We start from the raw sequence: 243793 nt of genomic DNA on the forward strand, positions 1-243793 counted from the left end.
ATTAAAATGAGATAATACTCATCATTCACTGAGCATTGGTATTAGAGGTTGGCCATAGTAGCCTCTCAATAAACATGTTGCTTCCACTTCCCCATCTCCTTTACACACACACACACACACACAACTTTTAAGGGGATTCTTAGGATATCCAGTACATGCTTCTTGACTTAGAAATAAGAAAAAAACTAGTAATGTGAAATTATATATCCCAAAACAATCTAAATATAGGAGACTAATTTTGTCTCTTTGCTTGATTTTAACTTTCAGCTTGCTGGAGCAGAGATGTGCATTGTCTTTCCAAATAACTGTGAGCACATTTGAACCTACCACTAGAGAAGGCTCCCCTGCTCTAAAGATGAGTTCACTAGGAAGCATCCTGCCTGCTCTATTTTAGCTGGAGCTGACCAAAGACTTCCCAACTTACTGGGTATTGACTCTAGGGAAGGAAAATCATAAAATGAACTGCAGATTACATCCCTAATGTAGGTTATCCTATGTTACTTTCTTTCTAGAAAGCTGAATATATGTCTAATAAAAATTATTTTACTTAGGGGCACCTGGATGGCTCAGTTAAACAGCCCACTCTTGGTTTTGGCTCAAGTCACAATCTCAGGGTCATGAGATCAAGCCCCTTGTCTGGCTCTACATTGGGTGGGTGTGGAGTCTGCTAGAGATTCTCTCTTCCTCTCCCACCCCACCTGCCCCTCCCCCACTGCACATGTGCATGCTTTGAAAGAAAGAAAGGAAGGAAGGAAGAAAGAAAGAAAGAAAATCTTTTTTCAAAAATATTTTACTTAGTTCTAAAGTAAAAAGATTTCTGAGGACCATTTTATTACATTTATGTTGTTGATTAAGCAAAAAGGGAACCAATTAAACTCATTAACCAAGTACAACTCAACTCAAGTTTCCTTTCTTGCTGACTTCTTGATTCCTGGTCAAGTCTTTCCTCTTTACCAATCCTTCCCCTCCATGCTCATTCTCTATTTTGTGCCCTAATCTAGTCTTGCTTCTTTCCCATCCATGCAAATGCCAGTTCTTTCCTGGCTCACCTCATCGCTAGGCTAACAAATCCTACCTACCCAGATTTGTTAGCAATTATTATCATATTCAGATCAGCCTGCAACATGATCAACCCTCCGTCTGCCAAGCTATAATGTTTCCTTATTTAAATCATTGTTTCCCAGGCTACTTCCTTGAGGACAACTGAAAACTTCTTTGCAGTTCTTCATCCACTTTAATAACAATAGCCACAATTTTTTTAAAAATGGCTAGCTAGCATTTATGGATCCTCTTTAGTATAGCATTTCTCTAAATTTTTTGTATACATCATTGCATTTAAATTTTATAGCAACTTTGTGACATGAGTATTATTATGCCAACGCGACAGATTAGGAAACTGAGTAATACAGCTGTTAAATAACCTATCAGGTCTCACACCTAAGAAATGGCAGAGCCAGGACTACCTGACTTCCAAGTCCTGTGTGTAGTACACAGTTGAGCAGACCACTTCCACCTGTCCCTAATTAAAGAGTCTAGGTGGACACAAAAGTGACTCAAAGCACATGCTGAAGGAACCCTATGCCTCCAAAGTATTTTCTCTACTTTTACATTTTCTACAAAATAAGTTCTGTAGACCTTAACATTCCTATTTTTCTCGAATTTCAGCTTTTCTCAAAGCTTCCTCTTCCCTTAACAGCCCATCAGCTACTTAGCTCAGACATCAGGGTCCCACCTGCCTGGCACATGCCTATCCACCAGATAGCATTCTCACTCAGCATGGATATTAGCTCATATCTATATACTCACAATGACTATTTCCTGCTCAGGAGTTATAATATCCATACATATATGAGAAGAGGGAATTTGCCACAAAATATCACTAGGTTGCCAGTCTTTAGCATTTGAATGCACAATTTGTAGGGAAGCAAAAACTTGTTAGCAATCTGAATTCATTTAGTTTTATTAGTTGTTGCTTTAAATTAAAAAGTTAGGGATAATTACATTTTGATAATCCCTAAGCCACTTCTGACAGACTAAGTAAGCCTAGTACACATTTGAAAATGACACTTGTATAATAACTGCTTGTAAGACAAAACTGAGGATTAAAACTATAAGCTTGGATTTTAATATTCAAATACATAAAATGAACCAAAATAATAATGCAGATATCCTTTGTTACACAGAAATTTTTCATGTAGAAATTTGGAGATTACAGAATTAAAACACAAGGAAAGGCTTCAATACCCAAAGAGTCAAAAGAAAAATAACAGTAAAATAGACTTGAGTTTTGCTTTGTTTTGCTCTGTATTCATCCATAAGAAAAACATGCCTATTCCTCATTATGTTATATGCCTTTTAAAAATTAGTTTGGTTGAAAAATGAAATTTAGTACTTGGAATATCAACAGCTACCAGTGTAGAGGGTAAGTATGTGAACCAGTTTACCTTAAATTTCAATTATCTGGAAAATAATACAAATAATGGTTCTTTTCTTTCTCCACAAGTGTGGTTTCATAGCTCATTGTCAATGGGACACTGGCTTCAGTCATAGTCCTAGTAACAGTAGCATGTACCCACAGCCTCTTATGAATATCTATATGTTAGTAGGATCAGAAGAGCCTATAACTGTGAGGAAAAGGTTCCTTGGTACAAAGTTGACCTGATCAAACAATGATTTTGGCTCTGACACAGTCTTTCTATGACCAACTAAGCCTGCTGCGTTAAGCTAAAGACAGCATAATAGCTCTTTATACTCATCCAGCTTTACTCTGGCACAATATCATACAAGACACCTGATCAAAGAACCCCAAATAAAATCTTCCCATTTTTGCTTTTGCTCATATACAATCCAAACCACCTCATGCCCACTGTCTCATTCTAATTACTCCTTCTACATTCCACTTCAGACAAATGTGCCCAAACCTCCTTATCCATCCATCTCATCACTGGCCCAGCTTAGGCAGAGCTTAGAAGATCCACTCATCCCCATTTCTTCCAAGCCCATTAGAAGATCTCTTTTTATTGAGACAGTTCTTCAAAACCCACCATTCCTCTTACTGTTGAACTTAGAAATTGAATCACATGCATTTGTCCTATACCTAAATCATGACCCCACCAAAATGACAGGGATTTTTTTTAAAAAGGTATAATAAACAAGGGCAAGGAGAGATATGGGTGAGGCAATATTGAAAACAGGGAACTGAAAGGAGTTTTACCGTCCATACACAGGTTAATTCTCTGGAATAAACCTGAGGGAACTCAGACTCTGGATATCAGAGGCAGAGAAGGTGCGTGAGACAAAGTGCTAGAAACAAAAAGTCCACATCCTAAATGCTGGGACTACCTAACCTTTTATTTCAAGCTGCTCCCAGAATGCTTGCAGGGAAGCATATGACCCCTGATTAGAAATTAAATTTTTCGGAGGACATGAACAGACATTTCTGCAAAGAAGACATCCAGATGGCCAACAGACACATGAAAAAGTGCTCTATATCACTCGGCATCAGGGAAATACAAATCAAAACCACCATGAGATATCACCTCACACCAGTCAGAATGGCTAAAATGAACAAGTCAGGAAATGACAGATGCTGGCGAGGATGCGGAGAAAGGGGAACCACTGTTGGTGGGAATGCAAGATGGTGCAACCACTGTGGAAAACAGCATGGAGGTTCCTCAAAATGTTGAAAATAGAACTACCCTATGACCCAGCAATTGCACTGCTGGGTATTTACCCTAAAGATACAAACGTAGTGATCCGAAGGGGCACGTGCACCCGAATGTTTATAGCAGCAATGTCTACAATAGCCAAACTATGGAAAGAACCTAGATGTCCATCAACAGACGAATGGATAAAGAAGATGTGGTATATATACACAACGGAATACTATGCAGCCATCAAAAGAAATGAAATCTTGCCATTTGCGACGACGTGGATGGAACTAGAGGGTATCATGCTTAACGAAATAAGTCAATCGGAGAAAGACAACTATCATATGATCTCCCTGATATGAGGGAGAGGAGATGCAACATGGGGGATTAAGGGGGTAGGAGAAGAATAAATGTAACAAGATGGGATTGGGAGGGAGACAAACCATAAGTGACTCTTAATCTCACAAAACAAACTGAGGGTTGATGGGGGGAGGGGGATTGGGAGGGAGGGTGGGGTTATGGATATTGGGGAGGGTATGTGCTATGGTGAGTGCTGTGAAGTGTGTAAACCTGGCGATTCACAGACCTATACCCCTGGGGATAAAAATATATGTTTATAAAAAATAAAATTTAATGGAAAAAAAAAAGAAATTAAAGTTTTCTCTAACAAAAAACTGAACAGGCCCAGAAAAAGGACCTACATTTGCTGACATTTGGGAGATATACCCCCTCTCCAATCCATGTTAAAATCCAGCTCATTTCCCACAAGTAGGTAAACCCTGGCCTCACATACAGAAAGCTTCCAATCAGCCTTTCAATGCCCTGCTCATGAATACAACTGGACATATGAGAATGATCAGAAGGTTAAGAAAAGTCTCCAATGTGCAAAGAAGAAAACCAACAAGCAGAAAACAGTAGCCTGGAAGAAATATAAAAATAAAGGATGTAAAATAGATAAAACTCTATAAATAATATCTTAAATGAGGTAAGAAACAATAGCACCTTTTTCTTTGTCTTTTTTTTTTAAGATTTTATTTATTTATTTGACAGAGGATACAGAGCAAGAGAGGGGACACAAGCAGGGCAGTGGGAGAGGGAGAAGCAGGCTTCCCACTGGCAGAGAGCCTGATGCAGGGCTTGATCCCAGGACCCTAGGATCATGACCTGAGCCAAAGGCAGACACTTAACAACTGAGCCACCTGAATAGCACCTTTTTCTAAAGATTTATTTATTCATTTTAGAGAGAGAAAGAGAGGGAGTGCACACATGCACGAGTACAGGGAGAGGCACTTGAGAGGAAGAGAGAGAGAGAGAATTCTCAAGAAGACTCCCCACTGAGCACGGAGCCTGAGGCAGGGCTCAAGCCCAGGACCTTGAGATCATGACCTGAGCTGAAATCGAGTCCATTACTTAATGGACTGAACCCCCCCAGGAGCCCCAGGATAGCACTTTTAAAATGGTATTTTTTTTACATCTTTTTAAAAAAGATGAAATTAGAGAAAAGTAAGAGCCCTCAGAAATTAAAATATGATGGCATAAATTTGAATATTTTAAATAGCTTGGAAAATAATGCTAACTCTCTTAGTAGAACAAAAAGATAAAGAGTTGAAAAATAAGCAGAAAAAGATAACAGATTTAGAGGATTCTTTCAAAACATTTATTATCTAAGAGTAACTCCACAAAGACAGAAAAGAGAATACAGAAGGAAATAAATAAATCACCTAAGACAAATTCCCAGAACTGAAGGATATATCCCAGATTAAAAAGAGAGATTAGGTGCCAAATGGTATGAAAAACACACACTTAACCACCCACCCACCAAGACTTATCACTGTGAAATTCAGAACACTAATATGAAAGATCACAAAAGAATCCAGTGAGAAATACATACCTACATGTATGTGTGCATGTATGTATATAGCACTGGAAACAGAATAGGAAGCCCCAACAGCAATGTTGGAGTAGAGAATATAAGGAATCAATGTGTTCAATATTCTGAGGAAGATACAGTTTTAATTCATAATGCTATATTAAACTACACTATTAATCAAATATGAAGATGAAATAAATATATTTTCAGACATGCAAAAAGCATAAAAATTATTTTTCACACATCCTTTCTTAAGCAGCTACTGAAGATTTATTTTTAGAAAACAAGGAAGGAAGACATGAGACTCAGAAATATAGTGCATCATCAGGATGGCAGCAACAAAGTTATTTTCAATCCATAATTCAGAAATTCTAATTTAAAAAGAGGAAAAAAAATATAAAATTACTTACTCTAAAAACAGTCTTTTGACAAAGTTGGAGAAATAAAATCAATTTACCAACTTCTAATACCATATTTCCTTGAATAAAATTACCTCTTTCCTTGTTTTAGCCCTTCAATGGACTGTTTAGGCAACAGTCCATTGAATTGTAGAGGGTTCGAAAGGTCTTTTCGACTATGAAAAATATTGGTATCTGAACCAGAAAATATTGATAGTTTATCATTTTCTCAAGTTAGTTGAATATTTTTCTTCCACATATTTTCTGGCCTCCAAAATTGATATGTGAGACTAGAGATTATAATTTATCCTTCATTGTAACTCCTAAAGTCCTCAACATACAGTAAGTGCTCAATAAATAACTGTGTAATATACACGACTTTGAGTGTATCATAATTAAAGTGTAATTATTCACATGAGTTGCTACCTCAGGCGTGAAGATGCTTCATGGTGCTATGGAGGAAGCTAGCAAAGAACTGCTTAAAGAAGACCCACCAGGAGTAAACTAATCAAGTGCGACACACCAGCATTTTGAAGAACATGGTAGAAGAGAGCAGACCTTCCCTAAATATCAAATGATAGAGGTGTGCTACTTAAAGACTATACTTTGAGCAAATATTAGGCAAAGACTATGAGATTTCTGTGATTCTGATTATAGTCCTAAAACAAAAAATTGACGATCAAGAATGAATGGTATGTAAGTGACTCTTAATCTCACAAAACAAACTGAGGGTTGCTGCGGGGAGGGAAGTTGGGAGAGGGGAGTGGGGTTATGGACATTGGGAAGGGTATGTGCTATGGTGAGTGCTGTGAAGTGTGTAAACCTGGCGATTCACAAATCTGTACCCTTGGGGATAAAAATACATTATATGTTTATAAAAGAATAAAAAATTCAATTTAAAAAATTTGTTTAGTTTGGAAAAAAAAAAAAAGAACGGATGGTATGAGAAATGTAGGAGTATATCCCTGGGATGAACAAAGGGAAGAAAGGGAAGAAAGAAGGGAGGAAAATGTTTGGGAGACAGAAAAGACGAAGAGAGCCAAGGAGGAGGGAAGAAAAGGAAAAAGAAATCCAAAAGCAACATAATACACAGAACTATCCTTAGTGTTAAGTAAAGATTATCCTGAGTACCTGCACAGAAATCAGTGTCAGAATTCACTATTTTTTTCATTTATTTAACTAAAATGTATTGTGACTCTATTGTGACTCTAGGTGCCATGCCAGGAATTACGGATTTAACAATGCACCCTATACCATGAAAACTCTATTCATGGAGTTTAAGATTTGTAAATAGATGTATACATTCCTAATAAAATATATCATTTTCTCACATTATTGCTTTTATAATTCACGATATATCCTTTTGTGTTCTCATTACAATCTAGAATTAAAAAAAAAAAAAAAACAGGGATGCCTGGGTGGTTCAGGGATGCCTGGTTGGCTCAGTCAGTTAAGTGTCTGCCTTCAGTTCAGGTCGTGGTTCCAAGGTCCTGGGATCGAGTCCCACATCAGGCTCCTCGCTCAGTGGGGGCCTGCTTCTCCCTCTGCTGCCCCTTCTCCTTGTGCTCTTTCTCTCTCTCTCTCTCTTTCTCTCCGACAAATAAATAAAATCTTCAAAAAAAATTTTTTTTAATAGAAAAAAAAAAAAATTCTAGGCCCTAACTAGATTGGCTTTACCAGACCATAATCTGGGTTTAAAGGTGGGGATGAGAGGATGCCAGTGGTATAAAGCAAATGAGCAACACTCCATGGGAGCATGTTTTCCTGAGATTTCTTTTTCTTTGGGTATACTACATATTACAGTTCCTGATTCATTTTTATTGCTGCTGTTGATGCTAAAAGGGACATCTAGAAACTAGGGATTAAAAATTTTCAACTCCACATGAGCTCAAGGTTATAGCCTCAGATCTTATACAAGTAACTAATCAATTTTGCCAAGGTTCTCACTAATAGAATCTGCAAGATCAAGACTGGTGTGTCAAGGGTCTCTTTGTACTAAGATATATTTTAAAAGCTACAGTCTTTTGGAATTCTGTTTTCCTCTGTAGCCCACTAAACCACCAGGATATACTGAAGCAGGATTTCAATAAAGCCTAAGCTCTTATTTTATACGCAGAATTGAAACCAAACAGAGAAGACCTGAAATTCAGTTGTAAGCAAGTGTTCGGGCAAGTTATTTTATGCATCTCTCCTACAATACAGACTGGAAACTATAGCTCTAAAATTGATCCCACTGGGACCTGAAGCAAAACATTTTCCAGGATGAATACAGCGTGCTAATTGCTCTCTTCTATCCATTTGTTGTTCCCCATCCTTCCCCGGTTTTCCCCTTCTCTCCTTACCTCTGCCCCTTGGTGATCTCTCATAAGAGGGGAAATTTGTTTCCTTTTTCCCTTACAGAATCAAAAGGAAATACTCATAAGAAAGGTATTGTCTGAAATAAGAACTAAGAGGACAAAGGGCGCTTTCAAGAAAAGAATTCCTTAAAAGCTATTTCACATTTGAATATGTTTTCATTCACCAACCTATCCAACTGAATTCTTTAGAGACCAGAAAAAGAAACACCCCAATTCTTTTATAGAAGACTAATAAGGTCATTCATCCCTTTGCCTCTTCTCACTTGCTTAAGCCACCCTAATAAGAAGCGAATTCCCCTTTCCTCTTTTTATTTTCATTGTGTGTGTCAAAGCCTCAGATGCACATTTTGTTATTCTGGGGTCCTTGTTGGACAAAGATATTTGAGATGTGAGGGGCATGTTAAGAAACCATTTATAGTTTATATAACAGAGCTTTAAAAAGCCCAGGGTCAACACAGCAGTGTCTTTTTCACCTAAAGCCAAATTTTCAAGCCAAGGGAAAAGGAAAAATAGTGTTCTGAGTTTTATTTACCACATACTGACAATTCAAAGAAAAACAAAAATAGCAGAGTCTAAATGCACTATTACTGACTTCAATGCAGAAAAAAATGATTTTTGAATGTTCCAAATGAAAAATTTTGAAATTACAATGCTTCAAAATTGTTGCTTGACAATGTTTCTGTGTCCTGGCTTATATTTAGAAACATCTCTAGAGCCAGAATTTCCCTTTTCTAAAATAGTATAGACTTCTTTATCCTGAAAACTTGGTTTCTAAACATCTTGATCATAATGGTGATGATGATTATAAGAATTTACTCTCAATACTTTTATTTTGAATCACCTGGGTGGCTCAGTTGGTTAAGTGTCTGCCTTCCGCTCAGGTCATGATCCCAGAGTTCTAGGATCTAGCCAGCTTGGTTGGGCTCTGTACTTGATGGGAGCCTGCTTCTCCCTCTGCCCACCAGCCCCCCACCTGCTTGTGCGGATGCCTGTGTACTCTCTCTCACACATACACATAAATAAATAAAATCTTTTTTTAAAAAAACTTCTATTTTTATGAAAAGACATTAGAATGAGAAAATAGTACTGGTTGTCAGTAACTTGAATTCTAAGACTGTAGTTAGCCTACACAATTTTACTCTTCTCAGCTAAGAGACCGAAACAGCAGTCTAAGGACTTAAAGAAATTCTTTTAACTTCCACCAATCCTTGCCTTAAAGGAACCTGGTTACTAGTTGGTAAACTTTTGGCAAATTGCCAACCTAGGAGGTACCCAAATATAATAGTTTCTGTGAAGTCTCTTAAGAGTCACATTCAGAAAATGATGGCTAAATAAGGAGTGTGCCATTGTATGGGATTTGGGTGAGAAAGAATGCAAAAATGGGTTAGATTCCTTGAAAGGAAATTGAAATTGCATTTACAGATGACAGAGATGGTTCTGTCAGTCAGTCACTTCCTACCAATCTATTGAACCCATTCAGATCAATCTTCCTTCTCCTACCTATCATCTCTTCTCTCCTGTTCAGATACTTTCTGCCCTTTGCTAAATCCTCTTCAAAGGAAATTGAGGTCAGGACATAGGAAATATATATATTTCATATGTATATATATATATATTTCATATATATATATATGATAGCACATATAGTACAACATAGCACACATGAAAGATTACCACCTCTCTAGTTCACTTCTTTTACCTTACCATACATTTTCAAGAAAATTCCCACTTCTCTCTCCTCAAGTACAAAAGAGTTATTTTGTTGAATTAACCCAAAAGAAACTTTTGGGGAGGGTTTGTGATCACAGTGGCCATTGCGCTTAGAAATGCAGTCACCCTGTGTTGCAATCCTCTGTCAAGTCCAGTGAGGGGCACAAATCCAGGCTCCACTCCCTCCAATCAAGGGATCTGACAACAGTCACCAGCCCTGAAGAGCCAGGGGATAGAATGCACTCTTGAGTCAGACTCTGGGCTTGAACCCTCGCTCTGCTAACTGCTTGTTATTTCAACATGAGCAAGTACACATCTGGAAAATGGGTTGCTGATGATAATTTTAGTACCAATATTCATAGCATTATCATGAGGTTTAATAAGTGAACACTCATGAAGTACCAAAATACTTAGAATAGTGCCTGGCTCATAGGCTATGTAAATTAGCTTGTCAAAGCAAAATTTAGGTTTGTTAAAATAGTTTTAAAATTTACAAAACCAGTGCTCAAACTCCTGAGCTATGGAGCCTAAATTAGTTTTAAAATTTAGATTGCAATCTATGTATCACCTACATTTGTGATTAAAATATAATCAGTCATTTTTGCTACTTTACTTTTTTGAATTTTACATTCTTGGACTCAGAAGCCGTTGGGCTCCATTCTTCTACTTTACACAACACAAAATAAAACTAAAAATTGTATTTTTTAGATAAAGCATCTTTGTGGGGTTTTTTCCCTAAACACTATAGTACCTAGCAAAAGAACTTAAACTTGAATGGACTATTGCAAAAAGCAACTCTTTCTTAGTAACATACACTTCTTTTCCAAATGACATAGGGAAATCTGTATAGTCTATGTTATTTCCCTATACCGTTTTCATTTACAGGCTGTGTTTCTAAGCATGAACACAACTAAGTAGGAAAAAGAAAAAACTACTTCAGTTACTGAACCTTATAACCCAGTACTAAAAGATGCAACCAAAGATGCCATTTTCCATTAAATAGCCATCTTGAATGCATTTCACTGTGATAGCTCCAGGTTGGGACAGTATTTGAATGGAAGAAAATGGAAGCCAAGGCCAGTTTGAGCAGTGCTATAACATGCTACAGCCAGGACTCCGTGTGATTTGATTTAACCAGGTTCATTGCATCATGAACTTCAGATTTTTCTCTGCAGTAAAACTCTTTGAATCGTGATTTTCAGCCAACATTTGCATCATCTGTTGTAATTTCCAGCCCATATTTGCATCACCAAAACATGCCTATGACCAAAGTCTCATACATATTCAGAAAGAAGCCTGTCCATTAACTTTGTTCAGTAAGGAAGCACAGAACAAGCACTCAAGGGGTGGGCGGGGGGATGGCACAGAACAAGCATTCAAGGGGTGGAGGGGTGGGTAGAAAGGTGCGTTATTTATAGATAGAAAAAAAAAACTTTCTGGGAACAAGGTATTTAAAGTTTTTAACTCAATACAAGTTTAGAGTTAAAGTTTTCAACTCAATACAAGTTTAGAGCTAGAGTTCCAAATATCAGGACAATAACTAATCAACTTAGCCACAACTGTCACCAACAGGCTTTGCAAGTTAAGACCAGAAGGTCAAAGGTCTGCTACAAGAAGATTTACCATTTATTAAGTCATAGTTCTGTCCATCCTCTGCTCAGTTTCAAGCTGTGATCAATGAAGAAATGTCCTTCCAAAGCCCTGACATTCAGCATGGATGTTTCATAACATTCAGTATGTTAAAAACACACATTGATTGATACCATTCCAATTTAAAATAATGATTTGATAGTAAAAGCCTTCACTTCACAAAACTTGAAAGCTATTTTAAAAGCAGATAAATATGCTTGCAAAGAAATTGCTCAGCAAAATCCCCAAAAGAAAAGTCTGAGACCATGTCAGAATTGTTTAATTGAGCATTCACTGTCTAATTAGAATTATGTGATTTCAATAATGTTTAACATTCATAAAATAAACCAGAATCCTTGTACTATGCATTCTCACATTAAAAGAAGAAACAACAAATCTAAAAGGATCAGTCAAGACGGTGAAGAAGCAAAATTAAAAGCAGCAACAGATTTTAGAGTACCCCATACATCATTTTGCTTTCATGTTAAGAAAACAGACTAAATATGAATGAAATGGGACAAGCTCACATCAACTACAAATGACAGTGACTTCAAATATGTGGCTTACACAAAGCTCAATGATTCTTTTTAGAAACACTAAATTGGAACTTGTCTGAGAAACACTTGACCAAAGCCTCACTGATCATCCTCAAGTTGTATAAAAGAGTATCTAAGATTTTTTTATTTAATCATCCAATTTTTCCTTTGGGGAGAGATAAAATTGAGTAACTCTTTGACTTACCTCTTATCTTCCTGCCTGCCCCCCCACACACCATGAATTAACAACACTGATGATATTAGAAAAGAAATGGCAATAATCAGCTTTTCTACATGACCTAAACTTTGAAGCTAGTTTTTAAAAAGTTTGTGTAAGTTTTAAAAAATAAAAATAGCTTGTCAGATTTTTTTCTAATTCATAAGTAAACACATTATTATGTGTAAAAAAAAAAGGAAAAAAAGGACAAAGAAAATGAGTCATCCATTATCACCTGAAAAAGTAACTACTAACATATTTTTGTATACATCAATCTTCTTCTCATACCTATATATAGTTAAAAAACAAAATTCTCTCTCTATATATAGAACCTATATATAGTTTAAAAACCTGATGGCTCAGTCAGTTAAGTATCTGCCTTTGGCTCAGGTCATGATCCCAGGGGCCTGGGGTTGAGTGCCATGTCTGACTCCTTGCTCAGCAGGGAATCTGCTTCTCTTTCTCCCTCTGCTCCTACCCCCCTCCCCAATGTGCTTCTTTTTCTCACTTGCTCTCCTTCTCATAAATAAATAAAATCTTTTTTTTTTAATATGGTTTTAGTTTTTATAATATTGGGATCTCACAGAATAGAGGTTTGCAAACTTTATAATATACTATAAACCATTTTGGATATTATTAAATATTCTATTAATTATATTAGTAACTAAATTGTATTTAACTAATCTCTGAGATTACAGGTCATTTCATTTTTTATTATTATAAACAATGCTCTGATAAATATCCCAGCAGATTAATAAAAAACTGTTTTCTTAGAACACATTTCTAGAAGGCAATTGTTACTTTACATTATATGTATGCATTGATGTTTTGAAATATATTGCCTAATTGCCTTCCAGAAGGCTCTTTTTAAAAGTTTCATGTTTGGGGCACCTGGGTGGCTCAGTCAGTTAAGGCTCAGGTCATGATCCCAGAGTCCTGGGACTGAGTACCACATCAGGCTTTCTGCTCAGCAGGGAGTTGGCTTCTCCCTTCCCTCTGCCCTTCTACCCACTCATGCTCTCTCTCTCTCAAATAAATAAATAAAATCTTAAAAAAAAAAATTCCATGTTTCACTTAATTAACTGTGCTCCCAGCTAGATTAGTAAAAACCATAGTCACCTAGAATTTTCCTGTGGTTCATTCAAAAGGCTTTCATGATAATAGCCTCCGGTAACCAAAAAAATATCAATTGGAGCCGGTATGTCATTGCTGCATCATCACTGCCTATGGCCTAGAGATATCATTAAGAACAAATGTCTATGCAAGCATGTCTAACATCAGCACACAAAAGGTCATTCCTCAAGGGGTCATTCAACAAACATCATCCCTTTGGGATCACGTGGCATTCAAAGAGGGGAAAAAATTGCTTACATTTTCTAAAAATACTCAGAAATGAGGATTTCATATTTCAAGGACTTCTACACTGTCACAATATACCATTTATACTTAACAATAATTCCTAAATGAGTTTCTTTCAAAATACCTATTCTCTATACTGGTTTTTTAACAAAGATTAATTTAAAGGTGAACCCACATAGCATAGCCGTTTAGAGCAAAATTAAGTTCAGTAATTGGCCTCCCTGTGTTTGAAGTGTTTTTCCGCTATATACTGCTTCTGTGGTCCTGAGCAAATCATTTAACCTCTCTATACCTCAGTTTCTTCACATGTGAACTTTGAGTATAATAAAAGTAAAATTTTTCCTGTAGTTTTTCTAAGCAAGCATTAAATAAGAGAATCTATACAAAATGCTTAACACCATGTTTAACACATAATAAGCATTTAATATCTGTTGGTAGTTGTTACTATTAAGCAAAAATTGCCTTTGGCTCTTTGAAACTTGTTGTCCTTCATCATTCATCTGCCTAATAAAAGAATGTACATTCTGTGCAGCCTGTGAGGACATAAGGTCTTTTTCATCTCTGTGATGCTAAAAGAACTTTCAGGACCCATGGAAGCCAGCAAGGTTGCAAAGTGTTGATTAGCAGTCAGAGAAAATCCTCTTAGGCCCCTGGGTCATCCCAACATCTCTGTCTCCAATGTAACAACACTGACATCTAGTGATCAGAAAGATAAATGACAGGGTTGGGCAAACAGCAAATATAAAAGTTTGTTGTCTTGGCCCAATGAGTTTTCCTATTATTTTAGGGAAAATGAGTTAAATCCTAGGTGGGTTTGGGCATAGCCTCTTTACGTTCTTCTGGTTGCATAAAAAGTGTTCCGAAAAACTGAAATCCACACTATCCATCACATCAACTTTTATACTTTCATTTTAATCAATTTGTTTACCTTAAAAATCTGAAAAAGATAAAAATATAAAAATATATTTAAGAGAAATATTAATATATGTTCATTTTACTTTCAAATCACATATAAAAGTAGAGCAAACTAATGCAAATTAATTCAACATAATACAATAGTCAAAAATATATTAATGGGCCTTCATTATACATTAATTTGTGAATGCATTTTGTACAATTTTATAGTGAAGATCAAAGCACCAATACCATTGTGTTAAATAAAACATAGCCAATCAATTTTTCTGTTTCCTTTCTATGTTTCTATAACAAAGAGGACTGGGAAAAACAGTACTTCAGGAAAGGGTTTGCACATCTATTTCAGGAAAGGGTTTGCACATCAATCATAAAATATGCTTTAAAGAGAATTTCTTACAAATAAGTTAGAAGAGTAGTCACAGGAAATCCATCATTACTGGTCTATATTTACTGATATAATCCTGATACTGGTCTATATTTACAGTACCATTTTCCCTTGTGGCACTTGGTTAAACCTTCGCAAGAAAGCCTGAAGATTTAATTCAGCAGCAGGACCTCAGATATGCTCATTGGAAATGCTAATAGAGCAATGAGATCAGGAGAACCAAACTGAGTGATCTCCTGAGCCAGCTGAACCATCAGTTCATCATCATCATTGCTAATAGCATCTACTAGTTGTAGAACATTTATTGTGTCTCATAATCTGCTAGGTTCTTCTAATTCATAATTGTTCATTTATTGAATAAATAGACTGTCTAGGGTGCTGCCAGATCAGGTAACAACACGAATGAGTCACAACAGACACAGTCCCCGTCCTTACTGAGACTATAAACCACTGGAAATAGAGTAATAATCATACACTTATGGGCTGTGTTATGGGCTGAATTGTGATCCACCCAAACCTCGTATCAAACCCGACTCCCAGTATCTCAGAAAGTTACCGTTATTTGGAGACAGGGCCTTCAAGAGGTAAGTAAACTAAAATGAGACCATTAAGATGGACCTCAATCCAATCTGACTGGTGTCTTTACAAGAGGAGGAAATGCAGACACACTGACACTAGGGATGCACACAGAGAGAAAAGACCATGTGAGGATTCAGTGAGCAAGTGGCCACCTGCAAACCGAGAGAGAGACCTAAAGAGAAGCCAAACCTGCTGACACCTTGATCTTACACTTCTAGCCTTGAGAATTGTGACTTCTATTGCTTACACAAGCCAGACATGGTATTTTGTCAGGGCAGCTCTAGCAAACTAACATACCCTGATCTCAGACTTGAGCCTCTGGAACTAGAAGAACTGAGAAATTTCTGTTTTTTATAAGCCACCCAGTCTATGGCACTTTGTCCTAACAGCCCAAACTGATGCAAATAGGAGGTAATTAAGTATAGAGAAGGTCATGAGGGTGGAGCCTCCATGACAGGATTAGTATCCTTATAAAAAGATACATCAGAGCTTCCTCTCTACATCATATGAAGATACAGTGGGAAGGCAGCCGTCTGCAAGCCAGGAGGAGGGTCCTTGCCAACAAGCAAATCTGCCTGCACTACGATCTCGGACTTCCCAGCTTCCAAAACTGAGAAATAAGTGTTGTTTAAGCCAACCAGACTACGGTATTTTGTTATAGCATCCTGAGCTAAGACGGGGTGGGGGGGGAGGGCAGGCATCATTATTTGGTTTGGTTTGGTATGGTTTAGTGGGAGATACAGAAATATGTTTTAAAGCTGGTAAGAATCACACCATCTCCGAAAGACAGACATTTCTGTTCACGTATGATAAATCAGGACCCCAAGGATTAGAAACATTAAGTAATTAGTCTTAAATAATAGAGCTAATAAGCAGTTGAACCAAATCCCAAAGCCAGGCCTATCCATTCTATCCACTTTGCCATGCTGCCTTTCAGTTAATATTTATTGTTCACCAAGTACATGCAAGACCAGATGACATAATTCAAATCTAATTAGAGTTGGGGAAAGACTCAGTAAATAAAATGTTGATATTACTCCAAAGGAACAGTATCTGTCCTCATCGATTATATCCAGAAAGACCTCTTCTTGCCCTTAGTATTACCAACTCTGTATAATGACAACATGAAAATTTAGAGTGCCTAGAGCAACCAGGAGTTGGGAAACGGGATGAAAAAATGAGAGAGTAGGAAAGAGGGACCAAAGTCTTGATCTGAGCCTTGGTTTTAGTTATGTCATTCTTAGAGATCCATGGGGCAGGAGGGGGGAGGATCACTAACTTATGTAATGTCATTATTACTGCTATAGTTCTGATGGTATCATTTCATCGCATTCCTAACTCAGGTCTCTTCCTTATGAAGATTGTTAATAGACACGATTAAAAGATATTTTCAATGAAACACACTATGGTTGTTAGGGTTGCACACCTTAACTACCACTTGAATTCCAGTAAGAAATAGCCCTTCAAGAATCCCAAGCACAGACCTTGTTTAAGACCCTAACACCACTGGATATTTGCTCTGTGGTTTTTGTACTTCCCCAGGGAGTATTTTAAAAAGAAAAAGAGCTGAAGATGTTCTATTGCAGTGACTTTCAACCTTAGCTGCATACTGGAATCACCTGAAAAGCTTTAAAAATATGGCTTTTAAAAATACTGATGCCTGGGTCCTACCCCCCAGAGATTCTGATTCCATAGGCCTCAGATATGACCTACGTATTGGAATTTAAAATTTTTTCCAAGTTATTCAAATGTGTAACCACAGGCCACTAAGAGCCATATAAGGGGTCTCTGGGAGAGTTTTTTCCTGCAAGGAACAGTCAGGATTCACTTCGGGGCAGATACCATGCTGGATGCTATGACACGGATAAATAAGACAAGATTACTATCCTCAAGGGGTACCCTTCCTCACAGAAGGGTCAGATGTAAAACAATTACAATATCTTTTAAAAGTCTTGTGATAGAGGTATAACCCAGACACCAACCACACTTCTAACTTAAAGGATTCCATTTGTTAATTTTTTTTAAAGATTTTATTTATTTATTTGACAGAGATCACAAGTAGGCAGAGAGGCAGGCAGAGAGAGAGGAAGGGAAGCAGGCTCCCTGCTGAGCAGAGAGCCCCATGTGAGACTTGATCCCAGGACCCTGGGATCATGACCTGAGCCAAAAGCAGAGGCTTTAACCCACTGAGCCACCCAGGCGCCCCTCCATTTGTTAATTTTCAAGATATTTAGAATACACAATTTTTTAAAAGAGATATTCAGAATATATTCACAACAGGTGAATTTTTCTCCAGGACCTTCAGAGTTGTAGTTATCTGTACTCTGCTGCCACTAAGAGGCAGTAGAAACGCTCCAACATAGTCTGCTCTTAAAGTAGATGCTCCCTTTCCTCCTGAGACCCAGCAAGAAACAGGGAACAGCAAAACTCGCTGTGGGAGATGCTATTCTTTGGCTATTACAAACATCCTCCCTACCTACCATTACCATTTCTCCCCTCTGCACAAGCATAACATCATTTTGTGTTCAGGTAAATATCAAAGAAGTCATGCTTCCTCCTGCTGGTCCAAAAGATGAATCATGATCATATTGAAACTGTCAAAGTAATGCCTTTCCACTTGTGATAGTTCTTTCCCACCCTCCTTTGAAACTTGAGGTAGCCGTGTGACACATTTCTGGCCAATAGAACGGAAGGGGAAGTCTGAGAGTGGGCTTCTGGGAAGATTTCTACATGACAGGGGAGGGTTTGTGTCCTATTCTTCTTTTTTATGTATTAAAAGCAAATGTAATGTCTGGAACTAAGGCCGACATCTTAAGACCATGCAGAAACATGCACAAGCACAAAAAACCAACATGCTAAGAATAGTAGGTAGAAAAAGTTAAAGAACGTGAGTCCTATATGACCTTACTGATCATCTGCTCCAGCCCAGAACGGAATTTACCCAGACTGTTTACCCTATGCAAAAAATAAATCCCTGTTTGTTTAAGCTACTCTTAATTGGGTTTTCTGCCACTATGAAAATCATAATTAATTAATACACAGTTACTGTTTCCTTGCCACTTTGTCTTTTTGGCCTCCAAAACATTAGATAGTAATGTAATTATGAAGTTCTTCACTGAAGGGAAGTTCAGAAGAAAAATACAGTGCAGAATAGAGAAAACTGCCATTTTAAGACTTTCCCATGCATCACTTAAGTGAGGCATCTCAAGATGTTGGCTTTCATCCTTTACAAGGAAGATAATCATCTCGTAGCTCCCTCTGCTTCTGATCAGGCCCACTGCCCTAAAGTCCATTGCCCTCTTATGGGGGGATTGCAATGTTAAACTAAAGAACTACATTTCCCAGGATCCCCTTCCCTGTATGGTTCTAAGGTAGGTTGGAGAAAAGAAGAACTTACATGAGATTTGGAAGGCAGAAGTAAAACAGTGACCATTACTCTTTGGAGGTCATTGTTGACAAATACGGAAATGGAGACATGAAAAAGTAATCAGCAAGTTACATTTCATCCTCACTCTCCCCTGTTCTGGGTCAACTCTTCTTCTCAAATGCTGACCTTGTTGACCCCAACCCCCAGCCCCCAGATAATTGGTTGATCCACCAGAGGCAAAAGCCACAAAGAGGCAAAAGCTTGCCACAGACCTTCCCCTTTACAGCCCCTCTTTGGTGGCAAGACATGCTTAGCTTCTCAGATGAACTGGTCATTCATTTCTTTTCTGATCCTGCAACTTTCCTTCCAGATCTTCACTTGCACACCTCCTCAACTGTATACAGTCTAATTCCTATAATAATTCCATTAGTTCATAACCTTCATAGTGCCTCTGCTCCTCTGGCTGAATATGCCTGTCCACCCACTACCTATTTTACACATAAAGAGCCTATTCTCAATTTCTTCCTCCCATCAGGTTGTGAACAGTCATATTACCCCCATTCTATTACAGTTCTTTAGCTAAAGTAAACAGTATCTCCCCCTCCCCCAATCCCAGTTCCAGTTTCCCTCCTGCAATAGTAGCAAGCCTGCTGATTCCATTACTAAGGGACCAATTAAATAAGCACTTTTCTCAGCAACAAACATTAGCTTTCCTTGGAGATAAATAATTCTCTATGTACAATAAAAAAAACCTTTCTCCAACAGTAGGGCTCTGGCCTACCATGAAGAAACAACAGACATCTCATTTTCGCTCAGAACACCATAGTTCTTTTCAACTGGGTTGAGACCAAGCAGAGAGAGCCACAGAGCTGCACCCTGTCTCCCTGGTAAAGGTCCCGGTCCAGGTTGTATCCTTTTGAGTTACAGTCTCTCTGTAAGGTTGGGAAAGGTTGAGGAGGTGCAGTTTTTTGGCAATCCTCCTACCATAGAGTGTGAAATGGAGAACTGAGAACACCAAGATAAAGTAATCAGTGTAGCTAGAGGGATCTGGAAAAGGTTTCACATAGGAGGTTACACTTTAGCTGGGGCCTAAGACAAGTAGAACTTCTATTGTTAGAGAAGTTAGAGAAATGTTTCTTAGTATCCCTCACTATCTGACTCTATCCATTCCTGAGTCAACATATCAAGAGTTAGAATAAGAAGGGGACACAGCTTCAATTCCTATTTCAGGCAAACTAAAAAACTTCAGCATCCCATTGCAAGGAAAGAAGAGAAAGAAAAGTTTTCATAATAGTTCAGTAAAATATCAACCTTGGTTTTTTACACAATATTTCTAGTCAGATTTTTAATGCTATAATCCAATGGGTCATTACCCGTAAACATTTTGGTAAAATCATAAATGTTGGCATAGAAACTTCACAACCATTTTTCTGAGAGAGATAATCATTTAGACCTTTTTTCTCAAATTTCAAAGCTGCCAAAAAATAGATATACCTTGACCTCCTAGAATAAAAAAAAATGACATCAAAAGCAATCTATTTCTCCGTAGTCTTTTCAAAAGAAACAGTAACTGTTTAAAAATTAAGACTTAAATTTAGGTTTCCTTAAAGACAGGTAGCAATTTAACATGTAAAATAAAATTAAGCAATAAAATTAACTTTCACCCCGTGAATTTTTCTTGAGCTGCTGAAATACTGCCATGAAAGATCAAATCTTTGGTAAACTTCTGAGAACAAGATTGTTCAAATAACGTTCAGGTTAAAACAGGCAAATAAATGCGCTTACCATTTGAGTAGGATGAGACTAGAGTGGATAGAAAGGGGTGAAATGGAGCTTGGGAAAGTCATTTAAATATAGCCAATATAAATCTCAGTCAACAAATTCACATGTGAAAAAAATCACTTCTATTTACCATAGACCAATATAATTTTTGGCCAGCAGAAACTTGAGGTATTCTTGGGGCCCCCACACACACTCCCAAGGTTAAGCCAAGGCTTTATAGTCTTAATTAATAGTGGTACAGTGGAAGACTGTTCTGGCCCTTGGTCATCTCCTCAAACAGGTCATGCCTGTGAGCGGGCCTTCATGGTCTACTCCAAATTCAGCAGCCCCCTACAGCTTCGTTTGCCACAAACAGGACATGAAAATCTACTGAGGCTGGAAAACCAGCACTTGATGTTGCCTCCCTGCTCACACAACATCCCCTCTGTATTCTGGTTTTTTGTTATTGTTTTTTGGGGGGTTTTTATGTTTTGTTTTTTGTTTTTATTTGTTTGTTTGTTTTAGTTTACATAAACCTTTTATTTATAATAGTTTTAGATTTATAGAAAAATGAAGATAGCACAGAGTTCCCACTCATATCCATATACAGTTTCCCTGATAATGAGTGTGTTATGTTTGTCATAATTGAGCCAATAAACTGACACATTATTACTAATTAAATAAAGTCCATATTTTGTTGAGATATCTTTAGTTTTTCCATAATACATTTTTTTGTTGTTGTTGTTCTTGGGTATCACTCAGTACACCATAAACATTTTTTTTTTAATTTTCAGCATAACAGTATTCCTTGTTTTTGCACCACACCCAGTGCTCCATGCAATCCATGCCCTCTCTAATACCCACCACCTGGTTCCCCCAACCTCCCACCCCCTGCCGCTTCAAACCCCTCAGATTGTTTTTCAGAGTCTATAGTCTCTCATGGTTCATCTCCCCTTCCAATTTCCCCCAACTCCCTTCTCCTCTCTAACTCCCCTTGTCCTCCTGCTATTTGTTATGCTCCACAAATAAGTGAAACCATATGATAATTGACTCTCCCTGCTTGACTTATTTCACTCAGCATAATCTCTTCCAGTCCCATCCATGTTGCTACAAAAGTTGGGTATTTTTTTAGAGAGAGAAAGGGGGCATGCACATGAGTGGGGGAGGGACAGAAGGAGAGGGACAGAGAGAACCTTAAGAAAGCACTACACCCAGCGTAGAGTCTGACAAGGGGCTCCATCTCACAACACTGAGATCATGACCTAAGCTGAAATCAAGAGCTGGATACTTAGCCGACTGAGCCACCAGGCGCACCTTGACTACATCTTTGAAATATAGCCAAGAATAGTACATTCTAGAAGCAGTGCCCAAAGAGCTCTTTCTTTTTAGTTTCAGGTGTCCCCATGCTCCCTCCAGCTTCTCCAGGACACCCGGCCTCGTCCCTCAAACCCTATCATCCCTCCTTTTTGATAAAACACTTTGGTGGCTGCTATGGTCTGTTTATAGCCCCCCATAACTCATATGTTAAAAACTAATGCTCAATGTGATGGTACCAAGAAGTGGGACTTTGGGACATGATTAAGTCCCGAGGGTGGAAGCTTCATGAATAGGACCGTGCTCTCAAAAAGAGACTCCACAGAGCTCCCTAGCCACTTCTACCACGTGATGTTACAGCAAAAAGACAGCCACCTAGGAAGTAGGCTCTCACCAGACACGCAATCTGCCAACACCATGATCTCAGACTTCCCAGCATCCAGAACTGTGAGAAATATTTGTTGTTTATAAGGCACTCAGTCTATAGCAGTCTGAAGAGACAAAGACAATAACTGATTACACCCAGAGCCTAAATCATTACCTAAAATAGTCTCCTTCCTAGGAGCCTATAGTCCTTCAACTTTCACTCTCTTATTTTTTTTCACAGCACATTTTTAAAATCAGATATTTGTATTTCTAATTGTATAGCTCTCCCTATACATTTCTCCTCATACATCTCTCTATTCATTTGCATAAAATGCAAACTAGTACCTAGAATAATGCCTGACGTGTGGTAGACACTCAAAGAGTTGTTGAATAAATGATGAACATACAATTTGGCCACCAAACAATGAGTTTTCCAGTCCTCACAAGCAGAGATAGTTTAATCATCAAACCCACCCAGGAGAGTTTTTTTTATTTCATATCCATCTAGTACACTGAATAAAAGGAAAACAAAAACACTGAAGTTTCCAAGTTTAAAACAATCTGAATGTTCTTATTTTGCCATATAGGTTTTTAAGTTACATGATTATTATGCTGTCTTGCATCTCCATGAAGCACTCATATTGTCCTGAAGTTAATCTGTTCTAGGCCTAAGGACCTACAGTTTTCTCCCCACACAGGGCAGTGGGAGAAATGTGAAACCTGAGAGGAAGAAAAGATGAGGGCACAAGTGATCTTGCTGCTTATGCTCCACTTCTGTTGTATTTCAGTCATTAAAATATATCTTGGGGTTCTGGGAAATTGCATGAAAAAACTTTTTTATTCAGAACAGTAAAAACTAGTCAATTAAAGGAAGAAAATACATAGGAATTAAATAAAAATATTATCGGTAAGTGGGTAAGAAATCATTGAAAGGAAGATGTCTGTTAAAAATACGTTCTCAAAAAAAAAAAAATCTCATTAGTTTACTTTTATCCAGACTATAAAAGGAAAAAGTAGAAATCTACTACACAAAATAGTCAGATATCACGTCTCTTTATCACTGTGTGATTGCACTTATAAGGCATTCATCAGTCTTGTTGACCCAAGTTATTACATTCTAATATAGATTAGCTAAATTGTTGGAACACAGATGCACACTCAGGAGAGTATGAATTTTAAAATCCAATTTTATATTTAATGTCTTGAGAAGTTTTACTATGGTTTGAAATCCATCCTGAAAGAGGATAGTAGAATATTCATATTTTATGTGACAAAACTAACAGGTTCACCATTTATTCCTAACTAAAATTGAATTGTCTGAGAATTGCAGTAACTGTCAGCTTCTAAAAAGCTTATCTCATGTCTCACAGTTTAATTGGATTGTTTTCTGAGAGTCTTTTCTTTTCAATTTCATGAAGACCATAAATGCTCATATTATTGTTCTTTTGTTCTTTTTCCTCAGAACTTTATTCATTTTAATTTTTAGTTATAGTGGCCAAAAATGGCCCTGTTTTCCCTTCTAACCCAAAGTTCAAGTGAACTGCAACTATGGAACTATTGACATCTTTCCATCTATAATTGCAGGGGTAAGATAAGAAGGAGCTTAATAAGAAACGCAACAAGTGAGTCATTTATATTTGCAAGTGTTCAAAATCATGAAGAAGCAAAACAAATTTCAGTGTACAAAGGAATGTTTCTTCAGTTAGGTACCTGGAACTAGACCAGTTACCAAAAATCAAGTATCAGAATGACAAAAGTCTATTTAGCCACACCAAACTCTCAGTTCTAAGTGTTCTAACCAGAGACAGCCCAGAGATAGCCACAGATAGATAACTGGATAGCAAATGAGCCACTCAATAAAATTTGCTATAAAGCAAGCTTATATAATGATGAATATTTGGGGGGATATTAAAAACTAAAATCGGGGCACGTGGGTGGCTCAGTCAGTTCAGTATCTGCCTTCAGCTCAGGTCATGATCCCAGGGTCCTAGAATTGAGGCCCGCATCAGGCTCCTTGCTCAGTGGGGAGCCTGCTTCTCCCTCTCCCTCTGCTGCCCTCCCCCCAGCTTGGGCTCTCTTTCACTCCCTATCTCAAATAAATAAATAAGATAGTTTTAAATACATACATACATACATACATACTAAAATAGGATTATAATGGAAAAAATCATCCCTAAATACATCACAACTTATGGATAGCACCACATCAGGCACTATGGTAATAGAAAAATTTTGAAGCTTGGCTTAAAATATAACTATAGTACAAATGTAAAAACACAAAGAACATTTTTAGTCTTTTATGATAAAAATATATGTCATAGAGAGGGGAATCCAAGCAGCCTATCACAACACCTTCTAGATACACATATAGCCACAAATATTATTCTAATTACACACACACAGACACACACACACACATTAATTAACAGCAACTATCTCTGGGTGGTGGAATGAGTAAATTTTTATTTTCTTCTTCATACCTTTACAGATTTACAAGATTTCTACAATAACTGAACATTGCTTTGGTGATTACATACATAAAGGTATATTTAAGTCATCTTAACTCTCTAAATGGCATCTACCTAATCCAGCATACTTATACTCCAAGTACCAAGGAGATGCTCCATATGTATTAAATACTAAACCTAGGGTATTAAGAATGCAATCCTGTCACAGCCACTTGGGAAATGTAATTCATCCCTTGCCATGTTTATTATTCTTATGAGAATCAGAAGCTCCCCACCCCATCCTGCCCCCTTACGACACACACACACACACACACACACACACACACACACCCCAAAATACTGGCAAATAAATTCTCCACTTCTTTACACTTACATGTTACAGAGAACCTTGGAAGGCAATGTCTGAAACTGAAAGTCTTTATTAGATATTTTTAGGTAAAATACCCTGCCATCCCTCCAAATGTCACTATGGAGAACGACCATCAGTCAATCAAGAACCAGATTAGGTTCTTTAGAAGCATAAACACTGATGAGAATAAATACATCATATATAATTTTTCAAATGACACAAAAACTAATTACATATACACGAAAATTAAAATAGCCCTTTTTAAAATTTTTTTAAAGATTTAATTATTTATTTGACAGAGATCACAAGTAGGCAGAGAGGCAGGCAGAGAGAGAGGAGGAAGCAGGCTCCCCGCCGAGCAGAGAGCCCGATGCGGGGCTCCATCTCAGGACCCTGAGACCATGTTGTGCTGAAGGCAGAGGCTTAACCCACTGAGCCACCCAGGTGCCCCTAAAATAGCCTTTTTAAAAGATTTTATTTATTTATTTTGATGAGAGAGACACAGTGAGAGAGGGAACACAAGCAGGGGGAGTGGGAGAAAGAAGCTGGCTTCCCACCGAGTAGGGAGCCCCATGACAGAGCCTGGGATTATGACCTGAGCCAAAGGCAGATGCTTAATGACTGAGCCACCCATGTGCCCCTAAATAGCCTATGTTTAAATGTTCTCCTTGCAAAGCTCAGGTTCAGAATTCTCTTTACTATATTAGAAGCAGATTGTTCTTTGCTGGTACTTTAAGCATGTCCACACTCTATTGCCTAAGCCAGCTATGCATCTAAAGAGCAGCCAGCTCTGCCTTCACACTCAGTTCTGCAATAAAATACTTCAAAAATCAGGAAATTGAATTACCAACACATTCTCTATTTGTATAAATTCCTCACCTCACAAAGTCAAGAAGGTTTCCAGATTAATAAAAACACAATTTGTTAATTCTTCTTTTTTTGAAGCATACAAAGCCCTATCTATGAGATCAGATACCAAATCCTATTATCACTCTTCTTTCTACCCCTTATGAAAGCATTCCACAGTGGCTGTACCAACTTATATTCCCCCCAATATCGCATGAGCGTTCATTTTTCTCTGCATCTTCACCAACACTTGTTGCTTCTTGTCTTTTTTTTTAATTATTTTTTTAATTTTTATTGTGTTATGTCAGTCACCATACATCATTAGTTTTCGATGTAGTGTTCCAAGATTCATTGTTTACATATAACACCCAGTGCTCCTTGCAATACATGCCCTCCTTAATACCCTTTTTAATACCCTTAATACAGGCTTGCCCATTCCCCTACCCCCCCTCCCCTCTAAAACCCTCAGTTTGTTTCTCAGAGTCCATAGTCTCTCATGATTCGTTTCCCCTCTGATTCCCCCCTCTCCACTTTTCCTTTCCTTCTCGTAATGTCCTCCACATTATTCCTTATGTTCCATTAGTAAGTGAAACCATATGATAATGGACTTTCTCTGCTTGACTTATTTCACTCAGCATAATCTCCTCCAGTCCCATCCATGTTGATGCAAAAGTTGGGTATTCAACCTTTCTGATGGCTGAGTAATATCCCATTGTATGCATGGACCACATCTTCTTTATCCATTTGTCTATCGAAGAGCATCTTGGCCCTTTCCACAGTTTGGCTATTGTGGACATTGCTGCTATTAATTATTTTTTAATTCCAGTATAATTAACACACAGTGCTAGGTTCAGATGTACAATACAGTGATTCAACAATTCTACACATTATTCAGTGCTCATCACAGTAAGTGTACTCTTAATCCCCTTCACCTATGTCACCCATTTTCTTCCCCATCTCCCAGGACTCTGATAACTACCAGTTTGTTCTCTATATTTAAGAGTGTGGGGTTTTTTTTCTCCTTTCTTCTTTGTTCATTTGTTTCTTAAATTCCACATGCAGGAAATCATATGGTATTTGTCTTTATCTGAGTTCAAAAAGATATATGCACCACTATGTTTACTGTAGCATTATTTACAACAACCAAGATATGGAAACAACACCAAGAATGGGTAAAGAAGAAGTGTGTGTGTATATATATATGTGTATATATATACACATACACATGTGTGTATGTACACACACACACACACATACACATAATGGAATATTACTCAACTGTTAAAAAAATGAAAGAAATTTTGCCATTTGCAACATGGATGGATCCGGAGAGTATAATGTTAAGTGTTTCCCTTATATTTTATTTTACCCATCCTAACGTGTGAGGTGATATCTCATTGTGGTTTTGATTTTCATTTCCCTGATCATTAGTGATGTTGAGCATCTTTTCAAGAGTCTATTGGTCTGAGAAAGACAAATATCATCTGATTCCACTCATAAATGGAATCTAAAAAAGTGAATAAACAAAAAGCATAATCAGAACTATAAATATAAAGAATTGATGGTTTCCAAAGGGAAAAGGGGTGAGGGGTTGGGCTAAATGGATAAAGGGGAGTGAGAGATACATGCCTCTTCTTATGGAATGAGTAAGTCATGGGAATAAAAGGCAGAGCATAAAGAATACAATCAATGATATTGTAATAGGGCTTTAATAGGACAGATGGTAGCTACAGGTGTGGTGAACATTGCATAATGTATAAACCTGTCAAATTACCAAGTTGTACACCTGAAACTAATGTAAGATTGTGTATCACCTATACTCAAATAAAAATTAAAAAATAAAGTGTTCCTGTATTCACAAAGCAAGCTAAATAAAAGACTAAATTGAGTACAGTTAGAATAATTTATCCCAATCTAGCTAGAAACATAAATATTATCAAAATATGTAAGTATATGGGTATGTCTTTATACATTTTAACACTTCAAGACTTTGTTTTGAATTAAGAGAGATGCTACCAACAGAGCTTATATGTTCCAGGAAGTGGAGTCTTGGTCAATGCTCAGAAGGAAAACCAAAACTGAATTCAGCTTGTTAAGTAATCAATTGTCAGCAGCTTGAGATGGGTGTGTGTTATGCACAGTGTTTAAGTATAGGTGATTATAAATTCACAAGTGGAGCTAACATCTAAAGTGAAGGAAAGAGTTTTCAATGCTAATATTTCAGTTTACTTGACAATAAAGAAAAAGGGAAAAGAAAATTTATTTGTAATCTGAAAAAAAACACAAACAAAAGTGAATACATTTCTACCATTACTCTTTTATAGTAGAGCAACCAAAGAATTCAGAACCAAAGGGCTCAGGAATTCAAGAGTCCATTAGGTAGAAGAAAGTATTGGGTCTATGGGTACTGGCCTCCCTTCCATTTGAGCTGGGTGTTTGTTACAAGAACCTATTAATATGGCATTAGTAAGACCCACTTCAGGCCCCAGGTCATCCAGAGAGGGTTCCCAACTGTCACTTTCATTGCCCCCTTCTTATGAGGCAGAAGTGCCAGACAGTTTCTACTTAAGAGATCATCAAGCCATGCCTCCAAAAAGAAGTGAAAGGTAATTGCCTCTAACCTAATTCTCTTTCATCAACAAATGGGTTTCAAAATGTAATTTAGGCCTTTCTTTTCATTTTAATTCAACAAAACAAAAATGCATCAGTACAAAATAGATCCTATTTTATTCAGCCTACATTCATGTGTTTCTATCATTATTACCAGATTGAGTCCATAAAGAAGGCTGACTTTACACTTAGGTAAAATCCAGGATTGCCACCTGGTATAATGTGAGGTGTATGCTAAATCTCCCAATATTTTAAAATTACTCCTCTAGATATGAGGGCTAGAAATTTCCACCATTTAAAAATTGCTGAATTCAGAAGCTTCTTTGGAATACCCTATAATTACTTAGTAGCTAAATCCCAAGAATTATTCATTAAACAATATAAAGCCAGTCATCTATAAAAATTTCTCATGTGCAATAAAGGGTCTAAAATTTTCTGTTTGAGTAGGCAATGATACCATAATAGATTATCTCTCATTCAGTTACCTTATCAATAAATAGTTTAAAAACTAAAAGAGTAGGGGTGCCTGGGTGGTTCAGTGGGTTAAGCCTCTGCATTCAGCTCAGGTCATGATCTTAGGGTCCTGCAATCAAGCCCTGCATCAGGCTCTCTGCTCAGCAGGAGCCTGCTTCCCCCTCTCTGTCTCTGCCTGATTCTCCTTCTCTCTCTGCCTGCTTCTCTGCCTACTTGTGATCTCTGTCAAATAAATAAATAAAATCTTAAAAAAAAAAAAAAACCTAAAAGAGCAAAAAAATTAACCAACCACTTATATTGAAATACCAAAACCAGAGCTGCAAAATTCAGTGGACTTTCTCTGTTCTCATCTTATTTGCTCTTCCAGAATTATTTCTCAGAAATAATCTCTCTCTTCTCTTGGTTTCCATGACTCCACTCTCCAGGTTTTCTCACTGATCATTTCTCCTCCATCTACTTCAGACTCTTCCTCCTCTATCTCTAAATTTTGAAGTGTCCAAGTGGTTACTCCTAGGCACTCTTCTCCATCTTCATTCTCTAAGTGATCTCATCAATTTTCACAGATTTATAGACTATTCGTGTGCTAGTGATTCCCAAACTTATATCTCTACATCAGATCTTTGTTTGTGAGCCCCAGACTCAGATAAAAATAGCCCATTTGAAATCTTTACTTGAAGGTCTTATGAACATCTCAGACTTACCATGTTAAAAATGGGATTCTTAAGAGGAGCAAGATGGCAGAGTAGTAGGAGACCTAAATATCATCAGGTTCCAGGAATTCAGCTGGGTAGTTATCAAACCATTCTGAACAGCTACAAACTCAACAGGAGAGAGAAGAGAAGAAGAGCAGCAATTCTAGGAACAGAAAATCAACCACTTTTTGGAAGGTAGGATGTTTGGAGAAGTGAATTCAAGGCAACATTCAGGAATAAAGACCACAGAGGGAGGGGCTGGCTCCCCACAATGAGAGAGGAGCAGAGAACAAAATCAGAACTTTTAAAAGTCTGCTCCACTGAAGGATGTCGCTCCAGAGGCTAAGCAGGGAGCAGAGCCCTCACAGGGACAGTATGGTCTCAGGACCCTCGGGGACACAGAAGGACCCCCTGGTATCTGAGTGTGGCAGCACTCCCAGGTATGGGATCAGGGAAGATGGCTACAGAGACAGAACCGAGGAGCGCTCTCTCAGGTTGGGGTTACCTTAAACCGTGATCCACTGGCACAGTCATGCCACTGCTTTTTGGGCAGGGACCCAACAAGCAGCAGATCCAGGGAGACTCACCTTCCTCTTCTGGGAGGAGCTGCACGGAAGCTCACTGCAGGAATCAGCTGGATTTGGAGACTCCAAATGGGGCTGTGCACCAGAGATAGATAGTCCTCGGTCACAGCCTGGGTGAGCACAGAGTGCAGCTAGAGACTAGGGAGACAGGAGTGACTGACTGCTTGTGAGCCCACTGAGGAGTGGGGCCCTGAGATCTCAGCTCCTATGGGGCTGGAGATTGGGAGGCTGCCATTTTCATTCCCATCCTCCAAAGCTGTACAGAAAGCATTCAGGGAACAAAAGCTACGGAGACTGAAATTGAGCAGATTACTTAGCCTGGCCCCTGGTAATGGTGGTGCAATTCCGCCTGGGGCAAAGACATTTGCAGGGCAACAAGCCCCTCCCCCAGAAGATCAGCAAGAACATCCAGCCAAGACCAAGTTCACCAATCACTGAGAACTGAAGAACTCCAGAGCCAGGGGAAAGCAATACATAGAATTCATGGCTTTTTTCCCATGATCCTTTAGTCTATCAGTTAATTTATTTTTTTTCTTATTCTATTTTTTAATTTTTCCTCTTTCCAATTATAACTTTTTTAACTATTTTATTTATCAATACCTTTTTAAAAATCTTTTTAGATTTTCATTGTTATAGTCATATTTTATCCCTTCATTGTATTTAATCTTATTATGTATAACCTATATATGTATTTTTTTCTTTAAAATTTTGGGATACAATTTCTTCTAATTAATCAAAATATACTATAAATCTAGCATATTGCTTTGTTCTAGTCTCCAACCTAATCACATTCTTTCCTCTTTTTTTCTTTCATTTTTTCAACCAAATTCTTCTCTTATCAATTTATTTTTTAGAATCTTTTTAAATTTTCATCCTTACAGTCATATTCTATCCTTTCATCAGGTTTACCCATATAGATATAGATATAGATATAGATATGTTTTTCTTTCTTTAAAATTTGGGAGATAGTTTCTTCCAACAGAGCAAAATATACCCAAAATCAAGTATGTGGCTCTGTTCATTTTTTTTTTTCTTTTCTTGCCCCTTTATTCTCCCTCCAGTTTTGGGTCTCTTCTGATTTGGTTAGTACACACTAACCATTCTCTGGGGTCGTTGCTACACTTTTAGTATTTTGTTCTCTCATTCATCTATTCTTATCTGGATAAAATGACAAGGTGGAAAAACTCACCACAAAAAAAAGAAAAAGAGGCAGTACCAACGGCTAGGGACCCAATCAATAAAGACATTAGTAATATGTCAGAACTAGAGTTCAGAATCGTGATGAGGAAAGACACTATATCATACTCAAAGGGTCTGTCCAAAAAGAAGATCTAACAATTTTAAATATCTATGCCCCTAACATGGGAGCAGCCAATTATATAAACCAATTAATAACAAAATCAAAGAAACACATCAACAACAATACAATAATAGTAGGGGACTTTAACACCCCCCCTCACTCAAATAGACAGATCATCTAAGCAGATCTACAAGGAAATAAGGCTTTAAATGACACAGAGGACCAGACAGACATTACAGATATATTTGGAGTATTCCATTCCAAAGCAACAGGATATACATTCTTCTCTAGTGCACATGGAACATCTCCAGAATAGATCACATCCTAGGTCACAAATCAGTTCTCAACCGGTACCAAAAGACTGAGATCATTCCTCGCATATTTTCAGACCACAATGCTTTGAAACTAGAACTCAATCACAAGAGGAAAGTTGGAAAGAACTCAAATACACGGAAACAAAAGAGCATCCTACTAAAGAATGAATGGGTCAACCAGGAAATTAAAGAGGTATTGAAAAAATTTATGGTAATAAAATAAAATGAAAACACAATTGTTCAAAATCTTTGGGACACAGCAAAGGTGGTCCTGAGAGGAAAGTATATAGCGATATAAGCCTTTCTCAAGAAACAAGAAAGGTCTCAAGTATACAACCTAACCGTACACCTAAAGGAGCTGGAGAAAGAAGAGGAAAGAAAGTCTAAACCTAGCAGGAGAAGAGAAATCATAAAGATCAGAGCAGAAATCAATGAAATAAAAAGAATTAGTAAGATTGATAAACTCCTGGCCAGACTTATCAAACAGAATAGAGAAAGGACCCAAATTAATAAAATCATGTTTAACTATCCCTCAGAACAATGTATTACCTAAAATATAACCCATGAGAAATTATCCTAGTTACCAAGCACACTTAAAGATAGCCTTAAGGATATCAGCCACAGTAACTTCTTTCAAGATATGTCTCCAAAGGCAAAGGAAACAAAAGCCAAAATAAACTTTTGGGACTTCATCAAAATCAAAAGCTTCTGCACAGCAAAGGAAACAGTCAAGAAAACAAAGAGGCAACCCATGGAATGGGAGAAGATATTTGCAAATGACAGTATAGATAAAAGGTTGATATCCAGGATCTATAAAAAAACTTCTCAAACTCAACACACACAAAACAGATAATCATATCAAAAAATGGGCAGAAGATATGAACAGACACTTCTCCAATGAAGACAAACAAATGGCTATCAGATACATGAAAAAATGTTCATCATCACTAGCCATCAGGGAGATTCAAATTAAAACCACATTGAGAGATCACCTTACACCAGTTAGAATGGCCAAAATTAGCAAGACAGGAAACAACATGTCTTGGAGGGGATGTGGAGAAAGGGGAACCCTCTTGCACTGTTGGTGGGAATGCAAGTTGGTGCAGCCACTTTGGAGAACAGTGTGGAGATTCCTCAAGAAATTAAAAATAGAGCTTCCCCATGACCCTGCAATGGCACTACTGGGTATTTACCCCAAAAATACAAATGTAGTGAAAAGAAGGGCCATCTGTACCCCATTGTTTATAGCAGCAATGGCCATGGTCGCCAAACTGTGAAAGAACCAAGATGCCTTTCAACGGATGAATGGATAAGGAAGATGTGGTCCATATACACTATGGAGTATTATGCCTCCATCAGAAAGGATGAATACCCAACTTTTGTAGCAACATGGATGGGACTGAAAGAGATTATGCTGAGTGAAATAAGTCAAGCAGAGAGAGTCAATTATCATATGGTTTCACTTATTTGTGGAGCATAACAAATAGCATGGAGGACAAGGGGAGTTAGAGAGGAGAAGGGAGTTGGAGGAAATTGGAAGGGGAAGTGAACCATGAGAGACTATGGACTCTGAAAAACAATCTGAGGGGTTTGAAGCAGCGGGGGTGGGAGGTTGGGGGAACCAGGTGGTGGGTATTGGAGAAGGCACGGATTGCATGGAGCACTGGGTGTGGTGCAAAAACAAGGAATACTGTTATGCTGAAAATAAAAAAAAATAAAATAAAATAATTTTTTAAAAAAAAAGCCTTAAGGAAAGCATGTACTAATAGGCCTCTGGGGGAGAGGATGATATATGTCCTGAAAGCCAAGCAGCTGGGAATACCTGGCCCATGCAGGGTGGAATGCCACCTGCTTCATTTTTCTGATATCTCCTCTTCTCTGGAGAACACCTGCTGTTAGTCAGACAATCCTTTTTGTTTGGGCTTTCTCAACTATAGGTCATGTACTACATGACCAGACATATTTTGCCTTTCTTCTTTCTTATCTACAAGACTCATGGTCAATGTGTAACCTACTTTGGCCTCTTTGTTGCTTGTTACCTACTTCCCAATAAATATGAGACTGAGGAGTTGTTCAGGGTGACAGTCTTTTCTACTGTCGACCCCTGCTCCCTTTCTCTTGCAGCTGAATTGGTTGTGTGTCATTCTTCTCCCATGCACCATCAGGAAGCAGAAATCATGAATGAAAGAGGAGAGATCTCAAGAAACATCAAAGAAATACAAACACTTAGAAAAACCTATTATGAGCAACTCTACAGAAGCAAATTTGACAATCTGGAAGAAATGGAGGTATCCCTAGAGATATATAAACTACCAAAACTGAACCAGGAAGAAATAGAAAACGTGAACAGACCCATAACCAGCAACAAGATTGAAGCAGTCATCAAAAATCTCCCAAAAGGTGCACCTGGGTGGCTCAGTGAGTTAAGCCTCTGCCTTCAGCTCAGGTCATGATCTCAGGGTCCTAGGATTGAGTCCCATATCAGGTTTTTTGCTCAGTGGGGAGATTGCTTCCCCCTCTCTCTCTGCCTGCCTTTCTGCCTACTTATAATCTCTGTCAAATAAATAAATAAAGTCTTAAAAAAAATCTCCCAACAAGAGCCCAGAGCCAAGCAGCTTCCCAGGGGAATTCTACCAAACATTTAAAGAAGAATTAATACCTATTCTCCTGAAACTGTCCCAACAAATAGAATCGGAAGGAAAACTTCCAAGATCATTTTATGATGCCAGCATTACCTTGATCCCAAAACCAGGCAAAGACCCCATCAAGAAGAGAATTATGGACCAGTATCCTTGATGAACTTGGGTACAAAAATTCCCACCAAAATACTAGCCAATAGGGTCCAACACTACATTCAAAGGATTATTCACCACGACCTGGGCTGCAAGATTGGCTCAACATCTGCAAATCAATCAATGTGATACAATACATTAATAAAAGAAAGAACAAGGACCATATGACACTCTCAATAGATGCTGAAAAAGCATGACAAAGTACAGCATCCTTTTCTTGATCAAAACTCTTCAAAGTGTAGGGATAGAGGGTACATACCTCATATCATCAAAGCCATCTTTTAAAAACCCACAGCAAATATCATTCTCAATGGGGAAAAACTGAGAGCTTTTCCCCTGAGGTCAAGAACATGGCAGGGATGTCCACTATCCAAGCTGCTATTCAACATAGTACTAGAAGTACTAGCCTCAGCAATCAGACAACAAAAAGAAATAAAAGGCATCCGATTTGGCAAAGAAGTCAAACTCTCACACTTTGCAGATGATATAATACTTTATGTGAAAACCCGAAAGACTCCACTCCAAAACTGCTAGAACTCATATAGGAACTCAATAAAATGTCAGGATATAAAAGCAATGCACAGAAATCAGTTGCATTTTTTTTTTTTTTTGACAGACAGAGATCACAAGTAGGCAGAGAGAGAGAGAGGAGGAAGCAGGCTCCCTGCTGAGCAGAGAGCCCAATGCGGGGCTCGATCCCAGGACCCCGGGATCATGACCTGAGCCAAAGGCAGAGGCCTTAACCCACTAAGCCACCCAGGCACCCCATCAGTTGCATTTCTATACACCAACAGCAAGACAGAAGAAAGAAAAATTAAGGAGTCAATCCCATTTACAATTACACCCAAAACCATAAGATACCTAGAAATAAACCTAACCAAAGAGGCAAAGATGCAAAGAATCTATACTCAGAAAACCATGAAGTACTCATGAAAGAAACTGAGGAAGACACAAAGAAATGGAAAAATGTTCCATGCTCATGGATTGGAAGAACAAATATTGTGAAAATGTCTATGCTACCTAAAGCAATCTACACATTTAATGCAATCCCTATCCAAATATCATCAATTTTTTTTTTCAAAGAAAATGGAACAAATAACCCTGAAATTTATATGGAACCAGAAAAGACCCTGAATAGCCAGAGGAATGTTGAAAAGGAAAACCAAAGTTGGAGGCATCACAATTCCAGACTTCAAGCTCTATTACAAAGCTGTCATCATCAAGACAGTCTGGTACTGGCACAAAAACAGACACATCGATCAATGGAACAGAATAGGGAACCCAGAAATGGACCCTCAACTCTATGGTCAACTAATCTTTGACAAAGCAGGAGAGAATGTCTAGTGGAAAAAAGACAGTCTCTTCAACCAATGGTGTTGGGAAAATTGGACAGCCACATGCAGAAAAATGAAACTGGAACATTTCCTTATACCACACACAAAAATAGACTCCAAATGGATGAAGGACCTCAATGTGAGACAGAAAGCCATCAAAATCCTTGAGGAGAACATAGGCAGCAACCTCTTTGACCTCAGCTGCAGCAACTTCTTCCTAGAAACATTGCCAAAGGCAAGGGAAGCAAGGGCAAAAATGAACTATTGGGACCTCATCAAGATCAAAATCTGCACAGCAAAGGAAACAGTCAACAAAACCAAAAGACAACTGACAAAATGGGAGAAGATGTTTGCAAATAACCTATCAGAAAAAGGGCTAGTACCCAAAATCTATAAAGAACTTATAACTCAACACCCAAAGAACAAAGAACCCAATCAAGAAATGGGCAGAAGACATGAACAGACATTTCTGCAAAGAAAACATCAAAATGGCCAACAAACACATGAAGAAGTGCTCAACATCACTTGGCATCACGGAAATACAAATCAAAACCACAGTGAGATACCACCTCACACCAGTCAGAACGGCTAAAATTAACAAGTCAGGAAATGAAGATGCTGCCAAGGATGCAGAGAAAGGGGGACCCTCCTACACTGTTGGTGGGAATGCAAGCTAGTGAGCCATTCTAGAAAATAGTATGGAGGTTCCTCACAAAGTTGAAAATAGAGCTACCCTACAACTCAGCAACCATACTACTGGGTATTTACCCTAAAGATACAAATGTGGGAAACCAAAGGGGCATGTGCACCCATATGTTTATAGCAGCAATGTCCACAATAACCAAACTATGGAAAGAACTTAGATGTCCATCAACAGATGAATGGATAAAGAAGAGGTGGCATACACAATGGAATACTATACAGCCATCAAAAAAAGAAATCTTGCCATTTGCAACAATGTGGATAGAACCAGAGGGTATTATGCTAAGCAAAGTAAGTCAATCAGAGAAAGACAATTATCATATGATCTCTCTGATATGAGGAATTTGAGAGGCAGGGCATGGGGTCACGGGGGGAGGGAGGGAAAAAATGAAACAAGATGGGATCAGGAGGGAGACAAACCATAAGAGACTCTTAATCTCACAAAATTAGAGATTAAGATTAATCTCTTAATCTCACAAAACAAACTGAGGGTTTCGGGGTGGGGAGGGTAGGAATAGGGTGGCTGGGTTATAGACATTGGGGAAGGTATGTGCTTTCGTGAGTATTGTGATGTGTGTAGCCTGATGATTCACAGACCTATACCCCTGGGGAAAATAATACAGTATATGTTAATACCAAATAAAATTAAAAATAAATAAATAAATAAAATGGTATTATTCACCAATCTCTGTTAGTTGGGTAGGATGGCACCCTATCACTCTAAAGCTAGAGTCCTTGAATTTCCCCCTTTCTCTCATGCCTTTCAACCCATCTCCAAAAATATATTTTGGATCTACCCACACCACATTTGTTCCTCTGTACCAACAGCATGCCAGATAGCTAAACTACTGCAACTGCCTCCTGCCTGCTCTCTTCTTCCCACCATTGCCCTATTCCAATCCACCACTCATGCAGAAGCAAAAGGAATCCAAAGCATATTTTTAACCAGCCATTTCCTTTCTTAAAACCTTTCCATAGCTTCCTGTTTCATTTAGAATAAAATGAAACTCCTTAAGCTTTCTACAATGTCTAATAAGATCCAACCCCCATCTATGTCTTCACCACTCTCCACCTTCCTCTAAAATCTCCAATCACTCCTCTCCACATCAGGACCTTTGCATATGCTAGAGGCATGGAGAGATTCCAAACATATTTTTTGAGATGGGTTAAGGAACATGATAAAAAGAGGAGATTCAAGGACCGCTCCTGTTCGGTATTCCTTCCATATTTGACATGACTCTTCACATGGCTAGCTCCTTTACATCCTTTTTTTTTTTTTTAATTTCATTTATTTATTTGAGAGAGAGAGAGTGCGCATGAGTAGGGGGAAGGGGAAAGGGAGAGAATCTTCAAGCAGATTCCCCGATGAGCATAGAGACCAACTAAGGGCGGATCTTATAACCCATGAGATCATGTCCTGAGCCAAAACCAAGAGTCAGACACTTAACCAACTGAGCCACGCAGGGGACCCTTTCATCCTTTCTGTCTCATCCCACCCTGAACATCATTAAGCTCAACCCAACTGAAATTCTGAGTCGGTTCCCTGCCGCTCCATGCCGCTTCAATCAAGACTGGTGGGACTTCCAGCAGAGGACTTAGTACAGACTGAAAAAGGACTCTTCCAGGTGATATAGGATAGTGAGTCCCAGGTCACTGGTTGAAGTAAATATGAAATGAAGACTGATCAACAAGATGGTAACCCCAATAATGAGTCCTTATTTTACAAACTGTACATACTGTTCTTGTCTCTGATCTCCCAGACTGTCCAAAATAGATCATTTAATCTATTTCATTCTGATAACCACAGCCAAATACAATACTTTTTAGTCACTTTTAAATTAAAACTTGGTCCTTCTCTTTCAGTGAAATTCAAGTATATCTCAGTCATACCTCAAAGGTTTTTCTTTGAGCTTTCTTCCATTATGTCCTTTTCACTCAAAATTCCCAGAGAACTGGCCCATGGTTCATCCTGGCAGTAAGTCAGTAAAGACAGGGAAAGTCTGCTTGTAAGAAACAGGTTACACACCTGGTTCACTTTTCTCCTGGCCCCAGATGCTGGCATCCCCACTAATCTGGCTTCTGGTGATGGCAGCACCCAGCTGTGGGCTCTATTTTATAGCCATTTTAAAAGTCCTTGAACATTCAGCTGGGCAGTCTCTCCACAACCTTTTAGTGTCAAGAGAAAGGCTGCAGTTTTCCACCTCAGCTCCCAGTTAGTTGCCTACAGCCTATGAATAGGATCTCTTCCTCCCAATGGACAGCCTTCAAGGTACCAAGCCAGCCTATAGTCCCATTCTTTAGCCTGCTCTAGACCTCAAAACCAAGTATTATCAACTCTGACAGGCTTGGCTCCACTGGGGTTATCTTTACCTTCTCTGACAGGCTACACACTCTGCCAATTTTCTACTGTCCTCCTCCCAATTGGTTATAGCTGTATGTTCTGCCTCTCAGAGACGAGAATCTAGCACCAGTGCCTATATTAAATACCTCTAATTCCAAGAGAATTTGAGGGGAGAAGTTATCTTTAGAACAGGATGGAACAAGTAGAAAATTCTCCTCTCCCTGCACAAGACTGTGGGAAGGCACAAAGCACCTTGAACTCTTTTCTGCCACAGAAATCTCCATCTTCCATCCACTGGCCTTAGATATATTTTTTTTGATTTGTGTAAACCATATTTTCTCATATCTGGCAAGGTCTACATCCTATCTAGACATTTCCTAGTCCTCAGAGATCTTGAGTGGAAATGATCCTAAAGAAAGGAAAAACAAGTTCTGTATTTTAGTGTCTGAAGTTATTTCCATGAGTAAATACTTCATATGTGATTTCCTTATCTCATCATTTTCCACTGATCCTATGAGCAGTATTTGTCTCATATCCCTTGCCAAAGACTGAGACCACTATTTAAAATCTAAAACCATATGTACAGTGATAAATCTGACAATTATTTAAGTAATGAAGAGCTATGCTGGTCAGGGAGAGAAAACTTATAGTCTTATAGAGCATTATTGGGAAATGCTTATTGATTACAAAGTAAATTTACATCACCCTTAAAAGTATGTTTTATATTATTTGGAAAGGTCACTATTAGAAGTTGTTGACTGAAGTGAAGCCACTACTCATTACTGACCATTGTCACTAATTAATTACACAGATCTAAAACCAGTTCTAACCGTAACCATGGCATAGGATTATCAGTCTTTTTTTTTTAAACTCTCAATCCCCTTTTGATCCCCTCTCAGCCAAAGCTGCAGGAAAGATCATCAAGACTGTCTAGATATTCTCCATTGTGGTGATTCTCTCGGAAGATGTTTAATTTGCAGAGGCCAGATTTTCAGTGTGAGTATTTCTCAGTGTAATTTTACCTCCATTAGTTTTTGGACCATCTGTTAGGAGATTGGTAGATAGAAGCATTCAGGATTCTGGGTAATAAACATGATATAACTATAAAGAAAACAAGAATAACTAAAGTACCACAAAAAAGCACTCTAAAATCATGCCTTATGGTTTCCCAGAATGGACCAAGAAAACAAGTCTCAACAACTCCTCCCAATCTACTTTAGATGGTTGCTTCTTAATTTTGCTTATAGATTGTTTCATCACTCCCAACCCTGGTTAATCCAGATACAAAACAAAGTGTTAGTAATGGCATTGATTCCCCACTGGTTGGCCAAAAGAAAATGCAAAGTTATTATTTCATCTGCAATAATTTAGGTTATTCTGCTATATTACTTACAAAGTTTGGGATAATTTTTGAGACCATCTGGATTCAACTCCTATAAATAGGATTACTATCCCTCAAAAGAGTCTTTGGGGAGTTATTACCTCCCCAAAGTTTTGATTTTAAAGTTTTAAAATAAAAGTTTTAACCCTGGGGGCGCCTGGGTGGCTCAGCGGGTTAAGCCGCTGCCTTCGGCTCAGGTCATGATCTCAGGGTCCTAGGATCGAGCCCCGCATCGGGCTCTCTGCTCAGAAGCCTGCTTCTTCCTCTCTCTCTGCCTGCTTCTCTGCCTACTTGTGATCTCACTCTGTCAAATAAATAAATAAAATCTTTAAAAAAAAATTAAAAAAAAGTTTTAACCCTGTAGACATTTTTAAGAAGATACAGTCTATTGAAGCCATAAGGGATACATTCAATAGGGATGACTTAACTAGTAACTCCATAGAACAATTAGCCAAGTACTCAGCTGGTATTGAAAAGCCTCATATACATACAGCTGAAAGAATCTAATGGCTGATTAGAGAGGCATTTGATCATATTTTAACTATAGGCTTATTTCCTCTAAGTTTGTCATTCCAGTCACTATTATATCTCAGGAATGTCTGTAGCCTCCTCTTTCTGTACAAGAACAGTTTCTTTTATTTATATATTGTCTTAAAAAGAGGATAATCATGAGTAAGGTTAATATAACACATTCTTTAAACTGGCTGCACTAGCAACAGCTTGGGAGAGTTGAGCTATAGAATTGTGATAATAATCATCCTTAGACTCATGCATGTTATTATTGTAGTAAAAGAACAATGATAAATTAAGTCAGAAGTATACAACCTTAAACCAGTAAAGAAGAAATTTATGACAAAATTTGTTATCAGATGGATGTAGCAACCTAGATACAAATGATCTTTTGTACCAGCCCCAACCTCTGGCAATTTATGGCACATCCCAATAGAAAGGGGGGACAATCTGGAATGATCAAATTGATGAGTCCCCAAGCATAAGGCAGTACAACTGACAGACTGATACTAGTATCCTCCTGAGTTGTATCCTCAGCAGCCATGAAGTGTACAGAGGTGAATGGAGGAAGGCACATTGAAAAGACGGGCCCTACCAATTAAAAAACTGCAGCTCTTTTCAAAGGCATTTGGTTTGGCACAGTAATATATGTATCATAAATCACTGGAAAAAATAATTAGGTCTTTTGAATACATCCTAAGGAACAGACTATGGAAGCCTTTGGTCTTTCCTCAGGACATCGCCTCTCATACACTCATCTGCATGGTTCCTTCTCCTCTCCTACTTTTCCCTACCTATAACAACATTTAACTGGGAAGAACAAAACTCCACAAGTATGTTTTCAAATCATTTCTCCTTAAAGCCATCAACTTTTTTCAGTCTAATAGCAGTGTGTTTACGGCCTATGTATCTGGGTGACCCATGTCTGACTGCACCAGGGGAGGGGAAATATCTTTAGGTCATAGGTGAAAGAATTTGATGAGATGATCCCTGGGATGCATAGGTTAATACTTTGAAATACTTTCCCAGCACACACAAAGCTGCCACAAAGAGTGAAGCCATTGGCCTCACTTTCCATTTCCTGATATGTCATATCCAGTGACCTCTGGTTTAGGGAAAGTGGCAAAGGCCCAGAAGAGTGCAGTCTCACACGAGCAGCTTATGAGACAGATACTGAGATAAGTCAACATAAATTGAGGTGGGGGGGTGGCACCTTGGGTCAGAGCCAAAAGCTCTACAGAGAGATCGAGTCTTACCACGGGATTAGATAAAACAGTAAAGTTATTGAGTGATGACCTGACATTTGGAGGTTCATCAGTTAGAATCCCTTTTTCAGTTTCTACAGCACAGCCAAAGATGTGGACGGAGTCATCAAGGAGAAGCATTACAATACTATTCTAACCTTTGTGGAGTTGATGTAAAGCGCTCTACTCCATAACACTGGGTTCTTAATTTGCTCAGAAAAGGACACCAAAACCAAATCTGATGCAAGGTGATGATGCAGGAACACAACTACAACTTTCCAAGACCCACCAAGTCCCAAACTGGGGCACAGAGTCTACTTCCCCACAATATCCAATATGAGATTAATCAGCCAAATCTAAGGAGAGCTGAAAGAGACACAGCCAGTCGTGTAAACGGACAAAAAGTAAGGAGGAAAGGTGTTAATAGAAGAGGAAACCCTTTTAAATGAGAAACTATGTCTATGAGGGAATTCCACCTGTATATATAATGAGAGACTGAGCACCCTTCAACAGACCTTAACCCAGTGTAGCCACAGCATTTGTACACTGGACCCAGAAGAATCTCAGGGCAAAGCTGGATCAAAGCTGGGATAGTGCTACCAAGGATGAGGAGGACTGCCTTTTAAAAATGAGGAGAAGGATCTAGGAGGAGACCTTTCTGCTACATTCCAGGGTTGGCCCCAGACCCTTGAACAAGTTGTATTAAATATAGAAGGTACATTCTCACTCTCTGCCACACTCTGCCTTATGTATGGTGTAGAATATATTGCTTGAGACTGAACTGAAGGGCTCCATGTAGGGCTCCATGTGTGTTGGGCCAGCTAACAGGAACTCTGCCTTTGGCACAGCACACCATTCCTCCCTTCCCTGGCATAAGGGCGGTATATGGCCTTTATAGATGAAAACCTAATACACTTTATAGACTTGAGGCTTCTTTCTTCTTGGGTATACTACAAGGTATATTTTTTTTTCTATAAACAACCAGAGAGAGAGAGAGAAAGCAAGCAGTTTGCTTATAGAATGCAATTATTTTCCTTTAATTCAGCAAACAGTAAGCACCTATTTTTTGTCAAGCATTTTAGGAAGCATTTTTAAAAATAGCATCAATCTGAAAATCAGATGGTGCTTCCAACTAAAGCCCTCTAGAATTTTATTGTTTTAGAATTGAAAGTACTAGAGAATGTTCAGAACAGATGGTCTCAAAAGGATATCTGAAACGGGTGCTCCCAAGAATGAGAATGTGATTGCTCTTACTGTCTCTTGCCTAAAACATCAAAGTAAGTTCCAAATCAGTGTCCCTTCCTTCCATCCATTGTCTCCTCTCAAAGTCACTCCCCCTCCCACTACCAGAGCCATCCTTAAAAAAAAAAAAAAATCAGTCTTAGCATTTCACTTCCATTGTTTTCTTCCCTTAAATTTTACATAAAGTCCAAACTTTCTACCATAGCTTCCCAAGCCTTTTATCATCTGGCTCTGACCCCTCTTACAAATGTCATCTCCTCCTCTGAAAAAGTTAGACCATCTCCCCAAGCTATAAACTAGAAGATGTTTGAAAATGCTATTAATTTTGTTATAACTTCATATTGTCTATGGCAACTAGGACAATAACACAGCAGCTCTTTCCCAGAAACAGTCTTGTTAAAACCCCAAAGGAACCAATGGCCGGACTCTGATCCAAAATATAGCCCTTAAATTAAGAAGCATCCTCACTGCTATGAACAGTGGGATTTTTTAGGGAAGCTACTTAAAATATTATTTGTGCTACAAGTAAGGAGATTAAGAATTTTAACAAACATCACAAAATCTGCTTGGAATAAGCAATGACTACAAACCCTAACCCACTACTCCTCTGGGTTGTGATAACAGAATGGTTCAAAATGGACTCTAAGGTCTTATGCTGCCATTGTTCTCTCTCTGAATGGTCCTTTATTTTCTGGGACAACCATAAATAAATTTCCCAACTAGACACTCTGGCTTGGACTCCGAAAAAGGAGAAGAGAGGATGCTACTTTCCTTTCTAGCATGCCCACCACCTGGTCTGAATCCCTCTTGCTGCGCTGTGCCAGACCTGTCACACTGTGCACCATGCATCACAATTCCCTTTCTCTATCTCCCTTCCTCTCCCCATACTGTGATTCATATTCTCTCAGTGCCACATTCCCAACTAGAAGTTGGTTGGATTATTAGCCCTATGAGTTCCCCTGTAATAGGATTATACATCCGCACCCTTTGTCATGTCACTTTGTACTCTCAGTGTGAGTAAATATACTTTCTTGCCCCTTCAATATTAGCTCTGCTTTGGCCAATGAATGTTAGTGGATGTGACATGCGCAGAGACCTTAAATGTGCTTGTAGAGTTGACTTGTGCTTTTGTGCTCTTGTAATTTGCCATGAGAAGAAATAACACCTCCAGGTAGCTGCTGGTCCAAGGAGAATGAGAAAATTTAGATAGCAGATGTAAATGCAACTGATCTCAGCCAAATCCAGCAGAACCATATTCAACCCACAGCCCATGATCAAAAAATATATAAAAATAGAAATGTCTGTCTTTGTAAAACACTGCTTTGGGGGATGGTCTGGTACTCAGAATTATCGTGGCAAGAAGTGAATAACACTCTAATAAACCAACTTTAATCAAGCCAGTTATATTATCCTCCATATGCCAGGTTTTTTTTTATCTATGAAATAGAAATAAGAAAAAGAATCAAACTCAAGTGGTTATAGCAAGAAATAAATGATAGGGGCACCTGGGTGGCTCAGTGGATTAAAAGCCTCTGCCTTTGGCTCAGGTCATGATCCCAGGACCCTGGGATCGAGCCCCGCCTCGGGCTCTCTGCCCGGCGGGGAGCCTGCTTCCCTTCCTCTCTCTCTGCCTGCCTCTCTGCCTACTTGTGATCTCTGTCTGTCAAATAAATAAAATCTTTAAAAATAAAAGAAAGAAAGAAATGATAACACAGTTGTAAAGCCCCTAAGTAGGGGTTAGCCCACAGAAAAACACAATATAGTCATTCTTTTAAAAGATTTTATTTATTTATTTGAGAGACAGAGATCACAAGTAGGCAGAGAGGCAGGAAGAGAGAGAGGAGGAAGCAGGCTCCCCACGGAGCAGAGAGTCCAATGTGGGGCTCCATCCCAGGACCCTGGGATCATGACCTGAGCTGAAGGCAGAGGCTTTAACCCACTGAGCCACCAGGCGCCCCACAATATAGTCATTTTGAGATTATTTGATTAATCTGTTAACTTCCCAAGTTTATTAGTGTTTTCAGATGTTTTCCCCAAACAGGATGGTTGGATTTATAAATACAGCTTCTAGCTGAGGCCTCCTAGGTACCTTTGCCCACTAAGTGAGTGTCAAAGACAAAATGCTTCCAACAGGAAGCTTGCCCTTTTCTATTTCTAAATACTTTAAGTGATTTGAACAAAATCACTTTATGCTTAGTTACACAGTAGTTTCACCTACAGTGTTTTAAAATAGGACTCCACTTTAACACAGAGGAACGAATTTCTAATGGTGAACTCAGAAGCACTGTGGCAAGTGAACAGTGGAGAGAGACTGAACAGGGAGAAGAGAATTTATAAGGCTCTGAAAATCACAGCAAACAGCCATCCCTTTGTCTCACCTACTGACAGCCAATTGTGGTGGCAGAATCAGGACACAAGTGCAAAACCATTTCAGTTGGTTTCTCAACTGAACCTGCAAAGGCATGCTATACCTCTTGCTCTTAGAAAAAGTCATAGGTTGAATGTGGGTAGTTTTCATAGCCCTTCAGAAATCAAGATTATGAGTCCTGCCTATATGTATGTCTATTCTACAGTAATCTAACATTTTCTGTAAGAAAATGGAAGGACATTTATTGGGCACCTATCCTGTACTCTGCTAGGAAACTTATTAAGTAGGTATAGAACCAGCTTCAAGGGCACGTGACAAATGCAACCACACAGAGCCCTGTTCTCAGAAAGACCCTTCACTTATTTGGAAGCTCTGCTGTTGCCATCGTGGAAGTCTATTTCTGAGTGTGTGTTTTATAAGTAAAGTTTGGTGGGACAATGGAGGGCACATATGAACAGAGTAAATACATCCATACGCCCACAATAACTTGCCACTCCATTCACACATAGCCTTCCTGGCTTCCATAAAATGCTTATTTCACTGTGAGTCTACTGTAATCCAATGCACAATGGGTTCACCAGAACTCTATATTCATGTTCCATACAACACGTCTATGGCTGAGTAAGTAGGGTCACAAACAGATCAGAAGGAATATGCTTTTTTTTTTTTTATACCCTTCTGAATGCCAACTTTCTTAGAGCACAAAAAGAACCTATTTGGAGCTTCTGGGTTGGTGAACAGGTCAGGGTGGGGGGACAGCAGCACACTTGACAGTGGGCATGAAGCTCCTCCCCCTTCCCCCATACCTTGCCCTTGGCTGTTTCTGAGTTACATCCTTTAATAATCAACCAGTGATCTACTCTTTATGTTAATACGTCAAAGTTGAAGAAGACACTGTTGATTTTACACATGTTAGAACTGAGCCTTCTAGGATATTTTGATATCCCCAAGAAAATCTACACTCCTCAGATTCCGGAAATTCAAACAACATTGACTCAATCTCAGGAAGGTAACCTTCAAATAAAACAGATTATCAGTAAAAAAGAAAAACAAAAAAGATGATAATGGTATTCTAAGAAACATGAACAACCAAGGAACCCTATCATATCCTTTTTTAGTCACACTACTTCAAATTCATAATGCTGAATTTGATGACACAGTAAAAAAGGAAAGATAAGGCAGCCTATTGCTTGATTCATTCCAGTCCTTCCTTCCTCTTCAGTAAGCTGAAGGTAGACAGTGTTGGTAAAATATGCACATATAAAGAAATGTTTTAAAAAGTTATTTTTGTGCATATTTTCCCCTACTCTTCTGCTAGGAATGAAATATATATGCACATATAAGCTATGAAATGCCAGTGATTCCACAAGTAAGTTAAATGCCTTTATATTTGCATTTACAATTACACATTATAAATATATATTGGCATTACCCAATATAAACATGAACCTCAAAATTCATGCTAATAATTTAACATTTTAATTTTACTGTACTTGCAATGATTACACTATTATGTTTTATAAATTATAAAATATTTATACAGGAAAAAAAAGTTTTACATATCCATATTTTTAATAGCATTTTTTTTCTGCTTTTTGAACAAAGAGCCTGGTATTTTCTTTTAGCTCTGTGATCCACAAATTATGTAGCTGCCCCTGAGTAGGTACTATTATCCTCCACTTACAGATGAGAAAACTGAGACTCAGATTAAGTCACTTTCCCAAGATCACAGAACTAGCCAAGTCTGCCAACCAGGCAGACACCTGATTCAAGCACATCTAACTCTATAGAGGTTGCTCCTTTACGGTTGCATACTGCATCCAAATTGCAGCTGGGGAAGGGCCCAAGAGAAACTTGAGCTTAGGGGTGAATCTGTTGCTTCAACTCCTGTCCAGGTAGACTTGTTTGGAGCAAATATTTTGGTTAAGACTCACTCACATATCATGGAATAGCCATAAAGTTAAGAGGCTATTTTAAGAAACTTCTACTAGCATTCTTTTCACTAATCTGTGATCAATTTCTCTACTTAGTAGGTCCACAGATTTGAGATCATCAATTAAATTCAAAGTACATCATGCTCAGCTGTCAAGAGCATTAAATTTTCTCTCAAACTCTTTTTTCTAAGTCCCACATATTTCTACATTCCATATACTGAGTCACATGAAAATATTTCCTTTAATTTTTATTGCTATATCATAATTACCACCAAAGTTGTCCAAGGAATCATGTTAATGTGACTACAATCCAAAATTTCTTAATGACTTTACCCAATTAAATTTTTTGCCTGGTATTTCATAAGCATCCTATTGTCCATAAGACCTTGGTCCTCTAACAATTTACCTTCTGGCTTCAGTGGGCATTTTCCTAGATTCACAGCAACAGATTCTAGGCCTCTGTCTTACCTTTTCCAATAACATTTACAAAGTCTGAGTCAGCATGCATATAGACTAAGTTAAGAGATCATAATTCTTTACTACCTATAAATGGTCAGTGAGAGAGTTATCTTTTTACCACACCTGCAGGAGCAAATGTGTTTCTAAAGCTAAAAAATATAAATTAGGATAAAGATCTTTCCTTTTAGAAGTCACCATCCAATGTTTGAAGTATATTTTTCTTATATATAAATATATTCTGTTATCCTAGGACTATGGAATCGCTGCTACAGCCAGAAATATGAAATATTTTGTTAAAAATTTTTATCACAGCAACTCTTCCTTTGAGATATTCAGAGAATTGAATATATTTTATAGATATTTCCAGACATAGAACACAAATATTGCTGTCAAGAAAATTTCCTCTAAGAATGATGCAGCAAAGATGTTACTGTCAGAAAAACAATGAATTCTTCAAGATAATTTCTATAATACATTCCTGAGAGTGTAGAAATAACACTACATAAATATTCTTATTTGAACAACTTGAGAAGACATGCATAAACATAAACTGTATTTATAGGTTTAAAAATTGTACTACATGAAGCCTGAAAAATATATATATTTTTTATTTTTTAAATCCATGGAGTCTCACTGCTAGCCAAAAACAAAATGAAAAGTGGAGGATTCAAAGACATACAACCAGGGACTTTTAGACCAAACCTAAATGTAGTTTGTCATCATAAAATGCTTTTAAATAAGAGAAATTATTGTTTTCCTATACCAAAAACTGTCCATCTGGTCTCCACAGCTCAAAAGCCAGAAAAAAATTCTCAAGGGAAAAAAAAAAAAAAATAGTGAACCTACTATAAAAGAAGTAACCAAAAGCAAAGGGTTTTTTGTTTTTATTTTGTTTTTTGGATATGGAAACTGGGAAATCACAGGATTCTCATTTTATTTTTTTTAAGATTTTATTTATTATTTATTTGAGAGAGAGAGAGCATGAGCCAGGTTAAGGGGCAGAGGAAGAAGCAGACTCCCCGCTGATCAGGGAGACTTGACATGAGGCTCCATCCCAGGACTCGAGGATCATGACCCGAGCCCTAGGCAGATACTCAACCAACTAAGCCACTCAGGTGCCCCATAGGATTCTAGTCTTAAAAAACATAAACTACATAAGTATAGTATAATAAATATGTCATTTGTGATACTGCAATATCAGTAGTATGATAGGCAGCTTTTCAAGATTGCTCCAATAATCACAGCCTCCTGGTATTCCTCATACTCGTGCCCTAAGGAGTCTTTTCCCACCTTGACTCGTGGCTAGTCTGTGTAACAAATAGTGCAGAAATTAAAGACATTGCCACTTCTGCCTTGTTCTCTCTTAAGATTACTAGCCCTGAGGGATGCCAGATGCCATGTCATGAAGACACTTAAGCAGCCTGTTGAGAGGTCTGAGTGAGGAGAAACTAAGGCCTACCACCATTAGCCAAGAGCAACTTGCCAGGCACAAAACCAAACCACTTTGCATGTAAATCCTCTAGCTCATATCAAGTCTTCATATGACAGCAGCCTTGACTTACATCCTTTTTTTTTTTTTTTAGATTTTATTTATCCACTTGAGAGAGAGAGAGCACGAAAGGGAAGAAGGTCATAGGGAGAAGCAGACGCTCTCCCCCCGCCAGCCCCCCGCCGTGGAGCCAGGAGCCCAATGTGGGACTCGATCCCCAGGACTCTGGGACCATGACCTGAGCTGAAGGCAGTCCCCCAACCAACCAAGCCACCCAGGTGCCCTTGGCTTACATCTTAGTTGCAACCTCAAGTTAGAATCACCCAGCTAAGGTGCTTCTGCATTTCTCACCCACAGAAACTGTATAATGTTTATTGTTTAAAGAACAACAACAACAAAAAAAAAAAAATTGAGCACCTGGGTGGCTCTGTTGGTTAAGCATCTGACTCTTGATTTCGGTGCAGGTCATGATCACAGGGTTGTGAGATGGGACTCCTGTGTGCTGGGAGTGGAGCCTGCTTAAGATTCTCTTTTTTCTGCCCCCTTAGCCCCTCCCCCTCTCTCCCTAAAAAATAAAATAAAGAACCATAGTTTTGTAGTAATTTGTTATGAAGCAATAGATAACTAATACGATGGCCTTAACCTGATAGGTAGGTGTCCTGTACCCAAAAGTGAGAAATCCTTAGACTCATGGCCATTAGATATCAAACTCACAACAGTAATACTTGCAACACAAGATGTCAATTTAATAATTTACTATGAGAAATGGACCAGTCATTGCTCAGGGTGCTAGGTATATTAAAGAGGCCAAATTAAGATCCAATGACTGTTTCATGAAGGTAGATAGGAAAAGGATCATTGGATTATCTTACAGAATATATTCACAAACTACAGAGCTTAAATTTTAAAATTCTTTCACTTTTCTAGAATGTCTATTTCAAAAGAACTAGTCACTAAAACCAGAGCACCCTTTAAGTGTACAAGCAGAATAGGTTCCAGGAGCCTCTGATATAATCAGTTATAAAACTGTAACAGTCATTAAGGCACTCTAAGAAACCCTAGAGGATATCCCTAAATTTTCAGAGAGAGCATCTGTATGCTCCCATAAAAATCATCTCATTTTACAATAGAAAGCACTGCTCTGCCCCAGCCACTCCAGCATGCTTCTGTGCTGAAGGTGCTGCTGGAACCCATCTCCAAACAAAGTCTCCAATTTTCCTAACCCCCTAAAAACATCTCCCCCACATAAATGCAAAAACAGACTCAGGTAGACCTAACCAGGAAGGTTTCTTTGCCTTTACTTTTCATTTACTTCTTCCTCCTTCTCCCCCAATTAATTTCTTATTTCAGCTTTTTCCTCCAGAGAGCTAATTCATTTAATGTCTGATATTCTTTTTTTAAGATTTTTTTAATTTTTTTAAGATTTTTAATTTTTTATTTGACAGAGAGACAGACAACAAGAGAGGGAACACAGCAGGGGGAGAGGGAGAGGGAGAAGCAGGCTTCCTGCTGAGCCGGAAGCCCAATGCAAAGCTCAATCCCAGGGTCCTGGGATCATGACCTGAGCCAGAGGCAGGCATTTAATGACTGAGCCATCCAGGCACCACTGATGTCTGATATTCTATTTAATGTATCATCCTTCCCAGGAAGTTTGCATTTTTACCAGGAAAATGCCTGTCTGGACATATTTCAGGCTTCAGGACCTCTGATAAGGTTATAATTTTTCAATTTTAGTATGTGTAAGAATCATTAAGAGCTATTTAAAATGTTATTTCCTGGTCTCACTTCTACAGACTTTTAATCCACCAATCTAAGGTAGGGCCCAGAAACTTGCATTTATAACAAACCACTTCCTCCTACCCTCAGTGATGCTTATGAAAGCAACTGAAGACCAATCTTTGAGGAAGTGTTATAAAGGAAGACACTTGGGGACTAAAGAAGTCTAGGTTATGGGAAACCACCAGCAACTAGAGCTTCCTCCCTTTCTTTAACCAGTATTCAACCTCCTTGCAATTAAGATTTTTTTGATTCCTCACCGGTTGCAATTATCCTGTTGCTCACCCTGCAAATCTAGACCCATAGAGTCCACTTTCCTAATACGCGTACAAATCACATCTTTGTTCAGATGGACTTCACGTTAAAGTCAGGCTCTTGTCTTCTGCTCAGAGAGTAATTCTACTGACATAATTGATCCATCTCGCAAGATTTCTGGCTTGAGGCTCTTTTCCCATTCTGTCATTTCAGCAGTTGCCTGCTCTTCAGGATTTCCAAGTTTGACAAGCTGTCGATCTCTGAGGACCACAGACCCCATTCTGCTGACCCAGAGCCTTGACACTAACTCTGCCAGCCTCTTTTTCCAGGGCTTGTTAATGGACCACACACATATTTTAAAATCTGGGTAGTTGGGGATGGAATCCAGAAACACACGTTTAATAAGTTCCCCAGGTATACTGAGTATAGGTATCACCGGTATTAAGCAATTTCTCAAAATTGCCTAATGATAAAAAGCACCAGGATACTGAAAGAATAGTTTCCTAGACCTTACCCTCTAATGATTGGGATTGGGGACAAGGTGGACTTTATTTTTAACAAGTATTTTGGGCAATTCTAATAAGTGGACAATTTGAGAAACCCTGGTCTCAAGTAACAGTTTAGGACTTTATCATCAGGCTGTCCTTCTGAGTTCAATTTGATATTAGTTTGAACATTAAAGCTAAGAGCATGAAGTTAGCTGGTATTAGAGAAGTAATCCTCAGAAGATAACAAATAGCTTAACAAGGAGTCTTGCACTTACATTTCATCTCTCAAATGCAAATACGTTCTGTGGTAATGAAGGGATTTTCAAATAATACTAAGTCCTTAAAAACTCATGTTACAAGAGTGAGATTTTTCTGCTCCCTTTTAAAAGATGAATTACTTCAGTTCTCTAAATCATGTTCCAAATTTAGCTTTACAAATAAAACACTTAGAAGGGAAAAATCTTTGGCAGGTATACTATAATATTATATATAATATATTATACATATATTTATACATTAAATAAGTGTTACATAAATAAATATATATATATATATATATATATATATATATAATTCAACTATTCATGTTTGAAACACTATTCTAGATACATAATTACTACTGGAGTTTATTTTTAAATATTTTGAGTTAAATATTGGTGACCCAGGTCTCTATCCTCATTCTACCAAATCTCTTCTAAATCTCAGAATATCTTTGGAATTTATCTTTAGGTGTACAAAATCATTGATTTCCTAAAATAAACAGGGAAATGGGAAGGGAGGTTTAAATTTTCAATTAATAAGATCAGTCAAGTGGTGTACCTCCTCTTATAAACTGTTTAACAATATTTAAAATTCACAAAAAGTTGTAATTTCATAGATTGTGGTCATTCTATCACAAAATGTTTAAAATATTGAGAAATATTGCTAGAAGATGGAGCTGGAGAGTGTTATGTGGTCTCCAATTTGTGCACACAAAAATACAGAATTCCTTTCTGGGGCATCTGGGTGGCTTGGTCGGTTAAGTGTCTGCATTCTGCTCAGGTCAGGATCTCAGGGTTGGGATCTAGCCACTGGCATGTGGGGCTCCCTGCGCTGCCAGAAGCCTGCTTCCTCCCCCGCCCCTCCCCCAACTCGTGCTCCCCTGCAAGTGTACTCTTTCTCTCAATAAAATAAAAAGCTAAAAATTAATAATAATTCCTTGGTTTGATAATGTCATTCCTGGGGAGATAAACTACTGTCTTATCAAGGAACTCATGATTTTTATAGTATTCACCTGGCACCTGGATAGCAAGGGATAGTGAAAAAAGGACTTAGATTTAGAAGACGTAAGACCTGAGTTCAAATTCTAGCTGTCATTTTTCGGCTGTGTAACCCTGGCCAAATGATATAATTACTTCTGTATCTCAGTTGTCTCAATCATAAAAGATAATAGTTCTTGCCCATTTCTACCACAAAAAATTGTTCTGAAAGGTTTTGAAAATAAGTGATAAATTATTTTTGAAAATGCTACATGAATTACAAACTGCTATATAAATATAATGTATTGCTTTGTAATTCTGTCTTATTCAATAGTATAAATAATTTTCCTTATCACAAAACTTTTTTTTGACAAAATATTTTTACACACCTACTTTCCCCCTTATATTCTATTGCACCAATCAGAGCTTTTTCATCAATATGTCTGCCAAGTTCAGAGATCTTTGGGCCATACCCAATAATAATGCAAACTGCTGCTGCTGCAGGGAGTGGGAAGGGATGCACAGGACCCTCCCACTGAACAAGCCCCTGAGACATGCTCTATTCCAAGTGTGTGACCAGCCTTGGGCTTGGGTGCTGCTGCTACATCCTCTCCTCACTTGCTGTACTAGCTTCCTGTTGCTGCTATAACAAATTACCACACATTGAGTGGTTTAAAATAAATTTATTCTCTTACAATTTTGGAGGTTCAAAGTCCTAAATGAGTCTTACTGAGTGTGGGGAGTGGTCAAGGTGTCAGCAGGGCTTTGTTACCTCTGGAAGCTCTGGGGAGATGAATCTAGTTTCCTTACCTTTTCCAGCTCTGAGAAGCCACCTGCATTTCTTGGCTTAGGGTCCCTTCCTCTGTCTTCAAAGCCAGCAGGATAGCATCTTCAAATCTCTTTCTTGGGGGCCGTTATTCTGTCCAACACATTTGTTCTATCTACTCTTTTTTAAGGTTATCTCCTCAAGCAAAGTGTGAGCCTGTCTGCCTAGATCCCCATTGTATTGTTGCCCCCACAAAAATAGATTCAGTTTAAAGATTTTTATTGCTAATCACTATGGAGGAGTGAATAGGAACAATAAAATTATTAAATGAAGGGCACTAAAAGGTCCAGGAAAACTTATAAAGTCAGAGATAGAAAGTGGATGAGGGGGTGCCTAGGTGGCTCAGTCAATTAAGGGCCAGACTCTTGGTTTCAGCTCAGGTCATGATTTCAGGGTTCTGAGATGAGCTCCAGATTGGGCTCCATGGTCAGCAGAGTCCTCCCTCACTCTCCCCCTCTGCCTCTCCCCCTCTTCCCCTTTCCCTATTCATGCTTGCTCTTCTGTTCTTGCTCTTTATCTCTACCTACCCTCGCCACCCTATCCCATATATATCCTGTGTATTACCACTTGCTCACATCTCCACAGGCCCTCCCAGGCCAGATTAGGAATGCTTTCCCATAAGGTCTGTTCATATCACCATCATCACACATATAAAATGCTAATGAATCTCTCTCCCCATTATACTGTGAGCTCTTGAGAGCCAGGCCTACCTCTTCCGCACAGTTATAATCCATATAACTGGTACCTAATAACATAGTAACTGACACATAATAAGTGTTCAAGGAAGGAAGGAAACACTAAAAGACTAAAGGAAATCATCAGAGAAGCATACAAAACATACAATTTATGATATGGAGATATCCATAGCACAAGCTGGAACTAATGTAACTATCTACCAATAAGGATGTTAAATGCATTCTATTTCCTCTATAATTTCTCTTTCATGTTTTACAGGATATTTAAAGTCATGGAGGGGTGCTGTATTATATAAGCAGGACACAAAGTTGTATAAGTAATATTATTGCAATTGTGTTTGAAAATAACCATATGAATAGGAAATATAAGTAAAAATATTAAAAATCAACAATAAATTGTGGGCTAATTGTGGGTAAATTTATTTTCTCCTAAAATATTTTTTTCAAACTTCCTATTTTAAAATCAAATTACTTTTATAAATATTTTTGTATAATACCCATTCATTTTAGAAAAATTAGGAAATTTAGATAAATAAAAATAAGAAATTTAAATCACATGTCATCCCATGATAGAGACATAGATAGATAAATAGATAATGTTGTATTTAATGGGCTAAACCTGATCGGGTACATTCAGAAAAAATATATATGTATATATTTTTTAATGCTACCTCCTTCAAAGTGGTTCTAGCTGCTCTCCCTTCCCCTCCCCCAGACATCTTGACTACTTTGCCAGTCACTTTTCACCTTTTAGAACAATATATCCTCTCTCCTCTTATGGAACTGATCCAAGGATTAGAGACCTACAGTGGCACAAAGGCAGTAGAAGGAGACAGTTATGTTCTTTTACTTTCCATGTTTTACCTCCACCTTCCTCCTCCTGGCTCTAAGAGTTTGGGTCTGACTAGCAGGAGGGATGAAAACACAGGTCTTTTTTATTTAGCTGCTGCCTTGTTTCAATTACCCACTGTCATAGCAATCAATAAGATTCTAGTTCTCTCTCATGGGGGAAGAGAATTGTTCTCATATTTCTTTAGAGACACCTGTTCACCTCCATGCATATGTCCACCTGTACCATCGCCTGACACCAGTAATGCTTTCTAGATTACTAACCGTCCTCCCATTATCTACCCTCTGGCAGTTCATCTAGTTTTTTTTTTCTACTGGACTCCCTCCCCACAGCAAGGACCCTCTTTGGGGAGACACTTTCAAGACCATTAACATGCTCTTCAGTGTCTACTTGGCTCAAAGAATTCATATATCTTTGTCCCTGCCCATTCCCATGACTGTCCTCTTTCAAGTAGCCTCTCAAAGTCAGGATTGTCCAAGTGAGGAACAGTGGCCAGTTTTGATCCTCCTTAAATTTGGCCCCAAAGTCCTGGTCATAGGTATCTAGTTCTCTCATAAATTTTCACATGGTCCACATCTTGTGTTTATGCTATTCAGCAGACAGCCAGAAGGAGAGCAAGCTGCCAGGTTCCCCTTATTGTAAGTACCCATCCAGCCTCATTGAGGGAACCTCTCATGTCTCCCTCCATTTGGCTTTTGGAGAAGACTCAAGACTCAGCTACTATAAGATCTCTCCAAAGAATCCTCATAATATATGTCCAGGCTTTGCTTAAATAGGCTGATAATAATGATGGATGGATACTGGGCTGAGCTGGCCCAGCATCTTACAGCAAGTTCTCTGCCTTATTACCTCTCTTGAAAATGTGGGGGCACTTATTTCTCATTGTCCTCCACTCTAGGACTTAGCCAGAATTCCATAACAACAGAAAAAGTCACATTTAACATCAATTATGTACATATACTTTTGCAAAAGTGGGATGAGGTCTCAAAATGTTTGGTTGGCCTATTTTGTCCTTGGTATTAAGATAAACAAAAAGAGGGGCACCTGGGAGGCTCAGCTCTTAAGCGCCTGCCTTTGGCTCGCTCGGGTCATGATCCCAGAGTCCTGAGATTGAGCCCTTATCAGGCTCCCTGCTCAGCAGGAAGCCTGCTTTTCCCTCTCCCACTCCCCCTGCTTGTGTTCCCTCTCTTACTGTATCTCTTTCTGTCAAATAAATAAATAAAATCTTAAAGAAAAAAAAAAGGTAAACAAAAAGAATAATATGATGAAATCCCTGTCCTTTAAAAAGCGTGCAATGCAGCAAAGAAGATAAGACATATGAACAAATAACCAATAAAAAGCATTACAAATGTTGTAAAAGTGACAAAACAAACAAAGCATTATAGGTGATTCAAAAACAGCATATTGTTTCTGGTGTGGAGTACAGAGGAGCATTTCTTAGAAGAGGTTAAATTTCAGCCACAGGGCGCCTGGGTGGCTCAGTGGGTTGAAGCCTCTGCCTTCGGCTCAGGTCATGGTCTCAGGGTCCTGGGATCCAGCCCCCGCATCGGCTCTCTGCTCAGCCGGGAGCCTGCTTCCTCCTCTCTTTCTGCCTGCCTCTCTGCCTACTTGTGATCTCTGTCTGTCAAATAAATAAATAAAATCTTTAAATAAATAAATAATTTCAGCCAGTTTCTGAAGAATTGGTAAGATCTCGATAGTGTGAAATAGAGGTAGGGGAATGCATATTCCAGGGATAGGAAACCAGGTGAGTAGGAGTCCAGAGACTTAAAAGCATAGCATTTCTGCAAGGATTACTGAGTAGTCCAATTTTCTAGGGATACGTTATGGAGGAGAACTGTAAAACATCTGGGGCTACATCATAACAGGGTAGGTAGAGAATTTGGACTGTTCATTTGGCAGTGGGGAGGCACTAAAGAATTGTGAATTACAAAGAGACACCAAGCTGTGCAAGGGCTTAAGGCAAGAAGGAACGAAGCAAGGAAGTATACGCAATAATCCCTGCCTAAAGGAGAATGGTGGCAGGGGGAATGCAAAGGGACTCACACGGATTCAGGTGGCAATCCACAACCTTTCAAGCATTCAGCCCATCAATCACCCTGATAACAGTAGTAAAGCCTTGCTGCAGAGGCTCTGGGTTGACTGTCCACAAGTAATGAAGGATTTGCACTGAGAATACAAATTCCCACTTCTTATACCCCTCAAGGCCGGGGTAATGCATTTCCAAAGAGGCTGTCTAGTGTTAAGGATCCACGCTGAAGTCATGGAAAGAAGCAAAGTTAAATAGCTCATAAGGGAATCAAACTCACCAACAAAGGGTCACAGTCACATGTCAGGAGATTTAAAGGCAGGGCAGAGGAAAGGTTGGCAAACTGACCAGAATCTTCTTGAACCTGCCTTTGTAATAAAATGCCCCATAATAGTAAAACACTGAAATGCCCATGATAAGTAATGACTGGTGCTAGCTGGGAAATAAATGCTACTTATGGATTGTGAATATTTAGACTTGCGGCGCTAATTTGAAGTGCTGTACAGCATTTAATTTTTATCCCAGGTGACTAATAGTGTGTCAATCCATGAACAGGAATTTTTAAAATTCTAGGCCGTCTTTGTCATTATCATCATTATTTATTAATTATTATTATTATTATTATTATTATTAGAATGCCAGGTTTCATGGAGACTAAGACTCTGTAGTACCCTAAACATGATCTAGTATGCTGTAGCTACCTTGGTGTTTTTACAAATTTCAATTTGAGACCAGATATAATTAGTGATCAGATGTTTCAAGATTGGGTCAAAAGGGGAAATAATGAAAGTTAAAGAACCTGTTGTTGGTAAATGAAGGTCATCGCTTATAGAAGCAGGAAAACCAATTACGCATGTCTAGCAGGAAAAACCTGTGACCTTCTTGGATGGTGCTGTACTGCCATCTACAGACACAGCCACATGCCCGTGACATGCAGCATGGTTAAAATTGAAAGTCTAAACAAAGGCAAGTACCATTAAAGTAAAACAGAAATCATGTGAAATTCTAGAGCAATCTTTTCAAAGAACTCCTGCCTCAATAGGAAATAGAAATGGTTTCTGAATAAAAAATAAAGGCAAGGGTGTTTTGAAGGAAAAGATATGGATTTTCCCAGAAATCTGAAATAGAAGTATGGGTAAATTAACTATGGAACTCGTAAAATATAAAGATCAAGATAAAAATGGGTGAAAAGAAACAGGGGAAGGAGACAACGAAAGGAAAAGTTCGCTGCAAAGGCAAACTCTATTAATGAGTTGAATAAAAAAGATGATCCAGAATTTTGCAGAGACAATGAAGTTTACTCGATTTTCAATAACAAGTAGCTAGATCAGTCAAATTATGAATCACTTAATAAAAATCATATTTAGGGGCACCTGAGTGGCTCAGTGGGTTGAGCCCCTGGCTTTGGTTTCAGCTCAGGTGAAGAACACATGAGTCTTGAGGGGCACCTGGATGGCTCAGATGGTTAAGCATCTGCCTTCAGCTCAGGTCACGATCCCAGGGTCCTGGGATCAAGTCCTGCATTGGGCTCCCTGCTCAGCAGGGAGTCTGCTTCTCCTGCTACCCTCTCCCTCTGCCCCTCCCCCTGTTCATGTTCATTCTTGTGCTCCCTCTCTCTCTCTCTCTCTCCCTCATGTGTGTGCAAAAATAAATAAACTCTTTAAAAAAAAAAGAACTAATGGGTCATGAGATCGGTGGGTGGCCTCAGGCTCCATCTTCAGTGGGAGTGTGTTTGAGGATTCTCTCCCTCTGCTCCTCCCCCCCTGCATGCACTCTCTCTAAAATAAATAAATCTTCTAAAAAAGTTATATTTAATGCCATTTCATTTAACATAATGTTATAAACTATAACCAGGACTTCTGATTAGCCCAAAGAACATATTTAAAAACTTGTATTCATTGCCAAAATTTGAAAGCTCCTGACCTTCCTTCTGGCCAGAGTTCTACATTTTATGCTCCACTTAACTGAAATAGCCCCTGTATCAGAACTGAAAGGTTTAGGAACACAGAAGAGAGTCATTGGATGTCATCTGAGGTCACTCTGATCTCTGAAATGTATAAGAATGGTTTCAAACTCTTAGCCCATGTCTAAAGGGAAGACTACTGCCTCCCAGGATTCCTGGGGACTCATAATCTCACAACTGCCTTGCAGTCAATTTGCTGAACTGTCTCACTCCAATTTCACCTCCCTGATCACTCCCAGATTTGGAACCAGTCCTTTCCTTAATTTCTTCAAAACACCATTACCACCAAGAAGAGTCATCCTTAACTGAAAGTTTGGAGGATGAAGGACCTCAAGAGCTAATAAACCGGGGCACCTGGGTGGCTCAGTGGGTTAAAGCCTCTGCCTACAGCTTGGGTCATGATCCTGGGATCCTGGGATGGAGCCCCACATCAGGCTCTCTGCTCAGTGGGGAGTCTGCTTCCTCTTCTCTCTCTGCCTGCTTGTGATCTCTGTCTATCAAATAAATAAATAAAATCTTAAAAAATTTAACATTGATGGTAGGCAATACTGTTCTTTAAAATCTAACATTGATGGTAGGCAATACTGTTCTTTAAAAGTCTAATATGAAAACTATGCCACTCTCTTGGGACAGAAGCAAGTACCAGAAGCAGGTAGTTGTAGTTTTAAATAACATTTAAAGAACATTTTTTTTCTTCTGATTAATAAATCAATTCAACCTCCTTGGCCTAAGAGTGTATTAATAACCACCTTCTCCCTTGTCTTCCAATTCTTTCACATAGTGCATTGGGAAAATATTATCCTATACTTATATAGTGTCATACTTTTAAGTACTATTGTTACCCAACAAACTGATTAAAAAAATAGTTAATCAGAAACAAACTGTTAAGAGGCAAGGGAATGTGGAATGGTTGCTGGTCATGTAACATCAAACGTATCATGGATTCCATTTCTTCTGGGCATTTTATGCCCTCATACACTCTACTCAACCTTGATGTTGCTGTCTTTCTGCTTTTTTAACCTCTCAGCCAATGCCATGCTGCTAAACAGGAAGTATAAGGAAAATAATATGTTCAGATTTTCCACTCAGGGTCTGTCTATCTATGATAAATCCCAAGCATGAGCAATTTCTTCAAAAGGTGGGGTGGGGGAAAGAGGTTGAGAATTTCTGTTTCTTTCAGTTTCAACTTCAAAATGAATCACTCTCTTCCTGTTCTTCCTCCTTTTCCTCCTCCATTTTTGGGGGGTAAATACAATGTACTTGGCATTTACATTACCTATTATTTTGCAATGGACTTAAGATTTTGCAATGGACTGTTTTTGTCCTCCAAAATTCATGTGTTGAAATCCCAACCACCAATTTGATTATATTAGGAGGTAGTACTTTGGGGAGGTTATTAGGTCATGAGGGTGGATGGAACCTTCATGAATGGTATTAGTGTCCTTTTAAAAGAAAACCCAGAAAGCTCTCGTGCCCCTTCCACATGTCAATAAAATGAAAATGCGATGTCTGGAATGAGAGAAAAGATTTGCTAACCATATATCCAATAAGGAATTAATAGCCAAATCATTTAAGGAATTCATACAACTCAATAGCAAAAGAAAAAAATCTGATTTTAAAATGGGCAAAGGACACGAACAGACATTTTTCAAAAAAGATCTACAAAGTCCCAATAGGCATATGAAAAGGTACTCAGCATCACTAATTTTAGGGAAATGCAAATCAAAACCACAGCGAGATATCACTTCATACCTGTTAGGATGGCTATTACCAAAAGTCAAAAACAACAAGTGTTGGCAAGGATGTGAAGAGGGACTCCTTAAACACTGTTGGTGTGAATGCAAATTGGTATAGCTATTCTGGGAAACAGTGCGGAGATTCCTCAAAAAATTAAAAATAGAACTTCTGTGGAACCCAGCAATCCTGTTTCTGGGCATATAGCCAAAGGAAATAAATTCAGTATCTTAAAAAGATATTTGCACCCCCATGTTCATTGCAGCATTATTCACAATCAGCAAGATACGGAAACAATCTAAACAACCTAAATGTCTGTCAATAGAAGAATGGATAAAGAAAGTGTGGTATTGAATAGGATAGGTATATATATTTTCTTTATCCATTCATCATATGCACAAATAACAGAATATCACTGTGCCCTAAAAAGGAAAGAAATCCTAGACAACATGGATGAATCTGGAAGACATTATACTAAGTAAAATAAGCCAGGCACAGAAAGACAAAGACTGCATGATCTCACTTATACTAGAATCCAAAAAAGTCAACCACATAGAAACAGAGAGTAGAATGGTGCTTACCATCAACTGGGGAATAAGGAAGATGTTAGTCAAAGGTTACAAACTTCCAGTTATAAGATGAATAAGTTCTGAGACCTAATGTACAGCATGGTGCCTACAGTTAATAATGTACTGTACACTTAAAATTTGCCAAGAGTGACTCTTAAGTGTTCTTACAGACACACACAAGGTAAATATGTGAGATGATAGATAAATTAGATTGATTGTAATGATCATTTCACATGGAATACATATATCAAAACATCACATTGTATTCCTTAAATATATACAATATTTGTCAATCATACCTCAATAAAACCAGAAAAAAAATATCTGTGAGGCTAGATCAATTCCCTTCCCTAGGCAAAAATTAAAGCAGCCTTCATAACTTTCATGGTCATTTTAAATAATATCAACATTTCTCTCCTACAGTGGATGCCTCTGAAGCCTGAGTCACATTCTCTCAGCCTAACCCCTGACTTCAGCAGCATCTTTGGGGGAGTGTTCTGTATGAGCTTAGACTCCCCCTGAAGTAAGGACTAATGGGAATACTAGAACACCCTTACTAGAATACTAGTGTACTAGTATCACTACATACTAGTATACTATATATTATTATATATATATTACTATATACTAGTATTACTAGTATACTAGAATACTAGAACCTTCGCTAGGGCACTAATTCAGGGATGATACCCTGCAAGATAGGGGTACTGTCCTCCCAGATGCAGTATGTGCAGTTCAACCAATGACCAATATAGAGATCTGTGACCCAATAGATGAATACATGGGTAGAGAACCAGGGAGTGGATGTGGTATTGGGCCACTCTCTGTCACTCCCAGTGACTCCATGTGTGGAATATGTGCTTTACTTCCCATTATCTTGGGCTCTCTGATTTGAGGTCCTGGTTCTCAGGATGGCAGAGTGGGGCCAGGGGGTACTCCCACCCACCAGGCAGTACGGCAAGGACTACACTGAACCTGAAACTATAATTAGCAACCTGATCACTTTGGGATCCTTATGCCAGTTGCCAGCAGGTAGCAAAAATGTATAATGTTGTAGATGCTAAACTCTGATTATCATAAGGAACCAAGATTTCTGCTTCATAATAAGAGCATGGAAAGGCACATTGGTACCTAGGACATCCACTTGCTGCCATTTTCTGGTGTTTTCTTATCAAGGTGTAACAGCAGATGGGCAACTGACGCAACTAATACCTAATAAAAGCAAAAGACGGGGCGCCTGGGTGGCTCAGTGGGTTAAAGCCTCTGCCTTCGGCTCAGGTCATGATCTCAGGGTCCTGGGATCGAGCCCCACATCGGGCTCTCTGCTCAGCAGGGAGCCTGCTTCCTCTCTCTCTCTCTGCCTGCCTCTCTGCCTACTTGTAATCTCTGTCTGTCAAATAAATAAATAAAATCTTAAAAAAAAAAAAAAGGCAAAAGACAACTGTGGGTTCAGGTCCCTCATGGATGAAGTTCTGTCTGTATCACCTAAGCCAAGCAGGCCTACTACACCCACCCAAACACTAAGAGAACTCTAGAATGTAGAGGAGGGAGAAAATATCAGTCATGGCCTATAACCATGCACAGCAAGAACTAAAGTTTATTCTTCTAACTCACGAGATTGAGTCATATAGAGATTAAGGGCAGCCACTTCCTTAAAGACTCAGTGAAAAAATGGACTGAATGCAGGATACATGTGAATATGAACTATGCTACAGGGGTGGACGAGCAAATGCCTTTGGTGTCCACATCTCATCCCCAAGGTCCACCTCTGATGTCAGCCACAACCATGACAGCCCAGTGTGACAGATTCCTCCATTCCTGCTGTTTGCCATGTCAAGCAAACACCACACTTTTTTCCCCTGCTTCCAAGAGTCACCTCCCATTTAAACTCCCAGCATCCAAATCCTAGCCTCTGGCTCTAGTTTCTGGGGAAAGCAAATTGTAAAAATCATTTCTCTTCTATCTTCATTGCCTCTATACCACCCTCACCACTGCATTCATGGTCCCACCCTGATCCTGCCGCCATCAATGTCCTCCACCACTTCAGCTCCCCATCACTCCTGCCCTAAAACCAAACCTCATAAGGCCAGCATTTCTTCCATTCTTCAAGGTCTGTGTTCAGGCCACCAGATCTCTACAAATGAATCACTTATTTGAGGTTCTTTTTAAGTAGAGACCTTATACAAAGGATATCCAGTCGGCTTACATTTTCAAGTACAGAACATTTCACACAGGGACTGTCAGGATCTCAAAAACTATTAGTTCTTTTTCCCATCAATCTTATAGGATTCATTAATCAAGGAATAATCAGGAGATACAGAGTATTACTATTAAACGTAGTTTGCCAGGCTAAGGGTTCTCCTGTCAACAGTGAACAAAAGGAGTTGATAGTCCCAGTATTTGCCTTTTCATCTCCATATCCTGCTGCTGAGTGAGTCTGTCCATTTCAAGGGTAAAGGTGGAGAAAAAAAGGAAAAACATACCGTACTCCTTTTCCTAAATGCCAAATATCAAATATTGATTCAAATACTATGTCTCAACACAGACCTATCTATTATCTTAGAAGGGAACTGTGACTGAAGCTAGGCTCCAGGTAAAGACTCATACTCCATAACCAATCAATTGTGTCTTACCCACCATAGTCTCAGATATATAATGTATTCAAAGGAAAGACTATAGCCTGTGCAAGATACAAGTCCATCAGTGGTCACTCATGAAAGAACAGTCATTAGGTAGTAAGAAAGGGGTAGAGGGAAAGAGAAAAAAAAAATAGCAGCCATTATGTAGTGTGCTAATGCCCTCAGTCCTAAGAGCAAACAGCTTACCAAGATCTCTAAATACTTCTGTCACTATGCTGCATATGCCTCTGTCATAACTAAGATCTAAATCCTTAGGGTTATAGGAAAAACAACCATGGCATCCTCGTGGCACAGCAAAGGGGCTAATTCAAATGGGCAAAAATTATTGCCACAAGGGAATCCCCTAGCCTTTTAGATACTGATGTGAGGCTCTCTTGGAAAATCAAATTTATAAATAAGAGCAAGATAGAGGACACTTCATATTCTTGAAATACGCCCAGAAATATCTATCTCTCCCCCTCTCCTTTCCCACCCCTCTGCACCCACACAACATGGGGGTGGAGGGGCCTGAATACAGGGGGAAGAAACAAACAAAAAACTGAAACAGAGCCACAATTTGATCCAAATGGAATCCAAATTTTACTAAAAGAATTTATACAGTGAAAGATAAAAGGGCACTGATCGTCTTTTGGACTTATATAACATAGATTCTGAATTAACTTTAATATCTAATAACATGCACCAATTGACAAACTTTCACAAACGCAATATTAGGGATTCCACTACATTTAAACATGGTACACCCTATACTCCTAGGGAGTTAATATAAAATAGGGGACAAATAGGAAGCCTCATCTTAACCACTGGAACTACTGCCTAAATTCCCCACAGCCAAGGCATTGCCCTAAAATATACCACAGTGGGTATGGATCTCTGACCCAATGAGTAACAAATTAAAATTAAGTTGTCTGCACTTGACAAATGGGATACCACGAACCTTCCCCTCCCCCCATTAAAAAAGGTATTATGGACCGAAGTAAATTAGAATATTCAGTGATTGAAATCCTTTATACAAGACAACCCATTTAGAGAAGGGGTGATTATCCTCACTTCCTTTACATTTAATAATCTAATTTTGCCTGTACTTGAGCTTAGAAATAATGAATGGTGCCTCATAGTGGATTATACAATCTTAAATGCCTTGATCCTACCCATTAAGGCTCCTAGTCCCAATACTGAAATTATTAACTTTCCAATCGCCAACTAATAAATATTTTGGTATTGTAGATTTGATTAAATGTTCTATTTAGTGACTATTTCAACAGACTTTCAACTGCAGTTTGCCTTTACCATCAAAATAAGGTACTTGTTTACTTAGCTGTCCATAGGATACCTCAACACATAATCTTTGCAAGCAAGATCTTAACTACATCCAATTTTCTCCAGGGTCACAGGTATGACATTACATTGATTCACAAGTATTAACATCATATTGATTACACTGATCTCCTCTGAGGAGATTTATTGGAAGCACTCATTTGGGACAATTACTCACAAAAGAGTTCAGAAAAGGGGACTAACAGGGCTCCCTGCTTAATGGGGAGTCTGCTTCTTCCTCAGCCTCCTCTCCCTGCTCATGCTCTGTCTCTGTATCTTCCTCTCTCTCAAATAAATTAAAACACACACACACTAAAAAAAAAAAAAAAAAAGGAAAGAAAGAAAGAGAAAGGAAAAGAAAGGAAAAGGGGACTGACTGAGCCATTGCCTCACATATAATGCAAAGTACCATTGTTTCATTTAAATGTCTAGTAAGTACTCAGCAAAACAAGGACTGCTCCATTCTCCATTCCTGACAAGGTCAAGAACCTCAGCACCCACAATATCTTTTAGTGGTTTTTTTGGGGATCTGCAAACAACATATTCCTCATTTACACATTTTACTTAAGGTCATTTATACTATTATTTGCAAATTAGCCTGCATTTAATTGTCCCCCTCCAACAAAAGGCTCTAGAATCTATCCAGATCACAATATAATAGGTATTCTCATTAGTGCTCAGAAATTCCTTCACCACTGAAGCTTTACCAACTTCCTCTCAAGCCTCCTGCAGGCTCTGGATCCATCCATGATGACCATAAATTGTCCATGGGTTTCTTATGCAAAAAACTGCTCTCCTCAGCCCTGTGTTACACACCATGAGAGCAGCAATTGCTGGCCATATGCTGGGCTCTCCTGGAAATAAAATCTCTCACAGGCCCTAAGTCCATGACTCTCCCAGACCCAGAGAGTCCATGACTCTCTGCCCATTATGCTTGGGTCATGGAAGCAGCTCCTCACAAGTCTGGCAGAGCTACAGAGCTCTGTAGCTACTTGCTAGAGAATGGATCCAAATCTGGACTTTTTTGCCAGACATCATGGTGCTAGAGAAGGTCAAACTTCTCCTAGACCCCTCGGCTACCTAGAGAACTCCTTGGGATCAACTGAGTGAACAGCAGCAGAACTTCCTACACTTTACAGAATTCCCTGGGCATAAGAATAAAGGTGATCCTAAATGGAAGTACAGAGAGTGTGAAGGAATAAAAAGCAATAGAAATGGTAAATATGTGGGTGAATCTAAATGAATATTGACCATACAGAGCAAAATAATAAAATATTATTTTTATGAGGTTTCAAATATATAGCAAATTAAAATATCAATAAAAATACAACAAGCCAAGAAGGAGTTAAGTGTTCCAAGGTCCTAACATCATTTGGGAGGAAAGTATAAATTAATATTAGACTTTGATGAGTCAAAAATGCATGCTGTAGGGTTCCTGGGTGGCTCAGTCCATTAAGCTTCTGTCTTCAGCTCAGGTCATGATCTTGGGGGTCCTGGGTCCTGGGATCGAACCTACGTTAGGCTCCCTCCTCAGTGAGGAGTCTGCTTTTCCCTCTCCCTCTGTCCCTCACCCCCCGCCCATGCTTGCTTGTGCTCTCTCTTACATAAATAAAGTCCTTAAAAATAAATATTACAGGGGTGCCTGGGTGGCTCAGTGGGTTAAAGCCTCTGCCTTCAGCTCAGGTCATGATCCCAGGGTCCTGAGATCGAGCCCCACATCGGGCTCCCTGTTCAGCGGGGAGCCTGCTTTCCACTCTCCCACTCCCTGTGCTTGTGTTCCCTCTCTCACTATGTCTCTCTCTGTCAAATAAATAAATTAAATATTTTAAAAAATAAAAAAATTTAAAAAAATATTACATGTTGTAACTTCTAGGGTAACTGCTTAAAAGAATAGTAAAAAGGATGCTTAACTTCCAATTGAAGAAAAAACTGGAATAACATAATAAGTCCAAAACTTTTCTCTTCTTTCAGAGAAAAGGGGGCATAGAATAGGTAAGACAAAAAGAAAATACAGTAAAACAGTCAACTCGAAGATATATCAAAAATAGATTAAATGTAGATATTCCTATTAAAAGACAAAATTAGATTGGATTAAAGGAAGAAAACCCAACTATGTGCTCTTTACAAAATACACATCGAAAATACAAGATTCAGAAAGGCCAAAATCACAATAGAACACAAAAAGATATACCATGCAAATACTAACAGAAAGCTGGTATATGACTATATCAATATAAAAAATAGACTTCAAAGCCAAAAGTATTGCTAGAGATAAAGAAGGTCATATTATCATCTTGAAAGGTTCAATTCACCAGAAGTCAAAATAACCTAAATTTATACACTCTTAATTCCCATCCCTCATTAAATTCCCATCCCTCATTAAATTCCCATGGAGAAATTAAAGTGCAAATACAAAGAAATTAAAGTCCCAAGGAAATCAGAGCTCCTATTTCCTCCCCTCAATCTCTTACTCTGCTCAGTCCAACCAGAGAGCAACCTCAGAGGCCTAGCTGCCTTCTTCAGCTACAGCCTAGTGGTTTTTACCAAGAATGAGAGTTGCTCCTTGGCATTACCGAAGTTAAATTAATCCTAACTGCAACACTTAGGTGTCTCATTCCTCAACTTCAACGTTGTCAATAAAACACATGAATATCAATATTACTCTCCCACTCATTTGAAAATTTACACCCAAATGTGGTAACTGCCCCAGTGGCATTTTCCAGACAAAGCAAATTTTCCCACATTGCTGTCACCTGCCATTAATCATAACAGAGATTGAGTGTTATCTGAGAGGAGAAGGATAGACAGAAAAAGCAAGAGCAGGAAGTGGAATATTCTCCATGGTTTCTGTCTTACAAGGATGCTGTTCAGTTCATGCTAAACATTGGAGACTCCAGTTTTGAAATTAAATATAATTGAAGTCAGTGAAATCCATGGCTTACCAAAACCCCAGGCGGCGGTAATCTGTAAGGTTGCTTGCTCCTGTCTTCTTTTATTCTTAGAGGGTCCAAGCAGATGAAATAATCTTTGTCAAGTGATTCTCATCAAAATCTGTTTTCCTCTGATTTCTTAATTCCTGAGGTCTTGGTTAATCTTCACTACTCCAAAGGCAGCATCAAAAAATAAAAATCCAAATAAATAATAATCCCTTGCTGTCATCTAGTTTCCCACTGCAAAAGGACCTGATCTTCCCTGGAAAACAAAAATTGTCCTTGTTGAAAAACTAGAGGCATGAAGTGAGTGCTGTCTAGCTACAAAATACCGTCCTAAAAAGCCAGAGCACCAAAGCCCTACCATTTTGAGTTTAGTTTTCTCTGGCCCCAGAAAGAGTTTGCCCTTTCCCTACATACTCGGTTCATAACATTTGAAGCTATCTCTGCAGATCTACAAGTACCTACAGAAGTTCTTCTCTTCCTGAGGAAATACTCTCCCCTAGCAAGACCAGACCCCCGCTTGCTCAGGCTTCCATCTCACTCAAACCTGTTCTGACCACAAAATGAACACTTTTTCTCGCCAAATCCGGCCACCGGCACCATGTCAATAACACCATCTGCAGCTGGGCTGCCACAATTTAAATCAGCTGTAGCATTTCACACAAAAGGCAAAGTCTTCCACATAGCACTTTGACTCTAAATTCCAGACTCTCTGCTTATACCTGTTCAGCCTCACAATGAACAGCAATTTTTAGGAATGCAAGGTGAAGTTTGGATATTGGGCTCTTATTAAGCTCAGATCCTGCCGTACCACTCACCTCTCCTGTCTGCATATTTTCCAAGCAAGACAAACATAGTTAAGAACAGTAACCAATGCAGCATTTACCACTTTATTAACTTCCAAACCAGCACCCAATAACTCCCAAAGCTGAGGTCTGGCAGAAGCTGGATTGAATAATATAGTTTAGCCCTGAAGGCCTAAACACGGCTTCCCATCTCCTCCCCCAGTAAATAAAAACTGGCAAGGGCTTAAGGGAAAATAGAATTTGCCATTATGTAACCACCCTGTTTCAGACATGGAAGGTGGAAGAAAAGACCAACAGATAGACAATCTTGTCTAGACAGCTCAACAAGACAATTTAAGATGCAAAAAAAGGAACTGCCTGGCCTTCTCTTGTGGGTGCTTACCACACAAAGGTAGGAAAAATAAAACAGGATACCAGTTACAGTGTTTACATTTAAAGCACAGTACACTGCCTACTAGTAATGCAGACTCCAATGAATATCCTAGGCTCTAGCTAGCCAGAATATCAATTTTTCCTCCCTTGCAAAGGAGACTCTCAGAAAGGGATCAAAAGAGGGCAGAAAGGTGTAGAAAAATGGATTTACACAAACATGAGCACATTCCTGCCACACACAAAAACATACATACACTGAGTATATACCTATACTTGGGTATAGGACAAAGACTAATTTCTAGGGAAGCATTAGAATACCATCACAGGTAAACAGATAACTGCATAAGAGTTGGAACCAAGACATAAAACCAGTACTATTGGCTCAATCAGGGCTGGGACTAAGGTGAGCCAAGTGTGATGACTAGGACCTCCTCAGTTTCGTGCCCGAGCCTGTCATTTGCTTTTAATCTTACCCTTGGACTAAATCAGTATGTGTGATGGGAAGCAATGTGATTTAGAAGGAAGTAAATGTTAAAAAAAACACAGAAATCCAGGTCTAACTAACTCCAGATGAAGGAAAAATGCAACAGCGCAGCAGCTAGCACTGGGTAACCAGAACCCAGGTCTAAGGAGAAAGTGCACTCTACATCCACGAATAATGGCTACAGCATACTAAAATTTTTATCTAAAGTCTTTCATTGTATTTGTTATCTATTGCTGCATAAAAAATTATCCAAAACTTAGCGGCTTAGAACATTTATTACCTCACATTTTCATTGCAACAGGAATCTGGGCACAGCTTAGCTGGATCTTCAGGCCCGAAGTCTCTCACAGACTGCAGTCAAGGTATTGACTAGGGCCATAGTCATCTCAAGGCTTCACTGTGGAAGAATGTGCTTCCAAGATCACTCATGTAGTTATTGACAAGTTTCATTTCCTTGTTGGCTATTGACCAGAGCCTGTCCTCAGTTTCTTGACACTTAAACCTTCCCAGTATGAAGCTTGCTCAATCAAAGTAAGCAAATCAAAAAGGCAAGAAAATTCCCATGAGATAGAATTTACAGTCTTTCATGATCTAATCTTGGAAATGATATCCCACCACTTTTGCATAGTCTATTCATTAGAAGCAAATCACGAGTATAGCCCACACACAAGGAGAAGGGATTACACAAGGATATGAATACAAAGGGGTGGAAATCATTGGAAGCCATTTTTTTTTTTTTTTTTAAGATTTTATTTATTTATTTGACAGAGAGAGATCACAAGTAGACGGAGAGGAAGGCAGAGAGAGGGAAGCAGGCTTCTTGCTGAGCAGAGAGCCCGATGTGGGACTCGATCCCAGGACCCTGAGATCATGACCTGAGCCGAAGGCAGCGGCTTAACCCACTGAGCCACCCAGGCGCCCCCATTGGAAGCCATTTTAGAAGGCTGTCCTGTCAAACCCATGAAATTCAGAGTTAAGAGAAAATATATTTTTCAAATTATAACAGGTACATCCTATACTTACCTTATACAATAACTTAAATAGTTGCTTCTGTGTTTGAAATTTGGTGACCCCGATAGCTTTGCACCATTTGATTAAATGCTTAATGCTAGAAAAGGCCCCATGGTAAATCACTGTACCACCAGAGGTCTTTACATTATATTCAGAGACGTAGACTTCAGTAGAGGAGATTTGTATTTTTATCTCCCCAATACCCCTTTTTCCACTGGAAAACTGCCTCTTCTTCACCCTCTTTGGTTCTAACAAAACATATTTCCAGGGCCCTGTCTGACCTCTGGCTAATCACATGACCATCTTCCTCCTACCTACACCAAGCAGGCCCAGAGTCCATTCATGTGATTTGATATGAGGAGACAGAAAATCTCTTCCTTTTGAATCATGAACAATAAAAATGAGAGTTTACAGCTGCTGGAAGCAACCTTTCCTACCATGAAAGGACCTGTTGGTAGAATCAGTTCCACCCTGAACTTCCCAGTTACATAAGCCAATAAATCCCATTTTGCTCAAGCTTGCTTGGGTTTCTGACATTTGCTTGTAACCAAGAGTCCTGACTAATACAGGCTTGTTTCAAGCTAACCCTTCTTATTATTATTACATATATTCTATCTCTGTGTGGTTCTCAAACCAGTAAACAACCAGAATTACCTGAAAAGCTTTTTTTTTTTTTAAAATACATATTTCTAGAAGGAGTGAGAGCAGCAGACTGAAATGACATCAGGTCCCAGGAGTTCAGCCAGATAGCTATCAAACCATTCCAAATACCTAAAAACTCAACAGGAGATAGAAGAGGAGAAGAGCAGCAATTCTAGGAAGAGATAATCAACCACTTTCTGAAAGGTAGGACGTGCAGAGAAGTGAACCTGAAACAATGGGAAGATAGACCGTGCAGGGAGGGGCCGGCTCCTGGCAAGCAGTGGAGCTGCAGAGGACAAAATCAGAACTTTTAGAAGTCTGCTTCACTAAGGGACATCGCTCCAGAGGCTGAGCGGGGGTGGAGACTTCACAGGGACAGTGTGGTCTTAGGTCCCACAGGGTCACAGAAATATCGAGGGTGTCTGAGTGTGGAGGAGCTCCCAGGTGTCAAACTGGGGAAGCCAGCTACGGAAACGGAGCCGAGGAGTGGGCTCTCAGTTCAGGGTTACCTTAAACAGTGTTCCAAGGCACGGTCGGACCACTGCTCTTCGAGCAGGGACCCCACAAGTGATAGATCCAGAGAGACCCCTTCCTTCCTCCTCTAGGAGGAGCAGCATAGCAATGTGCGGTAGGAGTCTCCTGAATGTGGAGACTCCAAACAGGGCTGTGTGCCAGAGACAGAAACGCTCAGTCACAGGCCAGGTGAGCTTAGAGCACGGACGGATTCCAGGGAGATGGGAGTGATTGACTGCTTTTCTCTGAGGGTGCACTGAGGAGTACGGTCCCGAATGCTCAGCTCCTCTGGGCCTGAGATTGGGAGGCTGCCATTTTTCATTCCTGTCCTCCAGAGTTCTATGGAAAGCATTTAGGGAACAAAAGCACCCGAGAGCACACCCGAGCAGATTATTCATCCTAGCCCCTAGCAAGGGTGGGGCAATTCCACCTCAGGCAAAGACATCTGAAACTCACTGTAACAGGCCCCTCCCCCAGAAGATCAGCAAGAACATCCAGCCAAGACCAAGCTCACTGATCAAGGAGAACAGCAGAACTCCAAAGCTAGGGGAAAGCAATGCATAGAATTCATGGCCTTTTCCCTATGATCCTTTAGTCTTGCAAAGTTAATTTTTTTTAATTCTATTTTTTAACTTTTCCTCTTTCCTCTTTTAATGTTTTTTAACTAGTTTATCTTAACAATACCTTTCTTGAAAAAAAATCTTTTTAAATCATCAATGTTATAGTCATATTTTATCCCTTCATTGTATTTACCTTATTTTTGTATACCAATAGGGTTTTATTTTTCTTTAAAATTTTGGGATACAATTTCTTCTAATAGCTCAAAATATACCCTAAATCTAGCACATGGCTTTGTTCTAGTCTCCAGCCTGAGCACATTCTCTACTCTTTTTTTTCCCATTATCCAACCAACTTATTTTATTAATTCCTTTTTTACAATTTTTTTTCATTTTCATCTTTATTCCATCCCTTCATTGTGTTTACCCTTATTTTTGTATATGTATAAGTTTTCTTTCTTTAAAATTTTAGGAGGTAGTTTCTTCTAAGAGACCAAAATACACCCAAAATCAATTGGGTGGCTCTGTTCTAGTCACCAGTCTAATATATATATATAAATATACAGAGAGATATATCTATATCTATATAACTATATATAGTTATATAGATATATATATCTATATAACTATATATATAACGATATATAGATATATAGATATCTCCCTTTCTCCCCCCCCCCCAGTTTTGGGTCTCTTCTGATTTGGTTAGTGTATATTTTTCTGGGGTCTTTGCCACCCTTTTAGTATTTTATTCACTCATTCATATATTCTTATCTGGATAAAATGACAAAGCAGAAAAACTCACCACAAAAAAAAGAACAAGAGACAGTACTGATGGCTGAGGACCTGATCAATAAGGACATTGGTAATATGTCATAACTAGAGTTCAGAATGATTATTCTCAACGTGCTAGCTGGGATCAAAAAAGCATGGAAGATATTAGAGAAACCCTTCCTAGAGAAATAAAATTACTTTCTGGAGAAATAATAGAACTAAAATCTAACCAAGTTGAAATCAAAAAAGTTATTAATGAGGTGCAATCAAAAATGGAGTCTCTTACTGTGAGGATAAAAGAGGCAGAAGAGAGAATTACTGCCTTAGAAGACCAAATGATGGGGAATAATGAAGCTGAGCAAAAGAGACACAGGGGAGAATTTGAGAGATAAGGGATACCATAAGATGAAACAATATTAGAATAATTGGGATCCCTGAAGAAGAAGAAAGACAGAGAGTGGCAGAAGGTATATTGGAGTGAATTATAGCAGAGAATTTCCCTAATTTGGCAAAGGGAACAAGCATCAAAATCTAGGAGGCACAGAGAACCCCCATCAAAATCAATAAAAGTAGATCCACACCCCATCATCTAATATTAATAGTAAAACTTACAAGTCTTAGTGACAAAGAGAAAATCCTGAAAGGAGGTTGGGACAAGAAGTCTGTAACATACAATGGTAGAAATATAAGATTGGCAGCAGACTTATCTACAGAGACCTGGCAGGCCAGAAAGAACTGGCATAATATATTCAAAGCAATAAATGAGAAAAATATGCAGCCAAGAATACTATATCCAGCTAGGCTGTCATTGAAGATAGAAAGAAAGATAAAAATCTTCCACAACAAACAAAAATTAAAAGAATTTGCAAACACCAAACCAGTCCTACAGGAAATATTGAAAGGGGTCCTCCAAGCAAAGAAAGTGTCTAAAAGTAATAGACAAGAAAAAACAGAGACAATAGACAGTAACAGTCACCTTACAGGCAATACAATGGCACTAAATTCATATCTATCAATAGTTACCCTGAATGTAAATAGGCTAAATGCTCCAATCAAAAGACACACAGTATCAGAATGGATTAAAAAAAGAAGACCCATCAATATGATGTCTATAAGAAACTCATTTAAGACCCAAAGACACCTCCAGATTTAAAGTGAGAGGGTGGAAAACAATTTACCATGCTAAAGGACATCAAAAGAAAGCTGGGGTGGCAATCCTTATATCAGATCAATTAGATTTTAAGCCAAAGACTATAATAAGAGATGAGGAAGGACACTAATCATATTGAAAGGGTCTGTCCAACAAGAAGATCTAACAATTTTAAATATCTATGCCCTAACATGGGAACAGCCAATTATATAATCCAATTAATAACAAAATCAAAGAAACACATTGATAATAATACAATATTAGGGGACTTTAACACCCCCCTCACTCAAATGGACAGATCATCCAAGCAAAACATCAACATGGAAATAAAGGCCATAAATGACACACTGGACCAGATGGACATCACAGATATATTCAGAACATTCCATCCCAAAGCAACAGAATACACATTCTTCTCTACTGGACATGGAACATTCTCCAGAATAGATCACATCCTAGGTCACAAATTAAGTCTCAACTGGTACCACAAGATTGGGATCATTCCCTGCATATTTTCAGATCATAGTGCTCTGAAGCTAGAACTCAATCACAAGAGGAAAGTTGGAAAGAACTCAAATACATGGAGGCTAAAGAGAATCCTTCTAAAGAATGAATGGGTCAACTGGGAAATTAAGGAAGAATTGAAAAAATTCATGGAAACAAATAAAAATGAAAACACAACTGTTCAAAATCTTTGGGACACAGCAAAGGCGGTCCTGAGAGAAAAGTATATAGCAATATAAGCCTTTCTCAAGAAACAAGAAAGGCCTCAAGTACACAACCTAACCTATATTTAAAAGAGCTGGTGAAAGAACATCAAAGAAAGCCTAAACCCAGCAGGAGAAAAGAAATCAGAAATCAGAGCAGAAATCAATGAAATAGAAACCAAAGAACAATAGAACAAATCAACGAAACTAGGAGCTGGTTCTTTGAAAGAATTAATAAGATTGATAAACCCCTGGCCAGACTTATCAAAAAGAAAAGAGAAAGGACTCAAATTAGTAAAATCATGAATGAAAGAGGAGAGACCACAACCAACACCAAAGAAATACAAACAATTATAAGAACATATTATGAGCAACTATATACCAGCAAATTTGACAATCTGGAAGAAATGGATGCATTCCTAGAGACATACAAACTACCAAAACTGAACTAGGAAGAAATAGAAAGGAGATTGATGCAGTCATCAAAAATCTCCCAACAAACAAGAGCCCAGAGCCAGGCAGCTTCCCAGGGGGATTCTACCAAGCATTTAAAGAAGAATTAATACCTATTCTCCTGAAACTGTTCCCAAAAATTGGAAATGGAAGGAAAACTTCCAAACTCATCTTACAAGGCCAGTGTTACCTTGATCCCAAAACAAGACAAAGACCCCATCAAAAAGGAGAATTACAGATCAATATCCCTGAAGAACATGGGTGCAAAAATTCTCACCAAAATACTAGCCAGTAGGATCCAACAGTACATTAAAAGAATTATTTGGGCACCTGGGTGGCTCAGTTGGTTAAGCGACTGCCTTCAGCTCAGGTCATGATCCCAGGGTCCTGGGATTGAGTCCCGCATCAGGCTCCCTGCTCCATAGGGAGTCTGCTTCCTCTGACCTTCTCCCCTCTCATGCTCTTTCTCACTGTCTCTTTCTCAAATAAATAAATAAAATCTTTAAAAAAAAAAAAAAAGAATTATTCACCACGACCAAGTGGGATTTATTCCTGGGCTGCAAGGTTGGTTCAACATCTGCAAATTAATCAATGTGATACAATACAGTAATAAAAGAAAGAACAAGAACCATTTGATACTCTCAATAGATGCTGAAAAAGCATTTGACAAAGTACAGCATCCTTTCTTGATCAAAACTCTTCAAAGTGTAGGGATACAGGGTACATTCCTCGATATCATCAAAGCCATTTATGAAAAACACACAGCAAATACCATTCTCAATGGGGAAAACTGAGAGCTTTTCGACTAAGATCAGGAACATGGCAGCGATGTCCACTATCACCACTGCTATTCAGCATAGTACTAGAAGTCCTCGCCTCAGCAATCAGAAAACAAAAAGAAATTAAAGACATCCAAATCAGCAAAGAAGTCAAACTCTCTCTCTTTGCAGATGATGTGACTTTACGTGGAAAAACCCAAAAGAATCCACTCCAAAACTGCTAGAACTTGTACAGGAATTCAGTAAAATGTCAGGATATAAAAGCAATGCACAGAAATGAGTTGCATTTCTATATACCAACAGCAAGACAGAAGAAAGAAAAATTAAGAAGTCGATCCCATTTACAATTACACCCTAAACCATAAGATACCTAGAAATAAAGCTAACCAAAGAGACCAAGAATCTGTACTTAGAAAACTATAAAGTACTCATGAAAGAAATTGAGGAAGACACAAAGAAATGGAAAAACATTCCATGCTCATGCATTGGAAAAACAAATATTGTGAAAATGTCTATGCTATCTAGAGCAATCTACACATTTAATGCAGTCCCTATCCAAATACCATCAATTTTTTTCAAAGAAATGGAACAAACAATCCTGACATTTATATGGAACCAGAAAAGACCCTGAATAGCCAGAGAAATGTTGAAAAAGAAAGTCAAAGTTGGTGGCATCAAATTCCAGACTTCAAGTTCTATTACAAAGCTGTAGTCATCAAGACAGTATGGTACTGGCACAAAAACAGACACAGATCAATGGAACAAAATAGAGAGCCCAAAAATAGGCCCTCAACTCTATCTATGGTCAACTAATCTTCAACATGTTCAATGGAAAAAAGACAGTCTATTCAACAAATGGTGTTGGGAAAATTGGACAGCCACATGCAGAAGAATGAAACCAGACCATTTCCTTACACCACACACAAAAATAGATTCAAAATGGATGAAAGACCTCAATGTGAAACAGGAATACATTAAAATCCTTGAGGAGAACACAGGCAGCAATCTCTTTGACCTCAGCCACAGCAACTTCTTCCTAGAAACATCACCAAAGACAAGGGAAGCAAGGGCAAAAATGAACTATTGGGACTTCATCAAGATCAAAAGCTTCTGCACAGCAAAGGAAACAGTCAACAAAACCAAAGACAACTGACAGAATGGGAGAAGATATTCACAAATGACATATCAGATAAAGGGCTAGTATCCAAAATCTACAAAGAACTTATCAAACTCAACACTCAAAGAACAAATAATCCAATCAAGAAACGGGCAGAAGACACGAACAGACATATCTGCAAAGAAAACATCAAAATGGGCAACAGACACATGAAAAAGTGCTCAACATCACTTGGCATCAGGGAAATACAAATCAAAAGCACAATGAGATACCACCTCACACCAGTCACAATGGCTAAAATTAACAAGTCAGGAAATGACAGATGCTGGCGAGGGTGCGGAGAAAGGGGAACCCTCCTACACTGTTGGTGGGAATGCAAGCTGGTGCAGCCACTCTGGAAAACAGCATGGAGGTTCCTCAGAAAGTTGAAAATAGAGCTACCCTATGACCCAGCAATTGCACTACTGGGTATTCACACTAAAGATACAAATGTAGTGATCTGAAGGGGCGCGTGCACCTGAATGTTTATAGCAGCAATGTCCACAATAGCCAAACTATAGAAAGAACCTAGACGTCCATCAACAGATGAATGGATAAAGAAGAGGTGGCATATATATACAATGGAATACTATGCAGCCATGAAAAGAAATAAATTCTTGCCTTTTGCAAAGACATGGATGGAACTAGAGGGTATTATGCTGAGCTAAATAAGTCAATCAGAGAAAGACAATTATCATATGATTTCCCTGATACAATGAATTTGAGAGGCAGAGTTGGGGACTTGCGGGGTAGGGAAGGAAAAAATGAAACAAGATGGGATCAGGAGGGAGACAAACCATAAGAAACTCTTAATCTCACAAAACAAACTGAGGGATGCTGGGGGGGTTAAGGAGAGGGTGGTTGGGTTTGGACATTGGGGAAGATATGTGATAAGGTGAGTGCTGTGAAGTGTGTAAACCTAATGATTCACAGACCTGTACCCCTGGAGCAAATAATACATTATATGTTAATAATAATAATCAATAAAGAAATATGTAATGGGGGGAAAAAAAGAACTATGAAGATTTAAAAAAAACATATTTCTAGGTCCCATCCAAACCTACTATTTCAGTATTTAGAAGTGGAATCCTCATATTTGTATTTTCTTTTCAAGTAGATGGGAGCAAGTACAGTATTTATAACTTTTTTTTTAATTTAAGTATAGTTGATTCAAAATGTTTCATTAGTTTCTCATGCACAACATAGTGATTGGCAAGTCCATAGTTATGCTATGCTCACCACAAGTGAACTACCCACCTGTCACCACACAGTAACATTACAATACCATTAACTTACATTCCGCATGCTGTATTTTTTAGCCTTCCAACTTAATTCATTCTGTAATTGTAAGACTATTTCTCCCACTCCCCTTCACCCATTTTGTCCATCCTCCCCACCCCCTCCCTTTTGGCAAACATCAGTTTGTTCACTGTATTTATGAGTGTTTCTGCTTTTTGTTTGTTGTTTTTTGGATTCCACATATAAGTGAAATCATATAGTACTTGCTTTTTTCTTATTTCACTTAGAATAATGCTAAGTCCATCCATGTTGTTGCAAATGACAAGATCTCATTCTTTTTTATAGCTGAGTAATATATCTGTATATATTTTAATTCCACAAATGATTCTGAAGCCTAGTCAGTATAGGCAACCACTAATCTTATCAACAAAAGAACGAGTTTCAAATTCTAAACTGAACTTTCTCCTATTTGAATTGCAACATGGACTTTCAGTCTAGAATCCTGCAGGGAAACTGGGTTTCCCTACACTGACCACCTCTGAACTCTGTTATTCCCAATAGAAAAATCAGTGAAGCATTTTAAAATAGATTTATTGATTTTTCTTAATTCTACTGACAGAAACCATTAGTGGTAGGAGTATTATAATCACAGATGTGGTTAAAAAAAATCATGCTCCTTCAGTGACTGATCATAAAACTAGCATAAGAACCAGAGTGGGCAATAATTGCCTCCTAAAGCAAATTTTTATTAAATGGCACAAAACACAGCTAAGCCACGTTTCCCTATCTTTTTAATATGTTCATCCCTTCACAACTGTACCTAGACAAATTAGTAAACTAATCTTGCATTCCCACATTTTAGGAAGAGCAAAGAGAAAACATCTTTTTAAAATAATGTCATCAAGGCTCAGTTTCAAGTGCATGATACAGGAACCCTCTGACCAGGTAAACCTTGGACAATCCTGTGAGTCAGCCTAGTGAGACTGGCAGGGTACTTTTCAGCCATTAGCAATGTCACAATGGTTCCTGTAAATCTGAATATGCTCATTTGGAAACTGGCCTAAGACAGCATGGTAAGCAAAGTTTAGGCCAATCTGTTTTCACAGGATAATTTATATGTTTATGTCAAGGGAAGAGAACAAAAGCAAGAGACATTCTACAGTCTTTATATCCCAAACAGTTAGTTTACATGTTTGCTGTTTTGTATTATCACCTCCCAGACAAAGACCCCTCTCAGGGGTCCTAATAAAAAGAAAAACTAGTATTCAAATGTTATCACAGGTGATCATCTTGGGTATAAAATCAAAGACAGATCAACATGGAGGGGCCAAGCAGGAATCATATAACTTCCAGAGCTTGACCATGATTATATCTCTTTCAGTCAACCTCTTCTAGGATTGAAGACTGATGTGGAGGTATTTTCAGTTTTATTTACACTCTTGAAAAATTAAGTAGAGGGATATAATCAACAGGAGAGGGAAAGGGGGACAAGAAATCAGTGAAGATAACATCTGACTATTAATGTCACTTTTTTTTCAGATTTATGAGGTATACTGGACAAAGTTGCTGGAAGTTGTGAGGTAGAGTATCAGAGAGAAGAAGAAGATCCAGAAGTGTGCATGAGTCTTTTGCCAGACAATAAGCTGTATGTACACATAGAATTTACAAAGCTGCACAAAGAACTAGCATTGGAAAAAGAATAATTACCAGGCAGCTGTGAGCTGAGCAACTACTGGAGTTCACCCAAGTCTGGGAGACATTCTAATTCTGATCTCCAGAGTAGAAAGACCTTACTGAAAATTCTGCAGCATTCAAGGGAGACCTCAGAAAGACTATACTTTAGGAGTAGGGCTAATCTAGTCCTAAATAACGACTTTACACCACTTTAATAATACTTTAAAAACAAGCTTCATACTAACCATGAACACACGGAAACTGAAATTTAAAATATTACTATTTACAATTGCTTCAAAGAAAATCAACTACTTAAGCATAAATCTAACAAAATGCATACTGAATCAGTATGCTGAAAATTACAAAATGCTGATAAAAAAAAATCAAAGAAGAACAAACCAAACAGGAGCCATACTGTGTTCATGGATTGGTAGACTAAGTATTGTAAATATGTCAATTTCCCCCACCTTGATTGATAGGTTTAATCCCATTCCTATCAAAATCCCAATAAAGGTTTTTTTGTAGACATAAGATAATCTTATTCTAAAATTCATACAGAATGCCATAGGATCTCAAGTAGCTTTAAAAATATTATTTATTTGGGGCACCTGGGTGGCCCAGTGGGCTAAGCTCTGCCTTCGACTCAGGTCATGATCTCAGGGTCCTGGGATCAAGCCCCATGTTGGGCTCTCTGCTCAGTGGGGAGCCTGCTTCCCCCTCTCTCTCTGCCTGCCTCTCTGCCTACTTGTGATCTCTGCCTCTCTGTCAAATAAATGAATAAAATCTAAAAAAATATATATATATATGTATACATATATATGTATACATATATATGTATACATATATATTTTTTAGGCATATATATATATGCATATATATATAGGCGTATATATAGGGGCGCCTGGGTGGCTCAGTGGGTTAAGCCGCTGCCTTCGGCTCAGGTCGTGATCTCAGGGTCCTGGGATCGAGTCCCGTGTTGGGCTCTCTGCTCAGCAGGGAGCCTGCTTCCCTCTCTCTCTCTCTCTCTCTGCCTGCCTCTCTGTCTACTTGTGATCTCTCTCTCTCAAATAAATAAATAAAATCTTTAAAAAAAAAGGCGTATATATATATATATAAAATATATATATAGGCATATATATATAAAGATCTAAAAATAATATATATGTATACATATATTTTTTTAGATTTATATATATGTATATATATGTATATGTGTATATATATGTATACATATGTTTTTTTTAGATTTTTATATATATATGTATGTGTATATATATATATATATTTGACAGAGAGAGGCACAAGCAAGGAAGACACAAGCAGGGAAGCAGGCTCCCCGCTGAGCAAGGAGCCTGATGTGGGGCTTGATCCCAGGACCCTGGGATCATGACCTGAGCTGAAGGCAGCTGCTTAGCCAACTGAGCCACCCAGTTGTCCCTAAATATATTTCTGAAAAAGAAAAAGAAAGTAGGAGGAATCACTCTACCCAATGTTGAGTTTCCAAACCCATTCCCAGGTTCACTGATTTGCTGGGGAGGACTCATAAGACTGCATATAGTCATACTCATGGCTATATATTTTAGCATAAGGATATAAAGCAAAGTCAACAAAGGAAAAGGGTACACAGAGCAAAATTTGGGAGAAAACCAGGTATGAGTTTCCAAGAGTCTTCATCTATCAGAGTTATAGGACTTACTTAATTCCTACAGTAATGAGTTGTGGTAACACATGTGAAATGTTGTCTACCAGAGAATCTCCTTAGAGACTCAGTGCCCACAGTTTTTACTGGGAACTGGTCACGAAGGCATACTGTGCCTAGCATACACTAAAATTTCAGATTCCCAGAAGGAAAGCAAATGCTCAGCATCAACCATCACTGTTTGCAGTTCAGGCACAGTGAGCCACTCTGATCAGTAGGATGGTGAGAGCTATTCTGAAATCCTAATTATCAGACACTAGCCATGGGCCAACCTTGGAAGTGGCCTATTCTAAGGAAAGCAGTGACAGGATGCCTATATTAACTCCTTTTTCCATGCCACACAGCTGTATATAGCTGTATATATAGCTACACTAATGAAGACTGTGGTATTGGCAGAGTGATAGACACACAATTCAATGGAACCGAATAAAGAACCCACCAATGGACCCACACACACCAAAAAAAATGTCCAACTGATTTTTGACAAAGGTACGAAAGCAATTCAGTGAAGGAATATAGCCTTTTTTCAACAAACAGTGCCAGAACAACTGCATATATATATGCAAAAAGATGACCCTTGGCTTAAACCTCCATCTAATACAAAAACTTAACTTAAAATGAATTTTAAATGTAAAACATAAATTTATAAAAATTTGCTTTTAAAACAGGAAAAGAATCATTGGGATGTATGCAAAGAGTTCTTAGACTTGACACCAAAAGTAACACTCATAACAAAAAATGATAAATTAGGGCACTTCAAAATTAAAAACTTTAACCCTGTGAAAGACCCTGTTAAGAGGATGAAAAGACAAGTTAAAGACTGAGAGAAAAGGGGCTCAGTTGGGTAAGCATTCGACTCTTGATTTTGGCTCAGGTCATGACCTCAGGGTCCTGAGATCAAGCTCCACGTCAGGCTCTGCACTGGGTCTACCGGGCATAGAGGCTGCTTAAGATTGTCTCTCTCCCTTTGCCGCTCCCACTGCTCTTTCTCTCTCTCTCTCTCTCAAATTAATAAATAAATAACGGCGTCAGATTTAAAAAAGAAAGACTGACAGTGGTACTTTCAAACCACAAATTCAACAAAATTTGCACTTAGAATACATAAAGAACTCTCAAAATAGTAGCCAAATAATCTGATTAGGAAATTGGAACAGACATGAACAGACATTTTACTAAAGAGAATGTACAGATGGCAAATAACCAAATGAAAAGATGTTCAATATCATGCACCACTCTGGAAATGGAAATAAAAAGCACAATAAGATGGTACTACACATTATCAGAATGGCCAAAATAAAAAATAATGATAACATTAAATACAGATGAGAATGTGGAGAAACTGGAGCACTCCATACATTGTTTGTGGAATTGTAAAATGGCAACCAAAATTATACATGCAGTTATCATATGATCCAGCAATTGTACTCTTAAGCATTCATTCCAGAGAAATGAAAACTATGTTCACATAAAAACCTATACAAAAATGGTCATAACAGCTTTATTATTTCTAGTTACCAGAATCTGGAAATAACTCAAATGTCCTATAAAGGATGAATAGTTAAACAACTGTGGTATATTTATAACATGAAATGCTACTTAGCAATAAAAAGGAATGAACTATTGACACATACAACTTGGATAAATGTCAAGAAATATTCTAAGTGAAAAACTCACTATGGCTATAAAAGAGTATCAAAAAAGATTCTTGTGATGGAACTGCTGTGTGTCTTGATTGTGTTGATAGTCACACTAACCTACACATATGATAAAATCACATGGAACTAAGTGTGTACATACACATGCACACAGACGAATAAGTGTATGTAAAACTGGTGAAATCTAAATAAAGTCATTGAGTTGTATCAATATAAATTTCCTGGTCATAATATTGTTCCACAGTCATCCAAGATGCTACCTTTGGGGAAATCAGATAAAGCGTATACAGGATCTCTCTGTATTACTTCTTACAAGTGCATGTGAATGTAGAATTATCTCAAAATTGAACTTAAAAATAAAGCTTCAAAATAATCAAACTTATAGGTAAGTAAATTAACTGCTTGCCAGAAGAAAACACTCCATCTCCATTAAGCACAACAAAATCTAAACTCACAACATAACACCCATTACCAGACCATACATTAAAAATTACTAGGCATGTAGTGACACCTAACTGAATCAGTCAGTTGAGTCTCTTGTTCTTGGTTTTGGCTCAAGTCATGATCTTGTGATCCTGGGATGGAGCCCCACATTGGCCTCTACACTCAGTGGAGAGTCTGCTTGAGATTATTTCCACCTCTGCCCCTCCCCCTACTCGTGGTCTTGCTCTCTCTCTCTAAAAAAATAAATAAAATCTTTTTTTAAAAATTACTAGGTGGGGCGCCTGGGTGGCTCAGTGGGTTAAACCCTCTGCCTTCGGCTCGGGTCATGGTCTCAAGGTCCTGGGCTCGAACCCCGCATCAGGCTCTCTGCTCAGCGGGGAGCCTGCTTCCTCCTCTCTCTGTCTGCCTCTCTGCTTACTTGTGGTCTCCCTCTCTGTCAAATAAATAAATAAAGTCTTTAAAAAAAATTACTAGGTATGTAGAGAGGCAGGAAAATATAAACTATAACAAAGAAAAAAATCAGTCAATACAAACTGATATAGATGTGACTGAGATGATTAAATTAGCAGAGAAGGATTCTATTACAACTATTATAAATATGGTCAAAGATTTAAGGAAAACATTTGTGTGGCTAAGGAAAAGTAGGATGCCTCAAAATAGAAAACTGTTAAATATAAAAAGAAACCAAAAGATATTCTACAACTAGAAGAATACAATATGTGAAATGGAAAAATAACTGAATGGGCCTCATAGCAGATTAGACTCTGCTGAAAAGACAAGAAAACTTGAAGACATGGACTAGAAATGATCCTACGTAAATACAGAAAGGAAAAATGGTTGAAAAAAAATGAACAGAGACTCAATGGACTGTGAGATAATATTAAGCAGCTAACATAATTGTAATTGGGGAGAAGAGAGACATTGGCACAGAAAAATATTTTTTTTTCAAGATAATGGGAGTTTTCTTTCTTCAAATCTGATGAAAAGCATAACCCCATAGATCCAAGAAGCTCAATAAAGCAAAGCAGGATGGGGAACATATTGTAATCACATTTATAAAAACCAAAGATAATGAGGAAATCTTCAGTGTATCCAGAAAAAAAAGAAACATTATATTCAGGGTTAGTAGGAATTACCATTTGCTTCTCAAGAGGAAGAATGCAAATCAGAAAACAACAGAATGAATAACATTTTAGTACTTAGAGAAAAAGACTATCTAAAATTCTTTACATAGAAAATGATCAAAAATGAAAGCAGAAATATACAAAATTTTCAGAAATGCAAAAGTAGAGAGAATTCATCATCAACATATGTTCTAGTTATGTATTACTTGGTAACAAACTACCCTGAAACTCAGTGGCTTGAAACAAGTATTTTACTATAAATCACAATATTGTGAGTTGGAGATTTGCGAAAGACATTGCTGGGTCAACCTTGTCCTTGTGACATCAGTCAAGATCACTAGATGCATTCACTTACATATCTGGCTTAATCTATATGGCTTCTCTCACATATCTAGTGCATTGGCAGAGACGGCTGGAAGGCCAGGCTTGTCAGGGACTGTAGAACAAAGAGCCTATATACAGCACCACCACCATGGGGCCTCAAGGTTGTCAGATTTCTTACCTACTGGCTTTGAGACCAAGAGTTCTAGCAAATGAGACAGAATCTACATCATCTTTTATGACCTAGACCCAGAAGTCACAAAGCATTACCTCTGCCATATCCCATAGTTGAAATAATCACAAGCTAAAGCATTTCAAAGGGAAAGAACATAGCCCTCCAAATAGGAAGAATGCCAAAGAATTTGTGGAAATTATTTTTAAACTGCCAGTCTACTCTCTGGCCAAAAACATTTATAATCCTCCCTATGTAATATATATTTGCCCCTTCTCTAGACTCCCCAAAATTTCATTCCATTATGGCATTAAGCTCAGGTTCAGGATCTTATCTAAATCAAGTCCCAAGTATGGATGAGGCTCCCACAGTTTCCTGGGATCAGATCTAGAGCTGGAAATCTGCAAACTAAAGAGACAAGTTATCTGTCCCACACATACCCAGAATAGGGTGGTGTGACAGACATAGAACAAGTGCCATAAATAGATACCCATTTAATACATGGAGATAATAGAAAGTCACCAATCCACTGAAATTATAAAATCCAGCTGGGTAAATGTTACCAGCTCATTATTAGGGCCTAATCCTCCTCCCTGGGAATAATTTTCCATAATTTTTGGTTCTTACCCCTGAGATCTTAGTTTTGCCCTCTAAAGCGTTCTTCCTTTTCCATAGAACTGATCCATTTCTGTAGCTGAGTAGCCTACTGAGCCTGCTTCCTGCCCACAGAAGTTTAAGGATCCAGAAGTCTTTCTTCATTTTGTACAGTCTTCATTTGGTGGGGTGTGTGTGTGTGTGTGTGTGTGTGTGTGTGTGTTTCAGTGTAAACTGACATTATTACTTTAAAAATTTTGGATTTTTTGAATATTAAAAGCCAAATCTATAAATATCTTCTAGATAAGCCCTGTTCTACCCTAGACCCCCTATGAAGCTACTGTGGGATAATAACCTTAAGAATCTGAGAGGCCTTACTGTTTGGGAGAGAGTGTCTATACTACAACCCCTTAAGAACCTTACAAGTCTTTTTTCTCTTTCTGAACTCCTAACCAAAGGTTTTACAATCACATGCTCGGCCTCATCTTTACCTTGAGCCCGTGATTTTCTAACAGAGCCTTGAATTTGATCTTCATTCTGTGGCTCTTTCTTTGAGTATGTTCTGCTGGGAGAAACTAAGGATAAGAAATAGTTTCATTTTCAGATCTTGTTCCTATATAGTTCCTCTAAATTCTGTTTGAAAGTTGAATAAGTCCTTCTTTAACAAGCTCTGTCTATCCATACCCTATGATACATAATTTTAAAACAAATAAATAAAATATAACTTCCAGCATTCTGTCTGGAAGTCTCCTAAGCCAGATCTATCAGTTCATTAAATGTATTTTATGATTATCCATGTTATCACATTTGCTAAACCATCTGCCATAACAGAACAAGATCCTCCTTTCCTTCAGCTTCCAAAAACCATTTTCTTTATTTTTTAAGCTCTCGTTGACATCCTCCTCAATGACTGTCAGGATCCCATTAACAGTCTTCTCAAAGCCCTGTCAACTTCTGCTTCACATCTTGTCCCAAAGCCAGTGCCATGCTTTAGATTTTTGCTACAACAGCACCCCAAATTTTGCTCCACTTATCTAATACTATGTAACTGCTCAAAAAAATAGTTGCTTAAAACAATAATTTTATTATAGCTCATGATTAAGAAAATCAGGAATTTGGACAAGGTTCAGTTTGGTGATCTTTACATTCCTTGTGGTATCAAGAGAAGCTACTTGGGGTATTCACCTGGTAAATGAGAAGTTTGGAGGATTCAAGACAGCTTCACTCACATATCTGGCACCATAACAGGGATGACTAGACCACTGGGCTTGGCTGACTCTGTTGACCAGAATGTGGCCTCTCCAGCATGGCAGTCTTCTCACATGGTGTCTCAGAGCCCTAAGACCAAGTGTTCAAATGAATAGCAGGAGCTTCACAGTCTTTTACGACCTAACCTCAGAAGTCATAGTGTTTCATTTCTGCTGTTCAGTACAGGTCAAAGAAATCACTAACCTACCCAGATTCAAGAGGAGGGGATAAAGACTCAGTATCTTAGTGGAAAAAGTGTCAAAGAATGCGCAGCCATTTTTTTAAAACCAACATAGCAGATATGCAATACAGAAAATATTAAAGGAAGTTCTTCAGGCTGCAGTGAAATGATACCAGATGGAAACTTAGAACTACAGAAAAGGATGAAAAGTACCAGAAATGGTGAACATGTACGTAAATAAAAAGGGCTTTTTTTCTTCTTATTTCTTAAGTTCCCATGTAGCAGTAAAAATATATGACAACCATAACACAAAAGATAGGAGTATAATGGATCTGACCTTACGCAATTGTTGAATCAACTCATTTTTATCAACCAACATAGAAATTATCAATACTGTCAACCAATGAAGCAAAAGAGATAGAAAAGGTGCCTCTTTCAAAGAATACAATAGTAAAAGCATTGACAACGTGTCACAATATCACAGGGGGGAGAAAAATGATATCAGGGTATTTTATTCCACTATGTCTCTCCTTGAGAAGTCATCATGGGCTGGCTGTACCTGTATGAGGACTTCTTCAAATAGGCTGTTTCCAAGGTCAGATATCAAAGTCATCCTCTTTCTCGCCTTTTCAGGCACTTTTACTATCCCAGGATACTCATTTCATTATCCCTCTGAACCTATTTTAACATCTACCAACAAAGTTTATAGATTTGAAGCAAAAATTTACCTTTCAGAAAACTGATATTAAAAATAGTTTACTACCGGGGCGCCAAGGTGACTCGGTCATTGAGCATCTGCCTTCGGCTCAGGTCATGATCCCAGGGTTGTGGGATTGAGTCCCACATTGGGCTCCCTGCTCAGTGGGAAGCCTGCTTTCCCTCACCCAATCCCCCTGCTTGTGTTCATGCTGCCCTCGCTGTCTCTCTCTGTCAAATAATTAAATAAAATCTCAAAAAAAAAGTTTACTACTAATAATTAGAACCCCAAATAATGCTTATTAAGATGAGTAAATCAACATCTGTGTATGTTTAGGGAAAAGCATCGTTACTATTAGGAGGTACTTGATATGAAAAACTTGAACAGACTGTAAATCCATTGTCATTACCACAGGGAATTCCAACCTTATGCTTGTCAGCGAAATAACGGTTAGACTACAATTTTTAAAAGATCAAAATATATGAATTCTGATTGATGACAAATAAAAGATGTTTCATCAATTGAAAAAAAAATCATCTCCTGCTATTTGTTATCACTTACTTATGTATACAAAAACTGGGTATACTTCTGATGTTAGGTCATAAAAGGCCACGTAAGGTCTGCTGTGTTCACTGAAACACTTGTTCTTACAGCCCTGAGCCATCGTGTGAGAAGACAACATGCTGGAGAAGCCACAATACCGCTCAACAGAGCCAGCTATGCCCAGCCTTCTGTCGATGGTAACCATCAAGAACCTAAGAATATCATTATTATGATTGTGTATAGTCATTTTAAGCATAAACCCTAGTATTAATAAATGATCATGATTACTCACTACATACAGGTGGCAGAGATTGGAAAAGTGTTTAGCAGTGCCTATTAAAGTTGATTAAACATATGCATTTTACTCCCACATGTATTTTCCCTAGGAAATTATGTGTATATTACATATACAAGTCCCAAAAGACATGTACTAGAATTTCAAATCAGACACAACTTCTCAGATTAGCCAAAACTGGAAACTACCCAAATACTTACTGACAATAAATTGGATAAATAAATTATGTGCTACTTACAAAATAGAATCCTAAGCAGTGATAAGAACAATCTACACAGAACAACATGAATGAATCTCGCAATGCTGAAAGAAGCTAGACACAAAAGAGTACATATTGTACGATTCTATTTATATAAATTACAAAAACAGGTCACACTAATCTATGCTACTAGAAGTCAGGATAGTGGTTACCTTTGGGGCAGCAGGTAATGACAGGAACGCAAGGTTGGAGCACTGGTATTGTTCTGCTTCTTGATCAGGGAGGTGGTTAGGTAAGTGTGGGAGTTTAAAAACATATCCACAGATCCTTGACACCCCTTCCATTAGAAGGTGAAGTCCAATTTCCTCCCCTTTTATATGGACTGGTCTTAGTGACTCACGCCCAACAAACAGAATACACTGGAACTGACACTGCATGATTTCCAATGCTGGATTAGCAAAGGTACTGGAGCTTCCACCTGGCCTTCTTTCTTGGGAGGCTCACTCTTGGAACCCAGCCACCACACTATGAAGAAGTCAAGGAATCACATGGAAAGCCCCAGTGGAGTGTTCTGGTCACAGACATAGCTAAAGTCAGAGCCAAGAGGGGAGCATGGTAGCCAAACATATAAGTGAAGGAGGCTTCAGATGATTCCAGCCCCCAGCCTTTAAATTAACCTATCACGCCTTGCCCAAATTGCAAATTAGGAAGCAAAATAAATATTGCTGTCTTAAGCCGCCAAGTTTAGAGGTAATTTGTTATGCAAGTATATGTAACTGGAACACACAACAGGTGTGCTCACTTTGTAAAAATTCACCAAGCTACATAATTATGATAGATACATTTTTCCTTATGTAGTATTACAATTAAGTTTGAATAAAGGGTTTTTTTAAAAGGTTTTATTTATTTATTCATGAGAGACAGAAAGAGAGAGAGAGGCAGAGGGAGAAGCAGGCTCCCCACTGAGCAGGGAGTCCAATGTGGGACTCGACCCCAGAACCCCGGGATCATGACCTGAGCCGAAGGCAGACACCTAACCACCTGAGCCACCCAGGTACCCTAAATAAAGTTTTGAAATAAAAATCTTATCATGGAAATAAGCTCAAGTTTCTCATCAATTTTTTAAATATATTTCATTGAGAAGTTTTACATAAATTCAATGTTTCATATCACTCTAATACTTATCTTTTCCCTACAATTACATAATAAAGAAAATGTGATGGATTTTTTTTCACCACGCCCAATTTAGACACTTCCTATCTCTGTCAGTTTACCCTCGTACACTGCCCAAATCTGACCATTTTACCATGTATGGGTGTAAAAAAAGTTGGGAAGCACTGCTATGGGAGATATCCGCCCACCACCATTCCGTCTTCTTTTGTTAACAGGATCTTACTGTCCTGGGGGGAACTACCTGCCTTTTGATCAACCAAGTCATCAGAGACCTAATTGCTCATCTTTTCCTTTAATTCCATTATTCATCATATCCTTCTAATAAATTTCTATTTTACTTAAGTTGACAATATTTGAGCTCTAGTTTCTGCAACCAAAGAATACTTGCTGATACATATCTCTGTGCTAGCACATGGCCTGACATATAGCTGATGATGAATAAATATGAAATAATATGTTATAAAATGATACTGAAAAACTGATTTGTGGCAAAAGCAGAAAGACAGCATAGTGGAAAAAGAATAGCCGTTAAAGAAATATTGCTGGAACAACAATATATGAACTTGAATCCATGCCTTAAACCATAAAAAAAAAAAGTAACTCAAAATGCATCATAGACCTAAATATATCGCCTAAACTGTAAAACTTCTGGAAGAGAACATAGTAAAAGGTCTTTGTGAACATAGTAAAAGGTCTTTGTGAACTTTTACTTTTAGAGTAGGCAAAGATTTCTTAGAAATGACACTAAAAGCACAATCAATAAAAGAACAGATTGGACTTTATTAAAACTTAAAACTTCTGCTCTTCAAAGTTCTTGTTGAGAATGAAAAGACTTGCCAATGCCGCAATAAAATCTTTGCAAAGCATATATCTGCTACAAAGAACTTGTATCCAGAATGTACAAAGAACTCTCAAGACTTACAAAAACAGCCATCCAATTTTTTTTTAATGGGACTAAGATCTAAACAGACACTTCACCAAAAAAAAAAAAAGTGTGTGTGTGTGTGTGTGTGTGTGTGTGTGTGTGTGTATACACATAGCAAATAAGCACATAGAAAGATGTTCAACATCATTAGTCATTAGGAAAAAAACATATTAAAACCACAAGATACTACTGCACACCTATTAGAATGGCTAAAATTTAAAATGACTGATCATACCAAGTATTGGTAAGGATGTGCAGGAAATGGCACTCTGAATACAGTCTTGATGGGAATGTAAAATGGTTCAACTACTCTGGAGAACCATTTAGCAGTTTTTTAAAAACGTAAACATATATTTGCCGTATGATCCAACCTTTCCCCTTCTAGATATTTACCCAAGAAAAAAGGAAATATATGTCCACACAAAGACTTGTATACAAATGTTCATAGCAGCTTTATTGGTAATAGCCCCAAACTAGACACAACCCAAATGTCTACCAACAGATGAGTGGATACGTTGCACTACATCCATATAATGGAATACACTCAGCAACAAAAAGGAATGAACTATTGGTACACAGAACAATTTGGACAAATGTCTATATACTGATAGGTAAAAGACACCAGACCAAAGTAAAAAAGATACATACTGTCTGATTCCACTTACATAAACCTTTAGAAATGCAAATGAGTCTATAATGACAGAAAGTAGATCAGTGGTTGCTTAGGTGTAGGAGGCAGGGAGGGATGCAAGGAAGAAATTAAAACGGGGCTTCAAGAAAATTGAGGATGATGGATATATTCACTTGACTAGAAGATATATATATATATACATCAAAACTGCACAAATTACATACTTCAAATATGCCCCATATATTACATGTCAATTATACCTCAATAAAGCTGTCTAAAAAAAAAAAAAAACCCTGCAAGTCAGCTGTCAGATTTTAAGAGGAGCAGAGAAGCAGCAGAATGGAAATCTCAGTTAAAGGCCTCAGTGAAGTTTGTGAATTATCCAAGTATCCAAAGAATCCATGCTTCCCTTTCCTAGCTAAGCCTCAGCATAATGAGCCATCTCTCTGCTATTCTCCAGAAATGGTGATAACCACCACAACTGGGTTCTGTTTCCAGGAAGAGAATAACTCAATCAGTATAAAATTAATCCCATATCTTGTGAGAGAAGGTCAACTGAACATATAATCCACATGTATAAACATTTTTCAAGAGTGTTCTACTTGCAGAATAGTTTTAATACTGAGACTAAACTCTTTGCATGTAAATCCCAACACAGACACACTAGTCATATAATCTCTCAGAACCTCGGTTTCTTCATCTGTGAAATGCCATAAGAAATAAGAAAAACAAGGAAACTGAAAAGAGCAGACTGTGCCAGAATTATTAATTCTTACTTTTTGGCCAGAGCCTCTCCCCCCACCCCCACTCTGAGAGATGTCCATTTCTTCCCATCATGACCTGCAGTAATTATTTTGAGTAAGTCAACCCCCTCTCCTACCCTCCTTTCCTCTTTCACTGGACTCTTTGAGAGAATTGTATGAGGAAGGACCCTGCCATAGTCCTGACTGACCATCACTAGTCAAGGAGGGATCTACCAGATTCAGCTGTGATTGAGGACCACAGTGATGTGTTGGGCTGGCCTTGAGCTCTCTGTATAGCATGTTCTGGAGGTTGGGTTTCACTTCCCAATCATTTGTTGAACATATGGGGAATATCTCAACAGTACCCACATTTGTAATGATGGGTAAGGCAGTTCTCCAGGGTGGTCTGTGTTTTCCAGGAGCTAAGCCATATGAGCTCCAACTCTTTAAGGAAGGATATAAGAACTGGGGCTTACTGAGTAGGAAAACTGATAGAGCCCACAGACTATAGCATTAAGCATCTCTGGCTTCAATTCACAGCTATCACTTAATGTGTGGTACTTTAACATTTCCGAAACTCATTTTTTTTTTCATCTCTACAATGGGACTAACGCTATCTAATTTCTATAAATGTTAACTTCTACTGTAAATTACAGCACCCTGACCAATTACTACCTTGAACACTAAAGAGAGCAGTTAAGCCACTAATTCAACTTTTCTTAACTATATACTTAAAAGATTGCATAATTAAAGTGTCTTGGAAAAACAAACTTCTCCCCTTCTGAGTTAAGAATTTAAGAAGACTTGGAAGCAAACTAAAATCAAGGTCCTAAAAGGATACAAACCTCAAAAAGCCAGGCTGGATTGCCAACAAAGCTCCGCCTCCACGCAAGTCCTGCCCACTTCCGGCTGCCCGTCCCACCCTCTAACACTGGAACACCGCCCCTCTTTGCAAGGTCCCGCCCCCCGCACCTGATTTTGGTTTCTATTGGGCGAATCTGGACGCTGTATACACACCGACACACGCACGTTTGGCAGGGGCGTCTTCGCGCCTGCGCAGCAGCGCCGTCAGGCGGCTGGGTACTAGGGGCTGGGGGGAGGGGGGCGGAGGTCAGGCCGAATCTTCCTCCGTAATAAGAAGCTACGCGTCCTGCGGTCCTGGCTCCGTGGGTCCGGTCGGATCGGGCCTGGGCGCTGGAGCTGCTGTGGCTCCCGCCGCGGCGGGTGCGATGGAGGCCGTGCCAGAGCCCCGCACTCACACCGGGGAGGCCCAGACAGCGGACGGTGCTAGTAGATGAAGCGGCGGCGGCGGCAGCACGGGCTCTCCATGAGCAAGCGGCGGCGGCGACGGGTGCGGCGGCACCGGCGGTTTTCGGTCCCCGGGGAGGTACGAGAAGTCGGCTTCCTGGTGGACGGAGACTGGCTGGTGTGGGAACGCCTTCCGCGGCCCGGCCCTCTAGCCCAGCGCCCGCAGTCCCAGGCGCTTAGGGGAACACTACCTGGACGCGGGCAGGGTTGCCCCGCCGTTTCACCTGCTCCAGGCTCGCGGATGGGCCAGCCGTGCGGGGCCAGCCCTCGGTGCCAGGCCTTCGCGGGCGCAGAGGACCGGGGGCGGGGTAGGCGTGGCCGGAGTGCGGGAGACGGAGGCGGGCCCCCAGCGCGCGCCCCGCAGGTCCCTACCCCGAAGCCCCGCGCTCTTTCGAGGGGGAGCGCGTGGCCGTTTTTCAGATTATTTCGGGGTGCTGATTGAAAGGGGATCCTTAGGACCGCCGAGCTCTTAGGAGGCCCGGCATTCAGTGTCTAGGGCGAATTGTCTGTTTCTCACGACCTTCGTGGAGTATAGATTGTCACCCTTGAAAATGACCGCAAAAGAAAGGTGTCGTTTTGCCAAGGAAATAGAGGTCGGGGGAGTTTTCCAGGTTTATTTAAACTGGAGGGCCTGTTGAATCAGGACAATGATGCCAGCAGGATATATCCTCCAGGGCTTCTAATGCACAGCCTAACGAAACAGCCTTTTCGAAGATGTGGTGAAATCTTAAGACAATTTTAAGTAAAGCTCTTTGCAGGCATTTCACCACCTTTTTTACTCATTTTGTTGTAATTTACTTTATAACAAATCACCACCTTAATGCTGAAACGAGTAGGTGTCCTCTAGTTCTTTCAATCCTCTCTACCCCTGCCCTTTTCCTCCCCCGCAAAGACAGGCTGAAGAAGTTAGTTTCATTATATATATATATATATATATATATATATATATATATATATATATTAGTTTATTTCTGCTTAGTATAACTGTTGCTGTAGTTACTCATTTGGTCATGCTTTAAAGATAATTTGAAGAAAAATAGTGCAGAGATTTTACGATTCCTTCCCAATGCAACATTTGGAAATCTGAGCTCAGGCTTGTGACCTTGCTACAAAGTTTTTAAAAATTAAATAGAAATAAGTGAACCCATAAAGAAAGTTATTTTCATTTTCAAAGGTATTTGAATGCCATATGTTTTGTTTTTTTTTTAATCTTCAGAAACATTAAGAAGAAACCGTTTGGGTTTGCCTAAGGCTCCAGATTTGCCACGCCTTCTGATTACCTAAATGGTTGACTAGAGCCGACAACATGTTACCGACTCTGAATAAACATCTACACTTAAGACTAAATATAGTGTTGAATATTTTAGAGTCCACAGCCTTGCCTCAAGCCGAAAATACTGTGGCGTGCACGCCCTCGTTTAATACATTGTAGAACTGAATTTTCAGTCTGCTAGTATTGTGAAATCAGTTTGAATTTAATTTCTTTAAAGTGTAAAACAGGTTGTTTTTTTTAACTGAAGTATAGTTGACAAAATGTTACATTAGTTTTAGGTGTACAAAATAGTGATTCAACAACTCTATACTATATGCCATGTGAACTTTATTATACAAATAAAACACGGAGGTCTGCAGTATTCAGTATTGGATTTATGTTGTGCTTGGGAGGATATGTGTGGCACCTGAAAAGATAGTCAAAATAAGACACCTCAGTCTGTGACTTCTCTTTTCCTCTTCCTCAGATGCTTTGCTTTCTTTTTTCATGAAAATATACTTTTCCATAGAAGTACCATTGAGAAACCCTGTGATGTTTTCAGTTTAGACATTTATTGTGCCAAGTAAAGCAATCTTTTCAATTCAGTTTCATTAGGAAGGACCTCATTCTTTAATTTTTTAAAATTCTGCTTTGTATAACGTACATGACAGGAATATGTTTTTACAATACAATCAATGACTAAAAACAAATTGCTTAGCTAACATCAAGGTTAGGAGAAGCATAAATAACAATTTAAATAGGGAGGACACCCCAGTTCATTCCCAAAACATGCAGAGAGAGGGAATCAGATTACTTTACCAAGTTCTGAATCAGATCCTCACAGCATGGCCTCTATAGTTAGAATTATAAAATATCCAGCATGGTCCTAAATTGCAAGTGAAAATTCCAAAGTGCTTAGAAATGATTTTTGTATCAGCTGTGCAACTCTTCAGTTAAGTACTCTGGGATTACTTTTCATATGTGGTCTTTCAAATATAATTGGCCATTATTCTGTAGCCCAACTAAGAATTCCATTATAGCAGTTTCATAAGTGGAAACATGCATATTAAAAGGGAAATGAAGCACAGCTTATATTTTGAAGGGAGAAAGAGGTTTACATTAGGAATGCACCCAACCAAATTTGGATTGCATTTTCAAATAGCTTTTTTCATTTAGAATTTTTTATTTCAGGGTCTTCCTTATATCAAAGATAAAATCTGCAATATAATTAGCATAAAAGTCTTATCAAATGCTCACCCTGTACCTCAAAAAAGATTGCACTTCTTAATGGTCTTTCCAGAGGCCATGCACATTGCCAAAAAAAAAAAAAGACTCAGCTTGAATTGTTTTAAATTTTTTCATTATATTGGTAGTCCTCCTGACCAAATTTAATTTGAATCCTTTTTTTTTTTTAATTTTTAAGTAATCCTTATACCCAACTTGGGGTTCAAACTTAAAATCAGGAGATCAGGAGTCACATGTTCTACCAACTGAGCCAGCCAGGCACCCCTAATTTGAATCTTTAGATAAGTTTGTTTTCATTTAAACATATTTCAAGCATTTAACATAGGAAGTCGCAAATTTACATGTTCTATCTTAAACTTTTAAAATGCAGGATGAAGACACTGTTTGAAGAGATCAAAGCATCAATTAAAAATAACTATAACCAAGATCGCTCATTTTGGAGGCCTGTTCTTCCTTGGGGAGGTGTTTTTACTATCAAAGCTGGCCGCAAAGCAGTATCCTGTACACCACTCTATGTTGAAATTAGACTGAAAAACACCTGCACCATAGATGGATTCTTGATGTTATTATATGTCATTCTTAATGAAAATGAAAATTTCCCCAGGGAACTCTCTCTTCATTTAGGTAGAGAGTTTGTAGACTGTTTCCTTTATTTAATGGACACCTATAGTTTCACAACTGTGAAGCTACTTTGGATTTGGGACAAGATGGAAAAACAGCAATACAAATCTGAAGTTCATAAAGCTTCATTAATAATTGATTTATTTGGGAATGAACATGATAATTTTACAAAAAATCTCGAAAATCTCATGTCTACCATACAAGAGAGTTACTGTTCCAACTGGCGATGCCCAACTCGAGTGCAGGAAGATCAGCAACGCACAATTAATATAAAGTAAGTTGCTTTGAAGTCTGTCATTTTAGCAGAGATAATGTACTTTTTAAATGAATGTTGCTATAAATAAATATAGTCAAAGTATTTCCTTAAGTACAGACCCTGTGTATTTACTTACACATTGCAACCCCACAAATGCAGGACTATACTGTTTATTAAATCCAAATATCTTGGAATTGAGTTTGTAAAACCAACTGATAACTATTTCACTTGAAAGGTAATGAATTCGTATGCAAAATATTTTATTCTTGCTTTGAATTGCTAATATCACTGTGTAGATAATTGTTTCATAAACATAACCTCTTAACATTTAATCCTATATTGGAATGTTCACTTCTTGAATGGATTTCTGTTGGGTAAGCTGTTTTTACATGAACAAGAAGAGTGAAAGTATTCCTTCATGTCATGGTCAGGGCATAATTATAGACAGAAACCCCAAAATTCGAATCTTCATACCTGGAGAGGATACTGATGTTAGGAGCTTTTTCACTGGCTAGGAGAGGTGCTGATAGCCTGCTGAATATTTTTGGCTTTGACAGAGAAGGCAGACCTCCAGGCTGGTAAATGATAGGGAAGAAGGCCAAACTGGCATGGCCTAGTAGAGTATTGGGAAACATTAAAGCCCCCAGGGGACATGAGCTGGAAAAAAAGATAACTGCCAGTAGAAAAACAGGACTGAAAAACAAACCCAAACACACTGTTTTCTGAAAATGTATTTGACCCAGTGGTCCATAGAAACAGCCTAATAGATATTCCCTTTTTGGAATATACATCACATACCCTAACTTACTAAATTCACATTTCTTTATAACATATTTAGTTTAATATTGTAACATTTTGCTATTTATGGAAAGCTGAAGATATTTTATTCTTTTTGGAATCTGTCAATTAATGTGTTTCTTGTTTCTGAAATACACTTTGTCCATTTCCTATATTGCTGATATGATGACATTGAGTTTGAAATCTCTGTCAGGGAAAAAAGTTTCATTACTCCAAATTGTAATGAACTAAAAAGCATTTTAGAAATCTGTTTTGTTTTTCAAAAACTAGTATCAATTTGTGTATATTCTAAAACTATAATTAGATATTTATAATCCAATATTAATGCTAATATTTTAAGCTCTTAAAATATTTTTCATCATACTGAATATATATATATATATAACTTTTTAAGGCTTTTGCCTCTCAATCCTACATTTAAAACAATCTCTGAAGTATGTAGGAAGACATTTTTTAACAAATCAAGTAATAGTAGCCAACAATGGCTGTAATTTGCATTTAGTCATGTACCTAATCGGCAGCTCTCCTAATTCGGGGTCCTCCTTTCTTCCCCAAGACCACAATCCCCTCTACCAAAACCTCTCAAAAAATTTTTTAAGTAACAAATGCATATTTCAGGAAGAGTTCAAGAAAGATTTAATGTTTCTTGGAAAACTTCATGCATTAATGTTTATTAAGTTCAACTGATTGCTATAATTATAACAAATAAAAAGATGAAAAACAGAGGTTATAATTTTATACTTGATTTGCTAATAACGAATTGACCTGTAAGATTGGTTATCCTAATAAATATTTAACATGTAAATTTCCAAAGCAATTCTTACATACATTTTGTAATTGTTGTAGTCCTCCCCAAGAAATTCCTCATGGAAACTTGATACGACTGGCTGTGGATGAGTTATTCTGTTCCAGGATTGAACTGTGTGAAGAGAGTGGGTGAGTATATGATAGACATTTAAGATGAAAGTGTTTCTGTTTTTTATAAAGAAACCTGAGCAGATAGGCTCTTTGATGTCAATACTTTAGGAAATAGCAACTCACAAGTATTTGTGAGTTGGAAGCCTAATGTTTTTGGAATCTTAACACCTACGGTAGTTTACTATGCCATCTTATGCTATGTTGTCATTATAAAATTTCACTATATAGAATATCATACTACAGTTAATTGATGAATACAAAGCAAATGCCTTTTCTTTTTTTCCCCACTGCTGAGCAGGTACAATAAAACCTTGGTTAACCGGAACCCAGCTAATCGGACTCCCAATTAACTGGATTTTTTTCTGCATTCCTCATTTAGGAGAAAGAGGTAAATGGCAACCAAAAAATTTAACTTAGTTTTAAAAAAAATTCAAAAGGGGCGGAACATATTCATCCCAGTCTCTTAACAATTTCTATATCTACAGTATTGTACAATGAGAATTAAGATTTAGAAGGATGACCTTACAGCTAATTAATCACAAAAGGAAGGAAGAATAAAGTATATTCAGTTAATTGTACTTAAGTCCAGAAAGTAATCTAATGTATTTTAACAGGAAATACTGAAACAAAATGGTTTTCTAGTTAATGCTTTAATCAGCAACGTTTATGAAGCAAAATACTGTGTCCTGAGTATTCCGGTTAATCGAGATTTTACTGTATTTGTGGTATTCTGATTTGTGGTATTCTGATCCAAATCCTTAATATGTGAGACTACTAAGAAAACAGAATTTGTCTCATCCTCATGGCAAAAAGATGCCATTAGGGGCACCTGGGTGGCTCAGTCTTTAAACATCTGCCTTTAGCTCAGGTCATGATCCCGGTGTCCTGGGATTGAGCCCTGCATCCAATTTGCTACCTGCTCAAGGGGAAGCTGGCTTCTCTCTCTCCCAGTCCCTCTGTTTGTATTCCGTCTCTCGCTGTCTCTATCTCTGCATGTCAAATAAATACATAAAATCTTAAAAAAAAAAAAAAAGATGCAATTAGGGAATTTAATACAATATAAAGAGGACTGGAAGAGTCCTACTATTTACCTCTCTGCCAGTATTATCATTTGAAACCAGCCAAGGGGGGAAAAATGTATAGACATATAAAAGCTTTTATATCAGTTCAAAAAACTAAATATTTTGTAAGCTTAAAAAAAATAGCTAGCTTTTCCTGAAGTTTTACAAGTATTATTTCTTTTATATAGAATCTCACAGCTTATAAGCTTCTGGGTATAGATAATAAAAATACTAATATAGCCACACCATTACCCATACCTAAAATAGATAATTATACTTATTATGAAATTAATAAAGACAACCCAGAAGTGATAAAAGGTAGTTTTGTTTCAAGTGTAATAAAGTTCATGTCTCTTTTCGATTTTAGGTGTGGTGGCTTAAGAGAATTTTCCCAGCGAGTTTTCTGCCATGGGGCACCCCCTTTTGTTGTCTTAAATATGCAGCATTGGAAATCTGAAGATCTGGCATATGTACCATATTACTTGGATTTATCTGATCACAAGTAGGTATTTTTTTGTATGTTTTATAAAACTAATAAAAAGTAAATTTATTTTCTATTTTACTGCTGTTCTATCATGACTGTGACTAGCCCTTAAGAAAATACCATTGAGGGCGCCTGGGTGGCTCAGTGGGTTAAGCCGCTGCCTTCGGCTCAGGTCATGATCTCGGGGTCTTGGGATCGAGTCCCGCATCAGGCTCTCTGCTCACCAGGGAGCCTGCTTCCCTTCCTCTCTCTCTGCCTGCCTCTCTGCCTACTTGTAATCTCTCTCTGTCAAATAAATAAATAAAAATCTTAAAAAAAAAAAAAAAAGAAAATATCATTGAAAAGAATCATAGCTAACTATTATTCTGTACCCCGAATAAGGTTAGAATCTACTACAGGGGGTTAGTCTCTGGCAATGTGCATAATAGTTGGACTATGGAATAGACAGAATTGAATCAAATCTCAGCCCCACCTTTTACAAGCTATGTAACCTTGGGTCCTAACTTAACCAGTTCCTTAACCAGGTCCTAACTTAACCTAACTTAACCAGAAACATCAGTTTCTTGATTTTATAAACAGAGATGATAATATTTATCTGGTACATTATTGTGAGATTTAATGAGATAACACATATAAAGTGTTTAGGTTGGTACTTGACACATAGTAAATAGTAACGACTGGCTATTACTTGTATTTCAAGTCAAAGTAGTATATAGTAGGAGGTCATCGTTTAAACAAAAAATGTTACTTTCAGCATTAGAGATAAAAATCTCTGTTGCATACAAATTAGGACATATAGGGTCTTTTAACGTTTTTGCCTTTAAAAGGTTTTCTCTTATTGCACTGCTGGGTATTTACCCTAAAGATACAAACGTAGTGATCCGAAGGGGCACGTGCACCCGAATGTTTATAGCAGCAATGTCTACAATAGCCAAACTATGGAAAGAACCTAGATGTCCATCAACAGACGAATGGATAAAGAAGATGTGCTATATATACACAATGGAATACTATGCAGCCATCAAAAGAAATGAAATCTTGCCATTTGCGACGACGTGGATGGAACTAGAGGGTATCATGCTTAGCGAAATAAGTCAATCGGAGAGAGACAACTATCATATGATCTCCCTGATATGAGGGAGAGGAGATGCAACATGGGGGGTTAAGGGGGTAGGAGAAGAGTAAATGAAACAAGATGGGATTGGGAGGGAGACAACCCATAAGTGACTCTTAATCTCACAAAACAAACTGAGGGTTGATGGGGGGAGGGGGGTTGGAAGAGGGGGGGTGGGGTTATGGATATTGGGGAGGGTATGTGCTATGGTGAGTGCTGTGAAGTGTGTAAACCTGGCAATTCGCAGACCTGTACCCCTGGGGATAAAAATATATGTTTATAAGAAATAAAATTAAAAAAAAAAAAGGTTTTCTCTTATTTAATAGAATGATACGATATCATTTAATAGAATGATACAGATTGTTAAAATATTTTTCAAAATTCTTAAATTAGGGGCGCCTGGGTGGCTCAGTGGGTTAAAGCCTCTGCCTTCGGCTCAGGTCATGATCCTGGGGTCCTGGGATCGAGCCCCGCGTCGGGCTCTCTGCTCCGCAGGGAGCCTGCTTTCCCTTCTCTCTCTGCCTGCCTCTCTGCCTACTTGTGATCTCTGTCTGTCAAATAAATAAAATCTTTAAAAAAAAAAAATTCTTAAATTGTATCAGTTTTTAAATTCTTAAATATTTTACTCCAAATTACCAATTATAGTATGTGCTTTTTACTGACAGATATCTTTTTAGGTACCGGAATATAAATAACAGCAATATTTTTATTCCTTAATTAAAAATTTAAGGAGCATTTTGGTGGTTCGGTTGGTTAAGCTTCCAACTCTTGATCTCAGCTCGGGTCTTGATCTCAGGGTTGTTAGTTCAAGCCCTATGTTCCACTCTGGATGTGAAGCCTACTTAAAAAACAAAACAAAACAAAAAAAAAACTTAAGAAATGTTTAAAAATAAAGTTTTGTCTTTTTTGCTACACTTTGTCTTTTAATTTGCAGGTATTTGTTGGAAGGTGCCACATTATTTAACAAAGAGGAACATCATTATTCTGCAGCTTTCCAGATTGATGGACATTGGATGCACTACGATGGCCTCAGAAATGTGAATTTAATTTTGTTAAATAAACCCCCAGAGTTTCTCCTCTTGTCATCATTGGTTTATATTCGAGCAACAGAGAAATAAATATAGACTGATGCTAAATTAAATTGTTTTCCCTCCTGCCCATGTTCCCCCCCAGATGAAGGACTTTTATTTTGTATATACTTGGTATCCAAGGAAATAGTTGAACTATACTAGTTTCAGAGGTGTATTTTCCAGTGTTTAGCCCCAGGTAAATATTATATATGGAGAATCTATGCAAAAATATTTGTATTTCTTTTTTCTATGTCCTGGGTAATTTTTATATAAGCATACTTTATGTTGAAATAAAATATATCTTGTAGCCTTTGTATTTTTTTATTTATGCATACTCAAAAGATTTTTATAGTTCTGTCCTTGAAAGCAAGAAAATACTTCATCATTTGAATTCTCGGTTTTTCTTTTTGGATATTCAAATAAAACCTGGGTACAAGTCAGTATTTCAGTTTATATAAATTTAACAGTTCAAAATGTATCTGACTATATTTTTTGCCCTACCTCACTGAAATCCAAAGTGCACTGTTGGATCTAGTATGGATTTGAATGTCGAACTTCTAGATGGCTTAATCTTTTTTACTCATTGATTAGCCTAATAGCAGTTTTTAAAAATACTTCGGTGAGAATGTTTTTCTGGGCTTAAATTATTTCTCTATAATGGCAAATTACTTTAACCATTGCTTGCTAATGAAGTATGCATTCATACTTCATTGCTCTGAAGTATTATAAACCTGCCAGATTTTAAGTATTAACTGATTTTAAGTGTTAACTAAAACTTGCAAGCTTAATTAAAGTTGTTACAAATAAAATATATAACTAATCTAACATAATTAAATGTAATGGAAATTCTCTAATAAAAATCTGTTCTGAAGATAAGACAACTATAAATATCAGGCAATAGGATGCTTACTAATGCTGGATTAACGATAGAAATATACTTTAAATATATATTTAAGAGAAAATGGTGCCTAGAATATATTTTTTTTGCTCTTAAATCATATTTTCACAGGGAAAAAAAAACCTAAACTTCTGTTGGAGTAACAAACTGCTGGCTTCCTTATAAGTAGTAAACTGATAGCATGAGGGTTTGATTCGCAATACAAATCACTAGAATTTTATAGTTATCAGAAATTGTTTTCAAAACCTTAAGATCTTTCTTCCTTTTTTAAGGAAAAAAATTAAGTAATCTCTTCAAGGGAAAATACTTTTTGCAGTTTATCAACATTTACTTTAGTATTTAATTTCAATAAACAGTCCATCTTAGATTTTGGGTTGGGACTGCATGCAGTATACTTGGAGATGTCTACATGACAATACAGTTCACTGCCATATACCAAATTGGTAAGATTTAATTCAGAAAATTAAATCTTACATTGGCTTGGTGCCATGTTGAAATAACTTACAAAAGAATAAATGTGAGTTTAACAATGCTGAGAATGCCTCACTTTGAGCAAATACTGTGAAAATTATGTCTTGTATAAGATAAAAAATAGTGATTTATTTTACAAAAAAAAATCTACCCCAGAGTTTATTTAAATAGACCCCACATGTTTTTACAGTGATTTACAGTGAATTTTTATGGGGACACCTTATTGCATGAATCAAAGTATACAAAAACAAATATTAGTATATAAATGTGGTTCATTAGCATAATTATTCCTAATGCAGGTTATTCTTTTAAGAATTGCACTTTATTTGGAATAATACTAGCTTATCACAAAACAGTGACTTTTACCTACCTCACAGGGTTGTTGTGAGGATTAAGATGTTTGTTAAAATCTTGATTGCCTTGAACATACTAATAAAAAATATATTGTTTTCTACCTCTTTCATACAGAGGCAAGTCTCCCAGATTCTCTGTTACTAATGAACTTTCTAGATCATTTCTTTTAAATTATTTATTTGGGCAGTTGCTCCTATCAATAATGGCCTTACATGTAATAGAATTTAAGTATGCCTTCTGGACCCCAAGATGGTTGGATTTTAAGGATAATAGGTAGCTTGTTGTTACAGTAGTGGTTGGTTGGCAGATAGAAACAATTTCCTCTGCTGACCAAACAGTGAGTAGAAAAGGGGTGAAAAATAATTAAATTAGATTATCTGCTGGATGTGAAGGTGAGGGTATGGAAAATTCTTTACAACCTTAAACACTCTTAGAAAAATTGGAATACTGGAGCGGGTCGGGGGAGGGGGGAAGAAGTGAAAGACATGAAGAAATAATCAGAATTGTTTTTTATTTATTTATTTTAGATTTTTTATTTATTTGAGAGGGAGAGCACAATGGGGGAGGAGGAGCAGAGGGAGAGGGAGGAGCAGACTCCCTGCTGAACAGGGAGCCTGATGTGGGCCTCAATCCCAGGACCCCAGGATCATGACCTGAGCTGAAGGCAAACACTTAGCTGACTGAGCCACCCAGGAACCCCCAAAATGTATTTTTAATAAAAATGCCAAAAACCCTAACTCAACCTTATGGGGAGAGGAAAAGTGATTTTAAAACCCTGGCTTCAATCAGAAGGGGATAAAGGACAAATAAAGCAAATTAAAATAGGAATGTCAAACTTCTTTGTAGCAAAAGAAGCATTTGACCCCAATTTAGCAAGTAATCTTAGATTTATCCTTTAAAGTAGCTTTTTGTTATTATTATAGTTGACTTAATATCTGAGATATTGTTCTCAGATATTGATATATCAGATCTCAGATATTGATCCAGTCAAAGAGGAAGAAAAACTAAAGATAATTACCATAAGCATGCTTGCTTAGGATGACTCCCATTTTCTATTTCATTCTTAGAGTATGAGTAAACAACTAAGCTATATAAGCAGATAACTCTTATAACACATAAAGGAAAAGCTGTACATGTTGAGCATATCAACAGTTTAATATTATAATTAAATGATTTAGTGATATTTAATTATTTGAAAAATAACAGTGCTATAGGCATAAAGGGTAAGCAGTACATGCAAAATGACTGCGATTACTGCTGCTGAACCACAGCCAAAGCAAACATATTTTCATCTTCCTTTGTCAATGCTCTAACATTTAAAATCAGCACAAATTCTTCTGTTTGAAAAGCTACAATCAAGAAAGATTTTGAGGGGTGCCTGGGTGGCTCAGTGGGTTAAAGCCTCTCTGCCTTCCGCTCAGGTCATGATCCTGGGGTCCTGGGATTGAGCCCCACATTGTGTTCTCTGCTCAGCAGGGAGCCTGCTTCCCACGCCCCCCCCACCTACTGTGATCTCTGTCAAATAAATAAATAAAATCTTTAAAAAAAAAAAGATTTTGAAGTTCATCTCAAAGGCGTGGTGCCTTACTAACTGGTTCCTATACACCCAACTGGCCCAGGGTTCAGTATCTGGTCATCTAGACAGCCTTTAGCCTCAAATTTAATTTAATCCCAGGGAAAACATAACTTTTGACTGTCTTAAGTTGAAGAGGAAGTTACGGGGAGACCACTGGAGCTAAATGATTTCTTTATAAATGCTGATTTCTACCTGAGGATGAGTATTATTTATACTGAGTGAGCAATCAGTTCCACAGTACATCTATTGTTTTCTCAGTGGGGTCTTCTGGAAGGTATCAAGAGGAATATCATTTGGGGGTGTCTGGGTGGCTCAGTTGGTTAAGCATCTGCCTTCAGCTCAGGTCATGATCCCAAGGTTCTGGGATTGAGTCCCACCTCCTTGCTCAGCGGGGAGCCTGTTTCTCCCTCTGCCTTCTGCTCCCTCTGCTTGTGTTCATTCCCTCATCTTCGAGCTCTCTCTCTGACAAAATCTTTAAAAAATAAAAAAGAATATCATCTGAAGATGGAAAACTTATCTGCCCCCACAGGACCCTCAAAAATGATGTGGATGGAATAGCAGCTTGGAGAGCAAAAGAGCTGTGTAGACAAGTTAGCCATGGTAGAATTAGCCATCTGTTTATGTGCTTATTTATAGTTTCATTACTTGTTTTCCCTTTGAATTTAGTGAAGTCCCATTTTTAATATGATTATAAAAATAATAAATAAATAAAAAAGAATAAATTCCAAAAAGTATAAAAAAATGATCAACCATGATTTCTCCATGCAGTGATAATCATTAGTTCATACTAGACAGCCTTTTTGAAAAGTCCAGCATGGCTTCAAAGTACTGAAGAGAACAAGAGCCAATGACTTAGGGCTTTGAAGAACTGTATATTCCGGGGGGGGGGGGGGGGCAGCATCGTGTTGATACAAGCTATCAACGTGGAGAAACTTCAAGAGGAAAGTGAGACTGAAGAAAACTGCTGTGGCCATCTGTTCAGACATTTCTTTCTACCTGGACACTTGTCTTCAAAAGCCTTTATCTTCTCAAACCTTCAAGAACTTACTTTATGAAAGATTCATTCCTTTACATTCCTCTACCTCAAAACTAGCATCCCAGGTGCCAGAGCTGGGAAGCAAGGCCCTGATGACAAAAATTGTCCCACAGCAGATACAACCAAATAGATTTTCTGTTTCTCTGTTAACCTAACAGAGTATAACAAAGAAAGATTAAAATAGACTGAGCATATTTGGCTTGCTCTAAGGGTAGAGTAGAAAAAAAACTTACTGAGGGAGTCTGTGAAAAGCAGGCATAATAAATAGTTCTGCACATCCAACATATGGGCATTTCAGGTTAGAAAAAAGAAGAGGAAAGCAAGCAACAGGAAACAGAGAAAAGCTGAACTGTGCTCAGATCAAGGAGAGACCAGGTTAGGCCTTGAAGGAAATAACTGGCCAGCTAGAGAAATCTTTACCCGAACAGGCTAAGCTTGATTTGGGGGGCTACAAGGTAGAACCAATTAAGAGCAGACATATTCTGCAGCACTTATTTGATACATACTACTATTTGCTAGTTGAATTAGGTATTATTTATGCACTGGAGGTGGGCACATGTCTTGAAAAGGGGAAAGATGAGTCCATCAATGATGACTATATAGAAGGAAGTCCTATGGCAGGGTCAGCACCTCAGGTTTTGAGGGAACAGAGGAGGAGCAGCTTCACAGACAACTGCTGTGAGGTCTTTGTTGAAATGGACCTTTCACAGATGCTAGACCTGTCTAGCATCCCTGGAGGAGGTTTCTAGAAAAAAGAGACTGCAGATTGCCTAACTTGTGCTCTCTAGGGTAGTTGTAAGGTCTTATTTCCTCTACCTCTACCCCAAATATTAACCACCTTTAATTTCTATTAGAAGGTTATAAATCCTAAAATAAATATAAAACGGATTTTAAACACCTTCAAATTTAAAAAAGGAATTTATTGTAGCTAAAGTATTCCACAAGGATTAATAATGTCAAATATTTTCTATTTCTGACAGAAGGGAAGACACTTGAGGGGAAAGTGAGAGGATCATTGGACAGGATCCCCTTTCAATACTTGGTGAATGAGCTGTGAACTGGACCTGCGCGGTGGGACAGGAAAGGGGAGTTCCCAGCTCTTGCAGTTTTCTACATGAACACTAGGTGGCAGAAGCTCCCCAGTACGGAATATGGAAGGGGGTAGGAAAGAACCATGCCTGAAATTTTTTGGCCTTAAAGTATTTTTTTTTTTTAAGATTTTATTTATTTATTTGACACATAGAGAGAGATTATGAGTAGGTAGAGAGGCAGGCAGAGAGAGAAGGGGAAGCAGGCTCCCCGCTGAACAGAGAGCCGGATGTGGGACTTGATTCAGGACTCTGAGATCATGACCTGAGCTGAAGGCAGAGGCTTAACCCACTGAGCCACCCAGGCGTCCCTGGCCTTTAAGTATTAACCCACTTTATAATTTGGGTGAACCAAATCCAGGTTCCTTTTCCTTGTGTCCTGTGTCACTGTATGTATTCATAGCTTGGGGATAACATAGAGTGGTGACATCATTGATGAGATCCTTTATGCTCTCTGCCAACACCCCAGCTCAAGTAATATTTGTAAATTGACTCCTGGGCTTTTTCATCTCAACCCTCATAGTTTCTGGACTCCTTTCCACTTTCTTGACCTCTTCTTTTGAAGAGTTAGAAATTCTTGTTCCTAAAGAACTTACAGAAATGCCAGAAGACCTGATTCAGAATTGACATTTTTCACCCAAGAAAAATATCATGTAATTGCAAACTTTCCAGTGAATCACATATGATCACATTACCACTAGATTATCTCCATTATCATCAGTTTTCAACTATTAATTTTTCATGCTGTCAAGGAGAGGCAAGAGTATGGCTGCTAAACACCTAGACCCTGAGCCTGATTGCCTGAGTTCAAACTTGGACTCTGGCAATCAGAGAAAGACAATTATCATATGATCCCACTGATAAGAAGAATTTGAAAAACAAGAAAGAGGATTACAGGGGAAGGGAGGGAAAAATGAAACAAGATGAAACCAGAGAGGGAGACAAACCGTAAGAGGCTCTTAATCTCAGGAAACAAACTGAGGATTGCTGGAGGGGAGGGGGTTGGGAGGGATTGGGTGGCTGGGGGATGGACATTGGGGAAGGTATGTGCTATGGGGAGTGCTGTGAATTGTGTAAGACTGATGAATCACAGACTTGTATCCCTGAAACAAGTAATATATTGTATGTTAATTTAAAACAAACAAACTTGGGACTCTGGTTGTGTGACCTTGGGCCTATTATTTGACTCCTCTGGCCCCCAGTTTCCTAACTGTAAGATGGAGATGATAATAGAATATATCTCATAAGGTTGAGGTGAGGATTTAATGAACATGTATAGAACTTAGTGCCTAGCAGATAGTAAGCATCATGAAAGTGTTACCTACCAGTATTTTTTTTCCTCTTTCAATATTGTATTAAGAAACGAAATTAGTAGCTAAGTAGTGCTACTGCAGAAAATGAACTAAGTTGTGGCAATTTAGTTCACAGAACAATTTGTAATATTAAAACAATATTAAATTCATTAATTAGTCTGAAATGCAAAAACAAAGGAAAAGTATAAATATTGGAGGAGAAAGTAAAAGTACTAGAGGGAAGTGAAGTAAGTAGCTTGAATTTTCCTAGATACTCAATAATAATGAAATATGACATCTTGTTCCTGCTCAAAATCATTCATCTACCAGATACTGTCCAATAGTTTATTTAACATTTGGCTCTAAAACTTGTTGAGACATAGTTCTCTATTCCTTGGGAACCAACTACTCTCTTAAATTCTAGGACCCCTGCCTATTTAAACTCTAAGTGACCTCCTTGGCACAGCAGGAGGCAGCATACGAATATCAAACTATCAACTCTCCTCAGGACACACACAAGAAGATCCTTTAAAAGACTTTCTTCCGGGGCACCTGGGTGGCTCAGTGGGTTAAGCCTCTGCCTTCAGCTCAGGTCATGATCTCAGGGTTCTGGGATCGAGCCTGCATTGGGCTCTCTGCTCGGCGGGAAGCCTGCTTCTCCCTCTCTCTCTCTTCCTGCCTTTCTACCTACTTGTGATCTCTCTCTCTCTGTCAAATAAATAAAATCTTTAAAAAAAAAAAAAAAAAAAAGACTTTCTTCCTGGGGCACCTGGGTGGCTCAGTGGGTTAAAGCCTCTGCCTTCAGCTCAGGTCATGATCCCAGGGTCCTGGGATGGAGCCCTGCATCAGGCTCTCTGCTCAGTGGGGAGCCTGCTTCCTCCTCTCTCTCTCTGCTTGCCTCTCTGCCTACTTGTGATCTGTCAAATAAATAAATAAAAATATTTTAAAACATAAATAAATAAAATAAAAATAAAATAAATAAATAAAAGACTTTCTTCCTGATCAGGATGACAGAAGTGATTGGTCCATCCTTATTTATTTATTTATAATATGTATTTTTTCAGATTTTATTTATTTGACACAGAGAGACAGTGAGAGAGGGAACAGAAGCAGGGGAGTGGAAGAGGGAGAAGCAGGCTTCCCACAGAACAGGGAGCCCAATCCCAGGGTTCTAAGATCATGACCTGAGCCAAAGGCAGATGCTTAACGATTGAGCCACCCAGGAGCCCCAGTAGATCCTTATTTAGACCCTACCTTACTCAGTAAGGGTTTTCTCAGTAAAGATTTTCACATATATGAAAAATAAGCTTCCTTTCTTCCATTGGATTTTAATAATATACATAATTTGAATCAAAAAGAACTTGAGGTCAAGTGTTACCTTCTAATAAGGCCCTGAGTAGGTAAATTAATAAAAACAGCCTATGAGATACTCTTGTCTATTTTTCATGGTAACACAAAATTCAATCTTGGGAGAACTGAAAAATGTTATGGGCTGAATATTTGTGTCTCCCCAGCATTCATATACTGAAACCCTACCCTGCCTCCTTACGATGTTGTTATAAGGTGGGGCTTTGGGAGGTAATTAGGATTAGATGAAGTCATGAAAATGGAGCCCTCATGAATGGCATTAGTGTCTTTAACAAGAGTCATGAGAGAGCTTGCTTTCCCTCTCTACTCTGCCATTTGAGGATACAATGAGAAGTGGGGAGACTATAACCCTGAAGAGGGTCTCAGCAGAACCCAACCATGCTGGACCTGGTCTTGACTTCTAACATCCAGATCTGTGAGAAATAAAGTTCTGCTACTTGTAAGTCACACAGTCTATAGCAGCCTGTTGTTATAGCAGCCTGAACTAACAAAAGCAGGTGAGATCCCACAAAATTATATATCATCTATCCTTTGGCCCAGTGATTTCATTTCTAAAAGTCTATTTCCAAAATACAAAATGGCAAATGCACAAGGTTGCACAAGGCTGTTTTCATTGTGACATTACTTTTAAGTACAAAAGTCGGGGAAACAACCCAAATGCCCATCAGCAGGAGACTACTTTAAAAATTTGTGGTATAGCCACACAGTAAGGTACTATTCAATTACAAAAAAAGATTGGGAATTATCTCCACACACTGGTATGGAATAATCTCTCGAATATATTAAGCGAAAAGGGGTGTGTGTGAAAATATGGTTGTTGTTGTTTTTTAAAGACTTATTTGAAAGAGAGTGCATGCAAGTGGGAGAAGGGGTAGAAGGAGAGAATGAATCCTGAAGCAGACTCCTGCTGAACTTGACCGGGGGGGGGGGGGGTGCGGGGAGGGAATTGATCCCAGGACCCTGAGACCATGACCGGAGCGAAAACCAAGAGTGGCTACTCAACTGACTGAGCCATCCAGGCCCCCATGCTATCTTTTTTGTAAGGAAATGGAGAAAGCGGGGGGGGGGGGGGGGACTTATATTTTCAATGAAACCAACATCTAATAAAAATGATTACCTATAGAGGAATACAAATGAACAGAGTGGAAGAGATGGAAATGCATACAAAATTCTGTGAATGCATCATCTCCTATAGTTCAACTTCAGAGTCGAGTACATTTTTATATAATTAGAAAATAAAATTTCATCAAAAAAGCTATCCCTAATTATTCAAACATTAATTAAAGTAAGCTAAATTTACATTAATCATGCTTTAATCAAATAAAAATACTACTTTATTTGACTCTAAAAACACTGTTTTCCTTTTTGTAAGTAAACTCCAGGCCCACATGGGACTTGAACTCATGACTCTGAGATGGAGAGTCACATGCCCTACTGACTGAGCCAGCCAGGCAACCCTAAAAGCGGTGCTTTTAATATTTATCCTTGTGAAATATATTCTAAGGACAAAAGAGAACCACAAGAACTCTTAATTACATTCATTGGTCCTATCTATACTTTCCTTGTTATTTTGAAGCTATTAAGTATGTTTAAGATAAGTCAAACATGTAATTATGCTAATGTTGATAGAAACCAAGATTTTCAGGCTAAGAAAAAACCATTAAAATCCAAGAATTTAAGTAGAATCCCTTTTCCTTTAAAATAAAAAAGGAGGGGCGCCTGGGTGGCTCAGTGGGTTAAGCCGCTGCCTTCGGCTCAGGTCATGATCTCAGGGTCCTGGGATCGAGCCCCGAGTCGGGCTCTCTGCTCGGCAGGGAGCCTGCTTCCTCCTCTCTCTCTGCCTGCCTCTCTGCCTGCTTGTGATCTCTCTCTGTCAAATAAATAAATAAAATCTTTAAAAAAAAATAAATAAAATAAAAAAGGAAGCGTTTCCTGACTCTACCTATTGAATAGCCTATAAGCAGTAACTACTGAGTAGCACAAAGCACCACTAGCAAAACACTGGGATCTGTCAATACCACTTCCCAGCAAAAAAGTGCCGGGACCCTTGCAGGAATGGGTAATTCTAGATCTGAGGAAGAAAATGTGAAAGCCAAAACACAGCAATGTTTGAATTTGGTATCTGAACTGTGGTTACATAAGAGAATGAATATCCTTATTTTTAGCATACATGTGCTTAAGTATTAAGGGATAAAAGGACATAGTGTATGGAAACTACTTTTGAATGGTTAAAAAAAAATAAGAGAAAGGGATGCCTGGGTGGCTCAGCCGGTTTAAGCAGCTACCTTTGGTTCAGGTCATGATCTTAAGGTCCTGGACTGGAGTCCCGCATCAGGCTCCCTGCTGAGCCGGGAGACTGCTTCTCCCTCTGCCTGCTGCTCCTCCTGCTTGTGCTCACTCTCTCTCTGATTAAAAAAAAAAGTAATCATTTTTAAAAAGGGTTAGGGGCACCTGGGTGACTCAGTTGGTTAAGCAACTGCCTTTGGCTCAGGTCATGATCCTGGAGTCCTGAGATCAAGTCCCACATCGGGCTCCCTGCTCAGCGGGGAGTCTGCTTCTCCCTCTGATCTCTCCCCTCTCATTATCTCTCTCTCTCTCTCAAATAAATAAAATATTAAAAAAAACCCAAATAAATAAAAATGAACCAGAATAGTTTTAAAATAAATAAAAATTTAAAAAAGGGTTAACCCTTAAAAAAATGATGAAACAAAGGTGGCAAAATGTTAAAAAAAAATTGGTGAACTTTGGAAAAGGTATTTCAGAGTTCTATCATTCTTACAACTTCTCTGTAAGTTTGACATTATTTTGAATCATGTCAAAATTTATTTTTTTTTTTTGAAGATTTTCTTAGAGAGTATGAGAGCACAAGCAGGGGAGTGGCAGAGGGAGAGGGAGAAGCAGACTCCCCACTGCAGGTAGCCCAATGTGGGACTCGATCCCAGGACCTTAGGATCATGACCTAACTGAAGGTTAGCTGCTTAACCAGCTGAGTCACCCAGGTGCGCCCTCGAAATAATTTTAGTAAAATTTTTAAAAAGCGAGTTAATTTTCAATGGAACTTAATGGAGGTACTCACCAGCCTAAGATGGGGGCTATTAATGGAAACACACATATTGAAACAAATACATAAAAAATCATGACTTCATGATACTTGATCACCTTTAGAGGTTTTTAGGGCATCAATTCATTACTCCAAAGATGAAGAAAAAGAACCAAACATCTTCCCCAGCTTTTCCTGTATAGACCTTATTTCAGGGTAACCAAATAAGTGATAAGGAAATGTTTTTCTTTATAGAATTCCAGCTACTGCAGGAAAAAAAAAACAAAACAGCAGTTAGAAAAATCACTGCTTTGGGGCACCTGGGTGGCTCATTTGGTTGAGTGTCTGACTCTTGGTTTCGGCTCAGGTCACCATCTCAAGGTCCTGGGATCAAACCCCGCACACTCCACACTCAGTGTGGAGTTGGCTTGAGATTCTTTCTCTCTCTCTCTAAAACAAATAAATAAATCTTTTTAAAAAGTCACTATTTTGCAACTCAATATAATAATGGATCCAGCAGTAGTCAGTAATGGCTACTAAAATCTTCAAATGAGAGTTTAATAGGAATAATGCAGCGATCAGGTTGACAAGATCTAAATGCAAACCATGATTAATGCTAGCATCATTAAAAGTGGGGAACCGGACATAATGTACCCCAGATTCAATGCAATAGAAAGAATACACAGCATCCAATACACTTGCCAAAAAAAGAAGAAAAAAAAAGGAAAGAAAAAGAAAAAAAGGGCCGATTTAATCAAGACTCTACAGCCAATTATCAGAAAATTTGAAGAATAGGACAATAAGCTAAACAATACCAGAAAAACCAAGTAGCCAAATCTAGAACATGGGACAATCTACCAGACAAATGTTCTCATTTGTTCATAAGTAAATGACATGAAAAAGGAGAGGAATGCAGTGATTGGTGGAGACTGAAATGGACTCAGAAACCTAACAGTCAAATGCAAGGTAAAACTTTATGTAGATCCTGCCTCAACCAACTAACAATAATGACAAAAAGTTAGGACAGTCAGAGACATTTGGATATAGATTGTGTACTAAGTAATATAGAAGTATTAGAATTTTTAAGTGAGATTATTATCAATGTGCCTTATAGAATGAAAAATTTAAGTGTCATTATCATTTAGAGATATAGTCTCAATTATTTACCAGTCATACTATTTTGCATGTCTGGGGGTCTCTCTAAAAATATTCCAGAAAAAAAAAGGATGAATAGATGAAGGATTAGCAAAACTAATTGCAAAAAGGTTAATTTTTGAAGTTGGGTGATAGGTACACGGGTACGTTACTATTAAAAATGAAGGGGAAAAAAGCCTGGAAAACATATCAAAACCCACTTGAGTTATTCTGATACTATCTTATCACAGAACTGAATTTTATGCCTAGCCTTAAGTTTAGACTCATTGGAATAGCTTTTTGCTTTCCACTATGAGTCTATTGTACAATCCAGTAATCACACTGTTTTCCAAATTAGTTAAAACTTTCACCCTCCGGGCACCTGGGTGGCTCAGTGGGTTAAAGCCTCTGCCTTAGGCCCAGGTCATGATCCCAGGATCTCTCTGCTCAGCGGGGAGCCTTCCTCCTCCTCTCTCTCTGTCTGCCTCTCTGCCTACCTGTGATCTCTGTCTGTCAAATAAAGTCTTAAAAAAAAAAAAAAACAACTTTCACCCTCATTATTGCACTGGCCCCAGACAAGAGAACCATCAACTAATTTTATGAAAGAACACAAGAGGCACGGTTACAGCTCTGCCAGGACAGCACTCCTCTTATTCTCTCTCATGGTGGGGGGAAAAATTAGGTGTATTTTTTTGTTCCTCAAGCAAATTGCAGAATATGGCTTTCTACTCCTTTGCACCTTGCACCACATCTTACACATGTTAAGAACTTAACAACTTTCTGCTGAGATTTTACAACAATTTCTGGGTAACATGAGAGCTATCCATCCATGTCTTAGAAATCACAAGCAGAACTTCAAACGCATCCACTCAGGCGAGAAATCTTAACTTCAGTATTTTAACCAGTACTCTTAAAATGGATATTTGCCTACTTTGCCATCTATAATATACTTCAGCATGTATCTATTAAATTTCTACTTAAACTCTAGGAGTTGCCCTGTTAAAAATGCAGTTGAGGGGGACGCCTGCCTGGCTCAGTTGGTTGAGCGGCTGCCTTCGGCTCAGGTCATGATCCCAGCGTCCTCGGATCGAGTCCCGCATCGGGCTCCTTGCTCTGCAGGGAGCCTGCTTCTCCCTCTGCCACTCTGTCTGCCTGTGCTCACTCTCTCTCTCTCTCTCTGACAAATAAATAAATAAAATCTTTAAAAAAAAATGCAGTTGAGGGATGGTTAACTGGTATTATGATCAGGAAACCCATACTCAAGGCAGATTCATGTTATCCATAGGCAGATTCTGTTATCCATAATTTGATCAGCATCCAATGTTTTGCTCAGTATATTAAATATTAGGGACATTATTGGGGAACAGTGGCTCACAGACTAACATAGAATCAAAAAGCTGCTCTTATTGGTGAAATTAGAATTTCAAGATATACGGATTGTCTAAATTTATTTCCAATCCTTGCATGGGCAGGTTATCTGAATCCATGCTGACCTATAGTTCACAACTTCCACAAAGATGGCACCTGGGGATTAATCCCTTGTTTACACCCTTTCCTTTAGGACTACTGGTTGTCTGATACTGGGCAGAAACATAAGAGAATCCTCTGGAATGCTGCCTTGTCTGCCCCAAGTAAACCCTCTTATAAGGCAAGTTAAAGAATCTAAAAGGACAGAAAGCTGGGACTGCACTGAACTTACCAACTGAAGTCCTTTGTGCTGGCTTTGCGAAGAAAGTTTCTTTAATGAGTGTCTGAACACGTGTCAGAGTTTAGCCTAACACGTTTCATTATAACCTGGTAATGAGGATGTAAAAGACTGGCTTTCCCGTACCTACTTCAGTATTTGTGACCACTACCTATCTACCAAAAAGGATCTAAGAGTTGAAAATGACAAAGTTAGCTTGGTCAGTTCATAACATTTGAAACATACAAAGGCATGTTTCTCAAATTTATTTTAAACATTTCACATTAAATGAAATTTAACCATAGTCATTACAGAGCATCACCATAATAGTACACACAAAGAACGTTTAAAATAAAAGACAAAAGAATACAACCTTCAACAAGTTAAATGCCACTTTACCATGTAAACAAAAATAAAACCCTGATGCTAAAAAGATACATATTCAGAGGTAAAATACATTTACAAAACACTTAAACATTAACATAATCCACTAGATCACATTCTTTGCAAGAGAGTACAAATATTAGTACTCTACATCTACAAAATTTCAGAATCCTGTTAAAATCAAAACCATCTCTGGTTTATGATACAGCACAATTCATAAGGCAAAAATAGAGGCATTATCATCCAGTTCTTTAATTTCACTTGTATTTTAAGGCAAACTTGGAACTTTTTGCTTAGTATTTTAAAATAAACGGGACTTACACAGGATAACTTGACAAAATTAACAATAAATTATCTTTAGTTAAATATGCATAATATAAAAGACATGTGGAAAACAATTTTTCTCTCTACATAGATGTAAACTGGATTTTTATTGACTCTATATTCACACCAATAAGAAAACTTGTAAACCTATAGTATTTAAAACTTACTATATCTTGTACTCTTTTCCAATATGTATCAACACTGAATCAATATGCTGTAAGTGAAAATCCAATATGTATCCAGCCACAGAATAAATGTATTTAATTAAATCATGTCTAATTAAAGTGCTGTTTTACAAAGAAAAAAAAAAGGTTAAGAAGTAGAACTGGATGTTAACTTGACATGTGACATCTTATAATTTCTTAGCTTTCAGACTACAGAGGTTATAGAGGTTATCACAAGTTTATTGAACTTTTAAGCAGTGTATTTATTGTAGAATCTGATTTTCCTGAAAAATGAGCACTTAGGTGACAATACCAGAAATCCAACACCAAAACTGAAAACAAACAAAGCATTATATATACATATATTTCCTTCAATGTTAGCCAGAGGCTTGATAACATAGTATGTAATTTTTTAAAGTTTCTATAATTCTATTTTTCTAGTAGAAAATATATTAACCAATTCCAGGAAGTTTGGAGTTCTATAAATATTTTTACTATGATTCTTTTTCATGTCAGTAAAACCTAATTGGACACTAAAGGACACAAATGCCTACACATAAATTAGGTCTCTAATCACTTTTGATGATATTGGCTACAAGGAATTAAATTCAAACTTTACCATAATAGTTATTTGGGTACAGAGCTCCCTCACCATACTTTACTCTTTGAATGAAAAGATTTGTGTCTTATTTATATTTCTAGCCCTGACAGGATCTGGCACAATATCATGTATACAAAGTAGACCCTCCATAATTTGTCAAGCTCTCAAAATAATTTTTCAAAACCTAATGCCATTTTCCTGTCATTAAATACCACTTCCTATAGTTTAATATTCATTCATATTTGAAACAATGTTAGCAATAACCTATGGAACTTACATAAACATCCTTTGGGCTACATTAAAAATCACCTAACTTCTATTACTATATTTAACAAACATTAAATAGCCAAACATTCCTAACAGATTAAGTCTTCATAATTATGGAAGGCAAGTATCTTCCAAGTGATGAGATTAATTTCTATTTCCACTGTCACCTTTTTTCCAAAATATTTCTGGACAATCTTAAATAGCTTTCTCCCCTTTGCCTGAGTATATAAATTATTTCTAGTATCTTTAATGGTAGGAATTTATAATCAAATATTTTGATGTTTTTTAACGTAAGAAACACGTGACTTTAAATACACAATTTGTCAGAAAATATTCATGATGAAACTTCTCACAAATCTGTATGAGAAGGTCTATTGTAAAGTTATCAGTTGTCAGGTTACAATACCTCTGGCTGTTATGAATAGTACCGTAGGTTTAGTAAACCCAAAGTTAGTATTTCTAAAGTTTGGGGTTTCATTTCTTTTTACAGGTTTTTGTAATTTATTCGCTGGTATATGGTTCCTACTATTGCCCAAGATGTTTCACATTTAGTCTTTAGCAGGATAAAGTTTAGATTTTTCCAAAACAATGATCAATGTAGGCCTTTGGTCTAATTTACCAAGTGATTATATGTTTTATAACAATTTGATAGTGGGGATAATGATAAATGAATAAAACATTGTTAAAATGTATAGTATAGATCTATTTACAATTAAAATAGATTTTTACAGTCTTTCCAATTCCTTTATCTTCGGGGGAGAGAAGATTAAAAATAGAATTAATGCATTTAACAATTTGACATAAACGAAAAAAAAAAAACAAGTTGAAGACTTAAAATTAAGTATGTAATGAAATCTTTTTAAAATTCCTTTCCTTTAAACTAATAAGATACTACACTTGATCTTAGCCAAAAGGCCGAGAAGTGATTAAATTGCTTTTCTTTAAATAAAGTCTAGCCCAATCACAATAGTGCACCTTGTTTCTATTCAATAGGTTTATTCAAATCAATTAAAAAGTTATTGCTATATATCATTATGTTATTCAAACAAGCAACATAGAAAATACTCAGCCTGTCAATGTTATTAGTAGCTCCTGTTGAGTTCTTATTAGGAAGAGACTAAAAATCACTTGCAAGGTTTTATAATCTGTGCAAATATTCATAAAGCATACTACTTACATGATTAAAGATGACTTTACATAGTTTTGTACTATATTTTAAATCTACACTGGCCGTTTATGGAAGAACAAGAAAAACTGCAAATTGCCAGGCTATACATAGTAACATAGATGCTAAATGAACAAACCTATGTTTTATAATTACAAATGGCTTCTTAACAACAGCTTGGAATATTATGGCACTTAAGAATGCAGTATGAATTTTTTCTTAGGAAACAAATATACACTGGTTTTGCAGAGACTATAGAGATAATAAGCAGGTTTAAAAAAAATCAAAGAAAAGAAAATTAAACAACTACAGTACCAAAAATTATAAGTACCGATATCCTAATAAAATGCAAAGTAATATATTCAAGACTAACAGATATTTTCTAAAACATGCTAAAACAAAATGAGCTGACCACTTATTTTAAATAAGCTGTCACTGGCTATAGCAAACAGTCTTGCTTGTTTCTTTAGTCAAAATAGAACCAAATTTAGAATGATTACTCAAGTAAACATTGAGTTCCAGTTTTCCTCAGTAACTTTAAAATATCCAATTATCTAAGAAGTATACAAAGTAATGCATAACTGCCTAGTGCTTTATATTTAATGCATATATTTGTCTTTAAAAAGGACATATATCTAGCACTAGAAGAAGATTAAAAAATGCATCTTTTTAAAAATCACTACTCAAGAACCATGAAAAATATAACATGGGCCATTTAGGTGATTTTTGAATGTTAAAATTAGCATAATCACTAACATTTTTAATAAGCACAAACCATGCCAGTAAAAATGAAAAAAAAAATACTATTAAAACATGTCATGCATATTTCATACTGAACATCCAAAAGAACATTATTATAGCCTTGTTACAGATCCTACAGTTAGCACCATTTTTATATCTGAACACTGTGAAAAAGCAACTAAGGGTCTTAAAAAACTAAAATTATTATAAGGATATGTAGAAAAAATCAGTATTACTAAGGGTGGTACTAAACATTTGTCAATATTTACATCAACACTGGGAAGCCACTGTACTATGAAAAAAATAAAACTGAAACTGATATGCTTAACTTTTTATCCATGCTTAGCATAGCACAGGTAAGTAACTAAATTCATCCAGCATTAACCTGCCCTATAAAAAAGGCATAAACAGGAAATATCTGGCTTCTTAATATAAGCCTCCAAAAAATGATGACAGTAAAAGCATTTGTTTTGCAAACTTATTACATCTCCAGCCCTAAAGCCATTTCATAGGAAGAATATCCAGGGGACTCACTACGGTATATAATTTACAATCCTTAAAAGTACCCCCCTCAAAAAAGCAGCCCTTTATTTGTTTAAAATGTGAAGCATATGAATTTATATCCAACAGACAGTATCAGCATTCTGTCTAGCCTTTCAATACACTCCCACATCTAAGCATCTCTCATCGTAGTAAATCACGGTGCATATATTAAGAAAGAAGGAGAGCTAGTTTTTTTTTAAAGCAGCAAGATTTTCTCCACATGTACACTAATGAACATAAAACTACTCTATGCCAGTATTAGGGGAAAAAGGGCACAATTAAATTGGCAAGATCTTTCCTTTTTTTTTTTTTTTGATTATTGATTCACTGTATAATCAAGAGCAACCAAAGCTACTTGTCAATTCAAAGTACCCAACAGAACTTTGAGTCTTCATGCCATTTCAAGGTAAAAAGAAATAATGTAGCTTTTGGATTTCAGAAAATGGGGCATCCTTTCATGCGGCACAAGGTTCATCACCACATGATTCCCACCAGTCCACACTCGTCAAAGTGCAGTTAATCCGAAGTTGCAGCGACAGTATATCATGCCAGCTGAATCCAGCCACGTATCTGAGATAGGGTCATATTTCTGCACGGTATTCAGATAGGAAGACCCTGAGTGACCACCAACTACATAAAGGTAGTTATCAACTACTGCAGCACCAACCCCTAGGAAAAGTGGGTAAAAATAGGAAAAAACATGTTAACCATGAAGTCGACTTCTCCCTAAAAATAAATTTGTATTTTAATGTTTTCTTAAAATACATTTCAATAATCTACAGTTAATTAAACAAGCAACATCACCATACATACTTACTGGGGGGAAAAAAAACCCCTAAGATGAAAGCAAGAGTTGAAGTCTTCCTTCATCTCTCCTTCCCAATCCTACTCTCCTTCTCCTCTACCACGGAAAAATACCAAGAATGTAGTATATGTCTTTCCATATGCTTACTTTTGTTTATATTTACATATTTTCAACTTTCAACAGATCATTCATCTTTATCAGGTTTTTAAGTATGTTGAAAATCTGAAACATATCTTGAACCATACAACTTATGCTTTTAAAAATTGTACTGTATATACTGTTATACACACTTCTAAAGAGAACAAGACTACCCAATGTTTTTCCACATTCTTGTTATTTTACGACTTTCCCTCTTATGCAAGAAATATCCCTAAAGCATTTCCATCAACTTAAAACCTTCCCCTTAAAATAATGTGCTATGAGTTTGGGTTCAAAGGTAATAATTTCTATTCTTTAAAGATGTTTTTGTTTTTCTCTGGGAACCGTGAAATCCAACCTTTCCTATATCTCCAAACACCCTCCGAATGTGAGAGTATTTGAAAGGTAAACTACAGACTGATGTACAAAAAAAAAAAAAAAGAACAATCTAGATTCTGTGTGAATGTGTAACATATAAAAAGATGACATTTGCTATATGGACAGAAGAGCTTCTGTAAGATACATTCTATTCCCACCATTTCTAAAAATGTGTTCTCCCAACTTTAAGAAAATGATAATATGCACACTGGCATATTAAAATCACAGTATAGAAATCTGTGTAGTTTTGTCAAATCAGCTGTCTCTCAAGTGTAGCACAATAAAGTTTTTTGTTTTGTTTTGTTTTGCTGGACAAGTAATACTCTTACTATTATATTCCATGGTACTACTATTCCAAGAATATCACTATAAGAAATATCATCCTCTATGTTTAGATATTATTTAGTTATTATTACCTGTTCTGGGTTCTTTCATTGGTCTACATACAGTCCACTGATTCTGATGAGGGTCATATCTTTCAATGCTTGACAAATGTGAGACACCATTATGTCCACCCACCACAAAAATAAAGCCTAGCATGACACCCACACCAAAGTGAATCCTTTTATCTGCCATAGATGCAACCATCTCCCAGGAGTCCTTACTTGGGTCATAACGCTCCACACTGCAAATATTCACAAAAGAAAGAATTAATTTGCATATTCCTTGTGCCATTTCTTCCTACCAAAGCAAAACTAAAACCTACCATAGTTTTAGAAGTTCCAACAGACAGATATAAAACAAGAGTAGTTTGTTCCAGATGTTTACATTTTGCTGGTAAAGCCTCAAGATAAAAGCTTACCTTAGTAAACTGCAAGCAATAATACTCATATGCTATTCTGTTATATCATACAAGCAGCAGGGTATATTAAGGGCATAACGCTTCTGAAATCAAGAAACCTGGGTTCAAGTACTAATGCTGTATACTTAGAGTTGAATGAACCCTAGCCCTAACACTATGGGTATGTGTAATCCTAGATAAGCCCCTTCTGCTCACCTGAAAAAATGGGGATAACTTAACCTGAAAGGATTCATATAAAAATGAAGTCAAATGAGTATGCATGTTCTGAAAGAACTCTGAAAATCACAAATTAAATATAAATGTTTTCCAAGGACTGTAAGGATCTTCTACATAGCTAAGGAAAAGGGAAGATGAAAAAAAGTAAAGGAAAGGAAATTTTTTATCTTATAGAAGTTGTGTTGGTTTACTGTAAAGCAAACACTGCAGATTACGTAACACAAACTGGCCAATCATAATAATCTCAGAGTGATTTAGGAGAATTCAGGGGTTTAAGTCAAGTCTGCATTCCAGAGAACACCTGTCATTTCCAAGCTGCATTATGGATATCCAAAGCAGATGAGAATTTCCAAAAAAGCTTCCCTAGAAAATCCCAGAGGGCCTTTATATCTCTATTTTGACATGAGTGGGCACAAAGGCAGGCTTGCTGAGCTTGTTCTGGTCCTAACCTAACTTCTCAAAAAAGCCTGAAGTAGTTGAGAGTCAGTAGCATAATTCTGGAGTTCAGAGCAGAGACTAGACTGTAAACTAGACCAGAATATAGACAAAACTATAAATATTTCTGAAAGGACACTGGGATAAAAGCCATTAGAGCCAAATTACTGGACCAGAAGAGTTGATAAACTTTAGCAAGAACTTAAACTTCAAGAGCATTATCTCCCAAAAGAAATACTCAATTTTTATCTTATAAATTTCTGCCAGCGCATTTTCAAAGAATAAAAACGCATGGCTCTGCCCTAAATACTTTTCCTTCAACTAAGGAGCAATAAAAAGGAGGAATACGTTAGCTTATAGAGAAATAAAAATTTATAGATGAAATGCTATTGTGCTCTTGCCTTCTCACTGAACAAATCACAATATACTCTTCCATTAAATGTTCACAATCAATAAAAGACACATCACTTTAGTTACTATTAGAGAAAATCTTTGGAACAGCAATTTCAACAAAGGCTCAGAATTATGATTAATCTTCCATATAAGCAAATCACTTTATGCTTTTATTTTTCTCATATATTTTTCTCCTTTATTCAGAAAATGCTACAAAATGCAGAAACCTCAAATTCAGACTCCAGCAGAACTCAGGTACACAATGATACACGCATGATTATAGAATAAGAATCCAAAAAGGAATATTTAAATAAGGCTTTATGTTTATGATGCATAATATATAAGCATATAGGAATTACATTTTTCACTTTTTAGTCTACTAAGCAATGCAGTGACAGACCATTTATAAACACACACACACCCAAATTTATATAAGTTCGCCACCCAAAATCTAAAGTTGTCTAACTTCATTTTATAATCAGATCTCTGAATTTTAAAATCTAAACCAATTATATTAAATGAATGAATTTAAAATTTTGTTAAGAGGAATCTTATTTTTAGCTATGTAATAAATCCTCATATAAAACAATTACAATTACACACATAGAGCAGATTAAATTTCAAATGCCTAACAATATTACTTTAAAAACTAAGAAGGGAAGTTCATTCACACATACCAGTTGTGTAAGAATTATTGTTAATGAGACTTTAAAAATCTACAAGCATATACAACTTCATTAAGTTAAATACCTGTTCATGTGGGCAGGACCATACCCACCAATGGCATATATCATTCCATCCAACACGGCTGCAGCAAAACAGCTTCTTGTTGTAGTCATTGGTGCCACAGGTTGCCATTTTCTTATTTTAGGAATATATTTCTCTACAGATTGTAAATAAGATTGTCCATCATAACCACCTAAAGCATAAAGTTCTCCTGCAAGTACTACTACTCCAAGGGTACTTCGGCTTTCATTCATTCTCTCAAGAGAAGTCCAGGTATTTGTATCAGGATTCCAGCATTCTACTGAATTTTCATGTTTTCTGATAGTGATGCCAGGACGCACGTTAGTTTCAATACCACCTATAACATACACTTTTTGGTCTAAAACACATATTCCAAATTCATAGCGAGGAATGTTTAGGGGTGCCAAACCAATCCAAGAGTCATTCTGAGGAAAGTACATCTCCACACTGAAGAATAAGCAGAAAAAATTAAAATTTAAAAATCAAAATGGCCCCAAACAAAAATGTTTAATCTCCTTAGTAATCAGTGACATGCCAATTAAAACCACAACAAGCCATAACATACTTTCTAGACTGGCAAAAATTTAAAGTCAGATGGTAACAGCTATTGGCAAGAATGTGAGCAAGAAACGCATACTCTATTGGTGGGAGCGTAAACTGGTACAAACTACGCTGGAAAACAATTTTACATAATCTGGTAAAACTGAAGGTACACAAATGTTCTGATTCGGCAATTTCGTTCATGTGTATCTACACTACTGAATGCCCGTTAAAGTCAGTTTTGCACCAGGACATACATACAGAAATGTTTATAGCAGCACAGCACAATCACCCATCAAAAGGAGAATGGATAAATAAGATGTGGTATATCACCCTAAACTGAGCAATTCCATTCCTAGATATGTATCCAAAGGAAAAGCACACGTATTTATGCATGATGTTCACAGCAGCGTTATTTGTAACAGTCAAAAACTGGAAAGAGTTCCAAGGTTCATCAACTATAAAATAAATAAATAAAATGTGGCATATCAGAGAATACAGCAATGAAAATAAATTACAGCTACATGTAACAGGAATGAATCTTTTTCCTTTAACAGAAATGAATCTTACACCTATAATGCCAAGGGAAAGAGGCCCAAATCAAAAGAATACATTCTGTATAGTTTATTTATACCAAGTCCAAAGACATTTCTAATCTCTGGATTAGAAATGAGGATAGTGGTTACCTTTGGTAGGGAGGGAACTCCAGAGTGGTTTCTGGGTGTTGGTCATGTACTACTTCTTGAACTGGTTTGTTAATATTCACTTTGTGATAATTCACTGACTTGTACACTTGGGATTTGTGCATTCTTCTGTATGTATGTAACACTTTAATTAATTTTTATAATTAACATATTCATTGTAAAAAGAAAGTATTATATTATACCCATACACTACAATACCATATACCAATGAAACTAAATGAACTATTGCTTCATGCAATCTCACAGATAAAATTCACAAATGTATTTATTGTTCAGTAAGAAAACACATCCCTGAAGAATATATGTAGCATTACTGTATTTATATAAAAAATGTAAAACCTAATGCTATATTGGGGCACATAAATATGAGGCAAAATTACAATGAAAAGCAAAGAAATAACATGCAGAAAATTCAGAATAGTGGTCACTTCTAGGGGAGGAAAGGAGATGCATCAAGGAGGGACACAAGGGAATTTAAAGGTATTGTTTACTTTTTAAGCTGGTTGATAAGTAATTGGATTTTTTTCTTTATGCCTTGCATGCAAACTATATATGGTTTCTTGAAAGTATTCGTACTTCATTTCAATGTCTCCAAACTCAGTTGTGCAATAACATAAAATATATATTCTTTATCCAGTATGATTAAAGAACATTCATTCATTCAGTAGTTACTGAGTGCCTATATACAGTTTTGTTATACTGCTTGTTTTAAAACGTGAATTTGTTCTGATGAAAATGATACATCAGGGAATTATTTGACCTTCATGAAAGCAGTTTGAGTGAGGTGGTAGGGACAAATCTTGACTGGAGTGGTTCAAGAAAGAATAGGAGATGAGGGAAAACAGTGGATATTGACTGTTCCAAGGACTTTAAGGATTAAAACAGATGAGACAGATATAAGGATAAGCAGAGAAAGACCACAGCCTCCAGGGAAGATTGGTTTAATTTGGGAGCCTAAACCAGAACATGTTTGCATGCTAATGGCAATGATGTAGTACAGTGGGGGAAGGTGATGTAAGACAGATATGCGATAAATTCAAGAGCAGAGCCCTTGTGCAGAGGAGAGGAAATGGAAGCTAGTAATTAGAGAAATGGAGGGACTGGTCTCAGATACAAATAAGTTGGTGGATTTGGAGATCAGAAGACATGATAGTACTCCTCGGTTTGCTTCTATCTTCTGAGAGAGTAAGAGATAGTCATTAGCTGAGAGCTGAAAGGTGAGGGTTGGACGGGGTTGGATGTCCTTATGGAGAGAAAAGGTATACAACAGTACTTCAAGGAAGTAGAGAGTAAATTACTTAGGGAAATGAAAGGGGTTGCCAACAGTGCTAGGTGTCCTAAATGAGATCACTTAAGATGGGTATGTGCGTTTCTCTAGCCACATATTGCTGCTCAGGTGCAGCCATGGCATAAGTGGAGAACGGATTCTAACTAGAAGAGTATGATTGAAGAAGGGCAAGGGAGCCATGAGTATATTCAATGGAATGATAACAATGATGTTCCTGGAATCTAAGCTGAGTAAGGAGTGAAAGTGAGGACATGTAGTAATCAGTGAGCAGTTAAGTTTTCTGAATATAGGACCAAAGGATTAAAAATCTTGAAGGGAACAAAGAATGACTGCAGATGTACTGAAATAAATAAGCTCACAAGAAAGAACATGGTAGTCAGAGAACGGAATGTATGTAACCAAGATTTCTGAAGTTTGAAGTCACTGGTAATGGCAAAATTGTAGTATGATCATGAGAATAAATCATGAGAATAGTTCCTGAGGTAAGGCAAAAAGGACTGTTAGCAGTGAGATCAAGAAGAGAGGCAAAGTTGTTGTATAACTGTGGATCATACTATGGGGATGTTGAAATCAGAAAGAATAACTCTTTATACAGAATGATGAGAAAGACAGTAGCCAGTTATAAAAGTCTTCAGTGAATAAAGTTACTAAAGGGGTTGCAGATGTTGGCAACATGAAGGTGTATCAAATGATACAGCCTGATGGCAAATGCTTGGAATGAATTGAGATTTTGGAGAAAGGGGAGATTAAAAAAAATCTAGGAAATAGATATGAGGAACAAAGAAAACACTTACCAACCTTTAGGACCTATGATACATGAGGTATGGGGAAACAAAACAGGTCTGAGAGGGATTTGGCAAAAACAGTATCTTTAAACATCAGTCATATTTCATTAGACCAACTAGTTAAAAATAAAGGGGATTTTTTTTAATGATTGAATATAAATTCTATAAGATATGGCAGACAGATTTGAGGAGACAAAAAGAAAAGGACTGGGCGATTAAGTTAAATTAGATGATATATAGGACCATACAATAACAGTGTAATAAAAAAACAATACATTTGGGTTATATCCCAGGTTCCTAGCACAGAGCTCCTAAACTTCTTGGAAATTTCCTGAGTGATAGGAATAGCTTTTGTTATTTATAATGATCTCTTTTCAATTACACTTCAGTTTATGCTACTGAAGCGACTACAAGTGGCCACCTAGATAGCTTCAGCATGGGGGACAGAAACCAGAGGTGGTAATAATGTGATTAACAGTCTGAGGTTGAGCTCAATCACCAATGGCCAATGATTTAATCAATCATACCCTCACAATGAAATCGCCGTAAAACTCCCTCCCTAAACAATGGGGTTTAGAGAGCTTCTAGGCTGGTAACACACTGAGATGCTAGGAGTGGGTGGCATACCAGAGAGGGCATGGAAGCTCTGTCCCTTTCCTCCCCACACCCTGCTCAATGTATCTCTTCCATTTGATTGTTCCTCAGTTGTATCCTTTGTAACAGACTGGTAGGTAAAGCACTTTCCTGAGTCCTATGAGTCATTCTAGCAAACTTGAGCAGGGGCTATTGTGGGAACCCCTGAACTTTCACTCTTCTAGACAGAAATGCAGGTAACGTGAGCACCCCATTTGTGGACAGCATCTTAAGTGGGGATAGTCTTCTGGGACTAAGCCCTTAAGCAGTGGGGTCTGAGCTAACTCTGGATACTGTCAGATTACTGGACATGCATTTAGTGTTGGAGAAATGGAGAACTGATTGGTATGAGAAAAAAAAAAACCTCTCAATGATAAGAGTTCAGCTATGATAATGGATTTTCAGAGGTGATTTAGGTAAACCAAGGTACAAGATATAAAGGTTCTAGTTCTTATGGTTTTTGAAGGCAAATGGATAATTATTTTTCTTGGAATCTGACCTGTGACTCAGAGCACTGAGATGAGTGGTGTCATGTGTGGTGTGGCTCAAAGTCCATTTAACATTAAGTGTATTTGCATAATTATTCAAAATCACTTCGAATGTACTGCCCTCCTTATGACTCCCTATGTGTAAACAGAAACAATATTCAGAGCTTCCTGAAATTCCTTAAGCCACCTCCCCAATCCCCACTTCCCTCTTTTGCATACCTCCTTCCTTTTCTAAAGGGAAAAGTGAGGCTATTGGATAGTATCTATCTTGAACTCCTTCTCCCACCCCTCCCCACGCCAGCAAACCTATCCTCATATTCTGGTTTTGGGACATAAAGAGTCCCTCTTCCTCATATGTAAAACCTTCCACCTTTGGGGCACCTGGGTGGCTCCATTGGTTAAGCATTCTGCCTTTGGCTCAGATCATGATCCCAGAGTCTTGGGATCAAGTTCCACTTCTAGCTCCTTGCTCAGCAGGAAGCCTACTTCTCCTTCTGCCTGCTGTTCCCCGTGCTTGTGCATTCTTACTCTCTGACAAATAAGTAAATAAAATCTTTAAAAACAAACAAACAAAAAAATGATTCTATCTCTACTTTTAATACCAACCCCTTACAATTTCCTCTAAAATCTTGCTGTATCAATGACCATTCCTCTATCTTGTACCTTTACCTTATTCTTCTTTACCAGCATCTGATAATAAACATACTCCTGTCTCTCTCTCTTCAAGAACAAAATAAACAAAAACTATCATTTTGCCTTACCTCTCTCCTCATCTCAGCCAAGATCTTAGACGTCTTCACAGTTTATTTCCTTATTTTTTATACCCATCTCAATCTGCTATAATATATCCACAGCATTCCTCAAATTCTGCTGAAATTACTTCACCAAAAGTCATTAGTGATCTCCATATAGCCAAATTCAAGAGCCACTCTTCTATCTTTATCTTTCTGGAACATTCCTTAGCCATTTTACATTGTTAATCACACTTCTTCCTTCTTGACACATTTAAATTGCTTGGCTTTCAGGACACTATTCTCTCTTGATTCTCCTACTTCTAAGATTGTTCTTACAGCCTTCTTGAACATTAATGTTCCCCAGAGGTTCATTTATGAACCAATCTTTTTTTTCCTTTCTATATGTTCTCAGTGGGTAGAAAGAAGGGACATTTAAACCAGTCAAGAAGTCCAGAAGACTTCATGGTTTTAAATTTATACCTCCAAATGATATTACATGCCAATAAGTTCCAAATATCCAGCTTTGATCTATTCGTTGAGCTTTTGCAATCATTTCTGGCTAGTGAGTCATCCTTCACTCGGATATTTAATAGGCATTTCAAACTCAGTATGTCCAAAACAGAACACGCTACTTTCCCCCTTTAAAATGGCTCCTCCTCCTATATTCTCTCTCACGGTATATAAGATTCATCCAGTATCTAACCAAGAAATCTAACTCATTTTTGATTCTTCCCTCTCACCATCCCCCCATGTCCATTCACTAATTCCTGTCCATTTGCTCTCTTAAAACATTTCTTAAATTAATACCCCCTTCTCTATCTTTGCTACTTCCACTTTGAACCTCATAATCTCTGGCCTATACTTTTATAATAGTCTCTTTCCTAATGACTCAGATACTAATTCTGGCTCCTCAATCTTTCTCCATAAGGCAGCCAAGGATGATCTAATATATGAATGTGATCATTTCACTATCCTCCTTAAAATTGTTTTTGGACCCACATAAAAAAAATCCTATTCGGGGCGCCTGGGTGGCTCAGTGGGTTAAAGCCTCTGCCTTCGGCTCAGGTCATGATCCCAGAGTCCTGGGATCGAGCGCCGCATCGGGCGCTCTGCTCAGCGGGGAGCCTGCTTTCTCCTCTCTCTCCCTCTGCCTGCCTCTCTGCCTACTTGTGATCTCTGTCTGTCAAATAAATAAATAAAAAAATCTTAAAAAAAAAATCCTCTTCATCATGGCACGGGATACCTTCTTTAACTTGGCCCATACTGATAACAGCCTACCCCTTACTGTTTAGATCTTTGAATCTTATTTTATTTTTAACTTGCTTTTTCCTTTTCTTCCCTTAAGATTTTATTTTATATAATCTCTATACCCAACGTGGGGCTCAAACTTACAACCCTGAGATCAAGAGTCGCATGCTCCACCAACTGAGCCAAACAGGAGCCCTTGATCTTTGAACTTTATACTCTGGAATACCAAGCAGCTTTTAATCTTCTGCACATCCTATACTGTATCATTCCATTGTGTCTTTGTGCACTTCCTGTGACCTTTTGCTTGGGTCTTGCTTAGCCTTCAACACTCAGCTTGGGCGTTAACAATATCTTCCTTAAATCTCCCAAATGGGATAAATGCCTTTCCTTAATACTTCCATGGTATTATCTTTATCACTGCATTAATACCACATATTATAATTATCTATTTAAATATCTGTCTCCTTAACTAAGTTATAAATTTGTTAAAGACCCATTATCCAGCATAGTGTGTCTGATGCACAGGTGTTAAATATTTTTTATAGAGTCAAATTGAATAATTTCTTAGATTGATTCCAATTTTTCCATAGTTATAAATAATACTGCAATAAATGGCTTTGTGGCCATTTGTTATAAATATAATAAACGGCAAATGACATTTAAAAATTTTTTTTTCCTGGAGTGGGTGGTTCAGTCAGTTAAGCATCTGACTTTTGATCTCAGTACAGTCTTGATCTCAAGGTCATGAGTTCAAGTCCAGAACTGGGTTCCACGCTGGGTGTGGAGTCTTCTTAAAAAAAGTTTTTTTTTTTTTTTCCTTATAACAGATGTTAGATGAAAGATTACTGGATCTCAACCTATGAACAGTTCTTATAACTTTTTAATAATTTATGTATGTTATTTTTTTTTTAAGATTTTATTTATTTATTTGACAGAGAGAGATCACAAGTAGGCAGAGAGGCAGGCAGAGAGAGAGGAAGGGAAGCAGGCTCCCTGCTGAGCAGAGAGCCCGATGTGGGACTCGATCCCAGGACCCTGAGATCATGACCTGAGCAGAAGGCAGCAGCTTAACCCACTGAGCCACCCAGGCACTCTATGTATGTTATTTTTAATACTTAAGACCAAGAGGCAACTGGTCAAGAATTTTTACCATGTAAATTCACATTTGGAATTTTTCTCATGACATTTTACTAATATGCTTTACTTTATGCCAATAATTAGTGCCCTTAAAAATAAGAATTAATAATCAATTTTTGTAGTTACCATAACTAATATTCTACCTATAGACTGGTCTCAATGATACCAGGTTTAGACTATGTAATTAGTTTAATTTAGACAATTAAAATGTATCTGAGACTTTCTAAAAGATACAGATATATCAGTTGACACTGCTAGAACATCAGTACCTTTCTACCATTTGAGGGGGTAAAAGCAATCTACTAAATTTTTGAAAATTGCCAGAAAGAAATCACAGTATTAAATAAACTTATCAAACATGGAAGTTTTCATGAAGCATTCCCATTCAAGGGTAAAGCAAAGGTAACATCCAGCTATCTTTTCAACATATAAAAGTTACCTGTATTAATGCTGCAAATCAGGGACTGGCAAACTATGGCTAAGAACCAAATTCAGTCCACTAGGGACTTTTGTAAATAAAGTTTTGTTGGAATCCAGTCATCTCATTTTTTTACATATTGTCTATGGCTGCTATCACACTACAAGGGTAGAGCTGAGTAGTCATAAGAGAACCATATGGCCACAAAGTCTAAAATATTTACTATCTGGCTCTATACAGAAAAAGTCTGATAACTCCTACTGCAGATTATTAGAAAAGAGAGAACTCTTTACTATTGTCATTAAAAAAATGTTTATATTGAAGAAAATAAATATGTATGTCCATGATTTGTATTCAGTATCCTACTTTTTCTTATTTCTTTGGTGATTCTTCTACTTGATGGTATTCATTCAAACCACTTCTGTCCCCAGTCTGCCCTCATCAAAGATTCCAAGCTCTCCTTTTTGGTATCTTCTGTTTATAGTTAGCAATAATAAATCTCTACTGAGCTGGTCAAATAATAATGTAAACAGTTTCACAAATTAAAAGAAAAAAAGACATAAAATGGTAGAGAAGTAACAAAAATTCATAGTTTGTGCATGGGGGAACTGGGGGAAGGTTGTTAATAACTGAGAGTGTTGAAAGGAATGAATGACAATGTGATTAAAACAACCAGGTAAGCGTTTTAGGAAGAGTAAAAGAAAGAAACAAACAAAAAAGTAAATAAAGAAAGTAAATAGTAAAATCAAATTATTTAAGGAATAGAGAAAATTAGCACACTTAAAAAGTATAAAATCTTTTAGCACCACTCCTTTAAGAAAGCCTTCTATTTACCTATCCAAACAGGCAAATAGTCCAGATTTTCCTCCTACGGCACAAAGTACTTTGGGAGCACAGCGAGGTCGTGTCATCAGGACAGTCTGATGAGAGAGTCTATGTTCAGGCATAAAGTGGTACTTTAGGGCTTCATTCAAAAGATGTTTACAAGTACGATCATCACGAATAAGATGATTTGCTTCATAAAGTCTAGTGAGAAACTTAACACTCAGCAATGGTAATCTCACACTATTAAGTAGCTGTGCTAAGTATTTCTGACGTTCTTGTACATCGTACTTGATCCAAGACTCAAGTGCATAAAAAACAGTCTCTTCGGTAGCTACATTCAAACAGTCATTGGAAACAATTTCATCCAAATCAGCATGTGTAAGTTCAAAAAACTCTTCAGTCTGGCAAACAGCTTCAAAATTCTGGCATATGTATTTAGTAGCTGCCAAATAAAGGTCATGACAACCGTATGTCTCTGCAAAACGAGAAATTCCGATACAATTACCAGGATCAAGCTGGCTTTCAAGAAATGCACAACATTCCTTCAGGACAAGTTTTATCTGGAGTAGGTTTGCTGCTGGAAGGAGAGATTCAACTGTGTCCTGTGAAATAAAAACAGTTCCTGTATAGGCATACTCCACAATGGCCTGGAGAGCAGTTTCATCAATGCACTGAAACTCAACCTCACTGTTCTCTTTTTCAGAAAGGTTTCCAGTGAACATAGCTTTGAAATATGGACTGATGCTGGCAAGTACCACTTTGTGAGCATGGATTTTAACATCACCAACACGAAGAATGATGTCACAGAGTTCGTGATGTTGACGAAGAAGATTCAAGCCCTGCAGAAGTTGTTCAGAATGCAAGTGGGTTAAGTTAGCAAGCATGTAGGTCGGGGATGTGTGGTCCATCTGCAGAAAAAGAAAAAGCACAGTTACTTCAAAATAATCTTGCCTGTATGACTCCCTTTTCAAATAGTACAAAATAAATGAAATTTGTTGTTTATTGGCCTGTTTGTTGGTTTTTAAATACTTTACACTAAATACTAGACCGAGACTTTTAGCAATCACATAATTAACAATCATATAATTCAATTCCTATATTATAGATACAAGGAAACAAAGGGCCAAAGGCCCAATGGCCACAAAAGTGATATGCCCCAAACCACAAATGTCTCCTGACAATGGACTTTTGGACTGGAACTCTACCAACTCTTCTGTTTCCCTTCATTAAATTCAAGTCTGAGTTAACACTGAAACAAAATGGAAATGTGAAAAAAATTTTGCCTAAAGGAAAATGAGTTTTGAAAGAATGCTAAAAATTCTTTGGCTATTTTCTCAATAATAACATCAATGCCTGCCAAAAGATGCTTTACTTGGAAAGAAATTTCATATTAACTCACACACTTTACCCAAAGACTTAGTAATTACTTTAATAAAGGGTGCTGAATTTAACAAAAGTATTACTATCAACAAATTCAACAACAAACAAAAAATTCATGTGAACACAATCTGATGCTCTATAATTGAGAGCAGTTAGACTCACTTACTCATCTAGACATTATCTATTCAACTCTTCAACATAACTTCAGATTTTAGCCAACCAATCTTTTTGTCACTTCATACATATGAAGATGAAAAAGAATAAAAAATAGAAGAAAAGAGATGAGAGGAAAAAAAGAAGAAAAGGAAGGAACAGGAATTGTGGTAGGCTGAATAATGGCTCCCCCCCAAAAAATGTCATTAAAACAAAAAACTTCTGCTCTGAGAAAGACAATGTCAAGAGAACAAGAGGACAAAACATGCCTTGGGAGGAAATATTTTCAAAAGACACATCTGATAAAGAACTCTTATTCAATGGATACAGAAGATGTGGTATATATATATAATGGAACAGTACTCAGCCATCAAAAAGAATGAAATTTTGTTCTTTGCAATGGACACTTCGACGGCTTCTTATAAAACTAAACATACTCTTACCATACAATCCAGCCACTGCCCTCTTTGTTGTTTATTCAAATGAACTGAAAACTTATGTCCACACGAAAACTGTACATGTATGCTAACGGCAGCTTTATTCATAAGTGCTAACACTTGGAAACAACCAGGATGTCCTTCAGTTTGTGAATGGATAAATTGTGGTACATCAAACAATGGGATATTATTCAGTGCCCAAAGAAATGCTTCCTATCAAGCCATGAAAAAAAAAAAAGCAAAAACAAAAGAAAACCTAAATGCATCTTGCCAAGTGAAAGAAGCCAATCTGAAAGGGCCCCATACTGCATAATTCCAATTATATGACATTCTGGAAAGGGCAAAACTATGGAGATGATAAAAAGATCAATGACTGCTAGAGGTTAGAAAGAAGGGAGGGATGAATAGGTGAAGCACATAGGATTTTTTAGGGCAGTGAAATTACTCTGTGTGATACTATAATGATAGATATGTACCATTATACATTTGTCCAAATCCATGAACGTACAACACCAAGAGTGAGCCCTAAGGTAAATTATGGACTTTGGGTGATAATGATGTGTCAATGTAGGTAGGTAACAAACGTCCACTTTGGGGGGGATGTTGATAATGGGGGATAGTATGCATATGCTGGGGCAGGGTATATATGGGAAATCTCTGTACATTCCTCTCAATTCTGCTGTGAATCTAAAACTGCTTTTAAAAGATAGTCTTTAAAGAATAAGTTTAAAAAGACACCTAAGCTACTTTATAAGATCACATCTCTCGTAGACTAAGTAATAATGTTCCAAGATACATAAAATAATCTGTAAATGAAATCCCTAAATCACTGCCAGGACCGCAAGACTGGAGACTGTTTTCAAAAATAATATCGTAAATTCTACAAACATTTTTGGTAAGGTTAATGTTAATTTCAGATAACATTTTAAAATAACTTTGATATGTGAATACCTAGAAGAGGATATAGTGACCTCTAGGACTAGGATAGATGGAGTTAATAATAAGACATGTGTTACAGACTAATCTTGTTTCTTTATTTGATGTATTTAGCAGAGTCGGAGATCAAGAAAATACACCTGATGTCTGTAAATAATTTTACAATGACTCTCATGATTTTCTTGACTTTAAGTAAAATTTAAAAATATAAGGTAGTTCAGTTAGCTAAATCAGCAACACTAGTGCATACTACTTAACGGAATGAGGTCTACCTGGAGGAAGGCTTCTAGAGTAAGCTATAAGGCTAAAATGAAGATACTTGGGCATGCCTTCACCTCTACAGATGACATGAAGCTTCCAAAGACAGCAAAATCATTGGTTAACAAATGAAGCATCCAAAAGACCTGATATTTAACAAGAAGAAATTTAAGAGGGATAAATATTAAGATTCCAAAGTGGATTTCAAAACAACTACATAAGAATAGCTTAAGAGAGAAAAGACTCAACTGTAGGATGTGTTTAAAGGGCTCAGAGATTTTAATTGCACTATTATTTTAGTATACTAAGCTTAAGTAGGCTTAAGTTGCAATAATAAAACTATAATATGCAGAACTAGAGGAGATATTCTCACTTTGTTTTGCAAATGTCACACCACATCTGGAGTACAGATTCTTAAAAGGGAGCAGAACAAAGTATAACATGATGAAGAGGGGAAATTCCAAATCATGTCTTATGGGTAACGGAACTGAGGATGTTGAGTATGAAGAGAAGGAAATCTGAGAGGGTTATTATGTGAAAAACCTAAAAGTTATTCAATAATAATAATAATAATAATATAATAATAATGTAGGGCTGCTTTGAGGACTAAATAAGTTTATACAAATAAAGTGCTTAGAATAGCATTTATCAATAAGTTATTATATTACTAGTGAATTTCTAAAGTGTCTACTTAAGAGGTATTCTGCTTTCTGTGTTGCACCATCTCTCACTACCAGGTAAGAAATCCACCCTGGGGGCACTTGGGTGGATCAGTGGGTTAAAGCCTCTGCCTTCGGCTCGGGTCATGTCTCAGGGTTATGGGATCGAGCCCCGCATCAGGCTCTCTGCTCAGCATGGAGCCTGCTTCCCCCTTTCTCTCTGCCTGCTTCCCTGCCTATTTGTGATCTCTGTCTGTCAAATAAATAAATAAAATCTTAGGAAAAAAAAAAAAATCCATCCTGTACCACTGACATCCTAAGCCCCCCAAACTAATGCAGATTCGTTGATTTTTAAATCAAGTTAATGAGTTATTGATTTGTTTTACATAAATATGAATCATATAGTGACAGATCCTTATATTAAACTAAGTTTTGTTTATTCAAGTCTGATAAATTACCATTAACATATGATATAAAGGCACAATACAATACTGATTTGTAAAAATACACACACATAAATGTACACACAAAACATACACACCTATGTGTGTTTATGTGTGTAAATCTCAAATATCCATATATGCAGGACAGTATGATTTTAAGAGACTGGGCTTAGGAATCAGGGTCCTAGGGTTACAACATTGTCTTTACTATTTATACTAGCTATGTGACCTTGGGAAAGTACTTGATCTTAAAGACTCAGTTTTCTCATGGAGTGCCTGGGGGGCTGAGTGGGTTAAGCCTCTGTCTTTGGCTCAGATCATGATCTCAGGGTCCTGGGATTGAGCACCACATCGGGCTCTCTGCTCAGCAGGGAGCCTGCTTCCCCTTCTCTCTGCCTGCCTCTCTGCCTACTTTTGATTTCTCTCTCTGTCAAATAAATAAATAAAATCTTAAAAAAAAAGTCTCAGTTTTCTCATCTGTAAAACACAGACAAAACAGTACACATAACTCAATAGCTGTTAGAGGCTGTTTACTATTATATCATCATCCTCAAAAAGGCTTGTTTTTTTGCCAGCTACCACATGTGACTTCCTTTCATGGTTACTAAAAAAGAAATGAAGCTTACTTACAAGTGAACTAACATAATCAAAGCCTGGCTAGTTTGACCAGAAAAGATACGGCAAGCCACCTTTATATTTTGATAGTTTACTAGTTATAGACAATGAAAAGAAGAGTAAACCAAAGACTAAGTTTCCCGAATCCTTGTCCCACACACCAAAAAGGACAATACCAAAACAAAAAGGGCTAGATGAAGGCAACACAAGTTGTGAAGAACCCAAACTATATTGCAGCTAAGCAGTTTTGTATTTTGCAGCTCTACTTTTTGGGGTGAGGGCGGGGCTTGAAAGCCCCACCCCTCATCATAATCAGGGAATTGAGATTCTGTCCCATGTCAGAATCTTGGGGGTTATACGGGGTCAAGTGGGAGATGGCCTTGTAGCCACTCCTTAAAAGCTTCCCCACTCCCTGTGTTTCAGAAGAATCACAAAGTGCTTCAACGCTCGGATGAGCTGTGGTCTCAGGATCCAAGATTTGCCTAGGTGGCCCTATACAAGGTTATAATGAAGGTCATAGTGAAGCTGCCTTCCTACACTTATACCATCTATAGTATTTCTTCTTTATCCTTTATACTTTCTTAGTATCCCCCCAAAATAATAAAAATGATCGAAGTTTTAAAAACCACTCAAAGAAAGGGTACTAGTAAAGATGAATTTGTAAAAGAATGTCCATACATACTTCTTTACATCACTGGACAGAATACAAATGACACACTGTTCACTCCCTTTAAGAAATATTGAGAGGGGCACCTGGGTGGCTCAGTGGGTTAAGCCTCTGCCTTCAGAGCAGGTCATGATTTCAGGGTCCTGGGATCGAGCCCCGCATCAGGCTCTCCATTCAGTAGGGAGCCTGCTTCCCCCTCTTTCTCTACCTGCCTCTCTGCCTACTTGTGATCTCTGTCAAATAAATAAATAAAATTTTCAAAAAAAAAAAAGAAAGAAAAAGAAAAAGAAAAGAAATATTGAGAATAGGGAAGGAGTCCAAAATGCAGAGGAATAGGAAACCTAAATTTCGTCTGGTCCCAGGAATTCAGCTAAACAGCTATCAAATCATTCTGAGTATCTGCAAACTCAACCGGAGATTGAAGAAAAGAATAGGTGTAACTCTACAAATAGAAAAGTGACCATCTTCTACAAGGTAGAACGTGCTGAGAAGTGAATCTGAGGCAATATATGGGAAGAAAGACTGCAAGGGGAGGGAGCCTCCATCAGCCGGCTACCAGGAAATGATAAAGCAGCAGAGCACAAAAACAAAATGTTTATAAGTCTGTGTTGGTGAGGGAGGTGGCTCAGGCGGCTAGGCAGGGACGAAATCCTAGCTGGGGCAGTGTGGTCGCAGGATCCTCGGGGTCACAGGAAGCAGGGGTGCCTGACTGTGGCAGGTTCCCAGGCATCAGAGGGGGAAGCCGGCTACAATCAGTGAGACCAGGAGTGGACTCTCACCTTGGGGTCGCAATGGACTGTGATCTTCAGCACAGAGGGGACTGCTCTCTAAGCAGGGGCCCAATAAGCAGCAGAACCAGGGAGACGCTCCCTTCTTCCCCCGGGGAGGAGTGCTGTGGGAGCGTGCCACAGACGCCTAAATGGTTTGGAGACTCCAAACGGGGTCATGTGCCTGAGATAAAAACATTCAGTCACGGGCTGGGTGAGCACAGAGTGCTGCTGGAGACCAGGGAGACAGAAGTAACTGAATGCTTTTCTCTGAGGACTCAGAGAGGAGTGCGGCCCGAGCTTTTACCTCCCCAGCTGGAGACTGGGAGGCAGCCATTTTCATTCTTGTCCTCTAAAGCTGTGTGGAAAGCCTTCAGGGAACAAAAGCCACATAGAGCAAACCAGAGGAAATTCCTTAGCCTGGCCCCCTGGCAAGGGCAGTGCAATTCTGCCTCGGGCAAATACACTTGAGAATCAAAGCAACAAGCCATTCCTCCAAAAGATCAGCAAGAACATCCAGCGAAGACCAAGTTTAACAATGAGAACTGCAAAACTCTAACACTAGGGGAATACAGCAAAAAGAACTCATGGCTTTTATTTTCAGGATTCTTTAGTCTTTCTACTTTAATTTTTAAAATTTTCTTTATTTTTTAAAATTTCTTCTTTCCCTTTTCAAAACCAATTTCTTATTTTATCAACTCCTTTTTAAAATCTTTTTAAAGTTTTCATTTTGACAGTTACATTCTACCCTTTCAATGTATTTAATTTTATTTTTGTATATAGAAGTTTTTCTTTCTTTACAATTTTGAGATTCAGTTTCCTCTAAAACTGACTAAATATACTCAGGACATAGCAGATGGCTCTGTTCTATTCACCTGTCTGTTTAGATCCTTTCCTTTTTTGTTTTTCTTGTTTTTTTTCTTTTGTTTTTTCTTGTCTTTTAATTTCCAATTTTACAGTTACATTCTACTCTTTCATTGTATTTAATTTTATTTTTATACATACATAAGTTTTTCTTCCTTTACAATTTTGGGACCTAGTTTTCTATAAAACATACCAAAATACACACAGAAGCCAGTGTATTGCTCTATTCTGCACATCTGTCTGATTATAGTATTTTTTTTTCCTTTTCTTCCCTCCCCCACCATCCTGCCACCCATATCAGGTCTCTTCTGATTTGTTTAGTGTATATTTCTCTGGGGTCGTTGTTGCCATTTTAGTATTTTGTTCTCTCGTTCATCTATTCTTCCCTGCACAGAATGACAAGACAGAAAAACTCACCTCAAAAAAGTGAACAAGAGGCAGTACTGACTGCCAGGGACCTTATAAATATGGACATTAGAAAGATGTTGGAACTAGAGTTCAGAATAACGATTATAAAGATACTACCTGGGCCTGTGACGCCTGGGTGGCTCAGTCCGTCCGTTAAGGGTCTGCTTTCCACTCAGGTCATGAACCCAGAGTCCTGGGATCAAGTCCCACATTGGGCTCCTTGCTCAGCAAGAAGCCTGCTTCTTCCTCTGCCTGCTACTCCCCCTGCTTATATTCTCTGACAAATATATAAATAAAATCTTAAAAAAAAAAAAAAAGATACTGGTGGGGCTTGAATAAAGCATAGAAGACACTAGAGAATCCCTTTCTGAAGAAATAAAAGAACTAAAATTTAACCAAGTCGAAATCAAAAAGACTGTTAATGAGATGCAATAAAAAATGGAGGCTCTAACTGCTAGGATAAATGAGCAGAAGAAAGAATCAGTGATACAGAAGACCAAACAATGGAGAATAAAGAACCTGAGAAAAAGAGAGAGAAAAAGAACCAGTTCACAAAAGGAAAATCTGAGACAAGTGAAATCATAAAATGGAACAATATTAGAATAACTGGGATCCCAGAAGAGGAGGAAAAGAGAGAAAAGGGCAGAAAGTAGAACTTCCCTAATCTGGAGAAGGAAACAATCAATATCCAGGGGGCATAGTAAAATCAAAATCAGTAAAAATAGGTCGACACCCCAACATGTAATAGTGAAACTTACTAATCTCAAAGACAAAGCAAAAATCCAAAAAGCATCTAGGGACAAGAGACTGGTAACCAACAAGGGCAGAAACATTAGATTGGCAGCAGACCTATTCATGGAGCTGTGGCAGGCCAGAAAGGACTGGCATGTTACATTCAGGGTGCTAAATGAAAAAAATATGCAGCCAAGAATACTTTGTCCAGGTAGGATGTCATTCAAAAAGGAGAGACAAAAAACTTCCACTACAAACAGAAACTAAAAGAATTTATGATCACTAAACCAGCCCTATAAGAAACACTAAAAAGGGTCCTCTAAGTAAAGAGAAAGCCCAAAAATAACAAAGACCAGAAAGAAACAGAAATGATATAAAGTAACAGCCACTTGACAGGCAATACAATGGCACTAAATTCATGTTTCAATAATTAACTATGAATGTAATTGGCCAAACACCCCTATCAAAAGACACAGGGTATCAGACTGGATAAAAAAACAAGACCCATCGATATGCTGTCTGCAAGAGAATAATTTCTGACCCAAAGACACCTCCAGATTTAAACTGAGGGGGTGGAAAGCCATTTATCATGCTAACAGACCTCAAAAGAAAGCTGGGATGGCAAGCCTTAAATCAGTCAAAGTAGATTTTAAACCAAACACTGTAATAAGAGATGAGGAAGGACACAATATCATAATTAAAGTGTCTATCCAACAAGAAGATCTAACAATTATAAATATTTATACCCCTAACTTGGAAGCAGCCAATTATATAAGCCAATTAATAACAAAATCAAAGAAACACATCAACAACAATACAATATTAGTAGGGGACTTTAACACTCCCCTCCTGGCAATGGACAGATCATCTAAGCATAAGATCAACTAGGATATAAGGGCTTTATTTCTTTTTTTAAAGATTTTATTTATTTACCTGACAGAGGGAGAGATCACAAATAGGCAGGAAGGCAGGCAGAGAGAGAGGAGCAAGCAGACTCCCTGCTGAACAGAGAGCCCGATGTGGGGCTCAATCCCAGGACCCTGAGATCATGACCTGAGGCAAAGGCAGAGGCTTAACCCACTGAGCCACCCAGGTGCCCCTAGGATATAAGGGCTTTAAATGACACACTGGACCAGATAGTCTTCACAGATCTATTCAGAACCTTCTATCCCAAAGCAAGAGAATACATATTCTTCTTGAGTACACATGAAACATTCCCCAGAATAGATCACATCCTGGGTCACAAATCAGGTCTCAACCAGTACTAAAAGACTGGGATCATTTCCTGCATGTTTTCAGACCATAGTGCTTTGAAAGTGGAACTCAATCACAAGAACAAAATTGGAAAGAACTCAAATACATGGAGGATAAAGAGCATCCTATTAAAAAATGAATGGGTCAACTAGGAAGTTAAAGAAGAATTTAAAAAATTCATGGAAACAAATGAAAATGAAAACACAATTGTTCAAAATCTTTGAGATGCAGCAAAAGTGGTCCTAAGAGGAGAGCATATAGCACTACAAATCTTTCTCAAGAAATAAAAAGGTCTCAAATACATAACCTAATCCCATACCTAAAGGAACTGGAGAAAGAACAGCATAGAAGCATAGAAAACACAACAGGAGAAGAGAAATAATAAAGATTAGAGCAGTAGTCAATGAAATAGAAACCGAAGAACAATAAAACAGATCAACATAACTGGGAGCTGGTTCTTTGAAAAAATTAGTAAGATTGGTCAGACTTATCAAAAAGAAAAGAGGAAGGACCCAAATAAATAAAATCATGAATGAAAGAGGAGAAATCAAAACTAACACCAAAGAAATATAAACAATTATAAGAACATACTATGAGCAACTATATGCCAACAAATTAGGCAGTCTGGAGGAAATGGATGCATTCCTAGAGACATATAAACCATCAAAAGTGAACCAGGAAGAAACAGAAAACCTAAACAGACCATAACCAGCAAGGAAATCGAAGCAGTAATCAAAAATCTCCCAACAGGGGTGCCTGGGTGGCTCAGTTTCTAAGCATCTGTCTTTGGCTCAGGTCATGATCCCAGGGTCCTGGGATCGAGCTCCACATCAGGCTCCCTGCTCAGTAGGAAGCCTGCTTCTCCCTCTTCCACTCCCCCCTGCTTCTGTTCCCTCTCTCTCTCTCTGTCAAATAAATAAATAAATAAATAATCTTTAAACAAACAAAAAAAAATCTCCCAACAATAGGATCCCAGGGCCTGATGGCTTCCCAGGGGAATTCTACCAAACATTTAAAGAATTAATACCTATTCTTCTGAAGATATTTCAAAAATTCAAGATAGAGAGCAAACTCCCAAACTCTTTCTATAAGGCATTACCTTGATCCCCAAATCAGACCAAGACCCCACCAAAAAGGAGAATCACAGACCAATATCCCTAATGAACATGGATGCAAACATTCTCACCAAAATACCAGCCAATAGGATCTAACAATACATTCAAAGGATTATTCACCATGACCAAGCAGGATTTATTCCTGGGCTCCAAGGTTGGTTCAAAATCTATAAATCGATCAGTGTGATACACTACATAAATAAAAGAAAGGACAAGAATCATATAATCTTCTCAATAGACTCAGAAAAAGCATTTGACAAGGTACAGCATCCCTTCTTGATTAAAACTCCTTATAGTGTAGGGATAGAGGGTACATACCTCAATATCATAAAAGTCATCTATGAAAAACCCACAGGGAATATCATTCTCAATGGGGAAAAACTGAGAGCTTTCCCCCTAAGGTCAGGAACATGGCAGGCATGTCTACTCTTACCACTGTTCAACACAGTACTTGAAGTCCTAGCCTCAGCAATCAGACAACAAAAAAAATAAATAAATAAAAGGCATCCAAATCAGCAAGGAAAAAGTCAAACTCTAACTCTTTCCAGATGACATGATACTCTATATGGAAAACCCAAAAGACTCCACCGCAAAATTGTTAGAACTCATACAGGAATTCAGCAAAGTGGCAGGATACAAAATCAATGCACAGAAATCAATTGCATTTCTATACACCAACTACACTAACAAAAAGACAGAAGAAAGAGAAATTAAGGAGTCAATCCCATTTACAACTGCACCCAAAACTGTAAGATATTTAGGGATAAACCTAGCCAAAGAGGCAAAGGAACTGTATTCAGAAAACTATAGAGTCCTCATAAAAGAGATAGAGGAAGAGACAACGAAATGGAAAAACGTTCATGCTCAAGGATTGGAAGAACAAATATTGTTTATAAACTAGACACGAAAATAGACTCGAAATGGATGAAAGACCTCAATGTGAGACAGGAAACCATCAAAATTCTTGACGAGAAGGCAGTAACCGTTTTGACCTCAGCCACAGGAACTTCTTGCTAGAAGAAGAATGTAAGGGAAACAAAGGCAAAAATGAACCATTAGGACTGCGTTAAGATAAAAAGCTTTTGCACAGCAAAGGAAACAGTTGGCAAAACCAAAAGACAGCTGACAGAACAGGAGAAGATATTTGCAAATGAAATATCAGATAAAGGGCTAGTATCCCAAAATCAAACTTGTTTGACAAAGAACTTATCAAATTCAACACCAAAGAATAATCCAATCAAGAAATGGGCAGAAGACGTGAACAGACATTTCTTCAAAGACATTCAAATGGACAAGAGATATATGAAAAAGTGCTCAAAATCACTCAGCATCAGGCAAATACAAACCAAACCACAATGAGATATCACCTCATACCAGTCAGAATGGCTAAAATTAACAAATCAGGAAATGACAGAGATGGTGAGGATGCAGAGAAAGGGGAATCCTCCTACAGTTGGTAGGAATACAAGCTGGTGCAGCCACTTTCGAAAACAGTATGGAGGTTCCTCACAAAGTTGAAAGTAGAGCTATCCTAGGACCCAGCAATCAGACTACTGGGTATTTACCCTAAAGATACAAATGTAGTGATCCAAAGGGACATGTGCACCCGAATGTTTATAGCAGCAATGTCCACAACAGCTGAACTATGGAAAGAGCCTAGATATCCCCTAGGAGATGAATGGATAAAGAAGATGTGATACACAGCACGCGCGCGCACACACACACACACACACACACACACACATATATATCTATACACGGAATATTATGCAGCCATCAAAAAATGAACTCTCGCCATTTGCAAGACATGGATGATACTAGAGGGTATTATGCTAAGCAAGATAAGTCAATCAGAGAAAGATAATTATCATATGATCTCACTGATATGTGGAATTTAAGAAACAAGGCCGAGGATCATAGGGGAGAAAAGGAAGAAATCAAACAAGACAAACCAGAAAGGGAGACAAACCATAAGAGACTCTTAATCATAGGAAACAAACTGAGGGTTTGGGAGGGGGAGTAAAGGGATGGGGAAACTGGGTGATAGACATTGTGGAGGGTATGTATTACAATGAGCACTGGGTATTATATAAATATGGCTGATGAATCACAGACCTTTATCCCTGAAACAAATAACAGATTATATGGTAATTAATTGAATTTAAATAAAATTTTAAGGAAAAGAAATATTGAGAATAAGGTTTAAGAGATAATACTTTGAATGCTTAACTGAAACAACTCAAACTAAAAACTGCAAAATGTCAAGGTAAACATAGGGAACTTAAAATGAATTACATTGGAGGTTTGTCATAACATCATTTTTAAAATTTTTAATTTGCCCCTTTTATCTCTGAAGAAATCTGACTTAAGAGAAATTCACAAAACTTCAACTTTTTTTAGAAGCTTTAAAACAATGGTTCTCAAAATATGATCCTTGTACCACCAGCATCTGCATCACCTGGGACCCACAAGGGACGCAAATCCTTGAGCCCAGCCACAAATCTAAGAAATCAGAAACTGCATAGACAGGGAGGGGCAGCAACATGTGTTTTAAGTCCTCCAGGCAATTGATACGCATGCTAATGTTTGAGAACCAGTTCAGATATTGTCAGCATAAGTGTAACTGCTAAAAAATTATCCTACATCATACTACAACTCCCTCAAAATTATGAATTACAACTGTGACTATATTTGGTTCAGCTATTTACCTTTAAATGGCTAAAAGTAACTCAAAGAAGCAATAACTTCTAATTTTTAAAACCTCACCTATGACAGTTTACATTGACAATTTCATCACCGTAACAACCTTGTGCAGAAGGAAAAGAAAGTATCATGGAAAACAGGAAAGAAAAGTGAGAAAATTATGAATTTTAGTACCAGAGAGATGTGAGTTCAAGTCTATATTTAAGTAATTAATAGCAATATACTTTGGGAAAATTACGTATTCTTGATTTAAATTTTGTAAGTTGTAAAATTTGTTGTGGATTAAATAGAATGTTTGGTTTGAAGAAACGGACCAATCGAGAAGAATCAGAATAGAGAAATATATCACCTAGCATATACAAATTTAGCTTATGATAAAGGCACTACCTCAAAATCAATGAGGAAAACAGGGGTTTTAAATAAACATATTAGAATAACTAAGTAGCCTTATAAAAATAGATAAAATTAGATCTCTTCATAAAACTACACCAGGATAAATTCCTAATGGAACAGAGGTATAAATGTAAAAAAATAAAATAATACAACATGTTTTATTAAAACAACAGGGTGATTTCCTCTGTAACCAAGATTAGAAATAATTTCTTAATTATGATACAAAACCCAGAAGCATAAGTGAAAAGACAGATCAAGGTGATTACATTATAAAGCTTTGACTATCTACTTATGTTTATCTAGTTAATGGCCTAACCATGCCATTCTGAATAACCTCAAAACAGTAAGTTGATGGTCTGTTACTACTAGGATATGCCCCCAAACAAAACAAAAACCTTATGCTATTTTCAGGAATCACATTATTGGTGAAAGTATTATTAATATTCTGAAATTGTTATGTGTGCATTGTAAACTGTTATGTGTGCTTGCATAATTACATGGCATTTCTAATATCATTGTCTGTAGGGTCACTGTGATCTGTCATACTCAGTAGGGGAGAAAAGAGAAAGATGTAAGACTAAGATATTGAATATAAACCTTGTACTCTGATTTTGAATAAAAAGTATAAGAGGGATTAAATCTATATACAGAAACAACATTAATTATATGTACTAGTATATATTTTATGTATATAATATAAAAAGTACATATGAGATATACAAATGTAAAAAATATATACATTATTTTAAGGAAAAAGTTAATTATATTTCCTACTCCGTTTACTGAACAGGGCTAGGAACTATGACCAACCCAGTAACAAGGAGCACTCCTACCACCCAGATGCAGTCCCTAAATATCATTCCCACTCAAGGGATCAGAACTCCTTGTACAAATGGCTGATTCAAGGCCTGGAACAAAAATATCAAGATAAATTTGGAATTTTTACTACTAGACAGCAAGAAAGCTATTAGTGACAGCAAAGGTTATTAAAAAAAAAAGGAGCCAAACTGAATAGGCTATCACTAGTCAAAGATGGGACAGAGTGAATATCAATAACTGCAACTGATTAAGACATATCAGATATGCTTAATTCCATGAGTCCAGGGATGCCTGGGTGGCTCAGTTTTTTTTTAAGATTTTTTTTTTTTTTTTTTGACAGATCACAAGTAGGCAGAGACTGGGTGGCTCAGTTTTAAGCGTCTGCTTTCGGCTCAGGTCATGATCCCAGAGTCCTGGGATTGAGTCCTGCCTTGGGCTTATTGCTCACCAAGGAGACTGCATCTTCCTCTGCCTGCCTGTCGTTCCCCTTGCTTGTGCTTGCTCTTTGTCTCTGACAAATAAATAAATAAAATCTATAAATAAATAAATCCATGAGTCCATAATGATAATACAATTATGACAACTTAAATTAAGTCCTAATCCAGTACCACTGAAGGGTGCTAATGAACCAACTTATTATTTGAAACCTAGTAAATAAAGGGAAAGAATCAAACATTTTTTTTTTTTAAGAGAAGGAAAGGAAAGGTCTTTTTTTTTTTTTAAGATTTTATTTATTTGACAGAGAGAGAGAGAGATCACAAGTAGGCAGAGAGGCAGGCAGAGAGAGAGAGGGGAGGAAGCAGGCTCCCCGCTGAGCAGAGAGCCGATGCGGGGCTCGATCCCAGGACCTGGGACCATGACCTGAGCTGAAGGCAGAGGCCTTAACCCACTGAGTCACCCAGGCGCCCCAAGAATCAAACATTTATCATGTCTTTCCGATACTAACTGTACCACTAGGGTACCAAATACATGAGGGGAAGTTTCTTTTGATAAAAGTACTCCAGTTAATAAATAAAGAAAGAATGATAAAGTGTCACCATTTCACAATCTTAATGAAGAAGTGTAGGTATTGGTCAAAAGTGTTGATTATGAAGGGCTGCTAATATCACAAAGAGAGACAACCAGACATCAGGATCTTTTAAGAGAAGACTATGGATATTCCTGATATTCCTGAACTCTCCAGTCCCCCACACACACCAAAATCAAACATGCAGTCAACAGTCTAGATCCAACTATTAATTTACCACAAATACACAGAACAGAAAAAGCATGTTAAACTGTAAGAGAAGGATGCAATCAGCAAAAATCTCCTGACTGTGAGAAAGTTTATGGAATAACCCAGATGCTTCCATAAATAAACTGAAAGAAATGAAAAGAAAAAGAGAATGAACATACAGATCAAGATAAACTTGAAAGACATAGCAAACAAATACAACTTGTAACTGTATGCATGCAGGTGCATGCACACACACACAGACACATACATTTAGGAGACAACTGGAAATTTGGAAGCTAACTAGATTATTCATTGTATTAACTAATTACCATTGGGGTGCCTGGGTGGCTCTGTGGGTTAGAGACTCTGCCTTCGGCTCAGGTCATGGTCCCAGGGTCCTGGGATTGAGCCCCACATCCAGCTCTCTGCTCAGCGGGGAGCCTGCTTCCCCCCGCCTCTCTCTCTGCCTGCCTCTCCACCTACTTATTATCTCTGTCAAATAAATAAATAAAATCTTAAAAACAAAACAAAACAAAACTAATCACTGTTGCTGAAAAATGATACTGTAGCTATGTTTTTAAGAGTTTTTAATCTTTATTTTTTAAGATTTTTTTTTTTTTTTAATTTACTTGGCAGAGAGAGTGTGCGTGCACAAGCAGGGGAGCAGCGGGCAGAGGGAGAAGCAGGCTCCCCGCTGAGCAAGGAGATCCCAGGACCCCAGGATCATGACCTGAGCCAAAGGCAGACACTTAACCAACTAAGCCACCCAGGCGTCCCAAGAATTTTTATCTTTTACATACTAAAATATTTGTAGGTAAAATAATATATCAGGAATTTGCTTAAAATGATATGCAATGAGGGACACTTGGATGGCTTAGATGGTTAAGTGTCTAACTCTTGATTTCAGCTCAGGATAGGATCTCAGGGTTGTGAGAGTAAGCCCTGCGCTGAGCTCCATGCTCAGTGAGAAGTCTGCTTGAAATTCTCTCTCTCTCCCTCCCTCCCTTTCCCTGTACTGCCCCAAGCACACACGCATGCGTACACTAAGTAAATAAATAAAATATTTTTAAAAAATAATATGAGATGTAGATGATGTCATGAGCTGCTAACTATTAAAGCTGGGTGATAGGTACATGAGGGTTTATGATGTTATTTTTGCATGCTTTTGAAATTTTGCACAGGAAGAAAAAAGAAATTATGTATATGGCACTAAACTTGGCATAAGACCTAGAGATGAAGAATGTGAAGTTCAGAGAGTTTATTTATTTTTAAAAGATTTTTATTTATTATTTGACAGAGATCACAAGTAAGCAGAGAGGCAGGCAGAGAGAGAGAGAAGGAAGCAGGCTCCCTGCCAAGCAGAGCACCCAATGCAGGGCTTAGTCCCAGGACCTTGGGATCATGACCCAAGCTGAAGGCAGAGGCTTTAACCCACTGAGCCACCCAGATGCCCCCAGAGTTTAAATGAATTAACAAAGATTATACAAGTAGAAAGAGATGTTTCTGGGACTGTAATGTTTTCTTAATCTTAGAACAATGTTCTCTATACATTACCTTCAAAAAATTTCAATGCTGAACAGTATAGATAGACCCCTCAAATATTTACTGAACCAATTTATAATTGCTGCCACTCCTGAGAGAATTGTTTTATAAAGACCTGCTTGGAAGACCTTTGTCAAAATGGGCCAATTACTGGGGTGCCTGGGTGGCTCAGTCGTTAAGTGTCTGCCTTCAGCTCAGGTCATGATCCCGGGGTCCTGGGATCAAGCCTCGCACGGGGCTCCCTGTTTGGCAGGAAGCCTGCTTCTCCCTGTCCCATTCCCGCTGCTTGTGTTCCTTCTCTTTCTGTGTATCTCTCTGTTAAATAAATAAATAAATAAAATCTTAAAAAAAATTTTTTTTTAAAATGGGCCAATTACTGTTCTCAGCTTTTTACATGTATTAACTCCTTTCATCCTCACAATAACACCATGAGATATACACCGCTGTTGTTATTCTTACCTTATAAAGTAACCTGAGGCACAGAGAAATTAGGCCCAGGCAAGATTTAAACCTTGGCACTCTATCTCCAGAGTTCTTCATGACTATTTTATAAAGCCTCACTTATAAACTCATAATTTCTTAACCTTATTAAAGTTTTAACTCAAGGGGGCTCCTGGGTGGCTCAGTTGGTTAAGCAACTGTCTTCAGTTCAGGTTATGATCCCTGGGTCCTGGGATTGAGTCCCTCATCAGGCTCCCTCTCAGTGCGAAGCCTGCTTTTCCCTCTTCCACTCTCCCTGCTTGTGCTCTCTCTCTCTCTGTGTCTCTGTCAAATAAGTAAATAAATATTACATAAATAAATAAATAAATAAAATAAAGTTTTAGCTTAAACAAGAATCTAAAAAAGTCCAGGACAGAAACTTAAAAATAGATAGATCACACACAAACACAAACACATATACAAAAGATATACACATACTATGTAGATCAGATACAAAAGTCCATCAGGGTTTTAAAATGAAATACAGAGGCATCTATGGAATAATCATTCCCTTCTATTATTTATATAATGGCAGCATTCTCGTTATATAAATATGCACAATATAAAAAGAATATTACATAAAATCAAACTTTCCAGTCTACACCAGTTTCATAATTTTGGGTGCTGAAACAAAGCTAATAAAGGTCAGGCTGTGAGTTTATTAACTACTTAATTGACACCTAAGAAAACAGTGGTGCTGAAATCAGTTGGGAGGCAATTATCTGCTACAATGAGAGAAAATAAATGGTGATGAGAAAGAATTGTTAAAAAAAAAAAAAAGCCAAACACACATATACTTTGCTGTAAAAGTATGATTTATATAAAATGAGAGTATTTTATCAGATCAGTTCTTTTCTTAAATTTCTTTCCCACAGTTCAACTCTCCTCACAGCAGAATTCAATTAATGATGGCATACTACTTCATCAGTGGGCCTAAGAACAAGCTGGCAATTTTCCTGTTCCCTGAGATTGACTTTAATTATATCTGGAGAAACAAAAGTAAAATTAGAAGCACACTATAATATGAATCATTATATCATGAAGTCAGAAATAATACAAAAGAAAGTCCTCAAAGCCTTTTTTATATCCAGCAAAAGCTATAAGTTACATAATTAATCTGTCCACTGAAAAACTGGTTGCAATGAAAGTGAAATCCTGTTAATTTACACAGATTAATATCAGAAATGCAACAAAAATTGGATTTTTGTTTAAAGTTGTAATTTTGACTCAGAAATGCACAATGGCTTTGAAACATACACCTAAAAAAGAAAAAAAGAAAATGGATCTCTGATATACATCAAGAAAACCTGTTTAATTTCACATATATAAAAATAGACTCATCAGAGACGCCTGGGTGGCTCGGTTGGTTGGGCAGCTGCCTTCGGCTCAGGTCATGATCCCAAGTCCTAGGATCGAGTCCCGCATCAGGCTCCTTGCTCAGCAGGGAGCCTACTTCTCCCTCTGCCTGCCATTCTGTCTGCCTGCACTCGCTCTCTCTCCCTCTCTCTCTGACAAATAAATAAAATCTTTAAAAAAATAAAAAAAATAAAATAAAAAAAAATAAAAATAGACTCATCATTTCTTAACCTTATTGAAGTTTTGGCTCAAGTAAGAAACTAAAAAACTTCAAAATAGAAACCCAAAAAGGAAGATTAAATATATGTAGTTAAGCAATATATCATAAAATATATGAATGATTAATAATGGAAAAATAAAATTTTAGCCTATAGTTTCAAAACTCTTCCCCACCAAAACTATTCTAAAGCTCTTTCTCTCTCTGTCCAATTACTTTCCATGGAAAGCATGTGCCACAGCACAAACTTATGTAAGTTCAAAAATTGTTGTGAAAATTCAACAAGTCAATATTCATTAGGTACTCACCACCCTGAATGACACACAGTAAATAATCAATAAACGGTAATCTTATCATGACCTGTTAATAGCATCTTTCCTTTGCATAGCATATCTTCATAGTAACTTCTTAAACTATACAAAAGCCATAATAGTTTACAGAATTCACACTGATTTCCAATAGTCCTGGATGTCTGTAAAATTTGACTAAAAACACAGAAAAAACTATGATGGTTCATCCAGCCAATTAATATCTTATCTCTGACTGTGGAAATAAGAGACATTATTAGGGCAATTGTGTTTATAAGTCCAGCTCAAAAAATTAATGTATAACAAATATTCCTATAATCCATTAATTTAACTAAACTTTTAAAAAAGTATTGATATTTTAAACTTGTTTTACCCATTTTCAATTTTTTTTTTAATATTTTATTTATTTATTTGACAGAGATCGTAAGTAGGCAGAAAGGCAGGCAGAGAGAGAGGGGGAAGCAGGCTCCATGCTGAGCAGAGAGCCCAATGCGGGGCTTGATCCCAGGACCCTGGGATCATGACCTGAGCTGAAGGAAGAGGCTGTAACCCACTAAGCCACACAAGCACCCCTTTTCAATGTATTCTTAATTACAGCCTTTCAACTTTCAAAGGCATACTATTAAACACATAGTATATTCCACTATTCTGGAATTTGATCTAAAAATTTTTATTTTATCTCTACTTATGGCTAAATAAAAAGGTCAATATACAATTCCTATAATTTGGATTACTGGAATTCAAGAATAAGATTTTTTTTTAAATGTATTTATTTGTTAGAGAAAGAGAGCAAGCACAGGCAGACAGAGTGGCAGGCAGAGGCAGAGGCAGAGGGAGAAGCAGGCTCCCTACTGAGCAAGGAGCCTGATGTGGGACTCGATCCCAGGATGCTGGGATCATGACCTGAGCTGAAGGCAGCCACTTAACCAACTGAGCTACCCAGGCATCCCAAGAATAAGATTTTTTAAATTTGCTTTGTAAAAGAAATAAATAGAATATAAATTAAAATGAATGAGATTTGCCTTCCACAAAATAATCTTAAAAGAAAATTAGTAGGATACACGATGTTGATAAGGTCCCATTTCCTAAATATCCACCATGGGGGCTAATGAATCTAACAAGTCTTCATCAAAGACATTAAATGTAATAGATATAAAATAAATTGCAATCTGTAACATAGTGATCTACGGAGCCGGGAGAAAAGGGGTCAAAATAAAGACTCATTTTGCTTTGTTCTAAGAGAAAGGCCACAATAACTGGTTGGCTTAAGTATCCACAACCCTTGAAAAGTATTCTCTATGGAGGGAAGGAGTAATTCTTAAGCTTCTACCATAACTTTGATGATATATCATTCAAGACTCTCCAAGTTCCCTTCCTTTGATTTCATGATTACCACACAACCTCCATTTCCCATGTTCTTCAATACTGCACTGCATTTTTCAACCTGAAAATTCTGATCACTGGAAAGGGTTATCTTCTATTCCAACATAAACTGGCATTCTAATAGGTACATTCTAATGTGTACATCATTTTCATATTTAGTTTAGTTTGAGTGAGGTTACTGAAGCCTGAGCATATATGAGTAAATGTATAAATATGAGTTTCTTACACTGGAAATATGAGAATCAGACATTCCTTCTTACTGAGGACTGCTACAATCCTCTCTTGGTTTTCACTCCTCAGCCCTTGCACTATCCCTAAATTTTTTTTTTTTATTTAAAAAAGGGGGGGGTGTGTGTCTACTGAAATAAAGTTAAACCAAATTAGGCAGATTCATTTAAACACCAAATGACTAATTAAAATCAAAATAACCTAGAACTGAAACGAAAACATAAGGATGTTTACACAAGCCTCATTTACATTTATTTTATTTCCAAAAGACAAAAAAGAAATTTATAATCCTCGAATTGTGCTTTCAGACAACGAACAGAAATTATGTTTAAACTTGAATTATCCAGGCGACTGGGTGGCTCAGTCGTTAAGCGTCTGCTTTCGACTTAGGTCATGATCCCAGGGTCCCAGGATAGAGCCCCACATCAGGCTCTCTGCTCGGCAGGAAGCCTGCTTCTCCCTCACCCACTCCCCCTGCTTGTGTTCCCTCTCTCGCTGTGTCTCGGTCAAATAAATAAATAAAATCTTTTTAAAAAATAAATAAACTGGGGCGCCTGGGTGGCTCAGTGGGTTAAGCCGCTGCCTTCGGCTCAGGTCATGATCTCGGAGTCTTGGGATCGAGTCCCGCATCGGGCTCTCTGCTCAGCGGGGAGCCTGCTTCCTCCTGTCTCTCTGCCTGCCTCTCTGCCTGCTTGTGATCTCTCTCTGTCAAATAAATAAATAAAATCTTTAAAAAATAAATAAATAAATAAATAAACTTGCATTATCCAGCAACATTATTTACAAAGTGGTTTGGCATGTGTAACTCAATTATCCTGACTCCACTTGCATTTAAACTGCATTAGAGACTTCAAATGATAACTCAGCCTTTTCTCAGTGGGTCATTATAAAGTAATTAATTGTGTTATTCCTTCAAAAAATATCTCTTCCACACTTCAAAGAATTCAGCCTCACGCCAGACACTCCAGCTCTTCAATTGTATCCGCTTAAGTTTCATTAACAAGGAGAGAACGCTCACCAATAATTCACACTTCGCCTAAAACAAAGAATCGTCTATTATTAGCCCTAAATGTACAGGGCAGAATTCTCTTAGGTCCCTGATGCCAAGAACTTCAACCGCAAGTGAAATTGTCTTTGCAATCTGTTTCCAGGAGACTGAAAGGCTGCAGAGACGCGCCAAGGATTCTGCAGAGATGTTGGGGTGGCAAAGAGAACGGGAGGAAGGAAGGAGTAAGTCTCAGAGTGGAACTGCATTAAGAGACTTTGAGAACGTCTCAAAAAGACGTGGTAAGATACAGGAAAAATTGATTAAGTACGTTTTTAAAGAGAATTTAAAATGATGAAAGTAAGGAAAGATGAAAGAAAATCATTAACCTTCCACTACCAGAGGGTAAGCGAAGTAGGAAAAGGAAGCGGGGGAGGGCGGAGTATAAGGGCCCCAAAGACCAGAATTTGGTGGTGGTGGTGGGGGGGAAGTACGCGAGCTCTGAGCTTGGCCTTGGTCCGAATCTCCAGTCAGTGTACGCGGACGGCAGGAGGGAAGGATCGCACTTACTCAGGGTTGCAAAAAGCAACGCATTTACAACGGTAACAAACCCTGCACAAGAAGATGTCGCCTCTCTCTCTGCTAGCTCCCGTGCATTTCTTTACCTCTTATGGCAGCACCAGCGTCACTCCGGCAAAACTCTGCCAAAGCCTGCGCCGCAGGAGGACAACAAAAGGAAAATACCTGAGTCCCAGGAATCACGCCAGCAACGACAAGAAGAGGAGTCGTGGACCACTAGAATCGGGGCAGGATCCTCACTTGTCTTCAAACCCCAATCTTTTCGGGTGGGGCGGGGATGTTCCGCTCCGAGCGGAAACGTCACTTCCGCCTAGTGCCTTCACCCCTTTTCGCCTTCTCCGCTCTAGATACGTTCTCTACTTTCGTAACGTTCTCACTTCCTTTTCCAGGAGCCTGCTGCTTATTCGTAACACCTGACGTGGACTACATGACCCAGCATTCACCACGACACGTCGATTTCCGGGTCAAGAGGTCCGCGCTGGGTAGATCACCATGGAAGCCATCGGTTTGGTCACGTGGTGCCCCTGGTTACGCCCGCTGGCTGCTGTGGGGTCTAGGGCTCCCGCAGGGGCCATTTTGCCGAAGCCAGCCTCCTAAGGGAGACTTGGCAGCCAACTGAAGCTGTTCCTTTTCTTCCTCTGCAGCTTGGGGCTTCGAGAGGAACTGGAAGGCTGGGCTCCATCGAGCCCTTCAGAGACGATGGTTTCCTCCCGCCTCTACCACCTGACGACCCTCCATGGCGGCTTTGCCCTCTGCGCTGCTCGGGCTGCCGCAACTTCCAGCCCTCTGTGCCTATCGCCTCCAGAGCTGCAATCGTCCTTCCTCCCCACAGACTGATGATAATCGAGGTGGAGGCACCATGAGAGGCGAGAAAAACTATTGCCGTGGAGCTGCCGGAGACCACGGTTCCTGCCCGCCGACACCTTCGCCTCTGGCCTCGACCCTCTTGATGCCCGCGGAGGCAATCACAAGTAGTTGGTCTGGGTCTGGAGGTGGTTTGTCGGGGGGAGATGAAGAGGAGACTCGGCTTCTTCAACTCCTCCGGACCGCGCCAGATCCTTCCGAGGCCTTCCAGGCTTTGCAGGCTGCTTTGCCACGGCGAGGCGGTCGACTCGGCTTCCCCCGACGGAAGGAAGCATTGTATCGGGCCCTGGGCCGAGTGCTTGTGGAAGGAGGTAGTGATGAGAAGCGACTCTGCTTGCAACTCCTCTCGGACGTTATCCGGGGTCAAGGGGAGGCAGGCCAGTTGGAAGAGGCCTTTAGCTTAGCACTTCTGCCTCAGCTCGTTGTATCCTTACGAGAAGAGAATCCAGCCCTACGGAAAGATGCACTACAGATCCTACATATATGCCTGAAACGTAGTTCTGGACAGGTGCTGAGAACACTTATACAGCAAGGACTGGAAAGCACGGATGCCCGGCTTCGAGCTGCCACAGCACTGCTGTTCCCTATCTTGCTTACTCCTGAGGATTTGTTGTTCAACCTAGATCTCACTGAGGTAATAATATCCCTCGCCAGAAAGCTTGGCGATCAGGAGATAGAAGAAGAATCTGAGACTGCTTTCTCTGCGCTTCAGCAAATTGGGGAACGACTTGGCCAAGAGAGATTTCAGTCCTATATCTCTCGCCTGCCATCTGCCCTGAGGAGACACTACAATCGCCGCCTGGAGTCCCAATTTGGAAGTCAGGTTCCTTATTATTTGGAACTTGAAGCCTCTGGATTTGCTGAAGATCCTCTCCCCTGTACAGTGACTCTTTCTAACAGCAATCTTAAATTTGGGATTATTCCTCAAGAGCTGCATTCAAGATTGTTAGATCAGGAAGACTATAAGAACCGGACTCAGGCCGTCGAGGAATTAAAACAGGTGATAGGAAGATTTAATCCTAGTTCTACCCCTCATTCCAGTCTTGTCGGTTTCATTAGCTTGCTGTATAATTTGTTAGATGATTCTAACTTCAAAGTGGTTCATGGCACGCTTCAGGTCCTGCATTTACTGGTTATTTGCCTAGGACAGCAGGTACAGCAGTTCTTGGGACAAGTTATAGCAGCTTCTGTCAAAGTGCTGGCAGACAACAAGTTGGTAATCAAACAAGAATACATGAAGATCTTCCTCAAGCTGATGAAGGAAGTAGGTCCTCAACAGGTGCTTTGTTTACTCCTGGAACATCTCAAACATAAACATTCCAGAGTGAGAGAGGAGGTAGTGAACATTTGTATCTGCTCCCTCCTGACCTATCCCAGCGAGGATTTTGACTTACCCAAACTGTCTTTTAATCTTGCCCCCGCTCTTGTAGATAGCAAACGCAGGGTGCGTCAAGCAGCTCTTGAAGCCTTTGCTGTGTTGGCATCGTCACTGGGCTCAGGTAAAACTAGCATCCTTTTCAAAGCTGTGGATACTGTTGAACTTCAAGATAATGGAGATGGAGTGATGAATGCTGTGCAGGCCAGATTGGCTAGAAAAACCCTCCCAAGGTTAACAGAACAGGGATTTGTGGAATATGCAATGCTTATGCCATCATCTGCCCAGGGTAGGTCAAGCCATCTGGCACATGGAGCAGATACAGACTGGCTTTTGGCTGGTAACAGAACTCAGAGTGCACACTGTCACTGTGGAGACCACACAAGGGACAGCATGCAAATTTATGGATCTTACAGTCCAACTGTCTGTACCCGAAGGGTATTAAGTGCAGGAAAAGGAAAAAATAAATTACCATGGGAAAATGAACAGCCTGGAGTCGCAGGAGAAAACCAGACCTCCAATTCCAAGGACATAGAACAGGTATGCATTTTTGCTAATTGCCTTGAATTGAAACTAGAAAGAATTCAAAATGAACATAGGCCTGTAATGACTTAAGGGTGAGGCTGCCTTAGGATTGTTATGCTTTGTTTTTAATTTGGTTTGAATGGTGATGTGGATATCTATTATATAGATACAGATCATGTAGGAACATTTAATAGGCTTACTGCTTGATGGATTTCATTGAATTTGAGGCACAATATGATAGTGACAATACCTGGATTTCAGTTTTGGTCTGTCCATTTGGGATATCAATTATCTCATCCATAAATAAACCCTGAATATTTAGTACATGTCAGATGAAGAGCTAAGTTCTATTAATGAAGATGAGACTGGTTCCATGAAGTTTAGGGAAAATGTCAGACCTGTAAATGGACAGTATCAAGTTTGTTAAGGGCTGAGGTAGAAATATAGAGTCTACAGGAATATGAAAAGAGAAAAAATAATGTCACTAGAAAAGTTTAAAAAGTCTTCCAAGAAGATGTGACATCTGAACTGATTTTCTCCCAAATTTTTTATTTTGAAAATTGCAAATCTATAAATAACTTAAAAGAATTGTATAATGAATATCCATCTACTTTATTTATATTTACCAGATGTCATCTTGCCATGTGTGCTTCATATTTGCTAAACCATTTGAACGCAAGTGCAGATATCTTGATATTTCATTCCTAAATATTTCCATATATATCGTCTAAGAATGGCATTTTCCTTTATCACATTATTAACACACCTCAGAAAATCAATAGTAATTCATTAATATCTAATATATAGCCTGTATTTAAATTTCTCCCAATTGTCCCTTAAAAAACGTTTTCTAGTATTTGTTTTACTTTTATCATCCAGGTTCCAGTCAAGGTTCATGCAGTTAATTTGTCTCTTATCTAGAACAATATACCTACTTGTTTGTTTCTTTCATGACATTGACTTATTTGAAGAATTTGGGGTAGTTTTGTAGAATTGTCTACATTTCTTAATTTATCTGATTGTTTCTTTATGATTTCATTCAAGATAAACACTTTTAGCAAAAATGTTACATAAGAGATGTTGTGAACTTAACAGGACATCACATCAGGAGACATATAATATCAGGTTGTCCTGCTACTGGTGAGCTAAATTTTACTACTTGGTTAAGGTAGTGATAACTAGACACTCTATTGTAAAGTTTATCTTCCTCTTTATAATTAGCACATGATCTGCAGGATGATACTTTGAGACCCTATGAATAACCCAACAACCTTTCAGCCACTGTTGCTAACATCCAGTAATGATCCTTACCTATTCCATTTATTACATCAAGGGCTACAGAGAAACGGTATCTGTTTTTTTATTCTTACATTCTATATTTGTTATCTGGCATTCTTTTTTGTTCTGTATTAAATACACCAGTATTCCTTTTGATGCTAAAATTGGCTCAAAGTTGACTGTGGCCGACTCTTATGTCCATTGAGGTGACTCTTTAGTCTTTGAACACTTCCTTTACTTAAACATACAGGATGTCCAGGCTTACCTTGTACCTTTCTTGTGTCAGACCTGAAATCAGCCATTTTTTCAAGAGCATTAAAACTGTTTTTTTAGTTAAGAGTAGAATTTAAAAATCAAAGTCTATATATAAATGTACTCATTGCTATTGTTTACCATTGTGGATTGGTCCTGATTTTAGTGGATGAACCAGGGAGTACCTTTTTTTTTTTTTTTCCTTAAATCATACTGATACTTCTATTTTTTTTTATTTTATTTTTTTTATTTTTAATTTTTTTTATTTTTTCAGCATAACAGTATTCATTATTTTTGCACCACACCCAGTGCTCCATGTAATCCGTGCCCTCTACAATACCCACCACCTGGTGCCCCCAACCTCCCACCCCCCACCCCTTCAAAATTCTCAGATCGTTTTTCAGAGTCCATAGTCTCTCATGGTTCACCTCCCCTTCCAATTTCCCTCAACTCCCTTCTCCTCTCCATCTCCCCTTGTCCTCCATGCTATTTCATACTGATACTTCTAATTCAAATCCAGCACCACAGGGTTTTTCCTCATCTTTCTTTCGTCCATATCTATACCTCCCTTCTCCCACAGTAAAACCCTGGTTTCCAGTGTCAGTCATACTCATATGCTGTATTCTTTAATTCACAAAAAAATAATTACTACAACAATAACATAATAACTGCCTACTAAAGGTCAAGATTTCTTTGCAGGTCTTCTTCTGCTTGGAATTATTCCACAGAATTTTATTTTCAAACTCTTCTTAAATTAATTATTTTCTAGCTGATTATGATTTAAATGGTGTGATAAAAGATGAATAGAATTTTGCTAAGTATGGGTGGATCCTAGTGATTTTCAGAGGGAGAGAATATCTTTATTCACTGGGAGGGTCACCTGGGTGGCTGAGTTGGTTAAGCATCTGCCTCAGGTCAGAGAGTCCCACATCAGGTTCCTTGCCCAGGTGGAGGAGGAGGCAGGGTGTGGGGGTAAGGCAAGGGGGCACTGGAAGGGGTGTGTGTGTCTACTTTTCTCTCTCCTTCTGGCCCTCCCCTTCCATTCATGCTGTTTCTCTCATTCTCTCTCAAATAAATAAGTAAAATCTTAAAAAAAAAAAACAAAAAAAAACAAAAAGGGACTGCCTTATGAAAAGACTTAGAAAATTAGTAAGAAATGGTGAGTTTCTGCACAGCTGAAACTGTTTGGTAGGCGGTAATAGAAGATGATACTAGATACTTACATAATCTAGTTATATGGTTATTCTCCTGTATTGTAAACATTACCTGGCAGTGAATAGTTTTCCATAAGCATGGATCTTAACACTGCTTATTCTGTGTCAAATCTAAAATGTTAGTGTATTATGATTCTGGTGGTAGCCGAAGTACCAAGAATCTGAAAATAAGTGCATTTTTGAAATTCCAGTGTAGGCATATGTTGCTTTTAAAAGATAGAACTTAATCCCAGAAATTAAATTTTACTTATTCATAAATGGTTTGTAGAAGAACTACACTGGAATTTATCTTGAGGACAGTGATTAAATATTTAAATGTTTTTAAGTATGCTGTTTTTGAAGTGTGTGTGTGTGTGTGTGTGTGTGTGTATGTATATATATATATTTATATATTTTAAGATTTTATTATTTATTTGAGAGAGAGAGAGAGCATGAGCAGGGGGAGGGGCAGAGGGAGAAGGAAAGGCAGACTCCCTGCTGAGCAAGTAGCCCAGGACCCTAGGATCACAACTTAAGCCAAAGGCCGATGCTTAACCTACTGAGCCACCCAGGCGCCCTCTAAGTGTGTGTGTGTGTGTGTGTGTATGTGTGTGTGTGTGTGTGTGTGTGTGTGTGTGTGTATTTTTAAAGATTTTACTAATTTGACAGAGAGAGAGAGACCACACAAGTAGGCAGAGTGGCAGGCAGAGGGAAAGGGAGAAGCAGTCTCCCCACTGAGTGGGGAGCCCGATGTGGGGCTCGATCGCAGGACCCTGGGATCATGACCTGAGCTGAAGGCAGATGTTTAACAACTGAGCCACGAGATGCCCCAAGTATGTATATTTTTTAATAACCATTTTTTAGAACTGTTTTATGTTCGGAGCAAAATTGAAGAGAAAGTACAGAGATTTCCCTTATCCTTTCTGCCCCCACCACATGCACGGCCTTCTGGACTGGCACCACAGTAGTACATTTATTGCAGTTGATGTACATTGACATATCAGTATCACCCAAAGTCCATATTCCTTGCCCAGTATTCAGCATTGTAGTATCATACAGAATAGTTCACTGCCCTGGAAATCTGTGCTCTGCCTCTTCATCCCTCCTTCCTTCCCTCTCAGCAACTGCTGATCTTACTGTCTCCATAGTTCATTTTTCCAGAATGTCATGGCCCCTTGTCTGATTTGTGCTGGCTCTTGCTCAAGTTCTGCTTTAACATTTCCAGTCTACTGTTAATCTGTTACTCCTGTCTTATCCACGTATAGCACTGGTTGGTGACATTAAACAGCAAAACTTCTGGAAAAACTCATGATTGTTATATTACATACTCCTGGAGCTCATTTTGAAGATAGACTAGTTTGCATAGAAAGATGATTTTTGTAGTGTAGTGTTAAGAGATAAGTTTACAAGAGGGAAGCAGGGGCTACATTGGAGACCAAAGAATTTAGCTTGTAATTTTGACAGTTGTTTGAGACTATTTGTTTGTTTTTTGTGGGTTTTTTCCCCCATGATTTACTTGGAATAAGTTGTGATGTTATTTTTTTTTCCCTTTTTTTTAGAGAAGCCAGAGACTGGAGACTTAGAAGATTAGTTAGAATTATACTTATTGGACTAGTTGGTATGAGGTGTTGAGATTTATGAGGATTAGCAGGGCTTCAGGATTAAACTAGAAAGAAAATAATGGATGTTAAGAGATATTACAAAACATTTAGTGACCAAGTGTTGGAGGAGAGAGAGAGGAAAATGGATAACAGATTTAAATGAGGTGACCAATGCATAATCGATTCATGAAAACACATAGGAAGGCCCCGGACAAGGAAATTAATTTGGGGGGAAATGAAATTCCACAGGAAGAAGATAGAATTTGCCAGTTGAGTTTGAAGAATACTATTTGAGAGACAAGAAAGAACTAGAGATACAGATCTTGGAAGTCATGTACTGAGAAGTAATTGCTGAGACTGAGAAGAGCTAGACTCTCTAGTAAAGGCCATCTTAATAGAGCAAGAACAGCATGCTAACATGGTCTTGACATATAGTTCCATTTAGGAAATAGCAATAGGAGAGAGAACCAAACAAGGCAAAGAGACAGGTGCCTAAGTGTTGGAAGAGAACTGAGAAAAAACAGTTTAGAAGTGAAGCAGAAAGTTTCCCTCCCCCCCACCTTGCTCACTCTCTCTCTAAATAAATAAATAAATAAATAAATAAAATTAATAACATACTTAATATGACCAATTTTTTTTTAAGATTTTATTTATTTATTTGTCAGAGACAGAGGGAGAGAGAGTGAGCGAGCACAGGCAGACAGAGAGGCAGGCAGAGGCAGAGGGAGAAGCAGGCTCCCTACCGAGCAAGGAGCCTGATGTGGGACTCGATCCCAGGACTCTGGGATCATGACCTGAGCTGAAGGCAGCCGCTTAACCAACTGAGCCACCCAGGCGTCCCTTAATATGACCAATTTTTAAGGTCAAAATTATTAAGCTGCACTAATGTATTTGGTGTGAATTAATCCTAAAACTTGAGATTTTTTCTTGGATGTTCAGTTGTTTCTAATAAGTAGTCTTTGATTTTCTTTTCAAAATCTGATTGGAATATCCGAAAGAGAAAAACTCTTGGTTTAAGCATGTCAAAGTCATGGATAACCCTGAAAATCATATCTGATGTCATTACAGATATTAGATTGTTTTCCATAAATAGTCATTGATTTTCTTTTTTCTTTTTTTCCTTTTTGAATTTTTTTTAAAGTAATCTCAAGTGTCACACATTCTAGTGACTGAACCAGTCAGGCACACCTGATTTTCTTTTTTAAATTTTACTAGTGTTTCTAAAAAATCTGAAAACCATAGTTTTTTGTTTGTTTTGAGATTTTTTTATTTATTTGACAGGGAGACACAGTGAGAGAAGGAACACAAGCAGGGGGAGTAGGAGAGGGAGAAGCAGGCTTCCTGCCAAGCAGGGAGCCTGATGTGGGGCTCGATCCTAGGACCCTGGGATCATTACCCAAGCCAAAGGGAGCTGCTTAACAACTGAGCCACTCAGGTGCCCCGAAAACCTTAGTTTTAATGCTTGTCAAAATCTTGAACAACACCAAAGCATATCTATTCTGTATAGTTGATCTATTTAAAACCTTAAAAATAATTTTAAAATCAATTGTTAGAAATAAACCTTAAAAACATATTAAATAAGACAATATACATTTATATATATTTTTCCATCTTAAAAAAAGCTGTAACAGGGGCGCCTGGGTGGCTCAGTGGGTTAAGCCGCTGCCTTCGGCTCAGGTCATGATATCAGAGTCTTGGGATCGAGCCCCACATCGGGCTCTCTGCTCAACAGGGAGCCTGCTTCCTCCTCTCTCTCTGCCTGCCTCTCTGCCTGCTTGTGATCTCTGTGTGTCAAATAAATAAATAAAATCTTTAAAAAAAAAAAAGCTGTAACAATGCCCTTGATAAGCGGACAGCATGTATCCATTACCTTGTATTATATTTTTATTTTCCTATAACTTTTTAAGTTAGAACCTAGTCTGCTGTATATATTAAATACAACTTTACTCAAAGAAACCAACTTTATTTCCTCATAGATGCAGAAAAAACTGAAAGTCATGTAACCAAAAAATTAGCTTTCATTCTCTCTGAGTACATATTTCATATGTTTTTACAGTGATTTAAGTGGCAATAAACATGTATTTAACATCATCCAAAGGTATTTATATATCCTTTAATCTGTTTAATTGATGGTTATTCAATAATGTATAAGAGACAAGGGTAAATTAAAAATATATTTGGTGAGCACTGATTTGCATAATTTTATTTTTAAGTTCAGGATCTAAAGATTTTTCATTAATTCAATTTTATATTAGTCTAAAATCTTGGGGCGCCTGGGTGGCTCAGTGGGTTAAAGCCTCTGCTTTCGGCTCAGGTCATGATCCCAGGGTCCTGGGATTGAGCCCCACGTCGGGCTCTCTGCTCGGCGGGGAGCCTGCTTTCCTTCCTCTCTCTCTGCCTGCCTCTCTGCCTACTTGTGATCTCTGTCTGTCAAATAAATTTTAAAAAAAAATTTAAAAAAATAAATAAAAATTAAAATCTTAAGATTAACTAAGGGCTTGAAAATTATAACAAGCTATATATTAATCATTATAGGATTATATGATATAGAATCATATGATATAGGCATTATAGGAATTGATCCCTTTTAATAAAGATATCTATTATAAAATTTAATTGAACTATGATTTTACATTTTTTTTAAAGATCTTATTTATTTATTTGACAGACAGAGATCAAAAGTAGCCAGAGAGGCAGGCAGCGAGAGAGGAGGAAGCAGGCTCCCTGCTGAGCAGAGAGCCTGATCAGGGGCTCCATCCCAGGATCCGGGGTCATGACCTGAGCTGAAGGCAGAGGCTTTATTTTTAACCCACGGAGCCACCCAGGAGCCCATACAATTTTTTTTTTAAAGGAGCTATATTAATATACCCAAACTGTGAAGCCAGTGTAGGAAATTAAAGAAATTTGAGTTCCTAGGGCGCTCAGACTGGAGTTTTATTTCTTCAAAGTGCTATGTTTAAAAGGATTTTGTATGAACTTTTTCTATATAATTATATACCAGATATTAAAACTTTAAAGTTTAAGAACATTTTTTTCTTGGTTAACCAAGGTCATTAATTAAACTTATAGCTAGTCTATGTTTTCCCTTGAATGTACAGCTTGTGGCAAGACCATCGTTTGCCTTTAACAGTACCTTCAAATCATAACAAGTAAAGAAATCCTAGAAGTCTTGGGTTTTATTTAATTTAATGCGATATAAGCACTTACCCTCTTAGAAGATTTTATTATGTCATTTGAAACAGTGTTGTTTCATTTGATTTTATTCTGTTTAATACAATCTACAGATTGACATGATATACCAATCTATTTGCTCAAAAATATTTTATATTCATAAAATGGAAAAATTTTACCTTCTGAATAACTTAGAGGATCTAATTATGATAAAGCAGCAAATTTTAAGGTAGAAGCAGGTGCCAGTTATTGATGTTGACCAGCTAAAGAAACAAAAACACTTAATTACCATTAGATTCATCATTGTTGAGTATGTTGGTTGTAAATATATCTACCACAAATTCATTGAGATTCTTTCCCTGAGTAGTTGCAATCCAGTTATCCTCTACTTGCGTGTGTGTAGACTTAATGACTCAACTCTAAGAAATAAGGTAGAAATAATGGTGTGTGACTTCAGAAACTAGGTCATAAAAAGGCACACAGCTTGCATCTTGGTTGTTGTCTTTCTTGGATTGCTTGCTCTGGAGGAAGCCAGCTGCCAGATCATGAGCAGCCCTCTGGAGAGACACAGATAGGGAGGAACTGAGGCCTCCTGACAGTAGCCACTGAGTGAAGTTCAGTGATCCTCCACTCTCAGTCAAACCTTCCAGTGACAGCAGCTTTGCCAGTATCTTGATTGCAGCCTCCAAGATACATAAACCATCCAGTTAAGCCACTTGTAAATTTGTGATCCACAGAAAAAAGATGATAAATATTCATTGTTTTAAGCTACTGTGCTCCAGGATAATGCATTTTATAGCAGTAGATAACTAATTGACTAAGAATTGTGACTCCCAAGGATTTGGAGAGACATTCTTTTTTTCCCAATGTTCATATCTTATATAGAAATGGCATTGAATTGGGACGCCTGGGTGGCTCAGTGGGTTACACCTCTGCCTTCGGCTCCGGTCATGATCTCAGGGTTCTGGGATCGAGTCCCACATGGGGCTCTCTGCTCAGCGGGGAGCCTGCTTCCCATCTCTCTCTGCCTGTCTCTCTGTCTACTTGTGATCTCTCTCTCTCTCTGTCAAATGAATAAATAAAATCTTAAAAAAAAAAAAAAAGAAATGGCATTGAATTTTCTTAGTTTTTAAAAAAGTTTAACTTGCTTGAGGTTTGGAAAACTATGAAATATTGTTTTGTTTGGCTTTTGGAAATCATTATTTCTCTGAATGTGTCTAATTTATAATTAAACTTCTTTACTGTCCTTTAGCCTCAGAGTTCTAAAGTAATATTAATTTACAGTTACTCAGTTATTTAGAATTGAAGAAAGCTGACCACTGAATCCATTGAACGTTATAGATTTTGTTTCCTTTCATCTTTGCTATAGGAATTTGATTTTTGTAGATATTAACAGGTAGATATTGGGCCCATTCTAAGTAAACGTGAAAAAAACCCAAGTTTTGGATGGGGAAAAAGAGATCTGGTTATTAGAGTAAAGGAGCTCATATCAGTACATTTAAAAATACTTAAACAGGGGGCACGTGGGTGGCTCAGTCAGTTAAGCATCTGCTTCGGCTCTGGTCATGATCTCAGGGTGCTGGGATCGAGTCCCACATCGGGCTCCCTGCTCAGCGGAGAGTCTGCTTCTCCTCCCACTGCTGCTCCCACTGCTTGTACTCTCTTGCTCATGCACTTTCTCTTTCTCTCTCAAATAGTCTCTAAAAATAAATAAATAAAATTAAAATTTAAAAAATACTTAAAATGAAACAAGAGGGGACTGAGGAGGGATACAAACTATAAGACTCTTAATCTTAGGAAACAAACTGAGGGCTGCTGGATGGGGGTGACGGGGTAAAGGGATAGGATGGCTGGGTGATGGACACTGGGGAAGGTATGTGCTATGGTGAGTGCTGTGATTGTGCAAGACTAATGATTCACAGACCTGTACCCCTGAAACAAATAATATATTATATGTTAATTTTAAAAAATACTTAAATGGAGCATACCCCAACGAGATTGCAGATGCCCTATTAGCTCCCTGTTATCCAGCAGAAATCACATAATAGTCAGATCATAAGATCAAAACCCATTTCTACCACTGCTGCTATCTGTGTGGAAGCTATTGTCCATGTGTCCAATTAAAGTCAGAACCAGAAAGAGGCTTTACCAAAAATCAGATTCACTGCGCAAAAGCAATATTGCTCAGTCAGTTACATGAGGAAAGGTTAACTGTACTCAAGGGCCCAAGTCTCAGAAAAGGTACAGTTGTAGGTTGTGTGTTTGATTCTCATTTTGGACCCAGAAAAGCAGCATATTAGTGAAATTTCCAGAAATAAACATCAAACAAGGAGTCAGAAATACTTAGTTTGTTATTTGCAATGTTCTTTGTGTTCTTACATGTAAGAGAATCAGCTAATTGGCTAAATAAAGGGAAAACTAGAAATGTCTCGTTTACATATTTTGTGGGTAAACTGGTTAGCTGACAGCTACAGAAAGTTCGGTTTGGGTATTCTGCCTTGTGTGGGAAGCCTATGGATATCAAAGAAACCACCATTTTAGTTGTTTAAAAAAGGTTTTTAAGCTGTGTAACATTTCTAAGGTCTGCCAGTCCCCTTCAGTCAGCACTGCTACCTTAAGCCAGATATGCACCATTTCTGTCATTGGAATTTCTTCCTTATTAAAAAAAAATTTTTTGGAAGCAACCAAATGTTCCATAATAAGAGAATGGCATGTCTAGTCAATGGAATATTATGCAGTCTCTATGTACAAGGATATGTACATAACAATGTTCACTACAAGATTATAATACTGAAAAGTTGTGACATAGAAAATGTCCATCAGTAGGGAAATATGAGTTCAACAATAATGCGAAATACTGGGCAACCGTTAGAAAGAATAAGCAGATATGTATGGATTACGTGGAAGGATATCTATAATATGATGAGCACTTACTGTGTGCCAGAGTATTATGTGATCTATTTTTGTTTCTTAAGAATACATTATTGAGAGTTGCGGGGTGGCTCCCTTGATTAAACCTCGATTCTCCATTTTTGGCTCAGGTCATGATCTCAGGATTGTGAGATGAGCCCCCCTCATCTGATTCCACACTGAGCAGGGAGTCTGCTGGAGATACTCTCCCTCTTCCCCTGTGTCCCCATTCTCTCACATGTATGTACGTGTACTCTCTCTAAAGTGAATGGATAAGTCTTTTTTAAAAAAATAGTTTTGGGAGGTATGTTTATATATAGAAAAAGACCTGTTAAAGAGTTTATCATCAAAATTCTAATGAAAAGGTTACCAAAGAAGAATTTTATATCTTATTTACTTCTATATTTTTTTCATTTTTTTACAATAAGCAGTTTACTGTTTTTGTAATTGAAGTTTATAGCATTTATAAGAGGTTTTAGCAACATGGAAGTAGTTTTATGATAATGTTAAGTACAAAAGTGAGATATAAAACTTCGTATCTAATAACACAACCATATTTTCTTCAAGTGTTTTTAAAAACACAAAGATGGGGTAGCTGGTGGCTCAGATGGTTAAGTTCTGCCTTCGTCTCAGGTCTTGATTCTGGGGTCCTGAGATGGAGCCTCACATAGAGCTCCTTGCTCAGCGGAGAGCCTGCTTCTCCCTCTCCCACTCCCCCTGCTTGTGCTCTCTTTCTCTTAAAAAAAAAAAAAAAATAGAATAAGTCAGGTAGACAAGCAGAGAGAGTCAAGTATCACATGGTTTCATTTACTTGTGGAGCATAAGGAATAGCATGGAGGACATTGGGAGATGGAAAGGAGAAGTAAGATGGGGGAAATTGGAGGGGTAGACAAACCAAGAGAAACTGTGGACTCTGAGAAACAGACAGGGGTTTGGAGGGGAGGGTGTGGGGGGTTGGGTAAGCCTGGTGGCGGGTATTAAGGAGGACACGTATTGCATGGAGCACTAGGTGTGGTGCATAAATCCATGAATTTTGGAGCACTGAAAAGAAATAAAATAAAATGGAAAAAAAAATATAAAGTTTTCAAGGTGCAAAAAAAAAAGGAAGAAAAAAGAAAAACACAGAGTTGTTTCAGAAGGAGACTTTAGGTAATCAGAACAAAATTTTTTTTTTTTTTTTTGAGAGAGAGAGAGAGCACATGAGCAATGAGCAAGTAGGGTGGGAGGTGCAGGGGGAGAGAGAGAATCTTAAGCAGGCTCCATGGCCAGCATGGAGCCCAATGCAGGGCTCTATTTCATGACCCTGGGATCATGACCTGAGCTGAAATCAGGAGTCATGTGCTTATCCGGCAGAGCCACCCAGGATAGGTCTTGATCTCAAAGTCAGGAGTTCAGGCCCTGTGTTGGGCTCCTTGCTGGGCATATGGAGCCCACCTAAAGAAAAAAAAAATGTATTCCCTACTGTAGGATTATTTCTTGATTACTCACTATTTTAACTGGGTTAGTATGTCTTAATGTGTCTAATCAAAAGTTGACTGTAATTGGTTTCATTTTAATCCCATTTAATATAAACTATTGTATAATCAGTCATAGAAATTGTTAATACTGTACTCTGAGAAAGTAAAGTCAGGTTTTTTTCATTTCAGGCATTATTTATTTTTCTTTGGTATTTTCTGGGTTAATTTTTGAAGATGTTAACTTGTTTTTCACAAAATTTGTTAAGGAGAAACAGTTTATCCGAGGATTTGGTAGTTCATAGTCTTGTAATAGTCAAGTAGCAAAGAAGTTTTCAAATAGTCATATCTTTAATTTTATTGTTTTTCATTGTTATTCAATATTTGGCAAAGTTTGCAAAGAAGCATACTGAGAAGGCTTATAGCTAACTACATGCCTAGATTTGACTGTGTCTGTAAGCTTCAAATAAATATATAGGCAGTGAGTATAATTTCTGTTCATTCAACTTTTTTTTTTTTTTTAGTTTTTAAGTTTACATATTTATTTATTTTTAAATAATATCTGTACCCAACATGCAGCTCGAACTTGCACCCCCAGGATCAAGAGTCACATGCTCTTTTGACTGAGCCAGCCAGGCACCGCTGTTCTCTCAATTTTTTAAATATGCTATAGCCATATTGAATGTGAAGTGATCCAGAACAATTGAGGTCGTCATTGGTGAAGAATTCTGAACACTTGGGGGTGTGTGGGTGGCTCAGTGGGTTAAACCTCTGCCTTTGGCTCAGGTCATGATTTCAGGGTCCTGGGATTGAGCCCCATGTCAGATTCTCTGCTCATTAGGAAGCCTGCTTCTCCCTCTCTGCCTTCCTCTCTGCCTACCTGTGATACCTCTCTCTCTTTCTCTGTCAAGTAAATAAATAAAATCTTAAAAAAAAAAAAAAAGAAAAGAAAAGAAAAAAAGAATTCTGAACACTTGGATCATGCTCTCATTTAGTTCTTTATCTGTCCTATAGCACTTTTGTACCTTAAGGATCAAAAGGGACATGTGAAAAAAAAAATTGGATACTATAAAGTACTAGACATATGTAAAGTATCAGGCACTTGGTTTCAACTAAAAAATCTATCTTAAGAAAACCTCCTAAGGGAACTGTGACATAGGCTTACCATTTTTATTTGGGCTACAGAATATGGATAGTAAATTTGTCACAGTAAGACTAGTAGAGTGGAGTGCTTACTGGTTCAGTGACCTTCAGTTGGCATTTACTGCGTAATACTCAAGGACAGCATAGTGTGACAGTCTACACTCCTAAATCAGAAATGTTCTTTGCTGTATTCAAGTTGTCTTTAATTCTTTCTGTCATTTACATTCTTTCCTTCCCAGCTGCCAGATTTGTACTTTAGGAAGGTAAGGTGCAGAAAAGGTTTGGGGTAAAATAATAAGAAAGAGACAAAAATTTAGCATTTCTATCATGGAATGAAAAATACAGTTAGTGTAACATACGATATTTGGATGTTTATTTGTATCATTGTATATTTGATAAATTTAGTATTTTTAATCTGAATTTCATAATTGAGTCTAAATTATTCTGCCATATTTATTACCAAGAAGATGTAACACATATTTGATAATTTTTTATTCTCTTCTTACAGTTTTCAGCATATGATTTCATCCCATCTCCAAAATTAAAGCCCTCTCAAGGAATACCAGTAAATGATGATTTATGTTTTAGCAGAAAAAGAGTGTCAAGAAACTTATTTCAGAATAGTCGAGATTATAACCCAGATTCTCTTCCTGTATGTGCTGCTGGTAAGTAAAAGGTCCAGGTAATGGACATGTTGAAACTATCTTAAAGGTTTCTCTAAACTTAATAATTCCTTTAAGAAGAATTTATAATCTAGTAGACAATTCAGATTCGATAAATATTTGTTAAAGATCTGATAGGAATGGGGCACCTTAGTCCATTGAGTGTCCAACTCTTAATTTTGGCTCAGGTCATGATTTCAGGGTCATGAGATCAAGCCCTATGTCTAGCTCTGCACTGGGTGTGGACCCTGCTTGGGAGTCTCTCTCCCTCTCATCCCATACACTTGTTTGTGCCTGTTCTCTCTCTCTCTCTCTCTCTCTCTCTCTCTCTCTCAAAAAAAAAAAAAAAAAAAATCTAATAAGAATGGATACTTTGACATAATTGTCTCCTAAGGCTCTGGGAGGGTTTCTCACTGAAACCCTTTAAGTACTAATGTAAAGCAGTATTTACTTAATCAACAATCCATATTTATTGAGTGTCTCCTATGTGTCAGATTTTTTACTAGGTACTGGGAATATGGCAGTCAACAAAAGAGGCAAAAACTTTCTTCGTAATAAATCTTGCATTCTAATTGGAGCAAAGCAGACATTAAATAAATGCAAAGCATAGTAGGTTAGATGGTGATAAATGCTATGGAGAAAAATAAAGCAGGGAAGCGGAAATGGAGAAAGGGCTATTTTAAATAATGTGGTGAAAGAAGACCACATTCAGAAAGGGAATATTTGAAGAAAACCACACAAGTATCAAGAGAGAAGAAAAAATAATACAGGAAGAGGGAATAGTGCAGAATGCAGAACATGTTTGAGAAAGATCAAAGAGGCTAGTTAGTCTGGAATGAAATCAGTAAGGGGTAGAGAAGTAGAAAATGAAATTAAAGAGGTAATAAGGGTCCTTATTTATAAGGTCTAGTGGACTATTGAATGAACTCTAGCTTTTACTCTGAGTGAGGAACATTTTGAGAAAAGAAGTAACATATGTTGCCTTATATTTTCTAGGCATGTTTTGGATGTTACATTTAAAATAGAGCTAAGGAAGGGCACCTGGGTGGCTCAGTCAGTCAAGTGTCCAACTCTTGATTTTGGCTCAGGTCATGAATCTCACCGTGGTGATATCCAGTCCCAGGTCTGGGTCCATGCTCAGAGAGAGTCTGTTTGAGATTCTCTCCCTCTTCCTCTGCCTTTCCTGCCCCCGCCCCCAGCATCTCCCTCAAATAAATAAATAAATCTTTTAAAAATAAATAAATAGACTTAAGGAGGGCAATGGTGAGAACAGGGTAGAGTTGATGGAGGTTTAACCAGGCTAGCAGTGAATGTAGTGAAAGCAGTTAGATACTGACCATATGTCGTAAGTAGAGTTGATATGATCTGCTGATGGATTGGGTATGGAATGTGTGAGAGAGAGAAATAAAGAGTGCTCTAAGGTTTTTTGGCCAGAGCAACAGAAAGATGTTTGTCTAAGTAAGTGTTACAGAAAGTAAATATTATGGTAGTTTATTGTCATTGTCATGGGTCATATCAGTTAGAAAAGGCACTGAAGAGGAGGTAATTATAATGCATCTTTTGAGGATGTATATGATATAAGCAGTTAGAGGTGAGTTGTGAGGAGAGCAGAGGTTTACATTAGGAATGGGCTTGGGATATTCTAGGAGCTGTGTGAAGAAGACATGATTCATTTTAGATGGTTGAGAATAAAGTTGGATATGGGGAACCCTTGAGTACTAGGCTCAGAAATTTGAACTCATGCTTATAAGCTATATGAAACTAATGGGAGATTGTTTTCATTAAGGAAAAAAGAAGCTAGGGTGATAAGGTTGGTTACAAATCAAATAGAAATAATCAGGAAAATATGACCACTGGATATAGAAGATGAAGATAGGGAATAGAAGAAGATTTCAAGATTTAGCACACAGGTAATTACAAAAAGGGTAATGTGTTGACAAAACAAAGCCATTTGGGAAGGAAAAGTGGTTTATAACATAAAGATTGAGTTTTTTATAGTTGTTTATTTAATATTTATTTAATATCCAGATGATATCATTTATTGAAATGTGTTAGCTATGAGTCCAGGCACAAAATTTAGAGAGTATTGTTACCACAGGAGAATTTATATACCTTTATGCAGTAAAAGTCCATAATATTTTCATACAAAAATGACTGTGTAGTTTTAATGTCTAATAGAGTAAAAGAAATGCGAGAATATATCCAGTTATGGGGTGCCTGGGTGGCTCAGTGGGTTAAAGCCTCTGACTGCAGCTCAGGTCATGATCTCAGGGTCCTGGGATGGAGCCCCTCATTGGGCTCTCTGCTCAGTGGGGAGCCTGCTTCCTCCTCTCTCTCTCTGCCTGCCTCTGTGCCTACTTACGATCTCTCTCTCTTTCTCTGCCAAATAACTAAATAAAATCTTAAAAAAAAAAAAAGAATATATCCAGTTATGCTTATACCATTAGTTTGGATTTTTATAAGGCTCATGCTTTCTCATGCTTTCTGTACTGTTGAGGGCTCTCACCTAGTTGTATAGATTTAAAATAACTGGAAAGTAAGACATCATATAACCTGATGCTAGATTGGATGACATGAATTGTAAGTACTGTAGGGATTTAAGAAAGGAAAAGGTGATAGAAGTGGTGAAGTGGTGATGAAGTGGTTTGAGAAAACTCCAGGAAAAGTTGGGCATGAGCTGGACCTTAAAAAAGGGAGAGGTTTGGGGCTCCTGGGTGCCTCAGTGGGTTAAAGCCTCTGTCTTAGGTCATGATCCCAGGGTCCTGGGATCGAGCCTCGCATCGGGCTCTCTGCTCAGAGGGGAGCCTGCTTCCTTCTCTCTCTCTGCCTGCCTCTCTGTTTACTTGTGATCTCTGTCTGTCAAATAAATAAATAAAATTTAAAAAAAAAGGGAGAGGCTTGTGGTTGATTGGCAGTGAAGAAAGAGAGGGGCTCTTACAGATAGGGCAAAAGTAGAACCAAAGCATGGAGGTGAAAATTACTTTAGAAGGTGTCCAGTACATGAAGGTTAGAGGAGCTTAAAATCAAAGGGAAGGAATTTTAAAAATCATAAAATTTCAGAACTTATATAAAGGACCCCCAGTAAGGAATAACCTTAACTAGCCAAGGGGAAGAGATCTTGGAAATATGGCCACATAAGCTTGGAAACTATGTGAATGCTGTGTTACATGTTAGGAAACAAACTAGAAGAGTTCTGCAGTACGACATTTTTGTATAATATATACTACAAACGTCAGGAAGAAGGAAAATCAGCCCAGGAAACAACAAATGTTGGTGAGGATGAGAAGAAGGGAAATCCTCTTACATTGTTGGTGTGAATGCAAACTGGTACAGTGACTTTGGAAAACAGAGTGGTGATTCCTCAAAAAGTTAAAAATAAAAAATGAAATAAAATAAAAAGTTAAAAATAAAACTGTCCTATGATCCAGTAATTGCAGTACTAGATGTTTACCCAAAGGTACAAAAATACTGATTCGAAGGGACACATGCACATTTTATAGCAGCATTTTCACGTTTATAGCAGCATTTTCAACAATTACCAAATTATGGAAGGAGCCCAAGTGTCCATTGACTGATGCATGGATAAAGATGTGGTATAGGTGTCTGAGGGGCTCAGTTGGTTAAGCGGCTGCTTAAGGCTCAGGGTGCTGGTATGGAGCCCCCTTGTTGGGCTCCCTGCTGAGCAGGGAGTCTGGTTCTCCCTCTTCCTCTGCTGTTTCCCCTGCTTGTGCTCTCTTGCTCTGTCAGATAAATAAGTAAAATCTTAAAAAAAAAAAAAAAAGAAAAGAAAAGAAAAGAAAAGAATGAAATCTTGCTATTTGCAATGATGTGGTTGGAGCTAGAGAGTACTATGCTAGGTGAAATCAGTCAGAGAAAGACAAATACCGTATGATTTCACTTATATGTGGAATTTGAGAAACAAAACAGGTGAACATAAGGGGAGAAAAAAGAGAGGCAAACCGTAAAACAGTTTTAACTATGGAGAACAAACTGAGTGTTGCTGGAGGATATTGAGGGGATGGGTTAAATGGGTGGTGGGTATTAAGGAGGGTACTTGTTGAGATGAGCACTGGGTATTATATATAAGTGATAGATCACTAAATTCTACTTCTGAAACTAACACTACACTCTATGTTAACTAACTGGAATTTAAGTAAAAACTTGGGGGAAGAGAAGGAAAGCAAGGTCTGGAGAAATGTTCCATGGTAAGGTAGCATGTAGAAAGAGTTTTTGTGTATATTTTTCAATATACCTTTCTTTGTACTTTTGCAGTCTCTTCTGTTCTTTAGCCCCTGATACCAATCAGATATGCCCATAGCAAAAACTGTCCCTTTCTTGCCTACCTAGTTCACTGTACAGTTACTCCTGTAGTTATTCCTATGCAAATGAAATCAATATTTCTGAAATTAAATGTATTCATGAAATAAAGTTAATATTTATTTTTATGTTTTTCTCTTCCTTCTCTTCAAAGGCAGTACTGGGACTCATCAGACAAATGTTTCTGGGAAGTGTGGACAACTTGGATTTTCACAGATATGTGGGAAAACTGGCAGTGTGGATTCTGACTTACAGTACCTAGGAACAACTAACAGTCATCAAGATAAAGGTTTAAATTCCAACTTTATTTGGATACAAAGATTTATAAATATTATGTGGGATATCCAAGTGTAGCTTATATGTTATTTTGTGTAATTTCATTCATTGTAAAAAACTTATATATATTTTTTAAAAACTTATATTTTTAGTAACAGTTTTAATAACATTTTTTCATAACTTACCCTAAAATGTTAGATTGAATAATCTTAATGTAAATATAAGTGGTGGAAATTAGAGAGTTTAGAAACTCATGGTGGAGATGAACATTTTAATACCAAGTAATTAAAAACATTATTCATTAAAAAGTACTGTGTTAGCAGAAGACAGTTATTTTCCGTAGCAGTTTTAACTTTTCTTTTTTCCTTTTTGAAAGAGATTTTGCAAGTTGCGGGGAAGAGGGAGAATCTTAAGCAGGCTCCATGCCCAGTGTGGAGCCACACTGGGTTCAGTCTCACATCCCTGAGATCATGACCTGAGCTGAAATCAAGAGTCGGATGCTTAACTGACAGAGCCACTTGGGCGTCCCAGCAGTTTTACCTTTTAAGGCTGTTGAGAATTTATTAAGCCCCCTGTTAGGAACCATAACTTTTTGACTAGCTGTCATTTCAGATATCTTATATATCTCTAAGATATAGAACAAAAGGAAGGACTTGAGGCTGGCTGTCAGTTATATGAATTTTTGATTTGAAGGGGTTTCTTAAATGTCTGTGTTAAGTAATAGCTTTATCAATTATTATTTAGAGGTAGGATCATATGAAATATTTTTAGAGGTATTTTAATTTTTGTTAAATATCCTTTACTAAAGTTTTTTGAATGACAGGAACATACCTCTGTCTTTATTTGTCAATGAAAAGTAATGCTCATTTGAAATCAGTAAGGAAGATTTGTTAATATAGTACTTAAATTTTAGCAACCCTTTCCTCTACCCACTACAAGGGCCATATGACTCCATAAAGTTTTTCTTTATGGTGTTATTCCCAATAAAACAGTTCATTTTTCTTAATGAAAGAGATATTTCCTAAATTTTGGACTAGATTCCCTGGGGACTTGTGATTAGTAGAAACAGGGAAGATTCTCTCTGTTGCTTAGTCTGTTCCTGTTTACTATGTCCCCCAAATGATTACATTACCTTTGATAACTACCTCCACTCTCAGTGTTTAATCAGATCTTTGAGGCTCTGGTTTTCTATGACCTCTCAGAATATCTATAAGAGCAGTACTAAAGGGATATCAAGTTCTTCCAGAGTCAACATTTAACTTAATAGTAGGTGTACATTAAAAAATCTGTTAAGACCACCACCATGTTGGGGCATGTTGGGTGGCTCAGTGGTTTAAGCCTCTGCCTTCAGGTCAGGTCATGATCACAGGGTCCTGGGATCGAGCCGCACATCGGGTTCTGTGTTCAGCAGGGAGCCTGCTTCCCCCTCTCTCTTTGCCTGCCTCTCTGCCTACTTGTGACCTCTTTCTCTGTCAAATAAATAAATAATATCTTTAAAAAAAAAAAAAAAGACCACCTCCATGTCAACTAATATTCCGAAGACCTGGGTGTAGATGCCGAAACCATCGAGAAGCTTCCATCCCAATTTTAAATGTTGCAGTGATCCACACCAAACATTGGAAATGTTGGTATATTTTTTTGCATTCTATTGGTTCTATTTATGTGCATTAAAAGATTTGGTGTTTGAGTTCTTTGTAAGAAATATTTTGAAATCTCTTAATAAAAGTAATATGTAATAACACACTGACACGGAAGCATCAGAATCTATTAATAGAACATTGCCATTCAAATCAGAAAGTTGAAAGTTTTCATTCTACATATAAATTGGTGACCACTTAAATCTCCTGTAGTCTTCTTTCCCACCCAAATAAGATTTAGGTATAAGTAAAGGTCCTAACTGTCATTTATGAGTTAAAAACAAATGATATATAATTATATCTAGGTAAGTCTTCAGAATAAAGTTTTGTTAGTATACATAAGCTAGGTCTGTTGTTGTTGAAAGTCTTCCAAAAAAATATTAAAGGAAAATTGAAGAGAGCCCTAAATGGTTGCAAATAGATTTTTATATTAGTTGAGTAATAAAAAGATCAATAAAAAGCAAGAGAAAATAATAAAACACACAATAGCTAGCACAAAATAAGATGGTAGAATTAAAACAAAAAAATATCAGTAGTACCATAAATATCAATGGATAGAACTTAACTATTTAAATAACATAGATGATCAGATTTTATTTTATTTATTAAAACTAAAATGCTATTTTTTCTGGTTTATATTTTTTCCACTTTCTTTGGGAAGTTTTTAGTTAAATCCCAGTTAGCATACAGTGTAAAATGTTACAGGTTCAGGTGTGCAATACAGTGATTCAACACTTCCACACATCACCTGCCAGTCATCACAAGTGTACTTCTTAATCCCCATCACCTATTTAATCCACCCCCAAACCTGCCTCCCTTCTGTTTCTTGGTTTCCCTTTTTTCCCCCTTTACTCGTTCGTTTTGTTTCTTAAATTCCACATATAAGTGAAATCATATGGCTATTGTGTTTCTCTGATCGACTTATTTCGCTTAGCATAACACATTCTAGCTCCATCCATGTAATTTCAAATGGCAAGATTTCATTCTTTATATGGTTGAGTAATATTCCTCTGTGTGTGTGTTGTGTGTGTTGTGTGTGTGTCTACCACATCTTTTTTTTTTTTTAAGATTTTATTTATTTATTTGACAGAGATCACAAGTTGACAGAGAGGCAGGCAGAGAGAGAGAGGGAAGCAGGCTCCCTGCTGAGCAGAGAGCCCAATGCGGGACTCAATCCCAGGACCCTGAGATCATGACCTGAGCCAAAGGCAGCAGCTTAACCCACTGAGCCACCCAGACACCCTACCACATCTTCTTTATCCATTCATCAATAGGTAGACACTTGGGCTGTTTCTGTACTTTGGCTATTATAGATAATGCTGCTATAAACATCACGGTGCATGTATCCCTTTGAATTAGTATTTTTGTATTCTTTGGGTAAATACCCAGTAGTGTAATTGCGGGGTCATAGGGTAGCTCTAATTTTAACTTTTTGAGGAACCTCCATACTGTTTTCCAGAGTGGCCTCACCAGTTTGCATTCCCACCAACAGTACAAGAGGATTCCCCTTTCTCCACATCCTCGCCAATACCTGTTGTTCCCTGTGTTGTTGATTTTAGTTATTTAGTTATTCTGACAGGTGTGAGGTATTAGTAGTTTTGATTTGCATTTCCCTGATGCTGAGCATTTTTTCATGTGTCTGTTGGCCATCTGGATGTCTTCTGTACATTTTTAATTGGATTATGAAATGCTATTTTTAAGAGCCATACCTAAAACATGCCAAAATAGAATGGGAGAAAGTAAAGCATGGAAAAGATATACCAGGCAAATAGTCAAAGATAGCAAGTATAAAAATACTGATATTAGGGAAAACATGCACACTAAAGGTAAAAATATTTTTAGGGCTAAAGATTATCATCATAATGGGCGCCTGGGTGGCTCAGTGGGTTAAGCCGCTGCCTTCGGCTCAGGTCATGATCTCAGGGTCCTGGGATCGAGTCCCGCATCGGGCTCTCTGCTCAGCAGGGAGCCTGCTTCCTCCTCTCTCTCTGCCTGCCTCTCTGTCTACTTGTGATCTCTGTCTGTCAAATAAATAAATAAAATCTTAAAAAAAAAAAAAAGATTATCATCATAATGAAAAAAGAACAAGAAGAGATAAGACTTTGCTAAAATCATTTGGAGGTGGGGGGGAGTTTGTGTGACAGAATTATAAGGAGAAAATTAACAAATCCACAAATGTCCAAATTTTCAAAAGAAAATTTAAATAGAGGGGCACCTGGATGGCTCAGTCAGTTAAGTGTCTGCTGCCTTGGGCTCAGGTCATGATCCCAGGGTCCTAGGATCCAACCCCACATTGGGCTTCCTGCTCAGTGGAGAGTCTGCTTCTCCCTCTGCTCCTTCTCCTGCTTGTGTTCTCCCTTTTTCCCTCAAATAAATAAATAAAATCTTAAAGGAAAACTTAAATAGAATAAAGAAGTTTTAGATTAGGTGATACAGAGTAATGAACAACACAATTAATAAGCTTGTAAAAGTTGTCTCAGAAATGGAAAACCTCAATAGACCTGTAATCATTGAAGAAATTTTATTTTATTTTATTTTTTTAAAGATTTTTTTTTTTTTTTTTATTTGACAGAGAGAGACAAGTAGAAGGAGAGGAAGGCAGAGAGAGAGAGAGAGAGGGAAGCAGGCTTCTTGCTGAGCAGAGAGCCCGATGCGGGACTCGATCCCAGGACCCTGAGATCATGACCTGAGCCGAAGGCAGCGGCTTAACCCACTGAGCCACCCAGGCGCCCCGAAGAAATTTTATTTTAAAATTTATCCCTACACACAGAAAAACGACAAAAATATTCCAGGTTCAGATGGTGTTCCTAGTATTCTGTCAAACCTTCAAAAAGAGATAAATCCTATCTTAAACAAACTGAAAGAATTAAAAAAGAAAGAAGTTTTCCTGCTTTATTTTATGAGATGAATATAGCCTTAATTCCATGACCCCATTAAGTTAATGAATAAAGGGGAAAAATGGTGGCCCAGTCTTACCTTCATGGAAGACAAAGTCCCAAAAATGTATTAGCAAATGGAATCTAGCAATGTCGTTTTAAAATATGTATGTTATATATTATGTGCAAGTAATCTTTCAGAAACTGCTATATTTTAACCTTATCACAAAAAGGAGGCAAACCATATAAATGTGTCGATAGATGTGGTTAAAATTCAACATCAGTGCATGGTTACAAACTCCTAACAAACTACAAATAACTTTCTTAACCTGATTAATATCTGTTAATACCTATAGCAACTATATTTAGTGTTAAAGTATTAAAATTCACTTTAAAGTCAAGAATAAGACAAAATGCTCACTGTTACCATTGCTTTTGAAAATGTAATTACTAATCCCTTTAGCATTGGGAAGCGGGCACTGTTCTGGAATCTAAAGATCAGAATCTAGTAGAGGAGAAAATAAACAAAGAAACGAGAACAGAAGTGACTTCTATGAGGAAAAATAAAGTACGATAGGAGACAGAATGTGATAAGGAAAGTTTCTGTGAGTGAAAATGTTTAAGCAGAATCCCAAATGAAGTGAGGGAGTAAGTTACATTGATATCTGGAAAAATCCAGGAAGAGAGCATTCCGGGAAGAGAGAATAATCAAAGTACAAAAGCTCTGAAGTAGCACCACATTTGGCTTATTGGAGAAATAGGAAGGTCAGTATATTGAGTGAGAGGGAGAGTAATCTTCAGAGGTAACTTGGGGCCTTGTGGGATATAGTGAGGATTTGGGATTTTATTCTGAGTGGGATGGGAAGTGATGAGAGGTTTTTGAGAGGAAACAAAAATAGCCTGATTTGACTTTTAAAAGGATCAGAGTTACTGTATAGAGAAAAGGTTTAGTAACAATGGGGGCAGGGTGCAAATCAAACTAGTGAGGATATGGCAGTTGTAAAGGCCAGAGATTATATGGCTTGTATTAGAAAGGAAGCAATGGAAGTGATGAGTAGTAGTTGGATTCTGATGTACAAAGTAGCCATAAAGTTTGGAAACATAGATAATTTTATAATGTATGCTCATGTAATATGAATAAGCCATTTACTCTGTATTCACCTAAGTTTTCAGACTCAGTGATCACCCTGTGTTGCTAATGTTGATTTACTAATGGATTAGATATGAGGTTTGTGAGAAGAATCAAGGATGAGTCCAGTGTTGTTGGCCTGAGCAACTTGAGGAATAGAGCTTCCATTTACTAAGAAGAGTAGATTTTACTGGGAAATCAAGAGTTTGGTTTTGAACATGTTACATTTGGGTCATCTGTCTTTTTAAAGAGGATGTTGAGTGGCTTTTGATCTGAAGTCTGGATACAAAGGAAAATCCGTGCTAAAAATCTGGGAGTCATTCTACTTCCTATCTAGGAAGAGCCTAGTTCAAAATTAAAAGTATAAAGTTTGTAGAGGAAAAAGAAAAATTGTCATTACTCTCAGATAAAATGTGGTACAATGTGGTAATTAAGAGCACTTGGAAGCCACAGTGCCTGGGTCTGTATCCTAGCTCTATGATTTCCTAGTGTGTGATTTTTGGCAATTTAGTTATCCCTCCTATGTTTTTTCTTTTAGTCTATAAGATGAGTACGTACCCCCTCAGGGTTTTTGTGAGGATTAGATTACTTAATACACACGAAGTGTTTAGAACACCACTTGATTGAAAAAAAAAAAAAAAAAGAACACCACTTGACACGTGGTAAAGTGCTAAGTATTAGCTCCCATCATTATCATTATCATTATCATAGTTGCCGTCATTATCATTATGAAAATTACTACCTACAAAGAAAATCTAAAAACATATACAGAAAACTGTTAAAATATTAAGCGATTTAGCAAGGTTGCCAGAATATAAAGGTCAATAAAGTTCCTAGACACCAGCAACTTTTAGAAAATACAATTTTTAAGAAAGAAAAATTACAGTACCAACAAAAAAATATAAGTATATGGAAACCTAACAAAAGATTCACATACCTTTTGTAATGAAAGCTAAAATACATTTCTGAGAGACAAAGACCTAAATAAATTAAAGGAATTCAGCCTCCCTGTTTAAGAATGTTAAACAGGGAGGCTGATTATCAGGAAAATGGCAATTATTCCTAGGTTGATCTGTAAATTCAATGTCACTCCAATTGAAAACCCAACAAGGATCTTGTATAGGACCTGACAGCTGATCCTGAAATACATATAAAAGAATGGAAAGCTGTGAATGGCCAAGATAATTCTAAAGAAAATAAAAAATGGAAGGACATCCATCCTATTGGATAGCATTATGATAAATAAAACATTTTAGTATTAGGGCAGGAATAGACAAAATAGACTAATTGAACCAATAAGAAGCATCTAAATGTGTGTGTATACATACATATATATATGTATATATATATGAACTTTATAGATGAAAAGAAAGGACAGTTTAAAACATGGCACTGAGAAAAGTGCAGTATCTATTTAGAAAAAAATTAGATCTTTACCTCACACTGTATAAAAAGAAATAAACTTTGACTGTGAAAAGCAAACCAGCTTTAAACTCTTAGATGTATATACATAAATAACATATTTTCTTTTGTTTTATTACAGTGTATGCTAGCCTGAATTTTGCCCCTAAGACACAGCAGACCTTTGGTAGCCAGACAGAACGTACTTCTTCATATTCTGGTCTAAATGCAAGTCCAGGAGGTTTCATCCTTCCATCCTATCCTCTCTCATCACCTCGAACTAGTCCAAAGCACACATCTCTTACCGTATCTCCAAAGAAATCTCAGGATACTTCTGTTAACTTCTCCAATTCCTGGCCTCTTAAAAGCTTTGAAGGACTACCAAAGCCAAGTCCACAGAAAAAGCTTGTCAGCCAAAAATCGTCTGACCCTCCAGGTAGAAATGATGGTAAAAATTAATACTTTGTTCAAATTTATTTGTGTTTTTGAAATATTACTTTGGAGTTAGGGTTGTTTGATCTTTAAGAGCTGGCATTTTATTTCTCTGAATTAGGAAGCATATAGGAAAATGTTTAATAGTATGTTAAATAAATCAAACACGTTATATAAAATAAAATTCAAATGAAATTGTCATTTCTTTAAATTTGTACTTCAAAATATTTTTCAGAACTAGGCAACTAATATGCTTTATAATGAACATAAACATGAACAGCCCAAGAGCCTAGTAACAAATTTTAGCATTAGAAATATAATTAATGCTTAGTATCCATTTATTCTACAGTTTTTGAATGCCTAGTAATGTTAAATTTATTTAAAAGAGTTTTTATTATTTGTTAACTAAAATATTCTTTTCTTAACAATAGCCCTTTCCAGGATGCCTGGGTGGCTCAGTTGGTTAAGCAACTGCCTTCAGCTCAGGTCATGATCCCAGGGTCCTAGAACTGAGTCCCACATCAACCTCCTTGCTCAGCAGGGAGCCTGCTTCTCCCTCAGTCTGCTGCTCCCCCTGCTTGTGCTCTCTCTGTCTCTCTCCCTCTCTCTGACAAATAAATAAATAAAATCTTTTAAAAAACCCAGCCACAACAGTAAGCCTTTTCAAAATAATGAAATTAGCATATGTATTTATTCAAGACAAATCCCATCTCAAAATAAAAAGTCTATTAAGGGCAGTGCCTATATCCCATATACTTTCTTTTCCACAGCCTCTGAGCTAAGATGTACCACTTTTTTTTTTTTTTTTTTTTTTAAAGATTTTATTTATTTATTTGACAGAGAGAGATCACAAGTAGACAGAGAGGCAGGCAGAGAGAGAGAGAGAGGGAAGCAGGCTTCCTGCTGAGCAGAGAGCCCGATGTGGGACTCGATCCCAGGACCCTGAGATCATGACCTGAGCCGAAGGCAGCGGCTTAACCCACTGAGCCACCCAGGCGCCCCAGATGTACCACTTTTAAACTACCCTGCAACACTGGTGTTATAGTTTATAACATGACTGTAAGGTCAGTTTGTTGCATGGTTAGTCAATTTTAACCACTCTTTTTTTTTTTTTTAAGATTTTATTTATTTATTTGACAGAGATCACAAGTAGGTAGAGAGGCAGGCAGAGAGAGAGAGAGAGGGAAGCAGGCTCCCCGCTGAGCAGAGAGCCCCATGCGGGGCTTGATCCCAGGACCCTGGGATCATGACCTGAGCTGAAGGCAGAGGCTTAATCCACTGAGGCACCCAGGCGCCCCTTACCACTCTTTCTTAGGACTACACCTTCATTTCCTCCATTAATTTCTTTCTATGTTTGTCTTTCCTACAAAATCAAATACTGTTCATTAAGTTTGTTCTCCCATGTGCCCAGCACTACTGCTTTGCATATAATAGTCACTCACGTAATTAAATGAAGCCAGGCAAGTAGTCCTTCTGGCTTACTTGTGGACTTTACCATACAAATATTGGTTATGATAATGTGTATATAGATAAAAATTTAACCTGGTATATAATGTTTTTATTTAATATGGAAGAATTTCTAGTGACTCATTTTTATTATATTTGTTAGGGGACACTAATACGTTGATCTGATTTTAAATAATATTCTTCTAATAAAAGATAATGTGTTTTTAATTTTAAAACAGTGTATTCCAAACACTTATGATTATAACTCCCAGTTCTCTGAAATTAAAAAAGGGTAAGTAAAATATATTTTTTTCATGCAGGAGAAAATTCTCAAGAAAAACTTTCTCCAGTTCAACTTATACCTGCTTTGGTGAGATCACCATCTTCCCGACGAGGCCTAAATGGGACCAAACCTGTCCCTCCCATACCGAGGGGAATCAGTCTTTTGCCTGATAAAGCTGACTTGAGCACAGTGGGACTCAAAAAGAAAGAGCTTGATGATATTTGGAAGAGTGAAAAAGATAGTCTTAAAATTGATCTTTCAGAATTAGATATCAGAGATAAAGATTTGGATCAAGAAGAGGTTAGAGCCAAATATCGTTTTTAATAATTTTTAAATGCTTATCATTTCCTATAATGTAATTAATATCTGTTATTTAAGGTAAAATCAAGTACTTTTTAATTACATAGCATGTTTTCTTTTTTATAAAAGTATTTTTTGATCCTTATAGAAAATGTAGAAACTATAGTGAAGTATTGAAAGAAAATTCATCACACCAAATCCCACTACCCAGAATAATTTGCCATTAACACTCTAATATGTTTCCTTTCAGCATTTCTTCTATGCATATATTATTTCTTTTTAATTTAAAAGTATGAGTTATATAGCAGTATACCCATATGCTAATCCCTCCCAAATGAACAATTTGCATGTTTCCTATTTTTAAATAAATGACATAACATAGTTCCCTCCCCAATCCAGTTCCTTCCCTTCCTTCACCAGAAGCAACCACTGTCACCATTAATTTGTGTTTTATGTATTTGTGTACTTTTAATATATTTTTATATTTATGATATTATCATAATTGATTTTGGCTTATTCCTAGTCTTTTGCTATTGCAGACAGTGCTGCTTTGGACATTCCTGAGCATGTCTGTTGTGCATATGTACAAGTTTATTTATCTTCATGAACTATGAATTCTCAGTTACTCCATTTATACTATAAAAATCCATTGCCAATGTGACAACCCTGTACTTACTAATTACGTCAGAGAAGGAATGTGGTTGTTGTATTACTTTGGATTCGGAGCACTCTTTCCATAGATGCTTTCTTTTTCATCATATTAGTCTGCCTGATGTCAGGTTTAAAAAAGTGTTTTACATTAAATGTGTGTAATGAAACAGTTATATTTTGTGGTCTTATTTTTGCCTACTTTAAGATGTAAGCATCATACACTGAGAGTTTGCTCAATAAAATAAAATTAATGCATATTCATTTTAAGGGTATTTCTTTAGCATTAAGCATATGTACCAAAATTGGTTCTTAATAAATTAATTAGTCGTTCCAACTTCTGACTGCTTGTAAAATCTTTCTTTCCCTCCGAACCCATAGTTATATTTCACTGGTACTAGGAAAAGAATTCACTTAAAGGGAAGAAAGTTCTAGAAGGGTCATTTTCCTACGTTTCCTAAGTTTCATCTGATGCTACATATTTTTGCATTATTTGTATGAAACCTTAAAAATAGCCCTTTATCTTTTAATGAATAATTGAAAGGATAATTTCTTTTATATAATTATTGATAAATGTAGGAGGATAGTACTATTTTTATAATGGGAAGCCTTCTAATTCTAAGGATTTACTAGGGAAGTGGCCATACTGTAGAATCAACCATTTTAATTGTTATAATCAAAATGTAAGTGAAACAGTTTATGTATGTTTCTGGGTTCCTTAATTCATTCAGGTTTCTATTCCCAACTTTAATATGTTTGTAAGAGCATCTTCTACTCTACATTTCTAGAAATACTTGGTTTCAGAAGTCACATATAGGTCATCTGTTATTCTCTGACCCCTAATACTGGCAATCTTGATATAAACTTCTAATTTTAGAAAACATTACTTTTCACAGAATTTCTAAATGGCCACATCTACACACCAATGACCTAAGATTGGCTAGACCTTTCTGACCTCAACTCAGATGTCTACCATCTGATTGAATGATTCATTTACTAATTAAATTTTATTATATTAGTCATTATTCTCAATGCCGGAAATACTATGGTGAATAATAACTTGAAATCCTTCTTCTTACATGGCTTACAGTTTTGTTTATAAATTGGTTGTTTATAAAATACGTATTTTTATTATGTACAAATACGTTAATATCCATCTTGTTAGTACCAGATTGGAGACTGGCTAGCTAGGTATAGTGAATGGAATTTAAAATCTAAGGATAACCTTTACTCATATAAATGTCTTGTAAAGTTAATTGTTGTTGTTTTTTCCTTAGATGCAGAGTTCTCTCAGGTCCCTTCGTAATAGTGCAGCTAAGAAAAGAGCAAAACTGAGTGGCAGTACTTCTGATCTTGAAAGTCCTGATTCTGCAATTAAGCTCGACTTGACCATGGACTCACCGTCTCGATCTTCCTCTCCAAACATCAGCTCTTATAGTGAAAGTGGAGTTTATAGCCAAGAATCATTGACTTCTTCTCTGTCTACAACTCCCCAGGGGAAGAGAATAATGTATTTTATTTTTTGATGTGTTAAATGAATGCTGATCTTTTAATTTGTAGCCTGATCCCTAATACCATATTTGAAAAAAACTTAACTATTTTCTAGTTCTTTTTTTTTTTTAATTTTATTTATTATTTGACAGCAAGAGACACAGTGAGATAGGGAACACAAGCAGGGGGAGTGAGAGAGGGAAAAGCAGGCTTCCTGCTGAGCAGAGAGCCCGATAGGATGCAGGGCTCTGGGATCATGACCTGAGCCAAAGGTAGACGCCTAATGACTGAGCCACCCAGAAGCCCCTATTTTCGAGTTCTTAAAATGTTGAAGTACATTTAGAAGACAGTGGGAAAGTTTATACATACTATCTAGCTTGGCTTCGGTTTGGGATGCATGGAGAAAGAGAACACATCAGCTGTAACTTAGAGCACCTGCAGTAATATAAATCCTTATTTCCCAAGTCCTAGTTGTTCTGCCTGAGATTTATCCTAATATTCTTTGTTCTTTAGCTCTATTCTGGATAATTGAGTCTTTTGCAGTGGACCTATAAGCTGTTATTACTGCTTTCATTGAAAATTCTGCACCAATTTTCTCTAATTTGTAGATAAACTCCACCCAACTGTTACCTCTCCCTTTCTTATATTTTGTTGTTTCATTGTCTTATAATAGCTCAGGCCTCTGTGCCATAGCTTTTGCAGCCTTCCCAGGAATCTCCTTACAGCAGTTCTAGAGTTAGAGTCCTGGCCACCCCAGAGCATTTTTTTCTAGTACAACAATTCAACAAACTTTACCAGATTACCTCAGTGACCTCTAAGTCTTAGATTGTGATCCCACCTTGATTTCTGAAAATTCCTGTGGCTCTCTTCTAGGATTTTGAGAAATCTCTTCCCTCTTTATTTTAGACAAAAACCTAAGAGTAGATTTGCTAGGTCATAGGATAGTCATACCTTTAGCTTTTCAAATAACTGATAAACAGTTTTCCAAGATAACTTGTATAATTTTATACTCCCAAAAGCAAAATATGAGAGTTCCAGTTGTTTCACATCTTTGTTTATATTTGTTGTTGTCAGTCTTTTTAACTTTATTTTCCTTTGATTTTTATCCTGAACCATGGTTACCTACAGCTACTAGCCATAAACATTTAAAATTAAATTTAAATTATTTTCAGTTAAGTGAACTGGAATCTTTAACAATGTAGGTAATTAGAGACTGCATAATCAAAGGGCAGATGGTGTTTTATTAATTCTAATGGAAAAGAGTGTTTCAGCAGTTCACAGGTTTAAATGAAAATTAAACTGCTGTGAAAAGTTTGTCTTATCCCATGATTCCATTCTCTACATTTTTAACTTTAAGTAGCAGCTTATTTTGCAGTTGGAGATTTTTCTTAGTAGAAATTCCTTTGTTGTAATTACCTAGGTAGAATAATGCAATATATTTACAAAATGAATTTGGAATGGCTACCTGGGCTGGTGAAGTAACTGTTTACAATTAGTTATCAGACATTTAAAGTAGATATTTACCTCTTTAGACCTGAAGTCCTTCCCTTATCTTCTGTGGATGTCAAGTTTTATGTTAAATACTCCTGCAGTTGCAAGGTCCTATAAATAATTTAGAACCTAGTTGGAAAGAAAAGAAAAGTTCATTTTATACTATGGCATTTACAATTCACTATTCTCTATGTTGTCTCGTGGAATTCTTCTCTTCAGATACTGAACTCTGTGAGGAGGAGTTCAATATACCCTCATTTCTGGACTCAGTTACCTTTAATGAATTTTGTATTTCCACAAATTTTAATGGCTTTTTTTCTTTTAATTTCTTTCTTCTTTTTAGATTTGTTTATGCACCACACCCAGTGCTCTATGCAATACGTGCCCTCCTTAATATGCCCCCTACCCCCATCCCTCCAAAACCCTCAAAGTTTGTTTCTCAGAGTCCACAGTTTCTCATGCTTCATCTCCTCCTCTGGTTTCCCCAATTCACTTTTCCTTTCCTTCTTCTAATGTCCTCCATGTTATTCCTTATGCTCCACAAGTAAGTGAAACCATATGATAATTGACTCTCTCTGCTTAAGTTTAATAGCTTTAAAACAATTATTTTTTTTTAAGATTTTATTTATTTATTTATTTGACAGAGAGAGAGATCACAAGTAGGCAGAGTCAGACGGAGAGAGAGAGAGAAGCAGGCTCCCTGCTGAGCAAAGAGCCCGAAGCAGGGCTCGATCCCAGGACACTGAGATCATGACCCTAGCCGAAGGCAGCGGCCTAATCCACTGAGCCACCCAGGTGCCCCTAAAACAATTATTCTTAACCAGCTTGCGTCTTGCCTTAAGAATCATGGCAAAGAGAGCCACTGTTACCTCATGCAGGGCTTTCATCTTTAAGTGGGTTGGGAAGGAAAAACTCTTGAGAATCATTCTTCTAGAGACTAAAGTATTTTCTTTCATTCAAGTCAGGTACATGGTATAAATGTAAATTGACTAAAGAAACGTATCATCTATTCTAGAGAAATTACTCTTTAAAAATGTTTAACATTAAAAAAATTTTTTAAAAAAAGTTTAACATTGGGGCGCCTGGATGGCTCAGTGGGTTAAAGCCTCTGCCTTCAGCTCAGGTCATGATCTCGGAGTCCTGGGATCGAGCCCCGCATCAGGCTCTCTGCTCAGCAGGGAGCCTGCTTCCTCCTCTCTCTCTGCCTGCCTCTCTGCCTACTTGTAATCTCTGTCTGTCAAATAAATAAATAAAATTAAAAAAAAAAAAAGTTTAACATTGACGTCTCTCTAGGCCAATTAACAAATATGCTTACCCAACTACTAAGAACTATGCTCCTTTGTAAAATCTCTTCTTTATAATATCCATCACTGGCTTTTTGATATTACAACACTTACGTGATTTTGAACGGTTCCTTTATATTCAGATTTAACATTCTTCAGTCACTTTCTATGTGAAACAAAACCTGTAGGTCTTTATGATGTCAGAAAAGTATAGCAGAATAATTCAGGAAGAAAATGGCATGTGCTAATATAACCCACCTGTTGCTTATCTCTAATTTGTAATGCATTTAAGTCTCTTTTTTGTCTTATTATCTATGAGGGCAAATAGTATATTAGATGATTAGGAATCATTTGCTTTGGTGTTGGAATGAACTTTCTTTGGATCAGTTTTGATTTTTCTTTTTTTTTGACTCAACAAAAGGTTATATAATATGAGTTAAAGAATCTTCCCTGCCTTTGGTAATCCTTCCATGAATAATTAAGAATTGCCTATATATCAAGTGGTTGGAAGTTCAAAAAGTGAACTAGGAATACCGATGAAAAATATTCTTAGCTATAGTTTTTATACTTGCTCCTGCCTTACTATTTAAGAATATTTTACTATCTTTAATGTGTATTGAAATTACTTTGTTTCATTGTAGGTCAGACATATTTCCAACATTTGGATCAAAGCCTTGTCCAACAAGACTTTCTTCTGCAAAGAATAAAAACTCTGAGATAGCTGACCAAAGCCCCAGTGCAGGTATTTTTATATTATAGCTATTTTATAAATATGTTTTATGGAAAGTATGATTTTTTAATCAATTATTTTTACTAACATATAGTGTATTATTTGCCCCAGGGGTGCAGGTCTGTGAATCATCAGGCTTACACACTACACAGCACTCACCATATCACATACCCTCTCCAATGTCCATAACCCAACCACCCTCTCCGTCCCACCCCTACCCCAGCAACCCTCAGTTTGTCTTGTGAGATTAAGAGTCTCTTAATGGTTTGTCTCCCTCCCAATACCATCTTGTTTCATTTTTTCCTTTCCTACCCCCCCCAAACCCACCACTCTGCCTCTCAAGTTCCTCATATCAGGGAGATCATATAATAATTGTGAAAGTATGATTTTTAAATGATAGAAAAAAATGGTAAAAAAATACATTTCAGATGTAGAATTTTTATAGTTATCAGTTAAGACTAATCTTTTTAACTCCTTACAAGAGCATTTTTGGCAAGTATTGTATTATTCTTGGAAGAAAAAATATTTACCGAAATAATTGATCCCCCTTAAGCTCATAGGTGTGCCTTAGCCTGGCTCTTCCATCCGGACATTTTGGTTTAAGTGATATGAAATGTGACCTGGCCAGCAGAGTTTTGAAAGCCCTCAGGGTGATTCTAATAGGCAGCATAGTTTGGAAGCCACTAGGCATCACAAAAGACAATTTTTTAAAAAACACACATAACTAATAGTTAAGTTTGTTTGTATCTTATTAAGAATTTTGTGAACTGGGGCGCCTGGGTGGCTCAGCGGGTTAAGCCGCTGCCTTTGGCTCTGGTCATGGTCTCAGGGTCCTGGGATCGAGCCCCGCGTCGGGCTCTCTGCTCAGCGGAGAGCCTGCTTCCTCCTCTCTCTCTGCCTGCCTCTCTGCCTGCTTGTGATCTCTCTCTGTCAAATGAATAAATAAAAAAAAAAAATCTTAAAAAAAAAAAAAGAATTTTGTGAACTAACCTGGAAGTCTCTGATGTATAGCATCACTTTTCAGAAAATAGATTTAGTTATTAGTAATCTTTTGGAGAAATATTTGAATTCTCATCTATTTAGGATGGAAACTGCATGTGATTCTTCTTTATGATTGGTAACACTCTTTTGGATTATGAGTGAATTATAACACATTGGCATTTATTTTCACATGATCTCAGTATAAAAGTCCTAACAACTTTAAGGCTACTCTACCTTATATATAATTTCCTCTCTAAAAGCTATGTATGTATGTATTTGTCTACTAACATTTTAAAATTTCTTGCCCCTAAATATGTCTTAATTTCATCTCCTCTTTTTAGTCTCCATTATCACTTTTACTCATTTCTTACTTACTTAGCCTCCTAAGATTTTTCTCCGGCTTCAGTCTCATTGTCTATAATCAGTTCGCCTCAGTGCAAGTCTGACTGTATTGCCCAACCTAAATTTATTTAGGGCATTCTTCCATGATCTGTCTCTGTCTACCTTTCCAGCCTCATATTTCACTTCATTCATTGTAATTTTGTATTCCAGTTAAATCAGACCACTTTCAATACCATTTCCTCTCTTTTTGTAGTTACATGTACAAATTCTTCTGGGTGAAATGTGGAATCTATACCACACCCCATTCAGCTCTGAAAACTGTTCAGTTTCTTTTTCTGGAAACCCTCCCCATTCACACAAAAAAATTGATTATTACCTCTTTCGTGATATCTTTACATTTTGCACTGACATCTTTATAGTGGTATTGGCATTATTTTACTTCTTAGGACTCTCAGATTCTCAATTCCCAGAGATTATTTACCTCTGATTACCTACCTAGTGCCTTTATTATCATGAATGCCTAATTCAACCATACATGCCTGGTATATTGGCTTCCACAAAGCTAGTGTTCCACAAAGAGTTAATCTATTAGGCACAGGAAGACAGTGTATATGTGTTTTGGAGTCTGAAAGACCCCAGATGGAATCCCAGTTTGACCACATTCATGAGCTGGGCAAGTGATTTAACTGCTTTGAAATGCAGTTCCCTCATCTGGTAATGTAAACCTTGAGAAGGAGTAATGGACATTTGAGTATAAGCACCTAATGCATAGTAGACACCTGGCTTTTATTCCCTTAAAGGAGGAGACACAAAGAAACATAACACCTAAACGTATTCCTAAATCCCTTTTTAAGGCTGATTATTATAGTAAATTCTTCATAACATTATGTAAGTTATTGGTAGCCTTTGTCTTGTTTGCAAAAGTGAAGCCCTCTTCTGGAAGAATATGTTTGGAGTTAAAAAAGAATAGATTTAAAAAACCTAGATTTGAAATTCCCCCCGACCTCATAAGCCACTTAAGTTTTAGTAAAGTGAAAAAGTTCTTAAAGCAGTACATATTTCTATATACAATATTTGGTGTTTGCCAAACTTGTCTAATATTTGGTATTTCTCAAACTTGCCTGCCTTGGGATCACCAGGGATACTTGTAACAGAGATTCTTGGACCTCACCTCACAACTAATGAATTGATCTTCAGAGTTAAAAATCTGTATTTTTAACAAATAAGTATTTTTAAGATCAAGTTTTGGAAATTCTGCTATTGAATTCACTGTGAGATATTCTTAGTTAAATTTAACATGCCCTCTAAATGTAATGTTGCTAACAGTTTAGGATTTTATAAACTTGGGTTTACATTTTTTTGTGTGTGTGTGTGGGATAGATAGGGTTTTGTTTTTAGTAAGTAAATGATTCCTCCAAGTTTATCATTTAATTGATAAAGCATAAAAATGGTAATGGTTAGAGTAAAGACTATCTGAAAAGAAAACCAAAAATAATTATGTAGATACTATAAATCCAACTTGTCTTTGTGTCCTCATTTCCAGTAAATATTTCCACTAGGTAAATGTGCTATAGGTAATTTATATAGGTACATTTCCTGAATTATGTTATAGTAGACTTTTTTTGTAGCATCAGATTAGTAATACCTGCTATTAATAAAAAGCATTTGCACCTAAATCCAGTATCTTTATGACACTACCTTTATGGATTAACTATCAAAACTAAGAAGAGTTCGGGACGCCTGAGTGGCTCAGTTGGTTAAGCGTCTGCCTTCGGCTCAGGCATGATCCCAGGGTGCTGGGATGGAGTCCCGCATTGGGCTTCTTGCTCAGCGGGGAGCCTGGTTCTCCCTCTCCTTCTGCCTGCCACTCTCTTGTGCTTGTGCCAGTGCCACTGCTTGTGCTCTCTCTCTCTCAATCTGTCAAATAAATAAATAAAATTTAAAAAAAAACTAAGAGGAATATAGACAGATATCCACGTTACTCCCAGAAGTTCTCTATCATTTAACACCAAATATTTTTTGACTGTCTGTGAAGTTACTTTTATTGCCTTTTACCCTGCAGTCCTCTGTTGACTGGTTGCCACCAGCCACCCCTTCTCCCTCATGATCCTGTTTTTTATTAAAAAAAAAAAAACAACATAATAATATTAAGAACAAATTGTGTTTTGTTACTACTACCTAATGGTATTTGTAGGGAACTATATATATGAAAATGGATGGTGACTTAAATATATATTATGTAGAATTTTCCATTTAGTAGATATTTTGTGATTTTAATAGCTTCAAAGTATTGGTATAGGGTGGTCAGTCGAAACGTTCAAATGTAGATTAAAATTATTTTTGATATTTGTTAAAAGGAGACCCACATTAGGGTTTTTATTTTTATTATTTTAAGATATATTTATTTATTGATATGGGGACAGGTGGAGAGGGAAAGAAAGAATCTCAGACACACTCCCCAGTGAGTGAGGAGCCTGACCTGGGGCTTGATCTTAGGACCCTGAGATCATTAGCTGAACCGAAGTCAAAAGTTGGATGGTTAGGGGCGCCTCGGTGGCTCAGTTGGTTAAGCCACTGCCTTCGGCTCAGGTCACGATCCTGGAGTCCTGGGATTGAGTCCCACATCAGGCTCCCAGCTCTGTGGGAAGTCTGCTTCTCCCTCTGACTTTCTCCCCTCTCATGCTTTCTCGCACTCTCTCTCAAATAAATAAATCTTAAAAAAAAAAAAAAAAAGTCGGATGCTTAACTGACTGAGCTACCCAGGTCCCCTGATTTGGGTATTTAGAGTATTCCTTTACATGTATTTACTTAATCCTCACGACCATCCTGGAAGGGTAATACTATTATCCCCCATTTTTACAAATAAGGTTAAGTGTCTTGCTCAGGTTCTGTCAGCAGTTTAAGTGGCAGTGCTACGATTTAAAGCCAGGAAGCATGATTACAGATTCTGAGTTTAGTCACTGTGGAGTGTACTGCTTCACCAGCCACACTAGGGTAGACCCATTACACAAGAGTAGGAGAGAAGAGAAAAATGGAAAATATCTCTCAGGATACAGTTTAAAAATTCTAGATTTAAGAATTTTTCTTTTTGCTATAAAGGTTTATATGTCATTTAAACATTAAATGCCTGTAATATTTTAAATATATATATTCTTGGTTGTCTCTTCCAAGCATTGAATTTTGTATTTCATTGTAATTTTAAAGCCTGTTTTATAAAATGTTTTGGATATAGTTTATAATAAATGTTCTTAACTGCTAGTAAAAAGTATAACAAAATTTAAAATAAGATAAAACTCTCTAAATTACCATAATGTTATAATTCCTAATGTTACATCGCTGACCTTTTTAAAAGTCCTAGAAGGCAAGATAGATTTAGAGGGGAGATATGTACCTATGTATAATATTACCTGATTCATTCAAATAAATATTTTTATGTATTTTATCTTACAGGGATTACAGCATCCAATGTAAGCATAATTGGTCAACGTATGAACTATGGGTTTGGATGTGGTGATTTTGAAGATGATAGGTCCCATGACATTTCACCTAGTGTTTTCAAAATACAAAATAAGGAACCCCCAAGACATTATAAACATACAAAAGGTTAGTAAATTTCACAAATTAATTTTTAAAATTGAATGTCTCTAAATCCTAAATTAAGTGTGTCAGAATTCTCCCTAAGCATGCCAATAAATGGAGATTTCTGTTTTCAGATTTTTCTTACCCCTCTGCTGATGTGTTATTGCTTCAATAATTTTGCCAAATAAGAGAACATACAGGTTTCATGTATTGGTTAATGAACTTGCCTGAGAAGCCAGAGCAGGGAAGCGACTACATATGAGGTTAAAACTCGGGAATCTCTGGTGACGTCTCCCCCTCCAAGATTACACACAACACACGCACACACATACACACACACATTTTACAAGACATTTTAGCACTAAAATGGGGTAGAGAAATCATGTGAATAAGTAAGTCCCAGATGCTTACTTAGGTTGTAACCGTGGAATAAAACTGTAGAAACAGGAATATAGTTTTCCTATGGTAGAACCTGGGAAGGCTTCTTTGTTATCACTAACCATTATTAGTAATTTACATTCTTTTTTTTTTTTCCTTTAAATTTAGTGGAGCAAGCAGCTCCTCTGTGATTGTTCGTTTTTTCAGAGAACCTATTAAAGCTACATTTTTTAAAATTTCCTTTAGGATAAAGAGGAAGTTACTTTAAAGGGTATAAATACTTAAATAGAGTAATAAGAAGTCACTGTATTTAGGTATTTAATCTCCTAGTAACTCTAAGGAGCTGTCATTTTTTTATTTGTAGCAACCATGATTATAATAGGTCAACTTTTGTTATTTTTTTTCTTTTTTGCAGATGATATGACACTTTATTTTTTTAAACTTTTGTTATTTCTGATAACCTGAAGTCACATATGTGTGGGTGTGTGAGTATATCTGTGTGTCTGTGTAGGCAGTCAGGCATTTTAGGACATCTGTTTTTTTTGTGGAAATAAATTGAGTAAAGGAAAGTTGCTTGGAATGTTTTTTTTCTTTTATCTTTCTTTTTGGTAAATTTTTAAAGTATTTCATCCACGATGTGATTCAATATCTGTTCTTTGTGAAAGATTTCTTCTCTCTCATTGTTTTTACAAAAGAAAATGACAGGGTTTTTTTCCTATTTACTTATGTATTTTATTTCTCATGTAAAGATAATCAATACAAAAATATTTTTCTTCCTAAAAGTAACTCATACCCTAACATATAATTTTTTAAATTTTCTTTTTTTAGAAATTGCTTTGAAATAATTGCTGAATATCTTTATTCACTACTATTGGCACCCGTTTTTGGACAGCAGAATTGTAAAAATGTTTGTAACTTTTGACCAGCAGTTATTTCTAGTCCAGAAAATTACTTCATACACATACTTCCAACTCTAAACCAAACACCTCTTGTATCTTTTTGGTCAGGAGAATAAACATGCTCAAAAACCAAACTAACCTTCCTTTCTAGACCAGTTCCTTTACCTTTGTTTTCATTTTTATTAGTAGCATTACTATTTTTCCAGTTATGTGGACTTAAAACTTTAGAGTCATCTTTGTCTACTTCTCCTTACCCTCCAAGTTCAGGCAGTGGTGACGATCCTACTAGTTCTGTTTAATATGGGCCTTCATTATCTCTTCCTTGGATAATTGCAGTAGCTTTCTGAATAAGACATCTTGCCTCTTATTTTATCCATTTTTACTTCAGGCTCCATACCCTTCCAGAATTAACTTTTTGAAGTATAGCTACCATCTCTTCCATACTTAAAACCTTGAGTGGTTCCCTGTTTCCCACAGAATAAATTTTGTGCTCTGCAGCATAATTTTTAAGACCCCTAATAATCTTGTGTCAGCTGAACTTACTGAATTATCTCTTACTACTCTTTTCATTCCCAGTGCTCTGGCATTCTTAGTACTGGAAGTTTTCTTAGGTGGCAATGTACAGTCAGCCTAGATGTCTGTTTCTGATCCTAATGTGTTCATAGCATGTCTGCTTTTTGAATACTGGCTAGAATCCATTTCTTTAGAAAGTTTTCCCCACTTAACTGGTGTGGAGTAGTACAAATTATTTAAAAGTAAAGGTATTGCATCTTTATATTCCTATTAGGCTTTGCATGTAATGGTGTCCAATACCACATGTTAAATGAATGGAGCGGTGATGAGCCAACCCAAACTAACAGTGTAGCCTTGGATATAGTCACTCAAACATTGCATCCTCAAACAATCAGATTAAAGTGACTTTTGAGGGACGCTTGGGTGGCTCAGTTGGTTAAGCGGCTGCCTTCGGCTCAGGTCATGATCCCAGAGTCCTGGGATCGAGTCCCACACCGGGCTCCTTACTCATCAGGGAGCCTGCTTCTCCCTCTGCCTCTGCCTGCCACTCTATCTGCCTGTGCTCACTCTCTCTCTCTGACAAATAAATAAATAAAATCTTTAAAAAAAAAAAAAAAGTGACTTTTGAGTACAGTGCTCAAGGGAATAAAACAACTTCCAAAAGAAATATTGGCAATAGGTGGCATATATGAATGGATTCATTTTGCAAGAAACTTCAGACGGTTTTAAGATTTGCTTTCAGAACTACTTCTTCCCATTCTACTCCTTTGCTGGTTGTTCCTTTGAACCTGCCCATTTTCTAGCATATTCATGTAAAGCCCCAATTAATAACTTAAGAAAGTGACTAGGGATAATGCTTAGAGTTTTAGCAAACTAGCTTTTATGAGTTAGTATTTTCTCTTTCACTATTTGGATGAATGAGACAGAAGTAACAAAAAGGTTATATAAGATTAGCTTATGTGTCAAGAGTCTTTTAAGCTTATTTTTTCTTTATATTTTACAGTTGAGACCCAATGAGCAACATTTCTTTCAGTGTTTTGTTTACAAGAAAATGTAGTGTAAAACGTAAAAGTAACATTAAAAATGACTAGTTATATCAGCCTGATAAATGAAGTTAAACTACTTAAGGATAACATGTTCTTTATATGTTTCCTCTTGAGATTTGTCTAATTATTCAGTCATTTCTTGACAGACTATGTATACACTTTATGGACAGATTTTGAACAAATTGTTCCATTTACTGAGATTTGCTTTCCTTTGTCACTTAACACCTTTTGAGTCTACCTGAGGTATCTGTTTGTAGACCCCAAATTAATGATACTTTGCTTTTCATTTTTTCTGTCTTGCAACGTTCATCTAACATATATTTATTGAAAACCTACTATATGCCCTACTAAGAGGCTCTGGAAAAACATAATTGAAACCAGACATGGGTCCTATCTTCATAGAGCTTACAGTCTAGTAGAAGAATAATTAAACAAATAATTGCACACTGAGGTGAAAGTTAACCTAGAAAATCACAGATTGCTGAGAGATTGACTTGGCTGTTTTTAGGAGTCAGAGGCTTTCCTTCGTGGTTACCTTTTGTTGCTCATTTATCATGCTGTGATTATTTTCTTATATATCTTCCCATTCTTAACTCTGACATGTATATAGTCCTTAGGGGAAGGAAGGTCTCTTTTCTCTCTACTGCCTAGTCAAACAAGGGATTCTAATTTCAAATATTTATTGAATTAATAAATAAGTGTGAATAAATAAATTATAAAATCCATGTATGAAATAAAATTTTTGTTTCAAAGGACCATGTTATAATATCCTAAAATACTATATAACAACAATATTAAAATGTGGGGTTTTTTGTTTGTTTCTTTAGCATTTACAGGGTCATCATCAAATTTACAGCAATTTCCCAGTTTTGACTTCATATCCACAAATACCTTACCAGAAGACTCAGTAGTTGTTGTTGGAAAAGGTATTTCCAAGTTATTTAGCTTGTTAATTGTATGTGTTCTCCACACATAAGCAGAGGATATCATTAAAGAACAGAGAAGAATGTGATTCAAGTGTTGATCAGAACTTTTTTTATTAGAACTTTCTTTTTAAGAAATTATTAAATTGAAAAAATTAGAAGTGATTACTTAATTTTAGATTTCTGTCTTCTAACAAAACTAAGTAAATTCATGTGAGTAATTTTCAGAGAGATACTTTATGTAACAGCTGCAGCTTAGGGACTTCTAAGACATTTTTAGGATAGCTAAGACAGCTTTATCACAGTTTAAGTTCAAATAATAGTCCTTATTTATAATTTATCAGCTTAGTATTTAATATAATTTCATTATTTTCCATACAGAGTATAGACAAATCAGAATTAACACCTATTACATATTTTTGGAGGATTAGAGGAACTTTGAGCAATATATTTGCAAATATTCTTTAAAACTCTTTTTTCTTTTCAACTTAATTGAGGTATAATTGGCAAATAAAACTGTAAGTGATTATTTGATATCCATATACATTCTGAAAGGATTCCCCCATCAAGTTAATTAACACATCTCAGTTAGATTCTTTTTTAATCAAAAAAGTAGAATGTGATGATAGACATTGATGATCAACATTTTATTTTTGGTAAATACCGTGAAATAGGATAAAATGCTTGGAAAGCTTTCCTAATTGTTTGCTTAGTAGAGTCTCATTAAGTTAATTTGAGGCCCTTCTCAGATTGGCTCCAACCTACCCTTGCAAACTTAGTTTCTGTTATTCTTCTGCCTTGTTCTTAACCAAACTGAGTTATTCACTTCATTTATGTGCTTTATACTTGTTCAGCTCTTCTTCTAAGCATTACCATCTTACAAGATGCCCTTCCCTCCTCCTTCATTTACCTGCCCAAATTCATTGTGTCTTCTAATTCCAGCTCAAATCCTTGCACTGAAATTATCTTAAACACACATCATATCAACCTTTCCTTCATTTAAACTCATTATTAGGATATGCAATTCTCAATTAATATTATTGTGAAATGTCTAGTGATACCTGTATGATTGTCCTGTTAGGGGATTTATTTTTATATTTATTATTATTTGACATGTTTTTCTTACTAACTATATTGTTTATTTCTTAAAGTCAAGAGCTTGTCTTTAACTTTGTTATTAGAGTGTGATCACATAAATACTTAATGGCAATTTGATGGTGGGTTAATTTCAGGTGTATTTGGAAGTCCAAATTCAGCACCAGCAGCCTGCAGCCAATCAGTGATATCTTCTGTGGAAAATGGAGATGCATTTTCAACTAAACAAAACATTGAACCACCATCAGGGATTTATGGAAGAGCAGTCCAGCAAAATATTCCATCATATGTTGATGTTGATAATGAAAAGGATGTAAGATTATTTGCTGATTATTAGGATAAACTCAAGCCTATATTATATCATTGTGCTGTGTTCATCAGATTTGGGGTGATGAAGGTGTTTTGATTAAAATTTTTAAAATCTCAGGATAATCAAAATTTCTGATCCTTAATCATTTAAATAATGGATTATTTTTCTTTCCAGCAAAAATATTCTCACTCTGGTATAAAGTATCTAGTATACTTTAAATTATACATGTACTTTATGTTTGTGTGTGTGTGTGTGTGTGTGTGTGTGTGTGTGTGTATGTATTTACATACTCAATTTTCTAGGACACTCAAGGAGTAACAGACTGGTATCCTCAGGTACAAATTTAGTTATGATATTAGCACCATGTAATTCTATTCAATTTTGTTTTATTTTATTTTAAGATTTTATTTATTTATTTGACAGAGAGAGATCACAAGCAGGCACAGAGGCAGGCAGAGAGAGAGGAAGGGAAGCAGGCTCCCTGCTGAGCAGAGAGCCCGATGAAGGGCTCAATCCCAGGACCTGAGATCATGACCTCAGCCAAAGGCAGAGGCTTAACCCACTGAGCCACCCAGAGCCCCTCTAGTCAATTTTAGAATTCCTAAAATAAGGACTAAAAATATATATAATTTACTTTTTTATATGTAGACACTTAATGTCTCTATGTAGTTGTCAGAGATGAAGATAGCTATGTTAAATAACAAACTCCCTGAATACTTACAGGTATTTCAACTTTTTCATTCAGATTAAAATTTCTATTTCAAAATCTACTTATGACAAGATGAGACAAAAGAGAAAAGAGGAAAAAGAACTTTTTGACATTAAAGATTGTGAAAAGAAGGAACAGAATTCCTGGGAGCGAAAGAAAACTACAGGAACTGAGAAAAAGACGTCTGAAAGTAAGTGGAATTTAACTTTTGGTGTGTTTTTCAGCTGATACTATTCTAAAGCTAGTGTACCTGTGGTTTAACGGAAGGCTAATAATGGAATATGTTGAACCGTAACATTGAAATTTGCAAGACCCAGTAGCTTCTATTATAATAAATATTAATTATTTCTCATAAAGAAAGAAGTTGAATGACTATTTTTCTCCCTTCTAGACTTACATATTTTTGGAGATGAGGTGGGAATATCAAAAAATCAGAATTCCCCTTTAGAAAATATTGCCTTCAGCCCTCCATTGAAACAGGGACCTGTTTAAAAAGGTCATCATCTTTAGTGTTTTCAGATTCCTGTAAGTAATTTGTTTAAATGTAAAGAATAATGTCACAAATGCTGGTTAAGCTGAAGAGACCACATATGGTTAAGTGCATTTGTGATGAAAAGAGCACTAAGCTAGTAGGAGTCAGTAGACAGACCTGGCTTCATAATTACCAGGCCTGCCTTTTAATTAACATTCTGACCTGGAAATATGCCTTAGTTTTTTGTCCCTAAAAATACCCAAATTATCTCAAAGGTCTCTTCTGTGCTTTCTGCAAATATTCCTGCTTCACTAAGGAGTGGTGTCCCATTTTATAGCTGGGGTTAAATGAGATTGTGAAGTTGGTTTATTATCAGATCATGATTTTTAAAAAATCATTGTATTTATCACTTATTCAGCCTACCATTCAGTATTTACTAGCTCTTATACCTGGCCAAGGATGGCTTTCATGTTTCCTGTGCTGTTTTTGAAAATATTAAATAGGACTTAGGCAGCTAAGTGGGAGGTGGAACCCTCGATGGGACAGTGTGGTTTCAAGATCCTCAGGGTCACAGGAAGACCAGGGGTGCCTGAGTGTGGCAGAGCTCCCATGTATCGGAGCAGGGAAGCCGGCTGCAATCAGTGAACCCAGGAGTGGTCTCTCACCTTGGGGTTGCCATAAACTGTGAACCGAGGCACAGTCAGATCCTGTTCAAGTAGGGGCCCAACAAGCGGCTGAACTGGGGGAGAGCCTTCTTTCATTCCCCAGGGGGAGTGGTGTGGGAGCACGCCACAAGAGCCTGTTGGGTTTGGAGACTCCACATGGGGTTGGGCACCTGAGATACAAATGCTTGGTCAAAGGCCAGTGAGCACAGAGTGTGGCTAGAGAGCTAGGAGATAGGAGTGATTTACTGCTTTTCTCTGAGGGCTCACAGAGGAGTGGGGCTCTGAGCTTTCTGTGACCAGAAGAGTAGGGCTCTGAGCTTTCTAGGGCCAGAGATTGGGAGGACAGCATGTTCGTTCTCATCCTCAAAAGCTGTGCAGAAAGCCTTCAGGGAACAAAAGCCACATAGAGCAATCCTGAGCCGGATTACTTAGCCTGGCCCTGGGCAAGGGCAGAATAATTCTGGGGGGGCAAAGACATTTGAGAATCAAGGCAACTGGCCCGTCACTGAGAAGATGTCACTGAGAAGATGCACAAATCTGTGGAGTTTGGTACATGCAGAGAGGGAGACAGATTGACCTGGAGGATCTTTTGAGGGGAGTGGACTGTGACATTGTGGCTTTCAGCTGGAGATTCCCGCACAGCCATGTTTGGTCTGCCCCTCTAAAGAGAAGTGGAAAGACACCAGGGAATTAAAGCGGCTCAGCCAAACAGCTCACATTAAGCCCATCTCTCTGACAAGGTGTGGGGCAACTCCACCCAGGCAAAGACACCTGAGAAGCTGAGCAACAGGCCCCTCTCCCAGAAGACAGACTGGAAGAATAGGTGAATAAGCTTAAGCTTATTTCCCACAGAACTGTAAAACTCATCACCAGGGGAAAATAATATTGGAAGCTCCTGGTGTTTCCTCATGACTGGCTTATACTTCAAGCTAAAATTTTATATTTCTCTTTTAGTTTCTCTTCTTACTCTTTTTTTTTTTAAAACCCTGCTCCCATTTCAAATAGATTCATATTTCCCAGCCTGTTTTTAAGTCACTTCTTAACTTTTATTTTCTTTTTCACATATATGTTTTATATATTTACACCCCATTATAGTCCATTTTTCACTCTATTCAATTTTATCTTGCTATATATGTAAGTTCTGATTTCTTTGCAATTTTGGGATATGGTTTCTTCTAACACAGAGACCAAAAATCAAGCAGGAACAAGCAGATAGCTGCGTCCACCCTGAGAGATTATAATCTCTGTCCTTTCCCCCTTTTTTCTTTTCTTTTCTCTCTCTCTCTCTCTCTCTCTTTTTTTTTTTTTTTTTTTTTATTGTTTTGGATCGTCTTGGCTTTGATGGTATATCTGTGGTAGCTTTCAACCACTTTGGATTTTTTCTTATGTGTATTTTCTTTGGGTTGTGGTTGATATTTTGGACTCGGTACATTCCCTCAACCATATCCCTCAACAGAATGACTAGGAGGAGGAACTCTGCAACAAAGAAAAGAACCAGAGACAATGTCCTCTGCAACAGATATAATGGATATTGATATAAGCAAGATGTTAGAGATACACTTCAGGGTAGCAATTATGAAGTCAATAACAAGGCTTGAGAAAAGCACTAGCAACAATATAGAATTTCTAAGGGCAGAAATGAGATCTAATCAGGCTGAACTTCAAAATTGCTGTGAATGAAATGCAGTCTAAACTGGATACACTAACAGCCAGGGTAAATGAGGCAGGAGAATGGATTAGTGATCTAGAAGAGAAGCTGATAGAAAGGAAGGAAGCCGAGGAGGATAGGGACAGGCATTTAGAAGCCCATGAGAACAGACTTAGTGACACCATGAAAAGTTCCAATGTCAGAATTATTAGGATTCCTAACTGGTTGGAGAGAGAGAGGACTAGAAAGTATATTTGAGCAAATCACAGCTGAGAACTTCCCTAATCTGGGGAAGGAAACAAGCATTCATGTCTAAGAGGCAGAGAGAACCCCTCCCAAGATCATAAAAATAGACCAACACCCTGGCATATAATAGTGAAACTTGCATATCTTAGAGCCAAGGAAGCTATCCTGAGAGCAGCTAGGGGAAACAGGGACTTTACGGGCAATGTGATGGCATTAAATGCATATCTTTCAATAGTTATCTTAAACTTGAATGGCCCCAATGCTCCCGTGAAATGGCACAGGGTTTCAGATTGGATAAAAAGACAGGACCCATCCATATGCTGTTTATAAGAGACTCATTTTGAACCTAAAGACATTTCCAGATTGGAAATGAGGGGATGGAGAACCATTCGTCATGCCAACAGACCTCGAAAGAAAGCTGGGGTAGCAGTTCTCATACCAGACAAATTAGATTTTAAACCAAAGACTGTAATAAGAGATGTAGAGAGACACTATATCATACTTAAAGGGTCTATCCAACAAGAAAATCTAACAATTTTAAATATCTCTGCCCCCCCCCGAACATGGGAGCAGCCAACTACATAGACCATCTATTAACCAAAATAAAGAATTATATTAATAATAATAAATTAATAGTAGGAGACCTTAACACTCCCCTCTCAGCAGTGGATAGATCATCTAAGCTGCTCAACAAAGAAATAAGAGCTTTGAATGACGCTTTGGACCAGATTGTCTTTGTAGATACATATAGAACGTTTCACCCTAAAACAACAAAATAATCATTCTTCTCGAGTGCACATGGAGCATTCACCTGAATAGACCACATACTGGGTCACAAATCAGGTCTCAGACAATATCAAAAGACTGAGATTATTCCCTGCATGTTATCAGACCACAGTGCTTTGAAACTGGAACTCAATCACAAGAAAAAAATTTGGAAGAAATTCAAACATTTGGAGGTTAAAGAACATCCTGCTAAAGAATGATTGGGTCAACCAGGAAATTAAAAAATAATTTTAAAAATTCATGGAAACAAATGAAAATGAAAACACATTGGTCCAAAACCTTTGGGATACTGCAAAGGTGGTCCTAAGGGGGAAATACATAGCCATCCAAGCTTCTCTCAAGAAAGCAGAAAAATCCAAATGCTCAAGCTAACCTTATACCTAAAGGAGCTGGAGAAAGAATAGCAAATCAAACAGAAACCAAGCAAGAGAAGAGAAATAATAAAGATTAGAGCAGAAGTCAATGAAATAGAAACCGAAAGAACAGTAGAACAGATCAATAAAACTAGAAGCTGGTTCTTAGAAAGAATTAATTGATAAGCCTCTGGCCAGATTTATCCAAAAGAAAAAGGAAAGGATCCAAATCAATAAAATCATGAAAGAAAGGGAAGAGATCACAACTAATACCGAGGAAATAGAAACAATTATTAGAAATTATTAACAGCAACTATATGCCAACAGAGTAAGCAAACTGGAGGAAATGGTGCCTTCCTGGAAACTTACAAACTACCAGGACTGAAAGAGGAAGAAAGAGACAATCATACTAGACCAATAACCAGTAATTAGATTGAAACAGTAATCAAAAACCTCCCAAAAAAACAAGACTTCAGGGCCAGATGGCTTCCCAGGGAAATTCTGTATAAAAAAGAAATCATACATTGGCAAATCAATCAGTGTGATAAATTACATTAACAAAAGAGACAAGAAAAATGTGAGCCGGGCATCTGGGTGGCTCAGTGGGTTAAAGCCTCTGCCTTCTGCTCAGGTCATGATCCAGGGTTCTGGGATCGAACCTCGTTTTGGGCTCTCTGCTCAGCAGGGGGCCTGCTTCCTCCTCTCTCTCTCTCTCTCTTTCTGCCTGCCTCTCTGCCTACTTGTGATCTCTGTCAAATAAATAAAATCTTTAAAAAAAAAAAGAAACATATGATCCTCTCAATTGATGCAGAAAAAGCACTTGACAAAATACAGCATCCTTTCCTGATTAAAACTCTTCAAAATATAGGGACAGAAGGAACATTCCTCAATATCATAAAAGCCATCTATAAATAGTACACAGCAAGTATCATTCTCAAGGGGAAAAACTGAGAGCTTTTACCTTAAGGTCAGGAACATGACAGGAATGCCCACTCTCACCACTTTTGTTCGGCAGAGTACTAGAAGTCCTAGCCTCAGCAATCATACAACAAAAAGAAATAAAAGGCATTCAGATTGGCAAAGAGGAAGTCAAACTCTCTTCTCTTTGCAGATGAAATATACTTTATATGGAAAACCAAAAAGACTCCACCCCAAAATTTCTAGAACTCACACAGTGCACAGATATAAGGTGCATTTCTATATACTAACAATGTGACTGAAAAAAAGAGAAATTAAGGAATCCATTCCATTTACAATAGCACCAAAAATCGTAAGATACCTAGGAATAAACCTAACCAAAGACACAAAGAATCTGTACTCCAGAAACTATAGAAGACTCATGAAAAGAAATTGAGGAGTACACAAAGAGATGGAAAAACATTCCATGCTCATGGATATGGAAGAATAAACATTGTGAAAATGTCTTCCTGCCCAGAATAATCTATACTTGCAGTGAAATATCTTTCAAAATACTATTGACATTTTTCACAGAGCTGGAACAAACAATCCTAAAATTTGTATGGAACCAGGAAAGACCCCAAATTGCCAGGGGATTGTTGAAAAAGAAACCAAAGCTTGGGGCATCATAATGCCTGACTTCAAGCTCTATTACAAAGCTGTGATCATCAAGATAGTATGGTATTGGCAGAGAAACAGACACATAGATCAGTGGAACAGAATAGAGAGCCCAGAAATGGACCCTCAACTCTATGGTCAACTAATCTTCAACAAAGCAGGAAAGAATATCCAGTAGAACTGAGATGGTCTCTTCAATAAATGGTGTTGGGCAAATTGGACAGCCACATGCAGAAAAATGAAACTGGACCATTCTCTTACACCATACCCAAAAATAAACTCAAAATGGATGAAAGACCTCAATGTGAGACAGGAATCCATCAAAATCCTAGAGAACATAGGCAGTAACCTCTTCGACATGGGCCATAGCAACCTCTTTCAAGACATGTCTCTAAAGGCAAGGGAAACAAAAGCAAAAATGAACTTTGGGGGCTTCATCAAGATGAAAAGTTTTTGCACAGCAAAAGGAAGAGTTGACGAAACCAAGAGGCAACCCATGGAATGGGAGAAGATATTTTCAAATGACACTACAGACAAAGGACTGTTATCCAAGATCTATAAAGAACTCCTCAAACTCAATACTCAAAAAACAGATAATCACATCAAAAAATGGGCAGAAGACATAAACAGACACTTCTTCAAAGAAGTCATACAAATGGCTAACAGACACATGATAAAATGTTCAACATCACTAGCTATCAAGGAAATACAAATCAAAACCAAAATGAGATACCACCTTACACCCGTTAGAATGGCAAATATTAACAAGATAGGAAGCAACAAGTGTTGGCAAGAATGTGGAGAAAAGGGAACCTTCTTACATTAGTGGGAATGCAAGCTGGTACAGCCACTCTGGAAAAACAGTATGGAGGTTCATCAAGACACTAAAAGTAGAGCTACCCTACGACCTAGAAATTGCACTGTTGGGTATTTACCCCGAAGTTATAGATGTAGTGAAAAGAAGGGGCACATGCACCCCAGTGTTCAGAGCAGCAATGTTCATGATAGCCATGTAGAAGGAGCCAAGATGCCCTTCAATAGATGAATGGATAAGGAAAATGTGGTTCATATATACAATGGAATATTCCTCAGCCATCAGAAAGGATGAATACCCACCATTTGCATTGACATGGATGGAACTGGAGGGGGATCATGCTATGTGAATTAAGTCAAGCAGAGAAAGACAATTAACATATGGTTTCACTCATACATGGAACTAGCATGGAAGACCACAGGGCAAGGGAGGGAAAACTGAGTGGGAAGAAATCGGAGAGGGAGACAAAGCATGAGAGACTCTGGACCCTAGGAACCAAATTATAGGGTTACAGAAGGCGGGGAGGGGATGAGGTAATGAAGTGATGGATATTAAGGAGGGCACATGTGGTGATGAGCACTGGGTGTTATATGCAACTGATGAATCTATGAACACTACATCAAAAACTACTGATGTACTATATGCTGGCTAATTGAACATAATAAAAAATAATTTTAAAAAATAAAAGAAAATAACAAACTGCTTGATATTTGAAAAAAAAAATTACATATCTTGGAACCTTCAGTATTCCAAGTGAAGTTTATCAAATATGGAAAAAAGTAAAATAAAAAGAAAATATTTTTTTAAAGTTATAAAAAATATGAATGCATGGAAAAAAATAAAAGTTCACAAAAGTCATCCTCGCTTATTTTTAAAAAGTTAAAAATAAATAAAAATATTAAATAGGTCTTAGATATAGTAGAAACTTGGAAAAATCAGAGATTGAAATAAAAAATCTCATATACTATCATAAACATTAAGAAATATTGCTTATTATTGGGCGCCTGGGTGGCTCAGTGGGTTAAGCCACTGCCTTCGGCTCAGGTCATGATCTCAGGGTCCTGGGGTGGAGTCCCGCATCAGGCTCTCTGCTCAGCGGGGAGCCTGCTTCCCTCTCTCTCTCTCTGCCTGCCTCTCTGTCTACTTATGATCTCTCTCTGTCAAATAAATAAATAAATAAATCTTTAAAAAAAAAAAGAAATATTGCTTATTGGGAACCTGGCAGGCTCAGTTGGTTAGGCCTCAGTTGGTTTGGCTCAGGTCTCCCTGATCCCAGGATCCTGGGATCGAGTCCCACATTGGGCTCTCTGCTTGGTAGGGAGTCTGCATCTCCCTCTGCCTGCTGCTACCCCTGCTTCTGTGTTCTCTTTCTCTGTCGAATAAATAAATAAAATCTGCAAAAAATACCCCCAAATTATTGCTTATTGCTTTTGTTTTTGTTTAATGTTAGTAAGGAATAAACTGAACTATTATAAACATTTTGAAATTTATGTTGGGTGTGAAGTCTAGGTATCCACAAAAAAACCCAAAAAGTACAGAAAAAATAAATATATAAATGTGATCTTGGACACAATCCTTAACATCTCTCAAAGATACATATAAAAGATAGTTGAACTAAATGACTGTCTGATTGTTCCTAGTTTGTATTTCTTTTGTAATGCAAGAAATTTAGAAAACTTTTTTTTTTAAGAAAACTTTTTAAAATGCTGTCTTCTCATCACTAATAATTGTTGAGTGTGACTGATAACAGATGTTGACCTGTAAAATTACTGGTTAAACATGTCCCTAAGAGCCAGTTAAATATAGGCATTTGTGTTTAAGCCTGTTTAAGTTTAAGCCTATTTGCTAACATTCTCAAATAATTTCACTATTTATTAATGTCATAAAATCTAAGGGGATAAAACCCCTCAAAACTTCTTACCTAAGCTGTAAAAATACTGTCTGTTACTGTTATAGCAGAGAAAGAAGCATAGATAATAGTAAATAGGACAAGTTGATAAATATGTTTATGATAGTCATTTTCTAGTGTTTAATATTACCTTTTTAAAAATGTCTTGTGGGTGCCTGGGTGGCTGTCAGTTAAGGGTCTGTCTTCAGCTCACGTCATGATCTCAGGGCCTTGGAATTGAGCCCCATCTCAGGCTCTCTCCTCAGCGGGGAGTCTGCCTCACCCTTTTACTCTCTCTCCCCTATCCCCAAGTAAATAAATAAATAGTCTTAAAAAAAAAAAAAAAAACTCTTAACATGAAAATATAACTGATGCGTCCTTACCCATTTAAAAAAGCCAGTGCAGGGTCACTTGGGTGGCTTAGTTGATTAAGTGTACTATTTATTTTGGCTCAGGTCCTGATCTCAGGACCTGCATTGGGCTCTGTGCTGAATTTGAGATTCTTTCCCTTTCCTTCTCCCTGCCACCAACCCACCCCCCCGAGCTTGTGCACATGCCCACTGTCTCTCAAATAAATACATAAATAAAATCTTTTTAAGAAATATGATTACACATTTTATTTGATCTTCTTGATCTTTTCCTTTCTAATACTTGCACTGCAGGTATCTTGTATTATTCAGTGACCCCAGGGCATTACCCTGAGCACTCTATGATGATTTGTTTCCCTGACATCGGGGCAATGCCTTACATCTGGAAAATGGTTGGTAAATGATTATGGAAAAAATACTGTTCTTATTACCACACATGGTCTTAGGATTTGTAATAGACCATTAATTCTAGTGGGTAGCAGAAAATTTGTATTTTTGGAATTCAACTGGAATTCTTTACACAGGGACTCCTGGGTGGCTCAGTAGGTTAAGTATCTCATGTGGTTTCAACTCAGGTCATGATCTCTGGATCTTGAGATCCAGCCCCCAGGCTTGCTCCACACTCAACACTGAATTTGCTTGTGTCTCTCCCTCTACTCCTCCACCAGCATGTGCTCTTGTGCGTGCGTTCTCTCCATCTAGAAGAAGTAAAATCTTTTTTTTTTTTAAAGAATTATTTACTATGAAGCTTCATTTTCAGTTGTCATTTGTATAGTAAAACAGGCATATATCCATATGTTTTTATAAAATGGGACCATAATGCTTCTTACTGATTTTTAGCTTCTTAAAGCTTGACTTTATTATATGACTCATGACTGAAAAACCACTTATATATTTATATTTGATATAATTAAGTAATTTTGTACATAAAAAAATAAAGTTTTAAATAGCTTTGGTATCCAGGTATTAGAAATTTTATTAAAGTCTAAACTGATAATACTAGTTTCCATAAGAAATATTCATAGAATCTGTAGTCAGAATATCATTTGTATCAGAGTTCTCTAATGCTTTATTTAATGTTCTTTTTATTTTAGGTGAAGCATCTCCTGGAGGCATTCCACAGTATAAAGAAAGGATGTCATCTGTCACCCATAGTCCTGAAATAATGGATACATCGGAACTACGGCCATTTTCCAAACCAGAAATAGCACTGACAGAAGCTCTTAGGCTTTTAGCTGACGAGGATTGGTAAGTTCACCATCCTTACTTTAAAACTAAGCTGAGGGGGCACCTGGGTGACTCAGTGGGTTGAGCTACTGCCTTCGGCTGGGGTCGTGATCTCAGGGTCCTGGGATCGAGCCCCACATTGGGCTCTCTGCTCAGCGGGGAGCCTGCTTCCCCCTGCCTCTCTGCCTACTTGTGATCTCTCTCTCTGTCAAATAAATAAAATCTTTAATAAAATCTTTTTATTTTTTTTTCTTTAATATCTTCTTTAATAAGACATTACAGCACACAACTGAACCCCCAATGTGTCAGTTAAACATGGGGATGTAGATCCATAGGAAGTAGAATGAAAACAAATGTAATCTTGACCCCATTTCTTTTGGCAAATAATGGAAATACAGAATGCAAATGGACCAATTCTCTCTCAGTGTCTCAGATTTTATAAAGTCTTTGAAGACACCATAACAGTTTTATAATGAACTTTGCTGTGATCTGTTAAAGAATCTTCAAATTTAATAGAGGATGCTTAAGAATTGTAGTTTTCCCTTAGAGCAAATTTAACTCAAACATAACAAAAAGGGATTGTACTAATAATCCTTACATGAAGTATGATAATTAATGTCTTAAGACCAATGCAGCTATTTTCCTATCACTGAGATATAAAGTTATATATGGTGTCTTCAGCTGCTTATAAAAAAGGGTTAAATACCAGAACAAAAAGCTTTTATTCTGAATTACAGTCAGCAAAAATGAAAACAAACAAAAAAAAACAAAAAAAACTTGTGAATGGTTTTTAAATGACTTGTTACTAAATGTAAACATACATATGGTCAAAGCGCTTTTAAAAATCTTTAAATTGTAATGTAACCAGAACTTTAATAATACCCACAAGCAATCAGGCAAGTTCTCATGTTCTGGTAGCAACATATTAGGAGGTAACAGATATTAAATCTGAAATTTAGGAAATTAAACACATGAAAAAAGTTATTTTGAAGTAAGAATGTAATAGAAGTTGCTAAGAAACTATCGCCACTGAAGCTTTTCCTTGTAAATATCTTACTTGAAACTTACAGTGAAGTCAAACAAGATGGGCAGAATATGCATAGCTACAAAACAAATGCAGTGATGAATTACAGCGGAGAGAGGGAATGCATTTTGTAATCCAGAGTCAGATTTGTGCCTCTAAGCAATTACCAGTTGAGTGTTCTTCCTATTATATGAACTTTAAAATTTAAACAGAGTTAAAGCAGTTTCACGAGTAAAGTTAATAGTTGACAAAAGAAAATTAGAAGAACCCTAAAATTAGTCTTCCTTAACTGGGTAGGATTTACCTCACCTATCTTTACTAACCCACTTCCCCATCCTCAAAGCCAAAAGGAATAAATAAAATAAAACTAAGCTGAGTTCCAGAAGTTTCCTGAAAAATTTTTATTAAAAACTTTGAAACATTGCCTATTAAAATAGTCATAGAAATTATTATTATAGTTCTGAGTCTGAGTTTTTTTTCAGCTTATTAATGTAACTGAACTCTGGTCCTAATAGCACTGTTTACTACCAGTTATAACTTATATGTAAAGATAGAGTTTAGCTTTATTATGGATTACATAAACCTTTTGGTACTAAAATACAAATCCCACCTTTTCCCTAAGTGTTTCTCTGTGAAATCCATCCTGTAACAATCCTGAAAATACTTATCTGTTACTAGCATAGCTGCAGCAGCCACATAGCCCAGCCCACTTGGAGCATATACTGGCTGTACTTGTCCCATTTCCTTCCCTACTCCTTCAGTATCTCCCTCCATTCCCATCCTTCATATCCTCAGTTTTACTTCTACTAGACCATATTCATCAATATTAAAATGTGCTATGATATCCCCTGTTTTTTAAAAAACCTCCCTAAACTGCACATCTTCATATTTCTTTTATTCCCCCTTTTTAGCCAGGTCCTCGAAAAGGCTGACTCATTGTCTACTTTTTTACCTTATATTCTCTTCTCAGCCTTTAATTGGCTCTCAATCCTCCCTACCGTGACAACCACATCACTAAAACTATGAAAGTTGTCATCTTGCTAAATCTACATTGGTTATTTTTAGTGGTCATGTTAGCCTTTTAGCAACATTTAACACAGTCAACACTCCCTTCTTTCTGATTTTACCATTGAAAAATCAAGAGTTTCTTGGTTGTTTTCTTGTTTTAGTATGTTCTTACTCCTTTTATTTATTTGACTTCAAAATGCTCCATGCTTGAGGCATTCTCTACCTACATTTATTCCATAGATCCAGGCTGGCAATCATTTTCTGTAAAGAGCCAGATAGTAAATATTTTAGGCTTTGCAGGCCAAATGTCTTTATCACAACTCCTCCACTTTTCAGTTGTCATGTAAAAGCAGCCTTAGTATGAAAACAAACATGTATAGCTATATTCCAATAAACTTTACTTATAAAAAATTCTGATGGGTCCAGATTTAGTCTGTGAATCATAGTTTGCCAACCCCTTTTCTAAATGATTACGTTCAGCTGAATGTATGTCTCGATTCCGGGTATCTTCTTGACCTCTAAACTTAAAATCCATCAGCCTGTTTGACATTTTCACTTTGATGCTTACTGACATTTTAAATTTAATATATCCAAAACAGAACTCTTGATTTCCTACTTCCTGCCAAGGTGGGTTAACAGGCATAAGATTTGCCTATACATCTGAAAGAACTAAAGAAATCATACAAAATATATGAAACAGTGGTTTTCAAAATATTCCTCACTAGGCAGTGTAAATTAGTGATACTTGAAAGACAGGAAACAAATAAGGTGAACTCTGTAATTGCCCTGGCTTAACTTCCTGCACAGTTTCGTGGTTATAGCTCAAAGAAGAGAATACTATGTAAATACCAGCAGAGATGGAAATGGAGCTGGGTGTTTGGGGGATGCCAAGGTAACTAGAGTTTGCAAGGCAGTGTCAGAGAGGATGGAGCTTCACAAAGAACTCTGGAGACCTTCAGAGAATTCTCAAATGTTTAGCTGAATACTAGTCAGGCCATAAATGTAAATAAATTACCTGAAACCAGAGCTAGAATGAAGTTACAGGAAGCAATCCCTGAATACTTTTGTTCCCATCAGCACATGGAAAACCTCATAATTCACAGGCCATCAAGTATAATACTCAGAAGAGTTTTGTTTCTTAGTGTGGAAAAATAAACCTTAGGCTAAAGACTGGTTTGGTCCAGCCCAACAAAGCATAAAAGCAAGGCCTAAAAGGATCACACTTAACAAATAACCTAACTCTATCCCAGAGCAAAGGTCAAAAATAATTTTGGAATACAGAAATATCTCAGGTAAGATGGATAATGACTGACATCCATAAAAAATTACCAGGCATGCAAAGCAGCAGGGAAATACAACCCATAATGAGAAGCAAAAAAGGTAACTATTGAAACTAATCCAAAAATGATACAGATGATAGAATTAGTAGACAAGGACATTATAGCTATAGTTATAATTCTATTCCATGTGTTGAAGAAACTAGAAGAAAGACATGAACAGAGAATCAGCTGTAGGAGGACCTGCAAACCTTTTGCTATATAATGTAACAAGATTGAGGGAAATAATATCCCCTTATATTCACACTAAAGGGGAGGGTATTATCAGGTGGTATATACCATGGCACAGGAATCATGGGTGCCATCGTAGAATTTTGTATTTCACATTAGGAATAAAAGGGGCCATTCTATAATGATAATGATAAAAAGGTTAACTCATCAGGTGATCCTGATTTTATTTATCATATAACAGAGCTTCAGAATACATTAAGCAAAAACTGATAGAACTGCAAGAAGAAATAAATAAATCCACAATTATAGTTGGAACTTCAACAACCATCTCTCATTAATTAATAGAACTAGAAGAAAGAAAATCAATGAGGATATAGAAGGCTTGAATGACATGATTGACCTAATTGGCATTTATAAAATAATCCACCAAAAATAACAGAATTTACATTATTTTCGAGTCCATAAGGAACATTTACCAAGAAAAATATTTTGGAACATAGAATAAGTAATTTAAAAGGATTCGGATTGTACAAATTTTGTTCTCTGACTATAGTGGAATTAAATTAGAAGTTAGGAACCGAGGGGCGCCTGGGTGGCTCAGTGGGTTAAAGCCTCTGCCTTCGGCTCGGGTCATGATCCTAGGGTCCTGGGATCGAGCCCCGCGTCGGGCTCTTTGCTCAGCGGGGAGCCTGCTTCCCCGTCTCTCTCTCTCTCTCTGCCTACTTGTGATCTCTTGTCTGTCAAATAAATAAGTAAAATCTTTAAAAAAAAAAAAAAAAAGGAGTTAGGAACCGATACCTGGAAAATCTCTAAATGTCTTGAAACTAGCACTCTTAGAAGCAACCCATGGATCTAAGAAAGTAAATCAGAACATGGGATTCCTCCCCATAAAACCCTCCAGTGGCCCCTTAGAAAACTGGGGGGGGGGGATTAACTTTTTTATAGTTTACAAAGTCCTTCATTTTCTGTCCCTTGTCTCTTTCTATACCCTCATCCCCTACCAGGGGGATGCTGTGCCTTATTTATCCACTCTAGCCATCTGAACACCCAAGCTCATTTATGTTTCAAGACCTTTGTACTTAACTCTTTAAACATTCTTCCAGCGGCTTCTTTCTCACTTCATGCAGGTATCTGTCAAATGTCATCTCCTCAGAAAAGCCCTCTTTCAGGATTTTAACTAAAATAGTGTTCTTTTCCTCATCTTCTTATACTGCTTTATTTTTAATATTGCTACCTGACCTTATATTTTAACACTGCTTTTAGCAATTTGATTTTGATGTTCCATGTTGTACTTTTTTTGTTTTATGCTGTTTGGGGTTTGTTTTTAGACCTGAGAGTTTATTGTTTGGATCAAATTCGGAAAAAATTTTAGCCACTTTTTCTTAATTTCTTTTCCTGCCTCCCCTCTCTCTTGACTGTACTGTTATTTGTATGTATAGAATTGGATTGTTTCTGCATTTAAATTAATTATAAACTTTTAAGTTTATTCAAAAAATGAGAATTTTGAACCAGACAGCTATTTAAATAGGTTTCCTTTTGTTGCCTTGGATTCTTGGTTTTTTTCTTGTCTCTGAGTTTTCCATAATTCATTCAGGGAATTTAAATGCTTAAAAAAATGACTGCCATCAATATTACCTAAGGAAATGTTACAATATTACTAAGGAAACTCATTTTGGCTTACATTTTTCAAACTTATAAGATGAAAATAATCAATTTAGAAATGTTATATCTAAATCTCACTTGAATCCTACTCTCTTGTTAGTATCCACCTACCCTTCAGCTGGCTCATTAGGTCAGCTAATGAAAGAAAAATACAAATTACAGAACTATCTGTTACTGGTTTTCTGTTCCTGGATTATATATTTTCCAATAAGGTAGTTTCTTTTCTCCTTCCATTTTTGTTTTATTGCTTCCCTTACCTTTTCTTTGCCATTCCTTTCCCTCTGTTTTCTGTAAAGAATATGTCATTCTTATCACTAGGGAGGAAATATTCCTTTTTATTTACAAAACATGAACTTAGTATGACTGTCAGTGGTGATTTTCGCTCTTAAAAGATCTTTAGCATCATGAAAGAGAACTATTGGAGCAAATAAAACTTTACATATTTTTTTATTTGAAATTCCTAAATGAATGGAAAAATAAGCAAGATCTCCTCATTGGCAGTATTTCATGCACATCTGAGATCCTGTTCCAGTTGAGACCCATTTAATAAGTGATTTGCCATTTCTTTCTTTTTCCTATAGGGAGAAGAAAATTGAAGGACTGAATTTTATTAGGTGCTTAGCTGCTTTTCATTCTGAAATATTGAACACAAAGCTGCATGAAACAAATTTTGCAGTAGTTCAAGAGGTAAACTTAGGGGCGCCTGGGTGGCTCAGTGGGTTAAGCCGCTGCCTTCGGCTCAGGTCATGATCTCAGGGTCCTGGGATCGAGTCCCGCATCGGGTTCTCTGCTCGGCGGAGACCCTGCTTCCCTCTCTCTCTCTCTCTCTGCCTACCTCTCCATCTGCTTGTGATCTCTCTCTGTCAAATAAATAAATAAAATCTTTAAAAAAAAAAAAAAGAGGTAAACTTATTTTCCAGCTGAGTTAAGGATTGTTTGGATAACAAAGAATAAATATGCCACATTTATTTATTTAAAAAATACCTCTGTACTAGGGGCATCTGGGTGGCTCAGTTATTTGAGGGTCCAGCTCCTGATTTTGACTCGGGTCATGATCTCAGGGTTGTGAGACTGAGGCCCACGTGGGTCTCCATACTGAGGGATGAGCTTGATTAAGATTATCTTTCTCTTTCCTTCTGCCCCTCCCCACCTCTTTGTTCTTTCTCTCGGTGGTTGGGGAGAGAAAGAAAGAATAGTCTATACTAAGTGATTAAAGTAGGCTTATATGTAGTTACAAGTAGATCCTGTTTGGGGCTTCTGGCTGGCTCAGTCAGGAGAGCATCCAACTCTTGATCTCAGGGTCATGAGTTCGAGCCCCAGGTCGAGGATAGATTTTACTTAAAAAAAAAAAAAAAAGCTCATACCTTACTTTTAAACTTTAAAAAATTTTTCATTAATGTTAATTTTTAGGACGTAACATATTATGTATTAAAGCATGTTACTCTAATAGTAAGTTTGATTTCAAAGTCATTATTACTGATTTTCTTTCAGAATATCAGCAAAATGTACATTTTGGAAATTTTTTTTAGGTGAAAAATTTACGGTCTGGAGTTTCTCGTGCTGCTGTGGTCTGTTTAAGTGATCTTTTCACTTACCTGAAAAAGAACATGGATCAAGAACTAGATACTACAGTAAAAGTTTTGTTGCACAAAGCTGGAGAATCAAATACATTTATAAGAGAAGATGTTGACAAAGCATTGAGAGCTATGGTCAATAATGTAACTCCTGCACGAGCAATTGTTTCTCTTATCAATGGAGGACAAAGGTAATATTCAAAATAATCTTGATACGTCCTTAAACTAAAAATGCAGGGGCACCTGGCTGGCTTAGTCGTTAAACATCTGCCTTCCGGCTGCCTCAGGCCCTGCATCGGGCTCCCTGCTCAGTGGGAAGCCTGCTTCTCCCTCTCCTACTCCCACTGCTTGTATTCCCTTTCTCACTGTCTCTGCCAAAGGAATGAATAAAATCTTAAAAAAAACCCAAAAAACAAAAAAACTAAAAATGCAGTTGTTTGCAGTCGGTGATATAAGAAAAACACAGGCAAACTTCAGTATTATTTCAGTCAAAAAACAAATAATTCCTATGTGATAAACATCATATTAGGTACAGAGCATATAAGGAATAATAATACTGTTATTCTAATAATTTTACTTCTATTCATAGATCTGGAACTAAATAAATGTCAGTGATTATGAGTTTTGTTTTTAACTTTTTGAGAATGGATAACTAATGTAATTTGTCATTTTAGCTTTCAGGGATGATTGTTGAGGGCTAAGAGTAGTTTAGTCATTTAACTTTAAAGGTATATCTTTGGTAAATAGTTCATACATCAACTTCGTTTCAATTGATCATATTTTCTTGTAGTCATTTACACATTGCAGTAAGAAGATGTACAGCCCAGCATTTAACAGATGTGGTGGAATTTATGGAACCAGAGCGTATTTTATCTGGAACAAAGGATATGGCTGACCGCATATTACCAGCTGCTGCTAAGTTTGCTCAGGACAGTTCACAAGAAACCAGGTGAATAGCTGCTAATGATATTTGCTGAATCTGTTAGGATAAGGGCTTAAAAGTAGGCAGCAAAGGTTAAAAAAGAATAAACATTTTTTTCTAAATGGAAAAGTGGGGTCCCCAGGGATTGGTGCTGGGGGTGGACTTATTTAACCAATTTGTAAATGATCTTGAGGGAGTGCACAGTGAATTCTCCAAATTTACAGATGACACTACATACTTCTGGGTAGTGAGATGCCATGTCACAGGGATGAACTGCATGAAAACGGCACAAGACTATATGAGTTCAGAAAAGTGGCAGAAGAACTTCATTGTGGGCAAACGTAAGGTAATGCATTTAGGGGAAATGATGTATTTTCCAAGCAATCAGGTGAACTCGAGGATATATGTACACATGAAACACAGGAAGCGAAATGGATAACATATTGTCTCCTGAAACATGAGATAGCTGCACTTAGAAAATCCCATAAATTTCCGATTGTTGTACTTGTAAAACAATTCCGTGAAGGTTAAGAACAGTCAGAGAAAAATGTAAAAGATGTAGGTGGTACATTACTGTATTGGTAACATGGAGTTTTTTTTTTTTTACGTTAATTCTGTGCCTAGTGTGGGGCTCAAACTCACAAACCCAAGAGCAAGAGTCACATGCTCCTAACTGACCCAGGTGGGTGTCCCTCATTCTACTGGTCACAGAAATTTTGGATATAGTCAAGAGTCTAGGTTCAATTCCTAATGCCAAATATTTTTTGCCCTTAAACAAATTACTTAATGTCTATTAGCCTAGCTTTCCTCGTTTGTAAAATTAGGAAGGTGGGACTAGGTGATTGATAATGTCCCATACAAAACCTAAAAATTTATGGCAGTTAAATATGAAGCTAGATTAAAAGTGGGAGGGACGATCCTGAGTTCATAGAGACTAAAGTAAAGAAGGATATAAAATTATTAATGTTTTAAGACAAAGATATCTGTGACTTTAGGTAACTGGAGTTAGTCTTAATGGAAATCATTATATCAGAAACTAATATTGAAAGTTAATGTATTCTATTGCTGTGTAACAAATTACCACAAACCTAGGAGTTTAAGGTAATACAGACTTTTTTAGCTTATTGTTCTTTAAGTTAGAAGTCTTACATGGCTTAACTGCTTTTTCTGCTTGGGGTCTCCCAGGGTTGAAATCAAGGTGATGATAATGCTGAGTTCTTTATCTAGAAGTTCTATAGAAGAATCTGCTTCCAAATTCATTTTGGTTGTTGGCCAAATCAGTTCCTTGTAGTTATAGGACTTAGGTCTTTTTTCTTTGCTGATTGTCAGCCAGGGTCCTCTCTCAGCTCCTTAAGATCACCCAAATTCCCTCTTGTGCAGCCCCCTCCATCTTTAAGCCAGCAACAGTATGTTGAATCCCCCTTGTGCTTAGAAGGTTTCTGATTTTCTCTTCTGCTACCAGCCATGGAAAGTTCTCTGCTTTTAAGGATGAGTATGATTAGATTAGGTCTACCCAGAAAATCTCTGTATCCTAGAGTCAACTCTGCCATATAATATAACATAGCATAACATAATCCTGGAAGTTATATCTCATATTTACAAATTGCAGGTATTAAAGCAGGACATCTTTGGGGAGCCATTTTGGAAGTTATGTATACCACAGTAAAGTTCGAAACAATTTAGGAGGCTTTGGATCATAATAAACTAGTTAGGACAAAAAAAGATTCGCAATGGTTGTTCTGTGTACATCTTAACCTTTGCTTAATGACATGGTAATTCTTCTAATCCATTTTGTCATTTCTTGATTTCTTTTTTTTTCATTTCTTGATTCCTTATTTGAAGTTTTAAAATTATAAAATGGTTACAGCTTTCAGTTTTACTATTTCTCACATTTAGTGTCCCTATTGCTTGTTTGCTTGTTTTAGCCATTCTCATATCTCATATCTCATAGGGCCTGTGATGGACCTACAGTCCTTAATGTTCTGGGCTAAAAGTTATAATCATCTTTGAAACTGTAGCTGACTATGAACTACTTATCAAGGTGTAACCTTATTTTGATTCTGAGGAAAGAAGAGTAATTTTCTGATACCACCTCTTTCTATAATTTTGTTAAAATTGAAGGGGCCTGGTTGATACCTGAGATCATTCTGTACTCTCTCCCTACCCGCCAAGACTTACCTTCTCTTGTTCTTCCTAGTCCACATATTCCAAGTTATAGGAGAAAGCATAATTATAATTGATTTTAGGGCCATGCTTCTTTGAAGAATAATAATATGGTATAATTATAAGGTACTATATGAACCCTCTATCCAAAAATATCTTCAATACCCATTTTTATGATATCTGTGGTTCTGCTATCAGAATGATATCTTGGCTTAAGGTTTTATCCTAAAAAGAATTATTTCTTTTAAAAAGAATTAATTTTAAACTTATATACTACCATTAAAAAAATGTAGTTTGGAGAGCATTACGCATTCATTATATATCATCCATGATTTTCAACTGACTTTGGGTATGTTTTAGGTAGCAGAGAATAGGTTTTTGAAGAATTGGAACCAGGTAAGTTTTGGCAGGGGGAAAAAAAGAGCGAGGGTAAGAAATATAGGAAATACAAAACCTAGGGAAGATTGACTTAGGTCAGAACACCTCTCAGCAGCAACCTCTTGCCCAGTGAGCAAGGAGCCCACTTGGGGGCTCTAAAGAGAGACTTCTCCTAACTCAAGTTCTGCCAAATACCAGCCAGATACCCAAGGGTGTCTGAAAAACAGAACTCAAACATTTGGCTCTCCAAAAAGAGATTTGAAGATTTGAAGCTATGTCTCTTTTTAAAGTGAGGGCAAAGAAAATGCTATACTCCAATTCAGATAGTATAACTACATTTCAGTGGCTTGTTTAAAATAGGGATGACAATCTTGATGTTGACAGGTTTTTTTCTATTGAAGAAAATATTGCATCTAAGGATAGAAACTGAGTTTGTTAAGGTATATATAATTATTTGTATATTTCTCAAATGTCTATAGGTACTATGGTCGAAAGATGCTTTTCCTTATGATGTGTCATCCAAACTTTGATAAAATGCTTGAAAAGTATATCCCATCCAAAGATTTGCCATATATTAAGGAATCTGTTAAGAGCTTACGGCAAAAGGTATGTGGAAAAAGTTTTATTTGTAAACATCTTTAAAAGCAAGGTACCAGGAAACTAAAGGTAGAAGTAATTGCTTTGATTATTTCTGCTAACCATTCAGAATATAGCTACAGTAGCGTTTCAACAACTGCAATTGAACAAGTTGCAGTAGACATTCATAGTGTCAGTAAGAGTTTATTGAACAGAAGCTTGATATTTGGTAGAATATAATGTGGTTTATTGGAGTTACAAGACTTGGATTTGATTCAAGACTTGGGTTTGAGAATTAGCCAACTAAATAATGTTAGGTACATCACTTCATTTCTTTAACCTGAGTTTTTTGTTTTTATAGGGTAAGGTTAGTGATGTTCATCATGCTTGGTCCCTGTTTTATTTACCTTGCCTATTCCACTGTTAGAGTTCCTATCACACTGCAGAACATTAATTGGGAGGTCTTTGAGGGGAAGCCCCATGTCTTATTTAATCCTGAGAGATAATGGGGATTCAGACATGTCTGAAATGAGTGACTGAGGAAATACTAAGTAAAATAAAATGCAGAAAGTATCTTATTAAAAATAATCCACTTACATTTTTTTGTAAAAATATGTTTAATAATGTAGAATTTTTCTATGGTAATTTATGTTACTCCTCACTGATCATCTTGGATAAAGGATTTGTTTATGAAAGGACAGTTTTATACATTTAGAGCATTTTTTTCTGCTTATTCTTTTTTTAAGATTTTATTTATTTGTCAGAGAGAGAGAGATAGCAAGCACAAGCAGGGGGAATGGCAGGCAAAGGGAGGAGCAGGCTCTCTGCTGAGCAAGGAGCATGATTCAGGACTTGATCCCAGGACCCTGGGATCATGATCCGAGCTAAAGACAGACACTTAACAGACTGAGCCACCCAGCCGTCCCTTTTTCTGCTCATTGATCTTAAAGATTTTAGCTTAATTCATATAGAAATACTTAAAATGTCTATGTAAAGAATTATCTTTCTGAACTGAGCAGGTTGTATTTGAGAGTCATTTCAAGTACAAGTATTTTTAAATAGTTCTTATCTAAGTGTTTATTCTTACCCTAGTGTTGCATAGGAAATCATTTTTTATGTAATGTGTTCATATTTTCTCTATAGATTTTAAGGTTTAAGAAGCATAGTTATAAAATATAGCATATTAATTTTAAAAATTTTAAACAGTTTTACCTGGCCAATATCATTTCCTATTAGTTGATCATATATTTGGTTAATTTACTACTAATTAGAAGGTATTTTATGTATTGACACCCTTTAAAGCATCAGCATAGCTGATTATTAAGATGTGTTCACTTATTAAAAGATCAGTAATGACTTCTAAGAAAATTACATGGTATAGGGGCGCCTGGGTGGCTCAGTGGGTTAAAGCCTCTGCCTTTGGCTCAGGTCGTGGTCCCAGGGTCCTAGGATCAAGCCCTGCTTCGGGCTCTCTGCTCGGCAGGGAGCCTGCTTCCTTTCCTCTCTCTCTGCCTGCCTCTCTGCCTACTTGTGATCTCTGTCAAATAAATAAATAAAATCTTTAAAAGAAAAAAGAAAATTACATGGTATAAATTATTTCACTTAACTGGTTTTAAGAATTTTATTACACTGCCTTTCTTTATATTACTTAAAGGGCTTAGGAGAGATACCACTAGATACTCCTTCAGCAAAAGGAAGACGATCTCATACTGGCACTGTTGGAAATGCAAGGTCATCATCTGTTTCTAGAGATGCTTTTGATTCAGCCGAAAGGTAGGATCATTTGATAGTCCACATCATTAGAGAAATTACTCCCTAGAGATAGTAGTCTCATTTGGATGTTTTTATGAACTGTCCCAGGGGTATTTGTCAAAACTTAATGGAGTTTTAAAAGTTGGTAAGGACTTAGAAAGTGTGAGGTAATTATATTTAATAAGGCAGTTATATATTTGTAGCAACTGGCTTTGACATGCACTAAACGTTATTAAAGCTTTAGTGCTGTTGAACTTGTCAATATTAGGCCTGTGTTGGACAACTCTGATTAATTTTGTTTTCATATAGCCTTTACTTTTCCCCCTTGATTATAAAAGTAATATATAATTATGGTTAGTGAAAAAAAAAATTTAGGAAATCCAAACATTAAAAGAATTAACTAATCACCCATATAGCATCAACCAGAAAAAGACTAGTCTTAAATTTATTAGAAATATAATTATATATATAATTATGTAACCTGCTTACACTATTTAACATGTAATAGATGGATTATATAATTTTAAAAAATATATATATTTTTAGGGGGGCCTGGGTAGTTCAGTTGGTTAAGCGTCTGCCTTCTGCTCAGGTCACAATCCCAGGGTCCTGGGATCAAGCCCCACTTAGGGCTCTCTACTGAGAGGGGAGCCTGCTTCTCTCTTTCTGTCTGCCTGCTGCTTGCCCTGCTTGTTCTCTCTCTCTGCCAAATAAATAAATGAGTATCTTAAAAAAAAAAAAAAAAGTGGTTGAATTTCATTCTTTTACATGTTATTGTCGTTTTTCCAATTCTGATTAGTGAAGACACCATCTTTTTTCTATGGGATAGTCTTTCCTGCTTTGTCAAAGATTAGTTGACCATATAGTTGTGGGTTCATTGCTGGTTGTTACATTCCATTGATCTGTCAGTTTTTGTGCCAGTACCATACTATTTTGATCACTACAACTTTGTAATATAACATGAAGTCCAGAATCATGATGCTTCCAGCTTTGCTTTTCTTTTTCAAGGTTGCTTTGGCTATTCAGGATCTTCTGTGGTTCCATTCAAGTTGTAAGATTGTTTGTTCTAGCTCTGTGATAAATGCTGTTTGTATTTTGATAGGATATGCATTAAATGTGTAAAGTGCTTTGGGTTGTATAGAAATTTTAACAATCTTAGTTCTTCTAATCCATGAGTATGGAATGCTTTTCCATTTCTTTGTGTCATCTTTAATTTCTTTCTTAGGTGTTTTATAGATTTTAGAGTATAGATCTTTTACCTCTTTGGTTAGGTTTATTCCTAGATATCTCATGGGTTTTGGTACAATTATAAATAGGATTGTTTTCTTTTTTTTTTTTAAGACTTTATTTATTTATTTGACAGACATCTCAAGTAGGCAGAGAGGCAGGCAGAGAGAGAGGAGGAAGCAGGCTCCCTGCTGAGCTGAGAGCCTGATGTGTTGCTGGATCCCAGGACCCTGGGATCATGACCTGAGCAGAAGGCAGAGGCTTTAACCCACTGAGCCACCCAGACCCCCCTGGGATTGTTTTCTTAATTTCTCTTTCTGCTGTGCATTATTGGTATATAGAAATGCAACAGATTTCTGTATGTTAATTTTGTACCTTGCATCTTTAATGAATTCATCTTCTTGTGGATTGGCAACTTCTTGTGGATTTTTTGGGGTTTTCTATATAAAGTATCATGTCATCTGCAAATAGTGAAAGTCTGACTTCTTCCTTGCTGATTTTTTGTTGTCATTTTTTAAGATTTTTATTTATTTATTTATTTGATAAAGTGAGAGACAGCGAGAGCGGGAACACAAGCAGGGGGAACGGGAGATGGAGAAGTAGATTTTCCAGTAGATCAGGGAGCCTGATGTGGGGCTCAATCCCAGGATCCTGGGATCATGACCTGAGCTGAAGAGAGACGCTTAATGACTGAGCCACCCAGGTGCCCCTTCCTTGCTGATTCGGATCCCTTTTTTTTGTTGTTGTTGTCTGATTGCTGAGGCTAGGATTTCCAGTACTAAGCTAAATAACAGTAGTGAGAGTGGGTATCCCTGTCTTGTTCCTGACCATGGAGGAAAAAGCTCTCATCCCCTTGAGGATGATTTTAGCTGTGGGTTCTTCATGTATGGCCTTTGTTATGATGAGGTACCTTCCTATAATCCTACTTTCTTGAGGGTTTTTATCATGAATGGATGCTGTACTTTGTCAAATGCCTTTTCTGCATCTATTGAAAGGATCATATGGTTTTTATCCTTTATTTTATTAATATCATGTTGATTGATTTGTGAATATTGAATCATCCTTGCAGCCTAGGAATAAATCCCACTTGATCATGGTGAATGATTCTTTTAATGTACTGTTGGTTTCAGTTTGCTAGTATTTTATTGAAAAATTTCACATCTGTGTTCATGAGAGATATTGACGTATAGTTCTCTTATTTTACTGGAGATTTTGTCTGGTTTTGGAATCAAGATAATGCTGGTCTCATATAATGAATTTGGAAGTTTTCTTTCCTTTTCTATTTTATGAAATAGTTTGAGAAAAATAGGTATTCAATCTTTAAATGTTTGGTAGAATTCCCTTGTGAAGCCATTTGGCCCAGAACTTTTGTAGCTTGAGGGATTTTTGATTACTGATCCAATTTCATTACTGGTTATGGGTCTGTTCAAATTTTCTTTCTTTCTTTTTTTTTTTTTTAAAGATTTTATTTATTTATTTGACAGAGAGAGATCACAAGTAGAGAGGCAGGCAGAGAGAGAGAGAGAGAGGAGGAAGCAGGCTCCCTGCTGAGCACAGAGGCGGATGCGGGGCTTGATCCCAGGACCCTGGGATCATGACCTGAGCTGAAGGCAGAGGCTTAACCCACTGAACCACCCAGGCGCCCCCTGTTCAAATTTTCTATTTCTTCCTGTTTCAGTTTTGGTAGTTTAAATGTTTCTAGGAATGCATCCATTTCTTACAGATTGCTTAAATTGTTGGCATATAATATTGTCTTATAATTGTTTGTATTTCTGGGGTACCTGGGTGGCTCGGTGGGCTAAGCCTCTGCCTTCAGCTCAGGTCATGATTTCAGGGTCCTGGATTGAGCCCCGCATTGGCTCTGTTCAGTGGGGAATCTGCTTCTCCCTCTCCCTCTACCCTTCCCCCCTGCTCATGCTTGCTCTCTCTCTCTCAAATAAATAAATTGTATTTTTTTAAAATAGCATTTTGTATTTCTTTGGTGTTGGTTGTGATCTATCCTCTTTCACTCATGATTTTATTTATTTGGGTCCTTTTTTTTGATAAGTCTGGCTAGGGGTTTATCAATTTTACTAATTTTTTTCTGAGAACCACTGCCGCCTTTCATTGATAAGTTCTGTTGTTTTCTTTTTAGTTTCTATGTCATTTATTTCTGCTCTAATCTTTATTATTTGCCTTCTGCTAGCTTTAGACTTTGTTGTTCTTTTTGTGGCTCCTTTATGTATAAGGTTAGATTGTTTATTTGAGATTCTTCTTGCTTCTTGAGGTAGGCCTGTATTACTATATACTTCCTTCTTATGACCTCTTTTGCTGCATTCCAAAGGTTTTAGACCATTGTATTTTCATTTTCCTTTGTTTGCATGTATTTTTCTTATTTCTTCTTTGATTTCCTGGTGACCCATTCATTGTTTAATAGCATGTTGTTTAATCTCCGTGTATTTGTGGTCTCTCCAAATTTTTTCTTTTGGGTGACTTCAAGTTTCATAGCACTATGGTAGGAAAATATGTACGGTATGATCTAAATCTACTTATACTTGTTTGGGCCTGATTTATGACCAAGTATGTGGTCTATTTTGGAGAACGTCCCATGTGTACTTAAATGTATATCCTGCTTTAGGATGAAATGTTCTGAATATATGTGTTAAGTCATTCTGGTCCAGTTTGGCATTCAAAGCCATTGTTTCCTTGTTTATTTTCTGTTTAGATGATTTATTCATTGTTGTAAGTGGGATGTTAAAGTCTCCTATTATTATCGTATTATTATCAATGAGTTCCTTTATATTTGTTATTGTTTTATATGTTTGGGTACTCCCTATGTGGGGCATAAATATTTACAGTTGTTAGATCTTTTTGGCTAGCTCCCTTCTTTATGATATAGTGCCCTTCTTCATCTCTTGTTACAGTCTTCAGTTGAAAATCTAGTTTGTCTGACATAAGTACTGCTACTCCAGCTTTCTTTTGATGTCCATTGGCATTATGAATGTTTCTCTGACCCCTTACTTTCAATCTGCAGGTGTCTTTATGTCTAAAATGACCCTTTTGTCCTGCCTTCTTTTGAACTGATTGATTGAGGAGTGTGTGTGTATATGTGGTGTGTATGTCTATTTTTTGTCATACACCCTAAGGTATATTCACTGTTACTTTGCTATTAAATCCATTTTGTTTAAATAACAGAAAAGCCATCTTTAAACACAAGTTGCAGTAATTAGGTGGCTTCTTGAGGTGTTCCTTTTACTCTTTTCATTTATTCACCTTTTATGTATCATATACTTCTCAGTTTAAATATAAGTTTAATCTTCTCTTTTTCCCATTGTATATAATTAATCATTTCACAAATTAACTTCAGATCAATTTATTTAAGCAAATTAAAAATAATGAGTAAATACATCTAACTAAGATCTGTGTTCTAGTTCACCATGCTATATCTGCTTTTAGGATGATTCTGAGTCATTCTTTAATCAGTGCTCTTAAGACAACCTCAGTGCCATTTTTAATACTGGTAGTTAGAGAGATGGTAACTGGCAACACTTACTATTGTCCTTATGACCTGTCAATTTGGTGGTGCATGGGTGGCTCATGTGCCTTTGGCTCAGGTCATGATCTCAAGGTCTTGGGATTGAGCCCCACGTGGGGTTCCCTGCTCAGCAGGGAACCTACTTCTCCCTCTCCCTCTGCCTCTCCCTTCTGCTTGCTCTCGGTCTCTCTCTCTCAAATACATAAATGAAAATCTTAAAAAAAATAAAAGAAAGATCTGTCAATTTGCATGACACCTTAGTTTCAAAGGGATCATTCATCTGCTACATTGCATCGCCCCTTTATAGCATTAAAAAAGAAGATGCTAGTAATAGTAAATCATTGAAATAGTAAGTCCCGCTAGTGTCAAGATTCTAGTTTTCTCATGCAAATTCACATGGATATTTTGAGTTAATACAGCAGACCTGAGACTTCTATTACTCAAAAGTCGTACTGACAAGATGAGCCCTTGGTTGGCATCTGGGAACTAGGATTTAAGGAAGATTACCACTGTTCCTTAACTGATAAGAGTAGTTTACTGTACCACAATTGTTTGGGCAAACCATGTGGTTTATGCTAAAGACCTGCTTTCCTTCTGGCAGCCTAGAAGTTTAGTATATCCTAGGCAGAGGACGAATCATGCCAACTCCCAGTAAAAACCCTGAGCATTGAAGGGTGCCTGGGTGGCTCAGTTGGTTAAGCGTCTGACTCTTGCTTCTGTCTCAGGTCAAGATCTCATGATTGTGTATCGAGCCCCATGTAAGGCTCTGCACTCAGTGTGGAATCTGCTTTAGATTCTCTCTCCCTCTCCCTACTGCATGTTCTCTCTCTCTCTCAAATGAACAAAATACTTTAAAAAAAAAATAGGGGCACCTGGGTGGCTCAGTGGGATAAAGCCTCTGCCTTTGGCTTATGATCCCAGGGTTCTAGAATCGAGCTCTGCTCAGCAGGGAGCCAGCTTCCTCCTCTATCTCTCTCTCTCTCTCTGCCTCTCTGCCTACTTGTGATCTCTGTCAAATAAATAAATAAAATCTTTTAAAAAAATTAAAAAAAATTTAAGCCTGAGCATTGAGTCTCTAATAAGGTTCCTTGGTAGACAACATTTCACATGTGTTGTCATGAATTGTTACTGGAGTAATTAAATTTGTTCTGTGTTAGGGCAACTGGGGGCTGCCATTGGGTGTCTTTCTTCGGATTGGGTCATGATCCCAGGGTCCTGGGATGCAGCCCTTCATTGGGCTCCCTGCTCAGGGGGAAGCCTGCTTCTCTCTCTCCCACTCCCGCTGCTTATGTTCCCTCTCTCTCTATGTCTCTCTCTGTCAAATAAAAGAAATAAAATCTTAAAAAAAAAGAAATTGTCCTGTGTGAACTGGGAAAGGACCCTTGGAAGCTTATATCTAGTTTCGACAATACTTTGACACCTGCACTTTTTCCCTTTGCTGATTTTGCTTTGTCTACTTCTGTAATAAATCTTAACTCTGAGTAAAACTATGTGCTGAATCCTGTGAGTCCTCCTAGCAAATCAACAATCTCAGGGGAGATTTTAATTTTTTTTTAAAGATTTTATTTATTTATTTGATAGAGATCACAAGTAGGCAGAGAGGCAGGCAGAGAGAGAGGGGAAGGGAAGCAGGCTCCCTGTTGAGCAGAGAGCCTAATGCAGGGCTCTATCCCAGGACTCTGGGATCATGACCTGAGCTGAAGGCAGAGGCTTTAACCCACTGAGCCACCCAGGCGCCCCTCTCAGGGGAGATTTTAGCTCCCCCACCCCCCCGCCAACGCAGATATTATGGTGATAACTTTGAGAATTTTTGAAAAATAAATGTGTAATAAGAACTATTTATTATGTTTGTGTTTCTTATAGGAAATTAATAATGAAATTAAATTTACCTTTCTTTGACTTTAGAGAAGTAACTGAAATTCGTGACATCACCAGAAAATCAATTCCCCGTAATTCCTTAGAAAGTGCTGAATACATTAAAGTCATAACCAGTTTATTAAATGCAAAAGACTTCCGTGATCGCATTAATGGGATTAAGCAGCTTTTATCGGATACTGAAAACAATCAAGAGCTTGTTGTTGGAAACATTGTGAAGGTAATGAACTGTCAAAATTAATTTTCATTTTCAATATGTAGCTAACAGCTCATTAGTATAAGAAATTACCCTAAATCTTACACCTTACATATATTATTTTAAAATGTTAAACTTAGTGAAAAGTATGGATTGCTTAGATTGTGCTGTGTTAAAAGCATTCGAGAACAAAATAATTGGGAAATAATAGAAAAATAGCTGCTTATTTGTCTGAGTTCTCCCAGAATTCAGTAACTTGTTGATATTTTGGTAACTTCTTTGATTTTGGTAACTTCTCTGAAGCTCTGTATTCTCAGAGCCTGTGGAACCTGACATTCAGTGAATATATGTTCAGCAAATCAATAAATATTTTAAGAACTGGTGCATTTAAGAGCTCTGATGCTACTTAAGAATAAATATTAAAATTTTTATATGTAGATTACAAATCTTGTATATACTAATTTACATACCAACCCTTAGGAAGATAACAAGCAATAGAAAAAGAGATAGTAACAAATTGAGCATAGATGATTTATGCTTCTTCAGAGTTCAGTTAATTACTAAATCCCATTTTAAATTTGTATTTATGGGCATTAAATGCCCATAAATTTATGGGCATTAAAATTTATGGGCAACATACCATAACTACCCTTAATTCCAGTAGTGCTGTCACTTAATTTTGAATAAAAATAAATTTCTTGGGAAGACTATTCTTACATGAAAAATTTTATGTACATATATTAACTTTCATAGTTTTTATATGAGAGATGTGTATGGATGTGTGTGTATATGTGTGTGTGTGTGTGTATTGGCCTCACAGATACATATATCTTAACCTCACTGAAAGAGCTCTTCACTCACCTGATGTGACTAAAGATTTATCATTCCCTTACTGTATATTAAGCTTATGAAAGTTAAGAATTCTAAAGAGTAAGGAATAACCAGGTTAAGAGGTAATAATAAAAATTTAACTCTGAAATTGCATATAAAATTTTCATAAGACAAAGTGAAACTAAATCAGATCTCTACAGTAAAACTTACATGTCTAATTCCATTATCAGTAGTGATAAAAATAGAAACTTTTCTTGAGTTCTTAGAGTTACCTAAGTTCTTAGAGTTACCTGTACCTTCCAAAAAAGAGCATCTTTATCCCATTTACAGTAAGCCAGTCATCTTCCTAGTAAGCTGAATTTCTCAACCTTAATTTATTAGTATGTCTTTTGGGTGATCTTTGAAGATTTGTCTTTTTGCTCTAAGAAATTTTGAGACTTAGATTTAACATCCAAATTTTTATAAAATTCCTATTATCTAAGTTCAGATTAAATAAAATGTGTGTATGTTTTTAAACAGTATTATTAATAGGAAAAAATTACAGAATGCCAAAAAGAATTTAAATAGCTATAAATACTATTTTACTTTAAATAATTTACTAATTTACTTTCAGATCTTTGATGCTTTTAAATCTCGACTTCATGATTCTAATAGTAAAGTAAATCTGGTGGCTCTAGAAACAATGCACAAAATGATTCCTTTGCTTAGAGACAACTTATCGCCTATAATCAACATGCTAATTCCAGCAATAGTAGATAACAATCTGAATTCTAAGAATCCAGGCATCTATGCTGCTGCCACAAATGTTGTTCAGGCACTGAGTCAGCACGTAGGTAAGAAATCTTTACTTTGGCACTCAAATTATTTTGACTTTACTTTTGTATGTTCTGATTCTACACATTGTGGTTTTTTTTTTAATAATGTTGAAATCATAGTCAATATTTGTCATTTAATGTGATATTCTCAGTAGTATTTTAAATTATTTTTAGAGATTAAATACTGTCCCATTCAATTGACTTTATCTTCCCTTATTTTTTACTTTTCAGTTCTTTTTTTCTACCTCATTCTCACATCTGATGCAAAATTAACTTAAAATGGATCTTAGATTTAAATGTAAAACTTAGGGGCGCCTGGGTGGCTCAGGTCATGATCTCAGGGTCCTGGGATCAAGCCCCGCATTGGGCTCTCTGCTTAGCAGGGAGCCTGCTTCCTCCTCTCTCTCTGCCTACTTGTGATCTCTGTCTGTCAAATAAATAAATAAAATATTTTTAAAATAAATAAATAAATAAATGTAAAACTTAACTGTAAAACTTTTAAGGATAGCATAAATAGAAATCCTTAGGACCTGAGGGCTTGGTGAAGAATTGTTATCATGACACTAAAAGCATGGTTCGTAAAAGTCAATAAATTAGACTTCATCAAAATTAAAAACATTTGCTCCTCAAAAGACACTGTTGAGTACATAAAGAGACATACTACAGATTGGAAGAAAGCATTTGCAAACCGCATATATGAGGAAGAACTTAGAGTATATAAAGAACTCTCAAAACTGAACATTAAACAATTCAGTTAGAAAATGGACAAAGGACATGGAGAAACATTTCACTGAAGAGAATATATGGATGGCAGATAAACACATGAAAAGCTGTTCAACATCCCTAGTCATTATGGAAATGTAATATTCAAGTTAAGACCATGATCACTACACAAATATGTTAGTCTGTAGGGGCTGCTACAACAAACTACTACAGACTGAATGGCATGAAAACATTTATTTCTCAGAGTTCTGGAGGCCAGAAAGTTCAAGGTTGAGGTGTCAACAGTTTTGGTGTCTGGTGAGGGCCCACTTTCTGGTTCCTAGATGGCCCCATCTTCTGTTTGTGTTGCCACATGATAGAAGGGGCAGAGGAGTTTTCGGGGGCATCTTTTGTAAGAGAGCACTAATCCCATTCATAAGGGCTCTACCTTCATGACCTAATCACCTTCCAAAGGCCTCACCTTCAAATGACATAACAATAGGGATTGGGTTTCAGCATATGAATTTTGGAGGAAACAGACATTCAGTTTATAGCAAGTATTAGGACAGGCACCCCTATGATAGCTCTTTTAATATTCAGGTATTTTTATTTCTTATTTGCTATAAGACTATTATCCTATTAAGGTTTCATAGATAATGTTAAGTGTAGTGATTACATAGATTTAAAAAAAATCTTTTTAACACATTTGCATTCATTTGCATGAAAATACTTTTTTCTTTCAATTCTATGTACTGGAAAATAAAATCCCGTAATTCTTTATATGTCTTTAATATTGTTTTTGTTTAGACAATTACTTACTTCTACAGCCATTTTGCACAAAAGCTCAGTTTTTAAATGGAAAAGCAAAACAGGATATGACTGAAAAGCTTGCTGGTAAGTATTTTTTAATTGCTATTTCTAAAGAAATATTTTAGGGGTACCTGGGTAGCTCAGTGGGTTAAGCCTCTGCCTTTGGCTCAGGTCATGGTCTCAGGGTCCTAGAATCGAACCCTGGCATTGGGCTCTCTGCTCGGCAGGGAGCCTGCTTCCCCCTCTCTCTTTCTGCCTATTTGTGATCTCTGTCAAATAAATAAATAAAATCCTTTAAAAAAAAATGAACACTCTAAAGAAATATTTTATTACCTTAGGATAAACTGATAGGCATTTCAATTTAATTTGGGGTTAACTACCAAATTCAATATCATTATGCACAATGTAGAAATAAATTGCATAATCATCCATATGAGAACCTTTTAAGACTTTTATCCCCCAAAATTTTCTTTAAGAATTTTATCCTTTTTTTATCCAGTAAGTATTTAGTCTTCCTCTCAGTAGAAATAATACAGAAAAAAATAAAAAGACATGAAAGTTAATTTAGTGCAGTTGGAAAAAAATAAAAAGACATGAAAGTCAATTTGGTGCAATTTCGAATTAGGTGTTTGATAAAAGGTCAGTGAGTTAAAAATGTATGTTTTTATTTAACTACATTTGGAAAACATTGAGATGAATTTTGGGTTTAATTCCTATGTTTACTACTTTTACCTGAACTAAGTTGTGATATATGGAATTGTAATACTTAAAGATTCCATTCTTTGGGAGGAAAGTTTCTTACCTTATTTTTCTTTAAAATCCTGACATTTGGGGCACCTGGGTAGCTCAGTGGGTTAAAGCCTCTGCCTCCGGCTCAAGTCACGATTCCAGGGTCCTGGGATCAAGCCCTGCATCAGGCTCTTGGCTCAGCAGGGAACCTGCTTCCCCTCCTCTCTCTGCTTGCCTCTCTGCCTACTTGTGATCTCTGTCTGTCAAATAAATAAATAAATAAATAAAACCTTTTAAGAAAAATTTTTTAAATTAAAAAAAATAAAAATAAAATACTTTGTTAAAAAACAAACAAACAAGTAAGTAAATAAATAAAAGCCTGACATTTTAGGACAAATGGCATAGGGGAAAAGCTTAGTATATTTTGTATGCTTTTTAATTAGCTAAACCTGAATTTATTTTTTTTTTAAAACCTCACTATTTACTGATTTTTATGTTTCAGATATTGTTATGGAACTTTATCAAAGGAAGCCCCATGCCACAGAACAGAAAGTATTGGTTGTTTTATGGCATCTCTTGGGGAACATGACAAATAGTGGCTCTTTGCCTGGAGCTGGAGGAAATATACGAACAGCCACAGCTAAGTTATCAAAAGCACTTTTTGCACAAATGGGTCAGAATCTGTTAAATCAGGCTGCATCTCAACCACCACATATCAAAAAGAGTTTAGAAGAATTGCTTGATATGACAATATGAAATGAATTATGAATCTTTGATGAAGTATAGTATGATGAAGAAAATTGTTTACATGATGACAAATGGAACTTTTTTAAAGTAACATTTTCAGTGCCTGCACTTCTCATCTGGTAAATTAAGTCAATGGCTATTTGTATTTGCAGCCAATGAGTACACGTCTGCCCTATCTGAACCCTGCCACTTGTACTCATCTCACAGAAACCTAAAATGATTAAAATAACCTAATATTCATGAAATCTGAGGTACATGGAATGAATCCAAGTATATTATTTTTGAGGAAAGTCCTGCTCATTTGCACTATTCTATAGAAACCACAGTTCATTGCCCTTTATGTACAATTAGATTTGTAATTAAAAATATACTTTTTATTATGTAATCATGTTCTGCTATGTCTCATTACTCAGCCTTATTTTATAAAATGAAAGAAAAGTCATTGAACTATGTTATAACAAATTAACTTCTGTGTGCTATTTGTGAAAAACATGTATTTCTGAAATCAGTCTGCTAATATGATTGTGCAGTATTAGCTTGCTTTTGCTGCTGTTTTAATGTGATATATTTGCCTACCATTTGGGTTAAATCATCTACATCATTTGAAATTCAACAAGTTATAATGAAGCATGATAACCAAAGTTTTAGAAAATGCTTAAACATTTTAAATGCACGTTAAAGAAAACGTGTTGAATGTAACTTCCCTATTTTTGTGTGCAAACACTAAATTTTATTTCTATATGTCCCAACATTTATAAAGGTATTATTTTGCTGCCCAGTTGTGTAATTCTCAAAAATAGTGCCAGGTCTTCTATAGCTTTTTTCAGAATTCTTGGGCTATAAATGCATCATAAAAAGAAAAGGAATGTTATAAAAATAAAAAGATTTATTTCTGTAGATGTGTGAGAGGTGTCCTATTTTTTGACCTTCCAAATATCTTAAAATAAAATATATATATGATATTGACCTATCGCTTTCACTTGGTATACTTGATATAATATTGACCTATCTCTATTGACCTAACTATAGACCTGGGTTATAGTTCTACCTTTAGAGGAAATTAGCCATGTGATCTTGGGCAAGTCACTTGCCAGCTCTAGGTCTCAGTGTTCCCATCTCTAAACTATGAGGGCTGGACTAGGTGATTTTTAAAGTTCTGTCTTGTTCTAAACATCTATAATTCTGTGCCTTGTTTACTCAATGATCACTTTATTACAGTTGTGAACTATCCTCATTCTTTTTCATTTCTTGTGTCAATTAACGGTTTTCTGATGTATATGGCTTCATTTTTTTTTTAAAGATTTTTATTTATTTATTTGACAGACAGAGATCACAAGGAGGCAGAGAGGCAGAGAGAGAGAGAGAGGGAAGCGGGCTCCCTGCCGAGCAGAGAGCCCGACGCAGGTCTCGATCCCAGGACCGTGGGATCATGACCTGAACTGAAGGCAGAGGCTTTAATCCACTGTGCCACCCATGCGTCCCTATGGCTTCATTTTAAATTGTGATTCTTTGTATTACTCCATGACTGCTGAGGAATAAAAGGGGTTTTACAATTTGAAGCTAAGCTGAATGGAAAGTGAAGACTTGGTTACTTTTTCTGTTTGTAGGTACTGTAACATATATTCATAGTTACATACATGCTTTATCTGTTCTTCCAAGTGTATTTTATTATGTTTCTATAGTTTAGGTCTGAAATTAAGGACCAAAAAGTGAATGTTTTTGGCTTTGTAAGCTACAGACAGATAGTGGCATATTCTTTGGGGTTTTTTTGTTTTTGTTTTTGTTTTTAAACTCTTTAAGAATGTAAAACACGTTCTTAGCTCAGGTCAAACAAAAACAGACCTCTCGAATAATTTGTCAGCACCTGGTTTATACACTTTTGACCTTGGTTGTATATCTGAAATCATCATTAAATTTTGCTTTAACCCTTAATGATGTGCACCATTGAAACAATGGTTATAGATTCCAAGTTTTATTAATTTTGACCACTGTCCTTGTGTCATTGCAAATGTGCCTACTAAATTTGCATTAATTGTTGAGTATATGCAAGGTAAATTTTAAATTTCAAAGGTAGAAACCATTATTTTTAAGTACAAGTTTAATTATCCTTTTTAAAAAAATGTATATACTATGATTTTGCATCGAAAAAGTACAGTAAAGGAGCATGTGAGTGGCTCAGTTGGTTAAGCCTCTGCCTTTGCCTCAGGTCATGATCCCAGGGTCCTGGGATTGAGCCCTGCATCAGGCTCCCTGCTCAGTGGGGAGTCTGCTTCTCCCTCTCCCTCTTATGCTCTCTTTCTCTCTCTCTCTGAAATAAGTAAATAAAATCTAAAAAAAAAAAGAAAGAAAAAGTACAGTAAATATGATCAGTACTATTAATGTGAGAATTTTATGTAATCTGGGTGCTTTTATTATAAAAAAGTATTCATTACATAATAGAGTCCCAAGCCTTAAAGATTTCCTCCAATTTAGTAACTTAATGATATTGAGCACTCAGAATTCTAGGACTCTGTTATCAAGGATTGATAAACCCAGAAGTCAACAAAGAATTGGAGAGTGATCACTGAATGAAATAACGAAGGGAGGGATGCCTGGATGGCTCAGTCTGCTAAGTGTCTGCCTTTGGCTTGGGTCCTGATCCTGGGGTCCTGGGATTGAGCCCCGCATCAGCTCCTGGCTCAGCAGGGAGCCTGCTTCTTGCTCTGCCTGCCGCTCCCTTTGCTTGTGCTCTGTCTCTCAAATAAATAAGTAAAATCTTAAAAAAACAAAAAACAAAAAAAAAACTAAAGGAGCTAAAGCCTAAATAAATTGAAATGAAGGTGGTTTTTTTTTGTTTTTTTTTGTTTTTTTTTTTGGAATGAAGGCTTTTTACAAGCAGTAATAATTATAAAAGTTTACCCCCTTCAGCAGAGCAACTAAAAAATGAAAAAATTTAAATGGCATATTAACCCAATGGAATCCATGTCATATTGTCATTAAAAATATTAAATAATCACAGGGCAATATCATAGTGTGTTAAAGGAAAAAAGCCTGACTACAAAATAAATACAAAGTCTCTATCTCATATTATAGGCATACAGAAAATAGAACTGGAATTATATACATGAACATATTAAACTGTAGTAAACTGTGAGTAAAGAAGTTAATTTTTTTTTAGTGTACTATTAAGCAGTTTCTATTTTTTCAGAAATGAGCAACATGTATTATTTATGTGATAAAATTTAAATCATAGTAAGTTGAAAGTCTGAAGGGAATCTGAAGATAAAAATAATGTCAAGAGAAAACAATGGCAAAAAAGAGACAATAGTGAATATTAGTATTAAGGGAGGTAGAAATAACTAAAAGGGGGATGACAAAGGGAAGCAAGATATTGTAAAGAGCTTAAGACTTTGATTAGAAAGCGTGGATTTGGAATCCAGTTTTTTTTATTACTTATCAAAACTTATGTAATTCTGGGTTATTGTGGGATCCAAATTTAAAATGAGATTATGTATAAGAAAACATTTATAAACCTCAAATTTTCTACAGAGATGACTTATTCCCAGGAGCAGATGAAAAAAGATGAGCACAAACCCTATAGAAATCTTTAGTGCTGGGATAAGTTAAGATTACTTATTTCATTGCAGTTAGTGGGTTGAAAATGTCAAAAGGCAAAATCAATTAAGTACTATATTATCATTAGTGATTTGTGGTTTCATAATGCGTACTGTAAAAGAGAACCTAAACTCTTAATTCACAATTAAACTCCTCTCTGGGCAGAACAATGGATGAGCATAGACTTAAAAAGCATTAAAGTAATTTACAGATTTAGCAAAGTAGTCAAAAAATACATGCAGGGGGGCACCTGGGTGGCTCAGTGGGTTAAGCCGCTGCCTTCGGCTCAGGTCATGATCCCAGAGTCCTGGGATCAAGTCCTGCATTGGGCTCTCTGCTTGGCAGGGAGCCTGCCTCCCTCTGTCTCTCTCTGTGCCTGCCTCTCTGCCTACTTATGATCTCTGTCTGTCGACTCGGTTAAGCATCCAATTCTTGGTTTTGGCTCAGGTTATCATTTCAGGGTGGTGAGATCAAGCCCTACATCTGACTACTAGCTCAGCAGAGTCTGCTTGAGATTCTCTTCCCTCCGCCCCTCTCCCATTCACGCATGTGCTCTCTCTAAATAAATAAATAAAAATCTTTAAAAAAAAATGCATGCAATGAGACAGAATTATGTAAAATGATCTGGTGGTACCAAATTCTGGCCAGTCTTGAATTACTTTTTTTTTTTTTTTTTTTAATCACTATGCCTGGAATAGTACCTACCCTGGATGCTAAATAAATATAATAACTTGAATAAGATGGTGAATGATATATAAGTTTGAAATTTATTCTGGAGACAGCAGTGTTTTTGTTTGTTTGTTTGGGTTTTTAAAAACATTTTATTTATTTATTTGATAGAGATTACAAGTAGGCAGAGAGGCAGTCAGAGAGAGGAGGAAGCAGGCTCCCTGCTGAGCAGGGAGCCTGATGTGGGGCTCGATCCCAGGACCCTGGGATCATGACCCGAGCTGAAGGCAGAGGCTTTAACCCACTGAGTCACCCAGGTGCCCCAGAAAGCAGTGTTTTTTAAAGGTGGAAGATATGTTTAAAAAAATAACCAGTAGCAGAGGATTAGTTGGAGCCAAGAAAGGGTGTGGGCAAGGAAGTCAATCTGAAGCACTAATCCAAAGGGGCAAATGGATTTCATCAAATGTTCCAGTGTAAGGAGTTGATAGTATCTGCCTGTGTTGAAAAAGATTGTAAAATTATGTTAAGTTTCAATAGGAAGGAAT

The 243793-nt window shown here is 37.3% G+C and overlaps 4 protein-coding genes and 1 pseudogene across 7 annotated transcripts; 2 read left to right on the plus strand and 3 right to left on the minus strand.

Moving 5' to 3' along the window:
- Window positions 1–88504: 88504 nt before the first annotated feature.
- On the minus strand, window positions 88505–97250 carry LOC125104510 (translation initiation factor IF-2-like). Its single transcript, XM_047737088.1, has 4 exons — window positions 97215–97250; window positions 95619–95919; window positions 94965–95524; window positions 88505–88822 (listed from the first exon to the last, which is right to left on the minus strand). The coding sequence occupies exons 1-4, from the start codon at window positions 97248–97250 to the stop codon at window positions 88739–88741; spliced, it is 981 nt and encodes a 326-aa protein (XP_047593044.1). The 3' UTR covers window positions 88505–88738.
- C7H14orf28 (chromosome 7 C14orf28 homolog) lies at window positions 95368–106084 on the plus strand. Its single transcript, XM_047738563.1, has 5 exons — window positions 95368–95506; window positions 98295–98819; window positions 100446–100535; window positions 101946–102080; window positions 104111–106084. The coding sequence occupies exons 2-5, from the start codon at window positions 98296–98298 to the stop codon at window positions 104292–104294; spliced, it is 933 nt and encodes a 310-aa protein (XP_047594519.1). The 5' UTR covers window positions 95368–95506; window position 98295; the 3' UTR covers window positions 104295–106084.
- Window positions 106085–118408: 12324 nt separating this feature from the next.
- On the minus strand, window positions 118409–158273 carry KLHL28 (kelch like family member 28). 3 transcript variants are annotated; one of them, XM_047735649.1, is made up of 5 exons: window positions 158153–158273; window positions 135100–135998; window positions 126294–126737; window positions 124114–124322; window positions 118409–123045 (listed from the first exon to the last, which is right to left on the minus strand). In XM_047735649.1, exons 2-5 carry the CDS (start codon window positions 135996–135998, stop codon window positions 122882–122884), a joined length of 1716 nt encoding a protein of 571 aa, XP_047591605.1. In that variant the 5' UTR covers window positions 158153–158273; the 3' UTR covers window positions 118409–122881. The 3 variants fall into 3 exon arrangements, with proteins under 3 accessions (XP_047591605.1, XP_047591606.1, XP_047591604.1); XM_047735650.1 differs by having other exon boundaries at window positions 158074–158251; XM_047735648.1 differs by lacking the exon at window positions 158153–158273 and adding an exon at window positions 156143–156240.
- Window positions 120764–120854, minus strand: LOC125105693 (uncharacterized; annotated as a pseudogene).
- Window positions 158274–158528: 255 nt separating the features above from the next.
- TOGARAM1 (TOG array regulator of axonemal microtubules 1) lies at window positions 158529–240273 on the plus strand. 2 transcript variants are annotated; one of them, XM_047735646.1, is made up of 21 exons: window positions 158529–160766; window positions 174262–174418; window positions 178887–179021; window positions 186194–186499; window positions 188250–188512; window positions 190438–190670; window positions 194067–194167; window positions 198929–199081; window positions 202721–202819; window positions 204049–204224; window positions 204967–205120; window positions 214840–214993; window positions 220756–220861; window positions 221704–221939; window positions 222539–222697; window positions 225691–225817; window positions 227442–227560; window positions 234186–234375; window positions 235796–236015; window positions 237507–237593; window positions 238741–240272. In XM_047735646.1, the coding sequence occupies exons 1-21, from the start codon at window positions 158724–158726 to the stop codon at window positions 238992–238994; spliced, it is 5472 nt and encodes a 1823-aa protein (XP_047591602.1). In that variant the 5' UTR covers window positions 158529–158723; the 3' UTR covers window positions 238995–240272. The 2 variants fall into 2 exon arrangements, with proteins under 2 accessions (XP_047591602.1, XP_047591603.1); XM_047735647.1 differs by lacking the exon at window positions 202721–202819 and having other exon boundaries at window positions 238741–240273.
- Window positions 240274–243793: the final 3520 nt, after the last annotated feature.

The sequence above is a fragment of the Lutra lutra genome, chromosome 7 (assembly GCF_902655055.1).
Source record: "Lutra lutra chromosome 7, mLutLut1.2, whole genome shotgun sequence".
Taxonomy (NCBI): Eukaryota; Metazoa; Chordata; class Mammalia; order Carnivora; family Mustelidae; genus Lutra; species Lutra lutra.

What these genes read in the sequence shown, in the direction of transcription:
- LOC125104510 (XM_047737088.1), bottom strand. Translation starts at nt 97,250, where the DNA reads ATGTCTAAACTGAAAACATCACAGGGTTTCTCAATG. An exon ending in CATCACAGGGTTTCTCAATG is followed by an intron (nt 95,920 to 97,214) that starts GTACTTCTATGG and finishes AATTCGCCCTAG; the next exon opens with ACACTGAATGCCGGGCCTCC. An exon ending in GCAACCCTGCCCGCGTCCAG is followed by an intron (nt 95,525 to 95,618) that starts GTAGTGTTCCCC and finishes TCCGTCCACCAG; the next exon opens with GAAGCCGACTTCTCGTACCT.
- TOGARAM1 (XM_047735646.1), top strand. Translation starts at nt 158,724, where the DNA reads ATGGCGGCTTTGCCCTCTGCGCTGCTCGGGCTGCCGCAACTTCCAGCC. An exon ending in TGAGAAAAAGACGTCTGAAA is followed by an intron (nt 205,121 to 214,839) that starts GTAAGTGGAATT and finishes TTTTTATTTTAG; the next exon opens with GTGAAGCATCTCCTGGAGGC. An exon ending in ATTTTGCAGTAGTTCAAGAG is followed by an intron (nt 220,862 to 221,703) that starts GTAAACTTAGGG and finishes AATTTTTTTTAG; the next exon opens with GTGAAAAATTTACGGTCTGG.
- C7H14orf28 (XM_047738563.1), top strand. Translation starts at nt 98,296, where the DNA reads ATGAAGACACTGTTTGAAGAGATCAAAGCATCAATTAAAAATAACTAT. An exon ending in GAACTGTGTGAAGAGAGTGG is followed by an intron (nt 100,536 to 101,945) that starts GTGAGTATATGA and finishes TTTCGATTTTAG; the next exon opens with GTGTGGTGGCTTAAGAGAAT. An exon ending in TTGGATTTATCTGATCACAA is followed by an intron (nt 102,081 to 104,110) that starts GTAGGTATTTTT and finishes TTTAATTTGCAG; the next exon opens with GTATTTGTTGGAAGGTGCCA.
- KLHL28 (XM_047735648.1), bottom strand. An exon ending in GGTCCTGCCCACATGAACAG is followed by an intron (nt 124,323 to 126,293) that starts GTATTTAACTTA and finishes GAATATTTGCAG; the next exon opens with TGTGGAGCGTTATGACCCAA. An exon ending in AATGAAAGAACCCAGAACAG is followed by an intron (nt 123,046 to 124,113) that starts GTAATAATAACT and finishes CACTTTTCCTAG; the next exon opens with GGGTTGGTGCTGCAGTAGTT.